The sequence below is a fragment of the Podarcis liolepis genome, assembly GCF_965112155.1.
Source record: "Podarcis liolepis genome assembly, chromosome: 11".
Classification (NCBI taxonomy): Eukaryota; Metazoa; Chordata; class Lepidosauria; order Squamata; family Lacertidae; genus Podarcis; species Podarcis liolepis.
The window spans coordinates 6,067,466-6,309,639 of NC_139565.1; the positions used below are offsets into that span (position 1 = coordinate 6,067,466).

Here is a 242,174-nt window from a genome sequence, read left to right on the forward strand (position 1 = left end):
GTGTTAACGCCAGCACCAACTGTAAATCGCTACATAGAAATTTACGGTTAATTTGCTAGAATCTGATGCACAGGCAAATGCAGTAAATTAAATGTTATATTCTAAACGAGGTTTATGACTTGCACTCTTCTAATAGATGTATTCTTAGAATGGAGATTCTTGTGGGGAGGCAGAAGAAGAAGACAAAGTCCATAAATAAAAGCAAGGGATGGAAAAGGGGGAGGGGGGAGAAACAGAGAGGAAATCAAGAGGATTAAAATTAAACGAAGGCCAGTGAGGCTAATGGCAGGAACACAGTGCTAAGTTTGGAGGAGGAGATTGCAGTAATTAGTTAATTACTCTGAAGTGCTTTGAACATGAAAAGTGCCGTATAAATGCTAAGTGTCATTAATAATCAGTTTTATGATTTCCCTGCAGTGTCAACAATATTTTCAAACTCATTCACAATTCAAGATCTCTTCCCCTTTCTCGACTTCTGCAAAAGGAGGGTGTCTAATTGCCGTATCGAGTACATTTCTCAGATTCTGCGGTCTGTCATTATTTCAGTCACTGTTTCCCTAACTGGCCTCCAGAAAGGGCAACAAAAACACTACAATGCTTCAGTCTGCACTTGCCCTCAGAATTGCCATTCTGACCCGGCTGGCCCAGGTCTATGTCTCCAACAGTGACTGGCAAGATGGCCAAGCTAGAGCACTTGCAAGCAGATCAAGGGGGTGATTACCATCTCAGCTGGTTGCCCCAGCGCCTGACAAATAAATAGAAGCAGGCCAACTGACTACTGTATTAGGGCTGTGTCCCAGGAGTGATGATGTATGGAAGTGAGAGCTGGACCATAAAGAAGGCTGATCGCCGAAGAATTGATGCTTTTGAATTATGGTGCTGGAGGAGACTCTTGAGAGTCCCATGGACTGCAAGAAGATCAAACCTATCCATTCTGAAGGAAATCAGTCCTGAGTGCTCACTGGAAGGACAGATCCTGAAGCTGAGGCTCCAATACTTTGGCCACCTCATGAGAAGAGAAGACTCTCTGGAAAAGACCCTGATGTTGGGAAAGATGGAGGGCACAAGGAGAAGGGGACGACAGAGGACGAGATGGTGGGACAGTGTTCTCGAGGCTACCGGCATGCATTTGACCAAACTGCAGGAGGCAGTGGAGGACAGGAGTGCCTGGCGTGCTCTGCTCCATGGGGTCACGAAGAGTCGGACTGAACGACTTAACAACAACAACAACAACTGAAGCCACCCCTCCCAATCCACCCTGAGCTGGCAGTCTCCAGTCAGGCTGACCCAACCTAGGGTAACCCAGGGACCACCTTGCTTGCAAAGGAGAGCTCTGCACCAGCCCTGCATCAACGCCTCCACTGAGACGGCTGTTGATCCTGATTGGTGATGCTTCATGGATAGGCCTAAAGCAGGAAGAGAGAGCCAATGGCCAGCTCTTCTCAAGAAGATGCAGCCAGCAGTCAGGGTAGATCTTGGCCTTTTGACAGGCTCTTCCTGCTAGATGTTTGTCTCGCCAGAGTGGTGCATGCTCTAGTTATCTCCCACTTGGACTACTGCAATGCGCTCTATGTGGGGCTACCTTTGAAGGTGACCCGGAAACTACAACTAATCCAGAATGCGGCAGCTAGACTGGTGACTGGGAGCGGCCACCGAGACCCATAACACCGGTCTTGAAAGACCTACACTGGCTCCCAGTACGTTTCCGAGCACAACACAAAGTGTTGGTGCTGACCTTTAAAGCCCTAAATGGCCTCGGTCCTGTATACCTGAAGGAGCGTCTCCACCCCCATCGTCCAGTCCATACACTGAGGTCCAGCACCGAGGGCCTTCTGGCGGTTCCCTCGCTATGAGAAGCCAAGTTACAGTGAACCAGGCAGAGGGCCTTCTCGGTAGTGGCACCTGCCCTGTGGAATGCCCTCCCACCAGATGTCAAAGAGAAAAACAACTACCTGACTTTTAGAAGACATCTGAAGGCAGCCCTGTTTAGGGAAGCTTTTAATGTTTAATAGACTATTGTATTTTAGTGTTCTGTTGAGGGCCGCCCAGAGTGGTAGATGATGAAGATGATGATGATGATGATGATGATGATGTTTGGCTCTTCTCCCACCCTGACAGCCATAGATTGGTCCTGGCCATCCAGCCCAACTTTGGATGGTTCGTGGCTGTCCGTCCCTGACTCTCATTCCCAAGTCCCAAGAATGGCAAAACAAACTCTGAGTTTGTAGAAATGGCAAAATTGATGGCAATTATTAGCGGCCTCTCAAATCAGAGAATAATTAGAGAGTGGGATGGAGTGAAGGAATACATGAAAAAACATGGTTCCGGAATTGAAATATTAATAGAGAATGTGCAAAACGTGTCGGGGTAAGCAAGAAAATAATAATAGAATCAACTAATTATTAAATTATAACAACACAACAAGATGGAAGAAGTAAAATATTGAGATCACACATGGGTGAAGGGGAGTGGGGGTATATGGGAACCTATAATATCATTTATAACATAATTTGGTAATTGTGTTGTATTTACATAGAGCAAAGGGAAGCCTAGAGCAGTTAGATATGTTTTAATTTAGGTAATCTATGTAATAGGCTCATGTCAGAAAATGAATATGGATTTTGAATTTGATGGTTGTATTTTTAAATTTTTTTTTGCTTTTGAAATAATATTTTTTTTTATAAATAAATAAATAAATAAATAAATAAATAAATAAATAAATGAGGTCCAATTTGGCTCAGGGCTCAGTTGAATCTGGAGCACCACTCTACTTACTGTGGAAGCTCCAATCCTCAGTCACCATGTCTAGCATTAGGAAATCACCTTTTGTTGAGAAGGGGTGGGAAACCTGAGGCCATCACGATATTACAGGACTCCCAGCTCCCATCAGCTCCAGCTACTACGGCCAGTGGTCAGGAATGATGGGCGTTGGAGGCTAGGAACATCTCAAGGGCCACAGGTTCCCGCAACCCTAGGCCAGAGCCTTACCTTTTGCCCTCCGACAACTTCTGCCATCCAAATGTGAACAGTTACCCTTTGCCTGTTTGATCCAGCCCTGTGGAATCTTTCCAAGGTGCCAGCAAAGTTATGCATAGAATTAGCAATCCAGAGGCCAAATCTTGACACTGAAATTAACACTCTTTTTGTGAACGCTTTCAAAGCAAAAAGGCATCATTATTGAATTTTTCTCCATATTTGTTTGCCAATAATTTGCGTTTCAAACCCATGACAACGTTTCCACGTAAACAAGATGGTTCAGACTCATATAATTTTATACATTAAAGTGAAAGCCTAATTAGCCTCCAAGTCAAGCCGATTATGTCTTGTTTGCTGTAATATTCATCCAGATACATAAAATATACTAAGCAGTGTTCCATCTGAATCCTATCAAGCAAAGTTACTGAAGCATGAGGCCTGTGCAGGCAGTGAAGCAGAAGACCATGCTATTACATGGATAAATGCTCCAGAGTTACTGAAGCAATGCAAAAACAATCACAGAACATGGCTTTTTGAGGTCTCCCATGCAACTCATTTTTTAAAAATAGAGAAACAGGAAAAAGCCATTCACTACCCAGAGGCCTCTGACTGCCCCCACTGCTAAAGAGGAAAAAGCCATTTTCCTTCTTTAAAAATTTAAAAAAAATAATCAAGAAGAAGAGCGGCAATTAGAAACAAAAGATGCACAGGGATTTTTCTTTGGTCCAGACCAATCGTTCATGGCATACGGTAATAAGCCAAGCCCAGACTATGTGCCGAAAAGCAAACGCAAAACCCGAGGCCGTGCAAATGAAGCTGAAAAATGAATCATTAATTTCAGCTGACATTTCCGCAAACAATAGAACGGTCTATAGCCTCTCAACCACAATGTAGGAGATGTTAAATTCTATTGAGGGCTTGGCAGGAAGTGTAGCTCAGTGTTTGATGCAGGGTCTTCTTGGTGTCAGCACCAGTAAAAAGTGTGTCACTGACAGGGATCCACCAGCTACTTCCATTAGGTATTTTAGTAGAGGCCTTCCCAACCACTCTTAAGTGAATTATTGGCAAGGCTGCTGATCCATTTTCAATAATTGCTGCTTGCTGTTTGGCTGTTCCATTTGTTGATTCAGCTGCTGCTTTTCAACCTATTGTAATTGATCTTATTTTCAAGTTGCAGTCCATTTTGGGTCATATGTATTAAAAATAATAATAACTGGTCTGTACTTTTTATCAGTCAACAAAGCTTAATATTTGCAATTAATGCAAATAATGTACGTGTGCAGTTAATGCTTGAGAGGTGCCTATGAATGAAAACCTTAGTCATCTTTTACTTAAAGACACCACAAAACAAAGCACAACTGCTATACCAAGGTTGGCAACTATTGTCTGATCATTATAAAATATATACAAATACACACAACCCTCACACACTGCTATACACAGTGCAAAAATGATACTTGTAATCAGTGCTATTTTTCTATAAACTCACCACGAACACCTCCCTTAGTCTCTTAATAATGGCAAAGGCACCCACCTGAGTTCCTGCTGAAAAAAAGCCCTGCTTTTAACAGAAAATAAGTGAGAATAGTGACCCCTGGTGGCAAGGCCTTGGGCTCTGCTTTGAGCAGCAAAATGCTTTGGCAGTGCAATCATCAAAACAGATGCAGAGAATTTGTGCAGATGACTTTCCAGTAATTCATGAAAATACCCTAAAGGTTGATCATTTCAGTTCTCAGTGCTCTACATGCAATTAAAATGAAAAGCAGCTGAGCAGCAGAGATTGGTCAGTTGCGCTACAAGTGACCAGATTTAATTAAAGCAACCTATCAGCACTGCCACAACAAGGATTTTATTATTATTATTAACAGGAATGATTTAACTAAGAAGCCATTACCACATATTACCGACAAGCTACCGTTACTGGGCAGCGTGCTTGCAATGTGGAGGCACAGTCAACCACAAGTTGGATCACAGTAGCGTTTTTCCTCCAGGGTACCTCCAGATTCATTGCACATTCGTCCTTGAGAGGCTAGGCAAGGTTGGTTGTTTAATGAGCATTCCTTCTGATTCGTCTGCAGGGAGGTTAGACGACGTGTCAAAACAAGGGCGTTATCCCGCATTTTCCAGTTCACCTTCCTGTCACTTTACCCAAAGCAAAAAGTGGATTTGTTGCTCAAGGCCTGCCAATAAACTTTCACTTTGCAACCTGATTTTTTGGGGACGTGATTGAATACCACCCCAAAATAATGAAAGTCTGGAAGTGCCCCCCAGCTTCATTAGCGATTCCTCTTCTCGCCCCACAATTCAAATGGCTGAACAACAACCAGTATTTACAACAGCAGTAAGTCTACAGTGTTTTTAAAGCAAAACATGAAAATGCACATTTGATATCTCTAATCACCCACCCAACCTGATCAAACAATAACTACTCTAAGGTTAATATATTATGTGCCAGGCTTTGCCTAGAGCAAAATATAATTTTAATTTTTATTGTCAAATGGTTAAACAAAAATATTCTCCAGAAGGAGAGGAAGTCCCTGACAAGACTTTTAGCTTGAAACATTCCTCTGCAATAACCTAGTTTTTTAAAAAATAAAAAACATATATTTTTAATGATTATTTTCCTTTATGCCTATCGGTCCTGAGGGATTATCTTTGTTGGAAAAGAAGGGGTTCAGTTGGGCAATGCTGCCCTCATGTGGTAGCATTTTTATATACCATACTATATTTAAAAATGCATAAGCTTTTATTCCATTGAAATTCCTTGGTTGTCATTTGCAGAATTCAGTTCTTTTGGACCACAGGACAACTTCTCTATGTCTAAAATTTGAAGGGAGTTTTAGCTTGTATGAGTTTTAAAGGAAGCAAAATCTGCCAATCTGACTAAAACCAGGGCAGCAATGTGAAACCAGAGTAAGTGAGCAGCGCTGCAAGTTGGTCTGTATTACACAGAATGATGCTAGGAGCTCCTTGTAGGAGCCAAAAGCATCTCTCTCTCTCTCTCTCTCTCTCTCTCTCTCTCTCTCTCTCTCTCTCTCTCTGCATGGCTATTTTCATTACAAGCCCTGCAAGGTGAGATTTGAAAGGTTTGATGTGCCGCCTGCATCGCAATGACAGAAAATCATTCTGAATTGATTGCTCTGAAAGGCTGAATTACTCCATGTGGTCTTATATTTGATTGTAAAAGGAGAAAAGAGTTTGTCGCAGGGTGGGGCGAGCAACACACCGCCCTGCACAGAAGAAATTGCGTGGCTGAAGATAGCTAGAGATTCGCAAAGCATCTGGGTCGAAAAGAAATTATTTAAGAAAGCATGGAGGATTGGAAAGACAAAAGGGGAAGTGGGAGAATCTGCAAATATCAGTGGCCTGGACCGGCCCACCAATGAGGCAAGATGAGGCGGTCGCCTTGGGCAACAGGATTCACAACTGCAGCAGCTGGAGTGACAACACCACTCCATGGAGGCTGGTTCTTCCATCTTCTCTGCAGTCCCTACCACCAATTCTGGTTCTCCAGGGGCTTCTCGGTAAATATGAGGAAATGGTTGGGGCAGCCCTCTGGGGTCTCCTGGACTTTGCACCCACCCACTGTGATTCTGACGGCAGCGTTTGATTGTGAGCCAAGGCCCCACTCCACGCTTTGTGATAAAATAAGACACATGGACACAAGTATTTTAGGTTAATGGGCTAAAAAGGGCCACAACTTTATTGGTTACAGAATGTGAGTGGTATTGGCTTAGTCACTGGATCCGAACAGACTATACTTAACTTCAGCCCACTCTGCAGGGAGTCACACAAGGGTTAACAACCTGTAGGGGGAGCTTGTTGGTGCAAATCAGCTGGAAGCTTTCCCCTAGAGTCACTGGAGTGTCTTGCCATGGCCCTAGCCACCACCTGGGCATCAGACAGGAACCATGACCGCCGGATTCCTTTAAAGGAATACAGTGGTGCCTCGCAAGACGAAAAGAATCCGTTCTGTGATTCTCTTCGTCTAGCGGTTTTTTCGTCTTGCGAAGCAAGCCCATTAGCGGATTAGCGCTATTAGTGGCTTTTACCGGCTTATCTGCTGATCGGATCAACTGATAAGCAGCTTAGCGGCTTAGAAAAGGGGGGGGGGAACCAGCAGGAACTCGCAAGACATTGTCGTCTTGCGAAGCAAGCCCATAGGAAATTCGTTTTGCGAAGCACCTCCAAAACAGAAAACTCTTTCGTCTAGCGAGTTTTCCGTCTTGCGAGGCATTCGTCTTGCGGGGCACCACTGTACCCTTCAAGGGGAGGGGTAGGTGATGGCCACAACCTCCCCTCCGACACACAACGCCATTTCCAATGCCTAACCACCAAACCTTTCAAAGTTGTGGTGATTTGCTATGAGGTAGGCGAAAAACCGGGACGTGGGTGGCGCTGTGGGTTAAACCACAGAGTCTAGGACTTGCCAATAAAAAGGTCGGTGGTTCAAGTCCCCGCAACAGGGTGAGCTCCTGTTGCTCAGTCCCTGCTCCTGCCAACCTAGCAGTTCTAAAGCACGTCAAAGTGCAAGTAGATAAATAGGTACCACTTTGGCGGGAAAGTAAACGGCGTCTCCGTGTGCTGCTCTGGTTCGCTAGAAGCAGCTTAGTCCTGCTGGCCACATGACCCGGAAGCTGTACGCCGGCTCCCTCGGCCAGTAAAGCAAGATGAGCACCGCAACCCCAGAGTCGGTCACGACTGGACCTAATGGTCAGGGGTCCCTTTACCTTTAGGCAAAAAACCAAGTGGCTGGAGCCAACCTGCCAAGTGGGAAAAATTCCTACCAGGCCCCTTGGGCAACCAAGGTCCATAGCAAGGTCAGGTGCTGAAGCAAAGCCTAAAGGGCGGGTGGGCAGGTGATCTGAGGAAGCTGGGAACAAGGAGGAGCTTGTAGGGTCTGCGGCCATTTTACATGTGAAAAGGATCTAGGAGTCTTGGTTGACCACAAACTTGACATGAGCCAACAGTGTGACGTGGCAGCTAAAAAAGCCAATGCAATTCCGGGCTGCATCAATAGGAGTATAGCATCTAGATCAAGGGAAGTAATAGTGCCACTGTATTCTGCTCTGGTCAGACCTCACCTGGAGTACTGTGTCCAGTTCTGGGCACCACAATTCAAGAAGGACACTGACAAACTGGAACGTGTCCAGAGGAGGGCAACCAAAATGGTCAAAGGCCTGGAAACGATGCCTTATGAGGAACGGCTAAGGGAGCTGGGCATGTTTAGCCTGGAGAAGAGGAGGTTAAGGGGTGATATGATAGCCATGTTCAAATATATAAAAGGATATCATATAGAGGAGGGAGAAAGGTTGTTTTCTGCTGCTCCAGAGAAGCGGACACGGAGCAATGGATCCAAACTACAAGAAAGAAGATTCCACCTAAACATTAGGAAGAACTTCCTGACAGTAAGAGCTGTTTGACAGTGGAATTTGCTGCCAAGGAGTGTGGTGGAGTCTCCTACTTTGGAGGTCTTTAAGCAGAGGCTTGACAACCATATGTCAGGAGTGCTCTGATGGTGTTTCCTGCTTGGCAGGGGGTTGGACTCGATGGCCCTTGTGGTCTCTTCCAACTCTATGATTCTAAGATTCTATGATTCTAAATGGCTAAACCACGCTGGAGTGCGTGACGCGGGCCCAGGACTCCAATGACGCAGGGCAGGCGGCCATGCCCCCCGCCCCTGCAGACACGGGAAGCGATTCCCACTCACAACACCTCCCCTCCGGGAAGAGGAGAGGCTTTCCCACAAACCGTTGATTTGCCCCCTTGTTCCCGGTGTAGGTCTTCACCCACTTTTCCCTTCTTTGCTGGCTGGGTGGGGGTGCCATTTTGTGGTTCGCCTCAGCTGCCAAAATGTCTTGAGCAGGCCCAGCCAATGAACGAAGAGTCCATATTGGATTGGGCATTGAAAGATGAAAAAGAGCAAAGGATTGCAGGTTGGGCATCAGGGTAAAAACAGCTACTGCAGCACCTGGACTTTTTGGGAATATGCAAGTTGTTGGGCTGCAACTTATTTCACATCTGAATTTATCATTGATGCATCTGTATTTTGAAAGGAGTGGCACCTCTTTCCGCAGTGTGTATCTGGGTAAGGAAAGAGACTTCATGAGGAAGGGAAAAACCTGTCCATTTATCCCCCCCCCCAAAAAAAAAGGTGTACTGCATAGTACTGGAGAGGACAAAATGCAGTTTAAAAAAGAAAAAGAAAGAATAAAAACTGCCATTTAAAAAACTTCTTTCTGCTCTGAAACATGAAGCCATTTAGATTCAAAATTATGTCTGCATTGATAATTTTAGTAGGGACAAAAAAAATTGCAAGAAAAAAATTGGGAACAGCCCTGCCTTTAGTTTCTTTGTTCACTCAGGTAAGATTACCAACTGGTATTTTGTAGTGACTGCTATCTACCCTCTAATATGTTTTTTAAAGAACATACGCAAGAGGAGAGAGGGACAGGGCCACAGGCAAGTTAAATCTGCATTCACTGTAGATCAAGAAGCCAGTCCTCACTCACACATTCGGGTGCACACCCCAACCCACCCATAGTGTGTTTGTATGCGTGTGTACGTACATTATACATGGGATGAGATAGAGGAAAGATAATCGCCCTCTGTCTCTCTCACACCTCTCCATCCACCCATCTGTGTGCACATTGTGAACGGATGAGCAGGACATGTGGAAATATGGTTTGTGGAGGGTGAACTGAATTCACAGGGAGTCCTCCACCTCCAATCCATCCACACAGATGAGCAGTGAGGAAACAGCTGAGTGTTGGGGAAGCAGGGCAGTCGCATATTCATGTTATGGCGCAGAGAGGTGGGGTGCTGTTGCACTCAAGCGGGACTGCTGAGAGGAACCAAGCCACCTGCCAGGTGCTGGCAAAGCTTCTTCAGATGTGTAATAGAGGGAGACCCTTCGCCATCTTATACTTAAAGAAACAAACATCCTCCTAATTCTCTTGCCGACTCCTCTCAGAAGTCACTGAGCATCCATACACAGAGATACAACTTTGTCGGGGGAGGGGGAAAATACACGGTCCTGTAAAAGTGAAATGAATCCTAATTCATTATTTAAATGAATGAATGAATAAGTGCAAAGACATACACTTAGAATGAAAGAATTTTTTAGCTCAGGAATTTGTTCTGAGCACCAGTAGACTGAACTTACAGTCCTATACCAAATCAATCAATCAATCAGTCAATCCACTCCTGATTAATATCCTCCAGCTTCTTCTTCTTCTTCTGTGGTGGGGAGGTCATGTGTTGTCATCATGTTAAACAATTAGGAGCCAGAAACCAATGCCAATATACTTCAAATCACCTAAAGGCCCACCAGGAAATCCTAGTTGAGATTCTGTTCACCTCTGACTTACAGAACAGAGTTTCACATGGTTTAATTAGGCATGCTTACTAAGAGGGCAATCCTAGACTGGAGCAAGTCCCACTGAACGCTTAAGAGTACTTAACTTCTGAGTGGGAAAAACATAGGATCGCAATGTTTGCAACTACCTAACAGAACCATATTAGAAAGACTTCAAAAATGACATTTTCAATAAAGAGAGTGCTCATTCATGTTTTATAGAGCATTTTAATTCTAAGACATTTTGGTGCGGCATATTTTGGCTCATAAAAACTATTGGCATGTGTTTAAAGGCCAGCTACCAAAGCACTTTGCTAGCAGATCAATTATCTAAGGAGGCCAAAACACAAAGATCATTGGCTTTAAAAACAGCAAAACACAAAGATCATTGGCTTTAAAAACAGCACGGTATGTGTTAACATTTCAGAAGCTAAAGACAGTAAGTGACAGACAATGGTATTTAAGTGCTAAATGCATAAAAATAAATCTTATGTACATAATTTATGAGAAACAAAATCATATAAAGATTTTCCATCGAAAATAAATATACATGTATATGGTAACATGGTCACTAAATAAATAAAGACTACTTTTGCAGTTAAGACTACAAGTACTCAACAAATCAACAAGAAAATTAGTTGTACAAAGTGGCTGAGTTCTGCTAACCAAACATATGGGCACAAACATATTCAGGACTGACATGTCCCAGTCCAGTGTCCCACATTGTGCAATGAGTTGCTGTAAGTGGAGGAGAAAGGAAAAGATCTCCTTGCACTCCAGAAGGGATGGGGGAACCCGCAGTCCTCTGGTGTTATTGGACTCCAACTCCCATCGGCCCCAGCCAGCAAGGGCAACAGTCAGGGATGGAAAGAGTCCAGCAACATCTGGAAGGACACAGGTTCCCCAATCCTGTACTACATTTCATGGCATGAATGGAACCGCTCTTTCCATTGAAAAAGACAGGGACTTCTTGGCACGTGGCAGGATTCGTATTTGCACCGCTCCAATCTATAAAGGATGATTTGCTAGGAAGTTGGCAACTTCAGAAATAGAAACTAAAGTTCCAAAAGTGCAATCATGCTGGTTTAAACTGCTGGCTGTTGCCGAAGTAACAAAACCAGTACTTGGGTTTGGCGGCCCCTGCTACTGTAAAGGAATTTCAAAGACTTGTATAAGCCCTGATGCTGAGTAGTTTATCCTTATTTTAACACTTCAATTTTTGTTTGCATACCAGGTTTGTAACCCATAACCGCGAATGCTTCACGATTACTGCTACTGGTGCTTTAAAATAACACCTAGAAATCTTTAAAATAAATCAACCTGCGAAAACTGGAAATTCTGGGCTAGATTGTTAGGATTTGAGTATAAATGTATGTATAAAAGGAGAACGTGCAAATCACTTACGGTGCTCTACTCAGCACAGATTTGCATCCAAGTTGGCTGAATTACAAACATTTGTATTTCCATTTCACCCCAATTTTAAACATTTCCACTGGTACGTCTGCTTTGAAATATAAGGGTTTTGGTGGTATTTAAGTGTCCCCAATTCTCTGTTTGCAGTTTTTCCTTGGATACATGGCTTACACCAAGATGGAGCACCTGTAGCCCTCCAAAGGTTGTTATCTTTGGCTACTGACTGTGCTGGCTTGTGGCTGAAGGGAACAGAAGTCCAAGGGCCACAGATTGGCTACTCCTGAGCTACAAGTAAAGCACTGCACCCACCCACCCCTCACAACCCAGGCAGTTCTATTGAGACTTGCAGAATTTAGACTAGTTTTCTAGGTTGCTGTAAGTTTCACAGACACGAACAGCTAACAAATGCTTCAATTGCAAACACTTTCCTCACTATGATAAAGCATGGGAAAGCAAAATAAAATCTATACATCTATAAAAATAGACTAGTTTTTATAAATTAGTTATAAGGAAAAAGACATGAACCTATAAATGCAGTAAAATAGTTAACATGTATATAAAAGAGCCCAAGTTTTCTTAGCTCAGTCAACAAACTTTTGCATGTACAAATCTCCACCAACCTCCCGTTCCACAGGTCAGAAAAAAGCCCTCGCTCCAGGTAGTAGTTATCAGTAACAGAGGTCAGAATCAACCTTCTAATTTTGTATGTAAGAGCTTTTGTTCTCCATTGTTTTATCTGTTGGGGGCCTTTTCCTTTCTTTCCCTTTAGATTGTTTGAACTCAGGCCCACTGCAAACTTAACCATTTCCAGGTGAGCTGCAGAGGCTTGGATCAGCTGTTTGCCTAAGCTAAGTACAGACTACTTAGGGTGCAGCCTGGGAAAGCTGCTGATCTAAATCAGTTAGCATTAGAGCTCATTATTTTGAAGGTGGGAAGAAAACACCCATATTTAACTCCACTGCACTATGAGAATACTGGCATGTGGGGAGCAGGTCTTTCAACAAAGGGCACATGACAGACTTAAGCACTAGTTCCCACAAGGGTCATGAGCCTATGCTTGGGCTATACCTCTTGAGATGTGGGATGCACACAAATTAACCCTCTTCAGTAACAAAAATTGGACTATATCCATTGTTAGTCCTCACAGTAGTCATTGAACCTGACAGGCATGACTTACTTTCACCCATGAATTTCAGTGGCTCCACTCTGAGTAGAACGTAGTTGGATTTTCTCCACCCAGAAAACAAGATGCCGGAGGGGGAAAGAGGTTCTAGCTTAGCCTTCTTCAAAACCTGCTTAATTTACATTTTACTACACACACCCTGCAACTGGGAGCACTCCAAAGCTGTACAGCCCAGACATGGGTTCATCACCACAGTGACAGCTAAGACACATTTCATTTATCCTGGTCAACTGACATGTATGGCTTCTGAAAGGAGAAGCAAGCCTGAATGGTGAATTCTTCCCCAAAGTTCCTAAATGACGTCAGGGATGCATGATTAGTTTAGCTTTTGACACAGCCACGTTTTCCTTTCCAATGCAGGTTCATTTGCCTAGAGGTTGACTGCCGCCATGTTTCCTTGGGAACCAGATGCAGCACAGATGCAGCACAGAACTCCACTCAAAATAGACATGGGGCAAGTTTCAGGTTGGGGATGAAATTGCACGAACAGCAGCAAATGTCTGCCAGGAGGTCAGAGAATGGGCTTACTATTTACATGTATATTTCGAGTAAGGAGGATGCCTTGCTTCAACATTTCTTGGGCAGGTTGTCTTTAAAAGGCACAGGCGGTTTGCAGCTGGTTCTTGCACACAGGAACCAATGTCCCAGGAGTGTCTGGCTGTGCTTCTGGACTGAAGGTCCCAGACTCCCTGGCTTGGTTTTGCTCAACAGGGTTCCAAAGCACCTGAAGCTGCTGAATGGATGTGGCAACTCAAGAGTAATGGTTCTCAGGTTCTTCTCTACAGAACACTCTATGCCTAAATCCTTCATTACTCCTTTTCTGCCCCAGCCACAGGAATCTGTTTCTTTGGAGCAAAAAGAGGGCTGGATTGTCTCTAAACACCACAGCAGTTTTTGGTGAGAGACGGCTTCTTTAATGATGTCCCAGTCAGGTTTGTCACAGACTTGTCCTCCTCTTTGTCACTCCTTTTTCGCACTTCTCTGAAAAATAATAGTTTGGTATGATTACTAGCAGACCTGACTACAACCCTAAACCTGCATACTCAACCGAGCCAAGTTTGAGTCTGCTAGCTGCCTTTCACATGCCATGGATTCACTATCAGCCAGGATTTTCTCTTCCTCTCTCTCCCCTTGTTGTTTACTATCTAGCCTCATAAAAAGTTCTCCAACACTTGCACACTATTTTGTGACATTCTGGTTGGCCTAATACAAGCTACTGCTCTAACATGTAGTTGGGTTGCCGTTACTTTCTGCAGTCCTGTGAACGGCTTGCTATATTGGGTCCTACTTGCTCTTGGTAATATAGGAAGCAGGCTTACACCAGGTCAGACTATTAATCCATCTAGCCTGGCAATGTTTGCTCCAGGGATAGGGAAACCCTTTACCCCTGACCATTGGCCATGTCCACCAACATCTGGAGGAACCACAAATGCCCCATTCATGTTCCCCATTCATTCCCTGTTCAGCTCTCATGGTCTCAGAGAGAGATGAGCCTCTCTCAATACCTGCTACCTGAGATACTTTCAGCAAGAGAACTCAAAAGATTGAACCTGGGACATTCCATGCACAATGGCCCTTGCCACAGATCTATGGTCCTTCACCATGTAAAAGTAGAGAAATTAAAATGCAGTGTTATAATCTACACGCTTAAGAGGCTGTGGCAGAGGTGACCAATGTTGTGCCTCACAGATCTTGCTGGTACAGTGGTACCTCGGGTTAAGTACTTAATTCGTTCCGGAGGTCCGTTCTTAACCTGAAACTGCTCTTAACCTGAAGCACCACTTTAGCTAATGGGGCCTCCTGCTGCTGCCACGCCGCCAGAGCACGATTTCTGTTCTCATCCTGAAGCAAAGTTCTTAACCTGAAGCACTATTTCTGGGTTAGCAGAGTCTGTAACTTGAAGCGTATGTAACCTGAAGCGTATGTAACCCAAGGTACCACTGTATTCCAATTCTAATCATGGCTGACATTGGCCATGCTGACGGGAGCCGATGGGAGTTGGTCCAACAATATCTGGAGGAGTCCTCCTCAGATTCCCCTGGAAACATTATTGGAGCAAGCAAATTATTTTCTTCAGTTTGGAAGCAGCCACTAAAGCACCTCTAGAGTTTTGGAGCATGTTTGTTCATGGTCCGCAACCACTCTCAAATATAACCCCCAGAAAACAGGTTTCCCACTCTAGGATGAGCAAAATGGTTAAAATCTCCATTTTGTCATAAAGAGGAGAACATTTCAGGTCTCGAATAATTCATTTAGTAGTCTGAAAATTAGAACTAAGAGGTCTGTTTTCCATCAACTGTTTGGGTTATATAATTGCTCTGTACTTGCTCCCTGGAAATCTCTAATGCACTGCGCTATTTAAAGGGTAGCGCCTGAAAATTCCTGGAAACGAATCATACCACAAGGCAACAATTAACTTTGAATTGATACTTCCAGATAAGTGGATTGTTACACCTCTGCTGCACCTGTTGCCATTGGAAGATAAGGGTTTTTCGCTGTGCTCCGAATGAACAAGCAGCTTTGCCTCTTTCCAGGAATCCCATACTTATTTTTATTTATTCAAGAAGGGCTTTTGAAAACAAAACAGCTTGCCATAAAATGTAGAAAAATGATTCCAGAAATCCCCTAATTTTTTCATATGAAAGGCCATATATTTCAAGCAGCATAGGGACACATAATTTATGTTTGGGTACTGAAACAAACAGCATTTGTTACAATTTGGAAGACAATTATTAAGAGGCTTAGGGTACAGTATGTTCCTTTGCTTAAGGTTTCAAAAGCCCTTTGAGGCTGCTTCCTAAGTTACAAGTTCCTCCACAGAAAGCAATTCCACACAGGAATGCATGAGAAAACAGTGTATCGCTCAGCACATGAAACAAGAGCACATAGGTATTTCACACTTGACGTCCTCCTGGGAAGCAGCTCTCCGGGAGACGCCATCGCATGTAATGCAAGGTTCATGTTCATTTTACACAGAAAGAACATCTGTGCAGATTTTTATGTTTTTAAGACGTGAAATGCCATTTAGCAGATCTGACTCCCCTCGCCAAAAAAGAGAAACAGTGTAAATGGGGTTAAGAAAAAGTAATTCATATCTTTCAACCTACCGAGCAAGATGAAGTACTGCCTCCACAATATTAGATCCATCTTTAGCACTTGTTTCACAGAACAATGCACTGTAGGTCTAGGTGGAAAAACAAAGGCAGAAGAGGCTTATGCACATATGCATGGAAGTTTTCCTTCCAATAAATTAATTAAAAGATATGAGAACACCGGGGAAGAAGCTAACCTACAGGAGGTACAGTTCACTAGCCACACTTGTTTCTGCATGCTTTGAGGTACCTATCTGAATAAAGGTTGCCAAAACATCAGCCAGCGACAAACCATAAATTTTCAGCAAGTTTCAAACTAAGCACTTATTAAGTGTCATCCAATACCAATGTTTTTAAGTGAATTACAATCTCAGTTCTTTATGACTCGACTCTCATAAATCCAAGATCTGACACTATCATTTTAATACATTCATCCAATCCTCCCCTTCCCACTGCCAAGTCTTTCTTGATTGTGAGCGATGAGTTCTGTAGTTCTTACCATGGCCAGCTTCTCTCCATAGTTTATCGGCACACATTTCTGTCCTTGCTCAGCAAGCACCTGGCGAAGATCGGCTTTGTTTCCTACCATCATGATTGGAATGTTTTCATGAGTTGCATCCTGCAAGAACACAGTTTGTTTTCAGTTTTAGGGGTTGCTGGAGCTTGAGACACTAAGCTCCAATTAAACATTTAAACTTCTGCTGTCAAAAAGTACAAGGTCAAATTTCAATGGACGTCAGTTAGATTATACAGGCACATTAATCAAGCTATACTGAATACGGTAACCACACTGAAACGGAATTATCTGATTATAACATTTAAAAACAAAGGGAGTTTCCATTTTAAAAAACAGAAAAGAACATCCCACCTTCAACCCTCCTAGTCAATGTTTTATTTAGCCTTTATTAATGAAAGCAAGTGCTTGCCCTACATTGGTCAAGTCAATACATGAATTGGCTGTTTATCCACGGAAGCAAAAGACATTTCCTGTGACTCACATTGGCTCAGAGCAATGCTTGCAGTTACCTGTGTACCAAAACCCTCTTACAACCTAAACCAGTGAGGAACCATGCCCACTTGTCCCACTCCTGATGTCAGGTGTGATTTGAGGTGGGAGCAGGTGTGGCCACAGCTGTGAAGGAACTGATGGGCACTGACAGGGGTCCCCACTAGGGAGTTGCCAGCTGAGAAGTCCCTAGTGCAATTGAGCATGTTTGCTTTCTCCATTTGGGAGAAGCAGTTTGACTCCCAACCACTTGCTCTACAATGGAGCTTTTCCCCCCTCTGCAGACATCTGTGGAGGAGAAAATGTTGCATCTGGAGAAAGTAGTTGGAATCATAGCTACTTCTTCCAGACTTCAAAGGGGCTCCCTAAAATTGCCAATCAGCTTATTGGCTGTTACAGTGACCTCCTTTGAATTTGGTCAGGTGTCAGTCTCACAAATAAATACAGCACTCCAGAATAAGCTCACTGGATTTAAGTGGGAATCTTATGTACACCGAGTTGGAAGCATACTCCACAGATTTCACATGGCCAAAATCCTTACCGCAATCATATCCACCCATTCTCGTACATTCAGGAAACTCTTCTCACAGGTAACGTCATATAGAAGAAGTACCCCATCTGCTCTTCTGAAGTACGATTTAGCAATACTTCGGAACCTTTTAAGAGAAAGTTACATTTAAAACCACACTAGGTTTTACCACACTAATAATAACTCTTTTGTTGTTATTTTTTCCAGTCAATGAACTCAGTAGACCAGACCCAGAGACCTGAATCCATTTGTTGTGCAGGCAGGAGAAATATTGGCAAGTGGGAGGCACCCGCTAGTCCAAACTGTGGCCAAGTCTTCTAAGATATGAACCCACTTCCAAGGAAACAGAAAGCAAAGCGCCCCTGAATGCTGACGGGTAGCAAGAATTTGGTTTGGATACTATTAGCATCACCATTACTGACCTAGTGCAAGATGTACAAACTTTTGTGCTAACTTTTAAACTTAAGGAAGGTGGCACCTCATTTTTTTAAAAAATGCAGATTGTATAAGCTGCAGTCATTAGGCATTGAAAGTAATGGCACGATTCAAACATTGTTGATGGGGAGCCCAGGACCAGACTGGACTTTAAAGGCTAGCATGCCAGAACTATCCTTAAATTGTACAGATAAAAAACCTGAATGGGAAATATATGTGCCCATTTATACTGTTCTATAGTTAAGGCTATACTGAAAGCTTCCTGAGTTGGTGCAGAGATGCCATCCGGTCTAAAGATGACTTAGTTATTAATACACCTCCACAGAGTCATATGTGTGATTAATTTGGGGGTCTCTTTCCCTCCCTGAAACATGCCACCACTCATGTTTTATGTATAAATGTATTGCATTGAATGAATATCCTGCGTTGTACGAAATAGTTTTAATATAATGGAAAAGGAAAATTGATGAAAACCACGGTATGTTGCCTCAAGGCATTCAGCATCCGAGGCTGAAGGGTTTCAATATAAATGTACTATGATGCACTAGGAAGCCTTTCTGTACATAACTTTCGAGAAATATGGTAGGAATGGCAAAAAAAGGAAAAAGGAAATTTACAAAAATATAATGAATTATATTGATCTTATTGGTTTCCCACCCCCAGATCTTCATAGTAATACACAAGTGGAAAAATGTTTATAGAAAAGTTGCAATCTCCCTGACCATACTGTTAATTAATAACAATCCCAATTCATTACAGCTTACCTACTAATGCATTTTTCGTATTGCATGGATATCTTCAACCAGCTTCACTGCACAGCAGCAAACTCAATCCACTTTTATGCAAGTACAGGTCAAGACTGAGGCTTGCATTTTCACAGATTTGATCTTAATTATTGCTTCTCCCTTTGAAATTTGGTATGAGATCTAACCCCAAGGTACAACCCCAGGTCACACTAACCTCTCTTGTCCCGCCGTGTCCCACAGCTGCAGCACTGTGGGTTCCCCATCAACAATGAGCCTCTTCATTTGAAAGTCAACACCTTTAAAAAAAATACAGAATCCATTATAACCTTTAACAGAGTAGAAGAAAACGAAGGCAGAGGAATAACTTAGTGCAGCTTTCCCCAACCTCCAAATATTGTTGGACTCCCAAGTCCCCATCATCCTTGACCGCAGGTCTAATAATATCTGGAAGACACTCTGACATAACTCTACGACAATTGTGATGACAATATTTAATTTAAGTTGAGGTGAGCATGATGGTGTCCTCCAGGTGCTGCTGAACTACAACTCCCATCACCCCTGTCCATGGGTCATGCTGTCGGAGTCTGATGGAGTCTACAACAGCTGGAGAGGCCCATGCTGGCTACACCGGATTACTTTCCTGTTAATGAATATTAAAATATATGCAGAAATAATTATATTAACTACATTTTTCAATACTTGGCACAGGTATGACACCATTTCCATATACCAGGGGTCTGCAACCTTTAAGACAAAAAGAGCCACTTGGACCCGTTTCCGAAGAAAAAAAACCTGGGAGCCGCAAAACTCATCATTATAAAAATAACTTTTTGTCACTTTTTTATTATTTCTTTGTTTGACCCCTCAGAATTACTCCTCCTCAAAGAAACGTTAAATTAACAAGTTACCTTTTTTTGTGTGTGTGTTCTTCACTCCCCTTCAAAACAGTGACCAGTGTACGTGCCCCCTTTCAATGCAGTGACCAGCGTACATGCCCCTTACAATGGGCAGGTGGGCGGGAAGGTGACGTCGGGATGGTGCGTGACTAACGCACGCACTGCCCCCATGCGACGTCACAGCCAGTACAGCGCCCGCCACAGTGGGGAGTGTCGGGGCGCACAATGCGCCTCCTCCCCTCGCTAGTATTTGCCCCGGAGCCGTGGCAAAGGTGTAAAAGAGCCACATGCGGCTCCGGAGCCGCGGGTTGCAGACCCCTGCCATATACTGATAGTACTTCTATTTAACATAACCTTTAAGAGAAAGAAACATACAAAAAGCCACGGGCATTTTCAGATTGCATAGATCAGGCACGTCCAACTCCCAAGAGACTGCGATCTACTCACAGTATAAAAAGACTGCAGTGATCTACCCATTATTTGTTTGTTTGTTTGTTTTGCTCCAAAGATTGACCAGGGGCACCCCACAATTGACCAGTTGGACATGCCTGGCATAGATTAAAAACTGCATCACTGATGCAGTTACAAGTGAATAATAGTAAGGTGGTTTTAGCAAAGTCAATGTTAAGTGCCCCACCCAGACACTTACAGGTGGACAGGAATGCTGTCTTCCAACAGTGACTCAAATGAGATTCTCCATTAACAGACCTCAAGTGCATTTGATCATTGCACATTTTATCATCTTTACAAAATCCACATGCACAGAATACAGATAACAGAGTAAAAATGTACACCACTTGCAGCAGCTAAAGAAGGACTGGAATACAGTGGTACCTCTGGTTATGAACTTAATTCATTCTGGAGGTCCGTTCTTAAACTGAAACTGCTCTTAACCTGAGGTACCACTTTAGCTAATGGGGCCTCCCGCTGCCTCTGCCTCACAATTTCTGTTCTCATCCTGAAGCAAAGTTCTTAACCCGAGGTACTATTTCTGGGTTAGCAGAGTCTCTAACCAAGTGTCTGTAACCTGAAGCATCTGTAAGCCGAGGTACCACTGTATATAAATGGTGCCGTTCACCTTCACAATACAATTAGCCCACAGGGCTGAGAGTGGGGAAGCCTTTATTCATGCAGAAGTCTCACAATATTTGGCTAATGGCAAGTTACTGGGAGGCTTCATTCCCCATCTCCATTCTAACCATGGTTTCTTCAAGTTTTTGTTGCCTCCTGGATGGCTGTCATTTTCCTCCTTTCTCTCTGCTATAGGATAAAGGGTCCAAACTGTGCCTCTTCCTTTCACAGTAATGGCAGCCAGGTCAAATTAGACACCCTCACTGTATAGCAGGTGAAATAAAGATTAAAAAAAATGTCCAGTAGCACCTTATAGACCAACTAAGTTTGTTCTGGTATAAGCTTTCGTGTGCATGCACACTTCTTCAGATACACATAGCAGGCAGCTGTGTACATCAGGCATAGGCAAACTCGGCCCTCCAGATGTTTTGGGACTACAACTCCCAACATCCCTAGCTAACAGGACCAGTGGTCAGGGATGATGGGAGTTGCAGTCCCAAAACATCTAGAGGGCCAAGTGTAGCAGAGCCTGATTCCTTAACATATGTAGCAGGCAGCTATGTTCTACCTTGTTTTTTCTTAACTAACTACAGGGACAAGGAGCCCAATTTTCACTATAAAGGCAGCAATTATTTACAGAGTCGAACTCCCTGCCAGTGATTCGAATGGAGGTTGCCCCCCACATGTGGTGAGTGGTCTTACAAAATTAGACCCCATTTGTGCCAGTGGGAACTCCACACCCCCCAAGGTCCCTGGCTGCTTAAATAAAAAAGGCTCCCATCCTGAATTGCTGCCTTTACAGTGAAAGTTGCCTGCAGTTAGTTAAGAAAAAGCAAGGTAAAAGGGAGCTGCCTGCTACATCTTACACACATATCTACTGTGTCCATCGGGAGCAGAACACACCCACTGCTGCTTATATTTTAAACCTAGGGTTTTGGCTCAAGCCTCCTTCAAAAGTGATACAATATCACTCCAATCTGTTGTGACCAGGGTGCTGACACCCCAGAAGGGAAAAGTCCGACGAACATACCTAGAGTTGCGCTGGTGTTCCCTCGAAATTCGTTTTTGCAAAGCCTCATAAGGAAGCTAGATTTTCCAACAGCTGCATCCCCAGCAAGAACTATCTTGTAAGCTTTCTCTGAGCTTGGGTATCTGGAGCTGGAGTCTGGAGAGTCCAACTAAGGGCAAACAAACACACGTAAGATTGACATTCATGAAGTGTACAAACCGCCTCTCGTCTACAGTCAACAATCTCATTCCTCTCTTTTAAATCAGAACCAGTGAAGTCGGTGAAGGTCCTGTGTGAGTGTCTGGAGGCGGTTGGAGGATGGCTGGCGGCTAACAGATTGAGGTTGAATCCTGACAAGACAGAAGTACTGTTTTTGGGGGACAGGAGGAGGGCAGGTGTGGAGGATTCCCTGGTCCTGAATGGGGTAACTGTGCCCCTGAAGGACCAGGTGCGCAGCCTGGGAGTCATTTTGGACTCACAGCTGTCCATGGAGGCACAGGTCAAATCTGTATCCAGGGCAGCTGTTTACCAGCTCCATCTGGTACGTAGGCTGAGACCCTATCTGCCTGCGGACTGCCTCGCCAGAGTGGTGCATGCTCTAGTTATCTCCCGCTTGGACTACTGCAATGCACTCTACGTGGGGCTACCTTTGAAGGTGACCCAGAAACTTCAACTAATCCAGAATGCGGCAGCTAGACTGGCGACTGGGGGCGGCCGCCGAGACCATATAACACCGGTCTTGAAAGACCTACATTGGCTCCCAGTACGTTTCCGAGCACAATTCAAAGTGTTGGTGCTGACATTTAAAGCCCTAAACGGCCTTGGTCCAGTATACCTGAAGGAGCGTCTCCACCCCCATCATTCTACCCGGACGCTGAGGTCCAGCGCCGAGGGCCTTCTGGCGGTTCCCTCATTGCGAGAAGCAAAGCTACACGGAACCAGGCAGAGGGCCTTCTCGGTAGTGGCGCCCGCCCTGTGGAACGCCCTTCCAGCAGATGTCAAAGCGATAAACAACTACCTGACATTCAGAAGACATCTTAAGGCAGCCCTGTTCAGGGAAGTTTTTAACGTGTGATATTTTATTGTATTTTTGGTTTTTATGGAAGCCGCCCAGAGTGGCTGGGGAGGCCCAGCCAGATCGGCGGGGTATAAATAATAAATTATTATTATTATTCCTACAGCAGCTTGCATCCTCAATAGACAGAAGCACATGTCTATTCCAAACCATCCAATGGAGTGTCGGACTTGTCTTTCTTAAACAGCTGCCCTTCATGTCACCTGGCAAATGTTTTTAGAAACCGAGCATGAGTTTTTAAATTTCGTGAGGTAGCAGCGTGACAGGAAGGAAACCTGCCATTTAAAGGAATACTAGTCACATATTACACTGATCAAGGCCTTAGATATGTCTAAAGCTAAAAGGGGGGTCCTCAGGCTAAAAATTTCTCCACCCCAGGTCGAAAGTATCTGTTGGATCCCAGTCAATACGGCTTTCAGGTGAAACCTGTGGAGACATACCTGTGGAGACATGACAGGGAGACATTTCCTTATTGAAGCTCCAGAGCTGCTTCGACTGACTGGGTGGGTGGGCTTCCAGTCCAAGACGGTGCCGACGTCATCAGGACTATATACCTCTTCATCTCGGATATCTGGGACCTGCAGAGACCAGCAAGTGTTACCAACTTCCACAATGACCTCAAATTAGCCTTAGGAAGGGCAGAAGTGGATCAAAGCACACAGGAGTGTCTCTCTTTTTTGGAAATAACTTCACACTGCATTTTCAACAGAGACAGGATATAAACATTGCAGCGTGGGGCAAGCGTAAAAAGATTCCAGGCAGGGGGTGGTGTGTGAGAGAGGGTTTCCCCCAAAATATGTACAATGTTAAGTAGCAATAATTAAAAGTCACACTATTTCAATCATTTTGAAAATCCAAATGAAACAATTAGGGAAGCCAGGTTCTAAGGGGTCGTGGAATTTTGTTGGCTAAAAGGGGGCAAGGGTTAAAAAAAAGACTGAGAAACACTGACACAGAGCAGGGAAGGCTATTTTCTCCCTGCCCTCTGATGTCCAGGGTTTGCAACTTATGCATGGCCTTTTCTGCTCAATATAATATATTGTTATCATCAATAATATAATAATCATCATCATCATCATCTTTTATTTATACCCCGCCCTCTCTGGCCAGAGCCGGGCTCAGGGCAGCTAACACCAATAAAATTACAATAAAACAAAATAGGGGGAAAACAAACAAAAAACAGTTTATTAAAATATGTGTTAAAATGCAATTTAAAATGCAGCCTCATTTTAATAGAAGCCCATAAATCAAAACCATAAGGGGAGGGCAACATAAGGGTCAGACCGAGTCCAAACCAAAGGCCAGGCAAAACAGCTCTGTCTTGCAGGCCCTGCGGAAAGATGTCAAGTCCCGCAGGGCCCTAGTCTCTTGTGACAGAGCGTTCCACCAAGTCGGGGCCAGTACTGAAAAGTACTGGTTAAACAACCATACTCAATGAATGGAGATGAGGGGAGGGCGAGAGACACAACGGAGCTACATGGTCTATGGGATGGGGCACAGTACAGCCCCCTTCCATATGGTGTATCCTTCAAACATATGAAGAAGGTTTGCATAATACCTAAGAAGTGGCTTCCACAATCTTGATTTTGGGGGGGCTTGCAAATTACCATAGATGGTTATCATTCTCTCTGATATGTGGGCCTTCAGTAGATCACTGCCATATCAAACATGCTGTCCTTTGTGGATTAGCATACATTTCATTCATGAATTTTATTTTATTTTAATCAGGTCTCTACAAAAACCATTCTGTGTACTCACAAATCAGACGTGTGTGAGCAACCATTCCACAAAATAAACCTCACAGCCACATATTGATTCCTCCCCATTTTGGTCTGTGCATACACTGTAATAAAGACCCAGTGCTTTATTTCTTACTTATATGAAACTGTTGGGTTCGCTGAACAGGTAGCAAGTACTAATTTTGTCTCTTTTTAAAATGCAGTTAAGTCTGGACTTACATCTGTATCAGACGCATCACCCGTAAAGCTTTCACGCAGACCCTGTGGCCTCTGAGAAATCCTTTGGTGTTTAGATTCCACTTCTGAATCATAATCATTTGAATCTCTCAAGGTAGACAAGCCACTGTCAAAGCAGCTTTCGGGCAGGCTGTCAACCTCACAGTTTGTCCTCTGCATAGGGTCACAAAGGGCCAGGGAATCGTAGTCTTCATCCATATAGGACGAATGGTATGACCTGAATGGAGAAACAACATTCCATAACATTGGCTGACAAAGTTCCTTATCTACAGCCAAATATTACTGGTGTGCCCAAGAGCCACAAGACAGAAGAAGAAGAAGAAGAAGAAGAAGAAGAAGAAGAAGAAGAAGAGGAGTTTGGATTTGATATCCCGCTTTATCACTACCCTAAGGAGTCTCAAAGCGGCTAACAATCTCCTTTCCTTTCCTCCCCCACAACAAACACTCTGTGAGGTGAGTGGGGCTGAGAGACTTCAGAGAAGTGTGACTGGCCCAAGGTCACCCAGCTGCTGCATGTGGAGGAGCGGGGAATCGAACCCGGTTCACCAGATTACGAGTCCACCACTCTGAACCACTACACCACACTGGCTCTCACTGCATGCCATTTTTCTGCCTTTTCAGAACAGCCCAACTGCAAGTCCTGCTTCCATTTCCCCCACTAATCCTACTCAGACACACATACACACACACAATCACTCAAGCTGGGCCACTGTTTTGAGTTCTCACTCTACTACCTTGGAGTCTCTGTTACCACCACCCTCTCATTTTCCTTTCCTCATCACCTCTTAGTTCAAATCTAATGCACATGGTTAATGGTCTTCTAATTTTGAATCACAGAGTTGGAAGATAGTTTCCAAATTCCCTGAGATATACTTTGCTAAGGAAACATTAAAGAAAGCATAATGGTAAACCACTGGAGGACTGGTTAATGTTTTGGCTTTCTGCAGATATGAAAAAGTTATTCCAGTTCTTCACTGAACAGGGAACAATGCACGTTGAAGAAAAGAAGGTTGCAAGGACCTTGCTCTGAAGTTCAATGAACATTTACTCTCCTTGAAGCTACCGCATGATATTCTAGAAACGCTTGCAGTGCCAACCCCAAGTTTGCAAAATTATTCATCCGGGTAGAAATGCCGAGAACAGTTAGTGTATGAGAAGTGCTAACTTTACTCTGGATGGAATCCAAACGGGTTGTTCCTAATAGTCAGCTGGCAGAAGCATGTCCCTTGATCATTAACTCCACTAGAGAGCAGCATGGGGTAAGGCAGCCAATCAACACGTCTGGATCTACCAGCAACTTTAATCACTTAAAACAGAAGATTAGGGATGTGAGTCTGTGCTCTTTACATGTCTCAGACAGGCATTAAGTATTCCCAGTCCTCCTAGATTTAAATAGGGCAAGTTCCAATGAACAGTGGCTTCCCCCATCACACACAAACACAGAATTGATACAGAGGGAAGACGCTTAGCTCTAACTTTTTTCCAACTGTGATGCTTTGCTGGCATTGCAGGCCTCGAAACACAGTAGCTTAGAACCAAGTCTCATCAATTTCAGTGAAAAGTATTTTCAGAAAGTGCATGTGTTTAAAGGATCACAGCCTGAAAGGTCTCCTTTAAATTGCTAAGATCTGAAAAAAATAAAGTAACACCTGTATCTGTTCTACCTGTCATATCGTGGATTTTGGGGAGATTGGCCACCGCTGCATTTGGGACTGCTTCTGGCGAGAGTATTCCCTGGAGAAGTGTTTGTCAGACGCTGAAAAATATAGGTAAAGAAAGCTTTTCAGAACACCTGGCTTATAAAATACAGTGCTACCTTGGTTTAAGAACAGCTTAGTTTATGAACAACTTGGATTAACGCTGCAAACCCGGAAGTAGGTGTTTTGGTTTGTAAACTTTGCCTTGGAATAAGAACATGTTTCGCTTCGTGTTGAGTGTGTTCCATTTGTAAATTGAGTCCCCAGCTGCTGTGGGAAAGCACGCCTTGGTTTAAGAAGGCTTTGGTTTAAGAACAGACTTCCGGAACGGATTAAGTTCGTAAACCAAGGTACCACTGTACTCTTTAGCTAACAAATGTTAGTCCTGATTCTGGACATTTATTTTTTTGTTATTTTGGAATGCTCAAAACCAAAGGGTGGTAGTCAACATTGGGCAGGTAGGGCAACAATATCCCCCACCCCGAAACTGATTTTGAAGCTGCACAGAGGGCTGTGGGGTGAAGAGAAGAAGGTAACATCCTGCTTTGCAAGCAGAAGTCTGGTCCACTTTGACACTAGATAAAACGCAAAGCAAGAGCTACCTAGCTGAACAGCAGTCAGCCCCTTTTCTGTGGTCCAATCAGGGGCAAAATAGTGTAAATGAAGGATTTCCATGTGAGGGTTTCTTGTTTGTTTTTTGCCCACCTGTTTTTCCTTATGTGACTGAAACATAATTTAACCTATATGGAGAAAAGTTCCAGTACATTAGCTTTGCAGAAGAGAACAACATATACTCTCTGGTGGCAACCATAATTCCTAATTTACCAGGGAGTAAGCTTCATTTAAGGGACGCGGGTGGCTCTGTGGGTTAAACCACAGAGCCTAGGACTTGCCGATTAGAAAGTTGGCAGTTTGAATCCCCACAACGGGGTGAGCTCCCGTTGCTCGGTCCCTGCTCCTGCCAACCTAGCAGTTTGAAAGCAGGTCAAAGTGCAAGTAGATAAATAGGTACCACTCCGGCGGGAAGGTAAACGGCGTTTCCGTGCGCTGCTCTGGTTCATCAGAAGCGGCTTAGTCATGCTGGCCACATGACCCGGAACCTGTATGCCGGCTCCCTCGGCCAATAAAGCGAGATGAGCGCCGCAACCCCAGAGTAGGCCACGACTGGACCTAATGGTCAGGGGTCCCTTTACCTTTTTAAGCTTCATTTAACTTGATGGGACTTGCTTTTGAGTAAAAGTGCACAAGATCACACTGTGAGTTACTTTGGCATCAAACCAGAATGACTACATTATTTCCATCACTATCTTACGGCTTATATTGGTATAACCAAGAGCAAATATTTATATTACTGCACAATTATTTAAACATATTGCTTATGCAATGTCGCTGCCTACCAGCGATCTGTTGTACATGCTCCAGCTATTCTCTAATGCGCTTCTTAAGCCATCGTTGCTGTCATGAAGTTTCCTGTTGGCTGACCTAAAAAACAAGCCAGGACAAACAAAATTATTCACATTCAGAAGGTATCAGAATTAGATTGTAGAGTTTCAATCATCTGGCATTTTGAAAGCCAACAGATAGCAGGATGTTTAATAAGGTGACCTTGACTTTTGTGATAGTGGCACAATGGATCAGTATAAATCATTGCATCAAAGACAGCGTAAGGAATCACATTAATGCCATTTAGACTCTTACAGTAACCCCAAAGTAGGGGAGGAGATTTTCCTATATCACATAATGCTCCCTGAATGGTCCTACAATGGGGAGGGGGGGGTTGACTGTTCTGTTATTTTTCTGGGTCTAGCTTGTTCTTTTTAACTTTGCAAGTTCCTTTGGCAGGTGATGCAGCAGCTGATATAAAGGCATTAACCTGTCAGCAATTCGCTAAATTCAAAGCCAAAGCTGATTTCGAGTTGAAAGCAAAAAGGCATAATTAAGATACAGTGGTGCCTCGCAAGACGAAAAGAATCCGTTCCGCGAGTCTCTTCGTCTTGCAGTTTTTTCGTCTTGCGAAGCAAGCCCATTAGCCTTCTTACGAGGTCTTCGCTGCGAGATCACATTCACCCGGTGCTACACCAGCTGCACTGGCTCCCGGTGGAGTACAGGATCAGGTTTAAGGTGCTGGTTTTAACCTTTAAAGCCCTATACGGCCTAGGACCCTCGTACCTACAGGACCGCCTCTCCTGGTATGCCCCACAGAGAAATTTACGGTCTTCAAATAAAAACATCTTGAAGGTCCCAGGCCACAAAGAAGTTAGGCTGGCCTCAACTAGAGCCAGGGCTTTTTCGGCTGTGGCTCCGATCTGGTGGAACACTCTGTCACAAGAGACCAGGGCCCTGCGGGACTTGACATCTTTCCGCAGGGCCTGCAAGACAGAGCTGTTCCACCAGGCCTTTGGCCAGGGCACAGCCTGACTCCCTCCCTCGGCAATCTTCGCGGAGCTCTGGCCCAATGGTTGCCAGTGGCCTGAATTAATTAATTTTATAATGAATGATTTTAGAGTGTTGTTTATGTTTACTTTTATACTGTTTTATTGTTGTTAGCCGCCCTGAGCCCGGCTTCGGCTGGGGAGGGCGGGATATAAATAAAATTTATTATTATTATTATTATTAGCGGATTAGCGCTATTAGCGGCTTAGCGGGCTTAGCGGATCAGCTGATTAGCGGATCAGCTGATAAGCGGCTTAGCGGATCAGCTGTTAAGCGGCTTAGCGGATCAGCTGTTCAGCGGCTTAGCAGCTTGGGGGAAAGGGGGGGAGGAAAAAAACCCCGCAGGAACTCGCAAGACATTTTCGTCTTGCGAAGCAAGCCCATAGGAGATTCGTTTTGCGAAGCACCTCCAAAACGGAAAACCCTTTCGTCTAGCGGGTTTTCCATCTTGCGAGGCATTCGTCTTGCAGAGCACCACTGTACTGCAGGTTTGAGAGACCCCATAAATGTAAAAAACCCCACAAAACCACTAAATAACTAACTAAATCAATGATTTCTTGATATGTGAACAGCCTTCAAGGAATGCAGTCCAAAGGCTTAACCGTCTGGCCATAATATTTAATATATCAAATGGGAGGGCAGAAATGCAGGTTAGGGAACCAGCAAAACTTTTCATTACAGCCAAGTACATCTGCTTTTCTCTCATTTTATTATGGGTGCTCAAGTATAAAAGTCCATAAATAAAAAGTGATTTATTGGCAGCTTACTGTAGAATGTCTATCTGCCTCTCCAGACTATCTCTGTCTTCCGTGTATTCTCTGATCATTTCTAGTTCTCTGCAAAACAAAAATTTGCACAATTATTTTTCTTTACTGACCAGAGTATACACAGGGAACTAAATAACCAATTTTCTACAAATATGACTACTGAAGACTCTTACCTTTCTGAACTCAAGCTCTGATCTGCAAGATCGCTTTTCAAAGTATCTAACTCGCTCTGAAGGAAAGCGATATTTGTCTGTGCTTCCATAAGATCTTTCTTAAGTTTCTGGTTTTCCTGAAAACAAACCAGGGGAAAAGAATATTACTGATTAAAAATCACTTGTTACATATGTAATGCACGTTCAAAAATACCTAAAAATAAAATATTCACTGCTACTAACTACGAAATGATAATATGAAAACGCTTGGTGTGCAAACTCATAGCCCATTTAAAGCGCATAAATGCCTCAAGGCCAGTCTACATGTTACAGTCCTACATGGAGACTCCTCCACAAACATCCGTAGAGAAGACATACCATATAATGCCACTTAGACATGAAAATGTCTTCAGTCACTGATGTGAGTTCCCATGTCTGCTAATGGTGATGGCAGCATGGAAATTTCATGAAATGAAAAGTAAACCCAACATGTACTTTCCAATTAGGTTTCCAATATGAAGAGGTGACTACACGGAAGTTATTCTAGCCAGTCCCAGATCAGTTAATATTAACCCAACCTCACTTAAAGAGCTTGAGGCAATATTTGTCAAGAAACTGGGTCCACAGAACAGAACTGGTCAAAAATATTTTCCGTGAGAAAGAAATGAGAAAGTTATTCTTACTTTGATAAGCCAGAGTCCTGTAATACCTATACATTCTCCATTGCTAATGTGTAAAAATGACACCCAAGCATGATATACGCAGCTTAAACAGTATAATTTCTTCTCCCTCTGAAATGCTCCCTTCTTTACAACCTCAACAATTTTCAAGAAAATGCCATCGCCCAACAAGCTACTTAAATATGATGGGTGGTAAAGATACCGATCATATCGAAACGCGACAGGCGCAATGATCACCCCGAGTAGGAAAATTATAATGCAGCTCATACCAAGGTCAGATCATGTATCCTGTTCTTTAATGCCACCAAATCTTCTCTGTGATGAATGTTTTTAGATTGCTCTTCAAGCTGAAACAGTAAAGACAATGTGATTGATGTAACAAAATAACTTTGATGGACACATTAGAATGCATGAAGAGCAGTAGAAAGGGATCAAGCGGTACAGTGGGGGGGGGGTTTAAAAAAACAAAAACAGACAAACTACAAAGCATTTCAGTACAGCCTTGAAAATAAGACAAAAACGACTATCACAAAAACAGTTCCTTGCCAGCTTGCCTGCTCTTAGCAACTATAGCCCATTTGTGGAACATGGAAAGCTGCCTTCTACTGAGTCAAACCACTGGCCTGCCTACCTCTTTAGTGTCTACAGAGACTGGCAGCTGTTCCCCAAAGTTTCAGGACAGGGGACATTCCCAGAACTACCTGGAGATACTGGAGAATGAACCTGGAATCTTCTGCATGTGAAACTGATACTCTGCCCCTGAGCTACAGTGGTGTGCCAATAACCTACAAAGGCAAGGAACTGACTGCTTTTCCATTTATGAAAGGAACGTCTCCCCATCTGATTAGCTAAAGAGGATTTACACCCATCACAAGCAGTAGGTGGGTGGCTATTTAAAGTTTGCTTTAGTAACTGTAAACATTAATAATTTTATGTAGTTATTTGGATAATATAAAACAGTAATTCTCAAACAGTTCTCCACACACACATACAGTGCCACAGATGCAGTCTTGAGTGCAGTGAAACCCTTACTGAGACCTGACATCACCATTTATGAAAGCACTCTGAAAGCAATTGGTTCCTTCCTGTCTCAGAAAGCATGGCTTTGCAGCCCTTCTTCTCCTTCAACTCATAGACTTCAATCTTACAAACAACCTTCCAGCAAGATGAAGTTCCAAGCTCATCCTCTGAAGTGTGATATGCCCTTAATTACTTCAAAGATAGCAGTGAACGTATCAGAGGTCCCAATAAATTTGTCACAAACGCCAGACCGCAAAAGTCAGCACAACTTACCATTTTAAGTTTTTTTATCGTCACTTGGAGCTCATCCACTTCAGCTTCGTATTGGCGCTTGAGGTCATTCAGAGCCTCTTCTGTTTTCCGCTTCTCCTACAGGCATGATATATTTGTTAAATTACAAATGGCAGGCTTAAGCAATGCACTTTTACACAATCACATGCCTGGGAAGCATCTCTTCCCATTACAGTGCAACAAAAATATTTTGGGCTACCCTTAATGTCTCTACACGTGGCTATGCATGTGTGAGAGTTGGACATATGCTCATGGATACATGTTGTGCAACCCACAATATGAAAAGAAGTGCAGGGGAATCCCATGGCACTGACAAGAAAGCACACAAAATACAAGGTGACTGTGTCATAAGTCAGCCCTGCATCAGTAATAACTGTGTACATGGTTACCATTAAAATTTATAGTTCAGTACTAACCCACAAAGTAAATATCACCGAAGGAGTGCATTTACATTTGGGGTGTCATAGTTCTTAAAATTGCGAGCAGCACTGAACGAAGGACAGAGTAAAGAATGATAAGTGAAATAAGTCATCACCAGGGCAGCCTTGCTATTTCTATCTAGGTGGTAAATTGACTGATACTTGGCAAGATGCTTATCAACTCGGACATTCCATTGTGTGTGTGTGTGTGTGCTTAGGGAACTACTGATACATTTATAAGGTGGGTTCAAAGTCCATGGTAAGGCCAGTGCTCAGAGAACTGTGGAATCAGCTGTGAATTACCAGCTGTGGTTTGGACTTCACAAAGAGCAGCCTCACTGCCTCCCCTACTAATTCAACAGCGTAGCTAAACGCTTCAGAGCCTCAGGGACATTTTAGAAGTCACATGTGGTCAGGTGTGCAGCCCTGTCATTCCATCGCTGCGCACACACAAGCTCTTAGGGCAGGCCTGCACAACTTGCAATATCTTCTACAGTACACACATCACAAGAGAAAGGTAGTCTGCTACTCAGGTAGTGGGCCCTAACCAGATGCTTAACAAGCCCCCCATGTGAAGTTCCTGGAAGACAGCAAAAGGAGGAGGTTTATCAACATGGCTGGCTGGTGGGGTCAATTGCCTAAGCGAGTCACAACTTGGGCCAGCTTGCCTTAGGCTTGGGGTAGGGAACCTGTGGCCCACCATATGTTGCTGGACTTCAACGCCCCTCATCCCTGGTCATGCAGATGGGAACTGGAGTCCAGCATTAACTGAAGATCCCAATGTTCATCACCTGCGCCTTAGGCGCAACTGAGAAAGCCCTCTCAATTGTGGACACAACCTTTGACAACTCAGAGGCTCCTTCAATGAGTAACTAAGCAATCGAAATGGGTGGGAGGAAGAGTCGCTTGCATGCAATTTAAAGAAGCTGCGCTCTGTTGAATGTGCAGTCTGGAGATACCGTATTTTTCGCTCTATAAGATGAACTTTTGCCCTCCTAAAAAGTAAGGGGAAATGTGTGTGCGTCTTATGGAGCGAATGCAGGCTGCGCAGCTATCCCAGAAGCCAGAACAGCAAGAGGGATCGCTGCTTTCGCTGCGCAGCGATCCCTCTTGCTGTTCTGGCTTCTGGGATTCAGAATATTTTTTTTCTTGTTTTCCTCCTCCAAAAACTAGGTGCGTCTTATGGTCTGGTGTGTCTTATAGAGCGAAAAATATGGTACTTAGGAATGAAACACAGAAATGCAGCAGCTTAAAACTTCTATATTACTACTAGTCAGAAAACAACTAGTTCTAATTCTTCTATTAGGGTCTGTTTTATAGCCACCACATTCAAGGGAACTGTATGCTGACTGCTGCTATACAGCAGGCAAGTTGCTTGCCCATCATGTGGATCAGGCAATTTCTCAAAAAAGTCACACACACAAAAGCTGAGCTAAAAGAAAACTCCTGGTATAGATACAACAAAAAATGTGCATTTAAGAAACGAAAAGTTCCAATTAAAATGCACACCAGCCTCTATCTGCCTAAAAAATGTTTCTCACAGGCACTGAAAACAGCACCACCCCAGCCACCCTTTCCTTAATAATGCTCCCCACCCAAAAACTGAGGTGGAGAAAGCTCTGACCTTCATACCTTTCACATCCATGGCAAATTGGGAGGAGAAAGAAAGCAGAGAAAGGTTTCATGTATGAAGCCTCAGGCACAGAAGCCAGAATCTCTTCACTAATTTTCTTAAGCAGAGAAGCCAGTTCTAAAAGAAATATTAGGGCTATAAACATCAACTATTCACCTCCTTCTTGATTTTATGCTCTGCAGCCTGTATTCTCTGGTCCATCTCCTCTTCTAGTTCACCAAGCTGCATTGCTGCTTTATCTTGTGCTCTAAAATGTAAGCATTCACACAAGGCTATCTTGAGAAACTTCAAAGAAAATTGAGAATACATGGTTTGTTCCATCCCTAACCTGAATCGGTGGCTCAAGATGTTCCAAGTCAGGCATCTGGGGAAAGGTGAACAAAGACCTTGGTCTCATCTGCAAAGCAGCATCATTCCACTTTAAACAATAACAGCTCCCCCCAATGCAATCTGGGGACTGTAGTTCGTAAAGAGTGCTTGAAGTTTGAGATCCCTATGCCAGTAATAGAGCTACAATCTACAGCAGTGGAGTCCAAACTTTCTTCAAAGAGGTCCAGATTTGATGAAGTGAAGGGCCATAAGGGCTGACCAAAGGGATAACCAAAGTTGTTGAAGTTGTTGAGCTTTTTTAAGGTTGAAGTTGTTGAGGTTGTTTTAGGATTTTACCCCAGGAAATAAACTGCCACAAGGGCTGCATTAAACTGACTGGTGGACCTGATTAGGCCCCAAAAATGGACTTTGGACATGCCTGATCTACAGAGTAGTTCATCAGACAGTACCTCTTTCCAGGAAATTCTGGGAGTCACAGCACTTTGGAAAGAACAGAAGATTTCCTAACAACTCCCAGCACCTCTTACGAATTGCAGTTCTCAGGCAGGAAGCCGTGGCTGTTTAAAGTGGTATGATACTGCTTTAAATATATAGTGCAGATCGGCAACTCCAAATTAAAGTCATCTGATTCTCATTACTGTCATTAAAAGCAACCGAATTATCTTAGCATGGTACATGCTACACAGATATCCCAAGCATTGTAACTGCTTAGGGCATCCAATTACCAAAGCTGTGACTGCAAATGATGTGCAGAACTGTATGTGAAGTGGTTTTCCACACACCATTCTGAACATCTTCTCACGGCAGCACAAAGAAGGCAGCTTCATTTTCCGCTTCCCTTTCTGCTGCCAACTTCCTATGATGTGTTACCACAAAAAGGTAGATCATCTGGGACCTAAAACTGTTGCTTCTCATGGAATAATATTGAATATATACCATCAGCAACAAAAAGTTCAAACACATTTCACCAGTCACATCGGCCTGGATGTCATACTGCTTGAACAGTCTACAACTGATAACTATTTCCTTTTTACATATGTGTGTTCAAAGGTATAACTTTAAAGTAAAACAGACTTCTGAGAGGACATTTTTTTTAAAGTTAGAATCCTGATTCCATAAGGAAGGAATTTTGGTTGTGTCCAGCCACATTATGCTCACTGAAATGAATGGACTTAAGTTGGTTGTGTCCATTAATTTCAGTGGGTCTACTCTGAGGAGATAACCCCATGATTGCAAGGAAAAAACATAGCATGAAAAATGATTATATTAGGCTAATAGTTCTGCCTTTGGATCTTATGCACTTCATTCAGCTTCTCAGAGACTCCAGGACAACCAATGCTAATTTTGACTTCTCACACCCACCAGCCTCATCCAACTCACATTGAAATTTTGGCAGTTGAATGCTGCCATTAACATTATCATGTGACTTTAAACACCACCATGTACTGCAGACAAAAATGGTAATTGTTTCACTGTGAAGTACAAAACATTTGACTCTTACCTTTTTACAGCTATGGCTAAGTTTTCCATCTCTGCACTCTGAAGCTTGATCTCTCGAATAAAGTTCTTAATAACATGCTCATAAGGTTGAATTAATCGTGGTTCCACGATATTGATGTTCTGATACAGAACACTGACCTGTTCTTGCCTGGAAGAGGAAAAAAATTACTAATTAAAGCATATGCAGATTTTCTCACAAATATTCGGTTTATATCTCATGCAGAGATGGCTGTTGAAATGGCGAAGGAAAAGCACTCCTATTCAGTTTTCGCGGGTTAGGCTTTCGTACCATGAACCAATTATATTTAACCCTTACAAAATTGTTAGCATTTCTTTGGTTATTGCCATCAACTCAGAAGAGATTTGGATATCTTCAAAACAATATTACAAAATGTTTTGGAAACAGTGCACAATAATTAATGCTTTTACTGTGGGGACAGAGGCAACTTCTGCACAACTTTCTGAGGGTCACATGCTAGTGGGAGGGTGAGGTCAGAAGCAAAAGTAGGTGGAGCAACAAATGTAATTCTTTGCCTTTGTACGGTAGGCTAGTTTCTACTCAGGCGCATCTCTATCTTCCATCCAAGCAAGAGGTATAATGGGAGTTCAAAGGCAAATTGCAGCCAGACAAACACTCTTTGGGGTGCAAAGCAGGGCCAGTGAGTGGTGTGGCCTGGGGAGAGTTTGGAGGGCCAAACAGAAAGGCCTGGAGGGCCACATCTGGCTCCCGAGGTTCCTCACCACTGGCTTATGTAAACTTGGTAGAAAACGGTTTGCTCCGTGTAAATGCCAACTATGATACTGGTTTTGTGCCCAGGCATGTGCTGGGATAGCTTAGTTCAGGGGTCGGCAAGGTTTACCTCGCCTGGGCCGGTTCACTCCAGCGGAGATCCCTCCGTGGGCCGGTTTGTGCGCGCGCAATTGCCGGCATACAGGCGCGATTTCCGGCGCCATGGAAGCAAATCCCCGTGCCACGCTGAGCCAGTTTAGAACAGTGTGCAGGGACTCACCGAGCGGGCGGCTCAGTTCGAGAGTGGCTTGTGGGCCGGTTAAACAACCCCAGTGGGCCGCTTGTGGCCCATGGGCCTTAGGTTGCTGACCCCTGGCTTAGTTGGTAGAGTAGAAGATTCTTAATCTCAGGGTCGTGGGTTTGAGCCCCACATTGGGCAAAATTCCTGCACTGCAGGGGGCGGACTAGATGAAACTCGTGGACCCTTCCAACTCTAGAATTCTCCGATTCTCTGTTGATGGCTCCACCTCCTAGGCATCAATGCGTGGGACCAGATACCTGCCTTGGGGTGAGCAGCTGCTTGCTCATAGGCTTCCATGCAAGTGGCTCTCCTGATCACATGGGTGGCCTCCTTGTGTAGAAGACCACACACCCAGCAGCTGCTTCAGCACAGGCTTTGCCAGTTCAGATGTGTGCCCCAATGCAAGGGCGCCTGGGGAGAGCCAGGGCCAAAGGGGCCAGCTCTGCTCCCCAATAATTGTGTGAAGAATATATATAGTGCAAGGTTTTAGATGCAGGATAAACTTTAGAGAAGTGGACAGAAACCAGCAAGCCCACGCCCATGCACGGTTAGTAAGAAAGGCAGCACGATAAAAGCTTTTCTAGGATGCTGTAACAAAAATTAACTTAACTCAACCGATAACCTACCATTGGATGCCACTGGCGTTCCTGTTGGGATAATTAAAGATAGTCAATATATATGATCTAGGAACTGCAACCAAAATACTCATTGGAATTTGTGGTGGATGAATCAGGGCAAACTGACGTGGTTCTGGAGGCCAACTTTCATGGCAAGACATAATAATAATAATAATAATAATAATAATAATAATAATAATAATAATATTTATACCCCGCCCATCTGGCTGGGTTTCCCCAGCCACTCTGGGCAGCTTCCAACAAAATATTAAAATACAATAGTCCGTCAAACATTAAAAGCTGCCTAAACAGGGCTGCCTTCAGATGTCTTCTAAAAGTCTTTAGATGTCTTCAGATGTCTTCTAAAAGTCTGCAGTCGTTAAGAGTCGTCAACAGGCTCATCTCAGCTATCTGCCAATCTCCCATTCCCACCACCCTTCTGAGTAATACCCCTCCCCACCTTCTCACTATATAGAAGGATCTGGCAACTTCTGTTTCAGTGTATCTGAAGAAGTGTGCATGCACACGAAAGCTCATACCAAGAACTAACTTAGTTGGTCTTTAAGGTGCTACTGGAAGGAACTTTTTTATTTTGTTCTAAAAGTCTGGTAGTCGTTTTTTCTCTTTGACATCTGGTGGGAGGGCGTTCCACAGGGCGGGTGCCCAATTTTATTTTTACAGAAAGGTAAGCAAATTTTTCAGTGCACCTTCCGTAAAATTGTCCAGACATGTAGCTGTGTTAGTTGGCTGCCGCAAAAACAAAACAAAAACAGTCTTATGTCATCTTAAAAACTAACAGATTTATCATGGCATAAAATTCTGTGGACGAGGGCCAAGCTTGTCAGGTGCACGAACTGTTCTCCTCAGTTGGCAAGTATGCACAATGGGAACGGGGGGGGGGGGGGGGAGAGATATAAACAGTGGCGCAAAACAACAGCGAGAGGCCCAGTCTGAGACAATTGTGTGCAACGTTCAAATGTATATAAGATAAGCAAAGTGGCAATTCACTATGGCAGTACGTTAACTCACCCCTGTAGTGAGAGGGGATGCCATTGTCTCTATTCAAGGCTAAATAAATAGAATCAAATTCCCCGATAAATTCTAGTCCAACAGCTTCACACTGTGGTCTCCCTTGGAAGTTCCTTTGTTTTAGACTGACAACTGCCAGCTCAGTGAGCAAAGTGTCCTGGGAGACTGAAATGTTCGCCCACTTGTTGCTTTGAATGTTGCCGTTTCTTTATGTCAGATCCGTTTCCCATTTGCTCCTTTGTGCAGAGACTGACCTGCTTGTCCTGCGTTGACCACAGAGGAGCAATGCTGACAAGGACACACTGCGTTGGGGAATGACCCTGGATGGCATGGCTGATATTACGAAGGAGAACAGCAGTGCGGCCTGAGGAGATATGCGAAAAGAACTGGCACCTGGGCTGGACGCAGCAGAGTCTGGCCAAGGCGTTTGGCTCGGTTATTGGGCCTGTTGATATATTTCTGAATGCTCTGAATAATCAGAGAAAGCGTTTGAAGTGACTGGGCAGCTTCCCTCACACACTGGTGGACAGGCAATCTCCTGGGCACAGAATCTTTCTGGGGACACTGTCTTCCAGACTGGCATTGTAAGGGGCATCAAATATCCTGACATATCATTTTCAACAAGCAGAGCAGGAAGGTACTGTATTTTTCGCTCTATAAGACGCACCAGACCTTCCTGGAGGAGGAAAACAAGAAAAAAAATATTCTGAATCTCAGAAGCCAGAACAGCAAGAGGGATCTATGCGCAGTGAAAGCAGCAATCCCTCTTGCTGTTCTGGCTTCTGTGATAGCTGCGCAGCCTGCATTCGCTCCATAAGACGCACACACATTTCCCCTTACTTTTTAGGAGGGAAGAAGTGAGTCTTATAAAGCAAAAAATATGGTAGGTTCACTTAATCCACACTTTTTTTAAAAAAACAACCTACTTGCATAAAAATCACCACAGCCTTGATTCAGTCAAAGTTATTAGGTACGTAAGACTGAATCTCAGGAGGGATAAGGGTCATTTAGGGGGTTCAGTGCCAAGCTGAGATTCGAAAAAGAGGCTTCCACTTCATAGCTCTGAAATGTTCAGCCTTCGCCAACCTAGTTCCCGGAAGATGTTTTGAATTGCAATAGTGCGCTGTAGCCCAAAACACCTGGAAGGAACCAGGCCAATTTAATGATGATGGCATATAAAAGTTTGTTTTGTTCGTTTGTTTGTTTACCACGTGCTGTCAGGCATGTTTAAGCCGCTTTGTGGGTCAAATACTTTTAAAGATTTTTCTCAGGGGGGAGCAACAGGTTTTGTTTCTGCATGGCATGCATGCATCAGAGCATGTTATTTTATTTATTTATTCTACACCCCCAGCATCTCAACTTCACAATACGCATCTCCCCACCGCCCTGCCCCCTCCCTTTCCATAGAGCCCTTGTACACCTATCTTCGGGAGCTGAGAAGCAGGCTTCGTGGCCCTATTCTGACAGTACTACCTTTTGTTCTGGTTCTCAAGCGCGTCACAGCTGCTGTTCTTGGAGATTTTTCAGCTTCAAAGATTAAACAAACAAGAAGCCTGAAAGAAGGGAGGTTGAAAGCTTAAGGCTCAACCTTCCCCCCCCCCCAGCCATGCTGTTCAGTCTGCGCCTGCTGCGCTCGGCTAAGAAGAGCCGCTGCTGTCACAAACATATGGCGGCAATTGCGGGAGTTTGCTCAGCTTATTTGATCTCAAAAACCACAATATGGTTTCATTGTTCCTCGCTGGCCCAATTACAACTGTCAAAAGAGCTTGATTCAGCAGACTCCGGCGGCTTACATTTATGCTGTGCCAGTCAGGTGCAAGGAGCGAGAAAACACACCGCAAGGAAGCGCAACAGCGCAACCCTCTCCGGAAGCACCGGGAGTCACAAGGAGGCAATGGGGTCTTTTTAAATTAGAGGCGACAGCGGGCAATCACCTGAATGCTTATATACAAAAAGGCTGAATGAGATTTGAAATTAAAAGCACGCGTTGGCAACTGCTACCACCAGCCCCAGAGCCATTTTGGAAACAGAAGTTTTTTAACTACGGTCATCTGGGAAGGCAAAGACACCCTTAATCTTCAGTGAATGGCAATGCCACCAGTTAAAGGCTTCTGCGGGGCGGCGGCATTGTATGGGCCATTCAACAGGAACTCCACAGCACCTTCACAGAGGCACAGGGTACCAGAAATAGAGATTTACAAAGCAATAGAGAAATATAGATTAACAAGCAGTCCAGTCTTCAACTGGGTTGGGTCCCACTTTCAGCTTGTGGCCTGATCTAAGGTCAGTCACCACAGTAGCAGCAGCACCAGCAAATATATGAAAGAAAGGAAAAGCGTTGGGTTCCCAAATGCATGTTTGGATTAAAACAGGCATAGGCAAACTTGGCCCTCCAGCTGTTTTGGGACTACAACTCCCATCATCCCTGACCACTAGTCCTGTTAGCTAGGGATGATGGGAGTTGTAGTCCCAAAACATCTGAAGGGCTGAGTTTGCCTATGCCTGGATTAAAGGCAGGTGTTCAAAAATACTGAAGACTACGGCTCTGCTAGCTAGTCCATGAAATTGCATGGGGCATTTAGAGGAAGGGGCATGTGGAAATCATTCTTCCCTCCTGCAGTTTGTATCCAAGTAAGTTCTTCTCGGAGTAAAACCACGGAAATTAAGGGACTTAAGTTAATCATGTCTATTAACTTCAATGGGTCTACTGCTAGTATGACCAAGACAGGATATAACCCCATGTTTCAGATCACTTGAGATTATTGTTTCAGAGCAACTTCTACCCCTGATTATCATTACCTCTTACTGTAGCTCAACTGATTGAAATGGCACCCTGGTAACCTAAAGACTGCAATATTCCAGGAGCAATATGTGCAAGTTGGTTCATCAATGCCGCCAAATATTGTGACCATTTGTTGAAAATGAATTATTAAGGAGCAAAATATTGTGTTCAAAGTTCCCATTAACTTTGTCCTTTGCTTCTGCATCAGAGACGAGTCAGAAACAAAATCCAAATACCAGAATCCCTTTAAGGAATTTCTGATCCACATACACTCAAATACATTTCCAGGTAATGAAATGATAATGAGAAATCTGTCAAACCTGAAGCTTGAGTCACCCAAGCTTGAAGAAGTGCATTAAGATTTGGAGTTCCACTTGTGGCTGGAGGACAAAGTCATTTTAAAAGCTGTCCCAAGCAAAGTCCCCAGCCATCGTGGTGGAGCGAGGAGTGGCACTGAGATGGTGAATGACAGAGCTGTGTGCCACGTGACCACTTCTGAGCCCCCTAAGCTAGTCTGTTGCCCTCAAGAGCAGGAGAAAACCAAGTTTCATTGCCAGAGTTAAAACAAGATCCAGCTAGCAGCTCAGTCAGCTTCTGGACATGGAATGGGAGCTTGTCATCTTGTTCTTCACCTCAGGCTACAAGCGTCTTGGACTAGTCCTGTTGCACTTTAATACAGAAAAAGGACTCAAAACTATGACTAAGCATCCGTGCATCTGCCCCCATTATTACTACTCTGTGCACAGCCAACACCCAAGGAAGTAGGAGGTGATCATGATGTTTGGCTGGAGATAACAAGCAATCCTTTCCCCTCACGTGGGATAGTGAACCTGAGTCCAGATTAGACTGCTTTGCACCACCAAGTACCTAACTTTGTCATGTGTCTCGATTCACCTCAGCTATCCCATTTTGACCATCGCTCTGTCTGAAGTGATGCATGAGAATTGCTATTCAGTAGAATCAAACGGGGGGTGCTGTGGTCCAAACCGCAGAGCCTAGGGCTTGCCAATCAGAAGGTCGGCGGTTCGAATCCCCGCCACAGGGATTGTTTGGTCCCTGTTCCTGCCCACCTAGCAGTTCGAAAGCATGAAGTGCAAGCAGATAAATAGGTACCGCTCCAGCAGGAAGGTAAACGGCGTTTCCGTGCGCTGCTCTGGTTCGCCAGAAGCGGCTTAGTCATGCTGGGCACATGACCCAGAAGCTGTACGCCGGCTCCCTCGGCCAATAAAGCGAGATGAGCGCCGCAACCCCAGAGTCGGCCACAACTGGACCTAATGGTCAGGGGTCCCTTTACCTTTACCTTTACCTTTAGAATCAAACCAGGCATCTGCACACTCACACTATGAAAAGCTATGGCAATTCACTCTATCACCCTATTAAGCAGCTGGACTGCATTCAAAGTGCTATGGCAAACATTGTATCCATGGCACTGCGATAAGGACTAGCTGCTGAAAGGGAGGCAGATGCTTACACAAACTCTCTTTGCACGTGCCTCATTCCACCACCAACTCAGCAGTCTGCTATACCTGAGCAGCCTTTGCTTGGCAACCACTATCTTACAAAAATAAGAATAACTTTGCCTTTCAGAAAACAGGACAAACCAAGGACTCCCTTCCAAGTTTAAAAAGCACCTATTCTGCAAACCTTTCTGGTTATGTTGTTTTAAAGATAACACACCCACACAATCTATATATTTTAAAAAAAAATACATATATATTTAAGTGAAGACTTTAGGGATTTCCAATCTTTTTAAAAAATGTTATAACAATTTTGTAAAATACTGAATAGATAAATGAACAGCCTATAAAGTTCTTAATCATCTGCATTATTCTACATAAGCCCAATATCTCAAATGGGCAACTGCAATCTATATTCAGTTAATATTTTCAATACAGGAGTTTCTGATTCAATAAAACAGAAATATAAATTACGCAGCTCTTGCAAGTTCATATTAGAGTCATTACAGGCTACAAGGAGGCCATGGCAACACTTCAGTGCTTATCTAACTAGAAGCAGTGCCTAGAACCTTCTAGCTTTTTATTCAGAAATATAAAGGAAAAGACAAGCTACAGTGTTCTAGCTGATTGGTCAGTAAGAATGAAATCTGAACCAATCTTCCAGTGTCCTAACCAATGGTCGCAAAGCTACTTGAAATGACAGACAAGTGTAAGTAGCTTATTTTAAATATTTATATGGCAAATGCATACTAAGCTTAATTAGATTCTTGTTGTATCGTGTAGATTCATTCCCAGTGTACTCTTGAGTCCCCTTCACTGCATTTCTAGCACTGAGCATTGCTTGTTGTACATTCACCACTAAGGGTTAGTGTTCTTTAGATGGAAGCATAACTTTCTTTGCATCACTTTCAACGGCCTCCTGGTAGATAATTTGCACTCTCACACTTCATGCCAAAGGAGCATCTTGAACTAGGGGAAACGGTGTTCTAATGTGATTCTGTATGAAAGAGCCTTATTACGCCCACTCAGAACACCATGGAAATCGATACATGGATCAAGTTACAGGACTCAAGTGTCAAAGTGAACAACAGCAATGCAATGATCCCCTTTTCATATGTTCCAGAAAATCAATGATAATTTTTACCTTTCCTTGAAAATCTGACATCTCAGTTCCTTTTCATAATCAACTGAAGCCTCATATAACCAAGACGCTTAAGTGTAATTAATGCATGAAGGGGTTAAAACCATAGAGTCAGCTGTCCTGCTAGGTTTAGCTAGGTCACACCCTCTCACCTCTTCCACCATGTGAATCCAACTAGTAAGGCTGTCTAAACTGGATTTTCTAAGCTTAGACAACATGGCTTTAGCAAGCCATCTTTATGTTTCTGTACAAATAATTTAGAAACTCTTACCATTTTTTAAGCTAAGTTGTACAGCCTGCTTTTTCTTGCTGCTATCTGGAAAAGCGCATAAATCTGACCTTTGATGCCTGGAGTTGCCAGGGACTGAACTCAGGACCCTCTGCATGCAGATAAGATGCTCCGTCACTGAGCTATGGCTCTTAAATAAAGGAGGCATCTGACTAACAACTACCCAAAGCAGTATGTTGGGCCACATCAGGACTGGCTAACCCTTTGGCCCTTTTGATCCTGCTGGACTCCCCAACCAGCAGCCATGATGGGAACTGGACTCCAATATGACAGGTTACCTGCCCATGGCTTAGATCAGCCTTTCTCAACCTGTGGGTCCCCAGATGTTGTTGAACTACAACTCCCATCACCTCTAGCTAGCAAGGCCAGAGCTCAGGGATGATGGGAGTTGTAGTCCAACAACATCTGGGGACCCACAGGTTGAGAACCGCTGGCCTAGATGGAGCCTTAATCGAAACCTAAACATCTCTTCCTATGTGGCTAATTAAAATTCTTTAATTGATTGTGTTTTATTTATCTATTAAGAACACTTTTAAGTCTGTCCTTTAGCCTAAGATCTCAGGGTACAGTACAATGATCAATACATAAATAATTCCAATACAGTGGTACCTCGCAAGACGAATGCCTCGCAAGACAAAAAACTCGCTAGACGAAAGGTTTTTCCGTTTTCGATTTGCCTCGCAAGACGAATTTCCCCTATGGGCTTGCTTCGCAAGACGAAAACGTCTCGCGACTTTGTTTTCTTTGTCTAAAAACAAAGACATGTTTTGTTTATAAAGTTAATTTATTTTCCCTTCAATTTTTGAACTGCTCTTTACAGTATGTGTGACTTTAAAGAGCAGTTAATAAACTGTTGTTGTACCAAATTTGGCTTTGTTTGGACTTTTTTTGACCATAGGAACGCATTAATTGATTTTCAATGCATTCCTATGGGATTTCGTGCTTCGCAAGACGAAAAATTCGCTAGACAACAAAAATTGCGGAACGAATTAATTTCGTCTTGCGGGGCACCACTGTATTATTAAAAGAGCAGGTAAAACAAATCCTTAAAACCACAGTCCATAAAACCACTTAGAGCCGCTCACTGACTCCTTAACTGAAGCTCCATACTAGCTATAGTATCCTACAGAAGCCCGGGCAAACAGCTTTACCTGCTACCAAAAAGGGGGAAAGCTTTTGGGACATACGGAAGGAAGTGCAGTATAAATTATTATATACAGTTGGAAAGAAAGCCCATCTTTGCTGTTCTCTGTCATACAAAGCTCAATAGTACAGCAGAAGCAAAATGGCCTTTGAAATCTGACAGAAGAAACCTTACACCACTCACAGCAAATAATCTACTCAGAACAGCAAGCCCAACCATTAACATCATAAGCAAAATGATGGTAACCAATTATTGCGGATGAAAGAAGCTTGGGATGCAGAAATGCACAGGGTGGCATTTCTTTAGCATGACCACTCCCTCCTCTGGCATCCCAGGGTGTCACCGTTACTATTTGGTCACTGCGCCTTTCACGTCACAGCATGGTTGGGTGAAATGGCTATCACAGATCAGCTATCACAAACAGAGCCTTCTTACTGCGCAAACACAGAGCCCATCCATAAAGGCAAACACGGAATGTGATATGCTTGTCACAAGATAATTTATCACCTCACAGGATTACGAATGCTAAGCCTAAATCCTTTTTTTTTAATAGATATTTATTGAAGTTTCAGAAATTATATAAAGAAAACAAACAAAACACAGACAAAAAACAAGTATAATTTCGATCCCTTATTTTCTTATACCTTACTTCACTGACCTCCTCCTACCTTCCCTTTCTGTATTCTAATTTCAAATTATTTATTCAGCAAATCCTCTCCCTTAATTTCATTTAGTTTTTAACCTTTCTTTTCTTTTAACTTAAACATTACTGCTATAAACTACTTAGCTTCAAAACCGTCATCATTCTAACATTCATTAATTTTGCAATGTTTCTCAGCCCTTCCTTCAATTTGTTTTTGATAACCTTATTTTCATTTAGTTTAGTTCATTAAAAAAAGAAGAGAATCCAGTTTTACCTTGTCCAAACTTAAACATCGAACTTATACATCAGTTCTTATTCTTAAAACATTTTTTCTAAGGTCGACCAAGATTCCCTTCCACGAATTTCCCAATTTACATAACAATAACAAACAAAGTAAAAAAACGAAATCAATTGTAATTATGAACTCTTTGGATTCCCAAACTCCACCCCCCCTTTCCGGTTTCAGCCCCCAACAATGTCCATCAATCTACTATCAGCCTGGAGATCTCACATCCGAGGCTCTTTTTTTTTTTTTTGTGCTTTATTAGACAAAAGATTCACATTACATATATGCATGTCATTAAAAAGTATACAAAAAAGAAAACGAGAATAAGCAAGCTACAAGATTGCGGTTCCGCTAAGAAAAAAAAGACAAGATTGCGGTTCCGCTAAGAAAAGAGAAAGAAAGGAAAAATATAAAAAAAGAAAGGAAAAAACAAAAGTAAGGGCAAACTCGAGATAACCAAACAAAAAACAGACTTCCGTTCAACTTGATCCAGCCTGGAGATCTCACATCCGAGGCTCTTAATGGTCTCTCAGTTCCTCTCTGCCGGTCTTTTTGATGCTAAGCCTAAATCCTCGTTCTTGACAATATCTATTGCAGACCCAGGTAGTCCACTTCCTATGCGTGTTTGTTACTCAGAAGGAGAGCCCACCAAGTTCAATGGGCCTGAGGATGCAATCCTGTACATAGTTACCTGGAAGTAAGCACTGCTGAACTCTGCAGGACTCACTTGAGTTGACATGCACAGGATTGCATTAATAGTCCCAGGTACATAGGATACACATGGGACGCGGGTGGCGCTGTGGGTAAAACCTCAGTGCCTAGGACTTGCCGATCGTATGGTTCGAATCCCCGCAGCGGGGTGAGCTCCAGTCTTTCGGTCCCAGCTCCTGCCCACCTAGCAGTTCAAAAGCACCCTTAAGTGCAAGTAGATAAATAGGTACCGCTTTATAGCGGGAAGGTAAACAGCGTTTCTGTGTGCTGCGCTGGTGCAGGCTCGCCAGATGCAGCTTGTCACGCTGGCCACGTGACCCGGAAGTGTCTCCGGACAGCGCTGGCCCCCGGCCTCTTAAGTGAGATGGGCGCACAACCCTAGAGTCGGACACGACTGGCCCGTACGGGCAGGGGTACCTTTACCTTTACCTTTACATAGGATACACAGGATTCCACAGGAGCATAAAAAGCTGCCTCATAGTGAGTCAGACCACTGGTCCATTTATCTCAATACTGTTTACACAGAGTGGCAGCGTCTCTCCCAGCCTTACCTGCTCCTGCCGGGGATTGAACTTGCAACCTTCTACATGAAAAGCAGGTCCTCTACCACGGAGCTATGCCCTTTCCCCAAACTGAGTTGCAATTCAAGCTGAATGGAAACCTGTGTTATTGTCATACATATGGGGAGAGGGAGAGAACACAAACCTAAGAAGAGCCATCTGGATCGCCAATGACCCATGTAGATTGCATACTGTTCTCACAGTAGCCAACCAAAAGTCTGCGGGAAACCGGATGTAGGACCCAAGAACAAAAGAACACTTCCCTCCAGTGGCTTCTAGAAACTGGTATTCAGAAGCCTGACTGCCTCCAATTTAAACCATCCATGAGATAGGGAGGAAGCTTTGGGTGCTTTGATCATTTCACATACAGAAGTTATTTCTGGCCAATAACCTGTACATTAAAACAGTTACAAAAATCTGATTTCACTGCTCTGCAGAGTGAACGAATCTGCCTTTATACCAGTGTTAGAAACTTGAGATATGAAAGCTAGGAGCTAAATGGCACCTTAAACCGAGGTTATGGTCGCAACAATGGAATGTCTAGGCACACTTTTTTATATAGCAAGAAAACAAAGCTGAAAATGAATGAACTACAGCTAAAATAATGTATGTTCATTTTTCACATGGTCCAGTCCTTCCCCTGCCCACCCCCTAATATTCTTAAGAGGGTCTCTTCTCCAGACTTCAGAGAGTAACTGGAAGTAGAGAAAATTTAAAAAAATTCCTTCAAGTAGCACCTTAAAGATACACGTATCTGAAGAAGTGTGCATGCACACGAAAGCTCATACCAAGAACTAACTTAGTTGGTCTTTAAGGTGCTACTTGAAGAATTTTTTTTTATTTTGACTATGGCAGACCAACACGGCTACCTATCTACAACTGGAAGTAGAGAGGCAGAAAAAGGTCCTCCTTTCCTTCCACTCTGCCGTTTTGATCTGAAATCTTAGGCCATGGGTAGGCAAACTAAGGCCCGGGGGCCAGATCCAGCCCAATCGCCTTCTCAATCCAGCCCACAGACCGTCTTGGAATCAGCGTTTTTTATATGAGTAGAATGTGCCCTTTTATTTAAAATGCATCTCTGGGTGATTTGTGGGGCATAGGAATTCGTTCATCCCCCCCCCAAAAAAATATAGTCCTCCCCCCCCCACAAGGTCTAAGGGACAGGGCAGTACTGCGCACAGAGTTCATAAACTTCTCACGTTAATGAAACTCTCTGTCACAAAATGTACCTAGAACAATAGGAGTTTCAAACACTTCTTTATACCAAATTCGACCCTTTCTTTCTGACTGCTTTTCAGCCTCTGCTTTGAAGTCGTAGGAAGTGGCATATCCAGTCTCAAAAAAAGACGCGGAGTGTGGCGTGAGAAGAGTCTGTTCCAAAACTGCTCCTACCCCAGTGTAGAGGGCTGCCATTTGGACAGGGCTGCTATAGCCGATGGATCATCTACAGATGGGGAAGGGGCAGTATTTTCACAAGAGCCAAAGCAGCACAAGGGTGAACTTCCTGCCCCGCCTTAAATAGCCACACAACTACCCTTGCTATTCCAGCTGTAAATAGAGCCCCAACACTAAACAGGAACAGATGTAATAAAAGATAACGATTTATTTGTTCATTTGTTTCTGTTCAATATTTTCCTTGTAAGCTGGGCAGCAACTGTCCACTCCAAAAATATGGGAGGGAGTGGCAAGGTACACTTTCTTCTTCTTCGCAATGTGTTCTGCAAACTTTTACAGAACTGGGATGCCTTCAGATAACCATTGCTGCTTGCTTTGGGGTTTCTAAAGCAGTAAGAGAAAAGACCTGAAACCCACAAAGAGAGTAGCACCGTCTGCCTGCAGTAATGGACAAAAAGGAGCCCAGAAGCGACGTGGCACCTTGCAGACTTGTAGCGCAGGATATTTCAAAGATATGGATTGCATCATAAAATATTCTCTTAAGAGCCTCTTATCATTATTGGTTCTCCCCTCTCCCATCCCAAAGTCCTATTGCAGCGTGACTGGATTGCCACTGCCTAATGTTTTATCTCAAACAATGGGGTGCAGAGAAAAGGCTGTGTGTGTGTGTTTTCTTTTCTTTTAAAAAACACACACATAAAAATGTTTATGGACAGAGTGGGCCGTTGCCACCAGTTAATTTCTAAAATTGCAAGAGGATGCCTAGAAACTAAATGCTTTGACTTACAAGCTTTGTCTCTTTATCCCCTTATCTTAGAGACAGTGTTGTTCAGTGGCTAGTGCCAAATGAGGAATCCCAAATTGAAAGGTCCACTAGAATAACTAACTTGGGTCAGTCACACTCTTTCTCCCCAATGAGCCACTGTAAGGATAAAATGAGGGGGGGGGGGACTCTGACTGCTACCTTGAGCTCCTCAGAGGAAGTGAGGTGGGGGAGGACACACAAATAAAGAGCTAAGAAATACCATACTTTTCTGGTTATAAGACTAGGTTTTTTTACTAAAAAATAATGTTTAAAAAGGGGGGTAGTCTTATACACGGGGGCAATCTCCCCCCATTTTCTTAATTTTGAGTCCCCAAAAATAGGAGGCGTCTTATACACGGGGGCGTCTTATACATGGAAAAATATGGTACCTCACAAGCTGACCAGTGACAGAAGGTAAACTGCCTTTAGGGATGTTGCCTTGTTCCAAGCAGGATGTCCCTGTGCACACTTTAGGAGGGGGGAATCTACAGCCCTCCAGATGTTGTTGGGCTACAGCCCTCTGTATCCCTGAGCACTAGCCCTGCCGACGGGGGCTGAGAGGCGTCGGGAGTCCAACAGCTTCTGGAGGACCACAGACTCCCCATCACTCCATCATTCCTGACAGGCGGACAAGTTTTCCAGGCGGAAAGGTGCATAGGAATTCCTACCGTTGTCTGCTTTGTAGTGAGTCGCTGCCAGAGAGGAAAAGGCCGGCGACGCTACTCGGCACATGCTCAGAAGCCCTTTTACCATTCGTAATACCCTGCACACCCCAGATGTTCGCCTGCCTGCCTGCCTGCCTGCCTTCCTCCCCGCGGTTTTCTCCTCGCTCGCCCCCCAGTCCGGCAGGGGACGACGGCGGGGGGTTACCTGGGGATGAAGCCGGCCTCGTCGCCGAGCCGCTGCTCGAACTCCCGCCAAGCCTGGCTCGGTTCCATCGCCGCCGCCGCCGCCTGGCTCAAGACGTCGCGGGCATCTGCCAGCCCCGGCTCGTCCGCCCCGTCCTCGGACGCCTCCTGCGCGCTGTCCCGCCGCCGCTGCTGCTGCCGCCTCCGGCGCTGCGTGGCGCCCCGAAAGCCGCGGAAGCCGCGGGCGAACTCGGCGAAGGTGATGGCGCCGTCGCGGTCGGTGTCGAGGCGCTGGAAGATGGCCTCGGCCTCGGCCGGCCGGACCCGCAGCTCGGCGCACAGCGCGCCGAAGTCGTCGCGCTCGATCCGGCCCGAGCCGCTCACGTCGCAGGCCACGAAGAGCGAGCGGAGCCAGGACACGTCGTCCAGGGGCCCCTGCTCTCCCCCGGGGGAGCCCATCGGGCACCCGGAGGCTGGATCCGGCTCGGAAGGGCGATCGCAAGCGGGACGAGCAGCACCCGCCACCCAGCCCTGCCACCCTGCCCGCGCCCAGGCGCCGCGGGGGCCGGTTCCCTTCGGCGCCGCCCCTTCGGCGCTCCACCCCCTCGGCCCAGAAAGTTTCTTCCGAGAGCCCAGCGCCATGCGGCGCGCCCGCCCCGTCCCGCCCGGCGGCCACCTGGAGCGCCGCGTTTGGCCGTGGAGAGGCGGCCGCGCCGTCGACGCCTCCCAAGAGCAGCGCGGGGCCAGGAGGAGGGAGCGGCGCGCCCGAGGCTCTTCCGTCGGAGCGCACGCCTCCGACTCTCTCTCTTTCTTTTCCTCTCGATTTTAGGATTAGCCAAGGGTGCAGAGCACACGTCGGGGACTAGACGCCAAGGCGTGGATTTCAGGGTTTGCTGAAACCGCTTAATCCGGACTAGGCAGCCTGCGGCCCCCAGCCCGTGGCCATAGATGTAGTCCGTAGGGAATATAAGAAGTAGCCCGCCTAATAGCACAACCACGGTTGGTCTCTTAAAGCACCGCTACCTCGTTCCTCTTAGCCAGGGGTCAGGAAACTTTTTCTGCAGGGGGCCGGTCCACTGCCCCTAAGACCTTGTAGGGGGCCGGACTATATTTTGGAGGGGGGAAAATGAACGAATTCCTATGCCCCACAAATAACCCAGAGATGCATTTGAAATAAAAGGACAGGTTTTACTCATGTAAAAACACCAGGCAGGCCCCACAAATAACCCAGAGATGCATTTTAAATAAAAACACACATTCTACTCATGCAAAAACACGCTGATTCCCGGACCGTCTGCAGGCCAGATTTAGAAGGTAATTGGGCCGGATCTGGCCCCCAGGCCTTAGGTTGCCTACCCCTGCATGTTCTTAGCTGAAAGTACCAGGAGTTAAACGTGGGACCTTGAGCTTTATCGCTGAGCAATGGTCTTATAACACTCCAGCTTAATTTAGAAGGATTCTATCCGAAACTTTTCTTGCCCAGGGAGGTTTTTCTGCCTATATAGAGATGGTTGCTTTGAAAATCTCTTTATCTTAGCCAAAAATCACTAACCTGTTCACTGCTTCCTATAAAGCCGCCCGTGGAAAACCCCTTCAATGGCGCAAATACACAATGGGCGTTATTTCTCTCGCATCCCCGAGGCTGCCGTTCTGCGCTCACTTACCCAGGAGTAAGTCCAACTGCATATGAGACTCGCTTCCAAATAAACTCCCATAGGGTTGTGCTGTAAATTATTTCAGTTGCTTAGCTAAGGCAGCAGACATATTTTTGTTTGCAGCAATCCTAAACAAGTTGAACTTACTTCTGAGTAAACACATTTAGGATTATATTGCAAGTGTGGCTTGCTCAAACCCAAATACATAGAACTGCAGCCTCCTCAGGCTTCTTCTACTTAAAACCACTTACTCAGAACTAAGTCCCATTAAACATACTGGGAGTGTGTTAAAATTGCATGGAATTTTCACCATGAGGCATCTTTTCCATGGAGACATTCTTTTTCCTCCCTTATCTCACTTGCATTTTGTATTTGTTAAGAGACAGTTTCCTTATAGATATGTATGTGGAGAGTCTATCTAAATAGGTTTATGTGAAATAGAATTACCTTCTTATATATAAAAAAAAGGACATGTGGTCGTGCTGCTGCTACTGGACTACAACTCCCATAATTCCTGACTGAGTGCCACTGCTGGGAGTTTCTGCGTACACCATACATTTAAAGCACATGACTTCCCCAAAGAATCCAGGGCACTGTAATTTACCCCCTCCAGAGCTACAGTTCCCAGCACCCTTAACAAACTACAGTTCCCAGGAGTCTTTGGGGGAAGTCATGTGTTTTAAAATGGAGTGTGTGCATCCTGGGGGCCAAAAACGCATGGAAGGCTACAAGCAAAATGCTCAAGGAGCTGCCTTTTAATTCTGTGGCTGACCATTGGTCTAACTAGCCACAGTTTGTAAGTTCTCATATATACCGTATTTTTCGCTCTATAACACGCACCAGGCCATAACGCGCACGTAGTTTTTAGAGGAGGAAAACAAGAAAAAAAATTATTCTAAACGAATAACCACGGAGGAGGGAAGGAAGGGGAACCATGGATCCTCTGCTCACGACTGCAGCAGATCCCCCCCCCCCGCCACCCACAGGCATTTGCTCCATAACACGCACAGACATTTCCCCTTACTTTCTAGGAGGAAAAAAGTGAGTGTTGTGGTGCAAAAAATACGGTATTTCCCTGTGCTCCTGTAGTCTTGAAATCTTTTAGTTGCATTGGTCAAAAACTTGGTCAAAAGGACCTAGTAGACCTTTCCATGTGTTGTGCCACTAAACTCTGATCTTGTATGGATTATTGCTGAATTTAAGGGGAAAACTGAAAGGAACACAATCCCTTTTCCTTACTATATGGGGTCCTTTCAAAGAGTAACAAGTCCAGACTTTACAAGTGTGTGGCTTCTAAACATTAAACACACTGACCTTTCTGCTTGCAGAACAGTGTGCTCAAAATAAATCACCTGAGAACCAGAGAAAGGAAGTGGCATAGAGTTGCAACACTGGTTTTGCGAGGTTGGGATTCGCTAAGAAAAGGCTCACTTGCTGAGCAGGTTTCTTTGCTCTAACTACAGTTAACAGATATCACTTAGATTGTATTGCCTGCATATATTACAAGGACAGAAACAGACCAGCTGCCTGTTGAAACAGAAAGTGTGCCAATATATTTTCTGGAATATGAGTCCTTAATCAAAATAGATTCATAATTGACTATTATCTTCACATAATGCTGCTGCTCCCTGTGATTTTGGTTTCTATTCACCTATAGAACAATTGTGATTTTTTTGCTTCAAGGAACAGGCAAAATAAAGGTCTTAAACCCGCAGACTTACATCAACACTGGATGGGCTGGTGAGGACAGCTCTAAGAGTGAGTCTTGGATTCAAAAATGGAACTCGAGAGACATGGGGAGGTGTGTTCAATAACTAGATGAACAGTCCCCCAACCACCCAGACCAACATACTGCATGTGCAAAATGTGAGGTGGTGTAGTGACATACAGGGCAGTCTTAAGCATATCTGGCGCCCTTGTGCAAAGCTCCCTCCGGCGGCCCCCCCCCCCCCCATTTTCCAGATTTTTTTAGGGAGGACAGCACTGCTGGCGGGGCTGGAAGAGGTGGGCAGCAGCTGGAGGGCAGCTCCTCTGGCAGGGAAGAGGCGGAGGCTAGACGCGGCGCCTTCCGGCTCAGCTGGCCGCTTTGTGCCACGGTGGCCACGGCAGAGAGGCTCTGGGCGTGGCGCTGCTTCAGCGCGGCATGGTGGAGGTGGAGGTGGGCGAGGGCGAGGGCAGCGAGCTGATGCCAGGAGGTGCCGGGTTCAGCTTCCGCCTCTTCCCTGGCACCCTCCAGAACTTGGCGGCCTGGCGCCCCGTGCCACTAGCCTCTATGGGTAAGACGCCCCCTGGTGACACATCTTTTGGCACACTCAAACCAAGTTTCAGGAATGGGCTGAAACAGGCCAAACAGGTTGAATACATTCTGTCCCAACCATTCTGTCCCTTTCCCTTGGCTCTCTTCTTAAGATCAAATATGACGTCATTGAGCACTGTCACAGGACTGTAGCCTATAAAATGGATGGCACTGGTTGTATTTATTCAGGCTGCCAATTTCCACCTATGAAGGCTTGGCACCACCCAGCCTATTCAAGCAACTGGCAGAAAAACCACCCAACAAAAGATGATTTATTTTTATGAGCAGTAAGAGTGGGCGTTGGGAGACGCAGCTCTCAACATAAAAAGAGAAAACAAAGCTTTATTCTGATATGTCTTATACATTTGTGGGGAGGGGGGAGGACAAGAGATAGCAGTTTGAATGCAACCCCAATTTAAATTAAATGTTAAAAATGTGTCAGATTTGGTCTCTAGTCTACATAGTGCCCTCTTTGAATTCAATGACTGAGTAATTCTGGTAGGTAGATGTTATAAGAATTTTTAGGTCTTATAAATATATAATGTATGTTCATAAATGTACCAAGCAAACACATATATAAACCACATGTCTGAAACCCATAAGGTAAAAGGACCCCTGACCATTAGGTCCAGTCGTGACTGGCTTTGGGGTTGCAGCGCTCATCTCGCTTTATTGGCCGAGGGAGCCGGTGCACAGCTTCCGGGTCATGTGGCCAGCATGACTAAGCCGCTTCTGGCAAACCAGAGCAGCACACGGAAACGCCGTTTACCTTCCTGCTGGAGTGGTACCTATTTAACTACTTGCACTTTGATGTGCTTTCAAACTGCTGGGTTGGCAGGAGCAGGGACCGCGCCACCCGCGTCCCTTCTGAAACCCATAGGAAAAGTCCTAAAGCCATTTTGACTCTTTCAGTCACCTCAAATATTTCTCTACAAGGTCGAAGGAAATGTAGAAACCTACCCATTGTCTCTGTCCTCACAAATCCTGCCTTAAGGGCACATTTAAGGTGTAAATAAGGTGAGCCTGTGACCTGGCTCAGGAATTAAGTATTATCATTAAAAATAATGGCCAGACTCTTCAGGTAATCCAGTCAAGTGACCATTAACAGGTAATCTGTCAGACAGGGTAAAAACAATGCACTCAGATTTCTGTTGTAGACTGCCTTTTCGGTGATGTAGATATGGTGTATCTGGGGGGTGGTCTTGGGCTACACCCCTTCTGTGATGTATGTATGATGTTTCGGGGGGTGGTCTTGGACTACAGGGTGGGCAATTTAAAATGTCTATATAAGGGCAGGCACACCTTTGTTCTGGGTCCTCCTCTCTCCTGTGTGTGGGGGAGCACCCTGCTGCAACAGTTAATAAAGATCAGACTTACTAGCTGCTTTGCTTCTCAATATTCTCTGGTTGGTCTCTGTTATTTTCTCCTACCGATAGAGAACCTACAAAAGGACTCTATATGGGCTCTTGGGTACCCCATAAGGGGAAAGGAGCAGCTTAATTACTTAGAACATAGATATCAAAGCAACCATTCATTGAGGTAAGACGTTTTTCTATCCTATTTCACTGTAAAATAAAATTCCATTTCAAAACTCAACTAGCTTTAGAACCTAAAAGCAGTGCTTTTTCTGGGGGGGACGCATACCCCTAAACATTTTGTGAATCTTTGTACTTTTGTCCATTTACTGTATTTATTTTTCCCAATTTGAACTATAAAATGGGGATTTCCGTGAGTCAAAATGAGAGTACCCCTAAACATTTTTTAAAGAAAAAAAGCACTGCCTAAAAGTATAATAAAGCTTTCAGAAATTTCTCAGAGTGTTTCATGTAGGCAATAATGGCACCAATTTTGTGGTGTCAAATAAGACATGTAACCATTAGCGCACTTCCTGTGGACTCATTGCCATTTTTACTCCATATTTACTATATTTAGGCACCCCAGTGCTCAACATTAGAACAGGATGATTCTAGCACCAGTTTTGTGAGGTTGGAAATTATGATCAGTAAGCCCAATCCAGAAAAAGTCGATAGATAAATAAATAAATAAATAACTCTTAACATATATATTAAAGTTCTTATTTTATCCTCTCTTGCCTCACTCATTGCAATCATCAGGACTTAAATGTGGTCCACTACTTGTGATTCACAATTCAAAAATATGTGTGTTTGGCTATATTCACCATGTTTTCCTGCACACATCTTAAGCACATACAAAAAAGTACGTAGATCCGCTTCAGCTCCCTAGCTGAGTTTTACCTTTGTAACTGGATTGTCCCGTTTATGTATTTATTTATGTACTATTTCTTTATGTAAAATAGTTCTATCACACTTTTCTTTGCACAGAAAGAAATGCCGCTAACGTGAAAATCATTATTTATTTATTTTTTAAAAAATTAACCAGAGTAAGTTGAGTGTGTGGGGGGTGTAAATATTTATATTATATTATATTATATTATATTATATTATATTATATTAATCTGAGTGCATCAACAGAGAAAGCCTTTTCCTTTGTTGAAGCCAAATGTCGGTTTGGAAGAAAGTGCAAGTAGATAAATAGGTACCGCTCTGGCGAGAAGGTAAACGGTGTTTCCATGTGCTGCTCTCGTTTGCCACATGACCCGGAAGCTGTACGCCGGCTCCCTCGGCCAATAAAGCGAGATGAGTGTCGCAACCCCAGAGTCGGCCACGATTGGACCTAATGGTCAGGGGTCCCTTTACCTTTTTTAGGACCTCTGTAGTATGTGGCAGGCTCATATGTGTCTAGATAGCTTTTCCATTCCTCATACTTCTTCTACACATACTTTTAAACAAAGAATAAAATATGAATTAAGTTAAACACTTTAAGCACAATTTATGCTTATTGTTTATTGTACTTTTTCAAATTATGTTAAACTGTATCTCTTGCAACAGCCTTGTGCAAAGTAGACATATTTCTCTTATTTCACAGATATTGAAGATACAGTAGCAGCAGAGATAGTATCTGGATTAAAGCTAAATTAGAGGTAGATTCTATACCTTGCCCAAGTATAAATTTGTACAAGTCTTCTTAATAAAACTCTGAGCAGGAAAAACTAATGTAATATCTCTTTGCTGAATCAAAATTGTTTTTTGTGAAGTTCCTCATTCAGATGACAATTTAGTAGCTGTCAGGTCATGCAGCACTTCAACGTTTTTATTGATTCTTTTAATGGAGTCCAGATCAGGCACAAAGTGGCAACCATATAAATGAAGTATCTTCAGTCTGGGGAGAAAAAACAACATTTGTAGATAGTTCATTAATTTATTTTACTAGTCATCTGGCAGCCACAGAATAAGTTCCTGAAAATATGTCGCTTCCTTTTAAAAAACGCCAGAGGGCCTTTCCTGTAAGATGCTCTGCAGATAGTAGGATGAACGTGTGTTACGTGCGCCACTGAAGCCTCTACCAAGTAGCTGTTGACTTTCTGGGAGTTTATAGAGTTTTATCATTTGTTAATGGGGTTATTTTAGTTGGGGTGGTGACAGAATGAGTAGACCACAGGCTTTTCATGCCAAAGGTCCAGGTTCAATCCTCAGCATCTCTAGGTATAGCTGAAAAAGACCCATGAAAAACTGCGGCCGGTCAGTGTACATGTCCTTTCTCCAACCTGATGCCCTCTAGATGCTTTGTACTACAACACCCATCATCCCTGATCCATAGCCGTCAACTTACAGATTTGAAAATAAGGGACCAGCAGCCAAAATAAGGGATTTTGGCTTAGCTTATACAGAAATCCGGCACTGATGGAGCCAGGCTGCTTTTGCTGCGACTGACTGTGTTTTGCAGGGGTTGGACTACCTGATCCTAAGGGTCTACAACTCCAACCAAAGAAGAGTGGCAAACAAAACTGATGTACGACGTCGAGATGGCAAAGCTTACAGGCAGAATTAGAAACCAGGAAGAGGACCTCTTTAATAAAGAATGGGGAAAGTTTATAATTTAGTTGAAAAGCTATTGTAAAGAGTTACATACATTGGTAGGATTGACAGAAAACTTGTACTAAAAATTTGAACTATGGATGGACAAATGATTTATAAAAAATAGAGTTATGAAAGGGATGCAGAGGGGGAAATCACTACACTAAGATGTTGCACTGGTTGGAGGGTATGCTAAGCAGCACGTCGGGGCTGCCGTCGTCCTGGCGTGAGGAGTTCCATCGGCCCCTCCCCGCCCAAGGGGGGGCGAGGGAGAGAGACTCTCGCCCGCGAGCCCGGCATGAGTTAGTTGCGGTGCCACAGAGGCCGCTGACGTGCTGCCCTTATGCGTCCCTCCCCATCCCCTCCTCTTCCTCCTCCCTCAGGCCACCTCCTCAGCTGCCGCCTCCGGCTTCCCTTGGCAGCGCAGCGGAAGTCTCGCAAGAGAGGGGCTGCCTGCCCACCCGCCACCACCTGTCTCCTCATGACACGCCCCTGAGGGGGAAAAGGAAGAGATTGAGACGTGGCAGCTCGTGCGTGCGCGCTCTCTCGCGGCAGAGGACCCCGAGCCACTGCTTCCCTCCCGAGCCGGGTGAGCATGAAACTCAGGAAATTTAAGGGACATCATCAATAAGGGACAGCAGTGGGACACGGTGCTAGGATAAGGGAGTTTCCACCAAATAAGGGACAGTTGACAGCTATGCCCTGATCACTGGCTACACTGGCTGGAGCTGATGGAGGTTGTGCCCAAAACATCTAGAGAGCACGATCTGATTTGATATAAGGCAGCATTCTATGTTCTTAACAGCTGGGCATATTTTCCTGATGGACTAGGATTCTGCCTTCACTGGGTAATAACTGACAAGAGCTGGGAGAGACAGCAGAGACACAGTTTGAAGCCAGTTTGGCAGTTATGAATTTGGAAAGAGAAAACTAAAGGGAAGCAGAGGGGAGGAGGCAGGCTCTCTTTTTTCCCATACAACATAACGTATTTTTCGCTCTATAACACGCACCCGACCATAACACGCATGTAGTTTTTAGAGGAGGAAAACAAGAAAAAAAATATTCTAAACGAAACAGTGGATGTATGATTTTTGTGGTTCATGCTGTGGCCACAGACATGTGATCTGACGGTGAGTTTGGGGTAGCCCAATGCAAAAATCCTGAGGATCCATGTGGATCCATGCTTTGTAACCACGTTTTTGCACCACTGCGGCCCCAGGCAACAGTGGGTGCGTGATTTTTTTGGTGCAAGCTGTAGCCATGGACATGCTATGTGATCTGCTGGTGAATTTGGGGTGACCCGTGTAAGGGGTTCCTCTCCTCTCCCGCTTTGCTCCTTTAAAGTAAGCAGGCTCTCTATCCCTCTCTCCTCCCCATTCAGCGGCTTTTCTCCCGCTTTGTTTCAAAGCAAGCCACGGAGGAGGGAAGGAAGGGGAACCATGGATCCTCTGCTCACTGCTGCAGCAGATCCCCCCGCCATCCGTAGGCATTCGCTCCATAACACGCACAGACATTTCCCCTTACTTTCTAGGAGGAAAAAAGTGAGTGTTATGGTGCAAAAAATACGGTAAATGTTTAAAAGGTGCTTCCTACTTCACAGAGCGAGCCCACTATCTTTGGAGAAACAAATGTGCTAACTCCTTGCAAATCCAGTGACAGGAGCCTGAACTATTCCTGCTTGAAGACTGCCAGCACCTTTTGGAATTCTCAAGCTATCACCTTGAGAGATGTCAAACTCTATCCACAAGAAAACTAAAATTTGATTGTCATTCTTGATTCTTGTTGCCAGGTCTCCTTCTGTACTAACAGCTCTTCTTCTGCTGGTAATACAAACTTACTTGAAGCACTGCAAAAAGTAAGAGGTATTTCTTCAACTGAATAATATCAAAACCACCTACATTGTCCTGATCCCCAGCCAGCCAGCAAATAGCCAAACAACAGCAACAAGTGAAAAATAAAAAGGCAGGATAGCATTACGGTATCTCTAAAGAATTTGTTAAATGAGGAAATGTTTAATGGAGGTTTCACCATTCATTTACCTCAAAGGAGACTAAGGTTACTCACACTACAAAATAAAACAAACAATAAAGGTCTGGAATGCAAATTGCTCTGGAATGCAATATGACACCACACTCACTGCCTTTAATCTTAACTACAGGGCATTAAAATCTTCACACACACATGAATTCTTCCTAATGCAGGTTTGAATAAACTGAACATTGTTTTGGATCCTTGCCTCTCCCTCAGCAACTTCACATTCCTTTGAATGCAAGAAATGGGCCCCTGCATATGGCCATACACAGCCTGGGAAGTCCAATTGTATGGAGTTCCTGCTTACATGAACATCAAGGGGCACAAAGCCCTAGGGGTGGATTACACCTCCACCACCTGCTCATATTTTCATTGAAAATGACAGCTAAAGATGGATCAAAAGATAATCAAATCTACCATTCTGTTTCTGACAGCAATTTCTGGCGACCAGTGGGGCATGAATCTGATAGCACTACTGCTACCCCACAACTACTGGTATTCATTCTGCCTCTGCACAGGGAGGCTCCGTTTAGCCATTATGGCAAACAAGTGGAACCTATAATACAACAGTGCAATGGTTTTCTGCTCCAGTTAAGCCATGCCCTCCTCCAGGATACTCCATCCTACTCTCCAAATACTGAAACCTTTCCTCGTAATTTAGTTCCAGCAGGGTCCTATTGTTGATCCCTTTACTATTAGGTCAATGAAATCATCAATACCTGGATTGTATTAGAGGAAGTCACACTCACCTCTTGCAATTTTTGCATAATTTCACAACTGCATCCAGGGAGATATTCTTGCAGAAACTCAGCTTCACACATTCCAAAGTCCTGAAGCAGAAGCTAGCCAACAGGCAAACCCTGAAGCCCATAAACAAGACACAAGCTACAAGTTAAGTTCTGCTTTTGAAGTAAGATTTGAAAAGGAATTTTGCTCTAGGAAGTCACTTCTCGGACTAAGCACACAGCACCTTCTAAACCATCAAAGGTCACCTATTCCTGATGGACACAGCACTAGGTGAAAAGCTATTTCATGCTTTCAAGACCAGCTACTTATTTGCAAGATGATTCAGACATTTTTGGGGTATATGTATTCTACAGGATGTGATGCGTTTGCACTCCTTAAATCAGCAATGAAAGGCTTTGCTGTAGGAGAAGCCACATTTCACATTTCCTGAACTTTGTTTCATGCTTCTCCATAAAGTATTTATTTTGTCGTTCATTTCTGAAGGTTACATACAAGAGGTTAGCTTCTACACCAGGGTTACCAACCTTTACGGACCAGTTGGTACATTTTGAATTCTGGGAGAGTGTTGTGGGTGCCAGTCACAAAATAGTTGGCATGGGGGCATGGTATAACACAGAATTAGAGAGCATAGTCATTGCTGCTTCTACCACCTCAAGAACCTCATGTTTAGCATAGGAAGTCAGTTATATCCTGCTGGTGCTGGTTGTAGACATACAGTTGTTAAAGTCACAAATGCTCTGCTTTCCCTAATGCCAATCCTAAACCAAAAGCTCAGCTGCCCTCTTGTGCCCAGTTTCCAAGGGACTATTCCCCATTAAACCTAAGGAGATTTATTTCTGAAGTAAACAATGCATACCATTGTACCGTAACTTACAGTGACTTCTTAAGAAGCGCAGGGACATCATTTCATGTACAGTAGGAGATATCCCTGAGTCTTGTTGCAAAGTTTTCACATTTTGCACTTGCCATTTGGGGAAAGTCCTCTTTTAACATCCACCCATACTTACTGACTGTGTACTAGTATTTGCAAAAACTTCCAAGGAGTACCTGATCTCAGTCAAAACCACCACAGGAAAAGTACATCCTGGTTGCCAGGAAAAAGGGAAGGGAAATCATGGAGATTCCAAGGTCTGCTAAAAAAATAAGATGGAAGCAGGGAAAGCATACTAATGGGGAGCAGAAAATAGAAGCTCTTATGACCCCAGGGATTTCTACTGTCTGGTATCCAAACAACTCACTTAGCTCTGACTCAACTCATTTGCTTAAAAACACTGACAGACGGGAACAGCCAGACCAGCTCATTTTACCTAAATTGCTTAGAAATTGTTTAGAAGGGCACCTGCACATTTCACGTCCTCATAGCTTTCTTTCCAGGAGGGCCAGTTTAGAGTCTGAGAGCCTTAGCCTAGAGGTCCCAATGAAGGCCTTCATAGGTGTCATGGCAATCTCTGGATGAAATGTCCAAAACATTCATTAACCACCAGCTTCAATATACTTAACAAGGATGCAGCTTGGGTGGGGAGAGGGGGTTATTGGTTTATTTTTGTTCTTTTTTATTATGCATTTTGTGTGGTTTTGTATCCTGAGATTTACAGATGAGATTTAATAAATTAATAAAAATAATATTATTCAAGTATTTCAGAGCCTGTTGCTAACAAGATACTGATCTGCTTGCAGCCAGTGGGAGTGGAGGGCTATGCAATCAAGAAAGTCCATCAATATTATTACAGCAATTTAGCTGAATGTGCTGCAGTCTGAATAACTGCAAGGAGGACATGTTCCAGTGCTGTGACATTTAAATCCACTTAGTTCGTAGAAGAAAAATAGCTACATGAGAAGCAGCTGGAAACATTTCTGAAAATAATGGAATCAAAAAGTTAAACAGAGCAGACCAATCAGATGAAGCCCGGATTGTCCAGCAGTGCTAGAATGCATCTAAAGAACATAACGCACTTACAATTATATAGCTGTTGCCATAGCTACCTAGGAAACAGTCTTAATGCTCTGCAAATCAGAATGGCAAATTGAAGGGTTCGGGGAAAAGCTCTTAGGTTATTTTGTCTACTCTCCACTCTGGATCTTAATTAACAGATCCTCAGCTTCTGGGGGTGAAAATCCAGTCATGATGAAAAGGGAGATTACAAATTGCACCTACTGGTAACAACTGCAGCTTAGTAGCTGCTGATGCACACCAGGTTACTTTAGCAACCACAAAAACCACTCTCCTTTTTAAATGTAGATAACAAACTAATCAGAAATAGTCTTTATGCTCTACAACAGCCATATGATAGCCTGTGTCAGCAGCACAAAGTATGTAGCCTGAAAGGGAGATAGCGAAACTCCAAATTTTGCCTGAAAATACATCAGTTCAAACCACAATTTTGGAGCTGAACTGTCCCGCCCTGCCTCACTCCCCAGGCCGGCTGCAGAAACATGGGTGTCAGGAGGGCAGTTCCACCATACCATTACTGGCTGCTACTGTTTGAAGGTCAGATTACATTTCTATTGCATATTTCCTTGAACACGTCACTTGCAAAATGTCCTCAAACACCCTACCCTCTTTTGCTGGTTGCAGTGGAACTTAAATCAAGGAAAGAAAGCTTCTGGCAGCTCCCCGCCAAAGCTTGAACTCCAATGTCAGTGACCTCTTTACAGCCACTAACATCCAGGTACCTGCAGCAATTTAAAAAAAGAAGAAGAAAAAACCAGCATCCATATATAGCAATCAGCTGATTATGTAGATCAGAGGTAAGTGTTTAAAGTAGTTACGGCAGCTCCATGTAGTACATGGTTGGTTTTTATGATCCAACCCCGTAGCAGACTAAACTAGCAAGTACTGTATTTTTCGCTCTATAAGACGCACCAGACCACAAGACGCACCTAGTTTTTGGAGGAGGAAAACAAGAAAAAATATATTCTGAATCTCAGAAGCCAGAACAGCAAGAGGGATCACTGCGCAATGAAAGCAGCAATCCCTCTTGCTGTTCTGGCTTCTGGGATAGCTGCGCAGCCTGCATTCGCTCCATAAGACGCACACACATTTCCCCTTACTTTTTAGAAGGGAAAAAGTGAGTCTTATAGAGCAAAAAATACGGTACGCATATAGGGATGGGTGCACCTTACCGATTGTGTGGTACCTCATTACATGACAATATTTATAAGTGGTTACAGAGGAATAACTTGAGCTTCCCCTTTTAACACTTCCCAGGTAAGATGGGAAGCAGGAATTTGCACAGATGTGCACAGAGCTCACACATTTCACCAAAGAGGAGATCCACAAGTTCATGTTTCCTGTGTCACCACTTGTAACACTGAAAATTATTTTTATAGTACGAAACTCTCATTTCTTGCAAAAAGGAAATGGGAAAAAAGAGAAAATACGTTTCCAAGCACAATTCAAAGTGTTGGTGCTGACTTTTAAAGCCCTAAACGGCCTTGGTCCAGTATATCTGAAGGAGCGTCTCCACCCCCATCGTTCTACCCGGACACCGAGGTCCAGCACCGAGGGCCTTCTGGCGGTTCCCTCACTGCGAGAAGCCAAGTTACAGGGAACCAGGCAGAGGGCCTTCTCGGTAGTGGCGCCTTCCCTGTGGAACACCCTCCCACCAGATGTCAAAGAGAACAACAACTGCCAGGCTTTTAGAAGACATCTGAAGGCAGCCCTGTTTCGGGAAGCTTTTAATGTTTGATGTATTATAGTATTTTAATATTCTTTTGGAAGCTGCCCAGAGTGGCTGGGGAGGCCCAGCCAGAGGGGCGGGGTATAAATAATAAATTATTATTATTATTATTATTATTATTATTATTATTATTATTATTAAGTTAAATTAAAGTACATTTGTTTCATTTGTGGTCATTGAACAAGCAAATCTCCAACCTTGGCTTTTGATTCTCTTGTCTGCAGTATTAATTTAAACAATTTCATATCGCAAGGTAAAATTATAAAGCTGTAATGAAACACTCTGCTGTAAAGCATCTTGTAAATAATCAATAATGATTTTAGAAAAGCTTTCTACTTTATCTTGCTACATGGTATGTTGGACAACTAATTAACCAGTTAGGAGATGATGCATAAAATACTTATGATGCTGTGTCTTCAGTCCAAATAAATATATTGAATGAGTTATCAAATAAGAGCACTGAATAAAATAAAACAATGAACTATGAGTACAAGCCAGTTTTATCCACCCTTCAAACTTATCACCGTGAACTCATGAAATTCAAGGCAATCTAAGAATACAACTGGTCGTCAGCCAGGAAAAAGCCAATCTTTCAAGGATTAAGTGGTAATAATGCTGACAAAATTCCATGCTACTCAAATAACTGACTAATTCTGTTTTAGAAGCAAGATAAATGGTTCTTTTAAAAGTCATTCTACACACACCAATCACTGTCTCTGGGCTTTCCAAAGACTGCCATTATTGGGGAATCACCTTTCACCAAAGTCAGTTGAGGAATGGTGTAATGCCCCCACTGAGAATGGGTTTTATTATCATATGCTCCATCCCAATCTCTCTCACAAATTTCCCTTGTTAGGCCCCTGCTACACTATATGTTTAAAATTGTATCATGGGACATTAAATAATGCTGGGAACCATAACTGCAGTGCAGATTTCACTCTCAAGTAGCACTCCAACTTGAACACTATAATGAGATTTCCTTTTCAAAAGCTAACATTTAGAATCTAAGATGCCCTGAACTACTTTTTAAAATCATTAATAATTGTATATTGCCATGCATTTCCAAGTGTCATGTCATGAGGTACCAAATGTGCAGTATTTTGTTTGGCTACTACAGAATTGCATGCTTCTCTGTAAAATGAATATTTTTATTTTACGATTGCGTTTTGCGCGTATATGGCATCCACCACAAACACTGAATCATGCCATGCTCCTGTAAGCAGGAACACCACATCACCCAAAGGGTTAAAAAAATGACAGTGTGATTTAAAACACCTGAGAACAATAATGATGCGGCCAGGGCAGGACTTTGCAGGAGAGGTCTGGAGCCCCAAAGTATTATAAAAGGGTTCTTCATTAGACGATTAAGTCTGGTGTGCTGGTGGCCTGTAAGACCTTTAAGTCTAGAGTTGAAAGATTGCTTGCACCATTGAATAACAAATGCATTTACAATAGCTAGTCTTCAAACATACCTGATTGCTGGTAAGCCAATGCTGATTTCTAAAAGGCTTATATCAGTTACTTGGGAGCATGAATTGAGAACCAAACTTTCCAGTTTAGGACATTTCTTCACAATTAAATGTACAACACAATTCCTCACCTGCAGCCCAACAGGAGAGAGAAAAAGGAAACACAACAATTTGGGTAACACTCTTCATCTAGTGCAGCTCTACAATCTTATTGCCACTGTCATGCAGGCCTCTCTATTGCAGTTTCAACCAATTGAAAAGGAAGGAATGCATCAATATACAGTGGTGCCCCGCAAGACGAATGCCTCGCAAGACGGAAAACTCGCTAGACGAAAGAGTTTTCCGTTTTGGAGGTGCTTCGCAAAACGAATCTCCTATGGGCTTGCTTCGCAAGACAGAAATGTCTTGCGAGTTCCTGCGGGGTTTTTTTCCTTCCCCCCCTTTTTCTAAGCCGCTAAGCCGCTTATCAGCTGATCCGATAAGCTGATAAGCCGCTAAAAGCCGCTAATAGCGCTAATCCGCTAATCTGTCAATGGGCTTGCTTCGCAAGACGAAAAAACCGCTAGATGAAGAGAATCACAGAACGGATTCTTTTCGTCTTGCGAGGCACCAATGTATATGTAATAGTCACAGGCCAGCAGACTGGCCAGTTGGCTATGCTAGTTGTGACAGTCTTATCAACCACCGCAGTCCTATGCAAAACAAGAGGCACTTTTCCTGAGTCGCTTCAAGAGTTGTTCTGCTGTGAAATAAAAACCACCTACTCAAAAAACGTACTCAAATAAGATGGCAAAATAGCAGCTGTTAGAAAAACAAATACTGAGAATGCACAGTCATATGGCAATAAACTTTTATATAGCTCACTGCTGTTTTTCTCCTCCGCAGTTCTGACACAATCACAGACAACATGAAATATATATATATATCAACATGACTTTTGCATTATAGTAATAATTATAATAAACCACCACATCTATCTTCCCTCTGTAGTTTCTTCAACAGACGGAGTCCTCATGCTGAAATACTTCATCCGTCAGCAGGCAAGTTAAATGCAATTAGCCTAATTTGCACTCCATGCGCATGAACATGGTTGATGCTATATCACAGTTGGACAATATGCTGTATTTAATAATAAATCAGCGTTGTGCTGGAATTAACTCAACTTGTGGTGGCAAACTTTGATTTAAACCATTCACAGTTTGCCACAAGCAAATTTCAGTCACTGCTGAATATAGTCACAAGCATAATTCCAATGAAAACTGTTGTGGCCCATTTGTTTTTTTAACTCACCCTCTGGTTTAGAAGTCTCCGCCCACCTTGCTATCACCATTTTCTAACCTAACTTCAAAACACTGAAAACTAGAACTTTTTGAAAAGTGCTAAGTGGGATTTCAGATTCCCAGTAAGAACTTGTAACCTGTACATGTGAGCCTTGAATTCATGAATACCCGTGATTCATGTCTTTCTTTTGCCCACACTCAGCACATACATAACAATTTATTCCACACAAATGAAGACAGGGGAACAAGGGGGGGGGGGGACTACCTGCTTACCATATTGAGCCCCGTAAGGTTAACACTAGTTAGCTTTTTCATAGAGCTTATGACTTTCGCCAAGCACTCCTCAGTAATCTTGTGAATTCTGCCAATGTTCAGCACCTCTAGATCTGGACACTTCACAGCCACGGATCTCAAGCATTTGTCAGTAAGAGCATGGCATCCAAATATTTCCAGCTTCTTAAGGCTAGAAAAGACACGATAGAGAAAAGTAACATGGTTTTCTAATATTATCAGTTCAATGATCATTAAACCACCACTGTTTCATAAACTTGTCCAAAATGTTTATATATTTTAAAAAATAAGGATGCATGTGGGTATCATAACTGTATTGATTCCACAACTCCAATATGAAACAGCTTAAGGAAGTAGATGATAAAACTACTAATGAAATTGTATCTCAAATTCTCTAAATAGGTTCATTTGTGCAATTTCACAAATTGGAAGTGCTATAAAAAGAATAACCCTGTGTTCACACCAAGATCAGCAACACCAGCTATTACTTTTTTGATGCCATAAAAGTATGAGGCATCGTATGCTATTAAATATACAATATAGAAGGCTTATGTTATATGTTTAGTATATTTTTCCTCCATTTATTATTAGTAAAAATAATGAAATTCCAATTATAATACACTTCGTTAACTTAGACCTTTATCAACAAGAATACTGATTATCAGAGATATCAGCTTCATATTTACTTAGAAGTCTCACCATTTTCAATAAGGTTTGCACCTTAATATTACGACTGTGGCACCTTTTTCCCCAGGCTGAGGCATCACAATAACTGGACCAACACAGAGACAATATTTTTTTACAAGGAAGATTTTCACCAGAATTCATTGACTTGCCAAACACCATTATATATAAAACCCTGAAAATCTCATTTGAAGCTAGAGGCAGGCAGCATGGTATAAGCTGGGCAGAACTGAGACAGTTAAGTTCCCTAACAGTAAATAGCTTGTGTGACATATTTGTTACGTGTGCAGCGCCATGAACTTCAGAACAGATATATTAAATCATGGAGCATATGGGGAAAATTGCATCCTATTCAACGTCCTACAAAGTGCCAATGGCAGCTTCTCTCTCTGGTTGAATAACAACTTTGGGAGGGGGCCATTTTTACCAAAATCAACATGCACAGGACTAACCCACCCCTCCCAACACATCATAGTTCGAATTCTGAGTAGTTGCTGTTTATTTACTTTAAAAACCAGATACATAAAATGCATTCACACATTTTACATATTGTCTAGCTTGGCCCTCAGGTGACAGACTGTGGGTTCTGTTAAAAGTGGTAGATTAATGTGAGAACATGTGCAGTTAAGCAATTCAGATATGCTGAAACAACGCTTCCAGATGGGGCTTAATTTGCAAACTGAAATATTGCAAGTGATTGGTTGTCAGCAGGGTTTTTAAAATATATTTTTATTAGATTTACCTCAGAGAGGTTAAATCCAGATTAAATGGGTGGGGGGAGAATACAGCCTGACATTTTGATGCCAACAGGACTGTGTGGCTACTTTTTTAAAAAAAAAATCTATTTGTGGGAGATCCTACAATAAACAACTTCCTGGAAGGACCCAAAGTATGAACCAGCTTTACACCAGATAGAAATCCATGTAGGCTGTACCCACAAAGGAAGTTAAAAATATTTTTCATAAAGTGAAAACCTAAGGAAACTCTGGGAAAACAATAAGAAAAACAAATGTGCAACAGCAAATCAGGCAGGCGACATTCTGATTTATTTATCAGTAGCTCCTGGCTGTGTTGCTCCTGCCATGTCTTAAGCGGCTCTGTTATATTTCCCTGCATTATCGCAGATGTCTTCGCAGTCATACTTGCACTCTGTGCTGAAACACAAATTCATCGTATGCTTTTATTGCACTCAGCTGGAGTATTCCATATCATTAAAGTGCATCTGCCATGTGTAAACACATCAGCAAGAAGAATCATCGCACTCTGCCATGCTCTGAAATTTTGCAATAAAAAGAACAGTCAAATTATGATGGGGAAAGAAGCCCTTGTTGAAATCAGTCATCGTATGAGAGCATCTTTTTAACAATCAAGGCAAGGAGCCAATACTGATTAAGCCACTTAAAATAAGGTATTTTGTGTCTTGTTCTGTTCTAATTTTACAGCCATGACAATCAAAAGTAACTTCTCAACAGATTATATTCATGTAAATCTGACGCTGGAGATATCAAGGAAAACTCGTTTTGGCTCTATGTCACTTCATGTAGCTGCTGGTGCCATGTTAGGTCTGAAGTCAGGTGCTACAGTATTAGAAGGGAACAGTGTCTTCCCTAACATTGGGCCCTGGGGTTCTGGTTGCCTGACCCTATGACTACTGGCACAATGGCTTAAATGGCAAAGTCAGTGCTGTTTTTCTAGAAAAAGAGGTGCCGGAACTCACCATGAATGCCTAACTTGTTCTCTTTTAGTGCCGGAACTGAGTTCCAGTGAGTTCCTGCTGAGGGGAAAGCCCTGTGCAAAGTAATGATTGAACAGAGGTGAAACTAGGCTTTGTTTCACATAGGTCAAAGACCTCCCTTGCACATCTGTGTACACACATACACAGGCTGGGAGAAGAAGAAGAAGAAGAGTTTGGATTTGATATCCCGCTTTATCACTACCTGAAGGAGTCTCAAAGCGGCTAACATTCTCCTTTCCCTTCCTCCCCCACAACAAACACTCTGTGAGGTGAGTGGGGCTGAGAGACCTCAAAGAAGTGTGACTAGCCCAAGGTCACCCAGCAGCTGCAGGTGGAGGAGCGGAGACGCGAACCCGGTTCCCCAGATTACGAGTCTACCGCTCTTAACCACTACACCACACTGGCTCCTTAATGGCACCCCTCTGGAGGCTTTACCTGGGGCAAAAAACCTGGCTAGTCCTGTCCCCCATCGCTACAGCTTGAACTAGACATAACATATTCAAAACATCTTTACATTTAATGTGCATTTTAAAAATGAATATAGTAGCTGCTGGGGGGTTTATAATTATCAAAATTGTAGCAGGCATTGATGGAGCATTTAATCTTTTCCTCCCCTGCTGTGGTCCTGATGAAAATCACTCTTCTAGAGCTGCTATTTGCATTGGGATGAAAGCTCCCATTCCTCAGTTTTGAAATACCTTCTTCTTTAATTTAAAAAGATAAACCTCCCGTATTTTGTTTTGTTGTTGTCTTTGCTATCAGTTGCAATGAGTAGGCTTTTAAAAATAGGAACTGTTACTCACAGGAAATAATAAAATACAATTCTTTAAGCATAAATTATCCAAAGTGGAAAAAAGAGCCACCATTCTGAAAATATTGAAGGAATTAGAGCAAATCAATACAGATTAGACAGAGAAGTACAAAAAGCAATTTTCAGACAGTCCTGTACAGACTCTCAAATAAACAGCCTGGAACATCAAGTCCAAAGGCTTCAACAACAAAAGAACCTCTTGGATTCAGATACTTCATACATATTAAGCAGAATGAACCACCTAAGTAGAATGACCCATCTAAATTAAGATGCCTCTTAATGGAAAGAAATGGGGTTTTGGTTTTTTCTAATGCAGAAGTATATGTGGGGATGATCTCATACAACAAATAATTGGAGCAGCCAGATCTTTACAGACTGTGTATAATGATGGTTTTGTTTCTAACCACTATGAAAAAACTACTATGTACCTAAGATAAAATGAAATACAAACAAGCTAGAATTACGTGGAGGAGGAGGGATGGGCCCACAACCCATATTTGTTTATTTATGCACATATATACAATAGCCTAATAGTCCAGCCTTAGCATGTCTTACCTTCCAGATTTCACGGTATAGGGTGGGTTTAGTTCTTATTGATTTGTTACTGAACCTGCTGGGAGTTGGACCTTCTTGCAAATACTAAATGTTTCTATTTTTGGATGCCATAGACGATAACATAAATCCTGTAATCTATGGACCCAATTACACATGCAGGACTGCCAAGTAACTGGAAACAGAATTCTCCCACCGTGACTTTGCCAACGTGATTTTGAAGAACACCTGAATAGGACTCATATGATGACAAATATAGGCGTAGGTATGATTTGAAGGCCAGAGGTTAATACTAAGGGAAATATTTATGACACAATCTCTTTAAAGTTCCAAGACAGCACAGGGTGAGGCATAAAGTAAAAGGGATTGTAAGAAAATTGTAATTCCATAACATAGATCCTGCCTGGCTTAAAACTGGCAAAATGAACAGAGGTTGAAAAGAGAAAGAAATAAGCAAAGCTTTGACAGACGGTGGCTACCATCTGTTAACAATGGTTTTGCATTGTATTCATTTCCCTTGATATTACATGCCTTTTAATAAGTTTATTGTCTTCATTTGTCTTGTTAGCACACCTTGGATAAAATTCATCACGGGTAAAATTAATTTTAAAACATTATCCACTAAACTTTTTGTTGCCCTGGGCAGGCACCTGCTGTATATGAGTCGTAGCCAGACTGAGACAGACAGTATTTATTGACTAAAACTTTCTAGGCAAACACACAACCAAATGAAAACTGTACCTGAGAAGTTAGCGTGAATTCTAAAAAAATGAAACCCTGTCCTTTTCATTTTTATTACTAAATATAGGTTCAGAACCCCAAGACCTTGTACATACTTTCAGCTTTAATAATTTGGCATTGAATTGGCCAAATGACTATTTCCAAGGAAGAGCTCAAAACAAAATGTAAAAAGCGGTTACTTTTGCAACTGAAAGTTTGTGCTAATTTAAGGCACCAGCCCTCAACAATGCAACATTGTTCTGAGGGCAACTAGCAAAAGGGTATGAGGGAATGTGATGCTAACACTCAACACCAAGATGAAGGTCTACCAGGCTTTGCATACTGAGCACACTGTTTTATGGAAGTGAGTCTTGGGCAACTTACAACTGTCAGGGGTGATGCCTCAGCTGTGCTGTGTCAGAAAAAAATTGGGCATCACATGGCAGCACAGAGTTTCAAACAAAGATGTGTTCTCTCAAGCCCACTGCTGGCTTGGTTATGTTGAAAGAATGGAAGATGGCAGAATCCTCAAGGATGTGTTCTATGAGGAGCTGGCTTCAGGCACTAGGCTAATTGGCAGACCAAGTATGCATTACAAAGATGACATGACATGAAAGCTGGCAACACGAACCTTGCCATGTTGTAATCCCCTGCAGATGGCCTTTATGCCTGACGACAGACAGCCCAGTCATGTATCCATGGCAGTGACCAGAGGAGGAAGGAGTGCAGGAAGGAGTGCAGAAAGAAGAAACACCATAGTGTATCCGCATCAGCACAACCAGACGCCTTCACCTGCCCCAGCTGCAACAAAGCATGTCTCTACAATATCAGCTGCTTCTTTGATGACGATTTGTGAATTATGGCATGCTATTGGACTCATGCCTGTTGTCTTTGTCCATGGAGTTTTCTTGGCAGGGATACTGGAGCGGTTTGCGGGTTCCTACTCCAGGTGGATCACGTTTGGTCAAAACTCTCCACTATGACCTGTCCGTCTTGGGTGGCCCTGCACGGCGTAGCTCATAGCTTCTCTGAGTTATTGAAGCCCCTTCACCACAGCAAGGCAGTGATCCATGAAGGCTCCAATACTTTGGCTCCCTCATGAGAAGAGAAGACTCCCTGGAAAAGACCCTGATGTTGAGAAAGATGGAGGGCACAAGGAGAAGGGGATGACAGAGGACGAGATGGTTGGACAGTGTTCTCAAAGCTATGAACATGAGTTTGACCAAACTGCGGGAGGCAGTGGAAGACAGGAGTGTCTGGCTTGCTCTGGTCGATGGGGTCACGAAGAGTCAGACATGACTAAAAGACTAAACAACAACAACATTGCACTCATATTCTACTTTGAGCCATCAACATCTGGTTGGCTACTGCAGGAACAATATGCTGGACTAGATAGGTCTTGGTCTGATCCATTTATGTGTTTATCTATGCCAATAACAGCAAATAAATAAAATGCAGTGTTTTCAGAGAGAAAACGCACAACCTTGTGAACCATATATAGCTATGGTGATGAAACAAGCACTAAATACTCGTATTGTGGTGCAGTTACTGCTGGTATATGAATTACCTTTTCCCATGCTTTTCAATCAAGGCAGTTACTGCATCATCTGTAATCCGGCATCCATTAGTAGAAAGGCACTGCAATCTAAAACAGAGAGCAACAGCAATTATCTTCTTTTATTTGAGCAATTAAGCAATATGCAGCCCAGATTTGAGCTTATGTTATGATTTCTCTACACAGATATTCTACCTACATAGGAAGACACCTGAAAGCATGAAAGGTAGTATAGATCAGGGGCAAATGGTAGACTAGTAGATTTCTCAAAGACTTGAAATAGATAGACAGGGTTTCTGACTCCCAACAGTTTAACAACAACAAGTAACAACAACAACAACAACAAAACATTTACTATGGCTGGCATTTAGTTAACTAATTATTTGCTATGGCTGGTCATGTATTTCTCAGCCTCCATGTTCCATCCTCACCTGTTAAATGCAAAATATGTCACAATATACACCCTCCAAAAAAACCTAGTCTGGAGGACCCCTTAATCTCCTTGTTTCTACAGATCCATTCTACAAAATGGTACCTAGTTGTGCGCAACAGTATGAAGAACAACAAATGTTTGGGTTTTCAATTGTACCTTACAGATGATGCTACTAAGGCAATGAGTCCTGAATCAGTAGCTCCTGTCCAGCTAATATCTACAGTTGTCAGGTTATGGCAAAAGGTGCTTGCACAAAGCAGAACTTTGTCCCCTCTAAATCCAGGACCACTGCAGCTTTTTATATTCAGTTCCTATGTGCAAAAGAAAATTCCAAGTGTGGGTTCATTAAAATGACTTTTCTTCTTTGATGATAATAATAATAATAATAATAATAATAATAATAATAATAATAATATGCTTTTAAATATTGTCATAACATTTTCAAGCAACCTCATTTAGGGGTTAGAAATGCCAGAATTAAATAAATAAAAGAGGGGGTGGTATTCAGTGTCCTCTTACTGACAGAGGCTTCTATCAGCAGAACAAGGAGGCAAGCCGTTTTAATTCACCCCCTTCTCTCCACTGTACCTCCCACATTGTTCCAAAGGGCCTCAATTCTCTGAGGCAGATTTGTGAGAGATGTGGTTGGGCTACGGGAGTGAAGGGGAAATTGGCACACGCATACACACAAATCCCCAACCCAACACTGGCCTCCAGGTCCAACTGATGGAAGCCTTCATTGGAGCAAAGTGCCTTCCATCAGTATGGGGACGTACTGGATGCAACCCAACATATTTTATACAGCACATTTTCCTTTTAACTAGACCCTAGGCAAAGCTTTTATGAAATCAGGCTTTATTTATTTATGTAATGCTACCAAGGTAGAATACATAGGGTTCCTAGTTTGTCGCCACTGACCAGCTCTACACCTGCTTAGTTCCTGAAAGGTAGCTGGATCATGTGTCTTCAGACCGTGGCCTTATCATAAATGAGATGTCTGCAAGGTCAATGAATATTATTGAGATTCCTACTGCACTAATTTCAGCCTCAACTGTGAGCTGCAGCAAATATTCAGCACTTTCATGGCTCTTCAGATTTCACAGAAAACAAAGTAATCTTGTTGGCTTGCATATCAAATTGTTATCTCCTGCTCTGCTTCGGTCATGGTTCATTTAGATGTTTCCACTGCAGACGCACGCAATCACACTCCTTGCCCTCATTTGAGTTAACAATAAATAATTCTTATGTCACGGATCAGGAAAATACTATATTGTAAAAAGGATAAGAAAATACAAAACTGGGATCCTTCCAATCAAAAAGTAAAACATCGTTTCCTTTGGTTTGCTTTTATGCTAGCGCTAGCTGGAGCTTCGCTTATTTCTTAGCAGGCAGCTGTAGATCCAGTGACTTCACTGTCAGTAGGGATGGATGAATCTGTCCACTTTGGTTTTTCTCATTTTCCCATTCTCAATCTCAGTTCTCCACATTTCTTTATCAGTTTGCAATTATTATTTTTTAAATAATAATTATGGAAATTAATCAGCACAAATTTATCCCAATATACACATTTTTGCAAAGCATATTTTTTCTAATATTTCTAAAATGAATTTTTGTATGTGATTTTCACTAATAAATGCAGTTGTCTGCACACTTTACCTTAGTCACATGCCACCCCGGGTTCTTTTGTAAGGAAAGGGAGGATACAAATCTAATAAATAATATAAATAGCTTATGCATTTTCTACACATTTTCTTGGCTGCAGAACTATACTGCCAAATTCAGATAACTGCAAATTTTGAAGGATATGTTTTGATTAGTTTATTGTTCTGGAAATTAAGTAAATTTGCCTTTAAATGAAAACTTAACAAAATTTCTCCCCTAGTGTTAACTAATGGTAATGTTTCCTTAATGAAGGCTATTAGGCTCTAACTTTTAATAGATAACCAATATTCATAAAACTTCAGAGTGCTAATGGTGGAAATCTGTGTGGCTGCAAATGGGTCAACTTTAAAACTTTTAAAATTTACGAGTAAACATCTATGGCACGACCAGTATAAAATCTACAACTTTAAAAATATATGATAGAAAATATCCACATTGAGCTTTGCATTCATAAAAAACAAAAAGTGTGTTATGAAATGTTGCCATTCATTTTTTATAATCCTTCAGGTGTCTCTATGTCAGTTTTGACATGCCAGCAGCCTTACAAGTTACTGAACTCCCTTATGTAAGTGAAGGGAACTTGTGATCATGCTAAAACTTTCACACATCAAGGTGGTTTTGCCAAAATTTGTTTCTATTTCCAACTATTGTTTTAATGCAGATGTAAATACATGCAGATTTAATTAATTAATTAAACTCCTTTTGTTACTCAGCTACACTTTTTAAGCAAGTGAGGTGCCCGATTACTAATATTCTTATCTATGGTTTCAGAACAACAGGGCAACATCTAACAATGATTTTAAGTGGTATATATTGCAGGGAGTGAAGATCTGTTTCTGGAATCTACATTTTCAGTGATTTCTTCATTTACAATCAGGGGTGGGGGGTCAGAGACAAAATGAGGCCAGATTCAAAGGCACAACAAAGTAGGCTAAGCATGTGATTCTTACATTTGTACAGTAGGCTACGTTCTAAGCTGTAAAAGTCATAGCTTAGGGTTTAAAAATACATTTTTTAAAAACCCACATTATTTTCTTAGAACAGCAACAACAACTAGACCCCCACACAGCACAAAGTTGTAAGTAAAATGGACATCACTCAATTCTATGAATTACTCAGCTGTATGTAGAGTGTACATATTTTGCTAAATTAATATGAAGAGTTTATGTACAGTATTATCTATCAAATGGCATTATGAGCTCCCTCTTGTGGGCCCTTTTCATTCTCTTTCTCAATTTCTCTCTTAAAGTATTCAAATGAGAATTGAATTCATTCAGTAAATAACAGAATTATTCATTTTGATTTTTCAAAAACTGAATAATATATTAATTGTTTGTTAATCTGTAGATATAAGCAGCCCACATATCTCATTATAATGCATTTGCTTAAAATCTACACCACCTATCCTCCCTTTGGGATGCCACTTCTAGGCTCAGTAGGAGATGGCCTGTTCCTGCAGTTCCTCTTTTGTCTAATCCCACCTCCCAATTTCGAGTCTGCTTTAATTGCCTGTCCAGTGCACCTGCTTCTGTGCTCATTTCCACAGATATCACAGGGTCTTGGATTCAGCTTGTATCAAGATTTGCTCAACTAAACCTTTATTTTATTCACTACTGTATGAAAAAGGGACACGGGTAGTGCTGTGGGTTAAACCACAGAGCCTAGGGCTTGCTGATCAGAAGGTAGGCGGTTCGAATCCCCGCGATGGAGTGAGCTCCCGTTGCTCAGTCCCAGCTCCTGCCAACCTAGCAGTTCAAAAGCACATCACAGTCCAAGTAGATAAATGGGTACTGCTCTGGCAGGAAGGTAAACAGTGTTTCCGTGCACTACTCTGGTTTGCCAGAAGTGGCTTAGTCATGCTGGCCACATGACCAGGAAGCTGTACGCCGGATCCTTTGGCCAATAAAGCGAGATGAGCGCCACAACCCCAGAGTCGGCCACGACTGGACCTAATGGTCAGGGGTCCCTTTACCTTTATCTAATGTAGCATAAAGTATGTTTTCTCTGATTATTTGCCTTGTCAAGTGAGGATGCAGAATGTGGCTTTGTTTTTCTAAACTGAACCAGTAAATATTTTACAGGAACTAAACTTCAGAGCTGTGGAATATTTTGTCCTCTCTGACATAACTCCCAAATATGCTGGAATATGCAAAGTGCCTGGAGTGATATCCTTTGTCGTACTGCCAAATATTTGTAAACTGTAACTACTTATTGAATATAAGGATGCCACTTGAATGTAAGGATGCAACTGTGTATATTCAACAGGGAATATTATGTATTCCCTTACTATGTAAGATGCCGTCACACTCTGCAGTTAGTGTGACCGCCAACCTGCAGCCACACCAGCTACAGCATGAGGGACAGCAGGCAGGTCCAGACAAGCTGTTTAATGGAGGGTGGATAGACCTTGCATACAGCATTTCAGCAAACCACTGTGTGGAAGACCTCTTGCCCCTCCGGGAAAACATGCCTTTAAAAGGTGGTGGGACTTCCATTAGCCCCGCCAGCCTGACTAATCATCAGGGATGATGGCAGCTGTAGTGCAGCAACATCTGGGGGGCCTCTGGTACCCCACTTTTGATGTACATAGTATAAGTTATTATTTCTAAGGGTTTTTAAAATTAAGTTCACATAGAAGTCTACAGTCCAAGCTCTTAGTAAAATGCTAATAATAATAAAATGTTATTCATTATTAAAGTTTTATGGCAATTGCAGAGACAAAATGACGTTTCTCCAAAAGCACAGTGCTACCTTAAGAGATTCTCCACAGTGCTGGAAGAACAGCTTCAACCCCACTTCAGTAATTCTCTGGGCTTCATCGTGGCAATGATCAAGAGTGAAACATCGGGGGTGGCGACTCCCCAAACTGATCAACCACTCATCATTCAAGCAGTGGCAGTTCGTCAGGTGGATCTCCTTCCCTGGGGATATAGAAGCCAGGTTTTTTAATCTGCATACTGATACTTATAGCATTTTATTGTTATTATTACTTTTTAAATAAACAACAGAAATAATATTGAGGCAAACAAAGGCTTTGCCCCGAAAGTGAAAATTAAAGACAAGTCAAGAGTTAAGTATGTCTAGAAGAATAATGTGTTCCTGGAATATGCTATCAATAGTACAGTACTTACTATTTAGTCAAGTAGCCTCCAATGCCAAATCTTATTACTCCTAAGGATTTATTGACATCAGTGGCAAATACGCAATAACATCATACGTTCAGAAGCATAGCCACAACAGCTTGATTTTTAACTCTACTTTGCCCCAGCACATAGATTCAAGCTAGTTTGAAAACCTTAAGAGGGCTACACACTAGCGTGCTGATTTAAATCAAAACAGAGGTTCTCACAATGCTAAAGTTGATGCCAAAGGCCTTTGTTTGTGGCGGTAGTGCAGATGAGCAGAGGATACAGAACTGTGGAAAGCACTCCTGGAATTGTGGAGAAGCATAGGGAATCATCCCTACGGATAACCTGCCCCTTTGCATGGGATACACTACAGCAACAAGGTGGGGAGGGGAGAATAAAAAAGGGACAGAAGGCATGAAAGGAGACCTACGCCATCCTATGTGATCCATCCATTCATTCATAAGATGTTTGAGACACTTTTTGTATATAAAAATGGATAAACCAATGAAAATAGTTTATGAAAAGCACAACATCTAGCACAGAGAGAGCAGACAACCCATACCTATCGTAGAAAGTTAACAGAAAGCACGTGGGGGAAACAAAAGTCTTGGGCGAGGAGGAAATTCTAGTGAATGCATTTTAAATATAATAGGCAGCAGTTTAAGAATGCAACAGTATACATTTTGTCATAATAAAGAGAGATGCTCTATTCCAGATAAAATGCCATAAACAAAACAAAATAGCATATCAGGACCAATGACTCCAGGATATAGGATAATATGAAATATAATTAACAAACATACAGAGCCTACCTGGTCTCAAACCCAGGAATTAGGAAATGAATTCCCAACCTCAGCACCTCATATTATTAGGGAAGGGGGAGAAATTCTTACCTAATTCTTACTTCCCATAACAATCTGCTACCTGAGATGCAGCTATCCTTCAAAATTCACATTTATCTGAATTTTGTGATGCAGTTCTCAGACAAAATGTGTACAGAAATTCATATACTAGGGGAAATGTCCATAGCAATAACAAGCACACAAAATATATTACATTGGGGAATTATTTGAAGAAATGTGTTTATTAGGAAAAAGTGCCAAAAAAAGTTTATTTGAACAATTGTGCACTAAAATGCTAGTGACGTTTTGTGAAGGCTTTTAAAAAAAGTTGATATGGAAATATAGCAATATGAACTTAACACTGGAAAAATAAGAAACAAAAACTGACGAATTCTTACTTTGTACATACTGATGGTCTTTCACCTATGTCATCACTGTTTTCACATGAGGACCAACACATCTTAAGAGCAATGAAACATTTTCTTTATTACAACTTACTGCTGCTTTTAAAATTCTTCTGTTTTTGCATGTTGTGGCTTACATTGTTTTATTGTAAACTAGTCTGGAATCTGTTTGATGAAGGCTGGTATATAAATTTGTCAATCAAGTAGATAAATAAAAAAAGCAGAAGTGTCCAATTAGTACAATAGCTACCTTTGTTTCCAGCCTAACAAACTAATCAGATTTGAGTAACTTGAGGACCGCTGCTCAAAACTAGGTCCAGCCTTGCATGAAGAATAGCTGAGCCGTCGGTCATGCCCGGTTTCATTCCCAGAATCAGATTGTGCCGTTCAGCTCCCTTGTATCAACTTCCTCCAGCAACAGCGCTGATGATGTCAGCTAATTAGTTCTGCACTGCTTGACTCTGTGCGCAAGACCCAGCTTATTAGCCCCAGCATTAAAAAACCCATTAACATCCCCAAAAAAGAAAAGAATAACCACCTGAAATTATATGCACATATTCACGTAGCCTCAGGCTTGTTAAAAGCCCAGCATTTCTGCCAAATACAATCCTGGCAGTATCCAAAAGTGTTTGTCTCCAAGCCTTCCCCTGCCCACCACCCTCCTCGGGGGAAACAGCTTTTAATCCTCAACTGGTGAAAATGATTTTGTTCCCTGTGGTTCACTCCCAGCTGATACCTCCTTTGTTAGTTCCCTGGTCTCTTTCTTGTGTTTAAGAACCCAGCTCCTTCCGTCAGGGTATGTTAAGCTACAGGTGACTGACTAGCAGCCCCCCACATGTGCTGTGGCCAAGGAAAGAGAGATAAAAGTCCCAGGCCTTAGCATCCCTAGAATGAAGCGGAAAGAGCTAAACACTTTGTTTTAATGAAACTGCTTTAATGTGTGTGGGGCAGGGAGCCATTTGATTCCTGTTGTCAGCAGTACTGTGGGAAGAGGTTTTCAAGAACTGAGTAAGTCATCCAGACGTATTTGCAAGGAAAGGGCTCTTTGAAGGGTTTGACTCTCCTCCTGTGTGTCCTGTTATCGTCACTCACTAGTGTACATAGCAACGGAATTAGCATTCAGCTGTTGGGTAAACTGTTAAGGAGACTTGGCCAAGAAACAGTGCAAGGAGGTAGCAAAAGTTTGATGAAAATTGCTACGTGCCCTACACATTTAAAAACTCATAGATTGGTTTCCAACATGCATGTAGCTAAGGGGGGATGGGGGGGAGCTGCTTCCTCTAGAGCAAGAAAAACAATAGAAATACTTAACCAACTGACCAATCACATCGGTTCTGTCCCCCCTCCCCAACGAAAGTCCTGGCTGCACCCATGCTTCCCAACAGTGACTAATCACCTGACACAGCATTTGATTCTGTCTGTTTCAAAAAAGGAAAAAAAGATAGATGTTCTATATATGCATAAATAAATTGAATATGAATCCCAGAGTTAATTGTATGGATTGGTACAGATTAAATGGTTTGGAAATATGCAGTTTGAGATTAAACCATTTTCCGTATATTTTGATGGTCAGGAGCCCAGTTTCGAGCCTTGACCCTGGCTATTTTCAAGAGCTAGGACAGAGCCATGTTATTTTGGCAATGGTCTCCCATATACCAATCATGTGTCTGATTGGCTCCCCCTCAAAAGCTCTTAATTTATCCATCTTCACCTTTCCTGGTGTGTGGTTGATCACACCACCATATAAACTCCCCCAGGAGCAGCCGTGGCTCTACAAAGGGATGTAGACTCTCCACTGAAGTTAGGATGTTTTAATATCACCCTTCATCCAAGCTCAGAGACAGCATTCATAGTCTTTCACTGTCCTTATTTTATCCTCTGAACAATCCTGTGAGGTGGGTGAGGCTGGAGTGACCATCTCAAGTTTACCCAGTGAGCTTCATAGCAGAGTGGGGATTTGAATGCAGGTCTCCTTCTTCCCAGTTCAACACTTTAACTACTCCATCACACCGGCTCATAAAGCCTGGTTCAGCTTGACCTCTAGGATGGTCACGCATCCTCAGTACTCTATTTCAATGGCTATCTGGTCTAAGTCCAGTCTAAAGATGAATAACTATAAGAAGGAAGTGCAGGGGCCTTGAAGTTGTCCATAAATAATTAACAGTTTGACAAGTGCATTAGCATATACAACATTTGTAAAAATTTATGCCCTCATTCTGATGTTACATTTCCTCTCTCTTTTTTTCTTTATTGTGTGATATTTATAAATTGGTTCTCCACATGTGCCACAGAGTCCCTTGAGGAGTGAGAGGCAATTTAGAACAACAGTGAAATGCTGATGTTTCTCAACAACAGAGGTGTCTAACCTGCGGCTTGCAGCTGTTGTTGGGCAACAACTTCCATCATCCCCGGCCACTGGCCACATTGGCTAGGAGCGGGAAGTCCAGCAACATATGGAGGGCTATAGGTTAGTCACCTCTCCTTTACAGGAATCAAAGATAGATACAGCAGTCTAAATAAGTATAATACCACCACCACTGCCAATGAACACAGAGAAATTTCAAATACTCACTGCATGAATGAACATTATTCTGTGAAAATAAAAAAATTCCTTCCAGTAGCACCTTAAAGACCAACTAAGTTAGTTCTTGGTATAAGCTTTCGTGTGCATGCACAGTTCTTCAGATACCTGAAGAAGAAGAATCCCAGAGTTAATTGTATGGATTGGTGTGCATCTGAAGAAGTGTGCATGCACACGAAAGCTCATACCAAGAACTAACTTAGTTGGTCTTTAAGGTGCTACTGGAAGGATTTTTTTTATTTTGACTATGGCAGACCAACACGGCTACCTATCCATTATTCTGTGAGAATCAGTGCCATTTTTAGGGCTGCAAATCACGTATCTTCCTGTGTTCAAGAGTGTTTTATTTAGGGGTGAAGTTTTGCTTGGCACAAACAGCTCACAGATCAAGTGCTCTTTCAAAGCAGAGTCATCTGTTATAAGCTGTGCAAACAAACTGTTACCGATTTATTAGTTTAGCTTTTCCAAAACAAGAAAAGATGAGGGAGGGAAGGTATTCAGTCCAGCCTTAGTGTGGAAGGTGGAATCAGGGAACATTTTGTGTACACTAGGTAAAGGTAAAGGTACCCCTGCACGTACGGGCCAGTCTTGACAGACTCTAGGGTTGTGCACCCATCTCACTTAAGAGGCCAGGGGCCAGCGCTGTCCAGAGACACTTCCGGGTCACGTGGCCAGCGTGACAAAGCTGCATCTGGCGAGCCAGCGCAGCACACGGAAACGCCGTTTACCTTCCCGCCAGTAAGCGGTCCCTATTTATCTACTTGCACCCGGGGGGTGCTTTCGAACTGCTAGGTTGGCAGGTGCTGGGACCGAGCAATGGGAGAGCACCCCGCCGCGGGGATTCGAACCGCCGACCTTTCGATCGGCAAGCCCTAGGCGCTGAGGTTTTTACCCACAGTGCCACCCGCGTCTTTTTGTACACTAGCACCCCCTGAACACCCACGGTTTGTGGGTCATTCGGTTTTTAATATGGTCTTCAACTCATAGTGGCCTCCTCCATTTCCTGTCCCATCTATGGCTGTTTCCAGCATTGCTTTTTTCCATGAAGCTCCCAAAAGCTTCTCTTTGGCCCCACTCCTAGCCCATGAAAGCACAAGCCATTGCCTTGGCTGTTACTGCTAACATTTTATGTTCTGCAAAAACATTCAGAATCTGTTAAGCAAGATTCAGTTGTTAGAAAGAAGAGTGCTGTTTTAGGTACAATTTAGGCCACATCTGCACCACACATTTAAAACAGTATTACACTACTATAACAATCATGGCTTCCCTATTCCCCTCACAGAGCTACCATTTCCAGACTGGTTTAAAAACTGATCCCTCTTCCCATGGAACTCTGGGAATTGTAGCTCTGTGAGAGTACTACAGGTCCCCTATCAACTCTCAGCATCTTCAACAAACTACAGTTCTCAGGATTCTTCGCGGAAAGCTGAAACTATTGAAGTGGTATAATAGTGTTTTAAATGCATGGTGCAGCTTTGGCCTCAATCTGAATGCCCTACCGAAAGTGGTGAGCGTTCGGAAGGTAAGGCTCAGCGTGTATTCCCAGCTTCACGTCAGCCTCTTTGGATGCTGGTAATCATATTGCTTGAAAATTATTTCCTTGTTACCTCCTGCTCAGTCATTATTTCCTTCAATTTTCTTCCCATAAAGTTTAAACCTTGTTTGCAACACCAACCATGCTTAAAGCATTCACTTCAGAAAATCAAAAGAAATAAAAGATATGTCGGGCAATCCTGGCTGCATCCAAGTCACCGGAAAGTTCACCACAAAGGTCGCCACAAAGAACTCTGCATTACCTGCCCTCCAGGAAATCAAACTTATTTTATTGTTTGGCTTATTTACTGAAGTTCATACATATGTTCACCCTTTCCCTCCCCTTACTGAAACTTTTGCCATAAATTTGCTCTTTTCTCTCTTGTTTGCAAGCTGCTTCAACAACAAAACAAACCAGAAGTTTTCTGTAAAGAGTCAAAGATCAGGCATAACGCTAACCTTGGTTATTAAAAACAAAGCACAAAACTCAAAGAGGCATTCGCTTCTACAACATTTATGCAGCATTAGTGAATTGCAGCACTTGGCTTTGTCTAATTGCCCACCTTTGTTTGCCCAAGGTGTTCAGTATTTGCTTTGGAATTCAGTGTGGGAATGTGACACAAGCGCAGGTGTACCTGCTACAGCAGTTGACCTTCAGTTTGTTTTCCTCCCTAGCCACAGCCCTAAGCACGCTCCTTTTCTCAGAAATTTGCCAGCAGAAGCCGGCCCACTTTCATACAACGGGATCTGGCACTTTAAACAAACATTGTTTTGTTTCTGTTTTTCCTTTTTAAGGAAGGAAGTAGTAAAATGAGAAGCTTAATTTCTCTGTAGAAAAATTACAAGGCCCCTTCATTATCCAAAGATAAGAAGCCATGGCTCTGTAGCCAGAAATGGCTCATACAGTGGGACAGAGCTGCTCTTTCCTAGCTTCTTAGAAGGAAAGTTGCTCTTGCCTAGCAGTAGGAGCAAGGGGTAAAGTGGCAGGAAGACTGGCACAGTGCAAACACACCAGCAGGAGTGCTGGATTGGCTTCATCAGTGCAATTGCACCACTCCAACCTCACCCCCTGCCTCCTTGGATGCAGTAGCAACCCACCTGTCCAGAAGGTAGTATAGCAGCTCTGCCCCACATGGCAGGTTGGATCCAGACCTTCTGTAAGCAGAAGGCCTCCTTCTGTTCATAGAAGTGACTTGGATCCATCAAAGGATTCTGCTGGATTCTTTGATGATAGGCAGACGATAGATAGACGTGGATTTACTATTTTGTGAGGCAGGAAAACATACACAATAAGTATAACTGGCTGTATCACAGTGCTAATCCTTTTCAGAGTAAACCCAATGAAATTAATAGACCTAAGCTAATCATGTCGATTAATTTCAGTGGGCCTACTCTGAGTATGACTGACAATGGATGCAATGCAATAGGTTCCAGCAGGTATCACAAGCATTGCTGTACTAATGCTATGCCCGCTCACACCATTACAGTATGTGTTCCAAATTGGCAGAGAGCATGCACCAGGAAGAGCAGTGAGTGGGGGGCAATGGGGTGAGGGGGGCCACAGAGCTGTGTGCATCATGTAGGCTGCCTGGCACCCTGAAAGCGAGCCTTCTACCTTCAGATGTCTCATCACCACCACTGAAGTAATTTTCATATGTGTGTAGAATTGGGGGGGGGGGCTGTTTCTGGACCAACAGGCATATATCAAATTTTGAGGGTGTGGAGGCGCCAGTGAAAAAATAGCTGCTATGTGGGGATGTGACATAACAAAATGGCTGCCAGGGGGTGTGTGGTGTAAGACAAAATAAGACAAGACAGCCTCCCTGACAAACTTATGCTTACCGTACTAAGTCAGCTATGTCCTACTGGTCCTGATCATTGACTGGTCCTGATTTACACAAACATACACTGTTTGTGTCTAATAGCAGCAATGAACATTCCTCAGAACCAGTACAAGATGCCCATACTTGATCTCATTTCACAGAAATTGCTTAGAAGGTGCTTTCACATTTTGCTCAATAACTTTCTTTTTAGGAGGACTAGGGACTCCCCGCTCCCCATGAGACCTCAGAACCTGGGTCACCCACCTAGGGCACCAGTGAAAGCCTTTGCAGGCACCATGGTGCCTGAATTTGCCAGGCTGGTTACCTTACTGTTTATCCATTCCCAAAGGTACTTACAGAAGGACTCATCTCCTGCAAGCCGATAAAAACGTTGACAAACTTGGGAAACCCGAGTAATATCTTTATGAGTCAGCAGCGAGAAGATGCAAAGCCACAATTCATCAGGAAGAAGGAGCCATGGTAAGAGCTTGCTGTCACTATGCCATTCCTAAAAATCAAAAAGATTCCTGTGTGTTGTGCCAAATAATGGGGGGGGGGCCAGGGGGCGGAATGCAGCCAGTCAACTACAAAGTAATGGCACACACCTTGAGCAAGACAGCAAGGAACTAAAACTCAGTTGATCCAATTTCAAAACTGTATTTTCTTTGTCTCACTAGCAACTGTGAGGAGCCTATTCTTGATGGGACGGAAACACATCAGTCTCCCATCTTAAAAAATTGTTTCCAGAACTTCTAACTTCTATGTTATTCAGCACACAAAATATACTTACCATAAAATATACTTACTGTATTTATTTCATCATATTCTTTAACAGCAGTTTCGTGCTCCTGTCTGAGTTCTGTCCCTGTGGAAGCAAAAAGATTTGACGTGGGATCCCCTAAAGTTGCACTAATTCGGCAAACCTTTCAGAATCCTTTTGATCAAAATATTGCATAACTTGACCTTATCTGAATTGCATTGTGTCTCAAAAAATCTGTAGCCTGAATATTTTTTAATACCAGCCTATAACAGACATAAGCCTATAAGAATTACTGCACAGCAATGGGTTCCGCTATAACTGCAAATAGTGAAGCTCTCTTAGAAAAGCCCAGTATTCAAATGGGATCATGTCAATTTTTGCATCATGACTATATATAGTTCATCTATTGAATTACCCTGTGAAAAATTGTTTAAAAAATGTAAGTCTTTTATCTAAAGAGAGGTTTGGGTGTTGTTGTTTTCACTTTAGGTGAGGCTCAGAAGATTATGCATACCCAATTGGGGTTTGGGGTTTTTTCCTGTCTACAATTGGTTTCACTTCTATGAAAAAACAAGACATATGTGCCCCCCACCAAAAAAAAAAAAGGAAACCCACAGAATGATTGACAGCTGTATCTCAGTTCACAATATATATATAGGCATTAACTTACATGCATTTGCATTTTTAAGAAAACTTTTCTTTGTGTTCTGATTATTAGATGTTTTCTTCTGATCTTTACATGGTACAGTTGTTTCAGAGACGGAATGCATACTGGTCTGTTTACAAGGGTTGCAGCCTATATTAAAGCAGAAATGTGTAAGAAGGCTTATTGTAGCAATATATCCTATTCTACAAACATTTAGGTACAAGATCAAGAAAAATTGTTGTTGTTGTTTAGTCGTTTAGTCGTGTCCATCTCTTTGTGACCCCATGGACCTGAGCACGCCAGGCACTCCTGTCTTCCACTGCCTCCCACAGTTTGGTCAAACTCATGCCGGTAGCTTCGAGAACACCGTCCAACCATCTCATCCTCTGTCGTCCCCTTCTCCTTGTGCCCTCCATCTTTCCCAACATCAGGGTCTTTTCCAGGGAGTCTTCTCTTCTCATGAGGTGGCCAAAGTATTGGAGTCTCAGCTTCAGGATCTGGCCTTCCAGTGAGAACTCAGGACTGATTTCCTTAAGAATGGATAGGTTTGATCTTCTTGCAGACACATGTTTTCCTGCCACTCATTCTGAAGTCTCCCACAATGCAAAGCATGATAAAACAGGGTGGGGGCAGCTCTCGTTTCCTGCAAGGACAGTGCCAACTGTCACAATCCTGCACCCCTTTCACATGCAACGCATGGAAACAAATATAAGAACAGAGGCTTTGACACCAAGTAGGTTACTCCAGATTTCACACACCTGAAGATGGACGGCTCTGAGACTTATAACTTCCTTTCCTTGTTCTTTCACTGGTCTGTGCTGGTCTTTGAGTATGTTGTGATCTATTGAAAGAAAAACAAACAAAATTAAATGGAAATAAAATACTCCACAAGAGCCGATACGGATGGATGGAGTGTTTGACTTAGAAAAGTATTCCCCTGCCTGGGGCCCTCTAAATATTTTGTACTTCAACTCTCGTAAACCACAGCCAGCATAGCCAACAGTCAGGATGATGGGAGATGTAGTACAAATGAATATGGAGGGCACCAGGTTGGGGAAAGATGACATCTATGTTGGATATATGGCTTCAATTCCTTTCTCATTCTTGGGTAAGACAGTGACACAGTTCAGACATAAACCATGGCTTATCATTTGCTATCAGTCAAAGAATGAGATATATCATCACATTCCCCTTCCTTGTTCCTTCCTATATGAGTCTATTATTGCTTCTCACATCCAAATCAAGAAACCATGGTTTAATTGGGACTTACAAACCAGAAGATAAAACCAGGTTCAGAAGTCACAGGAAACTGTAATCAAGAGATAGACGTGCCAAAGCAAAGTATTGTTTTATTGTTAAAATGGTGGTTGTTTTTTAATTGTGTGTGTAGGTCACCCGGACACATTCAAATAAGGCAACAATGAAATAAATATGCAGGAGAGGATGGAACACACAAGCACATGGCCAATAAATCAAGGTTTAATCAGCTCAAAATTATCATACCTAAACTGAGCCACTGTCCCCTCTAAAGTATCTAAAAGGAAAGAATAATAGCGACCTTTCTCACAATATTTTTGTGGAGAAGGACTTTCAGTTGGGCAAACTACAGATTAAGAACATACATGTTTATCTTTGAGGGGTTATTAAATTTTATAAGAAAAGAACAAAATATTAAACATAGCTTTGCATAGTAACAGGGATTAGATTGTAAGTAGATACTTTACACATCCTTAATGATTGCAAAAGACACCCAATATTGCTGTTTTGGTAAAACACAAACTTATTTAAATTATAATTAATCAGTTAAAAGGCAAATAATGTATTTTAATTGCTTAAATTAATTCACACAAAAGATCTTCCAGAAGAAAAAAAATGATCAGCTAATTTCTGCCTATGTAAGCACAAAACATGATGAATGTATTCATCACTGATGAAACCCATACATTTTGATAACACAGAATTATGATGCTGAAAAAATGTACACATAGGTGTAGAAAGTGATTACAACTAATATTAGGGTTTCTTGTATCAGCTCTAATGAAACACTTTCCCAACTAGCCTTTTAAATTAAATGAGAAGAAGTCTGCAGGGAAAACCACAATAAATCAAAGTTCTCTTAAAGACATAAACCATTGTTTTTTAAGGGATGGTCTATTAGTTCCTTTGTAAAACTTTAATCTTGACATCATGGGAAATTAACACAGACATTTCACTTAGGCTACCTGCAGGGAATCAGGGCAAACCCATCCTTCTTTCAAAAGCCAACAAAATACATTCAATAACACATCACTGGGTGGTAAATATTTAAACATAAAAGGGCAAACCTTGGCTTCCGCTCTCTCTGCGCGAAAGATGCACATACAGTGCTGGATCTCTCAGAGCACCTCTTAAGACCAACCGCATCTGTGCTGATTTTCATGGCCCCCAAAAGCTCCTTGCCTACAAAAGACGATGCAGTCACAGGTAGTTCCATAGTCATAACAATAAAAGCAGACTCAAGGGTTATGACGTAATCATCTACAAACATGGATGCGTATTTCCATATGAGGTAAAGGTAAAGGACCCCTGGATGGTTATGCCCAGTCAAAGGTGACTATGGGGTGCGGCGCCCATCTCGCTTCAGGCTGAAGGAGCTGGTGTTTGTCCAGACAGCTTTCCGAGTCATGGCCAGCATGACTAAACCACTTCTGGTGCAATAGAAAGACCATTTACCTTCCCACTGCAGCAGTACCTACCATATTTATCTGGGACAGAGCAACAGGACCTCACCCCATTGCATGGACTCAAACTGCCAACTTTCTGATTGGCAAGCCCAAGAGACGCAGTGGTTTAGACCACAGCGCCAATATTCATTCATTCCCAAATATACATTCAGACCATCTTCTCTTTTAATTCACTGCCAAGCGTAAGGCATGGATGGTACAAAAGGCAACTTAAAATGGCCAGAACAGATATGGTCTGTGAGATCCACAGTCAGTTCTCCCAATATTTTCATAAAACAAATTAGAAAGTAAATCTCAAAAACAGCTGTGGATGTTCTGATTTTGACAACAGAGGTGGTGCTAGGGAGATAATGTTTAACTCTTCTCCCCTACTTCCACAATCAATCCCCCCTCTCCAAACTGCTATTAGCTCTGCTTGGGAGCTGAAAACAGGCATGATAAAGAGAGTTGAAAGGAGAGTCACTCACAAAATCAGCACCGAAAGGGAAAAGGTAAACTCTACTCCCTTAGAACTCACCTTCTGTTCCAATCGAAATTAGAGCTCTGATCCAGCTGCTTTTTGATTATGATGAAGTGTTGGGAGAACAGACCACAGAGTTCCCACATCACACTTGTTTTGGTCCAGAAAATGTAGAGCAGTGTCACATTCTCAGCTTCTCCTTACATGAGTGACCAGAAGAGGACTTGCACCCCTACTCTGTTATCAAGAGTGGTGTCATAGCAATTAGACCAAGCAATAACCCATCTGGCTTGAAACCAGCCTTCCTAAGCTTTATGTTGAGCAATGGCCATGTTGTTTTGGCCATGTACTCCTGCTTGCTCTTTGCCTTTTTTTCTGCCCATGCATTATTGCAGAAGCATAGGAGCCATATCCATGATGTGACACAACTTCAAATGAACCCAGAGCTGGCAGTGCCATCTGGTTCACCCCACCCAATATTGGTTCGACGCTATAAACATTACTAGAGTAGCATGGGACCAGGTCACTCAGAATTCTTCTAATGTTATTAAGTAGAATCATAACAAATAAATAATATATTGGGAAAGATATTCATTCATAATTCCCGGCATTTCCTAGCCTTTTGCTAGGAATGGATGGATCAGTCTATTTACAGTGTGTCTCAGTTCTGCATGTGGCCAGTTCCAGGTATGTTCTGTCCCATATTATTGGTTGTTTCTGAAAATCCACATAAAAATGTTGATTTTTAAATATTCTTCCGTTATTATGAGGTGGTCAAAGGGCTGCCTTTTTTAAATGTTCTCCATCTTTTTGTGAAGGTCCAAGCCACTCCAAGTGGCTAGAAAGCCTGGGGGCTGGTGAGTACATTAACAGGCAGGCATCTCTTCCCCCATACAAAGTCCCTGAGAAAGCAATTAGAGCAATTTTCAAACTCATTTTGCACATAGTAGCCTCTGTGTGCTACAGAAGCTTAACTGAAGGCACTTAAAAGTTTGATGTGCAACATATGGAAAGTGCAATCCTATATACATCTTCTCAGAAGTGTCACTGTCTTCAGTGGTGTGTGCACTCAAGTGCAGCCTAGGTTTTTGGAAAAAGCCTTTGCGTACGCTACAAGTTTTAAAACAATCATATTTTGTGTGTTTATGGGTTTACAAACGGCTTGAAGGCTATGTTCGTAACACAGAAAACTGAGACCCCACAGCCTGTATAGAAATAAAGCCATTTCCATGAAATTTGGCAGATACCTACTTATATTCCATGTTCACAACAATGTAGCTATTTTGACACATTATTTTATGCAAAAGGGTAAAAAATCATATATATATATACATCACAATCTTGCTAGACAACACCAGTCTATTTTTACCTTTCAAAATGTGTCCATTCTCCAATTGTTTCTTTTCCGTCAATAATAGATTAGAAAAATGTTCAGGGCTGTTACATGAAAAAGAAGACTTTGATTCCTGTTTTTCAGGAAGGCTTTGTTGTTTTATAACCTCAGAACTTTTATCCTCGCAGTAGCTTACGTCATTGTTCGTATATTCAGTAGCCTTATGCTCATACATATTACCACCCTTATGGTAGTCGAGTGCAGATATTTTTTCTTCTTTAGAAATTCCAAAATGTTGTTGATAAGAAAGAAGATTGTCCTCAACCTCTTGCTGAAGCCTTTTGGACTTATTGAGATAACTCAAATAGAAGTAATATTTTGCCAAAACACTATCACTGTGGTTGGAATCAAACTGGGATTTGTCATTCCAAAATAGCTTCTCACCACCACCAGCTTTTATTCCAGGGACAAGAAATTCTTCTGTATTCTTTTTAGAACCTACTTCTGATTTTGCAACACCCTCAGAAACATTTTCATGTATATCACCATGCACATATATTGGAACTGTATTGGACTTAGGTTCTACACTATCAGTAAACTGGAGAAGCATGTCTAACAAAATGCAGTCACTACTACTGCCCAAGCAAGTGCTTTTATAACTGTGATTCAAACAGACTGAAGTACTGTTTTCTGAAGGGTTCATTAATGTGTTCCCACAGAAACTCTTAATTTGCATGGCTGGATCTTTCATCAGGAATTTAAATTCTGTTTCCCTTTCTTCTCTGTTACAGTGGTTTCCATTAGATGTACTATTTGCTTGTTCTTCTGTGATATTCTTCCTTTCTAGAGTTTTAACCATCCCTAGCATATGCTCAGATTTAAATGCATTTCTCTGATCGGTGCCTTTCTTTAGAGGCTGAAAGTCTGAACTCCCATCCCTTAATGCATCTTTTTTTACTTTGAGATGAAAAGGGATGTTTCTGTCTGTAGTCTCTCCAACATCATTGGTCCCACTGGAAGCTTTAGGTTTGAGAGTCCACATGAAATCTTTGCATTTGTATTCTTTGATCTCCAAGAGCTTTTCTGTTCCTAGATTCCATTTTTCACAGATGTCAGAACTTTTTGTGAAGGGGTGTCTGCCTTCCAGCACAGATAAATTGATGAGTTTAATATTTTCTGCCTCAACATCACTGTTAAGAGGGCTTGTGTGTTCCTTGCTCTCTGGTAGTTTTAGACAATCAATCTTCACATCTGCAAATTCCTCATCTGAACTATCACTGAGAGGAGGCCAAAAAAAGGTTTCATTTTTGTGCTGGTCCACTGTAATTGTACATGAATCATCTAGCTTGCACACATTATGAGCATTTAAAGAACTGGCTTCTCTTGTGCTACTATGCATGTCATCCTCAACTTCACATTCTTCTGAAATGTTGGTGGAAAGCATAATATCCCTTCCTTCTTTCTCAGGCTTAGTTGCTTGAGCAGAACTCTTGCAAGGAGGAGGTGATGTATTACAACATAAAAAAACAGGAGGAGTACATCTTTCAGCACGCGTCGAGCTATTTTCAGAGGCTATGAAAGGATTTAAAACATGTGCGTTCCTTTCCAAATTGTCAGCATTTTTATTTATGGCATCTTCACCACTGCTGTTTTGAACCACTGTACGATAATCCAAGGTAGATTTTCCAGCTTCCTGCAGGTTGTCCCAAACAACAGATGTCTCATGAAACAATTCTGCCCAGCTTGCAACCATTCTCAGTTTCTGTGTCTCAGGAATGCTTGCATCCTCAAGTAGTTGATTATCCAATTTTGATATGTAGGTACTGCTTAAACATTTTCTGTGTGGTGGTTCATTTGTGTTACTTGTTTCTTGTTCCGTTCTTGGATAGCTCACGCTAGAGAGTCTCTGGATTGAATGATTTCCTCTGCTTAGCGACTTGTTGGGCTGCTGAAAGCCCATGCTAGCACCAGCTACAGAATGTAATGGGATACCTTTGGCCTTGACTGAATTTGGGCTATTAGCATCACCAACAGTGCCAGACATTGTCCTTCCACAGAAAGTAAGCCGCTTAAGTCGTGAGAATATCACATTCTGTGTACATGCCGTATCAATTTCACTTCCAGCAGAGTGATTCTACCTTAGGAGACAGATGCTCAATCTGTTGAAACAAACACAGTTATACATGAAAGCTATTCTAATTATTTATTGGCAGTGCAAACAGGATAGTCCACATGAGTAAAATGTCTATTCTGTCATAAATTTTACATTCAGGGCCACCTTCTTAACCTTTGCATTTGTCTAACAGGTAGGGATCACCAACAAGATTGTAGCAAAAACCAGCCCACTGAAGTGTCAAGCAAGATCAGGTTAATAGAAGAACTAAAATTCGCTGTTTATGCATTTCAAATGGTTTTAATATCTTGTAGTGAGATGTCTTTAAAACATAGTTATAAGATGGCTCATCAATACCAGGCATGAAAAAACAAACAATATGGTGGGAAAGGGCCTAATAAATTATTTGTACAAATGTTGTGGTTTTGCTGAAGCTAAGCAGATCTAGTCCTAATTCTTACCTCTATAGCCTCAACTGCTATCTATATTGCTGGAACCCCATGGGTCTTTATTGGACTGCGCTGTGTGTGGCTGTGTGTGGCTGTGTGTGTGTGTGTGTGTTGGGAGACTCCTTAGATATGCAGAAATCTCTGCTACTGAGTTTCACTGCTAAATGTATAGGCACTCAGCCACCAAAGATTGTTATTAGAAGGAGCAAGTAGGCATGAAACAAAATGTTTCACTGAGTCACCTATTGAATAGTATAAACTAAGAGGAACTAGGACATTCCACTATTGTCTCTCCCCTCCCCACATTTTCTTTTCTAGCTGACAGTCACATTCTGGGGCAAGTGAGCATGACCAGTTCTCAGTGGTGGGTTTGGTTTTTGTCTAAGGGAGGCTTTTGGGGGGCCTTCAGGGGTTTCCCCAAAAACATTTCTGTCCTTTTCCAAGAATCAGGAATTCCCAAACTCTGTACCTCCCTCTTGATTCCTAGTAGTCCCAATTCTGTTACAATCTTGTCAGCAATCAGCACCTGAGCTCACTACTAGAAAGGTACAGTGGTGCCTCGCAAGACGAAAATAATCCGTTCCGCGAGTCTCTTCATCTAGCGGTTTTTTCGTCTTGTGAAGCAACCCTATTAGTGGCTTAGCGGATTAGCGGTTTAGCGGCTATTAAAGGCTTAGCGGCTTAGCGGCTAAAAGGCTATTAGTGGCTTAGCGGCTTAGAAAAAGGGGGGGAGCGGAAAAAAAATGGAACACTCGCAAGACGTTTTCGTCTTGCGAAGCAAGCCCATAGGGAAATTAGTCTTGTGAAGCAGCTCCAAAACGGAAAACCCTTTCGTCTAGCGGGTTTTCCATCTTGTGAGGCATTCGTCTTGCGGGGCACCACTGTAATGATAAAAACACGGTATAGGCTGGCTGCAACATGAAAGCTTCATATCTGAACACACCTTTTTCAGGACTGAGGGCCAGACATTATTTCAAAAGAAAACTAAGCTACTTCAACCACATAATCAAGAAGAGAAAGACATCAGTATGTTGCAGTGGCAATTTGAGCTATGTGGAAGCTAAGTTCAGTTATGCACTTGGCCACAAAGCCAACTGGGTCATCGTGGGCAGGTCATTATCTCCCAGTTTAACTGACTAAGTAAGGCTGGTTGCTTTGACCTAAAGCACAGGTCTCCTTTTCTTGAATAAAGAAAAGGTGGGCTGTAACAAATCAAAACTGGACACATGTCTCTCATGTCAAATATACTGTAGTAATTACAGATGAACAAAACTGTGTATTCATTTTCAAAATAAAATATAGTCTCAAACTGCCACCTAAAGGTGTAACTTGATTGTACTCTTGTTTTAATATAATATTGTAGACAGGATATTAATTCAGTTCACTTTCAATATTGCTTCAATATTGAGAAGGGCAGCCCATATGGGAAATAAATGTTAAGTCTAGGAGGAAGAGACAAAGATGAGGAAACAAAGGCATCAAGGGGTGATTTGGAGAAGACAGGCAAAAAAATAATAATGCATACAGCTTGTTTTTTCATTTCCCAGAAGGCACCAGTGACTTTTCAAAAAGAGGGTTAGATGAACTCATGTTGTCGTGATTGCCTTACGCTAATTAACAACCGAAGGCAATGAGTCCACTGTTACTTGGATCTTAAGACAGAGGGGAAAACATGTCTCACAGCATCAAAATTCCCTGGCAATGAGGCCATTGTGTGCTGTGTAAACCCTTTCCATATGCCAACATGCTGCTCTGTGAGGTTATATATAAATACAATATGCTGCAACTCCATAACATATAAGCAGGGCTTTTTTTTAGAGCCGGAGCTCACTGGAGCTCAGCTCCGCCATTCAAAGAGAACAAGGGAGAAGTTAATGGCCAAATCCGGCACCTCTTTTTCTAGAAAAAGAGCACTGTGCTGCACAGATATATCAAAGTTCAGTGAATGCACTCAGGCAGGGCCGGATTTAGGTTTGTCCTTCGTCAACAACAAATTGTCACTGCTTTTTGTGTTGAATATATGTTATATGGCAGGCATGTCCTAAATTCGTTTTGGGGGCCTAATCCGGCCCGCTGGTCGGTTTAATCCAGCCCCTGTGGCAGTTTGTTTCCTGGGGTAAAATCCTAAAAAAAAAACCTCAACAACTTCAATCCTAAGAAAAGCTCAACAACTTTGGGGTAAAATTATAAAAAACCGCAACAACTTCATGGCCCTTCACTTCATCAAATCTGGCCCTCTTTGAAAAAAGTTTGGACACCGCTGCATATGGTAATTTATGGACCTAGTAGGTTATCTAAAGCCATTTGCACATAACAAAATATGTATTTTATCAAAGTAACCATTGAACTAAAATAAAAATAAAGTAGTTGTTTTTTATCTTATATTTTGGAAAGGTACATCCAGTTTCTTCCCCCTGTTAAATTTTATACGTGAATCCGGCCCTGCACTCAGGGGCTGGATACTGCCCAGAAGCCGTGATGGGCTTTCTGGAACCCTGTTTGTTGTTGAAAGGCAGCGCTTCTAGGTCTCAGGCGAGGTTTCAAAGCGCTCTCCTTCCCTCCAGCTCGGCAGGCCCAGAAGATCCGATCTGGCCCCGCGCGCGCGTCCCTCGCCAAGTTCACCCCTTCACAAAACCCAGTGGCGTAGCGTGGGGGGGTGCAGGGGGGGCCGGCCACACTGGGCGCAACATCTGGGGTTTAGGATTAGGGGGTGCAAATCCACGGGTTAGGGGGCGCAAATCCACAGGTTAGGGGCGCAAATCCACGGGTTAGGGGGCACAAATCCACGGGTTAGGGGGCACAAATTACTTGCCTTGCCCCGGGTGCTGACAACCCACGCTACGTCACTGACAAAACCCGCGAATTTCTGGTGAGGCGTGAGAGATTCACGCCCAGAAAGCGCACGGGGCTTGTGGGAGGTTTATTTCTCTTTTTACACGAAAGGGTAGAGAGCAGCGGAAGGAAAGGCCCGCTCGCCTCAGCAAGTGCCCGAGAGGGGGGCGAACTAAGGGCCCGAAGGCGGGACGAAGCGGGACGGTGCCAGGGCTGCACCCGGGGCTTCTCCTCTGAGGAGAAAACCTCCAGCCAGCCGCGTCCCCGACGGGGACCCGCGAGTGGAAACGCGCCTCCTCACCAAGCGGCAGAGGCCAGACTGCCGGGGCCGCGCCTGGGAAGAGCCGGATGCTCCTCGTCGGCGCGAGGGGAGAAGGGCGCCCCGGTTCGCCAGGGAGCCCCGTCCCGCGCGGCGCCTCTCCCGCCCGCGACCCGCAGGAGCAGCCAGGCAGGCAGGGAGGCTGCGGGTGGCGCCTCAGCCGCCTCCTCCGGCCTCCGGAGGCGCGGGGCTCTTGTCCCCCTGGAAACCGGCCGCTGGGGGTGGAGTCGGCAAAGCGGGCGGGGAGGCGGCTCAGCCTCCAAAGCGGGACGTCGGTTTTCCCCTCAGCGCTTCTCGCTTCAGGGGCGCCAAGCGGCTCTCCTCGTTACTCCCCGCGGTCGCCAGCTCGAGCCCGCTCCGGGAAGGGGGTCCAGCTGCCTTGGCATATGGCGCAAGGGAGCCGCCGCCGGGCGTCCTGCTGCTTCCCTGCCGGGGCGCCGGCAAATTCCCTGGGAACACTTTGGACTCTCTTGCGAGTTCGACGCGCTGAGGAGATGGAGGCTCGAGGGGCTTCGAGGAAAGGGAATAAAAACCGGCCCAGGCCTGCTGGCTCCACTAGGAGGCGCCGTGACCCTGAAAAAAAGAAGAGTTTTCTTCTTCCACTTTGTTATGGGTCATACAGTGGCGTAGCGTGGGGGGTGCAGGGGGGGCCGGCCGCACCCAGCGCAACATCTGGGGGTTAGGGTTAGGGGGCGCAAGTCCACGGGTTAGGGGGCTGAAATATACTCAGAGTCGCAAAGTGATTTCATGCTCTTTATTCAGCTCATAGTGGTGAGGAGGAATGAATAAATGTCCCCTCAAAGTATCTGCTTTATATACATTATTTACACAATGGGCTGCACATGATTGGTTAATTATGGAATTCTACTCTAAGCCAATCAGGTTGTGGATTCACTTATATCTGGAGCATGATTGGATGGTTCCTGCCAACCAATCATACTGCTGCATTGTTCTTGGACCAATCAGACTGCTGCAATTTGGATCCTATTCAACTCAGTACATAACAGGGGCGCAAATTACTTGCCTTGCCCCGGGTGCTGACAACCCACGCTACGCCACTGCGGTCATAGCAGTTGGGTGAGATAGATACGATACGATAATCTTTATTGTCCTTGTACCAAACAGAACAACGAAATTGAAAGAAAATCTACATCAGACATTCAAAAACCCACAAGCCTGCTATCCCAGCCTGGTCAGCCCCTAAAAACTCTGATACCCCATAATTGAATACAATATACTCACATAAAGACTACCTTAGGTAAAGGGACCCCTGACCGACTCTGGGGTTGCAGAGCTCATCTTGCTTTACTGGCCGAGGGAGCCAGCATGTGGCCAGCATGACTAAGCCGCTTCTGGCGAACCAGAGCAGCACAAGGAAATGCCGTTTACCTTCCCGCTGGAGTGGTACCTATTTATCTACTTGCACTTGGACGTGCTTTCAAACTGCTAGGTTGGCAGGAGCAGGGACCGAGCAACGGGAGCTCACCCCATTGCGGGGATTCGAACCACCAACCTTCTGATCGGCAAGTCCTAGGCTCTGTGGTTTAACCCACAGCACCACCCGTGTCCCAAGACTACCTTACACTGTGTTTAAAACCAAAATCGCATTTGGATAGAAACTGTTTCTCAGGCGGCTAGTCCTAGTCTTAATAACCCTGTACCTTCTTCCAGAAGGCAGAAGCTGAAAGAGATCATTTCCGGGGTGCGCACTATCCTGCGCTATCTCTGCAGCTTTCTTATGGCACCTGGAAGCATAGATTTGATCCAAGGTGGGAAGAGTGCACCCAATTATTCTCTCCGCAGTCTTTACAACCCTGGACAGCATTGTTTTTCCTCTGGCCCTGCAGCTCCCAAACCACACACAGAGACCACAAGTTAATACACTCTCAACAGTACAATGGTAAAATGCCATCAATAGGTCCTTTGAGAAATTGTTTTTCCGGAGGATTCTCAGAAAATATAACCTCTGCTGTGCTCTCATCATCTTTTACACCTTGCATAACTTCTCTACACCTGTAACACACACACACACCCCAACTAAAAAGCCCCAGATGCCTCAACCCTTCATCCAACCCCTTGAGTATTTTGCTTACCCTGTTCTGAACCTTTTCCAGCTCTCTGGGCGAGGCAACCAGAGCTGGACATGGTTTTGTTGCACCATTGACTTGCATATTGGCAGTATGAGATGGACAGATTTCCTTTTCGGTCTTACCCCTGTAAGACTTCGTCTAATATCTCCAAATTATTGGGAGCATGAATGGGAGAGGTGCCCAGAGTGGCTCAGTTCCCCCCCCCCCCTTTGATTGCCATTACTGTCAGAAATGCCTCCATAGACCGCTGTGCTTCCTCATTTTGAACCCAAGGGCCCTGGAGTCCTGCATAAAAACTGCCTGCAGCAGTGCACAAATACTTAATGAACAGAACTAAGTTAAATCTGTTAATTTCACGGGGTCTCTTCTGAACAAGCCTTAGTTGAACACCCCTCCCCAGTTTCTGTTTATTTCTTATGTGGGAGTTCAAACTTCAGCTCAAATTCCAAAACAAGTATTTTTCTCTGACTTTATATAGTCTACTATAGACTTAAGTAATCTGTGTATCCAATATTTCCACAGTAAGATTATCCTTTGCAATATAAGCCATTGTTGCTAGTAGTCCCAGAATCAAGCTATTTTACTTTACTTGTTCCACAGGCATTTCAGTGATTTACCAAAGACAGTAGTGTATTTATTTTACAATCCTGGAGTGGTCTCTCTGTGTGTTTATCTTCTGCATTTTTAAAAGCTTGTTTCAAAATAATGTTGGGGCAGGTAGCTTTGTGTTTCTCTTACTTTCCTAAGTGGGGAGGACCCATCACTCAGGGGTTCAGCCCATGTTTTGCATATAGGTTTCCCAGTCAACCCCTGCATTTCCAGTTAAAAGGGTCACAGGCTGCAGGCCTGGAGAGATTTCTGCTTGGGTCCCTGTGAAAGCCTCCTTGAGCCACAGGAGGCAAGACTGGAGTTTCATGTTCCCTACTATCACTGGACAATGTTTTAAGTGTGTTAAAAGTGTGGCTCTTACTATAACTTTACTATAACTCTTTTAAAAGAGCACTGATGGTCAGTAGCAAATTCCATATGTGCTGCAGCTTTTGTGACAATGCCGATTGCTGCTGACCAACTGCAGTCGCCCAGTTCATGCATTACACTTGTTGATATCAGCCAGTGCTCTCATTTTCCTACTCTTATTGAAGTACTGCCCCTCAATGAGGTCAAACTTAGATTCACAAAATGTTTAGGGGTATGCGTACCCCTGTGTGTCCCCCCGAAAAAGCACAGATATCAGCACATATCTATGCATGCTTAGAGCCGATCCTGCAGAGAAAAATGTGTTGAATGATTTAACTCCAAAATGTCAAAATTGTACAGTGGTACCTCGCAAGACGAAAAACTCGCAAGACGAAAGAGTTTTTCGTTTTTTGAGTTGCTTCACAAGACGAATTTCCCTATGGGCTTGCTTTGCAAGACGAAAATGTCTTGCGAGTTTGTTTCCTTTTTCTTAAAACCGTTAATACCGTTAAAACCGTGCTTCACAAGACGAAAAATTCACAAGACGAAAAAAACTCGCAGAACGAATTAATTTCGTCTTGCGAGGCACCACTGTATGTGTACCAAATGACTAAACAGAGGGAGACCAAACTCCAGTTCAGAGACATTAAGGCTACAAAACTATACCCACTTGGGAATAATTGATCTCAATGGGACTTTCCTTTAGAATAGACATGAATAGGATTGCAGTTAGCTTATTATGGTTGCCTAGTACTCGGTGATCAGCCTCTGTTCCATCCCTTGCCTTATCTCTGTCACCTAGGAGAAGCTGAGGGAAGGGTCACAGCTTAGTGGTGGAGCATCTGTTTGCATGCAGAAGGTCCCGGGTTCAATCCCTGACATCTCCATCAAAAATCACCCAAATCCTAATTTTCAAATTAGCCATTGTTTTTATTAAGGGTTTCTAATTGCCTTATATTTTAATCCATGATGGTTCTTGGTACTGTATTCATAATGGATGTTATGTTGGTCCTGTGACTGCCCTGGAACCTGCTGGTGAAGGCTGGGTAATAAATGTAATCAGCATCCATTAGACAAGGGTTATGCTAAAAGCTCAGAAGATGGCACTGACTCATCATTGTTTGGTTTCACTTACCATCTGTGTGATGCTTTCATGAAACAAAATTCCTGAAGTGGAACCATCCCCATTTTACAAAGACATATTCTTTTGATTCTTCCCTAACCATTTTAAGTATGATAAGTAAAACCACGAGTGGTCCATTGTCAGGATGCCATTGCCAAGTATACCTAACTCTCAAATACTGATACATATTACTTTTAGCATATTTTCTCCTAAGGCACCAAAGATCGACGGGAGGATAGAATGGATGGGGACCTATGCCTGCTATTTAGAAGAAAGTCTGGATGTAATAAATATAAATAGGTATCTACTATATATTTTGGAAAGTGTTGTTTCTTTGCCTGTTCCCAGTAGATTTTCTCACCTCTTAAGCTATCAAGCAAGTTTTGCATGATAGTTCCTGAGATCAAGGAGCGGGTTTTTGTCTTTGGACGCCATTTTGAATCAAGATGATGGACTGAACCTTTCAGAGCTGCACAGATTTTAACCACTGGTTTCAAAATTGCACTGATTTTCTTTCCTGTTAGAATTCCCAAGCAATGCTGGCCACTTTCTATTAGTTATAAATAAAGAAGGTACTAAAGCGAGTTCCTCTTGCATGCTATACATAGGGCCAGCCCCATCATCAGAAGCTCTGTGCAAAGATTTCCATTTGCGCAATTGAGTTTTCCTTCCTCTGCTCCCCCCATGAGCCCCTCACAGCCCCCTAAAATTGGCTAGGTGCGTGTGTCTCAGAGGAATCCCCAAAGGAACACAGGGGGAGGAGAGGGGGAATCATTCTACCTGGAAAGCGCAGATGGAATGATTCGAAGAAGTTGGGTGGCCGTTTCTGAAATATAGTAAACATAATTGCCGTGAATAATATGGTGTGAGTTTAATTTCAATTATTATTATTATTATTATTATTATTATTATTATTATTATTATACCCCACCCATCTGGCTGAGTCTCCCCAGCCACTCAGGGCGGCTCCCAATCAAATGTTAAAAACAGTACAGCGTTAAATATTAAAAACTTCCCTGAACAGGGCTGCCTTCAGATGTCTTTTAAAGATAGGATAACTGCTTATTTCCTTCACATCTGAAGGGAGGGTGTTCCACAGGGTGGGCGCCACTACCAAGAAGGCCCTATGTCTGGTTCCCTGTAACCTCACCTACACCTCATTTAGGTGTAGATTTATTACGGTCTCACTCTAAATACTGTTGTTGTATCTTCTAGTAGTGACATCATTACATGGGCTGTTACAACTGTCAGCACACCTAATCCTATGCCCCAAGCTAGCATATCAAGTCTGAGGACTGTGCCATTAGATAAATTTATTGTCATTGTCCGTATATACACAGTATACACAACAACGAAAATCAAACACCCACCCAAAGACCGGGTTCACATATACATTTGTACGTATCTCCGACACTCTCATCCTATTCAGACATAATCTATAAAAACATAACATAATCCAGAATATAACATGACCTATTAAAGGCATAACATAACCTAAAACCTATCTCATTCCTTCCTACTCCCTGCTTGCTAAACCTTGCAACTGGCCCTGAGATCATTATTTAGTGCAATCAGAGCTCTTGGATAGAAACTATTCAGAAGGCGTGTAGTTCGTGTTTTCATTGTCCTATATCTTCTGCCCGAAGGCAATAGTTCAAAGAAGTTGTGAGCAGGGTGGGTGGGATCTCTCAGAATACTATGTGACTTCTTCAAGATGCGAGACGTGAAGATCTCATCCAGGGTTGGTAGTCGGAGCCCAATAACATTCTGGGCAATTTTAATTGTTTAATGTGTTTTCCCCTCTAAATGTGATGATTATGATGCAAGCCATAATAATACAGCGACTCTCCTTCTGCAAAGAACTTTATTGCACAATAAGGAGCATAACATTGAAGAATGGCTTTTTCAACATACTTTTATTAGGGAGTCCTGTCATTATAGTAACATATAAAACAATCAAGATGTTGACATAGAAATGTGAACTTTACAAAGATAAGGCCCAAGTTTACAGGTACATTTCCCCCTAGATTTTTGTGTGTGTTTGCATTTAACGAAATAAACCCTATTTAATTCTTCCCAGAGTTGTGTTTATAAATATTAGACAAATCACAAAATAGATTTCAAGTACATAACATTTTACAATATATTCCAAGCACAGACAGAAATACACAATACTGTACCTATGGACTCTTCATATGCCAGACATTTCCAGTACGGGAGACAAGACTTTGCTTCAGTCTATGCAGTACATGCTGTTGATTTTATACACACACTCTCCCAGCTTCTCAGTTCTCTCTGTTATGTAGAAAAGGTGTGTCCATAATTCCGTAGAATTCACCTTGGGAAAGCTCTACAGGATCAAGGATGTGTATATACATCTAGACTTTCATGTACATGCACTTGCATCTAACCCTACATGTACCTTTATTGCACAGTCCATTCTCTGAGGTAATCTGTTCCTCATGCAACCCAACCCTTCCCTAATCAAATCATACAAACAAATGTTTCTAATGTTCCTGGCGCTCTATGACATCAACAAGACTACATTTTAGAAGCCAGGAACCTAAGTGATTATAATTAAGGGGCTCAGTAAATTTATATATCTGTAGGACTCAGAATAGAACTTGGTTTTATTTTAGTACACTATATGCAAAGTCTGTATTGCCTAATTCTATCATCATCATAGTGCCTAAAATGCAGGTGTCTGTTATCTTTGTTTTGGGAACCAAAGGCAGGTGTGTCCTAAGTGGATTTATGTTTCAATAGAAAGGATTCAGCTAGGAGTTGTTAAAGAATTAAATATGCAATAAAAACTATTGATCAGCAACTGTTTGCAAGGTTTAAGAGAGGCAGAGAATAGTTACTGTTGAGAAAAGGTTATTCTAAAAAGATATCTGGTACCTTTTAAAGGGATAGGGGGCAAGCAAATGTAAATTGCCCCCCCCCCAATTCTAAAGTAGCCAACTGCTCAAAAAGAGGAAACAAATTGCAGTTTTACCTCCTGATCCAACAGCTATTTACATTCTCTAGAGCTAGAGAATATACATGAAGCTTCACCAGAGTGCCTGATGTTTCCCCAGGAAAGAATTGTTAAGCCTTCATTGGGCAAATTACAGACACAATCTGATGTGCAGTTGAGCACCTATGGGTTGCAGATGAATAAGAAGGGCTTAATCACGTTCAGTTGTGACTTTGATTGTGCTGCTTTCACATGTTAAACATGATTCACACTCCTCATGGATGAAACATTATGAAGGCTCAACTGGTTAAATGATACACAACAACATTATAACCTTACCACAATAGGTTGTTGTGAGGGGAAATGGTTTTTTTTAAAAAAAAATTGAGTACTTTATACACTGATAAATTCCATATAAATCATTCTTACAGCAATAATGGAACTAATGTTGTGTTTTTCATACTGGCAGAAAATCAGTCTATTGGCTTCAAGAGTCCTGCAGTTGATACAGTTAGATACAGGGGGAGAATAATCCTGTGTCAGGAAATCCAAACTGGAGAATACAAAATATTTTTGTTTTGTTTTTTTCCAAAGTTTGGCGGGCACTGGGACTTACTGATCTTTTCTACACACGTGAGGTTTTATGCATTTATAGCCTCTTAGAAGTACTTGGAGCTACACAGGCACAAAACCTCCAGCACATCAAGACAACAAAGATAACCACACACCACTGTCATAGGGACACATTTATGAGCGAACTATGTGCATCCATTGTCACTTATATTAGGTAAGAGAGTTAGCATGCACAAGAAATAATAACATAAAACGGTGACTCAGGATTTATCATGATGAAACAGTAATGAGTGGAATCAAGAACTAAGAAACTCTGGGATACATCATGATGAAATAGTAATAAAAGGAATCAAGAACTAAGAAAATCATCTTTAGATGCTTGGGATTCAGGGGGTAGGATGCATTTCATAAAGTCTGTCTCTGTTTTCAGAGACCAGTGTATTTTTAAGTTCTATATATTTAAGTAGGCCTACCTAGACTTTTTGTTTTTTATATCTGCATGTTTCTATGCTATGTACAACAATCTACAGTTAATCCCAAAACCTCTTACAGAACTGTACTTCCACTGCCCTGCAAAGACCTTTCATTACCATTGAGTCAAGTGGTGAACCACAGGAATAGCTGAACTGTCATCTTAATGAAAAGTACTCACCTCTCTTCAGCTTTAGAACTGCCAGGACAGAACTACACATTATATGTCATGCATCTGGAAAGCCAATATATCTGGCAGCTGATGTGACTGCAGGGGCCATAGAGAATTGCTGGGCAGGATCAGTGAACAGAAAGAAGAGCTTAATTAAAGATTCTCTCCTGTATATTTCCCCTTTAGGTTGTTTTCCCATACAGCTGGGCATCTCCAAGTCTTGGAGCCTACCAAGGTGGGAGAGCATAGGAAAATGACCATGGTAAAAGAGAGGACAGTTGGACACAAGAAGGCTTAAGCACTTCTTTCTGCCAGTTAATTCAACCCTGCAAGAAACCCCTACATCACCATTGATAAGGTAATTCCATGTTTGCTTTGCAATGTGTAGTTTGGACCTTAGAAACATGGTGTTGTCATTTCACCTCTATCTAGCAGACCCTGCCTACTTTCCCCCTCATCTACTCACCATCTTGTGCAGATGTCTGAGAACCCCATTCTTCAATCTTTAAAAAAAACTTTGCTAAAACATTTTAAAAAACCAAGACATGCCTTTGTGCATTTATTTTAGTAATCTGTACACTTAAATATCTTCAGAAGTTGACTTTGCTAAAAACTTACCAAAATTTTGTAAACACATAAAAATATTATTATTTTTTTTAATGAAAATTCAAACCAAGAAAGAAAACCTCAGCAATCAACATTGCTTGTATAGGCATTGGTTAGTGGAGATTGTTTCACTAAGGAGTATATTCAAACGCATCACCCTCTTTTTGTCGCTAATTAAATTTAGTACCGGTACATCATGGCTTGTAATGGTAGAGATGATAAATTTCTGTTCTATTCAGTCATTGATAAAAACAAGCAAGCAAGAAAAAAATAACTGCTTTTTGGTTACTGAAAGGCCACCATGTAGCTAAATCAATAATTCAATTATGAAAAGGAAACTTAAGGACTTCATAGATCCATTATGGATTAAAAATGAAGAACTACTTGCTGATGGCCTTAAATATGTTTATGAGCACCTAGCACTGACTGAAATTCACTAGTTTTGAATATAGCCCTTAGTCATGTCGCATATTCTTAATGTTTAGGAGCTGCCAAGCAAATGGCTAACAAAGTCTACTTTGCAGGCCACCCACTGCCTAAGAGGACAGTAATATTCAATGTGAAACTGCCGAAACTCTGGAGTCTGGCGGATTTCATGGAGGAAGGAGATATCGAGATCTGATTCCAAGAGCACAAGTAGAAGAGGGAAAACAACCAGCATTATTCCAAGCCCAACAAGAAGAAGTCTGGAAAAACTCTTCAGGACAGCATTTATCTTCATGTTGCCCATCAAAAAGTTATAGCTCCACCTAAGTGCTTTCCTGGCTTCTTTCAGCTCCTCCTCTTCTGCAACCAAAAAGGCATTTTCATCTGCCTCCAGTTCCTCAAATGAATCCGTATCTTCTTTTTTATGATCTGCCCTTGGGGAGGTTTGAAAAAGCAGATCAATCTCCTCATCATTAACAGGAGTGGGGAGCAAGCTGCTGCTTGGATTGTACATCAATTCTGATATTGTTAAAGGCTCTTCCTTGATTTTCTCATCTTCCTCGATAGAAAGATCTGAACTATCATCTGCCTCCTTAGCAGGAGAGTTAGATATCATAGGTATTGATACATCATCTTCTTTGGGCAGCTGGATCCCTATAAAATAGATTTGAAATAGACAATTTAAGCTCTCAATGAAACATTTCAAAGAGATGTTAACAAAATAGTACAAAAAGGTTCCAGAAACAAGTGTTCATAAAATGAAAAATTACTGAACTCAAAATTCAAACTGATATGAATGGAACTTCTTAACTTTTCGACTCAATCTATTGTGATATGTATATATTAGAATATTAAAAAAATAAAAATGCAAATCTATATTTTGCAAATTTTGAAGGTAATGCTAAGTTATTGCACAGTTTGCAGCAACCATAGCTTTGAAATGAAGCGGTTTTTTGTATTGTCAGATACATTCAACATGTATCTGCTGAAAAATGTGTGATAATATGCAGCATTAGTTTAGCATCTGTTGGTTACAATATATACATATAAAAGCAGATATTCTCCCAGCTTTATGATACTGTTTCTCAGGATAGAATAATAAATCACTGTTCCATGTGACAAGATACTACATAATACAGTGTTGTGTGCAATAAAACATTGAGGTTGTACTACTGTCTTTTAACTTCAAACCTGACTGAAAAGAGTTCTATGAGTAAGGGATCTGATAAAAAGGCTATTAAAAAACTTCTTCCCTCTTATAAGATTATTATAAGACTATTGTTAGGGGAGTACCTTAAACATGAAAAAAAAGATGAATCAAAATATGACATATATTTTTCTTAAAGAACGCATGTATGAATGAATGCAAACCTGAACTCTGACTGAACTTTGAAGGAGCAAACACTGTTTTCTGTTTTTGGCCCCCGAAGAAGACCAATAAATTGAAATGTGTCTGCCAATCTGAGTTTTAATCCACAATGCTTACTTTTCAGTGTGATATGTAATCCTGCTAGCAATATGTTTAAAATACAGCAATACACCTCTGCTGTAAGAGTTTTAGGGCAAATTATTTGTTTATAATTTTGTAAATATTTCAGTATTTGTGAATTTAAATAAATCTTTATAGAACTATTTGATATCAACACCTTTTGGTTATTTTTCGCTTTGGCTTTTACATTTCCCCCATTATGTCTGTATCATGTCTTAGCTATTTTCATTAGAACCATGAAAACGGTACTCATCCCATATACCTTCCCACCCACATCACGCCCTCTTGCACATTAGGTTAGAGTAGAAAAGAAGAAGAAAGCTCAAAGGCAAAGTTCAAGAAATCAAAATTCATTGAAAGCTCTGTTTTTGGTATTAAACTTCGCAACACTGCTTCATTTGAATTAATAATGTAAGAGAAACATTAAACTCAGATAAGCACTAATAGAAAACACACCCAAAGCAATTAAAAATCTCAGCTTGTATTATCTACGTTCATTCACTAGTCATGAAGTTCAGAAACACTGTCTCAATCTCAGCTTCTGCAAAAGAAGTATTTAGACTCCAACTGCGGAGAACAGGATTTTTTTCAGATGGAACTGAAGTGAAGCAACTGCATGACCAACTATGTTGTGCACAAATTTGGCAGAATTCCTAGATCCTATCATCAGTTACCATTCCTGAATGATTAACATGAGATTAAGGTTACTAATGTGCCCCCACGTAAACATGATGAATTATTGTTCTTCCAAATCAGTTATCTGAGTATGCACAGCACAATGTGGGGGGAATAATTATTTTCTGTTTTGTTAGGCTCAGAATGCCACTTATACAAACACAGCTATTTAGATGGCGAAAGAGGAGAATAGATAGTGAAACAAATAAACTTTATGCGAGATGTTGCAGCTCCTAAGTCAAAATCACGCATTCATTTTCAAGTACTTAATGGTCACTTGAGAACGTTTTCCCAATGTACAAAAGCTATGCTTTTCAACTGTTTCTACACTTTCTTCAGCTGTAAGAAGAGAAAGCACACTTATCTTCCGTATTGCCCTGTGACCAAAACAAATCATGAAACTTTGGTTACAGCCCATGGTTTGCCTGGATTGAGATAAACCACAAGCCAGGGCTCCGTGAGTGCACTATGCCAAACCATGGCTTAAAGCACAGCCCCAAACACATTGCAACGTGACCGCACTCTTCTCCCCGGAAGCCTACACATTCATGCTAAATCATGGCTTGGTTTAGTGTTATGTGCAAACTGGTTCAGTGTGTATCACCCATTCTGCACTACCTGCCCACTCTCCTCCTTGCCATTTCCCTCACTGTCCTTCCGCTCCATTCTCTGGGATGGAGACAATTGTCAATTTCATTCATGTTCTTCTCTGGCCTGTGGGTGAAACTGACAAACTCCAAAGAAAGCCTCATCAGCGTTTTCCCCCAAAAGGATAGAAATATGTCGGTGTGAATATATAGGCCCACATGCTCATTTCAAGGGCAAAAACACACAGCTGAAAATGATAATATTTTTTTCCAACCACATCGGTTTCAGGAGACCAGAGCAAGGGAGAGTGAAGGAAATAACTGATGTATTTAAAACATGTAACTGATGCTTTCCAATGACGTGTCAAATTTACAGAGCCACAGCTTTCCCCAAATGTATACAGTTCTATATGGAGAAAGAAGTAGAGAACTAATAAAGCATTTCAGGCAGAATGCATCTGTTCAAAGGTAAAACTGCAGTAGGAAGATTGAAGTGGAACCATACATGCATTTTTCTACCTGCAATACCATAAATTAAAATATTGTGCAGAGTCATTGAAAATTGCATTTCTGTCTTACACACACCACAGATTCATCAATCATTTAAATGGCACATGTGAAACTGAACTTATAAATTATCTCAGAATGGCTGCTGACCTAGATGTAAATTCTCCTACTATCATTACATCTTCTCATAGTCTAAAACATTTTCTGTAGTCACACTGGTACTTTGTGCAGCAACAGTTTCATTTGGCTTTCATCTTGAGATTTCAATCTTTTCTGTGTCTGATAAAGGCATATATGCATTCTCAGCTGTTTCAGCTGTGCAGCGAACCACCAATTCTTAATTCCCTGCATAGTGACATAGTTGATGAAGTATTAATAACCACCATGAAGTGCATTCTACCACCAACACTGCTTTTCTGTAGATGAATTAGCAGAATCGTGCTTATCCAAACAACATTTCCTATCAATTGAATCCAGACTTAGCATCCATGATAGTCCATCTCCTTATGGGGATGAGATACTGGCGCTGAGTGGACAACGTTCTCCATCAGCAACCAGCAGTAGTGTAGCATCAGAATTCTCCATCTTTGTTACAATGACCTTATCTAAGGTGTGAGTGGGAAGCAATTTACTGCTGGCAGTATATGTGAACGGGACCTTAGCTAGAGATCTTTTCTAAAGAGATACTGACAGCTGCGATAGGGTGCCAGGTGTGCTTGCCTGACTCATGCAACCCCAGTAACTGTATATGCTTTGATGGGGCCAGTTATCAGATACTGGAAATACCTGTGTGATTTTTAGTCAACAGCAATGGATGGATAGAGGATTCTAGACACAGAAATTGAAGAAGAGGCTAGCTCCATCTGACACCCCAGACATCTTCCCATCACAGCAGCTCTGCCCAACTTCCACTCATTGAGTCCTTTCTGCCTGGGATCTTCTCTCAGCACCTGATGCTTTGCTTTCGACTTTGATGATCTCTCTAAAACAGGCATAGGCAAACTCAGCCCTCCAGTTATTTGGGGACTACAATTCCCATCACCCCTGACCACTGGTCCTGTTAGCTAGCGATGGGGGGAGTTGTAGTCGCAAAACAGCTGGAGGGCCAGGTTTGGCCATGACTGCTCTAAAAGGAGTAGGAGTTCCGGGACTGAATTGCCCTCCCTAAATTGGCCTTCAGAGCTTCAGCACTGAATACGTTTAGGCACTGTTAAGAGCTCTGCTTACATGGTAGCCTTTGGAGAGAGTTGAGGATTGCTTGGTTGTGCCTTCTCTTTTGATATTATTATTATTATTATTATTATTATTATTATTATTATTATTATTATTCCCCTCCCGCTTTGATCAGATGTTGCTTCCTTCACTTGGAGTGCTGCTGCTGTTGTTTTTATTATTTGAAATATGCTTTTATTGTTGTAATATGGTTCTGTGTTACTGTAAACTAATCTGGATTCTGTCTTAAGAAGAAGCAGGTGGATTTTATTTAGTTCACAATAAACAATATTTACAACCCTGATATTTTAGGCTGCAATTCAAACCTCCCCTGCCTGGGTTTATAGGCTGGTGCCCTGCTACTCCTGGAAGCAGAGGCAGATGGTGGGGGCAGTAAGACTGCTAAGACAGTCTAGAACTGGTGCAGCAATCAGATCCAGACTGGGCTTAATGCTGTCATGTGATGGCCGTGAGACTAGTTTAGCTCCTCCCCACCTTCAAAATGCCCTGTTTCAAGATCTTCTGGTGATAAATCTCTAGTGGGCATCTCACTGACGGCACTCCTGCCTGCATGTTTCGTGGGCCACTCTGTCAGTGATATAGGGGATTGATCCAGAAGAACTGGAGGAACACCTCCAACCAATCTAATAACAACAAGCCTACCCTGCTGCAAAGGAGGCTGGATTGCTCTGTTATATAATGACAAGAAACAGCACCAGTGCTTTAATTTGACCTGCAAATTTGTTGGGTTGGGTTGTTGTTTTTTAAATAAAAACATATTACTATTAATTATTTATTTATTTAATTAATTCTTTTTGAAATATCTCTTACCTTTGATGAACTACATTTGACAAAATCTGAATTTTGACTAAGATCATGAAGATCATGAGCTCTCCCCCCCCAAAAAAAGTAAAACATCACAGTGATTTTAATATTATTCCATAGAGAATAAAACATCCTAGACTTCATCACAGAGTGCTGTATTTTTTCCACACATAGACTGTAATGTTTTTGAAAATCTTTTTGCTATTTCTCAACTCAAAACTGTCTTCTCAATGTCATGCAGTTTTAAGAAAAGTTAGTATTAATTAATGCTTTCTATGAGAGTTTTGTTTTCAGCACAAAATTAAAGTTTGTAACTCTTTGTGCTTGGTTGTATAGAATTCCAAGGCTAAACATTAAATGCCATGGGAGTGAACCATCTGTAGTTCATAGTTTATTGAATTCACTTTCTTAGATTCATAGTTCTGTATGTAAATTTCAGAAATAACTTTTAAAAAAAAACTTTATACCAATAGTTTATTTTTCTTTGTCAACTCAAGTAGTTGGATGGAATGATGATTTCATTTACTCCTGAATCGCCTCACTGAGAAGCGATTACTTCTGAATCTTTTGGGTGATATTTTAAGTCAATTGATTTCAATGTGTCTACTCTGAGTATGACTTTTATATCACCCTTCCCCACCCTCTACTTCTTCTATCCTATTCTGTGTCAGGGTTTTTTTTGGGGGGGGGTGACAGTTCAGATATTAATACTATAGCTTACTGCACACAAAATGTGGACCTTTATTAGTATGACAAACTGAAAGCAGACCTTTCTGTCCATAAAACAACTAAGCAAAATTGCAATTCAACTTACCAGCACTTGTAGCTGTGATCCTAGACCCATGTCTCAGCAGGCGAATGCACACATCTTTGCTACAATGGTTAACCATTCGCAAATGAATACTTCTCCTGGTCTGGATTTTGACTAGGCATTTCACCATATTGAATAATTGCTGTTATTTTCTGTGGCAGCCTTATGAACTAGTCACCCATACTGGCTGTGACCTTTGCTAAGTTTCCACTGCGTTCAGCCTGGGAGAGTCCTGCTGAATGAATCAAATAACAGGCTTCGAACACAGCCAATAGAAATAGCCCACCAGAGAACAGAGTAGAAGGCTATTTTTAGAGCTTTCCAACTGTCTTATAATACACAATACAATTAACTTCAAATACCAATCATTTCCTTAGCAGTTGCTAGTAAACAGCTGCACCGCACATACCGGGCTAAAGCCTTTAAACTAGTTTACTGCACAATCATGCAGCGTAGAGGATCAACAGGCAGTAGAAGTTCACAACTCTCATACTTAAGTAAAAGCAAATTGTATTGACCTCTCATGCATTCTAACTAAGCAGCAGACTCTTCCTTCTCTTTAATTGTTACTTCAAGCTTCTAGTGGTAAGGTATAATGAACGAAGAAATTAAAAGGTTGCATTTAATCACTAAAATGTCAGAGAAACAATTGTGACTTGAATATTTGCAGGTTTTCCATTGTCGTGATTTTTGGCACAGTAACCATATTTAAGGGTTTAGAGTGGGGTGTGCAGTGTTGACTGTTTACTAGCAACTGCTAAAGAAAAGACTGGCATCTGAAGTTTATTATATTGTGCAGAAAAAGACCTGTGCAAAGCGAAGAGTGATAGCAAAGCACCCGGGACATGGCTGCAACATCCACTACATTTCCTAGAGCAAACCCATTTGGCATTGTAGAGAAAGAACTAATCTGCAACAGACAGAAATTCTGATCTAGTTCTTGTTGTCAGGCCAAACTACTGACCACAAAGGGGTTGGATATGTAAAAGTAAAGTAAACGTAAAGGACCTGTGGATGGTTAAATCCAGTCAAACTTGACAATGTGCTTGTCCACAGACAACTTTCTGGATTATGGGGCCAGCAGGACTAAGCCGCTTCTGGCGCAACGGGACACCATGACGAGTGCCAGAGCACATGGAAACACTGTTTACTGATATGGACATCTCTTCAGCACGTGACACTCTATATGTGAAACTAACACACAAGGAGTGACAAGCACACCAAATTCCAAACTGTGCAAGTTGGAGGGTGAGGTTCTGAAGTGAGGACCTCTGGTAATCCTGATGTTCCCTGTGTAATTAAGAACCCTGGGCTCCAAATCTCTATGGGCAAGGGGTCTTCGACCCTCCCAATAAAATATTTGAGCCCCCGCCCCCAAGTTGGTGGGCCTTGCCATTCAAATACTGTGTGTGCACCGCTTCATGTGATTGATTATGGGGGAAGGGCTTACCTGCCCCCCCTAATATTTTATTCAAGTTGGCACCCCTGGTTGTGAGGATGAGGGATGCCACCTTAAGTTCCCATGAAGAAAAGTGGAACTTATAAGCAAATAATAAAATAATAAATAAAGAAAGTTTGGCAAAAGAGAAGACATTAGGAAGAAAGCACACTCTGAAGAGTTGATGCTTCTTGAATAGCTGAAGGCAAAAATCTGGCCGGGGTAAAATACAGCAGAATCTGGGGCCATCTTTGTGTCCCATCTGTCAGTTGTTATGCTGAGTCATTGAGAGTTGAGGGGAAATGCAACTACGAGTGCAAAAAGAACAGAATGAGTTTCCTGGAGAGGATTACAGCACCATGGTAGGTGTTGTGCGTAGGGATGGGGAGGAATTTGAACCTACCTAATTTACACTTTCCAAAACAATATGCAAACCGAAATGCAGCCATCCTTCAAGATTCACACTTTTTTGAATTTTGCAGTGTGGCTTTCCAGCGTGCAAAAATGCATGTACTAGGGTAAGCAGTAGATAAAAATGCATATATTAGTAATATTTAAAATTTGTTACGTTAGGAGATATTGCCTGGTAAAAAAATGCAGAGCAGGCAGAATGCTTTGAAAAAATGTGTGTATTAGGAGGAATTTGCTGAAGTGTTTTCACAAGGACTTTAAAAGAAATTGCAGTCTTACATGGAAATGTGAAGAGCCAAACTTAAGGTTCTAAAAATGAAAATCTTGCCCATCCCTAGCTTCATGCAGAAAGTCTCGGGTGTAATCACCAGAATCTCCTGGAGAGAATAGAGATAAAACCTAGAGAGCCACTCCCAAATAGTTTAATAGGACAATGTCAGCTTGGAATGTGGCAGCTTCCTATGTTCTTATGAATGATTCTATCTCAAAGGAAAAGTTAATAAGGGTCAGGTTAGATGTAGAATGAGGAGAGGTGGTTAACGTTTCACTCAAAATTATCCTGCTGTCCACAATGCATCAGACAGAACCAATGCCATTTTTGCAAGTCAGCAAAATACATGTTGATTCCCACAAATGGCAATTTTGTTTTCTATGCATACCATGTTCCATTGGCAACCTTATATATAAAGGCACAAACAAATTTCAGAGTGTACATGAGCAATTATGTTGATTTCATTTCCCACTCGAGTATTTCAGTGGATTCTCCATTAACTGTCTCTTTCTGGGGAAGAGGAACAACTGCCTTGGACTGTTGTGTCATATTTTCAGACACAGCATCCCTGTGTCATCCTCTGATGCAAAATACACCCCTTGGAGCAGTTTCTAGGATATAAAAAGCAAGCTTCTAACTGCCAACAAGTGGTGCTGAGGTGCTATTTTTATAATGCATAAAATCATAAGGGCCTCACCAAGTTATTAACATGTTCCCTAATTCATAGACAAGCCTCCCGAGGTGAGCAAATGGATTGATGAGGGTGGTGAATTATGTTCAAGGTCAACAGATACACTTGCGTAAAATAAATAAATTGTATCATATTACATGGAAAAACCCACATATGGAGGGCTGAAGAATTTGTGCTGAAATGTATAGCCTGAACTCATACAGCTGAGTCAGCCACACACATTCATAGCCATTAAATCAAACTGTCTACAAGCAGGAAACAGATCCTTTCTCTTCACAAATGCACTCCTCGTGTTGAAAATCATTACTGCGGTCAGGTGTCAAAGACATTTCTGGTGACTGAATTCCAGCCGTCATCTGTGTTCAGGCCTGGTTGCTTCAGTGACACCAAACATACAGAAAACAATCCTCGCTGAAGCCACAGAGCTAAAATAACCTTAGCTCTCATTCAGAAACAACAGCCAACAAATCTGTTGTTTTAGCCTGTCTCTTTGGAAGATGTGGGCCTCTGTTTTTAGGTAATGCTTGCTAATGATTTCTCCCACTTTCTCTCTCTCTCTCTTTTTGGAAAATTCTTATTTTTGAAAATTCACTGCTATTGGCACATGCATGTGTCTGCATGCGCACACATGCACACACCTATAATTTTGCTCCCTTCAGCAACTGGTATTCAGAGGCATATTGCTTTGGAACATTTCTGCTCCATTTAGCTATTGAAAGACTTGCCTTAGTATCTTGCTGGTTAAATGTGGCTTCTTTGCAGCGGAAGTGCTAGCTGTGCTGAATACATATAGAGCTCTCCATAATGCAAGCTCTATTTTTGTGAATGTCATCTAGATCCTTAACAACAACTGCATTACATCAAGGCTACACGAGCACCAACTTGCAGCAATGCCTACTATTTCAAGAACATTTCCTTCTGTGTATTAATGGTTGGGGGGTGTCCATTGAAATACGCACTTTGCTCCCACTCTCCAGAATTAGAAGTGCACATCTTTGCATTTTAAAAGAGGCAAAGGCTATTCCTATTGCTGCAAGGCATCCCAAGGCATCTGTACAATTACCATATTTTTTGCTCTATAAGACTCACCTTTTCCCTTCTAAAAAGTAAGAGGAAATGTGTGTGCGTCTTATGGAGCGAATGCAGGCTGTGCAGCTATCCCAGAAGCCAGAACAGCAAGAGGGATTGCTGCTTTCACTGCGCAGCGATCCCTCTTGCTGTTCTGGCTTCTGAGATTCAGATTTTTTTCCTCTTGTTTTCCTCCTCCAAAAACTAGGTGCGTCTTGTGGTCTGGTGCGTCTTATAGAGCGAAAAATACGGTAACTATCACCTACTGTTGCAGGGCTGGGGCTAACCCACCATATAACTGAGAAGGGGTGGGGGTACTGCATATCTATACTATGGACCAGCAGCAAAGTCCCTGTCATCAGGACAGCAACCTTTTATAAGGAACATGAGATCACAGAGATCCAAGGTGATCCCAGCAGCTTCATGTGGACTGTATTAATAGTTCATGACTCACAGAATCCTCTTGGACAGAGATTTCAAAAGCACCAAGCCCTTCACGAATCTAATGACTAAGGGAGAATGTACTGCCAATTTATTCACGGCAGTCTGCAGAAGTAAATATGGGAACATAGGATGTTGCCTCTGACTGAGTCAAAGCATTGGTCCAGCCAGCTCAGCAATGACTGGCAGCAGGTCTTCAGGGTTTCAGACAGGTTTCTCTCCCAGCCTTAACAGGAGATGCTGGGGAATGAACCTGGGGGGTCTTCTGCATACAAGGCAGATGCTTTACTACTGAGTTATAGCCCTCCCCTCTGGACCAAACTGGAATAAGTGTGATAGCAAGGCCAGAATGCAGTATGTCGAAAATCCTGTACTACTCTTATTCCCCAAATGACCAGTGTTTAAACCCAAGGAGCAATCTTCAGAGAAAGGTTCAAGGTTCTGGAAAATACCACTGTGAATAATCCATAAACTCAGTCCCCAAATACATTAAATAATAATAGGTAAAGGTAAAGGGACCCCTGACCATTAGGTCCAGTCGTGGCCGACTCTGGGGTTGCGGCGCTCATCTCGCTTTATCGGCCAAGGGAGCCGGCGTACAGCTTCCGGGTCATGTGGCCAGCATGACTAAGCCGCTTCTGGCGAACCAGAGCAGCGCACGGAAACACCGTTTACCTTCCTGCCGGAGCAGTACCTATTTATCTACTTGCACTTTGACGTGCTTTCAAACTGCTAGCTTGGCAGGAGCAGGGACCGAGCAACGGGAGCTCACCCCGTCGCGGGGATTTGAACCGCCGACCTTCTGATCAGCAAGTCCTAGGCTCTGTGGTTTAACCCACAGCGCCTAATAATAATAATAATTTATACCCACCCATCTGGCTGGGCTTCCCCAGCCACTCTGGATGGCTTCCAACAAAATATTAAAATACAGTAATGCATCAAACATTCAAAGCTTCCCTGAACAGGGCTGCCTTCAGAAGTCTTCTAAAAGTTTGGTACTTGTTTTTCTCTTTGACATCTGGTGGGAGGGCGTTCCACAGGGCGGGTGCCACTACCGAGAAGGCCCTCTGCCTGGTTCCCTGTAACTTGGCTTCTCGCAGTGAGGGAACCGCCAGAAGGCCCTCGGCGCTGGACCTCAGCGTCCGGGCAGAACGATGGGGGTGGAGACGCTCCTTCAGTATACAGGACTGAGGCCGTTTAGGGCTTTAAAGGTCAGCACCAACACTTTGAGTTGTGCTTGGAAATGTGACCATGTTTCAATGAGGAAGACAGCGTACACTATGTCTGCCTGATTCTTCATCTATCACACAAACAAATGCATTTTTTTACCCAGTAGTCACACACATATATATACCTGCAATATATATATACAGTAGTTATTTAGCCAGCCCTCCTCTAGCCACCAAATGCCCAAGACACCCCAAAGCATCACTCACCGAGACACCTGGGGGCACGAACACAGGAGGGAGGATCATGCGGTACGGAGAAGGAGCCAGATTCCCAAGCTGCCAGGCTTCCAGGGAGGAACACAGGGATGGGGTCATGCTGGACCAGGTGAGGACTGATGGCAGGGTCTTCCCCTGCCAGAGTATAAAAGGAGCAGCAGCAATGAGAGCAAGATCCCAGCCGGAGAAACTTCTCAGCCACCCAGCTGAAGAAGCTGAAGACTTTTTAAAGTTTAGGAAGGTCTAAGGAACCAGTAAAAGAAAAAAGCCAAGGAGGCTTTCAGGATAGGAATAATATCAGCTGCATGCTCTGAAGGAACACATTAAAAAGAAAACCTGAGCTTTCATTAATCTGTGCATTTCATGTAGGGACAAAGGTAGAAGATCGGGGAGAAAGGAGGGAGGACTGGAGATGGGGAAATTCAGTCACATACATCCACATCGTGAAAGCTGGAAATAGGGGGTGTTACCCAGGAATAACAAAATAATGGGAGAATTGTGAAGTTAGCACAATAATATCACCACCTATACCATCCTGTGAAACAAATAAGTTCAGATGTTGCAGATTCCCATTAAAGCTGGTGAGAAAGAGTTTGAAGAGCACGGTTCCACTCTGATGGTGCTTAGTTGGTATCAGTTCACATACAAACCTTCCTCCCCAACCATCTTCAGTAGCCTGTGCCAGTGTTTTTCAACCACTGTTCCGCGGCACACTAGTGTGCCGCGAGATGTTGCCTGGTGTGCCGTGGGAAAAATTGAAAAATTCGAAAGATTTTTTTTTTAAAAAAAAGTCAAATTTTCGCCCACTAGGCGGGCGCCGGACTGTGTCCACCCTATTTTCCATCCGTCCTGGGTGGGGATCAGATCAGATGGGATCGGATGAGAGCGGACAGGCGGTCCGCTCTCATCCGATTCCCCATAGAGAGCAGCAGAGCTCTGACATCTCCCTCTCCGCACACAGTGGTGGTGTGCCTTGTGATTTTTTTCATGAAACAAGTGTGCCTTTGCCCAAAAAAGCTTGAAAAACACTGGCCTATGCAAACTCCTGTTGCTGTTTCTATCACATGCTTACTAAAATAGCCCTAACTCTTTCTTCCTAATAGTACCTTTCCTTTGATACTGCAGACAAAAGAACTTAAGAAGAGCCGGCTGAATCAGGACAGTGGGGCATCTAGCCAGCATCTGGTTTTCACAGGAGCAAACAATATGCCCATGGAAGCAGACAGGACCCCAACACAAGAGCACTCTTCCCATTTGTGGCTTCCAGCATCTCGTACTCAGAACTAGACAGCCTCCAACAAAAGGAAGACACTCTTGTGCCACCTGATATTCTAATGGACTTTCCCAATTCCACCTGGGCCTATCAGGTTTCTAAACAGAATCCACTTGAAAGTACACAAAATCCAGGCTATTTGTGCCCATATGAGTAAATGTGGTGATACTGCACTCTCACCATGAGGCTTTCAACAAGAAAAGCCAATGCGTTCACTGGACAATGAAAGTCTCAGATTCTGGGTTCAAATCCCAGTTCAGTCATGAGACTCAATGGGAAGCCTTGGACAATTTGTAATCCCTCAACCCAAGTCCTGCATCTGTAGAATGAGGGTTCTGCTTCACAAGATTATGATACAAATGAAGGCGTCCCAGTTCCTACTCCTTATGTTAGGCCTGCAGCAGCCTCTAATATAAGCCAAAATAGCTGAAATGTTTCATTTTCAAACACAGAATACTTATTTTTAAAGTGGTGCTGCTGTTTCCTCTTACTCCAAATGAAAAGGATCGTTCAGTATTGCTGTACATCTCTCAAAAGTTAAATTAGAATGCTATGCACAAAATCTGCTTGGTTTGGACTATTCTTTGTTTGCTCTGTGTGTGTGAGAGAGAGAGAGAAAGAGAGAGTGAACAAACAAACAAACAAAGAAACAAGCATCAGGAACAGACTTGCCTTCATCAGAGAGGACATCTTCCTGATCATTTGAGGCTGGAAGGAGAGGTTGCAAAGGCTCCATGTTAATTATGAGCTGTTTGTTCAAAGAGTGAGAACTGCGACTCTGAGTAATGTTGGTTCTGAGAAGAAGCGGGAAATGAGACCTTATTCACCAATAAACACTTGACAATAAATAAAACCCCAATATTTCAAAGCATATAACAAAAGGCATGGCAGGGCCAGCTGGTGCCAGTCTATTCTCTTCATGGCGTTTCTTTGTTCAGAAACACTTTAAGAGCATTTTGTAAAGGTCTACCTTTCCTTATTTTACACAGTCCCTAGAATATTATTGTGTGATATTTGGTCAGCAGGAAAATGAGGTATGTAAAATGTGAAATAATGAAAAGCAAGGAAATAGCAATGGGGGGGGGGGGATTCAATGGTGAGCCCAGTCTTCACTGTATAGATTTTAGTGAGATCAAATATGCTCACCTTATTTTCACACCTTCCCAGCCCAGGCAGTAAAGAGGTTTATGTCTAGATTAATTTCACCACCTTTTGCCAATGCAGTATTTATGGTGGCCAGTGATTGTGGCTCTACTTAATTATTATTTTCTTGTTTGGGGAGCATTGGGATTTTCTGAAATAGAAGCTGGGCTTCCAAGTTACAAGGCTGTAGTTCCTTTGCAGGAATGGGCCAGAAAACAGAAAAATAAACCTTATAGTTTCTTTCTGCTTTCCTTGCAACTTCCTACCCAATAAGTCAGCAAACTTGTGAGAAGCCAAGTTACAGGGAACCAGGCAGAGGGCCTTCTCGGTAGTGGCACCCACCCCGTGGAACGCCCTCCCATCAGATGTCAAGGAAATAAACAACTACCAGACATCTGAAGGCAGCCCTGTTTAGGGAAGCTTTTAATGTTTAATAGATTATTGTATTTTAATATTCTGTTGGAGGCCGCCCAGAGTGGCTGGGGAAACCCAGCCACATGGGCAAGGTTTAAATAATAAATTATTATTATTATCATCATCATCATCATCATCATCAAATATACACTGTGTGACTTCTTCATTTGGGAATACATGTCAATTTTACTTTAGTTCTTTGGTCTAGAAGGTATAGTTGACATTGGCAATGCTGGCATGTACTAGGATGATGACCAATTTGGCAGCCAAGAGCAAGAACTCTAAGGGCTTCTCTGGACATTCACAGTCATTTTTGCTAGAGGAATTTAGATGACAAAGTACCTGTTCACTTCCGGTGGCTCCCTCCGAATTTTAGAACTTGCTTCAACAACCTCTTTTGCAACTTTCCCACTATAACAAAACACAAAGTTTAACATATGAGCTATTTGAAAGACTGAGATGTTATGTGCAGTAAGGTAACTGAATACTTCAACCAATCAATATCTATATTTAAAGGATATTAGCCTATACAGTGGTACCTCGGGTTAAATGCGCTTCAGGTTACATACGCTTCAGGTTATAGACTCCGCTAACCCAGAAATAGTACCTCGGGTTAAGAACTTTGCTTCAGGATGAGAACAGAAATCACGCGGCGGCGGCGCAGCGGCAGCAAGAGGCCCCATTAGCTAAAGTGGTGCTTCAGGTTAAGAACAGTTTCAGGTTAAGAACGGACCTCCGGAATGAATTAAGTACGTAACCAGAGGTACCACTGTATAATGGTGATCTATATTTAAAAATTAATTTAACTCATTTAAAAGAATTGCAGCTAAAATCCCAGCTTTATTTACAAGAAGAATATGGAAACTTCTGCCTTCCAAATGCTGTTGGACTCCCCACTTTGATCACCCCCAGTGAGAGTGGCCAGTGGTTCAGGGAGTTGCTGACCAGGAAGATTTGGAAGACCACAGCTTACTGATTTCTGATTTACAGCAGAGGTTCTATCTGTGGTTGGTTCCAATATGGCCCTTGCCCACTAAACACAATGTGCCTTCATCTTCTCAAACATTTCATATGAATAATTGGTTTCCTCAGAAACAAGTCTCTCTGAGTCCAGCAGAACTTAAAGTAAAGGGTAAAGGGACCCCTGACCATTAGGTCCAGTCATGGCCGACTCTGGGGTTGCGGCGCTCATCTCATTTTATTGGCCGAGGGAGCCGGCGTACAGCTTCCAGGTCCTGTGGCCAGCATGACTAAGCCGCTTCTGGCAAACCAGAGCAGCGCATGGAAGCGCCGTTTACCTTCCCGCCGGAGCGGTACCTATTTATGTACTTGCACTTTGACGTGCTTTCGAACTGCTAGGTTGGCAGGAGCTGGGACCGAACAACGGGAGCTCACCCCGTCGCAGGGATTCAAACTGCCGACCTTCTGATCGGCAAGTCCTAGGCTCTGTGGTTTAGCCCACAGCGCCACCCACATCCCGTCAACAGAACTTACTCCCAAGTAAATGTGTGTAGAATTACAGTCTTGGTCTCCAAGTTCACTCCCCCCTTCTAATATTTATATCATCCTTCAATCATCTCCCTAAGGCAGTTTACAAAAAGGAATAAAGCAACTAAAATGTAAATTCCCCAAAAGCAAAGGTAAGGTAAGTTAGGGTAACTTACCCTAACTAAGGTAAGGAAGATCGCAGATGGAAAGTTTCCCATCATATCGCTGGCAGCTCCCATTGCCCCATCCCAGACATTGCTACAAGGATAAGAAAACACTTACTTGTATCGAAATCTGCTGCCTTTAAAAAATATTTTGCTGCTTGACACTGTCTTGATTTGGCTTGATTTTGCATACCTTCAGGGGAGGAAAAGCAAAGCAGAGGCAGTTACATTTCCAGGAAGATGGGGGGAAAGGGATGCGTTAATACACAAATGTTAGCACTATCACTTGCAAACTCTTTGCTATGTTGTTTCAGTATCCAGAGAGGTAAGAAAATCAAAGCAACCTTTACAGAGTTCATGTGCTTTGAATGATGTTTAATAATATGTTTCATTATAAACATGCAAGTTGCCACCTCCCTGCCCCCCATTATTAGAGGGAGGGGTATATAAAAGCCAGCATGCAGACAGTCTAGTTCCAGTGCAATTCCTGTTCTGCCTTTCAAAATTGGGTTCAGTCCTCTGTCAACCAAATCCACTCCATGCACTCAAACATTCCAGTTTCAGAGTCATTACATGCATTTCCTAAGTGGAAGGTCTTTAGAAAGAACAGCCTTGTCTCTTGGTGGTTAATAGTGACATCTTGCTCAGGTACGTTGCTCAGTTACTTCTTGCAAAGATACACATGCATTTACAGTCAGGACATATGTAATTCCATGTAGGTATGATGTCTGCAAGCCTGGGGAGCCCGGCGGGAGTTCCTGCGGGCTCCCAAGGCTTGCGGATAGCAGCCTCCAAACCCGACCTGGTTTGGAGGCTGGCGGTGGGGAAAGCAGCGCTTCTCCCCACCGCTAGCCCCACAAGCTCGGGGAACAGCGGCCGCCTTCCCGCTTTTCCCCGACCTGGTCTTTGGGGCTGGCGGTGGGGGAAAGCAGCGCTCCCCCCCGCCCGCCAGCCCCAAAGAGCAGGTCGAAAGGAACCCAAAGCCTCCAGAGTCCAGCGGGTGAACTTAGAGGGGGAGAACAAGGAAAAAAAATTTTTTTTCCTGTTCTTCCCCTCCTATGGTCCGGTGCGTCCAATAGAGCGAAAAATAATAAGGAACTGAGGTTACACAAACCAGAAGGTATGGTTTGCATCCCAGAAACTTGAAATGGCCAGTGGCCCACTGGTTTCCCAGGCTGCACCATGTCTCTGCTTTGCTCACTTCAACTGCATGACTTACAACAGTGTATCTCATAACTGTCAGGCTTCCTTGCACTGACTTCATTTATAGGCACAATGGAGCTTTAGGCAGAGACTGGTGGTGCTTTGAGGCAATGTACAAATGCCAAGCCTGGTATTTCTTGTATTTTGTGTAAATACTGCTTGGCTGCCTCCTGTCTCCAATGATTTCCTTGCTTTGATTATCTCCTTTTTACCCTTTGCCATGCTAATGTGTGCTATAAATCCTATTTTTTTTCCAGAGTTTCAGAGACAGAACATCACTGTGACAGCTCTGGGTGGCAAATGCTAAATTGTTGCGTGTGAGGTGATCCTTTAAAAAATATTGCTTAAAAAAACACGAAAACTTCTTCTGCTTTGTGTCTAAAGAACATGGACTGAATATACCTAATCAAACTTTAGGTTATTTGAAAGGAATTTCTTCACTTCCAACATCAAAGCCACCGTACCAATTGATGTAGATATCACCTGAGGCTGGACCATCACTAAGCTGATGTGCAAAACAGTCAAAGTACTTTTTGTTATTATAGCATGGTCACTGAACATGAAAGGAATCTCTCACTGCTCTCTGCTCATCTACACATTCTGCATTATAACCTGTGATTACATAGATTTGCTTACTTGTAAAAAGCCTGGTTCTCCACTCCACACTTCCAGAGATGTTTGCAGGCTGCTGGTGTAGAGGTATGGAATGACAACATAGCCTTTTTCTATGTGTTCAAAGAAAAATTAAACAAAAGTAGATAAACAGTTGACTTCTTCAAGATGGGGAAGGGCCTACAACTTAGAAAATTTGAAGTGTGGGCTCTCTGATCCACTAGGTCTCTTCTCTCCCCCCACACCCAAGGTCTCCAAATCTAAGAGTTCCATGATCTATACCACAGACTGCTGATGCCTTTCCATCTTGCCTCCATGTTTACCCAACATGGAGCCTGGCTACCTTCTGCTTTTTCTAGACCCACTTCCTAGAGCAAGTCTAGGGTATATCTTGGTAAGCCCCTGGCCTCCTGCTGTGTCACTTTGTATACATTTCCCAGTTGGGATTATTGAAAAACATAAAAAGTCCAGATACAGAAACTTTGAATCGGCTAATTTGTAATACTGCTGACATGGTTTCATTTCTGAAGATTTGCTACTAATAAGATTATTGTCCCAACTCTTCTTATATGAAGTGTAAGTTAAGTAATGAATATGCATAAAAATAAACAATAAAGAAGAATCCTTTGCAACAGGCTATATACATTCCTAAGTTTTTTCAGTTGCATTTGTCTAAAACTGGGCTACATTTTATAAGAGAAATTCTATATTTAATTAGAAGCATAAGTTGACTGCTTCACATATGCAAGGTAAAAGCTTATTGTGTAAGATCAAGAACAAACATGCTGCTATCCATTAGAAATGCACAAATGTTAAATTAAAATATTTTAGTATTCAGGGAACTTAAAATATCCAACCTCTTTCTGAATTCCAATCACATAGAAGGTCTTTCCTTCAAACTTTAATTTGCAGACATCACACCTATAAAAAGAAAGCACTTTAAATAAGGAAAATACATTACTTTTTTTTTTACAATTGGCAGTTTCATGAAACTATAGCCAATTCATAAACATTCAGAATAAGCTGCTGTGAAATGAATTATTTTCAGTGCGAAGGGTAAGGACAGCTTATTAAAACCCATAGCATAAGACAAACTGAACAGTTCAATATATTTCTTAATGCTGTGCATTCAATAAATTGGATTGAAAACTTGTGAGTAGGGGCATTATTTTAAATTTTTGAATGGTTCCAAAGAGAATAATATCTATAGTGGCTTATATCTAACCCTGCACAGAGTTCTGCTTGCATAACTAAACTTCCCCATATGCCCCCAAAATCTGCTTCAGGGGGTCCCTCAACCGACTAAAACAGATGTTTAAGGTGTGCAGTGGGCTGCAGGGGAGAGAAGGGGGCGATCTTCATTGTAGAAGCAGAACAGCAGCAGCATTGGCTACAACTCAAAACAAATAATACACGGGAGAAATGAAACAACAACAAAAAGCAAGCAGGGTTGGGGAACCTTTTACACCCCAAGGGCCACCTTCCTACATGGGCAACTTTAAAGGGATATATTCTGGGGGTGGCCAGGGCCAAAGGCAAAAGTGGGTGGAACAATAGATGTGGCTTTGTACATTAGGCTAAATTCCAGCCATGCAAAAGTCAGAAGGTTCTACACACATGTACATCGCTCTATCCTCCCTCCAGGCAAGGAAGAAGCATTGTCCCAATCAAGCACTCTAGGAGGAAGAGCAGGGCGTTGCCGGTGGAGAGTCCAAAGGGCCTTATGGAGAGGCCTGGAGGGCCACATTTGGTCTCTTCTAGTTTTGAAGGCAGTGGCGTAGCGTGGGGGGTGCAGGGGGGGCCGGCCGCACCGGGCGCAACATCTGGGGGTTAGGGTTAGGGGGCGCAAGTCCACGGGTTAGGGGGCGCAAATCCACGGGTTAGGGGGCGCAAATTACTTGCCTTGCCCCGGGTGCTGACAACCCACGCTACGCCACTGTTTGAAGGGATTAATTTGGGGTACAGCAAAATATGTTAATAAGGTGCTCTTCCCACATCAGGATATTTTTAATTCTTGGGAGGTAGATAGTTGGAAAACGAGAAGTCATGTATTATTTGGAAACAGATGATGCACAGACAGGTATAATACCCTTAAAACATTCAATTATAGATCTCTTGCATTGGTTAAAGCTTTATACTTAAAAATGTAGAAGAGCACTCCTGTGTTGGGTTTGGTATTTTCAGTCCAAATATGGACAAGTCACCAGAAATTTCATGGACTTACTAATAAGCCTGACCTGCTGAGTTCACTGAGACTTAATCACAGATACAATGGAAGCCTCGTTAGTTAATTAAGTGTATATCCAGATTTCATTTGCTGTTTATCCACATTTCAGACAGAAGATTGAAATCAACCAGAGATAAAGGAAAGTTACAGAATTTGCACCTAATTAATAAATTGCCCTGTTGCCCTTGTTTACAAACTTTCACGCAAATGCATCGTATTTATTTGTACAAATCATGAAGTCATAACTAAGTTATATATTTTTATTAGCACACTTCAGCCTTAATAGCTCATGCTTCAGGACCCTTAAATGCATGGAATAACGTATTAAAATAATAATGTTAATTTTAAAAATTATTATTTATACCCTGCCCAAACTGGCTGAGTTTCCCCAGCCACCTTGGCTGGCCCACAGTACACATAAAAACATAGGCAATTAGTGCATTTTAACAAATAATGTGTGGTACAGTATATTTGAAACAGGGTGGAATCATTAGTGATGCAATCTAATCATTAGTCATGCAATCAAATGCTTGAATCGTATTCAGCTCGATGAGGGTTGTATATACAGAGGTAATACGTGTAATTGCAGGCAAGGATTGCATTTGGATCAAAGTTGTGTCTATCTGCAATATCATTGGAAAAACCAGGTTTGCAGTCATAAAAGTGAACCTGCCACCCTTTAGAGTTGCAGAGAGGGTGCAACCACACTGATGTTGTGTTGCATTTGTTGCTGGATTCAAGCTGTCGATCTGTCATGGGGTGCGACTGGTGGAGTACTGTATGTGTTATGATTTGGGTTGGCATTATTGGCAAGAATGTAGCTTTATATACACTCACACCAAAGAAGAAAAAGAAATATCTGGGGATGAACCAGGAGGCTAAGGAGCAATTGTGTAGGTTGTAAAACCTGGAACTGATGCTACTTGCACTATCCCCTGGGTTGGAGGCCGCACTGCTACAGGACTGTGTCCCCCACCCTGCCAGCTGAGAGGCAGAAAGAGAATACCTGTCAGTTTTGTGGGAGTGGACTAGATTTACTGACATTGTTGATGTGTAGAGTTTGATTATTATTGAGTTTTGGCCGCTTTATAATTATTATTATGGCTGATGTGTTATGTTGTTGTTGTTTAGTCGTTTAGTTGTGTCCAACTCTTCGTGACCCCATGACCAGAGCACGCCAGGCACTCCTGTCTTCCACTGCCTCCCGCGGTTTGGTCAAACTCATGCTGGTAGCTTCAAGAACACTGTCCAACCATCTCGTCCTCTGTTGTCCCCTTCTCCTTGTGCCCTCCATCTTTCCCAACATCAGGGTCTTTTCCAGGGAGTCTTCTCTTCTCATGAGGTGGCCAAAGTATTGGAGTCTCAGCTTCAGGATCTGTCCTTCCAATGTGTTATAAAACATTGAAATAAAGCCCTCGTAATGGTTGTGTATGTGGGTGAGAGTGTTTGATGAAAATGAGAGGTTGTGACAGCCATGATGTGAGTAGGATGTTTTTGAAAGCTAGATTATACACATTTTCTCTTTTTTATAATTTATATTATTGTTAAATATATGTTAGACCTATTGACTTGGATTTACTCTTTTCTTAAACAGTTGCGCATACTTGTGTACCAGGATGTATTTATTTTTTATGTAAACCACTTTGATTGTAAGTGGCCTATAAAGCATTGAAATAAATAAAAGGAAATCACTGAAATATTGTTCAGAATACAACTTTCGTGTACTTCAGTACTGTGCCATGGCTACATTTGTACAGCAAGTTCACTTTCACAAGCAGAAATGAAGACGAAGCCACTTCAGTGCTTAATCTGAGACTGGATTTGCCAGGGCAGTAAATTGGAATCAGCTTCAAAAGCTAGCATAATGTTACACTCAATCTAGTATGAGTCTTGGGCATGTTCTCCCCCTCCCTATGGGTAAGGAGTAATGCCTGATCCATATTTGAGTCACATTTTTAAAATAAAGGATTTCCCTGTTGTAAAGAAACCCATTCTTTCTGAGGATGAGTCTGGAAGTCAGGGAGAAATTATGTTTGTATATGTAGTACTACTTCTCAGTGTAAGAGATATGAAAGATCTTAAGACTTGTGGCATGTTGATACTTAAAAGTAATGCTTTAACAAACCCTGAATCTCACCCAATACATCAGGAATGTCCAGCTACCAAGAGACTGCGATCTAGTCCCACTATAAAAAAAACTGGCAGCAATCTACCCATTGGATTGACCAAAGTTGTTGACCTTTTTTGGAGGAGAATTCACCAAAGTTCTTGAGGGGTTTTTTTGGGGGGGACGACGATGATCAATCAGGATCATGCAATCGACAAGGATCAAGCAGGGATGCCCCGCGATCGACTGGTAGATCACGATCGACTGATTTGACATGACTGCTATACATGCATGAAGTTTGGAGATGTAAGTGCTTCTCTGAACGTATGGAAAGTGTCCATTTCTTTTTGCTTAGCTCCCACAACGTGGATGACCGCCTTCTATCTCACCTGGCGCTGAGTTTTGGGAAGGCTCTGGCAGGGTCCTAGAGAACTCCCACCTCCTTCCCAAAGCTGGGAAAGTGCTGACTAGGCTTTGGGAAGGAGGCCAGAGGATTCTAGAACCCAGTCAGAGCCCTCACATCTCCTTCCCAAACCCCATCGCCTCACTAGCTGGCTTTGGGAAGGCAGGATGAAAGTCAAATGTTGCCAAGAGCCACCAAAAACTGGCTCACGGTGGATCACCTTGATCCAGACTTTCCCTACCATCAGCTGTCTTGACTTCACAAGGGTGAATGGACATGGTGGTTGGTAGCAAGCTAAATCTGGACTTTACTCATACTTAATCACACTCTCTCAAACATCTAGATGAGGAAGCATGGCTTAGAAAACAGGAGGCATGGACTCCAGGAAGTTCAAGCACATCACCTTACTTTTTATCAATTCACCGCTGGAAGTTTCTCTACCACACAATCCCTGGACCCCCATCAGCTAAACTGAAATGCATGTTTTAAATGTGGACTAATAATCCTATTTCACTAAAACGCTTTACAATGAATATATATATATAGAGAGAGAGAGAGAGAGAGAGAGAGAGCAAGACTTACCAACATAAGTTTTTGGAAGGGAAGAAACCAAGACATGTTATAACATTAAAAATCATATTCAGTTAACCGTTTTTCAGCTCACCATTTTAGCAAATGTATCCTTTTATTTCCCTGGAAAACAACAAAACCTGTGGCTGTGAATCCTAAAAATGTTGTGGTCCCTGTTGAATCCTTGAAAGAAAGGGGGAAAAGATAAAACAAATTAGAAACTGGAGGGGGCGTGTTCAAACATGCAGAAAATTCCATAATTGGCTATATATATTTCCTTGTATTGTAGAAGATCCTATGAATTTGCTTTTAAGCTGGTGTTCCAACTGTTTAAGAAAGCCAGCTTGTTGCAGTTTGCCAGAATATAATCAGGTTTAGTGGGCAGCGCAGGAGGATTAACACAACGGTCATATATAATTGTTAGCATAAAAATGTAATGTAAGTACATTTATATGATAGTCTCTCTTGCTAAGTTTTATAGTTTATACCAGTGCAAGACACTTTTGTAGAAATGGAGAAACACATAATAGTGAAGAATGTTTCAAATTTTACAGAGGCACTACACTATTATGCAAAAATAACGGAGTGATTTCTCCCCTCCCTTCAAACCCAAGCATGGACGTAGCCAGAATTTATGTTAGGGGGGCAGGATATATGTTGGGGGTCAGAACTGAGGTATCTATGTTGTGATTGGTCAGTTAGTTTTTTTATTTCTTTACTTGATGAGGGAGCAGCTGCCCTGCTGCCCCCTCTTCGCTATGCCCATGACCCCAAGGTAGTACTGTACTATATTCCTAATCAGCTCCACTTGGTCTATTCAGGAACCGGGTTTTGAAACTTTCCTCTCATTTTCCATGTTGGCATCCAGCTTACATTAGTTTGGACTATTAAGTGATGCACTCCTCACTTATCTGAGGGTCATCTCAGTTGTTGTATGCTGATGTCATTTCACTCAGTCAAATATTGGCCCAGAATGCTGATGTGCTGATTATGGCTTTTGAATGAGTGATAGGTCTTCTGATTAGGTAAAGGTAAAGGGGCCCCTGACCGTTAGGTCCAGTCGTGGCCGACTCTGGGGTTGCGGCGCTCATCTCGCTTTACTGGCCAAGGGAACAATGAAAGAGTGTATCCAGATCCAAACAGGATAACTTTGCTAAGCAAAGCAGTCTCTTAAACGTAAGCCAAGAAAAAGTATTCTCTATAAGATTGAATATCAATATACATATCAAGACTTTGAGATTAGACCACTGAAGAAGCCCGGAAAACTCTCTTGGGAGTGTGCTACCTGCAAGCCCCAGTTAAAGGGCCCCATCGGGGGCAAACAGCCGCCTTTGGGTAGTTTGCAAGTCTTTGTGGCTTTGTTTAATGTTTTGTATTTTTCTCAGAAGGTTGATAATGTATGTATAATTATTGTTCTGTGTATATTAATCGCCAGCGTGTTGCATGAGTCGCACTACTTCTATCAGAAGCACAGGTTGCATTTTTCTAGCAGTACATATTTAATGGCATAAATAGGGGAGGGATTGAACAGGCACTAAATATGGAAAATACTAATTGTGCTTAAAAAATTAAAATAAATACATTACCTTGCAAGGGTGGGGATCAACACCATAGGTTTCTAAAGAATGTGCTTTCAATAATAAATTAAACTCAGCAACAGCTGGACTCTGACCCCTAAAAAAAAGCATAATGAAAAAAATTTTAATATACAAAAAAAATCAGCCAAAGGTATCTATCATGGGAGGGGAAATAGGAGATCTTTCATATGATTCTGCTTGTACTCTCTCACAGCACCTAATCCCTTTGGATTAAGCCTAGATGCTCTTGACATATTCTCGGGACTCCAGTGAGCTGTGCAGTTAATCAGGGGCTATCAAGTATCTTTCAAATATTTGCTCTCTCCTGGTGCACATGGGACAGTTGGAGCTTAGTGAGAAATAAGCTGCAGTCTTGGTTTTCAATGACCTATTTCCTAAATTCATTTTAAAGAAGCACTCCTATTAAGATGTGTTTCTTTCCTGCTCTGGAAATAAACAAGCAAATAAACAAGGGTATTTTGGTCATGGCTGCCTCTCCAGGCCTAGACTTGAATCTGTCAGCGTTCTTGTGGAACACTCCACTTTACGACGCGTGCATCCAAATCACGAACATGATCCAAATGGTAAACCATGTCACGCATACCTGCTGATCCGACACAATGGTAGTGTGTTTTTCCAAACAGCAAGGATTGACATACATACTTCAGATAAATCTACTGCACAGAGCGTCTGCATAAATGCTTTGTGGCGGTGTGAATATTATCAAAAGCCGTTAGCATTAGCCATAATTAAGGCTATGCTGTGCAGTAAATCCATGCACAGAGAGCAGAGGCGTTTGTAACCTCCAGCCTCCTGACAAACCCGCTGGGAAGGAATCACCTAATATGCCCCATCAGCGGGAGTCCTGCACCATCTTCCCCCTGCCCCATCTTTTCCTCCCATGCCCTGAGTGTGTGGGATCGTGGGGGGGGGGAGGGGATCATTCCACCTGGCAAGCTCCCCTCCACACGCCATGTGACCCAGCAGTGTGGCAAGATCATTAAAATTAATGGTAGGAATGAGTTTGATCCTGCAGAACTGATTGGGCCCCCTCCTCTCTGGTTTCCTTTCCTGCGCCACCTTCAGCCTTTTGCCCTGGGGCAGGTGGAAGTGAATCTGTGAGATGGAAGTTTTCTCCTTTATTTTGCTCTCAGCGACCGAATGGTCATCATAATTGATTTGATCACTTCAGATGCTACTTCCCGGTGAACGCTTGCACAGCTGTGCTTAATTTTAAAGTTATTTTTCGTTTTTCTCTTCTTCTCCCTGGGACAGAGTGACCTCTTTATGGATTTGCATTGGGGAATAGGATATGGGGGAAAGAATGAGTCCTTCTCCTCCCATGCTAAATTATCCAAAGTAAGCAAAAAACCTACTTTTTCAATGTGTGAGATATTCAACCCCATCTGCTTCCCACCTACAGTTTAACTGAATTGTAAATCAGAACAAAGGTAAGTCTTCCCAATTCCCATCAGCCTCAGTCGGCAGGCTCAACAGTCAGGGATGATGGGAGCTGTTGTCCACCAACATCTGGAGGGAATCATACAGATCACTCCTGGCTTTGCAGAATGATTCACCAATATGCAGCACAGCATTTGTGCAGAGTTCTGCTGCAGAGCAACTGCAGGCAGATAGGCCCAGATTTACAAAGCACGGATCCGCATGGATCCTTGGGATTTTTGCATTGGGTCATCCCAAATTCACCACCAGATCACATAGCATTTCCATGGTTACAGCCTGCACCAAAAAAACCACACATCCACTGTTTCGTGGGGCCGCAATGGTGCAAAAATGTGGTTACAGAGCACAGATCCACATGGATTCTCAGGGTTTTTGCATTGGGCTACCCCAAACTCATCGTCAAATCACATGTCTGTGGCCACAGCATGAAACACAAAAATCATACATCCACTGTTTCGTTCAGAATATTTTTTTTCTTGTTTTCCTCCTCCAAAAACTTGCTGTGTCTTATTGAGTGAAAAATATGGCAATTGCAGGATCTGCAACTGAGAAAAAAATTGTGCCCCCAAACTAAGAAATGTCCTCTGAATCTCTGGAGTGTCACTGCCAGTCAGAATGATCTGTATGTTTTAATAGAACGTATTTATATATTATTAATGTTAAACTGTTTATAATAATAGCTTTTTTCCCTATGTTTGTAGCTGCTTCTCTTTTATCTGTAATCCCCCTGAGTCCCTGTCAGGGAAAAAGGGTGGGATATAAATACTACTACTAGACTAGTTGAGCCAATGGTCTAATTCAATATTAAGTAGCAGTCAAATATAGAATAATCAGTTTAACAGTAGTAGATAGAATTTGTGTTATGCATTTGCACTGTTTTAAAGTAGCAATGCCTCCCAGATTTGGAAATGGAATGGGTAGAAAGCCAAGAAAATGAAAATATATTAGTAATTATCAGTTTTGGATTTAGAACAACTAAAACATTTTAACCAAGGCAAACTGTAAAGAAATTGGCCACTTCACAAGCAATGTCACATGTTCATGTCACAAATGAGAAAAGGAGTGAGGACAGTAATAGACAAAGAAATTAAATAAAGGAAGGAGTCATTTCTGAAATTCTTAAAGCGAAAAATACAAATCTGCTTTTGTACCAGGGAGGGCTGCACTAACAATGTGGATGAAAGAGAAGAAAAGTACCTAAATCTGCAAAATCCACTGACTATCAAGACAAAAAAAAACCCAAACCCCACCCAATTCAAAAAAATGCAGTAAAACATAAAACTGAATGCGGGTGGGGAAAGAATTTTGATGCTGGTTTACATCACGCAGTGCTTTTTTCTGGGGGTACTCAAGGGCAGCACGTTAAATTGGGCTATTAGATTTTATTCTTCTCAAGCTAAGCAAAACAAAAAGCAACAAAAGCACCTAGTAGACTAATTGATCTAATAGCCCAATTGAACAAGCTACCTCATTAAAGCACTGACTTATGGGATCAGTCATGCAGATGCCTGTCCTGATGTGTGTGTGTGGCGGGGGTTAATTTACTCACATGCGCGGAACCTAAATCCAGTAAAATTACTCTTTCAGTGGGACTCATAGCATACCTTCCAACATCCCTTAGATGAAAATAGAGGCATATCTCACTCCCCAACCAACTGACCCTCCTCAAACCTCCTCAAGGTTAGACATGGGCGTGCAAAGCATTATTATTTTTTACAAGACTCCTTGCTCTCTGCTCTGCTCTCGCTTTCTTCGCATCCAGGGTGGCCCTGCTCTCTGCCTGCACCTCTGAGTTAGTGCATCCCACAAGGCTGGGCTCGGCAGCGACGGCCTCTCCTCCTCTTCACCTGCTCCATGCAGCCACTATGAGTTGCCCAAGCTCAGTGGCGGTGGCACTGGCAGGGAGAAATGGGCACATTCTAGGATCAAATCAGAAGTGGGGTGGGTTTCGTAATTCCAAGACTGTCCCCGGAAAATAGGGACCCTTGGAGGGCATTTCATGGATATTGTGGCAATAGAGCAGTTTTCCTGCTCTCTTGGTTTTGTTTTCCCCCCAAAAGATATTTATTAAAGTTTTTTAAAAATATAACAATGAAAAAATAAAAAGAAACAAAATACAACATAAAAACAGTTAAAAAACAAATAATTTTCCATACCATATCTTCCTTACGCTTATTTCCCCAGACCTCCTCATACCTCCCTTCTTTGTATTCCACTTCAATTTGTTAGTTCAGCAAATCCTTACCATTAAGCTTTTACCCATTTGTAAACCTTTTTTTTTTTTTTTTGTATCTCCTAAAGCATTACAGCTGGAAACCCTAGTTTCTATCCAACATCCTTCTAACATTCATTAATTTTACAATATTTCTGTAAATAGTCTTTAAATTTCTTCCAGTCTCTGCTCTCTTTGAAGTACCATTGCACAATACTACAGTGAAGTTTGGGTGGCCCTGTGGCAATCACACAGGGTCCCCGGACGTTTCACCGTCTATTGATCCCTGTGCCACCACTTTATTTCTCGCTGCCACCACCCAGGCCCTACCTGGTACAATACTGGGTCCAATCAGGGTTAAACTGGAACATAAAGTTCTGTTTATTTATTGCAGTTTAACAAGCGTGTGGTTTCATAAACGGTATAGGTCCATTACAATCATGGGGTGCCTATCCAGACCTATAACTTCCGCTACCTGCTCTCACTCACTAAACCACCTCTCAAATATTTACTTGTCTTCCTAGCTCCTAACTGTTCCTAACTCCACTTATTTCGCTACACTAACTCAACCTGCCCACAGACTCTATCCCAATTCACTCCCACTCCAACCAACCACCCAACTCCCAACGAACTCCCCTCTTTGTCCCTCCCAGAGCTGGTTTTATAGTCCCTCTGACTCTACCCCCCCTGGGTTCTGATTGGGTAACCTGTTTAACTATTTCACCTCCAGCACTCCCATATGTTAACCTCACAGACCCCTTCAAGACAGCTCAACATCTAAAGGTAGTTTTAAAGGCCCAAAGATGGAAACAGCTAAACAGCCTTGCACTATTGTTGCTGGAAGCAAAGGAATTTGCAGGTAAGTCTGGAAGAGCAGAATGCCTTTGCCCACTTCATAATAATAATAATAATAGTAATAGTAATAATAATAAATTTTAATTTATACCCCGCCCTCCCCAGCCAGGGCCGGGCTCAGGGAGGCTAACACTGAATATAAATTACAATGAAATGTAATAGGAAAAAAGAAAAAAGAAAAAAACAGTTAATTAAAATACGGCTTAAAATACAGCTTAAAATGCAGCCTCATTTTAGTAGTAGCCCATAAATCAAGACCATAAAGGGAGGAAACATCAGATATTCACTCGAGCCAGCTTTCCATGCTGGTCCTACATGGGCCAGCAAAAAAGCCAAGGGAAAATTTATATACCAAGTCCCATATAAGGGGTCAGAGTGAGTCCAAGCCGAAGGCCAGGTAAAACAGCTCCATCTTGCAGGTCCTGCGGAAAGACGTCAAATCCCGCAGGGCCCTAGTCTCTTGGGACAAGAGCGTTCCACCAAGTCAGGGACAGTGCTGAAAAGGCCCTGGCCCTGGTTGGGACCAAGCTAACCTCCTTGAGGCTCGGGACCTCCAAAGTGTTGTTATTTATGGACCTTAAGGTCTTCCGCGGGGCATACCAGGAGAGGCAGTCCCATAGGTCCTTGCAGGGCTTAAGGCATAATTTTACTTATTACAGTGTCAAGTAGTTACGGCACTGGAACATCTATTGCCTGGGCATCTCCTTTGTACCAGCTTGATGCCAGCAGCATGATTTGCCATCAGCATACGGGCTACCTGTGTATTGGGAGCCAACTTGCGTAGCAAGCAAGAGCAACATGGCACAGTAGGTGATGGAACTACTATAAGAAGGTGCCACCACAGAGACACACAAACAGTCATGAGAAATATCCCCTAGCCCCTCATTTCTAGGGGAATATCCCTAGGAAACCATTCAAGTAACGTGAAAAGGACAGAAAGTTATTATCTTGTCAGCGTGCGTCATTGTTAAGCCAGACCTTGATTCAAATGATTTCAAACTAATACAATGAAAAGTCCATGGGAGGGTCTAAGCAATTCAGTCCAAAAGCTAGATTTAATATCATGCTTGCTTATAGCTCCACTGAGGGGCCAGCAGCTGAGCAATGATCTTAAGTGTGTCATAATTGTGTGAGAGGGGAAATTCTGTACAGTCTTTGCTGACGGGTTTGGAATCTGGGACAGCTGCTGGTCTCACACTTGAATTAAAAACAAATGTAGAAGTTGCAAGGATCAAAGCAGAAGAGCTGCAATCAAAACCGGGTAAGTGGAATTTAGAGGAGCAGTTGTAGCTACTATGGACTGCTTAAATAGCACACCATCCCAATAGGTACTCTTCACATTAAGTACATCTTGCTGAGAGTATGAACTTTGCAGAGATCTTCTTCGAGAAGGATAAGCAGAATTTTCAACAAGCTGAAATTACAGAACCTCCACGTTGATCAGTAAAAAAGAAACGCCATTTTACAATCTGTACAGCAAGCTACTACAGAAGAGGTAGAAGGACTAATTTCTCACAACCCGAGTTACAAATTGGGGTCATTATCTGTAGAAAGAGACATTCTAGACTTAACACTGCTATTTTCCAAATGGCATTTGTAAATTTATCAGACCTTAAAACAGAGAATACAACAGGACTCTAAACAACTTAGAAACAAAAATCCTTTTCAGATTTATTGACACCTTCAGATTTAACACCCTCCTTCACATCTCCTCAGCAGGAAAGAGACATTATAAACCAATAGCTGGATCGCAGATCTAGAAAGAAGGTCCACATTATTTAAAATGTGTGCCTTTAATACTGAATGGCTCTAATGTTCCAATGTGTATCCAGAAAATAAAATCAGGATTTTCAAAGCACTTACTGTACACTTGGTGACTAGTAGCCAAGTGTGTGAGCTGACTATATTGAGAAGCATTGTGTGAAGCGAAATTGAAGTTCTGTCTGAAGTTAGATATGTGATGACCCGTGTACACATTTCTGCTACTAGTACAACTGTAAGGATTTCTATCTGTCTCTTCTTACGAGTCAGACAACGCTCTGTGAAGAATCCCAGAAGTGGTTGAAACCATGCCATGCAATAGTAGATATATGTGTTAGTCTTCCATATGACTCCTATTTTTGTTGAACAGACAGTGATGGACTAGGCCTTCCCTCACTCAGCTATGAAGCTCGCCAGATGCCTTTGAGCCGCTCACTCTTTCTCAGTCTAACCAATTTCATAGGGCTGCTGTAGAGTTAAAATGGGAGGGAAGAATGGGTTGTACCTCAAGATTGCCTAAGTTAGAATTTTCTCCTCTCATCCCCCTGGTAACACAGCCCAGCAATGACCCCAGATCTTCTGGAAAATATTGAAAGGAAGCTGTTGGGGTGAGAAAAGGAAACACTGTTGTAGGATCGAACCCCCTATGTCTGCTTTGAGCTTCTTGGAGGTAAAAATGAATGAAATATATATGAAGGTCCATCCCTATGAGCAAAACTACATTAGACCAGCATTTAGCCACTATGGTTTGTATATATGTATGTATGTATGTATGTATGTATGTATGTATTAAAAACAAAAATAACAAGCTTCCTAAAATTGTTGTTGAATAAATGTGAATTGTACTTTCTTTATGATAAAAGTGTAAGGTGGTGCATTTAAAACAACGACTAGAAAACATAGCTAGAAATCTGACATCTACTTCAGAAAGAACAACCTTCAGACACCAATTCTGTTTGCATTTCACAAAGATTATGCTCCACATTTTGATAGATCTTCATGAGGAAGAAAACGGCAAATGTTCTTACACCTGAAAAAGATGCTTGTTCCCCACTTTGGCACCTGTCACTGTGAGTCACCATTTCCCTAGCAGCTCATGCATGTGATACGGAGTTTGTTCACTGATAATTTGTTTTGCTCTGCTGTATCCATGGGCCCCATGACAAATTGTTATCCTGATGCGGCCACAGGAGATTTCTACAGTATGTTTAATTAGCAGACAGAAATTTAGTACCTGGAATTTTTTTGACCACCAGAATTAAATACAACATTATATTATATCATTCTACTGAGTCTTAATTTACAGCACTCAACTATTTATTTCAACATCTGGTTACTGATTTGCTCTTTTCACCTTGTCACAGATATGTCATACTTCTTAAGGCAACATGAAAACTAGTAATGCTGAATATCTGCTTAAAACTTCCCTCATCACACAGAAATTTAGCACCTGATAGTTTCTAAGTCAATTAGAGTAGCATCCTCTTTGTTCACTATGGTGGACAAACTGATGAAAAGCTTACAAGGCCTAATTAATCACAGTCCTCTAAAGCTACCATGCCTTCTACCAGCACCTTCTTAGGAGATTCAGTTGCAGTCAGGCTTAGAGATCAGCATTTCCATAGAGCTCAACCATTGCAATGATGGTGAAGGTAAAGGTAAAGGACCCCTGACAGTTAAGTCCAGTCGCGAATGACTCTGGGGTTGCGGCGCTCATCTCGCTTTACTGGCCAAGTGAGCCGACGTTTGTCCGCAGACAGTTTTTCCGGGTCATGTGGCCAGCATGCATGACTAAGCCGCTTCTGGCGAAACCAGAGCAGCGCATGGAAACGCCGTTTACCTTCCCGCCGGAGCGGTACCTATTTATCTACTTGTACTTTGATGTGCTTTCGAACTGCTAGGTTGGCAGGAGCTGGGACTGAGCAACTGGAGCTTACCCCATTGCAGGGATTCGAACCGCCAACCTTCCGATCGGCAAACCCTAGGCTCAGTGGTTTACACCACAGCACCACCCGCGTCCCTTGCAATGATGGTATTCAGGGTTAATTATTTTTAAAATGCATTGAGCATCATCACTGAATTGTTAGAATGCTGCCATAAAAAAGCACTGAAAATGTGCATTTATTACTCATTCATTAGCCACCTGAAACATGTTACCAACACTTTTTCAAAGCATGTTAAGACTAATTAATATACAGTACAGTGGTGCCCCGCAAGACGAAATTAATTCGTTCCGCAATTTTTGTCGTCTAGCGAATTTTTCGTCTTGCGAAGCACGAAATCCCATAGGAATGCATTGAAAATCAATTAATGCGTTCCTATGGTCAAAAAAAGTCCAAACAAAGCCAAATTTGGTACAACAACAGTTTATTAACTGCTCTTTAAAGTCACACATACTGTAAAGAGCAGTTCAAAAATTGAAGGGAAAATAAATTAACTTTATAAACAAAACATGTCTTTGTTTTTAGACAAAGAAAACAAAGTCGCGAGACGTTTTCGTCTTGCGAAGCAAGCCCATAGGGGAAATTCGTCTTGCGAGGCAAATCGAAAACGGAAAAACCTTTTGTCTAGCGAGTTTTTTGTCTTGCGAGGCATTCGTCTTGCGAGGTACCACTGTACATGAAAGGATATTGAAACTGCACTCTGTAGTCTGGACTGATAATTCTAATTTGTGATAGGGTTTTGAACAGAGAGAAAGATAGGATGTCAGTATTTACTAATGTGTATTAACTAATGTGGAATAAAAGAGTGAGATATTGCAAATGTACTCAGAGACACTTTATGCTAATTTAATACGGCACAATGCGCTATATGAACAAACAAAAATCACCAGCAGTGAAATAACATCTGAAAAATGTTATGAGCTGGCAAGATCCCATGACAGTCTTTCAAAACTCATAGAGGATGGAGGATGGAAGCAATATTTTATCTGCCAGTAATGAGTATGTGGCAATATTACAAATACTGAACATTTAATTCAGGCTTTCAAGTGTAGAATATGTGACAGTTATACTAAGCACCTATGGATCCCCTGCCGAACTAGAATTAAACATCCTGCATTAAGTAAAAATGTTTCTATGCCCCTTCTACCAATCACAGGATTTAACTTTGGACTACCTGCAGTCTGATGTGACTTCACTTGCTGTTTTGTGCAGCTTGTTTTCATTTTCATTTACTATTTCCTGAAATATATGCTTATCTATAGCACTACACAAATTGTCTTGCTTTCATCTGCCTATCAGTCAGTCTTGCAATGAGACAAATATCAGCTTCCATTCCAGGGGTAGCGTCAGCTTTGAGGATGGGTGCATTTTCAACAGGACTATGACACAGAGGGAGAGCATTACCCCTCCTTGCATAGCACAATCCTGATCCTAATTCCCAACCCCAAACAGGCAGCTGTTAATAAATAAATAAAAACACGTTAAACACACTCAAACATTTATTGTATCAACTTGTCTGTCTCCATAGTTCCTTTTTTAAAACCCACTTTTCCCACTTGCTCAATTTCACCCACACATTTGTGGGTGGGGGTGTCCCCTGAAGTAGTACCTGAAGAGATCATAAGCAACCTATTTACACTTGACAGAAGCTGACAGATTTATGTGCATATGTTCCCTAGGAACACAGGACTATAGGAAGCTGAAACTTACCACTGACCTGTCTGACTCAATACTTGTCTATACGGACTGGTGGTGGCTTAGGCTGGTGACTTCCGAGTCCTACCCGGAGAGGCCCAGGATTGAAAACCTGGGATCTTCTGCATGCAAAGCAAGATGCACAACCACGGAGGCGGTGTTTAGGGTTGCCCTACGCCCGGAATTTCCTGCCGGAAATACCGTCTAGGGGGAATTTTAGCAAAATGCCTGGGATTTTGAAACAAAGCTCAACTTGGTTTAAAGTAAAAAAATTCCTTCCAGTAGCACCTTAAAGACCAACTAAGTTAGTTCTTGGTATGAGCTTTCGTGTGCATGCACACTTCTTCAGATACACTGAAACAGAAGTTGCCAGATCCTTCTATATAGTGAGAAGGTGGGGATGGGGTATTACTCAGAAGGGTGGTGGGAATGGGAGATTGGCAGATAGCTGAGATGAGCCTGACATTCTATACAAGATCTCAAAGTAGCTGTTTTACTACAAAGGAATTTCAGAAATAGACTGGAAAGAGAAGCTGCTGAATTGCAACTCATTACCAAACTTAAAACCATGGAGAGACCTGGTCTGAACAGAGACATTGGATTCTTATCTCATTATACATGACTAAGCCATTTTTCACCTTCTCACCCCTTGCCTTTTCCTGTAAGACCTATTGCAGTCGTTAAGAGTCGTCAACAGGCTCATCTCAGCTATCTGCCAATCTCCCATTCCCACCACCCTTCTGAGTAATACCCCTCCCCACCTTCTCACTATATAGAAGGATCTGGCAACTTCTGTTTCAGTGTATCTGAAGAAGTGTGCATGCACACGAAAGCTCATACCAAGAACTAACTTAGTTGGTCTTTAAGGTGCTACTGGAAGGATTTTTTTTATTTTGACTATGGCAGACCAACACGACTACCTATCTGTAACTCAACTTGGTTTTTCCTTTGGCCATCTTTAAGCAGGGGTGGGCTGTTACTGGGGAGATTTATATATTGCCATTTATTGACTTGACAGCCCTGTTTGTTAAATACACTGCACGCAGTGACGAGCTTCCTCTTTCGCTGCGTGCTTCAGATCACCCGTCCTCCCTCCCTAATGTTAGGCTGTTTGCTTGACCTTGCTATGCCTGTCATGGGGTCGTCTGCTTTGGAGCAGGGGCCTGGTAGGAATTTTGTCCATTTGGCTGATTGGCTGGGGCCATTTGGTTTTTGCCTACTGCGTAGCAAATCGTCACAACTTGTAAGTTTGCAGTTAGGCATTGGTTTGAGAATTGGTTGGTGGAGGGGTATGGATTGGCTGTGCCTGCCCCTCCAAAATGCTGCTGCTGCTGCAAGGGTTTTCCGTTAAAGGAACCCAGGGGCTCGCCATGCTTTTGTCCGAAACCCCCTGTCAAGGGGCTAGGGCCATGCAAGAGCCCCTGGGAGCATTTGGGGAGAGGTGAGGCATGGTTCCCAGTCCCGTCTCTCTCCCCAGGTGACTTACCCTTGCTGACTTCGCGGGGGGGTGCTGTCCCTGTGCGGGGTCAGTTAGTCGCTGCCAATGCCTAAGCAACCACTCACATTGCTGTAATTTGAATAAAGTTGCGGCCAAAATTATGCCAAAAACCTTAAACAAGAATCAAGTGTCATTGTGTTCTTATTTGGGGTGTCTTGGGGACCTCGACGCGCAAAACCCATCCTGCAAAAATGCAGACGTTAACAGGCGCTTTCTCAGGCTGCAGATACTGTTCCCTGCATAGTCTTGTCCTGGCCCTTTGCCTTCTGATACTGCATTCTGCTAGCACAGTTTATCTCTCCCTAAATGAAATTCCAACTACTTCTCGGTCTTGGAATCTGCTGGTAATTGCAAGTGTTACATAAACAAAGCCAGTGGTTTTCTAGCAACATTCCATGACACTTTTCACATCTACTGCAGGATAATTTAAATTATGCTCTTAATTCTTCAGTTGAAAAGTATGCCTGAAGGGGGCAGCCTTTCCCAAAACAACGTTTATCTCCAAAATAATAAGAGGCCGCAAATGTCTATAGAAAGAGAGAAATGGTTTGTCCTCTCTATTCTGTTTCGTTATCAAATAATATGTCAAAGGAGAGAAAACAGAATGAGTTGCTTTATATCGGAACAGTCTCAAAGCAACTAGAACAGAAATTCAAACTAATAAAAACCAAGCAACAACGTTTAAAAACTGTACTGTACATTAAAAGTGCTCATCCAACAGTAATAAGAAAATATCCTTCAAAGGATAATTACCACAAAATCAACAGAATGGCAATTAAAATGAAAGCAGTAATGAAACCTCTCATGTGATTTTCTTCTAGAAAGAGAACTATAATCAAAGTAGACTTTTTAAAATAGAATGGGGGGAAATTATTGACTATTTGAAGACATATTGTAAACAAATTAAAACATTAGCGGGACTGATATAAACATGTGCAGTAAGAGACAATTAAGGGGGAGATTTGGGAAAATTTGTTAATATATTTGAATTGGATATGCCGTAATAAAAATATATGAAATAAGTAACTGCAGAAAGGAGCAGAGGGAAGTCGAGGGAAAGGTAATTTAGATTTGCAAAGATTTTGTTTTTCTTGTCAAAATATTTGTAAAAGCTGAAAATGAAAAATACAATTATTATTTTGGGGGGGAAACAAAGAGGTAGACTCTTGCCTGTGAATATGTTGCAGTAATAAACAAGTTAGTCTTAACTGGAAGGCACCACAAACTAACATAGCTGCTCTTCAGGAAATGGTAAAATGTTTAACCAGAAAGTAACTGAACATCAAAGTATGTTCTAAACCTTTAGATAGCAACCATGTTCTTTTCTTTAAAATTCACCAGCAAAACCAAAATTTCCACTTGTCAGTAGCAGTGACATTCATATACAATAGCTCAGTATTTGCTACATCCAGGTAAAAAATAGAGAAATATAAAGCAATATGTATGTTGTGATTATATGTTACTTGTTGATCTTTTGAGAGTTTATACAGTGGTACCTTGGTTTGCGTGTGCAGGTCCCCAGGCCACCCCTCAAATAACTTCACACATAACACGTAATTTTAGTTTTGGTTTTTGGGCACTATTTTGGCCACAACTTCATTAAAATACAAAATCAGTGAGTGGTTGCTTAGACATTGGTTATGACTATCTGCCCCCCCCCCCCCCCGCCTGGGACAGAACTGACATCCCGAGGTCCGATCGGTAGCCAGTAGAAGAGAAAGACAAACTTGGGGGTCATTTGAGCTAAGCGTCGGACCCACGCCGCTCACCCCAGCAGCTCCCCGAAAGCTTGCCTGCCCAGTCCTATAACAAGGATTCCCATGACAGGGATTGGGCGGCCCTGGTCCCATGACAGGGATTGGACGAAATCATGGCAAGCCCCAGGATTCCTTTAACGGAATTCCCTTCAGCGCAATAGGAGGGGCAGGCCCAGCCTGACCCCTCCACCACCAGCATATTATAACCAATGCCTAACCGCAACCTTATAAGTTGTGACGAATTGCTGAGTAGTAGGCAAAAACCAAATGGCACAGCCAATCACCAAATGGCAAAATTCCTACTAGGCCCCTGCTCCAAAGCAGACGACCCCATGACAGGCAAAGCAAGGTCAACCGGAAAGAGGGCGGGCGGGTGGGTGATCCGATGCACTCTGCAAAGAGAAAGAGAAACCAGAGTGCACCAATATTTAAAGACTATGGTCCCACCCACCCAATTTGCAACATACAATTTGCCCCAGTAACCCGGTTACCCAATCATGATGCCAGGCAACAACTATTAACCGGCCTGGCAACAAGAGGCCTGGCCTGGTGGCCCACACCGCAACACGTGCTCTCATTTATTGGAGAACACGCTTTACGAACTTAATCTGTTCCAGAATTCCGTTCTTAAACCAAAGTGTTTTTAAACCAATCAAATATGGAGTTGCATCTGTATTAGCTCACGGAAATCAATGAGCTTAATTGTAGCCTTACCATAGTATCAGCTCAGTTTTGGATCATAACATATTGAGCAGATCTGTTGACTTGCAAAATTTTATACTGCATTGTCATCTATTGACCCCTTTAAAATACAGATTTTTATTTTCTACCTATGTAGGTTACAACCTGCAGAAAGAACTAACAAATAATAGTTAAATAATACTCTTTTAATACATCTTTTAATCAGCTTTCAAAATTACCTGAATTCGTTTTTATGTATATCAAGTATTTTTCTCTCCAGCTTTTGGGATTGTTTGGGGAAAATCTTGAACTCACTGACATAATTGTCCAAGTGTTCATCAGGATCATAGTCACCGAACTCAGCTGCGCAGATAAAAATGCAAAGAAAGAAATACCAAATATGTGAGCAGTTAGCTAAATTGAATCCCTAGTCACAAAAAATAAACTGGCAGTGAATTATTTGTTATTAATATATGAATAGACCTCCGCACATAATATTGAGACACTGGTGCTTACCTTTAAAGCCCTATATAGTTTGTGACTCAGGTATCCTGTTAAATGTCATTCAGAAAGCCTTTCTCTGGCAGTTTCAAATCTTAAGCAGAGGGCTACTGAAGGGACGGCCTTTTTGGTTGTGGTGCCTTTGGAACACTCTCCCCAAAGAGAAACAGAAAAAGCTACACACAGCCTGTTATTTCAGCTACGTATTTATTTATAATTTTGACGGCTCCAGACTAAGCTTGTCATCCATAAGTCTCACTGAAATTAATGGGACAAGTTGGTCAGCATGCATTTTAATTTAGTTTTAAGCTTATCATTTCTTATTTTCTTTTAAATAATCTTATTGTTTTATTCTGTCAGATATCTGCTTTGAGCTCTTATTTCAGCAAAACAGTATATCAGTTCTGTGAAAAATAAACAAATGAATGAATAATATCTAGCTGGCAGAGCTGCAGTGGTTCCTGCAGTGGATGCTACTGCTTCCTGGTACAGTGGTACCTCGGGTTACAAACACCTCAGGTTACAAACACTTCGGGTTACAGACTCTGCTAACACAGAAATCGTACCCCGGGTTAAGAACTTTACCTCAGGATGAGAACAGAAATCACGCGGCAGCGGGAGGCCCCTTTAGCTAAAGTGGTACCTCAGGTTAAGAACAGTTTCAGGTTAAGAACGGACCTCCAGAAGAAATTAAGTTTGTAACCAGAGGTACCACTGTACTGGGATAGGGTGGGACAGTGTGAAATCGCAAGTGGTTGCCAGCGATGGCATCAGTCCCACCACCTACACTGCTGCCTTACCCCACCCCGGCAAATGCAACACTGTCATTGCCAGGAGGAGACTGCGCCCACATAAGGTAAAGGACCCCTGGATAGTTAAGTCCAGTCAAAGGCAACTATGGGGTTGCGGCGATCATCTCACTTTCCGTTCAAGGGAGCTGGTGTTTGTCCACAGACAGCTTTCCGGGTCATGTGGGCAGTGTGACTAAAGCGCTTCTGGCGCAACAGGACATTGTGATGGAAGCCAGAGCACAAAGAAATGTTGTTTACCTTCCCGCTGCAGGTACCTATTTATCTACTTGCACTGGCGTGCTTTTGAACTGTTAGGTTGGCAGGAGCTGGGACAGAACAACAGGAGCTCACCTCGTCATGGGGATTCTAACTGCCGACCTTCCGATCTACAAGCCCAAGAGGCTCAGTGGTTTATACCACAGGGCCACCCGCGTCTCTGCTCTCACATACACCCCCAGCAGCTGCTGCTATTGCTAACTAAGATCACATCAATTTCAATGGGACTAAACTATGACTAACTAAATCTGGATCCAAACCAAATTAGTTTATAAAACTTTCATAAGGTTTTTGATATTGCAATATATATATATATATATCCGGTCGTGATGCTGAGAAAAGGTCTGAAGATGCTGTTGTCTACACTTACCTTGGACAATGCATGCGCCCAGGAAGGCAGCGTCAGAAAACGAACACAGCAAGCGGCCATGGAAAATGTCTCTTTTGATTTGTAGGTATAAAAGGTACCTGCATGGTGTAAGGAAAAATACTATATATAACAGACATAGAATCATGGAATTGTAGAGTTGGACGGGACCCTATCTTATGAAGATTCTGTTTCTACATTTATTTTGCCTTTATTCTCATTTAATCAATGTACATCACAACATTAGCTAATGTAGTTGGCCAGAGCCAATGCAGAAGTAATAATCAGGTTGCTGGTACGAATATATTTTCTCCTTTCTACCAACTGGGCCATGTCTTGAAAAAGAAAGAATGACATTAAGCATGCTGCTTATGAACAAAGCTGAGATGCAATATTTAATTTATAATCCTTTTATCACAGCTGTGCCTTTAAAAGATTCCAATATATTCTTGGTTCCTACAGAAGACTCTCAGGACAACAGCAAATGCATTCATTTTTTCCCCATGTATAAATCTACACAGGGTGGTATTTTACTCAAAGTAGACCAACTGGACTAAATGACTAGGCTGGGTTCATTAACTTGAGTGGGTCTACTCTTGAGTCAAACCATGCTCAGTGTTTCTGTTCTAGCCATCAGACGAAGGCATTCAAGTGGAAGTTGGCCATGCAATTCTAATCAAAATGCTAAGAACAGTGAAAGGAGAGAAAACACATTTTCATATGTGGCTGGACCCCACTTCATGTTCAGATATCATTTCCCATGACTTTTTTTTTTAACCACACGCAGAATCTTGGGAGGCTGAATCTTAAATAAAAGACTAGGAGAGGGAAGGAAGAAGAAGAAGAAGAAGAGTTTGGATTTGATATCCCGCCTTTCACTCCCCTTCAGGAGTCTCAAAGCGGCCTACATTCTCCTTTCCCTTCCTCCCCCACAACAAACACTCTGTGAGGTGAGTGGGGCTGAGAGACTTCAGAGAAGTGTGACTAACCCAAGGTCACCCAGCAGCTGCAGATGGAGGAGCGGAGACGCGAACCCGGTTCCCCAGATTACATGACTACCGCTCTTAACCACTACACCACACTGGAAGGAATGGGCTGCTTGACTTTTTGCCCTCTGGCCATTTTCCAACTCAGAATTATTCTCCCAGCTGCTCTCTTCTCTCCTTGTGGGAAAAGGTAGGAGCATCCATATGTTTTTTCTCAACAAGTGGAAAAAGGATCTTGGGGGAAGGGACTGTTTTGTGAGGGAAGTGACTGGAAAGGCAAGGGTTAAGCAGCCTCCTTTTCACAGTGGTCTTCTGCTCAAGATTGCTGCCTCCCTGTGGTTACTAAAAACACACAAGAAAATATGTTCGCAACTGTGCGCCACATACATTTTTTGCATAGGTTATTAAAAAACTACATCCCTAGCCTAGGATCTGAAGATCTGTGTAACTATTTCCACACACATAATGAGGAAGTTTTGGACTTTTGTTTCTCGACAAAACAACAACAACCCACACACAGTCCTCTAGTAATTTGGATCCCAGCTCTACTCTGAAATCATTCAAAAAGTTGTTTGGGGGTGGGGTCCAATAAGGAAGGTTACTGCAGAATTCATTATTGTTGTGCTTCATTCATAATTGCGCTTTTTGTGGCATCTTCCTAATGTAATCTTTGGCCGGTCACAGTTCATTAAACTCCTTTGAAAAATTCACGTTACATAAGTGGTTCTCGAGAGAGAAAATTTCTTCCACTATAGTGAACAGATACAAAAATTCTTACTTCACAAGGCAATGTGCTAAATAAGTCCACAGTATGATTATACTTTGAGGTACCACACTAGCCTCTAAATGAAGGGGGGAGTTTTAATAACACTTCCTAGTTGTGTAAATCAGTTTGCACTACCCTGGGAATTTGCTCTGGCTAAAGAGCACATTTGGGGACCTGGTTGAATTCTGGTGAGAACTGATACAAACTCCACAGAGAGGAATTTAATGTTTTCATCTCAGTACATGCTATGCTGTTCTATACACAAGATACATTGGATCCCCCCATCGCTCTAAGTTGATGTTTGCAAAGGTTGAAAGAAAGGATCAAGTGTGAGATAATGCGTAAATAGGTTTTTAGGAAAAGATCAGTAGTGGTGACATAATCTTTTAGTGTTGCCTGTTTCTGACTGACAGCATACAGTGTGTAGGTTTCCAAAACCAAATTCTTATCAGATGACAGCTCATATTTGTATACAATTTGAACCATAAGTTGGACAGTGCTGGATTAAAGTATCCCTACAGCTATTTCACGAAGCACACTTTGTCCTTCATCTTCACTCACAAATGAAGGCAAACATATTCCCTTGCAACAGAAATCACCCACAATTCAAAAAGTATATTCATTCAGCATTTAATGCACTGCAAAACACAGTAGTGTGATGAGTATCTACATTTTATTAATAGTAGTAGTAGCAGTACTGGAGCTCATTTTGAAACATTAAAAATGCATATTATGCATATAAAAAATGGAAAAACAACAACATATCTGAAGAAGTGTGCGTGCACATAACAAACTTAGTTGGTCTCTAAGGTGCTACTAGAAGGATTTTTTATATTTTGTTTCAACAACATATGTATAACATCTTATATGAACTGAATCTATTTGCATAAATTGCAGATTTTACCTCCAAAATAGACAGGAACAGCAGTCCAATCCTTTAACAGTTGCTTTCCATGTGCAATTAGCATGCAAAATGCATGGATTACTATTTGAAGTGGGTCGTTCATCATAACTGTTGCTTCAACCTGCCGTTAGCTTTTAAAATCTTTTGTTGCCTCTCAGTAAGTAATTGCTTTGATGGCTATTATAACTGCATTTTAGATTATTTTTTATGTTTGCTGTACATTTTTCTAGCATCCATCGGATGAAGAGCAGTTTAGAAATGTTTTTCTTAATAATGATAATACTAGGCATGTATGCTGGTATTAATTTCCAAGTCCCAAATAAAAATGTAGTATACAAAGCAGCCCCCTGTGTTAAAAGGTTTCCCTTGCTTATTTGACTGTTCCAAAATTTACTTTGCCAATGTCTCATCATTACGACTTTAGGGACAACTAGAAAGATGGGAACAAAGGATTCTTCAGTAACAAATTCCAAAAGAATATTTTCAAAAACTGATAGAACACACTAGCTCTGTAAAGGATTTTGCACCCTTTAAGCTTCGCTAGCAATGCTCCATACAGTGCAAAAAAAAGAGGAGAGATAAAAATTAAGGTGATTTTGCTTTTGCTAAATTTGTGACTTTACCATAGCTTTGCTCCCAGGTGTTTAACTATTTCCCCCATTGCTCAGTGAAAAATATTTACAACCTATGAAGGAAAACACTTAATTGGCAATGTCAGCCAACAGAGCAAATTGCTACACACAGTGTGCTGTCAAAATAAACAAACATCATTTTCACACAGCCTCTCCCTTGGGTTGTCAATGTTTTCTTTTCCCAGACAGACTGACGTTATTTCAAATATTTATGCCCTTGACAAAAATAATTTATAATACCTCCTGCCAATATGCAGTGTTGTATTTTGTATTTTTTAATAAACTACATTTTCATTTATGAATAATTTGAACTGTTCGAAATAAACAACTACCAGTTTGCAATGGGCAGCTTCTAAAATGAAGGCACCATGGGCATAGCTGGGGGGCAGGGGGGCAGCTGTGCCCCTTAGAGCAAGTAAAACAATAGAAATACTTAACTGACCAATCACATCAGTTCTGTCCCCCCATAACAAAAATCCTGGCTATGCCAATGGAAGGCACAGCAGAAAAATGAGGGCAAAATTAGTGTTCTCTGCTCACTGGCACGATGGAAATACATTTGCACAGTGAGACTTTTCCTCACCCCCACACCAGTTACCCACACTTTGCCAAAATGTGTCTGGGGGTGTCTCCTAGCCCTCTGGAATGCAGGAAGCATCTACCCCCCCCCCCCACTTGTGCAAGCAGATCTCACCCTGTTTTTAGCGGGGGAGAAATTAGGGATTGAAAGAGGTAGAGAAGCGCGTCTTCCAGAGTTTTCCACAGCTTGGTTGGAATACAGTTCCCAGCAGACCCAGTGAAATATACTCAGAGTCGCAAAGTGGTTTCATGCTCTTTATTCAGCTCATAGTGGTGAGGAGGAATGAATGAAAGTCCCCTCAAAGTATCTGCTTTATATACATTATTTACACAATGGGCTGCACATGATTGGTTAATTCTGGAATTCTACTGTAAGCCAATCAGGTTGTGGATTCACTTATCTCTGGAGCATGATTGGGTGGTTCCTGCCAACCAATCATACTGCTGCATTGTTCTTGGACCAATCAGACTGCTGCATTCTGAATCCTATTGTTCTAGGACCAATCAGACTGCTGCAATTTGGATCCTTTTGTTCTAGGACCAATCAGACTGCTGCAGTTTGGATCCTATTCAACTCAGTACATAACACCCAGGTAGCACAAGTCTCCTGTCTACGGCTCATGGGAGTTGTAAAACTTCCATAAAACATCCCAGGAAGATCCCAGTCTGGGCAAGGCTTTTCTACCGCAAAGATCTACTGTTGCGTTTACTTGGCTCCATAATTTCAGCTAGAAAGCAAGTGTTCCTATGAAGCTCAACTTGGTAAAAAAACAAACACGCAAAAAACAGTTCTCACCATGGTCATTTTCATTTTGGCTTTTTATTTCTGTTGGTGGCCACACTTTAATTATTATTTGTATACACTTTAATGATTATTTTTTACTTTTTTATGATGTTAGCACTTTCAGGGTTGTTCATAGGCAGGGCGTATAAAGACGTTGCAAGAAAATAAAACAATAAGTGAAGTAAAATTAATTGAAAACAATTAAGTTAGCATGCTGGTTGGTGGCAGGCTTGCTCCAGAACCTAAAGCAGGGGTCAGCAAACTTTTTCAGCAGGGGGCTGGTCCACTGTCCCTCAGACCTTGTGGGGGGCCGGACTATTTTTTTTTTTGAGGGGGGGTGAACGAATTCCTATGCCCCACAAATAACCCAGACGTGCAAAAGCACACATTCTACTCATGTAAAAACACGCTAATTCCTGGATCATCCGCAAGCAGGATTTAGAAGGTGATTGGGCCAGATCCAGCCTCCGGGCCTTAGCTTGCCTACCCATGACCTAGAGGTTTATTTCTATGCACACTGGAACTGTCCAAACCCATAGCTCTGTTTGGAAACAGATGAATACCTCGAACTGTGAGTTGTATGCAACTATGTCATCCCCCAGATACAAGGGCTTCCACCTATGCAATGGGGCTTCCTTGCCCTCTCCTCTCTCTGCAGCGCCCCCCCCCATCTGCCCCAGAGAGTTGGGGGGAGCACACAGGGCACACAAGGAAAAGAGAGGAAGTCCCAAGGCACAAGTGGGTGTCCTTCCCCCACCAGGATGAAACTATGAACATTTATGTGGGTATGAAGCCTATTGAACCCAGTGGGACTTACACCTGAGTAAGTATGCCACAGATTAACCCTGCAGGAATTTCAAAAGCAGTGTATCCCAAGAGGCCTACTGGGCTAGAGGAGAAGAAAAGGAGCCCAGGAATCTAGCTTCACATCCCATTTTCTACCAGTGCCTCACCATCGCGTGCTTCATATAAACACCTTTACTCTGCTACTAATCACTGGTGGCCCAATTTTAGCTCCCAAAAGCAGTTTTTAAAATTTCCAGCATATGAGTGGACAATTTTAGTTAGCTAAAATGTAGGTTAGCATATCATAGGTGATGATAAGAGTTAGCCATGCTCCCAAAATATTGACTAAATGAACAGACAGGGATTAAAAAAAAAAATACCTGGTGAGCTCTTCTTTAATCTTCAGTGGTTCATGTGGGTAGAATTTCACTCTAAAGCACATGGTATATGGTGGATGAGCTGAAACATTATAAAGAAAAAGCATGAGAAAAGCAGCATAAAACATGGCCTCTCTTGCACTGCAGGAAATGTCACCATTGGTTTCTCAGAATAGCTTGTGAGATGCAGTGCAGCAAATTAAGAAGAGAAACAAGCAAAAAGCGGATCTAATGTGTGATAAAGAAGATCCAAGCATAAGCACAATATAGTCAGTCTAAACTAGAGAGGTGTACCATGTCATTTTTTAATTAAAGAAAGGAAGCCAGAGAAATTCCACCATAAAGATTTTTTTAAAATCCTAATTATTGGTTGTATCTGGGCTGGACCAGGGGCTGTGCAATGATCGGTATATGGACAATGTGGTTTATAAACCATGTTCCTGTAGTCTGGAGACATTCAGCAGGCAGAAAGTTCTGTTTTGTTGTGCAGAGAAGGACAGAAGGCTAGGCTCTCAGTACTAAGACAGGGCTTGCCACTCCAGAGATTTCAGATGATATTGCTTAGGAATTACTTGGCCCAGCGGCCTGTAGCACCTTTAAATTCACACACCAGTTTTGCAACTATATCATGAGATGAGGGGCACCAGCTCCTAGGGGCCAAGCCTTTTTGCGCGTGCGCACACACACACACCCACCCCAATATTTTTGTGGCTTTGGTTGCCCCACCATGTACAAAAAGCGCAAAGGCGAACTGTGGAGCCGAGCATGGCGTGGCTCCAGTGGCCACCTCCTTCTCCTCTTCCTGCTGCTGTGGAGAGGAAGGAGGATCGAAGCAGCCTCCCACCGGTGGCAGTGCCAGGAGGAGGAGGAGGAAGCCACTGAAGACACATGGCTGCTGTGTTCAACTCCACCCCCAGCTCCACGTGATGTCAGGACATTGACATCACATATGACATCATGCACACAATGTTGGCTCCCCCCAATTGCCCTTGCAAGCTGGCACCTCTGGCGATTTATCGTATTTTTCCGTATACATGCCCCCATGTATAAGATGCCCCTTATTTTGGGGGGGGCTCAGATTTAAGAAAATGGGGGGAGATGTATCCGTGTATAAATCACCCCCTAATTTCTAACATTATTTTTTAGAGGGGGGGGGGACCTAGTTTTATACACGGAAAAATATGGTACTTCATGTGTAGCGTAATCTAGACATGCAGGTAGAAAAGACATGGGAAATAAAGACTGCTTGCATTATTTATTTATGTAATTATCTTTAGTGGTGGAGAAGACTGTAGGTTGCGATGGAATGAGAAATACAAGGTACTTTCTCAAGCGGCAATAAAATTACTATTTGGCCTCCATCCAGTGGAGTGGAGATATAGCAAGAGACTCTCAGCACTGTGTCTTACTGGGAGGGGGAAGGGCAAGGCGGTGATGAGGTTGGGGTTGTGCAGACACACCTGTGGACCTCCCCCGACACCTCTGCCACTACACCCTTGCAGCCACATCCTCGCCAATGCCTCCCCTCCCCCACCTGGTAAGCAGCGGTTCCTGCTGTAATTTACAACATGCATGTTTGTTCAGAAGCAAGTCTCTGAATGAACGGGCACTGAATAAACTAGCAGGACTGGCAACATTATGGGCGCCACATAATACCTGTTCCACATTTGCCAAAAAATCAATCCTCTGCATATTGACACCAGGCGGTACCATTACTATAGTCTTTCCCGGTGCCTGCTAAAATCGCTTTTGTTTAGACAAGCCTGCCCAGATATGTAGACTGTTCATATGTGTTTTCTGTTTTTGGTTCATTCCTGATTCTTTAAAAACATGTTAAATAGTTGTTTTCAACTGTTTTTACTGATAATTTTATTGCTTTACCCTCTTTGTAAACTGCTTTGAGGTTTTATTATATTTACTTGATCTTGGAAACTTGTGGCTTCTTGTTCCCAGAAACTGGTACAGTCTTATAATGTAATCCTAAACAGGCATCCTCAAAAGTCTTGTTGCATTCAGTGGAGAAAATGTATGTAGGAGGACTGCAATTTTATGTCTACTTTATTCCATATACCATAAGCACCATTGAACACAGTGGAGACTGAATAAGCATTCATAATAGGATTGTGCTATTAATTAGATATATTATCTCCCATATTATCTCTCTCACCATAATAAAACACAACATCCAGGATCTTCTATAGGGGCAAAGCTTCTTCTTTTATTTTTTTGTATTTTTATGTTTCACTGTGATATGCATCATATGCATTCAAGTTTAAGTATTTCTATGAAGAAACTGTAAGTCTTAAATACATTGACAGTCCAACAATGATTGGGTGGGTCAATATGGCATCATTACACATAATTTAAAAACTAGTTAGGCAGCTCTTGTGAAACCAGCAATGTTTTTTTATGAAGTTCTCGGTTTCATCTTTTGAGGACCTGACTTACTGTTATGAAGTAAATAATTGACAAATTATAAAATGGACAATGGAGGAGGGTTAAGGGAAAACAGTGCAAAGCGGGGAAGCTGGGAAGCAGAGTGTGAAAGTCAGCCGCAAATGGATAAATAAGATGAAGGAAGCAAGTGGCTGAAGAAAGAAAGAACAATGTAATATATTCAGACTGTTGTGTAAATTTTAATTCATTTTGATAGCTCAGTTCATTAGGTACAGAAATACGACAGTATGTTTTGGATCACTGGTTTCCTTGGTATTGGCCAAGGATACGACAATGTGTGAATATCCATGTTAAAGGTAAAGGGACCCCTGACTTTTAGGTCCAATCGTGGCCGACTCTGGGGTTGCGGCGCTCATCTCGCTTTATTGGCCGAGGGAGCCGGCGTACAGCTTCCGGGTATGTGGCCAGCATGACTAAGCCGCTTCTGGCGATCCAGAGCAGTGCATGGAAATGCCATTTACCTTCCCGCCGCAGCGGTACCTATTTATCTACTTGCACTTTGACGTGCTTTCGAACTGCTAGCTTGGCAGGAGCAGGGACCGAGCAACGGGAGCTCACCCCATTGTGGGGATTTGAACCGCCGACCTTCTGATCGGCAAGCCCAAGAGGCTCTGTGGTTTACCCCACAGCGCCACCCACATCCCAGTAATATCCATGTTACTTGATCCTAAACCAGGTCTAAGACTATTAAAGTGTATGGAAAGACTCATCTGGTTTTAAGAACCAGCTCTGAGCTGTCAATGAAAAATCACATTCTGCCAAGGGCGATTATGGTTCACATATAAAGGGCAAGTGGCTATATTTTTGAATTGTTATAAACTACTGGGAGGAGAAAAGTTGGACAGATTAGTGGTATCAGCTTCTTAGGTACAACAATCCTCTCTCTGACCCTGTATCCCTTTCACTAAACATTATCTGGACTTTGCAAACATGGCAGATCCTTTAACACTCAACACATGATAGAGTCAGTCTTGCATATTTTTAATCTCTCTATTCTCACAGTAAGGAATTTCACTTCCTCAGAAATTCCTTATACAGAAGGAAGGGAGGGGGAAGGAGGCAGGGGGTGTTGATTTCCTTTCACATTTCTGAAGCTCTTTTCCGCAGTCTGCATGTTAAATTGACTATAATCATTAACTTGAAATTGAAAAGCATAATAATATTTACTAGAACAAATACTCTCACACATATCTTGTTGTATGGTAGCATCTCAGACACATTCAACAATATTTAGTATACTATGTTCCCAAGAAGGCATATAGAGTGCCAACATTTTAGTATTTTAGAATATTTATGTTTCAGTTTGCTCTTTAGTTTACAGGTTTTCATTTGTTTTTGCCTATTTTCATTTTGGAAAAAGCTGTCAATTGAGCAGATATCAACCCCTGGGGATTGTGGACCACATGCTTATGTTCAGCATGGTAAGACCAGTGCAACAGGTAACATGATAGAAGTTTTATAGTTTTGTGCTAATTCAATGGATGATTTTTGTTTAATTTTGTTTTGTTTTTAAAAAACCTGGGACAGGTAAGGCCAAGCACACAACTGCAAGAATGAGGAAATGAGTTAAGGAAGCTGTGTGGTGAAATTTTGCAGACAGGCATTGTTGGGAAAGCCAAAGTTTCCATGGGATTCTCAGTTTTAGCAGATGAAAGAGAATATTTCTGGCATAGAAAAACCATCTTGAGGTGTAAGATTTATAGAAGAAAATGGTGGGAATACATAATGAATCATTGGGCTCATTTCAATCTCAGACCAAACTGCTGTAGACATACCAAATACAATATTATCTGCTTGTTCTGATTTTTGTAGTCGATCGCAATAAGCTAGTTGGACAAGGATATGATGGTTGTTCAATCATGGCAGGAAAAGAAGGCAGGAATCAAGCACAAATCAGGACACTCGGTCCTCAGGAAACCTTTGGCCACTGCTCATCCCATAGACTTAATCTAACTGTAAATTATCTGAATAGTGTAATCATGTGTGTAATACAGTTGGCACAATTAGAGCCAGTTTTTTTCCATTAGAGCATCTAAAGATGACATCCAAAACCTAACGTACCAATGAAATGTGAAACACAGTAGACTCAACGATACACAAGTATCCCTATGTTTGCATAAAGTTACCCAAGTGTTGTCTTGCATCTCAAACAATAAGCAGGATCAAGCAATGCCAAGACAAGACAACTTTTGTACCACTTATTGTGTGCCTCATGGACATCAATTTTAATTTGTTCATCTTGTGACCATAAGCAAATATTCTTCAATGCTAGAACCAGACACCCAAGCTCTGTAATCTGTTCAGTTAGATGTAATAGAAATGAAAGTACATACACAAGAGTTTTTGAGAACAATGGAACAGCACAGGGAAGCTAAAGAGGAGACATTTAGCACAATAACAGAGAAACTGACAGATGAAGTGAATGTAGAACTTAAAGCACTTGGACAAACCAAACAACAGAAAAAGCCATGCCAAATATCCCAGCCAATCCACAGAAGAGTTCTACCAACCAACTCACAGTTTACTGAAACTACTTCCATCTTACCTCTACCACACTTTAGGAAAAAAAACTTTCAAGCCCATGTCAATTTTAAAAAATTGAAACTTTGAGGATGAATCTGTTACTTGGCATGAATTGTGGGCAAAAAGGCATACCAAAGATATTAAAATACTGTAGCTATATTATATTACTACAGAGTGTTATATTAATATAGAGTGTTTGCCCAGCACTGTGGGTAAGGCACTAAAATGACCTATCAGTTTCGTTTGTCCATTGAACAACAGTAATGTAGGATCCTAAAACAAAACAAAACAAAAACTCTAAGGCTGAATTTCACACCTTTTATACAGAATATGCCTTGGCTTTGGTGAATGCCAAGCATAAGAGCTGAAAGCAGTCAGGCTTTTTTGTTAATGTTTGCCCAACCATAACATAAAGGGAAATATAATACACTCTTTAAACAAAAACTGGAGTCTACAGGGGTCTTGACCAGAACAGGCAATAACCTTTTCTATAAATTTCTCAATGGGATAGCCTTTTCTCTATGGACACTCAAACACAAGCCATTATCGAACATGGCCTTGTCTTCACCCTGCATAAAGTGCTAAAGGATCATTCAGTTGTGCATGGAAAGGACGGAAAGTGCTGCAAGGATTGCCATTTTAATAGCAGGGGACAATAGCCCAATAGTTCAATAGTCCTATTGCATATGTTTAGTGGACTTCCTTATGAAGGTTTTGCAATTTTTAATGCGGCACTGTGGCACAAGCCTATGGAACAATAAACAAAGGTTAGTGACTCATGAGAAAAACAGCACTGGCCAGTAAATTACACACATATGCACAATGCAACAGACCTATTGCCTAGCAGTCACTCAAAGAACTGAAAAGGAAAACTGGAACAGGAAAAGAAAAATAAGATGTCGTTTTGGTTAAAGTATTCTCATGCAAAAGAAGCATAAATAATCAAGTTTATTGTAGCAGTGAGTCCTTCTTTTCAGAACAGCCTTTTTATCTGTCAGATAAGGCCCAGCTGGTACACTGGAGGGCCCAAGATTTGTCACAGGCTTCCCTGTCATCTGAGGCACAGCTCTTTTGCTGAAATGGATTCATAATCATAATCGTTTAAAAGGATTTTACACACCATGCCATGAATTCAGTGCAGCATCTTTAAAGTGATGCTAATAACTCGCTGGCTTACGCACCAAGAGTATTCAAGAGACAAAGGGAAGGGAAAGATAAAAGCTTCCTGTAAGATGCCGATGTCAGGGGCCCCCTCCACTCTGCCAAGAACTGGCATGGCTTAGTAGCCCCGGACGGAAGAGGAGGAAGACGAAGGAGCAGATGGAGGGCTGGGAGGATGGCACCCAAGGTGATGAAGGAAGATATCAGCAAGGGGGAAGCAGATCTGCTAACTCTCTCCATCACCCCTTCTGTGGAGTGCAGAGCCTCATCAGGGAGAAAGGAGAACTCCAGCCAGGGAGAGACGCTGAACCACAGGAGGGAGTGGCGGAACTGGAGGCAAAAGGGCAGGACATTTTTATCTCCAAGAATCAAGCATCACCTTCGTAGGTGGGCTCACACCCAGGGCAGACCCACAGGGTGAGAGAGTCTTGTGAGTGAGCTCCTCCTGTCTCATCTTTAAAAGCTCGCTGGAAGGGCTATGTCAGCTACCAGGACATCTTTGTAATTTCCATTCAGTTATGAACCTCTTGTCTTGCTCTTATACCTTGGAGTCTTGACTTCTGGACCTTGCGCTTGCCGCTGAGCATGTAATATTACCCCAAATAAAGATCTTTTCCTTACTCTCAAGTAAGAGTCACTGCAATCGTATTTTGGGATGGTAGCCTGACAGCCAGACAGTTAACAGCAAGGAATCCCATGTACAAGGGCACCACACATTAGAGGGGTTTGTAATATGTTCAACAGAATTGAATTGCCACTGAATATGAAAAAAGCTGGTTCAGGATATGAATTTGACCATCCCATAAAGCTTGAATATTCTCTGACCTAGGGCCATTTTTCAGCCGGGTTCACCAGTACTTGGAAGGATATTCTCCCATTTCACTTTTCTGTTAAACTTTATGGGCTTTCGCTTCTGGTTCTATCATTCTCTTTGCCACAGATAGTGGCATTAATTTATCAGTTACAGATAGGTAGCCGTGTTGGTCTGCTATAGTCAAAATAAATAAATTCCTTCCAGTAGCACCTTAAAGACCAACTAAGTTAGTTCTTGGTATGAGCTTTCGTGTGCATGCACACTTCTTCAGATAAAAGAAGTGTGCATGCACACGAAGAAGTGTGCATGCACACGAAAGCTCATACCAAGAACTAACTTAGTTGGTCTTTAAGGTGCTACTGGAAGGAATTTTTTTATATTAATTTATCAGTTTGCTTATTTAACTTCACTCTTGCTTCCCCTTCTGAATGCTAAGAGCAGATTGCACATGTTTCTTTGTGGGGGGTCACCTAGAGACTGATAATATCTATTCACACTTAATTTCAACAAATTATAGCTAATCAAACACAATTCATGGAAGCCACTACAAACAGAAAACCTTCTTTAAAAGAAAGATCATCATACTGTACTAGAAGGCCATCAGGAAAATTGTGGGCAGACACCCCCCCCCCCCTCTGTATAATGGATATATGTGACACAATGACCTTCTTATGTTGTCTATGTCTCTTGTGCATCTTGTTTTAAAATTATGGGTTTATACCTTTACCTTTTTAAGGAAATGAGGAGAGCATTGAAGACTCCTCTGGACAACTAAAAATATATAGTGCAGGTCTATATGACACAGATGGTGCTTGGTCTAAACCACAGAGCCTAGGGCTTGCCAATCGGAAGGATGGTGGTTCGAATCCCCGCAACGGGGTGAGCTCCTGTTCAGTCCCAGCTCTTGCCCACCTAGAAGTTTGAAAGCACATCAAAGTGCAAGTAGATAAATAGGTACCGCTTCGGCGGGAAGGTAAACGGCATTTCTGTGCGCTGCTCTGGTTTGCCAGAAGCGGCTTAGTCATGCTGACCACATGACCTGGAAGCTGTCTGCGACAAACGCCGGCTCCCTCGGCCTATAGAGCGAGATGAGCACCGCAAACCCAGAGTCGTCCGCGGCTAGACCTAATGGTCAGGGGTACCTTTACCTTTACCTAAGTGAGTATAAGATTGCAACCTCCATTTTATTCATTCAGATATACATGTCTAAATTCTGTCATACACTGCTAGCTGCTGAATCACTTATGCTTCTATTGAAAATGTACAATGCTACTAAAGGGACAGAACTTCCCTCCTTTTCATAAATTAACCATGTTGACAACAACCTACGTAAGTAAAACAAGCAGCAGATCTCACTATCTAAAGTCAAGTCTTCAGATACTGCAAAGTGAGCTTTCGTCTCAGGCATCATATCAAATCACTAGCAAATGACAGTAGTTGCGGCCATTTAGGAAGGAAAGAAGGAAGGAAGGAAGGAAGGAAGGAAGGAAGGAAGGAAGGAAGGAAGGAAGGAAGGAAATATTTAAATAGAATCACACAACTTTTATCCTTTACAACAGGCTTCCTCAAACTCGGCCCTCCAGATGTTTTTGGCCTACAACTCCCATGATCCCTAGTTAGCAGGACCAGTGGTCAGGGATGATGGGAATTGTAGTTTCAAAAGCATCTGGAGGGCTGAATTTGAGGAAGCCTGCTTTACAATCTACAACACAATCCTATATACCTTCTCCGGCCTGCTGTCTTCCAGATGTTTTGGACTGGAACATAAGAGCCTGCTAGTTCAGGCAGCAGCCTGTCTAATCCCACATCCCATTCTCACAGTGGCCAATCAGATGCTTTTAGGAAACCACAACTTTGGGGCTATATCAGAAACTGCATAGCTCTTTCTTGAAACCGGGCAATATTTCCCAGTAAGTCCCTTTTAGGACTTGCATAAAGTTTGTGAATACCAAAACAAACGGGTAGGAATATGGCGCTTATTTCTTTATTTTACTCAACACTTCACAGCTCTCTCTGAATGAACGGAGTTATTGCTCAGGCGCTTCTTTGGATCTGGGTTCAAAATGAACCCAGTCGCGTGAAATGGCCCAAGAAATCAAGCAAAAGTAAGTATAGCAGGTATAAAGAAACCATCTCATACAGTGGGGAAGGGGATAGAAACATACTACTACATGGCACTTTTAAACTAGCCCGCCACATTTTAAACTGAGCTATCAACACTTACATTTCATTTGCTTGCAGATAGCCTTGTTGGGCTCCAGCCAGTGCTGAAGGAAAGAGAGGCAGAGAGAAATGGTTAGAGGGTTGCAAAAGACATCACTTTTATTTACTGCCACAAGGTCATAATAAACTGACAAGCCGTTTTCATAACAGCTGTGATTTCTATTGTGTTTTGTGTCAAAGAGCTTCAAAGGGATGCTTATACTTGTGGAAGGATAATGAAAAAGAATCAGTTGAACGTGAAAGGCATAGCTAATGCAGTAAGAGTGTACACAATGGGCGTATTTATGTTTGTTCGAAGTCTGGACCTTGGGGACAGGAATGGGAAGAACTGAATCAACTATGAAGCGAGCAGGGGTTTCAGTAGTGGAACAGAAATTTATTTATAGGGTAGCATTCAACTAAGTTAGATAAACAAATTAGACCCATTTATATTAATGGACCTAACTTAGTCAATTCAATTATTCTACTCTGTGTAAATACCACCCACAACTTGTTAATACAGGGAGCTAGAGAAGGCTCCTGAGAACAAACTTAAACCTCTAGATATTATTTATTTCTTATACACCATTGCTTCCTCCAAGCAACTCTCGAATGGTTTACAGGTTCTTTCTCATTTTATCCTCAAAAAGAACCCTGTAAGAGAGGTTAGGATGAGAGCGAGAAACTACCGTATTTTTCCATGTATAAGACTAGGTTTTCCCCCCTAAATAACAATGTCAAAAATTAGGGGGCATCTTATACACGGATAGTGCTGGGGGTGGATTGCCGATTGTTGAGTCCCCAAAATAGGGCTTGTCTGATACCTGGGGGCATCTTATAAACGAAAAATATAGTATATTTGCTAGGAAGTATCTCTAGAGCAAATTGTGGCTGCTGCTGGTGAGTGCGCATAAGATTGGTGGCTTTGGAGCTTAACAACTATGGGCAATCTCCCCCCCCCCCATTTTCTTAATTTGGAGACCCAAAAAATAGGGATCGTCTTATACACAGGGGTGTGTTATGCATGGAAAAATACGGTATATTATGATTTTATCACGTGAACCGCCCTGAGACCTATGGGTATAGGGCGGCATACAAATTTAATAAATAAAAATAATAGAATAAAATAAATTAGCAGGAAACTAGGAAACCATTTTCCCATTTAAATTTGATGTCACTTCTAAATCCCCACTGTGAAAGTTAGTCAAGGCTGATTTATAGCAGTATTTTCAAAAGACAAATATTTAATGTAAAAGGTAAGCTGTGCTATATTTACACTGCATGAAAAAGAAATATAATTCTTAGAATTGCTTATATATATACTGCAAATTCCCACCAACTATGCATTTCCAGAAAGTCAGACAGATTGTGTAATGGGAATTGGGGTTGGTTGTGCGTAAACTGCAAACTGCTCCAAGCTAGCCGTGCAGCTAAAACTTTCCCCGGCTGACAGCCTTTGAAACGTGACTGTCTTAGTCACTGGCAGAATCCGTCAGTGGGCGGGACATAATTTCTTCCAACATAAAAGTTCCTTGACTCCAAGTCTCCTCCTAGATTCTCTGCGTGGAAGCCTTCTGCGCAGCGTGGGCATGCCAAGCGGAGGTCCTGTGCTCTCTCCGCTGATTTCACTGGAAGAGTCTCTGAGCCTCCCCTCCGCCTTGTTCCCAGCTTCCCCTTTCTCCCTGGTGTCCCCTGGATTTCTTTCCCCTGTGGGAACCCTCTCTCTCTCTCCTTGCTAGTTCCCTCCCCTGCATCACTGGAGCGACTTTCCTCTCCTCTTCCCTCTGATGGCAGTTCCCTGACAGATTGTAAATTGTTCACAAAGGAAACAGAAGTTTTAGCATAAGCGTACAAACAAACAAATAAAAATTTGCTGATGGTAATAATGTTGGTGATTAGATTTCACAAAGCCATGTCTAAAGAGGTCTGCTTTCTGCTGAAAGCCAGGTAAAAAAAATAGCTGCCTCATACAACCACAGACATAATCAAATACGCCAGGCGTAGCTAATGCAATGCCCTCCAGATTTCTGGCCTACAGCTCCCATCAACCCCAGCCAGCAAGGCTAATAGTCAGCAACAGCAGGAACTGCAGACCATTCTGCAAAACACTGTGCGTGTCAGGAGTGAGTCCAAAGGAATGTGAGCAAAGAACAATTTTTGCATGATTCACTTACAACATTTCTATTACATTTGTTACTGTTTTTCCCTCCCTCAAAGAAGCTTCAGGGCAGCATGGATGGTTCTCTTCTCACGTATTTTATCTAACCCTGTGAAATAGATTAGGATCCCCAACGTAATGCCATGATGCCCCCACCCCCAACCATCTCCCCAACCATCAAGGCCATCTGTCACTCCTATCCCCCCAAAAAAACTTTATTGAAAAATTTAAAAACTGACACCAAAAACTCCTTTTAAAAAATCAAAACAAGATGGAGGGTGCCTTGAGCTCATTTGTTTTTTATAGATAAGATAAGATATAAGATAAAAGATAAGATAAATAACATAACATAACATAACATAAAACATAACATAACATAACAACATAACATAACATAACATAACATAACATAACATAACATAACATAACATAACATAACATAACATAACATAACATAACATAACATGCCCCACCCATCTAGTTGGGTTTCCCCAGCCACTCTGGGCGGCTTCCAACAGAATATTAAAATACAATAGTCTATTAAACATTAAAAGATTCCCTAAACAGGGCTGCCTTCAGATGTCTTCTAAAAGTCTGGTAGTTGTTTTTCTCTTTGACATCTGGTGGGAAGGCGTTCCACAGGGCGGGTGCCACTACCAAGAAGGCCCTCTGCCTGGTTCCCTGTAGCTTGGCTTCTCACAGTGAGGGAACCGCCAGAAGGCCCTCGGCGCTGGACCTCAGCATCTGGGCAGAACGATGGGGGTGGAGATGCTCCTTTTTACTTTGTGCAACGACTATGCTCACTGGAAAGTGAAGAGCAGACCTCCAGCCATGACAGCCTCTTCCATTCTTTTCCACAAAGTGTTTCTGGTTGCCATGTAGACCCAGAGCCATCTTTCATAGGCTGGAAGAGGACAGGGCAGCTAAAACTGCCAGATGTGCCAGGAGGCAGTGAGAAGCTGGCAGGCATTTGGGGGTTTTTTTGGGGGGGGATATTTGGATATTTTGCCAGTTGGTTTTGAGGTGCACATGTGTGGTATTTATTTGTGTTTCTCTGAGCACCACCAGTTTTCCTTTTGCAAAATGCTTAGTTTGTTATGTGCTGGTGGTGTAGCCTTACTGGAGTTCACCGATTGGGTCTGCGTTGCTCTGGGACAGGAGGAAGGAAGTCAAATGACACCGAGTTGGTTCAAAGAAAGAGTTTATTCTGCTCTCCGGATAGCAGAAGGCACTTGCGTGGTGAGTCCACAGCAAGTCCAAAGAAATGACAAGTTTCATGCAATACATATATCCTCCAGGCACCCTCTCCCTCCTTCCCCAGCCACGTCAGCTTGTACACGCAGGTTGACATCACCGATGTTCCTGCTCCGGCACTCTTAACCATAAATGGGATTTCCTTCCTGTACTTCTGACCATAAAAGGGTATTCCTCTTCCTACTCTTATCTGGGAAGAGGTAATCATCTCTGGGAACACGCTCTGGCGTTTGTTCCCAGACTTGGGTCTGTGTGTCAGAGTGTGTCCAGGACGTAAGATAAAGCACAGACGTGTCTTCTCTCTGTCCTGTTCTACTACTGGTACAGTGAAGGCCATAGTTGCTGTCACAACTGATAAAGGAGAGGGCTCTGAGCACTTGTCTATACAGCCGGGCTTTTGTTTATGCATTGAGCTCAGAGCTCAAGTAAATGGATTTTAGCTAAGGAAAAATAGGGATTTTGGTGCAGTTTCAAACTGCCTGCACAGTCAGTTTTGGGTTTTGGAAACCCATTCCTTCAGTGGGAGGATAGTGGTTTGGTACTGAATTTCATGGACAGGTTATTTGCATTTTGTGACTACTCGCTAGGCCATCACTTTGTCACTAGACAAGCTCCCCATGGCAACCATTTTTGTGGCAGTGCACATAATAGCTTCACAAATGAGCTCCCAGGCCAAAATAGTTAGGGATTTCTGGATTAGGCTTGTGACTGACCAAGATCGCCCAGCAAACTATGAGGCTTGGCATTGATTTGAAGCTGGGACTCCCTGTTCTAACATTCAACCACTGCAATCTGTCCTCTTTTGTTCTCAGCTTCTGACAAAAGAGGTTACATTCATTTCACTTATTATTTATTACAACTGTCCCAGAGAAGCTGGAATTTTGCTTTCGGGGTATGTGATAAAAAGCTGGAATCTTTCTATCACTTCCACTTAATAATTCATTAAAATGCTTATTAATTCATTCCTATGAAGTTTCTCCTACTATCAATCTGCACTCATCTCTTCTTCAAATACAAATTTAGCAAAACTGAACAGGCAAATTAAATTATTAGAATTTAATTAAATTATAGCAACAAATGTAAAAGGTGAAAATGACTACCACTGACAGGGATCAATACAGTATCTGCTATATTAACAAGCATGGAACCAAAACCGTCATATGCTGAAGTGATTTGAAAATGTCAGGTTTGCATCCTGGCTCAATTAATTAACCATGGTGTTTACGGTCAGAGTGGACAAAATCAAACGGCATAAATGCATTATTATGAGCTAATTTCAATATCTGTGAAGGTGTCAGACTGAAAATATTTAGAGAAGTATTTTTTAATTGCTAAAGCAACGTGACCTCTCTATCTTCTTTTGCTAGGGAGGCAACTGCACCTGCAATATGGTATCCCATTGCTTGCTGTGCGCTGACCTGTAATGTTCTTCACTTTCTAAGCACTGTATTAATCCTGGATCAGCATTTCGATGTCCCTGAGTCGCCATTTCCCAGGCCAGGTGCCCTCAGGATGATTATCCACAATGCTGAGTAGGCCTATATGTTATGCATGGCTCCCCGGCAAAAAAAGCGTCCGTGTTGGAAAGGTCATTTCACAAAGCTCAAAATACATTTAAAGGGAGAAAAACCCAAGTATGATTTAACAATATTGTCAAATGGCCACTTCTCCGTATGTGCCTTTATATGCTATTTCGGCATCTAAATTAGTGATACTTTGGGTTGTTCCCATCTCTTACATACTTATAAGTGAAAATGATGCTGAAGAAATGCTACTTCAAATATTGTCCCTCAAATCATCATAAGGTCCCGATTTGATTTAGGACAGAAAATCTGCATCATCGTTGCCTCATCAGAAACTAATCGGGGGGGGGGATATACATGGATATTTTTGTGTCTGGTTACAGACTATTTACGTAGATTTACGTAGATTCCATCGTAGATTATAATGATGTCCCTGATGTGCAGCACTGTGTACCTAATGTGGAATATCATCTGCCATTTTGCTATCTAGTCAGCCGGTTTGGGCAGAACCTTTTGGAAATCTTGAGTCTGCTTGAAAATTTACTTTACTGAATCATTTTGTTTCACCTCCAGACTTTGCTACCTCACTAATTTACAGATCTCTTAAAGTAGCACCAGACCCCCTAAAATAGATTTTCTATTTGTTTCCCTGCTTTATCATCACTGTTTGTTTAATCCTGTCTTATCACTGTTATTATTCATAAGAGGACCCATTTTCATATCCCATAATACATAGGCTCATTTCAATTAAAATGTATATGTTTTGTAGAAGTTGTTTCTTCCTAGTTTTTAGGGGGTAGCAGGGAGGCTGAACATGGCTTCATCTCACCTTTCAGTAAGGAGGTATGGAGATATCTTACCACTGCTCCCTTAAGAGAATGGGGAGCAAGAATTTCCTAGCTGAACTGTAGTTGGATATAGAATCACAGAATCATAGAATTCTGACTGGACTCAGTGGATTTGTAACTGGCTGACTGACCGAACCCAAAGGGTGCTCATCAATGGTTCCTCTTCATCCTGGAGAAGAGTGACTAGTGGGGTGCCACAGGGTTCTGTCTTGGGCCCGGTCTTATTCAACACCTTTATCAATGACTTGGATGATGGACTCAAGGGCATCCTGATCAAATTTGCAGATGACACCAAACTGGGAGGGGTGGCTAACACCCCAGAGGACAGGATCACACTTCAAAACGACCTTGACAGATTAGAGAACTGGGCCAAAACAAACAAGATGAATTTTAACAGGGAGAAATGTAAAGTATTGCACTTGGGTAAAAAAAATGAGAGGCACAAATACAAGATGGGTGACACCTGGCTTGAGAGCAGTACATGTGAAAAGGATCTAGGAGTCTTGGTTGACCACAAACTTGACATGAGCCAACAGTGTGATGCGGCAGCTAAAAAAGCCAATGCAATTCTGGGCCTCATCAATAGGAGTATAGCATCTAGATCAAGGGAAGTAATAGTGCCACTGTATTCTGCTCTGGTCAGACCTCACCTGGAGTACTGTGTCCAGTTCTGGGCACCACAATTCAAGTAGGACACTGACAAACTGGAACGTGTCCAGAGGAGGGCAACCAAAATGGTCAAAGGCCTGGAAACGATGCCTTATGAGGAACGGCTAAGGGAGCTGGGCATGTTTAGCCTGGAGAAGAGGAGGTTAAGGGGTGATATGATAGCCATGTTCAAATATATAAAAGGATGTCACATAGAGGAGGGAGAAAGGTTGTTTTCTGCTGCTCCAGAGAAGCGGACACGGAGCAATGGATCCAAACGACAAGAAAGAAGATTCCACCTAAACATTAGGAAGAACTTCCTGACAGTAAGAGCTGTTTGACAGTGGAATTTGCTGCCAAGGAGTGTGGTGGAGTCTCCTTCTTTGGAGGTCTTTAAGCAGAGGCTTGACAACCATATGTCAGGAGTGCTCTGGTGGTGTTTCCTGCTTGGCAGGGGGTTGGACTCGATGGCCCTTGTGGTCTCTTCCAACTCTATGATTCTATGATTCTATCTTCCAAGTGTCATTTAGCCCAACTCCCAGCAATACAAGAATCTCAACTAAAGTATACAGGACAGATGTCCAGCCAACCTCTGCTTAAAAATCTCCAACGAGGGAGGGTCCACAACCTACCAAGAGATTCCATTCCACTGTCAAACAGCTCTTACTGTCAGAAAGTTCTTCCTGATGTTTAGCACGATTTAGACAACTGGATTACTAGATACAGGATGAGTGAATTAAGATGCATTAGTGCTTGGTTCAGCTGAACGCCTGCATGGTCTGTGGTGAAATCCAACAATGTCTGCCAGCAGAATAGCCACCCTTGGCAGAATAAACACTTCACTGAGTGGCCTTGGGCCCATAATCATGTTGGGAAAGAATCATTCTGCAAAGAAACAGTAAAGATGTTTATACCTTTAAGAACAGTTTCTGTAAGCTCTGGGCAAATTGGGTACAGCTGGCCATAGCTACAAAAGGTGAAAAGCTGCAGTTTGAACTCTGCCTGCAGGAAAAAGACCCACAAGCTTTGTTGTTTTGAAATAAAACCTTTATTTAATTTGGTTTTACACCGGTCTCATGGAGTCATAGCTTCTGTTATCTGCCACCAGTGGAAAATCCCCCTCTAACAGATCAGCCTAACCTACAGGGTACAAGGGAAGTACATAACTCTGTAAAAGCTTGCAGAAAATCCAGGTATACGGTTTCTGCTCAGTCGCCACATCTACAGTTTTGTTGACGCCTCCAGAGAATTCTGCATTGTCAGTGCAGTATGTACCAAATGTGCTTTGGCGTTATGCAAAAGGTGCTGTGTGGCATGAATCGGATGAAGATAACAAATATAGTAAAAAAAACTGCATTGCTTAACCTTCCATTCATGTTTCAATTTCAAAGATACAAGTGCTATATTAAATAAATTTCAAAGTGCCAGAATGTTGCAGTGCTGAATGATTTGTTTCCATATTCAGTTAAATAAAATGGGGTGGGGGTGGTTGTTTCAGGAAGGTTTGCTACAACTGCAAACAATGAGATAGATTTTTACGGCAGAAGTCTTAAGATTTGCTGGGATTGAATGGAATGACTTTTTAAATTCTTTAAAATTATATTGTTCCTGTCATTTCATGCAGTCAGAAAATTTGTTTGCTTTCTTTGTAAAGCTCTAAACATAGTTAAGAACCTAAAGAGGTTACTGAACATCTAAGAGTGCTACCCACCTCCAAATTAGAAAACACAAAATAAATTGAATTTTAAAATGTTCCCTAGACCCAGGAATGCGGAAATTATGCAGAAATACTAGCACTATTTTTCAGAAGCGAAACATGCTTTAAGCCATGAGAGGGTGCATTATAGAAGCAAGGAAATCCCAGTATACCAACTTAACAGCCATCATAATAGATTTGCCACTTGGTGGGAACTAAATATTTAAAAGCCTTGTTTATTACTGTCAGACTTACTTGAAATATTGCCAGCATTACCCACAGGCAATGCCACTCACAATCTGCTTTGCACTGTGCCCTTCCACAAACACACACACAGAGAGAGTTGCTCAACTATAGCTCTCATCATCCCTGACCATTGGTCATGCTGGCTGTGGCTGATAGGACATGCAGTCCAACAGCACCTGCAAGGCCACTGGTTTCCCACCCCTAATTTAAACAGAGTCTTATAGCCTCTTAGATATGAATAGATGTATTGTAGCATAGGCCGTCATCGACCAGAACCCACTTCCAATATCTGATGAAGGCTCTGGTCCACAAAAAACTTGGCCTTTGTTTGGAAGACCATGTGACCTACTTTACAGAGGACACACCTCTATTTTAGAGCCAGCTGCTCCAAGTTCAGTTTCAGGACAAAGAATCATAAAAAGGAGACTAGGCCTTGAAGTTTCCCATTCACAGTTAGTGTTTCCTGCTACAGCGAGATGCCTTGTATTTATGTTTAAACTACATGCCTTCTAAAGCAATGCTTTCTGAATTTGCATCTATACAAATAAATCAGCATATGCAAGTTTTATACCCGTCTGTGCCCTCTTTCTTCCTCTTTCTTTCATTCTTTCCTTCCTTTCTCTCCCCCTGCCTCTTTTTTTTGGGGGGGGGGAACATGTGTAAATGGTTGCCTTAACCACAGGACATTTTTTTAGATGTTTACTTTAAAAGTTTCTTTAGAATTGCTAAAGTCATCCTCAACTACTAACCAATCTGGCAAAGTGATGGCCCAAGCAAATACACACTACAAGGGAAATTTGGGGTGAGGGAGACAGAGAATCTTCTACATGGTGCCCATTGTGATAGCCTACAATTCCAGGCAGCACTTCCTTTGTGGCTACAAATTTTAGGTGTTCTTTTCACTTGGGAAACCGGTAAAAGAAGCAAGATTGTTTGCTCATAGACAGAAACCCAGCGTTCTCACTTCTGTTTTCTGCAGGCTATTTTCCTTTCTTCCTTCTAGCTACTCTGCAGGAGTCTTCCAAAATTACTGGTTTGGGAAAATTGCACATGCTGTCATTTCATCCTTAACAGTGCCACAACTGCTGTGTAAAAGCAGATAACTACATAAATTCAAAAGCTATCCCTCCAAAAGGTTTGGTCCAGATGAGCATTAATATAGGTCACAAACAAATACTTTCCACATTGTAAGCTGTTTTGCAGTCAGCTGTGCAGGTGAGAAAGCAAGTTGTCCAAGTTATTACCAGTCAGTGCAACAGTGCAAAGGATTATTTTCCTGGGCTCCTATGTGCATAATTCTGTAGGGGTTTTTGTCAATTTTACTCCAAACCAAGACATTCTTTTGTATGAATTTCATAAGGAAGAAAGGACAAACCGTAAGAAAAAAGAGGCAAACTGGGCGAGAAATAAAGCTCTGACAGAAATCAATTCAAAAGAATAAATGTTGCCAATGATATAAAAATATTATTGGGAGGCAATGCTATCCAACCAAGTGTGCTTGTTAGCTCTTCCATTTGAAGATCCTTGACTTTTGTGCAATTCAGCAAACAACTAATGCACTCATAAACATGATGAGTCCTTTAATATGAGCAATAAATCTGAGTCTGAGCCACATGGTTCTGGAAGCAGAAGCAGCTGCACAGACTGCAATTAAGCAAACTCGGTTGTATGCAAAACTCAGACAGCAGAAATCAGAGATGGTGGGCCGGCCGGCGGGGGCATCAAACTACTGAACCAGCAAAAAACTTTAGTAGCCTCGGGAGACACTACCAGTGTGTTTAAAAATCTGTTTTTAAATTTGCCACTCATCTCAAGAATATCACCAGTTGCTTCTGTAGTGATCATTTAAAGGAAGGCAAGAGATATGAGTCTTTGTCACTCAAAGTATGCAAGCACATCTCCATGTATTATTTATAATGTTTATTGGCATGGGAGCTTCTGAAGCATCTTGACAAGCATATTGCTTTCAACCCAATATGCATAGCCATTGCCATAGCTCAATGCATTTTTGTCTATTTTTTAAAACAGAATAATGCATTCCTAATATTATCTTTATTCATCTATTTACAGATTTATATCCCACTTTCACCATGTCGGTCTCAAAGCTGCTTACAGCAGTAAAATATACAATTCCAAAGAGTAGTTAATATAGTGTTCAACATACAATGGGAATTTAAGCACATAATATATGCAAAACCAAGTGACGAAGTCCACACGTGGAAACCTCTTAAGTTCATTTTCCAAGGAGGGGAGGTAAAAAGTGTTTCCAACTAGCAGTGATTGATATGTGTTATGGTTTGAGGTTGACAGATGTAATGGACATCAAAACCCCATACAGAAGATTTAAAAATGGACTTTTGGAAAATCACTAAAAATTGAAGTAATTTTATTTCTTCATTTAAAATGAATAGGATGTTAAGCATGAGAAGACGGAGTTTTTCTATTGCTATTTCAAATCCTTAGCAGGAAGGGTGCATCAACTTCTGTGATGCACAACAGTAACACTCAGTTAGAATTTTCCCACTCACACAGTATAAAACTAAATGTTTGCCTATTAATACACAATATTAATAGTCATTTACTGAGGTCACTGGTAAATAGCTCCCATTGTTATAATTTTAAAATAGGAGGCTTCCTTTACTGGAAGATTTATAGTTTTGGAAAAGGCTTTGAAAGCTTTTCTAAGGATTCTATTGTTTGCAAGTTGAAGATTTGCAACAGCCACTTGCCAGCCGCATCTTCCAGCCTTATTGTTCCTGTGATTTATTTGCAGTCACAAATCTTGCATTACATTTGCAAGCTTCTAGGATGTAGCTTCTCAGAACACAACTTATATATTCATAACCCCACTATTATAATCTAAGAAGATTAACCCAGAGCAGTGGGGAGGGAATGATTTGATTTAAAATGTGGAGCAATATGCAAAACTTAAATTCTTTAATTCACTAATTCTTTGAATGTCTATTTTTAAACCATTATCTTAGTTTCAAAGGTACCCAAATACCAATGTGGCTCTAACGGTATGAACTATAGTGAAAACAATAATAATAAGACTCCTATATTTATATAGGAAGGGATGCGGGTGGCGCTGTGGGTAAAACCTCAGCGCCTAGGATTTGCCGATCGCATGGTCGGCGGTTCGAATCGCCCGCGGCGGGGTGCGCTCCCGTTGCTCGGTCCCAGCGCCTGCCAACCTAGCAGTCCGAAAGCAACCCCGGGTGCAAGTAGATAAATAGGTACCGCTTTATAGCGGGAAGGTAAACGGCGTTTCCGTGTGCTGCGCTGGTGCTGGCTCGCCAGAGCAGCTTTGTCACGCTGGCCACGTGACCCGGAAGTGTCTGCGGACAGCGCTGGCTCCCGGCCTCTAGAGTAAGATGAGCGCACAACCCTAGAGTCTGTCAAGACTGGCCCGTACGGGCAGGGGTGCCTTTACCTTTTTATTTATATAGGAGGCTCTAAGCTACTGAAGGTAATGGGGACCTTTATATGTCCAGCTGTCCTTTGTCAACAACAAATTGTCACTGTTTTTTGTGTTGAATATATGCTATATGGTAATTTATGGACCTAATAGGTATCTAAAGCCATTTGCACATAACAAAATATGTATTTTATCAAAGTAATTGTTGAACTGAAATGGGGGGGGGGAGAGTGGGGCCCTAAGCTACAGCTTGATTAGCTTGTACGTAAATCCGGCACTGTTTATATATGTTCCAGACCATGAAAAGGCTAGCATCAAAATGCTGTGGCATAATGTGGAAGTGGATCTGTGGATCTTCAGCTTCTACATTTGTGGCTCCCCTGGTCATGCTATAAAAAGGGTTGACTGAGCAACAGGGAAGAGATACAGCTAGGCTACACATTATAGCCACCCCAGGGATACTGATCCCCATGGCAATTGTAGTATGTATCTCAGCTCAGAGACTGGCAGGGTCCTAACCATCCCACACAGGAGAACTCTTGCACTTGTCCTAGTATATTGCAGATTGCTCATCAACTCAATAAATGGGGATTTAACACTTACCCCTGACCCTTACGCCATCACAATTTGAGGAATCTATACTAGGGCAATGAAAGACCAGACAGAAAATGAGAAGAAATTCTTGGTTCTGCTTGCCAGCTTAGAAGTTTTACAGACCTGACACAAATTGACAAATGCACTCTGTTCAGAGTTCATATACATACCCGCTGTTTTTCAGGATCCACATAGCGAATGCCAAAGTAGTCTTTCTCCAGCAAACTGTAATGATTGCAAACATGATCTATGAGAAACTGGCCTTTGGTCTCTCTCTGAAAAGGAAAAAGGACATATATATATATAGTAAGGCTATAGGTTATTTCTACATAATTATTATGCCTAGCTTTTGAAATTAATGTTTAAATACATTTTATATATTAATTATGTTGCTTCATGAAGTAGCCTGTTGGATCCGGCATTGTGAAAAACATTTTAGCAAAGTGTCCAATTATTCAATTAACTAAACAGCTAAAAAGTCTTAGAAGGAAAATATCATTTTTAACCAAACATCTTACAAGCACAACACCTGGAAACGGCATTTGTGTTGCAAATAAGAGATAAACATGAAGCCAAGAACAACAGTGTTCAAGGATTTACTCTCTAATCCATTCATTTTATTGGATTATCAATCTTCCTGATCCCTGAGTTAATTAGTACCTGATCAAAAACTGAATAATGCAATCATTTTATTCAAACCAACAACAAAGCTCTTCTTCTAAACCAAAAGCTATACTAAATAGGTACATGAGCAACAGACAAGTTTGAACAAAAGATACGATGACTGAGATGCAAGTTTGTTAGTATCACTCATTTTGAGAATCTCATTCAGTGGAAATGAAGTTGGTATATACAGTAACCAGTACCAGGATCTATAAGCAGCTAGGCAGAAATGCAATCAGATAGCTCCTTTACGCTCAAGTACAAGGGGTAGCCAACGTGGAGCCCTTCAGATCATCTTGTTGAACCATCAGCCACAGATGGCCAATGGTCTATTGCAACTATACTCCAATATAATAATAATAATAATAATAATAATAATAATAATAATAATAATAATAATAATTTATTATCTGTACCCCGCCCACCTGGCTGGGTTTCCCCAGCCACTCTGGGCGGCTTCCACAGAGACCAAAAATGCACTAAAATGTCACACATTAAAAACTTCCCTGAACAGGGCTGCCTTAAGATGTCTTCTGAATGTCAGGTAGTTGTTTATCTCTTTGACATCTGACGGGAGGGCGTTCCACAGGGCGGGCGCCACTACCGAGAAGGCCCTCTGCCTAGTTCCCTGTAGCTTTGCTTCTCGCAATGAGGGAACCACCAGAAGGCCCTCGGCGCTGGACCTCAGCGTCCGGGCAGAACAATGGGGGTGGAGACCAATAGGCCAATGCAGCTATAGTCCAACAACATCAAGAGGACAACATGCTGGCTGCCCCTGTTCAAGTACGCATTTGAAGAGCTACGTGAGCTTTGGTGTTTAACCCATGTCTGGTTGCTTGTGGCAGGCAACCGAGTGCCCCAATTCCTCAGCAGCAGTGCTGCCCTGTGATGCACTGCTATGTGAGCTGCCTGTCTGGTAGTATGTCAGTCACAAGAGATGATCATGACAGATAAGGATCACTAGCAGCAACCACAGTATATGGATGGTGAGGGGGGAAAGAAGCAGAATGAAGCAAAGACTGGAAGTCTTTCCCCCACAAAGTCATAGCCACATCCAAGCTACTTAGTAGATGTTCAAACTCTCTTGGTAAGGTACTCTATGTACATCTTTCTTAACTTAGGGAAGCTCCCTATGGCAGCAGTTGGTTTTTTTTAATATGTCTAAAATTAGCAGCCTTATACCTGGTGTTGCTCTGAAATTATAAGAAAGAAACAAAGAAAACTGTGCAATTTTTAAATTGGTAGTTAAAATCAGTGCAGTTTTAAAAGGTTCAGTCTACCACCTTGGTTCAAAATGGTACATGATTATATCCAAGCAGATTAAAAACTGCTCCTTCATCTCAGGCATCACCATACAAAATGGTGTCCAAATGCATAGCAAAAAGGCAATCAAGAAACTTTCCCACACAATAGACTAGCTGAAACAGTACACAGTGTTGGCCAGCAATTCTAAGGAACCAAAAATAAATTTTAAAAAATTGAGATTTAGAAAGAAATACTGCACTCTGTTAGTTTTATGGCTGTGCACAGTCCAACCCCCAGACCCAGGGATCCAGCCTGACCCAGGGAACTCCTGACCCACAATCCAGCCCCAAATCACCACAGGAACCCTCATGTCAAATTGGGTGGAAATATCTCAAAAAGCATCCAAATTCCCAGAGAACAAACAACTTTCCAGAATATATAGTAGATACATGTAGGTATGTATATCCTGCATCTACATCAGCTCTCAATAGACTCCATCTCAGATCATTAACCAGATCCATACCTGATTAGCTTCTGTCATGCTACAGCATCTTGTGTTCTAAGACCACTCACTGGACCCCTCCTCTAAAGCAAAAATCACCAATACTGAGCCACAGGTAGGGAGTAAAAGTAAAAAATGTTTTCTTCTTTGGATAACTATTGTGAAATTTCATCTTTCTCTTTTGTTAGAAAATGTTGAGAGATAAAAGTTTTTAATCTGCTTTATGGAAACTGTTATTCAGAGTCACCTTTACGTCCATTACAATATGAAGTCATTTCTTTCGCGTTTACATTTACATTACTTCAGTTTAGGATTAAAATACAGCATGCTTCCAAGCAAGCATAATTAAAGAGTGAGCTGAAATATGTTTTCCCAGAGGTTCATAAGCACACAGGCAATTTCAGTTATAGATCACCATTTCAAGTAATGCCAATAGATGACCCCTAACATCTGCTCCTCACCAATTTCCTGTGAGATACATGTTTACACATGGGAGCAGTAGAGGCAGGCGGGTTAATTGCATTTCTTGAATAATCTCACTGAGTCAGTTGAGTGAAACTATTCCTAAGTGAATAATTCCATAAAACCAAGCCATGGGTTCTCTTCCGTTTCTATGGTCACCAGGTCACTGACTAAATCCTGCTTTCAAGCCAGAAGTTAGCTTGAACTTTCAGAGCTTGCTTTGAACTTTCAAAGCTTGCTCTGAAAAAACAACAACATGATTTTGCACAAGAGAAAACTTTTACAAACTTAGAGTCTCTTCATAAAATCCCTTATATACATTTCTTTTGGTTCCCCTAGATCAGGAGTAAAGGAACCTCTGAATTCCATGAGTCTCAACCAACACAGCTTATGGACAGAGATTTGTTATCCATCAAAATCTGGAGGGCCCCAAGTTCCTCATCTCGCCCTGGATATTGTAGTAAACAGCCCAACCTTGAAATGCTGCTTAGTGAATTTAATGCCAAAGAAAACAAAATATTTTTGTCCCATGGCAGTGAATGGGTAGGAGCTTTTCACAGATCTAAAGGTGGGACGATTGAGAGCTGCTTGGCATGGTAAACCTGTTCATTTGGGGGGGGGGGGAATATACAGTTTTTACTCCCAGCATAAATGAAAAGATGCTCCTCATGTCACATAGGACCTATGTTCAGCTCATTTGTGTATTGTCTTCCTCACCCACTTGCAGGCAATTTAATGTTGCTAACTTAAAAAAAAAAGAAATGGCTGTGTGTTTGTTCTAAAGTGTCATCCCTCATGAGGCAGCTTGGAAAAAATATGGATTATTTTTCCTAATGCGTCATTCCTCGGGAGACTGCTCTGAAAGTGTATGAAGTATATACAGTTTCTTCCCACAGCAAAATATCTCATCTCATAGATTTGCATCTACAAATGAACAATAGAGAAATAATTCCTTTATTTCCCATGTTGGAGTTGAGCTGTACAATTTTAAAGGAACGCTTCCAATTCAGAAAATACATTTTTAAATCATCAGGCTAGGGCTGGGAACCCTTGTCCAAAACCCTGGAGAGATGCTGTCAGTGGTGTAGATGACAGTGAGCAAGAAGAACCAAGGGTCTGACTCCGTAGAAGGCAGTTTTCTACATTCCTATAAAATGAAAGAGGGGGTGGGGAAGAGGGAGAGGCGTGAAAGTAAAGAGAGCCTTCCTCACTAAACAAAGAAGGGAAGTAGAACTCTTAAGAGTTCTAATTCAAATCCAGTCCGAATGAAGCTCTTCATTATAATGCAGTGTGCACAAAACCCAGTCCACTTAAAACGGATGATATAGTTAGCTCAGCAGCAAAAAGTCTCTTTAGTTGAGCTTCTTCATCATCTGAACATATGCAGATAAAGTGCATATCAATCTACTCAGAAGAAAGTCCCCGTCAAGAGTGCGTGCAGGAGCCAGGCCCTGTGACCAGTAGGGCTTCACAGGACTGGGGCCATCCTAAGTTTGTTCTGGAGAGGCAAGACGTGGCCGCACAGGTGAGGCCGCTTGGTAACTCACTGCACCTGGTGGCAAGAGCCGGGAAGGAACATAAGGTCAGCATTTCCCTTTGGCTCTTTGCCACAGCAACTTGTTTCCTGCCTTGCTGCATTTGGCTTCTTGCTTCCTGATCCTCGGACCTCGGCTTCTTGACTCCTTGCTTCTCGACCCTTGGCTTCGTGACTCCCTGCTTCCTGACCCTTGGATCCCTGGCTTCTGGACTCTCATTCCTGGTCCCACCCCACCATCTTGCCCCCGGTCCCGATGTCCTCAGCTGGGACTTCAATCACCCGTAGACCGGACCGTGACAGTCCCATTGAATTTAATGGAGCTAATTCCCAGGTTAAGTGGGGCTAGAATCACAGTTTCACACACTATTATTTATTAAAATGTCAGAATGCCACCTTTCCGGCAAACGCTTTAGGCATAATGCAGATGCGTGCCTGAGCAGGATTAAGCTTTTAGCTTGTTCACCAAACAACAGATCCATATGCCCCACAACAAATGTTGAAACTCTCCCAAGCTGCATGGTGAGGAGTGCTGTTGTTCAACAGAAGATGAGGAAGGATGAAATGTCTGCATTACATTCCTATGTCCTTTGAATCTTAACTAGGTGCTCTGGGTCACACGTTCTGTAGTCCAATTTAGTATGGTTGCAGTGTTAAGAGACTCAGTTCTGTGTTAAAATGAAAAAAGGGCCAAAGCTTGCTTGCTTACTTTGCGTAGCTGGTTGTACAATGGACAGTAGAAAAGAATATGTTCTGGAAACCCGTTAAGGACCAACAATTCCCCACAGTACAAAGTAACAGCTTTGCTCTGGCTTTGACGTATTAAATTGTGAATATGACTAAGGGGCCCAAGGAGAATGATTGGAGTTTCAGTTGATAAAATGAAGGATAGAGAGGAAGAGAAAACTGAAACTATGTCCCAGTCAACTTTTAATGAGAAGAGCCTGCAGGTGAAATCGGGGAGGGGGGAACCCTCAAGGGAACTGTCAATGGGATAAGGACTCTGTGGCAGAAGAGTGGGCAGAAGAATGAGACACAAGAGGAATAGAATGCTGGGCTGAGTTACAGTGAGTGACAGGTAAACAATGGTTGGCCGAAAAGGCGTTGTCCCATTAGGGGCTTTGAAAAAGACAGTGGCTACAAGAGACAGAGGGAATGCAATGAGAAAATTAAAGAAAGCATATGTAAAGGAGTTAGCATGGTTGTGAAGAAGACGACTTAGGATATGAGCATTCTGTACGCAGTGACTACTTGTTATGGATGTTACGTTCCTTCATTAGATGTTTATGTTTTAATTAGATGCAGCCTTGATAGTGCACTTTGAAGAAGCTCTGTAGCGGGTCATCAACCATTTGGTCCAAACCTGAATGGAGTTTGGCCTCCCCATCAGCCTGATGAAGACCAACATTTTTGGTCAGGACATCACCAGCATCAGCATTGCTGACCACATACTTGAGGTGGTAGACAATTTTGTCTGCCTGGGCTCCACCCATAATCAGCAACCTTTCTACTGACACTGAGCTGGGCAAGCCTATTAGTAAGGCAGCTAAGGAAATGGCTTGCCTCTTGAAAAGAGTACACAATAATGGGATGCTAATGGCCAATACCAAGATTAAGGCCTACCAGGCGTGTGTGTTGAGCACACTGCTTTATGGAAGTGAGTTATGGGCAACATAAACCCGCCAGGAGCAAGGCCTCAATGTTTTCCATATGCGTCAGGAAGATTTGGGGCACCACGTGGCAGGACAGAGTCTCAAACAAAGATGTGCTCTTCCTAGCCCACATGTTCACACGTCTGTCCCAGTCTACGTTGACATGGGAAAGGGCCATAGCTTAGTGAGAGAGCATCTGTCTTGCACGCAGAAGATCCCAGGTTTACAAGTAGGGCTGGGAAAGACTTCAGACTAAAACCCTGGAGAGCTACTTCCAGTCTGTGTAGAGAATACTGAGCTAGATAGACCAATAGGATAAGACAGCTTCCTGTGTTCCTATGATCCTCCTATTGTTCCAGGTACTGAGTTGTGTCAGAGGTGGAAGCAAAATTACAAAAAGTATCAATCTGCTATGAGATTTCACTTTATACAATGGAAGAAGAATGATATATGCAATATGAATTGAAAGGGCATGCAATGCAATATCCCTGTCTCCCATTTTGCCATCATGTGTAGTTTATCCACTTTGCTAATACAAGATGCCGAAGAACAGTCATGGCTTCCCCAAAGAATTTTGGGAACTGAAATGTGGTGAAGGGCTGAGTTTTCTAGTCCTCTGCCCAGAACTATGGTTGATATAACCTCAGTCTCCAAACTTTTTCCTTTCTGTGACAGTTATAAGAGAGTTGCTTACAGCCTGGCAAAATAGGGATGGGCAAATCCAGTCCATTTTTATTGAATGCCAGTTTTACATCAGTTAATACATAAATTCACTATGTGTGTTCATGCTTAAAAAAATCAAATCCATCAATCACATTCAAGTCCTTGAAATCAGTGGTGAAATAGTATTCTGTTAATGATTCTATCAGACCATTCAGCAGCTAGAAAACACAGCACACTTTAGTCCCAAACAGAATTCATGTGGTTAAAATCCTCTTTAAATTAATTGCATTCATATAAAAAGGAGAGTCTGTTGACCTCGAAAGTACCAGATTATATTTCTTCCCATCTGTAACATTTAATCCAAATTACATAAACTAAATGTGGTCGCTATTTTAAGATCTAGCAGTGAAAACCAAAGTCAGTTTGGGTCCCAATTCAATACACATTTACTTGGGAGTAAGTCCCACTGAACTCAGTGGGATTTACTTCTGAATAGATCCACAAAAGAATGCTGCTCAAGAGAATGACCACTGAAAAGCATTTTTATCCAGGTAAGAAAAGGGAAATAATATCAAAATCTTCTTCAAAGTCCACATAAGTTATCAGCACAAGACACAGACATCTTGATATGTCAGCCAGGCAGCATAAACCTGGAATAGTCATTTGTGACAGCCTGAAAGAAGAGACGATTTAATTATTTCATTGTACAAGAGTTACCTTTCCTGGCCATCTGTAAGCTATGAATTTTACTCCACAGATGAGCAGATATGTGGCTGTTTTGAACTACTATCATGACTATATCCTCTGGCTCTCATAAGCTGTAAAGTAATTGGTTTGATTCGTCAAGACATGACACCCTTTGTGAGGCAAGAGAAACATGCTAGTATATGACATGCCAGCTGAATTCCTACTAAAACACCTTTAACTGCTACAATATCTTAGGTGTACTGAGTTGCACTGAGACATTTAGGAATACCAACATGATGAGACAGGGTTGATGTTTTTTACAAATCTGAAAGTCAGTCAGAAAACATTTGAAACTTGTTCAGAAATCACCTTCATGCTCCCATTCTGCTTTACTTTTCTAGCATGAAAAATATTAAGACTGGACCTTAGTAAAAGCATTCAAAAGAAACTATATAATGAAGATGGTAAGCAGGTAATACCTTTTTCTTTCTGTCTTTCAGGTCCTAACTCAGTATCATGTTGGTTATAAAACATTTGTAAGATCAAGCATTTGAGCTTAAGATAAAACATTTAATCTTTTCCATAGTCCATTTTGCACTGGGTGAAAATGACAGCTAAGGAAGGTGAGCTGGGATGAAAGGCCTCCCAACAAATCGGCTCACCTGTAACGACGATGCAGCGGGGAAAACTGATTTGTTTCCTGACTTGTTGGGAATATTTGATGCTATAGAGTAATAGAGCGACCGGGGGGGGGGCAGGGACTTTCGTTCCATTGCTTTTCACTGCCACCAATTGGTATACAGTAGGTATACAATTGGTGCCTCCCCAGAGTTTGGTGCCCGTGTGCCCTGCACCCCTTGCACCCCCAGGTAAAGATGGCCCTGGGTACGCAACCAATGTATCAGAGGCATTGCAGAGTCTTGAAGGAAAGTACAGACATGGATACACAGTGAACCCATTCAAACCCTCAAGAACTAATGCCTACAACCATCTTAGCAGAATAAGTCAAGGAAACCCCATTTTCTGAAATACAGTGGTGCCTCGCAAGACGAAAAGAATCCGTTCCGCGAGCCTCTTCGTCTTGCGGTTTTTCGTCTTGTGAAGCAAGCCCATTAGCGGCTTAGCGGATTGGCGCTATTAGCGGCTTAGCGGGCTTAGTGGATCAGCTGATAAGCGGCTTAGCGGATCAGCTGATAAGTGGCTTAGCGGATCAGCTGATAAGCGGCTTAGCGGATCAGCTATTAAGCGGCTTAGCGGCTTAGGATCAGCTGATAAGCGGCTTAGCGGCTTGGGGAAAAGGGGGGGGCAGGAAAAAAACCCAGCAGGAACTCACAAGACATTTTCGTCTTGCGAAGCAAGCCCATAGGAAATTCGTTTTGCGAAGCACCTCCAAAACGGAAAACCCTTTCGTCTAGCGAGTTTTACGTCTTGCGAGGCATTCGTCTTGCGGGGCACCACTGTATAGAAATTCACCCAAAATAGCCAAATAAATGGTTTCATTTAGTTCTAAAGATAATAAAGATGCTGTACACAGGTAAAGGGGAGAAGACCTGAGTAGCCATGGCGGTGGGTCAGGGTCAGACATAATCACCAAATCCCCCTCCTGATGGGCAGATTGGGCAATATCACACATGTCAAAGAGCCAGACAGAAGCCCATCAGACTCACAATAAATGTACAAGAACCCATCTCAGGATGGGAATTCACAAGGTGCATCAAGAATAGATGATGCCAAGTGATTCAAGATAAAGGAAACTGCAAATACTTTCTTTAAAAGATGAAAGACAGGTGTATAATCACTGCCTTGAGTGACAAGGGACTCAGATTTCTACCTATCATCGACATGTTTCTGACATTTTTATGATGCTTCTTGAAATGTATTGTGGGAAATTGTGGTTGCTTTTTAAAAGTTGTTGTAACCTTTGTTCTGGCTTCTTCTTCTTTGCTTGCTTAGGAGTTGAAACATGGTTGTGACAATTAACAATCAGGCTTAATAGCTGCTCTTTAGCTCTTTAACTTGGCTGCGGTCTCTTCTTGAACCTGACAGATTTTTGGACCCACAGAACCAGATCCTGACAAAGTTGGGAAACCCTTTAAGTAGGGTACCCCAATTTTTGTTTTCTCCTTAGCAGTTGCAAAAGAAATAAGCTATGTGTAAGAAAATCATTGTGTAAAGGTATAGCAACCCCCTGTTCCTTAGCAATGTTTATTTACAACAAATAAGGAAGAAAATAAACAAAACAGTTTATTTAATTCATGGATTCAGTTGAGGAGAGAGGAAGAATTATCTCCTTATCCTTGAAAATCTGTGAGAGAGCATTTGTTCTGATCTTCTTGTAACTTGGCAGATTGTGGTTTGTTTCCCCACCAAAATCTTCATCCAGAAAAGCCTCAAAGAAAATGCCCAAAAATCTCATTAAAGTTACAGATGGGCCCGTGGCATATTTAAATCTGTCAGTGCAAAAACTCTGGGCATCTTTGCTTCAATAGTTCTTATTTCAGTTTTAAATCTTTTCAATATTAAATTCCTCCTTCAGAAAAGACAGGTTTTTCTTATATACTGTGTACAGCAGGTACATCATATTCTAAAGTTCTGCTTTTGCCCTCTTGTGGGAAGGAAGAGGTCTACAGTGACAAAATTCTCAACACAAAAGAGACATCTGCATTGCAAAAACTCACATAGAGTTGCACACTATTTATATGTCACTTCGTGTGCTTTTTGCAAACAGGAAAATGCAGGCAACTTAAAAAGAAAAAAGCATCAAATCTCACCAGATGCTGTCCTCATTTAACATTTGTTAACAAGTTTGTTCATAGGGCTCAACAACTGAGGTTGCTTTTTTAGGTGCAGGAAAGCTGATTTGTTTATTTTGGTATTTAGTATATGTACATCTTAAAAAGTTATTAAGAGAACATAGCAACATCTTTAAGAGATGGAATCCATTTGAGCTGCAAGAATTGTTCTATGTACAAAGGTCGCAAAAGTAAATTTATCTTGGTCACCTTTGCAAGAAGTTTGTACTAGAAGGGCATATGCACTGTAACTGAGTATCTGGCATATTCAGCAAAATATCTGCCATTCCAGAGAACTGAATCAGGTACTTACGCAACAGCACTTGTGAAGGGTGCAGAAAGACAGAAGGGCTGAGATAAATACTAAAATCAGAACAGGGAAGGAGATAAGACATTCAAGATGTGGCTCTATCATAAAAAGTAGAGGCAGGGTATAGGGATTCTGTAGGTTTTATAAAGAGATATTGCTATGAATCTTAAGATATTACCCATCACTGATTCAGCTTCCTTATCCTATCTAATATTTTAGTTAACATAGAAATGTCAGGCTTCATAAATGTATGTTGGTCAGTACGTAGTTATTCCTTAGAAAAGACAAACATTGACTTATACACTGACTGACAACAGCAATAACAACAACAAACTCACTTTGTATGCATTTAAAGGTCTAAAAAGTTTTAATCATTACTTTAGAAAAAATTACATACAGCAGCAGTTGTGAGACTTTGTCAAAGTGGGATAGTCTCAGCAGCTGGACATACCACACTTCAAAACAATACATGGGTAAGATTCTTGTTATTAGAACTTCTAAAACGAATTTGGACTGTGTTGTGTAAAACAACACCAGTAATAAATTTTAGATGAGGAAGAGTGGTTTGCAGAATATCGAAACACAAGAAACTCCAAGGACAACCTTGTATTAAATATTAATTTTGTTACCCAGCTACATGAAGAAAATTGAAGAAAATTCTGAATCCTGTTACTATTCAAATATTGAAGATATACGTGGCTCATAATTAATTGGACAGTTTTCTTTTTAACTAAAGTGTGAAAAATAGGGGGGAAGCCAATTAAATGCTTCTTGCCATCTGTGGCAAACTTTATTAATTCGGAATTTAAATAAATACACTTCATGAAATTAATATACAGATATCAGTGAAAAACCAGTTTAGATGAAAAGAGCATTAACAGCTAAGGCCAAGATTTTCTGTCACATTGTATAATTAATTCATATTAATGGGAAAGTTTGCCTTGAAGATACGTTCTGCTCTTATTTAGCTGGTCCCAGTTCTTATCTTAAATTTAACACTCCGAAATAATTTCCCATGACTGCAGTGACTCAGAGAGCAGGGGGAGGGGAGACGCACAAGCTTATTGCTATGAATAGTTGTGTTTTGGCTTCTTTATGAGAGTGTTTTAAACAAGTTTTCTAAAGCTCGTTTTTTTAAAAGAGAGAGAAAGCTATTCATTCGGCTGTTTCCCTTCTTATTTCAATTGCACATTGCCACTATGATAGTAACGTGCATTCTTCCACATGAGATAGCCTGGTTTATGTGACTGACCAGTAACTGCTGCAATTTCTTACCTAACAGAAAGGTTGCATTAAATCGCTGCTGCATCTGAAACTGTCTTGTCATGTGTAAACAGCACATGCCTCTGCAGGCAAATTTATCAATTGACAAATATGAGAAATTTATCAAGTGACAAATAGCTTCTTTGCTAAGGCTGCCTTAGGATGGGAGTAAATTCCATTGACCTCAACTGGACTTACTTCTATGTAAGCGTGCATAAGCTTGCACTATAAAGCATCAGAGTAAATCCATGCAAAGAAATCATTTAATTAGTCCACTAAACCAGTTCCTAGCTCATGCTATTTGCGGAGACATGCACCATACTTCATCCTTCGTTGAATAATATTACCCCAGTGGCAAAACTATTTTTACGAAGGGGAAACCATTGCAAAGTTACAGTCCCTTTCCAGCCATCAAATGCAGAACTGGTATCTTTTTAAAAAAAAATGGAAACCACGTTTAGCAGGTCAACATCTAGAAATTTCAGAACAGTTTTAAAGGAAACAGTTTTAATTGACAAAGACATAATGGTTTGTGGGTATGGGCTTGTTTGGGTATGAAAATTAGCTCTCGTTTAATAGTTTTAGCATGCTTTTTCTGAAGAGTTAATGTTGGTGTTGTAAGGACAGAGCGTGCATTTGTGGGCTTTCTACTCTCCGTTTTCTTTTGGATACTTTTTCAAAACACATTCTGAACAAGATATGATGTTACTTTAAATGAGGGGCTATTCATATTCTGTATGCTTATTAAATTACTGGAGATATTTGCTACACTAAATTCAGAGCTTCTTCTACATATTTTTTTCCTACGGAAACAAGCTTATATAAATGCATTGTTGATTCCTGGCCAAAGGGCCCATGAGACCTTAGTTATGCTACTGATTATTATTATGTGCTGTTTATGCAAATTCATCTCTTTCTCCTTATCACAGTGGCCGGTTCAGCAGAAGGGTATTGGATTTGGATTAAGTCTTTTATCTGAAATGCTGGCACAAGAGTTAATACACCAGAGGCTAGAGTGGCTTGAAGCTCAGGTTGGGGGGGGGGATGTTGTATATTTTCCTCTTATATCCACTTTTCAGATCATATATGATTCCCCAGTGTCTCTAATGTCAGTTTCAAGCTTAGAAAAAAGCAGGAGGAAAAGGCTGTGACTACTCTCACGTACACTTGGTTTATCCCAGAGGCTATGAACTCGATCACAGAAGTGCCTTCTCCAGTCTTCTATAAATTAGGAAGCGGGATTTACCCTCACTCCAGAGACCCTTGTTTGCACACCTGCCCTGGTAGTCAGGAATTGCAAAAGTTGCAGCATATTCTCCTTCCTAAAAAGAGAAATCATTTTATTATGAAGTTACCTACTCTTATCCCCTAATAGACACCATCCTTAACATTGCTGAAAGTTTTTAGTGTTGAAGGTGAAGTTCTGGGTTTATTTTAATTTTTTAATTAAAAAATAGGGAACTGCAGCAAAACTACTCAATCTCAAGAAAGGAATTGCTTAAGCAAATTCATAAACAGCCAAGATTGCAAAATAATCACACTAGAGGGGTTAATGAAAGGCTAAGATATATTAGATGCATTTAGTCATATTTTAGTTACATTATTATTTCAAGCATTATTTTAATGCTTTAAGAATACATCAGGATTAGGAAAAACTGGATACTGGATAGCGGATTTAACAGAGTTGCAATCCTTACCTGGAAGTAAGCCCCATAGAACTCTTTGGGGCCTACTTTGTAAGATTGCACTCTGAGCAATAAATTCTAACGATAATTTACAATTTAATGGTGTGAACTATCTCATTTCCCCCACATTTACTCAACAGCTTGCCAAACTAGAATGTCATCCTATTTACAGAGTAACAATAAGAAGCAGGTGATTAGGTAAAGATCAGCCTTGAACCAAAGGCAGAAAATTTCACACTGTCCCAAACAGAGGCAAGTCACAGGGCAGGGTATATCTCCACGCCTTCTGTTAGATGATGTTATTGACTACAGTAGTGCAATCAGAAGATTTGGTACATGTCATTTGGAACATGTCTTGATTTGGTACCTGTCTTGGCCTCAGTCTAACTGACTAAGACATTAGGCAAGTACATTTAAGTTCCATTCAGTTTCTACCAATCTTTGGGAGCTGTCCTGGGTCCTGCAGTTCATACTTACAACTCTTATTACCAGCGACCAGCCACAGCACCTCCTACTTGCAATGGCTGCCAGCCAACTCCGTTATTCCCAGTCAGTGCCCACAGGTCATTGCCTGGCACTCTCACTCCAGGGTAGACCAGTGCCCAGTATGAACAGGATGCCAAAATATGATTGCTGCTCATTTGTACCAACTAATACATTATCCTGGAGCAAAACCTGCAAATATAATCATTTAGGTAAGGAAATCCTAGGTTGCTTGGTTTAGTAAAATGTATTATAAGTGTTTTCCAGTATATATTCAGTACTTGAAATAACATTACTCTCTCTCTCTCTCTCTCTCTCTCTCTCTCTCACACACACACACACTCTCTCTCTCTCAAATGTACTGGGTATGTAATACTGTTCTGTTAAAGACACATTCACACCAAACATTTAAAGCACTGTTATACCACTTTAACAGTCAAACAGTCAGCCCCCCCCCCCCGAAAAACCCCCTGATCATTGGAACTTCAGTTTGTTACACATGCTGAGAGTTGATAGCAGTTTCCTATTCCCTTTTCAGAGTTACAGTTTTCAGAGTGATTTAAGAACCAATCCCTCTTCAAATGGAACTCTAAGGCTCATGTGTACATGTAGCAATTTTACCGGATTTAAATATCACATCACAATTACCTGATTTTCTTGGTTGCTAACCACTGTTTTCTCTATTCTTCAAACCAATGGGGCATGGTTGGGAAGCACCTTGGAGATGTCTGTGATAGCAAAGTGCTAAAACAAAAAGTGGAGGCTGGCTGAGGTCATATAAGTCCTCCTGCCCCAATCACAACATACATCACATTATATGACAGCCATATGATAAAGCACATTGCTTTCCTTCAAATAATCATAGGAAACTGTAGTTTGTTAGGAGTACTTAACAAACTAATTGTAGCTCTGTGAGTTCCCAGGATTCTTTGGGTAAAGCCATGTGCTTTAAATATGCTATAAATTGTATGGAGTGAGTGTGATATACCTCTCCTGAACTCCATTACCTCCTCTCTGAGGAGTGTGGCTTTTTAAAGGAGTATCCTCTGGCCTGGAGGTGACTGCTTCTACACCCTTTGTCTCTGAGAAATTGTTGTAGATCAGAGTTTCCTAAAAGATTATGTGTTACTCATTGTGAAGCCCTGAATGAATGCAAACCTCTTTTTTCCACTCTGAAACCTTTTTTTTAATGTCATGTGCATAATCTGAGTTGCATAATCTATCTAAAAATGAATATAAACAGCAGGGAGATGAATATGAGGGGAGGAGAATAATATGTAGTACATCATCATTCCTTGCACAGCTCTGTTGTTTCAGGAAATATCTGCTGAGGGAATCTCACAACGGTTTCACCTCCCAGATTCAGGCACATCGCATGGTTTATCCATCGCTACATGCAGGCTTCTTGAAACAGTAGTAAAACCACTGAAACATTTCCAATGAATTACTACTACAAACACAGCAGGGAATGCTCTGTTCCACTGATTGAAAGACGGGAAGAAACAAAAACAAAATTACAGAGCTGATTTTTTAAAATCGCTCTTGTTCATGCAGCAAGCATCCATTTGATTTCAGCGTATGTCTAGTGCTACCTGTCAAGATAAAAGCTTGCTGAGAAATGTCAGAAAGTTATTAAAGAGACTCTTCCCCAAAACAAGTTGATTAGAGAACTACCCATTTATGAAAAATCCTCAAGGTTAAGAAAGAAAAATGTAATTTGAGAAAATTGTTGAGAAATATGACCATTTCCTATATATAAGAAAAATGCTGTCTTTATATATATTTCTATAATTGCTTACTAGAATAAGATATGATAGACAGAACAGCTTACAAATGTTTGCTAAAAACATTTCCAATCAAATGGTTCATTTTAATTGTTTTTTTTAAAAAAATGAACAACTTTGCCGGCACATAAAGCATTCTCAGAAAATTAGGCCTCAGTACAAATGACATCAGGTGGGATTTTCAGATTTGCAAACTTGCATGTTTGTATCAAGATGCACTCACATCATTTAATGTGTAGACTGTGCCAATTACATAATTCCGTGGGCTAGAAACTATGTGTAAGCCTTGAAGCTGGCTCAATACTTTTTGCTACCCCAAGCACCATCTGGAAAATCCACCCTAAGATCTCTTGAAGCTTGCAAATGACAGAGAGCAATTCCCAAATTATGCATGATCCGATTGGGCATGATCCGATTAGTGTAGTCTACTCCTGAGTTTTACATATCTATGTAACTATGTGAGCAGGAATCCAAATATTGCCACCCTGGCCAGCTGCTTAGGATGCTTGTACAGTTGTGCTCATCCTGACAAGTCTCACTGAGACGTGTAAGAAAAGTACAATGTGAATTGCCAACAGACAATGTCATTTATTTCCATGGGCGAAAGTGTGCTTCACTCTGATATGGATTGTGGCCCAAATCCTCAAGTTAAATTGCACAAATGTACAAATCTGCCTCGAAAGATAAAAACTCCCCTGTTGTTTTGGACCCCAGCAGAGAGATACATAATGCAAGAATTTGGGTCGACAGCTGTGACAAACTGTGAACAAACAGCTCACCTTTTAAAAAAACCCTGCAACACTCTAGAAAGCATATGGTCTCGCTTTAACTAAATGGAAAATAATGAGAAAAGCAATACCTCCATCACAGACAATGTATCCCTCTTTTATAACCGCAAGACAAATTTATGTACAGTGGTGCCCCGCAAGATGAATGCCTCGCAAGACGGAAAACTCGCTAGACGAAAGAGTTTTCCGTTTTGGAGGTGCTTCGCAAAACGAATTTCCTATGGGCTTGCTTCGCAAGACGACAATGTCTTGCGAGTTCCTGCTGGTTTTTTTTCCTTCCCCCCCTTTTCTAAGCCGCTAAGCCGCTTATCAGCTGATCTGATCAGCAGATAAGCCGCTAAAAGCCGCTAATAGCGCTAATCCGCTAATCCGTCAATGGGCTTGCTTCGCAAGACGAAAAAACCGCTAGACAAAGAGAATCACAGAACGGATTCTTTTCGTCTTGCGAGGCACCACTGTATTAATTGTAGCTTGGATCCAAGGCAGGAAAACTGCCTACGGCTACAACACACAATTTTCCCTGTTGGAAAGTTGGTGGGAGGATCCAGACTTGGTTCCCCAGTGTTTAGACTGAGAAAAATTAGAAAGCGTTTTCAACTTACTGAACAAAGCATATGGTAATAAGACAGGAACAGCTAAACAGCAAACCATTTCAACTCAGTATATCCAATAAATTACACCCAAAAAAATCTTATGTAAGAAATACTTGGCAAAAAGAATAAGGCTGTGTCACATTGTCATATGACAGAGCCAGTCATATGTTCAGTGTAAAATATTTAATGAATACAAAAGAATACATAAATATAAGCATTCTCCTCAGTTTTGTTCTTGCTACTGATACTGGGCTGCAAGCTGGAAAACCACATTAAATTCTATACCTTTTGTAGGGGTTGGTAGCATCTGGAAAAACAATTTGGCAGTGTACCAAGGGAAATGGCCATTCAAAAAAAATCTTTGGTATACATATATAGATGTAGCATACTTAAAGTAGTCATCTGGCTTGTGGTAGCAAGAAGGAGTAAAAAAAAAACCCCACATTTATTCATGAGTGGTCTGCTGAGCAAGTGGAAATAGCTGTAAAGCCTAGAGTCTAAAAATGTATATTTTCAGCATGAAAAATTATTATTATTGTTATTATTATTCATTTCAGTTCTATACCGCTCTACTTTTTTGTAAGATAAAAATCTCAAAGTGGTTTACAGCACATTAAAACATCAAATAGAACAACCCAGAATGAAACATTACTGAAGAGAGAAAAATATAAAGTATACAACCAAAGCAACCTACTAATGAAAATGGTGTCACAGAGAAAAGCCAATAGATGCCCATTCATACAATCGGATTCCATATGCTCATTCTAACTGCTTTATAACTAATAAGTGACTGGGTGAATTGTATCTTTTGCAGTAATCGCACATTGACATCTGAGTGCTGTGAACATGTAACATCCAAACAACAGACGCTTGGGTTTGCATGACTATCTATCACCAAATGCGCTGCCTACCCCTCAGCGCAGCGGCCCTTTATATACCGTAGCAGTGGACCAGAGTGAAGCCTTGCTCCCTCTAGTCCATCACTGAAACCCTGCTTTCTCAAAAGGCCACTATTGGTCCATTTGATTTGCACTTTTGGTTGGTCAATCCAGTTCTCCCCTGCGGCTGGCTGAGGCTGGAGGCAACAGGAGCTGAGCTGGGCTGCAACCATCACCCACCCTTGGAATGAGTGAGCAATCTTTATAATTAAGCAACTAAAAAAACCAACCTTTCCATAGTTCTACCCAACTGCAGGTGCTGCTTCACACTTTATACCAAGGAAATTATTCCTTTGCACATGTCATTTATGATGGGAACATATGTAAATAAATCATGCTTTTATCTGCAGAATGCATGCAAAGCTTCACCTTTCAAAAATGACATTTTACATGCCTATTTTGTAACATCTGAAGCAGCCCCCTACAGCAAGGCAACATCCAGCATATAGATTAGTGAGGTGTTATTCTTTGTTTCTTTTTCTAGTGTGTGGCATTGCTAAAGATATGTGTTTTTTCCTTTGACAAGGGAAGGCTGCAATAATTTCTAAATCATGTCTTCAGAAACGAAGAACAAAAAAAAACCTATGACTAGGTTCAGAGGTGGATTTAAGGTAAGGTTACCAGACGTCCCCATTTCCCAGGGACAGTCCCCGGATTTACAAATCAGTCCCCGTACAAAATCCATTGAAGTTGAAAAGTGTCCCCAGATTCATTGAAAAAAATCTGGTAACCTTAATTTAAGGGAACGCAACCAGTTTGGTCAGCTACGATGTAGAATGGATGGCAAAAAGCCGGGAGTGCTGAATTTGGGAATCACACAGGGTGCTGTTGAAATTTGAGACCCCAAAGACCACCAATGCTAGGTTCTTTTAAGCCAATATTACACATTTTTGTGTTCTCACGTACTTACCTATGTGAATCTGTACATCACTATTTCCACACTGCAATGTGCTTGAGGATATTGTCTATTTCAGCTCACCCATCCCTAGGCAGGAAAGAAGCCGATATAGAGCTAAGCTGTCCAATTTACTTAAGTCTATGGAAGCATCATGGGAGTGTCAGAACTAAGAGTCCAGACCAACTGATGGAAAAATTAAAAATACATCAAATCAAAAACTCAAGTGATAAGATCAAAGATATATCTTTTTGTTTTCATTTATATTCACAGAGGGGGTCCCAAGATACTTTCAATATGTCAAGCCTTGTGCATGTTGTGATTTAATGAATATTTATTTCTTGCAAACATGGAAATGAAGCATACGTGTATACAAGCCCTGAGGCACAAACAAGTCCTCTGAGGAAGCTGTGGAGCTGTCACACTAGGACTCCTCCAAAGTGTACATTTAATTCACTATCAACAGAAACTGGGGAAGCTTAAGAATTCATCTGTGCTGATGCCAAGTGGTGTGCTATGAAAATACCCTCATTTTCTGTATGGGGTTGTTTAATTTAAAAACATAAGGAGAGACCTGCTAGACCAGGCCAAGGACCCATTTAACCCAGTATCCTGTTCCCACTAGAAGCCTGAGTGCAGCAGCATATTCAGGCCACGGATCGACGGCATAATTTATCTGTACCTGTGGCAAAGATGAAGAGGAAGAGAGAAATACAGGACAGCAGAAATTGCTTACTGACAGATAAAAACAGACTGGCAATGGATTATACACTAAGTAGAGCCATTAAAAGCAAACTGACAATAGTAAAACTGAGTGAGCAGAAATAAATAGGAAGAGGCATCTGTGATACCTGACTGGGTTCAGATCAGCTGCTGAAACTGAGCCGTGTCTCTTGTCAAATTCTAAACCTGAGCCAGATAACATGATACCTCCTGGGACCGCATTGAACTATAGACACCGTAGAGAGGAGTGTGCTAAAGAGCACAGGGAAGCATATGGAATTTAAGGGCTGCAAGAAGAGCCCCCACAGGAGCAATGCTGCTAGAAAGAACAACAAAGGAAAAAGGAGTGCAAGGTATTAAAGGATTTGGTGACGGAAAGTGAGATGAGGCACTTATTGATGCCGGCTAACCAGCAGCACTTCCATTAAGCAAGGAGGCTGAAGTAAGCAGATGATGTAATACAGGAAAGAAAGTGGGGACTCATCATCCAGAGAGAACGTATGAAAAATAAGATTAAGTTTCTGCTCAGTTCAGAAACATATTGTATCTCTGCTGGCTATGCCTCTTCGAAGGGAGGAGAAATAATAGCAGAGTTTGCACATACACAAAATACTCTTACAGCAGTTTAAAAGCACAAAGGAAAACGCATACACAGAAAAGCAAACATGAAATATGTGTACAGTGGTACCTCAGGTTAAGTACTTAATTCGTTCTGGAGGTCCGTACTTAACCTGAAACTGTTCTTAACCTGAAGCACCACTTTAGCTAATGGGGCCTCCTGCTGCCGCTGCGCCGCCAGAGCACAATTTCTGTTCTTATCCTGAAGCAAAGTTCTTAACCTGAAGCACTATTTCTGGGTTAGTGGAGTCTGTAACCTGAAGCATATGTAACCTGAAGCGTATGTAACCCGAGGTACCACTGTATCTGTTATTTGCATTATAGTATCTGTTGTTAACAGGACCCATGGTTGCCATTTTAAAGATGTCATATAAGATTTGGGATAGGTTTCCCCTCAGAAAGCATTCCTAAATTAAATTGTCTTATAGGAACTGCAGTAAGAAAGCAAATAGGATGCTGAATCAGTAATTTGTCCTATGGTTTATATATTAGTTATAATTATATCACTTCATATAATAAAAAAAACTCTAAGTGGTTTACAGAAAAATACAAAAAAAATCAATAAAATATCCTAAAAGCAAGATAAAAATGAGACAAAAATAAAACACATGTATATAACAAATAAAATTTGAGTAGTGTACAAAACAAGAATTAAAAATTGAGGGTCAGAGTCCAGGAAAGCTTCAATTAAACTGTGTTTTTAAAAAAATTACACTCTCCACTTATAAATTACCCAAGGGAGGGCATTTCAGAGGGTGAGTACTATCACTGAAAAAGCCTACTTCTGTGTTGTCACTAAGTGATAATCTTCTGGTTATGTAAAGCTGGATCTCCTCGAAAGACCTTAAAGATTGGTTTGGTCTGTACTGGAAGTATCCTGGGAATATCTGGTCCCAAATTGTTTAGGGCTTCAAATGTTAATAAACAAAAACCTTGAACATGGCTTGATAGCTGATAGGCAGCCATAGCAGATCTTTCAGCATGAGTAACTTGACACAATCAGGAGTTGGAAGGGTCTTGTAGGCCATCTACTCTAGGATGCCTGTCCAGCCTCTGACTGAAGATCTTCAGCAAAAGGAGAACCTGGTTCTACGGTTGAACTGCTATTATTGTCAAGAAGTTTCTCCCGATCTTCAACTGACACCAACCTTTCTATAACTTAAGCCTAGCTGATTTAGTCCTGCCCTGTGGGGCAGCACAGAAGTCTTTGCCGTCTTCTGATGGCCCCTTGGCTACTTGAAGAGGCCTGTCATGCAGCCCCTCTGACTACTAACAAGCACATCCTCTTGCTCCCTGTGTTGGGACACGGATCCGCCTTTTTATTCCTACTCTGTAAAAAGTAATGTAAAGAGCTACAGAGTGACTACAACCATAGAAGAGAATCCAGCCACACAGTGAAGCTAGTTGTATCCTGTCTGCATGGTATGCAACCTTGAGTTTTACAGTAAAAGTTCTGGCCTCCACTGGAGACAAGTGCAAGGCTGGGTGGGCATGAGGCATCAGATACAGAAAAGCAATTCTTATGTTTTTAACTGAAGCATTTAAAGATTATATACTGTTATTTGTTCGGGTCCCAGAATTGGTGGGTGCAAAGGCATCCATAATTCCTAGAGTTAGCAAATGTCAGAGATTACTGAATATTTGGAATTACTAAATGCTGGGAGTCTTCACCTGGGTGCCAGATGATGTAACAGTGTAAGAATACAGGCAGAGCATGGAACTGGCGGAAATGACTGGCAGAATCCGAGACCAGGGAGAAGAGTCGGTGGAAGAAGATTGGAAAAAATGTAAAGTATATTTACAGAAACATTGTAAAATTAATGAGTGTTAGAAGGATGCTGGAATGAAGCTATATGGTTTTAGTAGAAATGTAATAAAGGATTAAGTAAAAGCTGATTGATAATGGGCCAAAATGAAAAAAATTAAGGTTAGACCGTTAAGATAAATTATAGAACAAAAATTGAGAAAGATGGAAAGAATTTGCTGAAATAGTGAATTGAACTAGAATACAAAAAAAGGGAGGTGTGAGGAGGTCGATGAAACAAGTAAAGGAAAGGTAAAGATATGGAATATTGGATGTGTGTTTTAGGGTTTTTTTTCTTTGTTGTTTCTTTTTGCTGTATTGTTGTATTGTTTTTCTATGTTTTTTTGTTTTTTGTTTTTTATTATTGTCTTTTTTTCTTCTTTCTGTAATCTTTAAACTTTTAATAAATATCATTTTTTTAAAAAAAGAATACAGGCAGAGCTTGTTTTTCCGGACTGAGGCATTGCCTGGGAGAGAAGCCATTCAGAGGGACAAGGGAGGAGTTTTGGGGGGAAGTTTCCAAGGTTACAGTGGGCAATGATGTAGGCTGTAGGAAAAATTGTGGTCTTTTACAAGAAGCATGAAAAGCAGGGGAGAAGGAGGAGAGCTGAGGAGATAAGCTGAGGCAGAGACACAATGATGGCATTTTGGCTACCCTAGAATACAGTGCTGCACTCCTACAGGAAGCAAGCCCTTCTTGAGATGTGACTGCTCTGAACTCTCTCCAGATTCAGGTGTATATATGGTGTAAATAAAACCATATATCTTAAAGACACTACAGTCTCCGCTGTGCACCTTTTTCCCCCCCAAAGGAAACACAGATCTCAGGGTTACAAGCCATCTGCAATCTCTGACAAGTGGTGACAAGATTCCAGGGAGTTCCAGAAGTTCACCCTAGGGTTTGTGTTTCCTTTGGAAATTAGGCACAGCGGAGACTGCAGTGTCTTTATGAAATATGGTTTATTTACATATATTTACAACCTGCATCTAGATGAAGAGAGTTCAGAGCATGGACATCTCCAGAGGGGCTTGCTCCCTGTATCAAAACAGCAAAGAATTCAAAGGCATCCCAAGCGCCAATCTCCATCTCTCTGTCCCAACCTTGCCAAGAGTTCTGCTGGCCCCCTTCTCCCCTGCTTTTCAAGTCTCTTGAAAAAAGGCCCCAATTTTTCCTGCCTCCGATGTCATTGCCCACTGAAACCCTGGCAACTTCCATTGCCTGATCTTTCCCTGATGGGCTGATGACTGCCCATCAGCACCTTTGTTCTTCTTAATGGCTTCTCTCCCAGGAGATGCACCATCAGGAAAAACAGCTTAGCCTGCATTTTTACACTGCTGTTTTGCACCCAGGTGAAGACTCCAAGCATTTAGTAGCATTTACTAACTCTGGGAATTATGGGGAGAATCAAGTACCCAAACTCATAACAATATTTAACTACTAAGCAGTAGTAGGCACTTAGGAAAAAGAAAATTTACAAAGAAATGGGTGCAAATTTTGGCAGCAATTTGTAAGGACGGAACATGACAATCAAGGTTTTTTTAAAGCTTTAATCTGATGTTCCTTATAATAACAAACAGGAAAAATCTGAAAGCAAATTACTGCTCAAGATCTCATAATAAGCTAGAAGATGTACTTTGTATCTTCCACAAGGCAGTGGTGAAGATTAAATTCCTATCTAGAGCATGCCCTTAGATGGTGTGTTTACTAAAAGGGAAAAAATAAGAGTTCATGCCAAATACTGCCTTCTTTGTTTGGTGAACTAGCAGTTGCTAGCTCCTTTAAGGCTTAGTTATGCATGACAATTCTAGTCAGGGAATCCTATTCTTCATGTCACAATTCCAGTCTCCACTATCTTCTCATACATATTTTTGATGGGCAAACATCACCTGCCTTAATTCTAATTCCCCCCCCCAAAAAAAGTGCTTGCATGCAACTGTGTGTGCTGAATGAAGTGTGCCGAACAGTTACTTCCCTTCACCAAAAGTTAACTTGATGTACATGCCTTGCCAGCTTCATAATACAGTACTGCTCTGTATCAACTCTATTGACGTCAGAGTCAGATGGAAAGAGATTCAAAGGTTTCCAGTGCTTCAACTGAGCATTAAAAACCAGCTAAAATTCTGCCCAGTCATCCAAAGCTAAAACAGGAAAAGGGAGATAAAACAATGGGCAGAATATGAACTCAGCTTATACTAAAATAATTAGGCATTAGCCAACCTAGAAATTAGGAGAATGCATAACTGCCACCAAATAGTTTGAATGTCTAGGTCCTCCTTACCATTCATAAGGTGACTAGGGTTGGGGCAGGAATTCATTCAGCCCACTTTTCACAGCAGACCAACCCAATCTGATGTTCCTGCACTTGCTTGTGGATCGGAATGCAACTATCAGTAAGATACCACACTTCTCTGGATTTGAGCCAGCTTTGGTCCCAAACAGTGCCTCTCAAAAATAATACTTTATTTTAAAATGCATATAATACGAACTTTAAGGGGTAACAGCACGAAAATATGTACAACGGAGATGTGTATTTTAAGTAACAAGTACACACTAAATGTGTCCGATTTACAAGCATATTTTTCAGGCATTCTCTAAGTCATTCTCTAAGTCAGTTGTATGTATAATTGGTGCTTAACAACAATTTTTTGACTGAAAAAAGGGGGGGACTAATCAAAAAGATCTGTTATCCACTAGTAATGTGCATCTGCTGTTGACTATTTCTTGACTCTTTTGTACCATTTTTATTCTGTTAAAATCAGCATGGACTGTTATATTATACAATGTAGAGATGAACTCTAGTAACACATTTAAACACAAGGTAAAAGCTGAACGTGGAGAATGAAGACATGAGAGACTTTCTTCTTCTAAACTGTAGACTTCACTCATTTTTCATACACATTAAATTGGCTCTTCATAGCTAAATTCATTTAATCATACATACAATCCTTCAGGTTTATGTTAGTTACCCCTAAATAATCAACTCATTATTTTTTCCTTCATGAATTATGAATGCTAATTTCAGTGGGAGAAATGCCAAAAAATAAATAACAAGTGATAGTTTAGAATCTCAAATTGAGATAACTTGATCAAAATATGCTGTATGACTCAACCAAATTTGTTGCTTAAAATGAAGGGAAGGGAAGCTTAAGACAAAATGTTATATTATTGTGATAGATATATCACTTCACAGAAGGGGTGGGCACTTGGACTTAAGAGAAACTGACAGAGCAATATGTCATGTTACCTGCAGACACACCAGACAGATCTAAGCACCTGGTCCACATCCTCAAGCCTTACTAACTGAAACTCACCCAACATAACAGGCAGGGGTGCCAACTTGAATAAAATATTGGGAGGGGCAGTTAAGTATAACTGATTACATGATATGGCACATAGACACCATTTGAATGGCAATGCCCATCAACATTGGGGGTGGCCCCCTCAAATATTTTATTGGAGGCGCCAAAGACCCCCCAGCCCCTAGGAGTTGACTGTGCTCTGGACATCCCTTGAGATTCATCTGCCGTAGCAGTGGAGTCAAGGTCCATTTACACAAATTACACAAGTAATTTTATCCTCAAAATGCTTTGCAGACAAGTCACAACAAGCTACCATCTGCCACCTCCATTAGGCCAGGCTGTAAAAGGCCCCGCAGTACCCAGAAAGGTTTTGCCAGACAGCACAATTAGAATGCAATGGAGGCAGCAAAATATGCCTTCTTTGCTGCTTTTAATGCCACTACATAGGCTCAATTTTGACTGGAATTTTTCTCCACTTATGTTTGAGCCATCTCCCAGCCTTTTTCCTCATAAGCTCTGGAGGCCTGAGCCATTCATATGTTCCAGGTTGACCAGGGAATCACCAGGAACACCAGCCATGTCACCAGTCCTACACACGAGCAACTCAAACTGTGCTCTCTCTCTTAGCTTCCAGTTTCTACATTCCAACTATTATGTACTGAGTTGAATAGGATCCAAAATGCAGCAGTCTGACTGGTCCTAGAACAATGCAGCAGTATGATTGGTCCGCAGGAGCCACCCAATCCAGCTCCAGGTGGAAGTGAATCCACAACCTGATTGGCCTACAGGAGAATCCCGGAATTAGCCAATCACGTGCAGCCCATTGTGTAAACAATGTATATAAAGCAGATATTGTGGGGGAACTTCCATTCCTCCTCACCACTATGAGCTGAATAAAGAGCATGAAATCCACTCTCGACTTCGAGTATATTTAACCAACCATTAAAATATTCTCCATTGTCATGTGTTTTGTTTGGCTTTCAGTTATGCTAACATGCCATACTACCCCCTTCTTGACTGCAAAAAAGAAGTGCAAACCATGGGAAGATGCTTGTAGTTGACCACATATTTTTGTTTAAAATTGTATAATTGAATACTGTATCCAATCTCACTGGGAAAGTTGACCCAATTATTCTGTGGGCATATTATTTGATTAGTAACTTCGTTATCTTCTAACCCTTGGCATATTCATTTAGTATGCTGCGAGCTAGCTTGTTGGTAACAATGTACCACAAAGGTCTGTGTAATGAATTCTTTTGCATTTTTAGGACAGGGTTCTTTAATCAGAAAATTGCCATCTCAGACATAGTACTTGACTAGCAAGCTCTGATTCGCTGCTTTAGGCAGAGTGAATCAAATGTTATGTGTCTTACAATTAAAGAAACCAAGCTATTGCTCTTGCAGCAAATAGTAGCATTCATTTCTTTAATGATTTTTCTTTTTTTACCCCAAAAGCACATTTTAACCTGCAGTTGATTTGCTCAGAGTGCCTCATCTCATTTCCCCCCTCAAAGGTATTCACTAATATCTGTCAAAAGAGATTTCACTATATCATATTCTCTTTGTTTGGCAATGATTCTCATTCAAATGCCACAATTATTAAATATAGGCAAGGTTTGCATATGTGTGCAAATAGATCATTGGACACAAAAGGAAGCAGAAAAGGCAACCCCCCCCCAAACCTCAAGCACTAGAACTGCTGTGTACTACACCTCTGCATGTTATTTCTTGCAGCTATTTCTGTGAATTAGAGATAATACCCATTTTTAACACAAAAGGCTTGAAAAAGTGAAGTGGTGTGAGTCAAGTCCAAAGAACAAGCCCAACTGTAAAATAAATGACAGTAGATATCCAGCATTCCTATACTCCCACGTTGTGTTCTAACAGTCAGGCTGCAGTCCAGGCAACGCAGAGTGACCTCAAAATAATGTCAGTTAGTGTAACTGTAATTATACTGCAACAGACCAAGCACTTCATGAAGAATTATTTCTCAACCTCTTATGGCTTGCCCACATTCCCACTTGTCTCACGCTTTCTAGGCACGGGTCGAATAGAAGAGGAGGTTAAGGGGTGATATGATAGCCATGTTCAAATATATAAAAGGATGTCACATAGAGGAGGGAGAAAGGTTGTTTTCTGCTGCTCCAGAGAAGCGGACACGGAGCAATGGATTCAAACTACAAGAAAGAAGATTCCACCTAAACATTAGGAAGAACTTCCTGACAGTAAGAGCTGTTTGACAGTGGAATTTGGTGCCAAGGAGTGTGGTGGAGTCTCCTTCTTTGGAGGTCTTTAAGCAGAGGCTTGACAAGCATATGTCAGGAGTGCTCTGATGGTGTTTCCTGCTTGGCAGGGGGTTGGACTCGATGGCCCTTGTGGTCTCTTCCAACTCTATGATTCTATGATTCTATGAATAGGTTTTTTGTTTGCCCTGTCGCTTTCTCCTCTTCACTGCTGAATCATAACAAATGTCAATCAGGTTTTCTGCAAATTGAAGTTTGTTCTGATTCCGTGGTAAGCAGTGGGGTTTCCCCGGGAAAGTGGTGGAGCAAAAGAAAAACCTCTTGAAAGCACAGGACAAGCAGAAGGAACTGTGGGACAAGTGCAAGTGTGAATGAGCCATTACTTTAAGTGGAAGGCACCAAAAATAGGATACCCTTCTTAAGTCTGTTTCTTGCAGCTTCTAAGGTCTCTTTCCCAGCCTGATGCACACTAGTTACTAAGATAGTTTACAGAATTTGACTAACATAAAACTGTCAAATATATTTCCTTTATCGTGGAAGAACAAAATAAGCAAAACAGTAGAAAGTAAATGATTGTGTGCCTCCTAGCCACTCAAGTAATATGCTGGGAGTGGGGATACTGCAGTAGTCTATAGAGCAAGCCCTTCAGCAAGCCATCAATGAGTCAGAACTTGCAATTTAAAAATGATTGGATTAAAGCAACGCTGCATCCTCTTAACACACAGGTGAGCAGGAGGTAGATCCTAGGGTGATTTTCAGTAGATTACCAAGGGTTTCTGTCTTCCAATTATTTAACAATAACATCGATACTTTCCCCACCTAAGTTGGGCTGCTGAAATGAAGAAATTGAATCAGTAGTTGGCTTTTGGGTGAAATAACTGTAAACTCATTCAGTCCAGTTCTGATACTGGAAACAAATTGCTAGGCTTGGAAGGTACTCAGAAGAATCCTGTTATTTAATGCTGTCTTTTGCACCTTACTCTAGTTCAGCCTTTCCCAACCATGGGTCCCCAGATGTTCTTGAACTACAGCTCCCATCATCCTTGATGACTAGCCATACTGGCTAGCAATGATGGGACTTGTAGTCCAACAACATCTGGGAACCCAAGGATGAGAAGGGATACTCTAGTTGACAGATAAAAAAGTAGATGCAACATGACTGAAGTCTGGCCACCCATATCTTCACAGCTACTTGGGTTTTTTTTACAGCTTTTAACAGCTACACCCATCACAGCATAACTAATAGTGAGTGTGCCAATTTTCAGGATGTAAAACATGTTAGAGCACTAAGATTTCTTCTTGGCAGGTTTCTACATGATGCAGAGAAAGTTCAAATTAATCACCTATACAATACTTTAATGTTGATCCAAAATATATTTCCAAACAGTTTCTTAAACGTGGAGTCTCTGTAAAGTGCCTGCTGTAGTTCTAAAGCAAGCAAAATATGCAAATAGATTGTTTATAGTTACGCTTTTAGATCAGATTTCTGGGTTACTTTTCCCATGCCATTTTGTAGTAACAGGCTACCTTAATATCTATAACAAGATAGAAAAGAAATCCACTTAGTACAACAGACCTCACATGCACTGCTTATTATGTACTGACATTGCTCTGAGCAGATGCAACTGCCCCTTAGTTTTGGATAACCTATTGAGCTGGAAGAATTAAATAGCCTGTATGTATTGCTTCACTTTTATTTTTATTTTAAATGGTAGCTATACCCCAGATTTTCATTTGCAATGCAAATTCAACTAAAAACACTACAGGCCAAATTTTAACTTGGTAAAATATTTTTACATTTCACCCTCTCATTATATGACAGGCAGTATATATTTCAGGTGAAGAGAAATGTTGGTTTTTGCTAAAAATAAGCAGTTCGCTAAATACCTGTTTGCTTTGTTGGAAGCAGTATAGACCACTGGAATGTTCAGATGTTTCCACATGCAAATGTTGTTTCCTCCCAGCTATTTTATTTTGTAGAGGGATGGGGATAGATGTGTCAGGAATGCTTTACATACAGCTTTCTATTTTGAACTAAGATATGACAGGCCCTGCATATAGTGTCAACTCCAGAGGCAAAATCTAACATTCATTCTAAGGTGTCTCGACGTCATTCAAGAATATTTTCCCATTTCAGTAACTGCATATCAACACCATTCACAGCTTAAAAGTTTCCCCACTTTATATGTCATCACACACATTCCAGCTAAAGTGAGAGAGAAAAGTGTCCCTCCACTTGCCTGCCTTGGATGTTGGCGCAATCTGCCCTGCACCAAAGGCCAGCAAGGAGTAAGTGATGATGTGCAACCACCTCTCTGCCTGTCTACATTGTCTCCCTCTGCCAATATCTTCTCCATCCTTCCTCCACTCCACCCCCCACTTGCTTCTGGAACTAGAGGTCCTGGATAAACTCCTTGTCTGTTTCTCTTCTCTCATGACCAGCTTCTCCATTTATTTTTTAATTAAAATTTTGCTGGGTGTGCCATTAAAGCTGATATGCATGCTCTTTTTAAGGAAAATATAGTCACAACTGCGGGACGTGGGTGGCACTGTGGGTTAAACCACAAAGCCTAGGACTTGCCGATCAGAAGGTTGCAGTTCGAATCCCCACGACGGGGTGAGCTCCCGTTGCTCAGTCCCAGCTCTTACCAACCTAGCAGTTCGAAAGCACACCAGTGCAAGCAGATAAATAGGTACCACTGTGGCAGGAAGGTAAATGGCGTTTCCGTGCGCTGCTCTGGTTCGCCAGAAGCAGCTTAGTCATGCTGACCACATGACCCAGAAGCTGTCTGTGGACAAACGCCGGCTCCCTCGGCCTATAGAGCGAAATGAGCGCCGCAACCCCACAGTCGGCCACGATTGGACCTAATGGTCAGGGGTCCCTTTACCTTTACCTATAGTCACAACTATAGGAGAACACACACACACACACACACACGATAGCCAATAAATCCAAAGCAGTCCAATGCCTTGGAAAAAGAAGCTGGCTAGGAATGCCCTAGGTCCAGGCAACTGCAAAATGCTATGCTGGGTGGAACACTTGAAACCATTAAGCTTCCTTCCTTCAGACTGGTACTTACTCCTTCACCAACTTATCTATGTCTGTTTGTATGGCATTTCCACTGGAGACTGTTTGTCCATATATTTTGTAGGAAGGTGCAAGTGCCAACTGCCCTGGATTTTGGGCTGCAAGTCTGACAAAGTAAAGCTACGATCCCAGCTACTCCACCTTCCTAAAAAGTTTTATAGCTTCATTTTCCTCCCTAGGCGTTTGTAATCCCGCCTCAGGCTAAGCAAGTGTATGCTCCAGTTCCCACAGCTGTTGGGAAGCAAAGAACAGGTTTGTGGCACTGTATTTGGTTTGTGCTTCCAACATAAGCTTCAGGTGTTGGCAATTAAACTAATGTTATTTCAGATTTCCGGACCAAACACCACGTAAAAGCATTTCCATTCGATTAAAGTGCCGTTCTTGTTAATGGTGCAAAGACCTTGTGCTGGTACATCTGGTCCACTGTAATTCTTTTGGGGGGGCAGGGGGCAACATTCCTACATCTTAAAAGCTACTGTACTCACTTAGAGTTCTGAGTACCCTGAAGATTTTCATTTGGCAATGAATGCTTGCTCAGGATTTCATGTTCACTTCTGGTGTTATAGATCAGTCAGTAAAGCAATGGGAGAATCTCTTGCAAATAAGCAAATTGCTTTCATAATTCATGAATGCCACATTAAATTTAATACATAATATCCTAGAGTGGGATATGAATAATGGAACAAGCAGGAAACCAATTCCCTTTATATTTTTGATCTCTGGGATTCAATCCGGTAGCATTCTTGTCCTTAATCATATTAAACTATCCTTTTAAAAATCAACTGTAAAAGTTTCATTAAAAAACATTTACATTCCTCTGCTCATTAAATGTCTAATAGGGAAGATTTACTATACTATACTGTACTGTATTACACAGAAATCGTTTATTTCTCTTTTAGCTCCAAGTTGGTAACCCTTTTCTTCCTTTGTGCACTTGTCTAATTTTGGAAACTGCTGCTATAAAAGACATTTTTTAAACAACATTTCTTATTTTCTCCCTTCTGCCCAAATCTATCTACTTCCTGACCTCAGCTGAAAAGAGAGATATTTCCCCATGCTGTCAGTCTGCTTCATTTGCCCTACAATTTCATTCCAAACAAACAAATTCAAAACTGAGCATGTTTGATAGCTGCCAATTGTTCTCTATTTTTACTCCTAGAAACTATGTTTGTAGAACCCTTCTTTCCCCCAAAAATTGTCAACAGACTAAGCAATGACACCTGTTCAGAGCATTAGGACCTTTTGAAGCAACACACTTACAACCTGCACTTCTTATTGTGCAGTGAGTCAGCACTTTTAAATCACACTTTCCTGCTACAGAAGATTTTTAACAATAACTTTTTTAACATCCTATTTTCATGCTTTAAATGGTAATGTTCACACCAGACTTGTTGTACTTTCCAGTAATTTTAAAGCAAATTCGTGGAAGAGCTCAAGGGACTTGAAAGCAGATTGGGGCCAAATATCCCCTCTTCCCATCTCTGCATGGTTATTAAGTGTAAACGTTTTTACTGATGTAAAATGAGTTTTTGTCGAGTCTGCTTATAGTTACTTAAGACAAGGCACCAGACAGCCTTGCCCTTTTTTAAAAAATAAGTAAAAGCTTTGCTGCCACTGAAGGGGCCACACTCAAAGCAGTTGTGTGCATCCTCATTTGCCGCACCTGTAACATCATTTCCAAGGCTGGTGGTGCTGACAGTCCTGGGGGGGCGGTGCTCACACCTGCGGGCTGACCTGCGGGCGTGATCTGCAGGTGTATCTGTTGCAGCCAACCCTTCCTAAAAAAAGCTCAACAACTCGGGCAACATTCCCAAAAATTGCAATGTGGGGGAGGGGTGCAAAAAAATTCCACACCAGGAACCACCTGACCTTGCTACACCTCTGCAGAGAAAGCAAAGCTTGTTTCTTTCAGATATTTAAAGAGGACCATATATATATATCTCCTCTCAGTCTCCTCTGTTCCAAGGTAAACATACCCAGCTCCTTTAATTGTTCCTCATAAGGCTTGGTTTGCAAACCTTTCATTATCTTGGTTGCCCTCCTGCACATGTTCCAGCTCGTCAACATCCTTCTAAAATTAAACCAAGGAAATTGGGTTCCCCCAGCCCCTCTAAACAGCAACCCCCCCTCTCCCAAATTCTGCGTGCCAAAGATACTTTTGCAAGTGAGAAGTTATTTGTGTGAACCTAAATAAAGTGAGATTCTAACCTGTTGCATTGTTTGTTTGTTTTGTATAATTTATGTACCGCTTGATTGAAAAAACAAAACAAAAACTCAAAGCGATTTACAGAAGATAAAACAGTAAAATAAGGGAAAACCCACAGCCCTGCTTTCAAAACATACAAAAGTTGTTTTTCCCCCGTAATGAAATTCCCTCAACTTTCTAAGCATCTGGGTAGATCTATCTAAACATGAATGTTTTTAGCAGCTGCTGAAAAGAGTACATATTAGCAATGTTATTTTACAAAGATGAACTTTGCCATTTCCTAACATTCATCTGAACAGAACATCTGTTACGATGCCATGCATATTTTATGTATTTATCCAAGGTAAATGAGCCAGTGATGTCTGATCATTACTTCCAGACTTTAAAATAAGCCCTGTTCCTTAAATGTGAATGTGTGGTTTTTATTCTGTTACAATAACGATCATTTAAAAGCTAGGAAGTCAGTATCACAAATGGCGCACTTTAAGAAGTTCCTATTTAATAGGAAACGTTTTGGAATATGTTAGACCTCCATGGAATTCAAGCTTTTAGCACTCTGGAAGCATCACTAAGTGGCAAGAGAGAGCAGTGCGTGGAAAGAGAGTCTACAGCACCATTAGCGGAAAGGCATCATAATGACTCTGCTTTAGGTATTTTACTACATTTGCCACCTGTGGCCCTGCTCTGGGTGCAGACACGTTGTGGGTGGATACAAGGAACAGGTCCCTTTTGATGGTGGCTCCCTGGTGATGGAATGCCTTTCCCAGAGAGGCTTACCAGGCACCTACATTGTGGTCTGTTTGGCGCCAGGCAAAGGCATGTTATTTTTCCAGCCTTTTCAATCTTAAAATCTTCTCCTGCTTTTTAATTATGTTTGGATTGTGCTGTCTTTATTATGCTTTAGGTTTCAAGTTTACTATTTAACTTTGTAACTTACGGATTTTATTTTTGCTTGTAAACTGCTCAGAAAACTGTCATGTGAATATAAATACTATAAATAAGATAAGATAAACAAAGCTATGTAGAGCTGGTAAGTCCAAGGTTATAGCAACTGTATGGTTATAGCATTAAGCAATGCATGGTGGTACAGAGCCTGCAAGTGTCCCTGTTTTCCAGTGACAGTCCCAGATTTACAGAAGCTGTCCTGGCTTCTGATTTGATCCCAGGATGTTCCACTTTTCCTTAGGAGGTCCCTATTTTCATTGGAGAAATGTTGGAGGGTATGGAGTTATGTGACACCCCCCCCCCCGTGCCAAGGAGACAATGAACTATACCTTTAGAAGACATCTGAAGGCAGGTGTGAGAGATGCGGGTGGCGCTGCGGGTTAAACCGCAGGGCCTAGAGCTTGCCGATCAGATGGTCAGCGGTTCGAATCCCCGCGACGGGGTGAGCTCCCGTTGCTTGGTCCCTGCTCCTGCCTACTTAGCAGTCCGAAAGCACATCAAAGTGCAAGTAGATAAATAGGTAGCGCTCCGGCGGGAAGGTAAACGGCGTTTCCATGTACTGCTCTGCCATAAAAGGGTAAAGGTAAAGGGACCCCTGACAATTAAGTCCAATCGTGAACGACTCTGGGGTTGTGGTGCTCATCTCGCTTTACTGGCCAAGGGATCCAGCATTTGTCCACTTCTGCAGACAATTTTTCTGGGTCATGTTATCTACTTGCACTTTGATGTGTTTTCGAACTGCTAGGTTGGCAGGAGCAGGGACTGATCAACAGGAGCTCACCCCGTCGTGGGGATTCGAACTGCCAACCTTCTGATCGGCAAGCTCTAGGCCCTGCGGTTTAACCCACAGCGTCATCCGCATCCCTCACACCTGTAGTAAACATGCCTATTATAGAGAAAGGTTATAAGTACAATTTATTTATTTTTAGAAACATGAGATCTTTCACCTACCGTCCAGGAAAAATATATCCCATTATTCTCTTCAATTTGTATATTGATTATCAGGTGCCATACAACCCAGTCTTGAGTTTAATAGCTTAGAAATGTAAATGTGGTACACTCACAGGATTGCATTAGTGAGCATGTAGCTAGGATGATTTATCTGAATTAGCCAGAGCCAACACTGCCGCTACACATGCAAGTTGTCGTCACATTGTTAACTTTTGTTCTTTTTTAGGAACACACAGTCTGGATTGGGTAGCTCGATTTATGAGGAGCTGATGAAGGGCAAACAGCGCCCCCACCCCCACCCCCACACTGGGAGCAAACAGCTAGAGCACTGATGGCGGACCTTTTAGAGACCGAGTGCCCAAACTGTAAAGCAAAACCCACTTATTTATCGCTAAGTGCCAACACGGCCCTTAGGACGCGGGTGGCGCTAGGACGCGGGTGGTGCTGTGGGTAAAAGCCTCAGCGCCTAGGGCTTGCCGATCGAAAGGTCGGCGGTTCGAATCCCCGCGGCGGGGTGCGCTCCCGCTGCTCGGTCCCAGCGCCTGCCAACCTAGCAGTTCGAAAGCACCCCTGGGTGCAAGTAGATAAATAGGTACCGCTTACCAGCGGGAAGGTAAACGGCGTTCCGTGTGCTGCGCTGGCTCACCAGATGCAGCTTTGTCACGCTGGCCACGTGACCCAGAAGTGTCTCCGGACAGCGCTGGCCCACGGCCGATAGAGTGAGATGGGCGCACAAACCCCAGAGTCTGTCAAGACTGGCCCGTTCGGGCAGGGGTACCTTTACCTTTACGTGCCAACACGGCCATTTAACATGTATATCTCATTTTTTCCTGTGTGTTTCTCGTTTCTTCTTCATGACTGCTGTTGTAATAAATATTCCTTCATAAAAGTTATTGCATTACATTCTTCATTAAATTATCTTTCCATTGATATATAATTTTATGGTATTACTCAGTGCCTTTTTTCTTTAAAAAAAATGTTTAGGAGTACTCTCATTTTGACTCAAGAAAATCACCACCGGGGGAAAATAAATACAGTTCAAATCAGGAAAAATAAATATGGTGAATTTCTTCTCCCGTTAAATTCACAATGTTTAAGGGTCTGCGTCCCCACTGGGAAAAAAGCACTGGTATTACTCGAAAACAAAGTGATGTTATCAGCCATCAAACCTTGGAAATACATTTTTTTCTAGAAGGTTCCACAATTCTGGCCACTAGTGTACACTGGAGGGCTGAGTCACCCTCTGCCAATTTTTAATATGAGATAATAATGATTGTGTGTGCACATACATATAAATATAAATAAATAAACTTAGCTAGATGGGTTGGGTATTCATTATTATTATTATTATTATGTTGTTGTTGTTGTTGTTATATTTTGCCATTTCTTTGGCTGCCGTTTGATCGCAGCCTCCATGGAATGTATTTCTCTGTTGGCTTCCGCGGGAAAGCCCAGCAAACATGTAAACCCAGCAGCCCCTTCTTAGATTGCCCTCTTTATACGCTTACTGACCTGGGAGTTAAGGCCTGCTGAACTCAAGGCGACTTACTCCCGAGTAGGAAAAAGAGACTGGCGGGAGGCCCTGGCGCATCGAAAGTCAATGTCTGATCAGCCCCATGATGCTTGCCAGGCCCTGGTGCTGCAGGCTTTGGACGGTGTGCGCGAGCCTTCCTCTCCTTCTCCTTCTCCTCCTCCCCACCCACCCCTGACATGGAAGCTATGGCTCTGCTGGGGTGATGGCGCACGTGTCCGCAGAGAGGGTTCTGGTGCCGTCTCTGGTACGTGTGCCATAGGTTCACCACCACTGAGTCACTAACTACCCAGCCTCTTCCAGTCAAATGATCCTATCAGGTTGACACGTCCTATGACCCAACCTCTCTGCTTATAACAAAAAGTGTTTAACTTTTCTCTTCACTAGGCTGCTTCAAAAATGGCACAACTACGCTCTGAAACACATCTCTAATTCCCAGCAAAAGACATTGACAAATCCTTTGGAAAGAAAGAAACAAGCAAGAAGGCAAAACAATCAGAGCCTTGGCAGTTCTCAATGTTCTAACGAAAGAAACTCTTTGTCTTATATCAACAGGAAGGACACCATGATAAAATAATGATTAGCACTATCAAATAATAAATATTTCATTAAAACTACAAGTATCCAGCCAATCAAATTGAACTGCTGGCAACCATTTCCCAGTCTGTGTGAGGCTGGTTCAGCATGAAGATTGCTTGTCAAACTAAGACATATTGCAACACTTTGCATTAGAGTTGCAACTGTCTGTAAAGTTCCCATTCACTGGACTGGATTTCACAAGCTGATATTCCACCATTTAAATCCAGTGAAGTCGGGGGGAGTTTCTCAGTGGACAAGCCACATTTGGCAGGGAGGGGAAAGGGAACTTTTTTTTGTATCACAGAACAACCAGTTAGAGAAATCATTAGTTGTTTATCATTTACTCAGCTCTAAATACAGTAGTACCTTAGGTTACATACGCTTCAGGTTACAGGTGCTTCAGGTTACAGACTCTGCTAACCCAGAAATATTACCTCAGGTTAAGAACTTTGCTTCAGGATGAGAACAGAAATCGTGCTCTGGTGGCGCAGCGGCAGCGGGAGGCCCCATTAGCTAAAGTGGTGCTTCAAGGTTAAGAACAATTTCAGGTTAAGAACGGACCTCCGGAACGAATTAAGTACTTAACCTGAGGTACCACTGTATTGTTTCAAATTCTGATTTGTGGGTTGTGTAGAAGGAGAGCTGATTCACTGAAGGGTTGGGACTTGGCAATGCTCACTCTCATTTTCAGCACATGTGAAAACCGAATTCTCAAATAGGCCTTGTCAAGAAATGTTATAAATTCTGACTGTCTGTGTTCCTCTCTTAGGACTCCCCCTGTACCACCTGAAGGGGCAATCCTAATGGGCAGATTTCTCTTACTGCAGATATGACATCATTCATCCTTACAGACTCTCTGAGGACTTACAAGCTATCAGCTGGTCTGAATCACCATAGGAGCCAATACCCTTTGTCAATAGTGATCTTTTTTCTGTAAAAAGCGGGACTTGGGTGTCTCAGCAAGTTCAGTTCTCTCTCTCTCTCTCTCTCTCTCTCTCTCTCTCTCTCTCTCAAATCAAGCTTTTCCTTCTGATACCTAGGTAAAGTGCATGGTTTTCACATGTTTCGGTCAGTTTTAGAAGCATTTTCTTCCTTTCCTTATCCATTGCCATGTGATCTCTGATTTTCTGTAAAACAAATTAATTTATCTCTCTTTCTTCTTTGATTTTCAGCACTGTTTTTCAGGTGCATACTGTCTTGAAGCTTATCTCCATTGCAACTCTGCTCAACTTATGCTACTGGTGCCCACATAATCAGGGGATTTTGAAAGAGAATCAAGACGTCCCCAACTGCATATAGGTTTTATAAATTCTCAGACCTGGGTAGGGTTCACATAGGAGAAGCCACCACTTTGGGCACCTGACTTCCACTTTGTTTAGGGCTTTAAAGTTCAAATCCACTACAGTGGTACCTCGGGTTACATACGCTTCAGGTTACATACGCTTCAGGTTACAGACTCCGCTAACCCAGAAATAGTACCTCAGGTTAAGAACTTTGCTAAAGGATGAGAACAGAAATCGTCCGGTGGCGGTGCGGCAGCAGCGGGAGGCCCCATTAGCTAAAGTGGTGCTTCAGGTTAAGAACAGTTTCAGGTTAAGAATGGACCTCTGGAACGAATTAAGTACGTAACCAGAGGTACCACTGTACTTTGAATTGTGCCTAGGAATATATTTCTAGTCAGTGAAGCAATGAAGTCTCATTATCCTAATAACTGACCCAACTTCTGAACACTCATCAAAGGCATTCTTACATAGACCATATAAAAAAATTCCTTCCAGTAGCACCTTAAAGACCAACTAAGTTAGTTCTTGGTATGAGCTTTCGTGTGCATGCACACTTCTTCAGATACATAGTGTGCATGCACACAAAAGCTCATACCAAGAACTAACTTAGTTGGTCTTTAAGGTGCTACTGGAAGGAATTTTTTTATTTTGACTATGGCAGACCAACACGGCTACCTATCTGTTACATAGACCATGTTACAGTAATCCAGAAGACATGTTCTACTATGGCTGGGTATGGTAATTCAAGGGATGGGCAAGCCTCAGCTGTACTGCTGTAACCTGGGCATCCAAACCCAAAGTTGCATGCAGAAGGACACTTGAGTTGTGAACCTGTCTTCAAAGGAAGTGGAACTCCACTGAAGGCAATGTCAGTCCTTTGGGTTGTTACCTCAAGGAAGGAGCAAAAGCTCAGTGATAAAACACGCTGAACATTAAAGATCCTGAAGGCTAGGTGTACTTTTGTAAGCCAAGGAAATCTTTAATAAAAACATTTTTTTTTTTAAGAAAAGTATGCGATTGTGAGCTGGAGAGCTCTACCCATCTGGTTGACAGTACTGAATGGTTGACCATGAAACACACGCAATGCGAAGCAATTTCCTATATTCCTACAATAACCAAAGTGATCGAAGCTGGACTTTCAAAAGAAATTTCATGGTGATGTAGGGACAACAGAACGGCATATAATCAAACAGAATGTACGCTGGTTGCCTGTCTTGCACCTGCAATATAATGAATTTGACTACGAGAGGTTTTTGTTGCTCCTAAGAAGAATTAAGCCAGTGAGAAGGTTCATTTTTAAAACTGATTGAAACTGAATGCTCTGCAACTATGCAATTTACACTTCACATTTCACTTAGCTATTCTGCCTCTTTTTCTCTAGGGATATTGTTATGCTCAGCTGGGTAGATTTTGTTTAACTTTGAACTGATTACTCTTATCCTTCAAACCTCAGCAGCCCCCAGAGTTGTCTCTGCGATACAAATAGTCATACCAAGAATGAAAATTAATTCAAGGATTCAGGTGAAGTAATTAAGTTTTCCAGTGAAAATATAAAAGAATCTGCACACAGAGAGACCAGCTGAACTGTGGTGGGAATGTATATCCAATTTTATGTTACTATGAAAGTCTCAGAATGTATGAGATTAACAAATCTATCAAAGCCACAACAACAAAAATAAAGAGGTTGGTACCCACTAGCATGAAAACCAAAAAAAGGGAAGCCACAAATTACAATGAAGGGGGAGGGATAAAATATCAAGGATGCACCAAAATGAAAAATAAATTGGCCCAATACAAACAAATCACATAGTGATGTGCTTCTTAAGTGTCCAAGAAGAATAATTTTAATTCAACGTGTGCTGGCCCCAAACAGTGCTATTTTTCTAGAAGAAGAGGTGCCAGAACTGATAATGAGCACCTCCTTTGTTCTCTTATAATGGCAATGGCACCCACTTGAGAGGTGCTGGAACTGAGTTCCAGTGAGTTCTGGCTGAAAAAAGGCTCTGCCCCCCCCCAAAAAAATTCTTTCCTGTCCACTTTTGCGACTTCATCTCCCCAATTTGTTCCCCAGACATCAGCATGAGTCAGAAAACAAGCAGTGTTATACTTGATTGTACATAAATAGCTGTATTTCACAGGGTGGTGCTGTGGATTAAACCACAGAGCCTAGGGCTTGCTGATCAGAAGGTTGGTGGTTCGAATCCCCACGACAGGGTGAGCTCCCATTGCTCGGTCCCTGCTCCTGCCCAACTAGCAGTTCAAAAGCACGTCAAAGTGCAAGTAAATAAGTTTCCGTGCACTGCTCTGGTTTGCCAGAAGTGACTTAGTCATGCTGGCCACATGACCCAGAAGCTGTATGCCAGCTCCCTCGGCCAATAAAGCGAGATGAGTGCCGCAACCCCAGAGTCGGCCATTACTGGACCTAATCCTTTCTGGACTTTTCCTTTCACAGGAAAACTCACACATTCCAGACCTGAAAGCATAGCAAGTCCACCTGACATTCAAAACAATAGGCAAGTCAATTTGAGAAGAAAATCCAACAGTAATAAATTAAAATAAGCGTATTTAGCAAAAAAGATATCTTGAAACAATGCATATTTTAACGTCCAATACAGTAGAGCAACTTCAGTCCTTATTTAAACAGGACACTTGCCTGTCTAGCTGTTCCCCATGACCAGCTTTTCACTTAAAATTTATTCAGATTGCTTATCACAGACCAATCCATGTGAACAGTAAGCAAACCAGCAGATGCACCACTGGAACAACAACAATTCCTCTCCAAACTTAGCATCACCACCAGCGCCATTTCCTTATTTCTTTACATATCAAATTTTGGCCGAAAGGCCCCCAAAGCAGCAGAAAACATATTAAAACAAAATATTCAATAAAATGCCATTTATTGAATTACAATTATAGCCTGCCTTTCCTCCTGAAGGAAACCAGGGTGGAGAGACAGAGAGAGAACCACCACCTATGGGCACTATATTTTTCAGAGCTCAACAATTTTTTTCTCGCTGGCTCTGGGGACATTTTCAGCTGGACCAATTCATCCTAAAATATGGCCTCATGTGGAGCATCCTGTTGATAAATATAAGTTACAAACATGCAGGCACTAAAACTGGACAAGAGGAAATGCTGGACTCCGTCTGCTATTTGAGAAAAGAGTGGGGTCTGAATTCACAGAGTCTAGCAAAACATGCATCAGCAGCAATCTTTAAATATGTCCACTCTATGTTCTTATATTGCTACTATTTATGTGCTAACTGTCAGAGCAGATCAGAGCTCTTGTTTATTGAGGTTCTGACATCACTCGCAGGATAAATATAAATTCACTAAATCTCCTGCCTGCTGTGCTGTCTGCATAATCCTTTAACCTTTTGTTTCCCATGTCCAAGGCACTTTTCTGCACACATACACTTGGGCCCCATAGGTCTCTATTCCCATTATTGTCCTCCTATTCTTCCTTGTTTCTCAAACTGTCACCTCTTGACAGTGGGGTTCATCTCCCAGCCACCACTGGCCCTGTGCCTCAAGGCTGCCGTCAACATATGCTGCAATGAAGCATCGCTTAAGGGGAGGAACTTCAAATAAGAGATTCTGGAGAAAGGGAACTAATTTTTAAGAGAACCTATCCATAAGATACGAAGCCTAGCACATACTACTAAATATATATTTTTAAAAGAGAATATCACATGAATGCTGAAGGTCGGGGAAGTGGGAGAGACTGGGAGTTAGGAAATGACACAATTATTGACCATCTGAGTAGGTGATTACAATAGTAACTGTGCAGATGAAAATGACAGAAGTCAACTGTTTCATTGCCTGCATCTTGCCCGTTGCAGTAAAGGGCTCATGGAACACACATAATAAGAAGTTCCGTTTTGCAGATAAATAACTTGGCTTTTGAGTGAACTCTTCAAAGGTACACTAATGTCAGAAACAGAGTTAGATGCTACCAAAGGTCATCATATCCTACATTTGCTTCCAAAATAGTTTCCTGCCCAGTAGGATACCCTGCGAGCTGAAAAGATCAGTCTATGTGCAATTCAGAGCACAGTGTACAAGCAGATATCAGGTGCACTGCCAAGAGGCTCTGCTTACAGGAAATGGTTCTGAAAATGTACCATCAAATGTAATTGATTATATGATTTGTTGTTGTTGTTTTTAAATGAACATTTAAACAATTAGAATCTGTGTAGAAAAGATAATAACTGCACATAATAAAACTGCATAAAATCAATAGAAAACTAGATAATCTCACTTTAATTGTACAATAACTAGCAGTATATCAAAACAAGATCCTACATTTTCATTTTTTACGCCACAGGTTGCTCCTAAGGGAAAACAATTTAAACATACAATCACAGCAGAATGAGTAGAAATAACCTATAATGAACCTATAAGAATGTTAAATACTACTGTATTATATTTATGAAAGCACAACTCTGGTGCAACATCTGCTACTGAAGGAGGTCAAGAGAGTTTTTTACGTGTGTTTTACAACTAGGCTGGCATACATAAACCAGGCAACCTACCTCAGCACACAGAATAATTGCTACAAATAATCAAGCAAGGAATAAAGTTAGGCTTCAATATAAACATTGAAAACATGACCTATGGTGATTTAATAAAATCTGATTCCCTCCCCCCCCACACACACACCAAGAGTCTTACACTTCTTAATTTACTTCAGTTAGCCTTGGAAAAACTCACTCCCCCCAAACCCCCCCTTTCATTCAAGTATTACTTTTATTAGATATTTTCATTAGGAAATGCAGGTTTCACACCCTGGCATGGAACACAGACCTGAATGAGAAACTAGAGGAGGAAGTCTGGAACAAGAGAGTTGGGTGGTGAATGCCAAGAGGATGATCTGCATGAAGAATTGCCAGAGCGAGCTGCTAAACCACTGGTATACAACACCTGTCAGACTGCACATAATCAAAAAGACATTAAGTCCCCTTTGTTGGAAAGTGAGCAGGCAGATTGGATCACTCTACCATCTGTGATGGGAATTCCCTACAGTCCAGATTTTCTGGAGCAAATTTATTAACTACTGTGAGGACATCCTCCATCGCCAGATGAAATGTGATCTCAACAAGGCTTATTCTCCTGGACCACGGATACTAGCGGTGCTTTCAAATTCCTTAAGAACCTCTATTTCAAATTTGGTGATGGCAGCTAAGCTGTGCATTCTCCGAACAAAACAAAACTTTTCTTCGCACACAGCCATAAGACGATAGTTTAAATTAAGTATACAAAACGAGAGAGGAAAGGGAAAGAAGACTGGATTGCATTCCCACAATGCAAAAAGCTACATGACTTTGAATTATTTATATGCATGGCTGTGTGCATTTTGCAGCTCTTCGTCACTTCATAAACACAGAAGTTGGTACTGACGTGGAATTTAACTTTCTGAAAATCACAGCTTTTATTTAAAAACAAACAAAACGATGTTCTTGAAAGTGTGTTGGACGGGGCTCATGAAATCTCAGAACCCTTTCCCCGAGATTCAGCAGGAACAGATTAAGTTGTGCAGAACAAGAAAATATGGTCACATTTTCTTAATCTGGGTAATGAATATTAACCACAAAATTGAGCTTTGAGGGTACTGTTGCGATTTTTTTTAGTGCAGAATCTCCACAGCCCTGTTGTTATTTCTAAAGTGGATTCCTCACCACATCCCTCCAAAAAATATGGCAACATTAAACACCAAGCACTGAAAGCTTTACATTTAGTTTGGTGTTATTTGATATTAAACTATACGCTATGAATTTGCCCTCCTTCACTGTCAATGTCAGGAGCACGTCTTAGCTGGCCTTAGTGGTGGGACAAAGGGCAGGTACTCTTCAAAAGAGCAGTGAGACTCAAAGGCACTCCCAGGCTGCCACTTTTGGGGGATAAGATTGAGTCACAAATTCAGGTTGATTGGGAGGACTTGCACAACAAACACGCTTCCCCAAAAGGTCAGAATTTTGTGATAAGAAAAGTAATGGGGGTGTGTGCAGTGGAAAGTGTGGGATAACACTTGCTTTGATTTAACAAGGTCTTGCCTTCCTACAAACAAATCAGACTGAATGTTCACTAAATCATCAACCTTGTCTAATCTCCCTGCAAAGAAATCAGGATGAATGCTCAATAAACAAGTCTTCTGGAAGCGACCTAAGCATGTTGGTCCAAATCTAAATTAAAAGCCCCAGGAAAATGAGAAATCTAAAAAAATTGGGAGTGGAATGACTGTAAGCTGAAAACAAATTCCTGGGCTGAGCACACAGAATATCATAGCACAGAATCATGGCCAGAGGTATTCTGTTTCTTAATTCTAAGTGTACGCCTGTACCCATACCTGGCGCAGCAGCTGGGGGGGATGAAGCATCCCCCCCCCAAGTTCTTAAGGAGAGGACTGAGAACCCTTCAGTTTCGAGTGGTGATGTCAGCACTTCTCACAATGTCACGTGACATCACCCTCCTCAATAGCGCCTTTGGCACACACACCAATTACTGCCGTGCACCTGGTTCTAGTTGGCAGACTTTGGGCCACCATTAAAAAAAAAAATTAAAAAGATCCTACAAGTTTGAAGACTGCCCCACACTAGATTAAGGTCTTTATATTACAGGCACTGAAATATATGTATTATCCATGGGTTTGGCAAACTTACCATCCAGGTATAGGGCAGTATATAAATTCAATTAAGAAGAATAAGAAGTCTTTGATTTGTTTTTCTATAATTCCTGTATTTGCAGACATGGACTATCTATCTGCCAACCTGACTGGAAAAAAATCCTCCACTGCTTTAAGCTACGTCTGTCTACAATTGCTCTTTAAATCTTCACTGAAATCCTTTTAGCTTTGCGTTTGGTCAGGCAGGTCAACCATCTTTTACAAAGAGTCTGCATGTTACAGACTGTGGCCGTTATGATTTCAGGTTATTTTCCATTCTACTTGTCTCCTTTTTCCGCTGTGCCATTGCAGTTTTACTCAACGATGCTGCAAAGCAGCTGAGTCCCAAGGGGGTTTAAGAAATAAATCAAACACCAGGGCCACTATGTCATCAGAAAGATTGCTTACGTCTTGCCATGGGTCTTGACCCTTTCCACTGCCACTTGCCTGGTTCACCTAATTGCTAATCATCAAGTCCCATGTATGAAAAAACAGCATATTGAATGTTGACCTTTGGTCAAGAAATCTAGCCCTAAGCCATGCAATAGCCTATATGATAAAGCTACTGCCTTTTAACCAGCTGGTTAGAATCTGTAATAGCCTGATTCATTTGAGACATTCCTCAGCCCACTCAATGATTCCACAAAGGGAGTCCTCATCACCCGTGTTAGGCACTACGTTCCTTTTTGAGTGCCTAAGATCCAATTCTCAAAGAACATTAACATTCCAGTGCTAGTGCTACTTTCACAGGAACACTAAAAAAATTACACTGGGGAAAGAGGGCAAACTACGGCTGCTGCTTTTCAAAAAAAGAATAAACTAAAGACATCCCACATAACCAGTAATGTCCTTTCTGGTGTGTTTAATAGCCTGCTACTTTGATTTAATATTAGAAACATAGAATTGTAGAATTGAAAGAGACCACAAGAGTCATCTAGTCCAACAGAGGAATATTTTGTTCAACCTAGGACTTGAACCCATGACTCTCTGAGATCCAGAGTCTCATGCTATACCTCCTTATGCTGCTGTAACACTTTCTGTAATGTTGGAGAGGGATTGTTTTGAATAAGTGTTTGTCTGGAACTTCACATGCACTACAAATAAGAGTCATTGCAGATGTTTGGTTTGAAAGATTATTGGTATAAAATGCTAAACGACAGCATAAGGGTGCTTTGGAAGTTAGTCGTTTGTGGTGCTTCTGGCTGGAACGGGTAAATCAAAATCTTAAAAGGGAAGTATACTCTGAAGCACCTATTGGCTGCTGTCCCTAGGCTATTGCAGAGGTTTTGAAGGGCACCTGAAAGCAGACTGGGTAATTCAGAATATTTTGAACCAAAGAGCATCATGTACTATAATATCAGGTTTCACAGCTCTCCTGCTTCTCCTCTTTTTACAATGACTTTGTGACTGTGAAAGTAACAGTTTTCTATATTTAACAACACACACATCTAAGCAAGATGTGCATAGGGATAATATAAGTCTGCACTGGATGGAAGCCAGTCACTTCATGCTCACTTCAGCATATGTCTCCCTTTGCAGCTCCCAGAGCACCAAATCCCATATTCTCTATGTGCATCAGCATGAATTTGCCCACAGTCTAGTAATATGCAATGCCAAACAAGCACAGCTGAAAAGCTGGTTTCAAATCCTATATTTAGAGACTGTTTTACTTTATTTTTCTAATAATGCTTCATTTACTGGCATTGTGGAGGACATTAATGCTCACTTTCTCATGTAAGCTTTGAGATCATCACTATAACATTCCATTATGAAATAATTGTTGATATACATACAATGTCTCAGAGACTGTTCTTCCTATTGCTTGGCATTCCACTAAACCTGAAGCAGGTTCCATACTCATTTACCCTCTTGGCAGCCTGTCAGTGAACACATGCCAGCGCATGATGCTTCACGGCACTATCTGCAGAGAATTTAGTCCACATGGAACAGAACCAGCTGGAGCTACAAGAACATGAACCTCCTAAAGTACATGTCTTTTCTTCTAGCATAAAATGTCAGGAAGTGTCCTCAAATGACTCCACTAAGGTCATTAGATTCATACAGGCAGCGTAAAGAGTGGATGTTTACACAAGCCTCCGTGGCTGTTTTATCAATAGCAGCACACAAAAATTTGCATGAGCTGGGAGAATTCCCCCAAAAGAGAATCCAAACTCTGAATTGCTGGTAATGGGCTGCAACATGAATATAAATAACACAAGTCAGAAAAAATTATTTATGTAACTTACAATGTATAAAACACACATAACCACACGTGCATTTTTATTTCATTTACTTGTCCCAGGAACATTTAACAGAAACATGCTGAATGCTTTCCATTCATGTAGAAAAAAACATAAAAGTTGATGTGAAACCTCTTAAAAACCAGGGGCCATGACAGTCTGTACGGGCCCTGCCTTTAAAACTTCTGCAGAACAAAGAACATTTCCCCAAGACTGGAGAAGAATGAGATCCCTGAGCTTTCCCTTACACCGGCAAATCTGAATTCCAACTGTCCTGACTGAACGAAACGAAACTGACTGAAACCCAAGTAAAACTGACTAAAGTTGTATGAAAGTTGCACTTCTACTCCATTAGATGCAGCACAAACTTTGCAACGTTGCTGTTGCTATAGTTTGTGGTAGTAATAGTACAGTAGTAGTAATTCAAAATATTTTATGTACTTTTTATTAAAATAATACCAAGGTGGTGTTCAACAAAACAGTTTGGTGCAAACCACTGGAAAACAATAAAATATACAATATTTATTTATTACATAAAGTTTATATACTGCTTGATTATAGAAAACCTCAAAGTGGCTTACAAAAAGAATAAAACAACAAGATTATTAGTAACAACAATTAAAACATTCAAAAAATTAAAAACTAGCAATAAACTAAAAACACATCAGCATTCTAAATATCTGGGTAGGCTAGTTGAAACAAAAATAGTTTTAGAAGGCACTGAAAAGAATAAAGTGAAGCCACCTGCCAGATGCCAATAAGCAGGGAGTTCCGAAGTGTAGTTTCTGCCACATTAAAAGATCGATTTCTTACAACTGCAGAACAGGGATTACGTGGCACCTGTAACAGTGCCAGTTTCACAGAGCAAAAGGGTGTAAGGCAATCTCGCAGACAGATGGGTCACAAGTTTTTAAGGGCTTTACGTACCAATACTAAACCTTTGAACCTGACCCAGTACAAAGCAGCAACCAGTGCAGATCTCAGAGCGCAAGTGTTACATGCTAATAAGATCTCGCTCCTTTCCGCAATTGTGCTGCAGTATTCTGCACTAACTGCAGCTTCCGGATCAAGTGCAAGGGAAGCTCCGCATAGAGCACACATTACACTAATTCAGTCTTAAGGTAACCAGTGCATGAACTACTGTGGCCAAGCCTTCCTGGTCTAGCAATGGGTGCAGTTGTTGTACCAACTGTAGTTCGGAAGAGGCACCTCTAGCCACTGAGGGTACCTGAGACTCCAGGGACAAAGCTGGATCCAAAATCACCTGGAACTGCAAACCTGCTCCTTCAAGCAGAGTGCAGCTGCATTCAGGGTAGGCAGTTGACCAAGTTCCCAAACACAGGAACTACTGACCCACAGTGCCTTCAACCAGTGAGGATTCAAGCTCAGCTTCTTTTTCCTCATCCATCCCACCACCATTGCCACAGCCTCACCTGATTTGGATGTTATGGAGAAGTAGAGCTGAGTGTCATCAGCATACTGGTAGCACCTTGCCCCATAACTCCTCCTGAAGCAATCTAATAAAAACAACTTTTACCCTCAGAGTAACCAGTAAGCATTCAACTGGTATCAGAGGCCAAGCAAAGCTGCATCCCATTAGCCTTGTTGGCCCAACACCAGAAGCAGGTCCTCAAATCCTGCCCCAGGGTGGAGAAGTGTTCTGGCAAAGTTTCATGGTTATGTCTTCCTGGCCATTGCTGCTGTACCAAGTACCCAGGCTGGGTCATCCACTCCACCATGTTATGAGCATGATCCAGATTCTACCCCATATTTATAGATATCATGGTGCAGAGTGACAACAAATATGAATAGGAGTATATGCTTTGACTCCCGCCTCTCAACTAGGCGTAGTGTACGGATGGAAGCCCACTTGCTGCTGTATATCATATGCATATGATTCCTGACTGGCCATAGCAAAGTATTGATCGCATACCTCAACCATGGTGTCCAGCAGTCAAGACGATTTCTGCCTGCAGTGTGTAATTAATCCACTGGCAGTCTAAACAATTGGGGATTGGTTTGTGTGAGGAAGGGATACTGCAGGTCCATATACCTGATTGGGGCCAAAGCAGAGCAGAGATCGATGCATGTGGGTGTGTACTATGGCCAGCCAGTGTAGACTCTGGACTACAGGTCAATATATCCTCACCCACTTCTCCATCATCCAGTAAGTGAATAGGGTCTTCTTGGCCTCCTGATCATCCAACTGTGATGAGGAAACCTAGGAATGGTCCATTCCCTGCAGTTAAGCCCATCTTTATGTACAAAGGACAGGTTCAAATCCTATGCTTTGGCATCAGCTTCTTGGGTCACTACAGCAATTGATAGCCCCCTCCTGAACAGTGTACTCAGCTTTCTTTTATTTGATGTACTAAGAAAACTCCAAGCTGCTAACTGTTACTTATCTGCTATAAGTAAATTTGCTGTCATAACTGCAAATTCTTTCTTTTCTGCCCTATGAAAAAAATGCTATCAAACATAGACATTTACATATACTTACAAAAACAAAAGTTAGTGATTTAAGCTATATTGCCCCACCTACTTAATATCTCCAAACAAAGAAACAACTATCTCTTTCAAAATACTCTTCGATGGAAGCAGAAAGACTTATTCAAATTGCTTCAAGTATCCAGTTGTGCTAAACCATCTTGAACATTATCAGATATGTACTCTATTTTTTAAATGACCAATATATCAACAACTCCACCACTTCATGTTACAGTTCCTTGGCAATCTATCAAATCAACATTTCTGTAGTACACATATATCAAATGAATGTTTTCCTACTACAGGTAAATAAATTCCTCTACACCACACACACTCAGTCAACCATTTCTATATAGTGCATAGTGCTTTACTAATCTTTTCCCCCCTTGGGGAACTAGATAGTGGCTTTCATATTCAATAGATTTCAGCCATTCCTGTATTTCATGAAGCCTGCTACTAAATCCTCCAGTTAAAAGCCATTGGGGTGTGTTAACAGCACAACATACTGGAACAAAATTCCTGGCAGTTAGAAATAAAGAGAGAGGAAGAGGTTAATAGATTCTTAATTGTATTGTCCATCTCCACTTGTCAGAGAGGCATTGAAAAATGCAGTCTGCCAACCACTCTCAGCAGAGGTTATGTTCCCCATACATTCCTTCTAGAATAGAACTGAAATCTTTCATCAGTTAGGCTAGTAGATTAATCAACTGAATGTTTTGTTGATTAATAAGTGATAATTGGTTTTAATTTGCTGGGATATTTATTTTTCCATACTATTTTGGTTTTCATGTAAGAGCTCAAGAAAATGAGAAAACTAAAAATGGCCCTTGCACAGCGAGTGTTGGCTTTCCTTATGTTTATTAATTAATAAACTATACTGTACTCCTTTCAATATCTAAAAAAGGAATAATATTCAAAATTTATTTCCATGTAATCAATTCATTAATTGATTTAACCTGTCAGGAATCAACTATACATTCTCTATCTGGTTGCCAGCCCTGATCATTCTTTTTGCTTAAGCCCCACAAACAGCATAAATATTTTTCTATTACCGAACACAGCTAGAGCTGCTGCCAGGGGGTTCCCTAGCTCCTAATTCAGTTGCTGGGTTGTGTATTGGTCCAAGATTTATTTATTTTTAACCACACAGGGAAAAGGGAAAGCTGCTGCACATACGGTTAACCATCCCGATATACAGATGCAAAATGTAAATATAAGTAAGCGTCTAAAGGCTGAGGATTTCTGTGCTGCAATATACCTAGTATATACATAGATACCAATAGCCTTGTTTTTCTGAAACCTCCTGAGCAACAGGACCAGCCACCCAGCACCCCGTTGAATTCTATGTCCCTAGAAATACCATACACTATTCTGGAGCATATAAGGAAAGTATAACAGCAAGAATTCATCTCTATCCATAACAGCCTGTTTTCAATGAGCAAAAATTGTCGGCACACTATTTCATCACCAGAATACTTTAGTCTTCTCTTGTGGTGCTTGCGCTTTATTTATGTCTTTCTTTCAAAGGACTACATGACCACTCCTGTACACCACTGTACACTCCTGTAAGGCGGTGCTCAACTCTTAAAAAATAAAAAGTGCTGACCGCCCTGACTCAGAATCACCAGTACCACCCAGACAGACCAAGAGTCAAATTCAACATGCACAAGTTTCCTATAGTAGTAGAAAACACAACACAACTAATAAATGGTGGGGGAAAGTTGCTTCTCCCGTCATCTGCACTGTCATGGGCTTCACCCAACCAGAGCTGTGCCATCCATGCCATCCAGAGATAACCCCAACCCACAATGGCCCCTCTGAGTGCGAAAAAGGATCGCATCCCCTCCCCTTCCCCAAAAGCAACAATATCACGCAGCTTTTGCTATTGCAGAGCTGCAGCCCCTGCAAAGCAGAAAGGCTTTCTCGAGGAAGCACGTCTGGATGCCACGCAAGGAAGGCGCAGCAGCTACGGAATCGCTGCGCTGCAAAGCAGTAGCCTGGGAAGGCCCTTCCTTGGTTAACTTCCCAGGTTTTAGCACCAATTTTCCATTTCCAAGCGCGGCTCTCAACCTGGTGGTACCCAGCCCTTCGCCTGCGAGGAAGTTCTCCCTGCGCTGATGCGCTCGGGGGAATGGTGCGCGCGAGAGGGAGAGTTTGCGCGACGGCGGGAGGGAAGCCAGCAGGGATGCCGGGGGGGGGTGGGCGTCCGCCAGCCGGCCCCCTTTTTTGCAAGGGGCGCAAGGGGTGGGTGGTGCCCGCCCCAGAGCCCCTTCCTCGCAGCCCAGCCGGGCAGAAGCACCTGGATGTGGCAGGAGATCTCGGAGTCGTCCAGCAGCCGGATGGTGCACTTCATCTCCTGGCTCAAAGACCTGATGCTCGAGCTCCGGAACCGGATCATTTTCATGGTCCTCCTGCCGCCTCGCCTCACGCACTCGCAGGGCGCGAACATGCACCGCAGTCCGGAGCGGGGGGGCCCGGCCACCAGCCCTGCTGCCTCGGCCCCTCCTGGCCGGGAGGGGAGATGGACGACGGGGAGGAGGAGGAGGGGACCCTCCCGGGAGCCAAGGAAGGAGGGACCGAGCGCCTCCCTCCCTCCCTCGCCAGGCGGCGGGCGCCTCAAGCCCGAGGAGGCGGCGGCGGCGGTTCCCGCTGCTGTTGCTGGGTGAACATCATGCTGAGGAAGAAGCGGGGCGGGAGGAGCGGAGACGAAGGGGAGGAGGAGGAGGAGGCTGCTGTCCTCCCTTTGCCCCCCCGCCTTGCCCACGGCAGCTCCTGTCCCGGCCTAAAGGGGGCCGCGCGCAGCGCTGGCGCCGGAGGCGAAGGAAGAGCGCCCGTGGCGCCGCGCTCACCGCGGCCGGCTGCGGTGGGGACGGCTCGGCTCACTGCGCTGCCGCCGCTGCGTCAGGCTTCGCTCTTCCCTCTCGCGCCTCCCTCCCCGCCCGCCTCTCTCTCTCTCTCTCTCTCTCTCTCGCGCCGCTGCCCCTCCCTCGGGCGCCTGCCCTCCCCTTCGCCCCTCGCTCCTTCTCCCCCTTCTCGCCCTCGTAGAATCATAGACTCATAGAGTTGGAAGAGACCCCAAGGGCCATCGAGTCCAACCCCCTGCCAGGCAGGAAACACCATCAGAGCACTCCTGACATATGGTTGTCAAGCCTCTGCTTAAAGACCTCCAAAGTAGGAGACTCCACCACACTCCTTGGCAGCAAATTCCACTGTCGAACAGCTCTTACTGTCAGGAAGTTCTTCCTAATGTTTAGGTGGAATCTTCTTTCTTGTAGTTTGGATCCATTGCTCCGTGTCCGCTTCTCTGGAGCAGCAGAAAACAACCTTTCTCCCTCCTCTATGTGACATCCTTTTATATATTTGAACATGGCTATCATATCACCCCTTAACCTCCTCTTCTCCAGGCTAAACATGCCCAGCTCCCTTAGCCGTTCCTCATAAGGCATCGTTTCCAGGCCTTTGACCATTTTGGTTGCCCTCCTCTGGAGACGTTCCAGTTTGTCAGTGTCCTTCTTGAACTGTGGTGCCCAGAACTGGACACAGTACTCCAGGTGAGGTCTGACCAGACCAGAATACAGTGGCACTATCGTATTCTCTTCCTTTTGCGCCGCCGCTCTCCTTCAGCCTCCTCCTGGTTCTCCCTCGCTTCCCGGCCCTTTCCCTTCCTCCTTTCCTGCTCCTCTTCGAGTCCTTTCCATTTCTTCCACCCCAGCCTCAGATTTATTTCCTTCAGCCTTCGCCACTCATACTTTACCCCCTTCCTTGCGCCATTTCCCATTTTCCTCCCTCAACTTTTCTTTTCTCTCCTCCCCCTTCGTTTGTTTTCCCCACTTTCCCTCCGTCGCATATTATTCGCTTCCTCGCCTTATATTGTCTTCAGCCCCTTCGTTCCCTTTTCCCTTCCCCTTGGCGCCCAGGCAGAGACCCAGAGGGGACCCAGTCGCTTGGGGACACTTCCCTTGGCTACTGCGTTTGGAAAGCAATAAGGAAGCTTTCTTTGGCGAAAACGGGGGTGGTGGTGACCATCAATGGGGCTTGTGCATTTCATAGAATTGCAGAGTTGGTTCAGCCCCCTGCAATTCAGGAATCTTTTGTCCAGCATGGGGCCCAAACCCACAAGCCTGAGATTGAAAGTCTCCTGCTGAGCTGTTCCCCTGAGGGCTAGTGCAGGACATTTTGCCACCTGAGGCCAAGGATGAGAATTCACCCTTCCCATCCTATGCATTTAGTAATTTGTTAGATTTCTACCTCGTCTTTCCCCATACATGTCTCTTTCCCCCATTATCTGTGCAACAGGCCTATAGAAGAGGCCAGGCAATGGGTAGGCAAACTAAGGCCCAGGGGCCGGATCCGGCGCAATCACCTTCTAAATCCGGCCCACAGATGGCCCGGGAATCAGCCTGTTTTTACATGAGTAGAATGTGTGCTTTTATTTCAAATGCATCTCTGGGTTATTTGTGGGGCATAGGAGTTCGTTCATTCCTCCCTCCCCCAAAAAAATATTGTCCGGCCCCCCACAAGGTCTGAGGGACAGTGGACCGGCCCCCTGCTGAAAAAATTTGCTGACCCCTGGGTTAGGCTAAGAGACTGGGCCTACGAGTGGCTTTGAACACTGCTCTCCTTGATCCTCTAACCACTAGACCACACTACAGAGGCCCACCAGACTGGCAGATGAAACGTCACTGCCAACAAAACAGAGTCCGTCACTGCAACAGGTTGGCCTAGTGGGCACAGAGCAGGCTGCATGGCACTCACAGCTCTATGGAGCAGGCAGGGAAGGAACATCACTGCTTATTTCACAGTGAGTATGGCAATGCTCTTCGTGCCAAATAAATAAGCTTTTACTCATTCCTCCTTTTCCTTCCAAAGACCTTTTTATCTCCCCAGGCTTTATTAACCTCTGCCTAACCCCCTGCACATAGATCGTTTTCGGTACTGCCTATTACTGTATTTAAAGTGATTTGTATTAGTTCTTATGAACTGCCTTGGGAATTTTGAATGTAAGGTCAGGTGCATAAATACTTTAAATACAGTGGTACCTCTACTTACAGACGTGATCTGTTCCGGGGTGCCATTCGCACCCCGAAAAATCTGTAAGTAGAGCTCCGCTTCTGCACGTGCACGTGACACAATAGAGCGCTCCTGCGCATGTGCAAAGCGTGCTTCTGTGTGCGCGCGCATGGCAAAACCTGGAAGTATACACTTCTGGGTTTGCCACGTTTGCAACCCAAAAATCCGCAACCTGAACCTAACGCAACTAGAGGTATGACTGTAAAATACAACAAAAAGTCTACCGGTCATTTTCTTTGGCACCCTCTCTGTTTTCTCCTACCTGTCCCCTACCCCATCCTTCATCTGATCTAGTTGCTTTGTTGCACTCGAGTAACAGCTAGACACAATAGGTTTGGCAGCTGTTGGGGGCCGGCCTTTCCCAGTTCCTAAAAATGACTTGTTCTGCCAAGTGGAAGGATGTAAATCTTGATATTATTAGCTCCTTGGCGCCTTTCTTGGCACCCAAATCATGCCTAGAAGAATGGGGTCATGGCTTCGTACTGTGAATCTTCAGCTGTTACCTTACCAACCTGTGGGAAAGTGTCAGGAAATAGCATAAGGATGAAGAGACACACTTAATTCAGTGTACTTCTCCTTTGATGTGATAAGCAGGCAACTGTATAGTAAAGTAATTAAGAAAGGGAGAGAGGAATGTACAGTTAAACCCCCTTCCCCAGTAAACAACTGATATAGTAGTATATTAATCAAGACCTAACCATGTCCTGGTGAATTCAGGATAGAGTGGCGAAAGCAGAGTAGAAAGGATAAAAAGCTAATTACCTCTGCTTCTGTTAATATTTAATAAAGTGCTGGTTTTACTATACATGATCCCAATCATATACAAGAGTTAATTGCATTAAATCTGGAGGAGCAATTTAAGATCTCCAGGCTGTGACTGCTCATCAAGGCTTTCTCTGAACAATCAGAATTGCGGGACTGTGTGCAGGCCTTGAGAAGATTGCCCAGGGGGTCAGATATGGGCCAGAGGCCTGACATTTCCTGCATCTGCATAATTAGCGGAACAGATAAATACTTATGAGAAAGATCAGCTGACTCCTAAGATCTATACTATGGATAGGTGCAGTTTTAAGGCCTGCTCTCCACTACTGTATAAGCATAGCCAGGAATCAGTTATTACCACTGTGCTTGTCCAGAGCTACAACTGGAAGATCCTGTCACAATTATTTTTCTCCTTATGGTCCTGCAGGTGTATCCTTTCTCCCTTCTCATATGGATGGATTTAATGCATTTTTAAAACCTTATATTTTGTTTTTATCTTTTTGTTTTCTACACTGCCTCAATATTTTCAAATGGTGCATCGTTTATGAATTATTTAAATAAATCAGTAAGTATACCTTGGTCATTCACAGTTTTATGGAGTGTACGTATCTGTCTGCTGTCTGTCGTCTGTCTTTTCCTACTTTTTGCCTGTGCCAAAGTCGAACTATCAACAAAACAAATTTGCAGTGAGTCACTGACTTGTAGGACTCACATTGTGGAACTCCAAAACCACAAGATTGTTGCTAATTACAGTGGCAATCAAGATGTTAATGGAGTAATTTGAAAGCTGTCACAATCACATTTTCCCAACATCGCACAAGTGCACATCTGTGCAATTCTGGCAACGTAATAAACATTTCAAAAGGAGGATGAAGCAGCAAATTCCTTCTGGTCAGACAATGTGCATAATATAGGAGCCCAGGAAGGAGTAAACAAGCCCAAATAAGCTATATGCAATGCTGCACGAAATCAAATATGTAAACCATGAAATGAGGCATACTCTTAAAACACATCTACACCATGCTAAAATCAGATATACTATCATGCTGTATCTCAACACTACAGTCCACAAACACTGGGGCTTCAATCCTCTCTGGTCCTCTAACAGACCTCAACATCAGAATTCAACTAGAAACATTGAGCTTCTCTGCTCTTAGCATGAAACTTGAGTAGACACCTGAGCACTTAATAGTTATAATGTAATGCAGGCATAGGCAAACTCGGCCCTCCAGATGTTTTGGGACTACAACTCCCATCATCCCTGACCTCTGGTCCTGTTAGCTAGGGATGTTATGCAACTGTCCCATACAAGGATCCAACCTGCAAACTTGGAATTCTCAGCACCATGCTCTAACCAACTATGCACTATGTGCATAGTTGATTAATGATTAATGGAATGATTAATGGACTTCAATGTCTGTACACTAATGCTCAAAGCATGGGAAATAAACAAGATGAGCTTGAGCTCTTGGTACAGCAAACTAAATATGACATAATAGGCATCACTGAAACCTGGTGGGATAAGTCCCACGATTGGAATGTAATAATGGGGGGATACAATCTATTTCGGAGAAACAGACCAGACAAGAAAGGAGGAGGAGTGGCGTTATATGTCAGGGATGTGTATACCTGTGAAGAGATCCAAGATTTAGAACCTCAAAGCCAAAGTGAGAGCATTTGGGTCAAAATTAAGGGAGAGAAGAATAACAGTGACCTCATTGTGGGAGTTTACTATAGATCCCCAAGCCAATCGGAGGACATAGATGATGCCTTCCTGGAACAGATGGCCAAGCATGCAAAAGGACGGGAGATAGTAGTAATGGGGGACTTCAATTACCCGGATATTTGTTGGATGTCAAACTCAGCCAAGAGCATAAGGTCAAACAGATTCCTCACTGGCCTTGCAGACAACTTCATTGTCCAGAAAGTGGGAGAAGCAACAAGAGGAACAGCCATTTTAGATCTGGTCCTAACCAATGTTGATGACCTGGTTAGTGGGGTAGAAGTGGAAGGATCATTAGGCGCGAGTGATCATGCTCTTCTGAAGTTTACTATACAGCGGAAAGGAGCAGCCAAGCATACTAGGACTCAATTTCTTGACTTTAAGAAAGCCGACTTCATAAAACTTAGGGAAGTGCTGCGTGAGATCCCATGGACAGTAATACTAAAAGGAAAGGGAGTTCATGATGGCTGGGAGTTTGTTAAGAGGGAGATAGTAAAAGCACAACGTCAGGCAGTACCAATGAGACGGAAACATGGAAGGTGCCTAAGGAAGCCAGGGTGGCTATCTAAAGAACTTTTAACTGAGTTAAGATTAAAAAAGGATGTGTACAAAAAATGGAAAAGGGGGGAAACCACCAAAGAGGAATTCAAACAAATAGCCAGCACGTGTAGACACAAAGTCAGAAAAGCTAAAGCACAGAATGAACTCAGGCTTGCTAGAGAGGTTAAAAGCAACAAAAAAGGCTTTTATGGGTATGTCCATAGCAAAAGGAGGAACAAAGAAACAGTGGGGTCACTCAGAGGGGAAGATGGTGAAATGCAAACAGGGGACACAGAAAGGGCTGAACTCCTCAATGCCTTCTTTGCCTCAGTCTTCTCCGATAAAGAAAACAATGCCCGACCTGAAGAATTTGGAGCAAATGATTCAGCAAAGGAAACACAGCCCAGAATAACTAAGGAGATAGTACAAGAATACTTGGCTAGTTTAGATGTATTCAAGTCTCCAGGGCCAGATGAACTGCATCCAAGAGTATTAAAAGAACTGGCAGATGTGATCTCAGAACCACTGGCAGTCATCTTTGAGAATTCCTGGAGAACAGGCGAAGTCCCGGCAGACTGGAGGAGGGCAAACGTTGTCCCTATTTTCAAAAAGGGGAAAAGAGAGGACCCAAATAATTACCGCCCAGTCAGTCTGACATCAATACCAGGAAAGATTCTGGAGCAGATCATTAAGCAAACAGTCTGTGAGCACCTGGAAAGGAATGCTGTGATCACCAATAGTCAGCATGGATTTCTGAAAAATAAGTCATGTCAGACTAACCTGATCTCGTTTTTTGACAGAATTGCAAGCCTGGTAGATGAAGGGAACGCAGTGGATATAGCCTACCTTGATTTCAGTAAGGCATTTGACAAGGTGCCCCATGATATTCTTGTAAAGAAGCTGGTAAAATGCGGTCTTGACTATGCTACCACTCAGTGGATTTGTAACTGGCTGACTGACCGAAGAGTGACTAGTGGGGTGCCACAGGGTTCTGTCTTGGGCCCGGTCTTATTCAACATCTTTATCAACGACTTGGATGATGGACTCAAGAGCATCCTGATCAAATTTGCAGATGACACCAAACTGGGAGGGGTGGCTAACACCCCAGAGGACAGGATCACACTTCAAAACGACCTTGACAGATTAGAGAACTGGGCCAAAACAAACAAGATGAATTTTAACAGGGAGAAATGTAAAGTATTGCACTTGGGCAAAAAAAATGAGAGGCACAAATACAAGATGGGTGACACCTGGCTTGAGAGCAGTACATGTGAAAAGGATCTAGGAGTCTTGGTTGACCACAAACTTGACATGAGCCAACAGTGTGACGCTGCAGCTAAAAAAGCCAATGCAATTCTGGGCTGCATCAATAGGAGTATAGCATCTAGATCAAGGGAAGTAATAGTGCCACTGTATTCTGCTCTGGTCAGACCACCTCACCTGGAGTACTGTGTCCAGTTCTGGGCACCACAATTCAAGAAGGACACTGACAAACTGGAACGTGTCCAGAGGAGGGCAACCAAAATGGTCAAAGGCCTGGAAACGATGCCTTATGAGGAACGGCTAAGGGAGCTGGGCATGTTTAGCCTGGAGAAGAGGAGGTTAAGGGGTGATATGATAGCCATGTTCAAATATATAAAAGGATGTCACATAGAGGAGGGAGAAAGGTTGTTTTCTGCTGCTCCAGAGAAGCGGACACGGAGCAATCGATTCAAACTACAAGAAAGAAGATTCCACCAAAACATTAGGAAGAACTTCCTGACAGTAAGAGCTGTTTGACAGTGGAATTTGCTGCCAAGGAGTGTGGTGGAGTCTCCTTCTCTGGAGGTCTTTAAGCAGAGGCTTGACAACCATATGTCAGGAGTGCTCTGATGGTGTTTCCTGCTTGGCAGGGGGTTGGACTCGATGGCCCTTGTGGTCTCTTCCAACTCTATGATTCTATGATTCTATTCTATGATTCTATGATTCTATGTAGATGATAATGTCAGGGAGAGGATTTTAATCTAGCCTAGCATGACAGTTTAATATCTGTAGGAATGCCCCCCCTCCAGTTAAGATACAGGTTTACCACCTCATTGCTGTCTGTGAGAATTAGACTGCAATCCTATACAGTGGTACCTTGGTTTTACAACAGCTTAATTTATGAAAAACTTGGAAATAGAACGCTGCAAACCCAGAAGTAGGTGTTCCAGTTTGTGAACTTTGCCTTGGAAGCTGAACATGTTGAGAGTGTTCCATTTCTAAATTGAGTCCCCTGCTGCTAATCAGAATCTTCCTGTTGAGTCTGTTGGCTGTTGAGTCCCGAGCACCCACGCAACACAGAGGTGATATTTGGAGCTTTTGCATTTTGTGTTTTTGTTTAAGTCGCTTTTTCATTTTTTTGACCCACTTGTTCTTCCTTTTATGGGACTGACTTGTGACTGTGGCTTGTGACTTCATTTTTGTGACTGTGTGGAACCCAGTTCAGCTACTGATTGATTGATTGTGTGGCTGCAGAAATGGATAAAAGCCCCCCATCCAAACAATGACTATCATCAATGCACGTAAGAACAAAAATTAATTTTAATTTTTATCATCCACAATACTGTCTTATTTATTTTATAGTACAGTGCATTGATTATTGCTTTCATTTTATGGATCAATGGACTCACTAGATAGTAAAATTCTTGTTAAATTGCTGTTTTAGGGGTTGTTTTTAAAAGTCTGGAACAGATTAATCCATTTTGCATTACTTGCTATGGGAAAGCATGCCTTGGTTTTAGAACACTTTTGTTTTGGAGCAGACTTCCAGAACAAGGTAGCACGGTACACATTGGAGCCTCATCGGCGCTACACATTTAAAGCAGTTTCATTTCACTTTAAACAGCCATGGCTTCTTCCCAGAAGTCCAGAACAATACCAGCACATTGCTTACTTAGGCAAGGCAATGTTCAGAGTGCCTCACTCTTGCTGTCTCTTGCAGGGCAGGGATCTGCTTGCTTTCACTGAGGCTTCTCTAATGCATGGGCAGCATGGAGCCAAAGCAATCTAAGCACTTGAGAGGAAACATCATCCCTTGAGCCTGCCGCAGACATGTGCCAAACCTCAAGACCAATGTAAGAATGTTTATTAAAAAATATTTTTAAAGCAGTAATAGCGCCCATTATAGTGGGGCGAATATGAAGCTGCTGTCCCAGTAACAGCATTGCAGCAGCTTAGCTGAATAGCATTGGGTTGGAGCAGGGCAAAATAATAATAATAATAATAATAATAATAATAATAATAATAATAATAATAATAATAATTTATTTATATCCCTCCCTCCCCAGCTGAAGCTGGGCTCAGAGCCGCTAACAACAGTAAAAATTACACAGTTTTCATAAAATCACAATCAATGAATTGAAATACATTCTAAAATCAATTCATTCTAAAATTAATTCAAAATCAAATTAATGGCAACCATTGGGCTGGAGTGCTATGAGGATTACAGAAGGAGGGGGTCAGACTGCGCCTTGGCCAAAGGCCTGGTGGAACAACTCTGTCTTGCAGGCCCTGCGGAAAGATGTCAAGTCCTGCAGGGCCCTAGTCTCTTGTGACAGAGCGTTCCACCAGATCGGAGCCACGGCCGAAAAAGCCCTGGCTCTGGTTGAGGCCAGCCTAACTGCCCTGTGGCCCGGGATCTCCAAGATGTTTTTATTTGAAGACTGTAAGATCCTCTGTGGGACATACCAGGAGAGACGGTCCCGTAGGTACGAGGGTCCTAGGCCATGAAGGCCAGGCCTATATAGGATTGCCAGATTGACTTCAGCAGTGCACACACACACACACACACCCCAGCCCTCACCTCACCCCTCACAGCCTCACACCAGCATAGTCCAGATAAGCTGTAGCGATGGCAGTGTCAGGAGTGTGGTTCCATGGCTCTGCTCCACTCCACTGAAGGCTACTTTGAAAAAGCAAACGAACACTAAAGGTCTGATGAGGTTATACAAGTTGGGTCACCTCAAAAGTAAGGCAGAATGTAGGATCCTCAGTGTTTGGGACTGAATGAATAAAGGCACTGCATTGTAAGCCACACCTACACCATGCATTCAAAGCACTTCTCCCAAGGAATTCTGGGAAGTGGCTACCGAAGCTGCCCACCCTAACAGGAATAGAATGGATCTTTCTAACAGAAGGATTGGCTGAAACATTATGCTACCTATCACCAAATGGAATAAGTTTTATGTCTCTGGAAAACATCTGAGGAAGACAGAAGTTCCACAGGAACATAATCTCTCATCACAATGCTGTGGTGGTGGGAAAACATGCGCTAGATGCTGGATTCTCACATAGGTAAAAGGAGCCATGGGGTGGGGCTGTGGCTGAAAGAGAGTCACTGAATTCATTTGAATTAATGTGGTGCTCTGAGTGTATACGAGACAAAATGAATGCAAATAACAGGCCAGTGTCACGTGTTATATAGAGATAATTATTTTGTACATGTTTTCTGTACCAATTAAATATGCTTATCTCACAGGAGTTATTCTGTGCTATCGAGCCACTTTCACAATACTCAAATCTGGCTCAACATTCTCTTTCTCAGATATGGCAGCAGAAACACTCTCATTGTAATGCAGAACACAGGTCCTTAATGTGTACTTTGCAGGGAGGGGAATATACACGCAACATTTACGCAGAGAATTTAAGAGCAGTCAAAGCGAGAAAAAATGATACTTCTGGCCAGAGTTGGGCTTCCATTCCTGCACTCCTCTAATGTTCCTGGACACCCTTGGCAGATGATTGTAAATTTAATCATATCCACAAAGATTTACCATGCAAAACTGCATTTAGGAAACAGTTACTCTGTTGTATGCTTTAGGTAGCTGATATGCAGCTAGCGGCATATTTTGAAGAGGCACCCATCCCAACTGATGGAAGCAAGGGAGGAAGCTGGAGGAAACATGAGGACATTCTAACAGCTTGCATAGAACATCTTCTATATTCAACTAACCCAGACTCAACAAGTGAGAGTATAAATTGCATGGCTTCAGCTACCACTGATTTTAGTACAGAACATTTGTGCAAGATAAGTATCAGAATAAGGGCCATTCTGAGTTTATATGCAGCAAGTTGTAACCAATGGTATCCCTGCACTCATGGAGGACTCTTGAATGCAGTGGTTCCCATGAATGGAAAGGGATTAAGAGCTTTTGTCTCCCATGCCACCACTCATGGTGTTCCAAAGTGTCTTCCGATCCTCTGGAGCAGACTGGGGTGTGTGTGTGCATTGGGCTGTGAAAGGAAGGGGAATCAGCAAAAAGAAATCACATCCTCTCATGGATCAAAGAGCCCTCCATCTGTGAATGAGACCCAACATGCGAAAGGGAAGACCTCAACACATCACCCAAGTCTGCTGTGAAAGGTTGGGAGAGAACCCGCCAGAGCAAATTTGGAGGAGAAGTTGGAGGGGAAAGAACAGAAACTGGAAGTTGTGTTGCACAAGTGGATTTCCATTTGTCACTTTTCATTTTTAAAAGGTACTGTAATTCCAAGTGACGTTGAAATAAAGTTGTAAGTTCCAGCTAATAAAATAGAAGATCAAAAGATAGGATTAATTTTGTCGGGGAGACTGTATCTTAGATGAAGTTGGAATGCTTCAAAAACAAAATCGGGGGGCGGGGAGAGAGATCTGGTCTTTCGTCATAAATTTGTTCTGGTGTAAATTCTACCAGTCATGCATTCCTCCCTCGCTTCTTTTATGCTACATATTAAAGTTTAATTAACAGCAGTGGCACAGTGTTGGTGCCTAGAGGCTGGCATTCTCATTAAGCACTGCCCTCAGATAACTTCCCCCACCACGTATTGCATCAGTGCATCAGAGTTCCCATAAGATTGCAGAATGTGTTTCCAGGGTGTTCTGATGGAGGCTGAAGATATGAGGAAGATTTATATATCTATGTATAGAGGAATCTGAAAGCAATTAAGGCATTTGGGAATATTGTATTTCAGGAATCTGTTGCATTACAAGAATATTCGGGTGTGAGAATCTAAATTATTCCTGTGTGATTTACTGGGAATCTGAAATATTTTTGAAGAAGTGCACAGTCAGAACATCAGTAGTTCATCAGCAACAGTGATGTTTACATATGTATGTATGCTTTCAGAATTCCATCCTGCTTTTTTCCACTGTGCAAACTCAACAGGGATAACAGCCTAGAAATGGAATTCATAAAGACAGTACCAATATATGTGGCGGAGATTATGAAGCAATCCCATGTTTGTTTATTTAGAAGCAAATCTCATTGTGTCTAATGAGATTTACTCCCTGGTACATGTACATAATTTAGGGTTGCAGCAATCAGCACATACTAGCCGCATCCACAATCAAAACCCATACCAGTTGGACTGTTCTCTTTGCAACCGGAGCTTAAATATAACTTCTTAAATCTGAAAGACGTACAACTGCTTTTGGTATTTTATCATTTGTAAGCATGTTAGGTGATATATAAATCATAAAAATATGGGGGTAGGCCAAGGCTTTGAAAACGGTGTAAGTGCAATTTATTCAGAACAAAAGGCTAAACTAATTGTAAATAATGTAGTGACGGAAGAATTTAAGATAGAAAAAGGGACACGACAAGGCTGCCCAATTTCCCCATTGCTTTTTATATCGGTCCTGGAGGTTTTGTTGAAAATGATTAGAAGGGACCAGTTGATTAAAGGTATACAAGTCGGAGCTAAACAGTACAAATTGAGAGCATTTGCGGATGACTGAGTATTGACATTACAGGAGCCAGAATCTAGTACTAAAAGGGTTTTAGAACTGATTCAAGAATTTGGTCAGGTTGAAGGATTTAAACTGAATAAGTTAAAAACTAAGGTTTTAGAGAAAAATTTAACACCGATCGAGGGAGAGAGGCTTCAGAATGAGACAGGTTTGACAGTGGTTAAGAAAGTGAAATACCTGGGGATTAATATGACAGCAAAAAATGGGAATTTATTTAAAGACAACTATGAAAAATGCTGGGCCGAAGTGAAAAAAGATTTAGAAATTTGGTCAAACTTGAAGCTTTCACTGCTGGGTCGTATTGCTGCGATAAAAATGAATGTATTGCCTAGAATGCTGTTTTTGTTTCAAACATTGCAAATTGTGGACAAAATGGATTGCTTCAAGAAGTGGCAGAGAGATATTTCTAGATTTGTCTGGCAGGGCAAGAAGCCCATAATAAAATTTAAGATATTAAGTAATGCAAAGGAAAGGGGTGGATTTGCCCTGCCAGACTTTAAACTTTATTATGAATCAGCAACTTTTTGCTGGTTGAAAGAATGGCTGCTTCTTGAAAATACAGACATTTTGGATTTGGAAGGTTTTAACAACGTATTTGGATGGCATGCATATCTGTGGTATGATAAGGTCAAAGCACATAAAGCATTCAAGAATCATATTGTCAGGAAAACATTGTTTAATGTCTGGATAAGATATAAGGATTTATTGGAAAACAAAACCCCAAGGTGGTTGTCACCGATGGAAGCAAAAGCACAGAAAAAGCTTAATATGGAGGCCAAGTGGCCGAAATATTGGGAAATTCTGGAACAAGAGGGAGATAGACTGAAATTGCAGAGTTTTGAGAAACTAAAAAACAAAGTGCGAGATTGGCTTCATTATTATCAGATAATGGAGGCATATAATTCAGACAAGAAAGTTGGTTTCCAGGTGGAAAAATCAAAATTAGAAACAGAACTGTTAGAACCCAAAACTAAGATTTTGTCAAAGATGTATAACTTGCTGTTGAAATGGAATACTCAGGACGAAACGGTGAAATCTGCTATGATTAAATGGGCACAAGATGTTGGACATAACATAATGATGGCTGACTGGGAACAGTTATGGACTACAGGTATGAAGTTTACGGCATGTAATGCCTTAAGAGAGAATATTATGAAAATGGTATACAGGTGGTACATGACCCCAGTCAAGCTTGCAAAAAAATAAATGTTGGAAATGTAAAGAAACTGAAGGTACATTATTTCACCTTTGGTGAACGTGCCCAAGGATTAAGGCTTTCTGGGAGACGATATATAATGAATTGAAAAAGGTATTTAAATATACCTTCTTGTAGAAACCAGAGGCTTTTCTCCTGGGCATAGTCGGCCAATTGGTGCCAAAGAAGGACAGAACTTTTTTTATGTATGCCACAACAGCAGCAAGAATACTCATTGAAAAGTATTGGAAGACACAAGATCTACCCACCCTGGAAGAATGGCAGATGAAGGTGATGGACTACATGGAACTGGCGGAAATGACTGGCAGAATCCGAGACCAGGGAGAAGAGTCGGTGGAAGAAGATTGGAAGAAATTTAAAGACTATTTACAGAAATATTGTAAAATTAATGAATGTTAGAATGATGTTGAATAGAAATTAAGGGGTTTTCAGCTGTAATACTATAAAGGAATATGAAAAATGGATTATTAATAGGTAAAAATTTAATGTTACAATAGCTTAAGATTAAAGACTAGGATAAATAAAGAGGGTAAGGATTTGCTGAACCAACAAACTGAACTGGAATACAAAAAAAGGAGGCGTGAGGAGGTCCAGGAAATAAGCTAATGAAAAATAAGTAATGGAAAGAATGAGTTGTTTTTAACTATTTTTATTTTGTATTTTCTTACTTTTTTATTTTTATTTTGTAACACTTTGAAAATCTTAATAAATATCTTATGATATATAAATCATAAAAATAGTGGAAGATGCCCAATATATTAAATATATGTGCCCTTCTGGGTCATTTGATGGGTGAAAGATACATTCCTAGCAACTCTGAAATGATTAGTTGTGAGGGTTTGTGTCTGTTTTTCAAAGTTCGTAAATGCTCTTTTTGTGTTTAAATGCTTTTATTTGTTTTAAATATGTTTTCTTTTATCAGAATTGTATTGCTTTTACTACTTTCTTGCCTGCCACTCTGGGCTCCTTTGGGAGAAAGGGCAAGATAGCAATTTCATAAACAAACAAATACATCTCTGTGGGTTGGT

At 42.1% G+C, this 242,174-nt stretch overlaps 3 protein-coding genes and 2 long non-coding RNA genes across 8 annotated transcripts; 2 read left to right on the forward strand and 3 right to left on the reverse strand.

Moving 5' to 3' along the window:
• Positions 1-10,541: 10,541 nt before the first annotated feature.
• On the reverse strand, positions 10,542-51,030 carry RASEF (RAS and EF-hand domain containing). 2 transcript variants are annotated; one of them, XM_083464891.1, is made up of 18 exons: positions 50,447-51,025; positions 37,344-37,364; positions 35,688-35,834; positions 34,013-34,103; positions 31,787-31,882; positions 30,763-30,840; positions 29,835-29,950; positions 29,662-29,730; positions 27,859-27,943; positions 26,429-26,520; positions 24,747-24,981; positions 23,229-23,366; positions 21,735-21,882; positions 18,952-19,033; positions 17,569-17,683; positions 16,521-16,640; positions 16,037-16,113; positions 10,542-13,910 (listed from the first exon to the last, which is right to left on the reverse strand). In XM_083464891.1, the coding sequence occupies exons 1-18, from the start codon at positions 50,881-50,883 to the stop codon at positions 13,805-13,807; spliced, it is 2,253 nt and encodes a 750-aa protein (XP_083321017.1). In that variant the 5' UTR covers positions 50,884-51,025; the 3' UTR covers positions 10,542-13,804. The 2 variants fall into 2 exon arrangements, with proteins under 2 accessions (XP_083321017.1, XP_083321018.1); XM_083464892.1 differs by lacking the exon at positions 37,344-37,364 and having other exon boundaries at positions 50,447-51,030.
• Positions 51,031-57,212: 6,182 nt separating this feature from the next.
• LOC310688404 (uncharacterized protein) lies at positions 57,213-98,504 on the reverse strand. 2 transcript variants are annotated; one of them, XM_083464803.1, is made up of 15 exons: positions 97,881-98,503; positions 92,230-94,352; positions 90,002-90,116; positions 88,436-88,518; positions 87,702-87,827; positions 87,078-87,136; positions 86,629-86,779; positions 78,712-78,881; positions 74,455-74,609; positions 73,878-73,955; positions 67,791-67,980; positions 66,241-66,368; positions 63,645-63,761; positions 61,091-61,201; positions 57,213-57,615 (listed from the first exon to the last, which is right to left on the reverse strand). In XM_083464803.1, exons 2-15 carry the CDS (start codon positions 94,235-94,237, stop codon positions 57,495-57,497), a joined length of 3,612 nt encoding a protein of 1,203 aa, XP_083320929.1. In that variant the 5' UTR covers positions 94,238-94,352; positions 97,881-98,503; the 3' UTR covers positions 57,213-57,494. The 2 variants fall into 2 exon arrangements, with proteins under 2 accessions (XP_083320929.1, XP_083320930.1); XM_083464804.1 differs by lacking the exon at positions 57,213-57,615 and adding an exon at positions 59,885-60,156 and having other exon boundaries at positions 97,881-98,504.
• A 5,419-nt stretch (positions 98,505-103,923) lies between these two features.
• Positions 103,924-229,558, reverse strand: FRMD3 (FERM domain containing 3). 2 transcript variants are annotated; one of them, XM_083464903.1, is made up of 17 exons: positions 228,664-229,558; positions 227,870-228,116; positions 227,387-227,592; positions 175,660-175,764; positions 163,127-163,169; positions 153,951-154,029; positions 148,137-148,234; positions 146,438-146,561; positions 132,345-132,432; positions 130,853-130,941; positions 126,309-126,372; positions 125,476-125,564; positions 123,755-123,829; positions 122,327-122,395; positions 121,100-121,221; positions 119,146-119,289; positions 103,924-107,937 (listed from the first exon to the last, which is right to left on the reverse strand). In XM_083464903.1, the coding sequence occupies exons 3-17, from the start codon at positions 227,534-227,536 to the stop codon at positions 107,339-107,341; spliced, it is 1,938 nt and encodes a 645-aa protein (XP_083321029.1). In that variant the 5' UTR covers positions 227,537-227,592; positions 227,870-228,116; positions 228,664-229,558; the 3' UTR covers positions 103,924-107,338. The 2 variants fall into 2 exon arrangements, with proteins under 2 accessions (XP_083321029.1, XP_083321028.1); XM_083464902.1 differs by having other exon boundaries at positions 227,387-228,116.
• LOC310688537 lies at positions 136,198-139,410 on the forward strand. Its single transcript, XR_014517018.1, has 2 exons — positions 136,198-136,867; positions 139,182-139,410. It is a non-coding gene; the product is annotated as an uncharacterized lncRNA (long non-coding RNA).
• On the forward strand, positions 227,005-231,508 carry LOC310688547. The gene is made up of 2 exons (XR_014517028.1): positions 227,005-227,116; positions 229,728-231,508. It is a non-coding gene; the product is annotated as an uncharacterized lncRNA (long non-coding RNA).
• Positions 231,509-242,174: the final 10,666 nt, after the last annotated feature.

Excerpts from the sequence above, each read along its gene's own strand:
- RASEF (XM_083464891.1), bottom strand. The coding sequence starts at position 50,883 with ATGGGCTCCCCCGGGGGAGAGCAGGGGCCCCTGGACGACGTGTCCTGG. Across the intron at positions 29,951-30,762 it reads GGATACATGATCTGACCTTG|GAAAACCAGAAACTTAAGAA; the intron begins GTATGAGCTGCA and ends GTTTGTTTTCAG. Across the intron at positions 26,521-27,858 it reads GCATGTACAACAGATCGCTG|CGTCTGACAAACACTTCTCC; the intron begins GTAGGCAGCGAC and ends TATATTTTTCAG.
- LOC310688404 (XM_083464803.1), bottom strand. The coding sequence starts at position 94,237 with ATGTCTGGCACTGTTGGTGATGCTAATAGCCCAAATTCAGTCAAGGCC. Across the intron at positions 87,828-88,435 it reads TCAGAGCCGTCCATCTTCAG|GCTGCAACCCTTGTAAACAG; the intron begins GTGTGTGAAATC and ends GCTTTAATATAG. Across the intron at positions 86,780-87,077 it reads AATATGATGAAATAAATACA|GAATGGCATAGTGACAGCAA; the intron begins GTAAGTATATTT and ends TTTGATTTTTAG.
- FRMD3 (XM_083464903.1), bottom strand. The coding sequence starts at position 227,536 with ATGTTCGCGCCCTGCGAGTGCGTGAGGCGAGGCGGCAGGAGGACCATG. Across the intron at positions 132,433-146,437 it reads ATACATAAAAACGAATTCAG|GGGTCAGAGTCCAGCTGTTG; the intron begins GTAATTTTGAAA and ends GCTTTTTTTTAG. Across the intron at positions 126,373-130,852 it reads AGGATACATTTGCTAAAATG|GTGTGATGTCTGCAAATTAA; the intron begins GTGAGCTGAAAA and ends TTCTTTTTATAG.